General features: G+C 40.7%; 7 protein-coding genes and 1 long non-coding RNA gene across 15 annotated transcripts in view; 4 read left to right on the top strand and 4 right to left on the bottom strand.

The window, feature by feature from the left end:
- NAA50 (N-alpha-acetyltransferase 50, NatE catalytic subunit) overlaps positions 1–11417 on the bottom strand; it is a 28035-nt gene extending 16618 nt beyond the window's left edge. The window contains exon 1 of one of the 2 annotated variants that reach the window (XM_015874300.1): positions 11215–11417. In XM_015874300.1, coding sequence (XP_015729786.1) covers positions 11215–11222 — 8 coding nt within the window. In that variant the 5' untranslated portion in view covers positions 11223–11417. The remainder of the gene's footprint in view (positions 1–11214) is intronic. The other variant, XM_015874309.1, reaches the window with a different exon arrangement.
- An 80-nt stretch (positions 11418–11497) lies between these two features.
- On the top strand, positions 11498–34588 carry ATP6V1A (ATPase H+ transporting V1 subunit A). Of its 3 annotated transcripts, XM_032447259.1 has the most exons (16): positions 11540–11620; positions 18626–18756; positions 21374–21468; positions 22802–22930; positions 24448–24662; positions 24887–25024; positions 25208–25359; positions 26188–26350; positions 26904–27012; positions 27396–27518; positions 27609–27723; positions 28631–28694; positions 29459–29662; positions 30406–30500; positions 31276–31447; positions 32332–32953. In XM_032447259.1, exons 3-16 carry the CDS (start codon positions 21387–21389, stop codon positions 32422–32424), a joined length of 1854 nt encoding a protein of 617 aa, XP_032303150.1. In that variant the 5' UTR covers positions 11540–11620; positions 18626–18756; positions 21374–21386; the 3' UTR covers positions 32425–32953. The 3 variants fall into 3 exon arrangements, with proteins under 3 accessions (XP_015729755.1, XP_032303150.1, XP_015729745.1); XM_015874269.2 differs by lacking the exon at positions 18626–18756 and having other exon boundaries at positions 11498–11620; XM_015874259.2 differs by lacking the exon at positions 11540–11620 and having other exon boundaries at positions 18552–18756; positions 32332–34588.
- A 458-nt stretch (positions 34589–35046) lies between these two features.
- DUSP12 (dual specificity phosphatase 12) lies at positions 35047–38126 on the bottom strand. Its single transcript, XM_015874283.2, has 6 exons — positions 37820–38126; positions 37611–37724; positions 37419–37537; positions 36766–36862; positions 36120–36306; positions 35047–35540 (listed from the first exon to the last, which is right to left on the bottom strand). Exons 1-6 carry the CDS (start codon positions 38068–38070, stop codon positions 35379–35381), a joined length of 930 nt encoding a protein of 309 aa, XP_015729769.1. The 5' UTR covers positions 38071–38126; the 3' UTR covers positions 35047–35378.
- Positions 38127–40546: 2420 nt separating this feature from the next.
- TENT5C (terminal nucleotidyltransferase 5C) lies at positions 40547–48288 on the top strand. The gene is made up of 2 exons (XM_015874244.2): positions 40547–40665; positions 43136–48288. The coding sequence occupies exon 2, from the start codon at positions 43162–43164 to the stop codon at positions 44332–44334; it is 1173 nt and encodes a 390-aa protein (XP_015729730.1). The 5' UTR covers positions 40547–40665; positions 43136–43161; the 3' UTR covers positions 44335–48288.
- A 17002-nt stretch (positions 48289–65290) lies between these two features.
- Positions 65291–85176, bottom strand: GDAP2 (ganglioside induced differentiation associated protein 2). Of its 2 annotated transcripts, none has more exons than XM_015874222.1 (14): positions 85072–85176; positions 83722–83969; positions 82276–82415; positions 78947–79100; positions 76976–77064; positions 75628–75704; positions 74462–74621; positions 72888–73041; positions 71906–71982; positions 71002–71078; positions 69963–70102; positions 69431–69485; positions 66894–67037; positions 65291–66041 (listed from the first exon to the last, which is right to left on the bottom strand). In XM_015874222.1, exons 2-14 carry the CDS (start codon positions 83895–83897, stop codon positions 65994–65996), a joined length of 1491 nt encoding a protein of 496 aa, XP_015729708.1. In that variant the 5' UTR covers positions 83898–83969; positions 85072–85176; the 3' UTR covers positions 65291–65993. The 2 variants fall into 2 exon arrangements, with proteins under 2 accessions (XP_015729708.1, XP_015729716.1); XM_015874230.1 differs by having other exon boundaries at positions 72888–73038.
- A 9-nt stretch (positions 85177–85185) lies between these two features.
- WDR3 (WD repeat domain 3) lies at positions 85186–102520 on the top strand. The gene is made up of 26 exons (XM_015874210.2): positions 85186–85442; positions 85782–85991; positions 86576–86694; positions 87061–87139; positions 87487–87582; positions 88036–88146; positions 89161–89262; positions 89362–89459; positions 90036–90137; positions 90482–90712; positions 91004–91097; positions 91792–91893; positions 93000–93085; positions 93487–93622; positions 94253–94309; positions 94981–95081; positions 95570–95681; positions 95776–95910; positions 96987–97037; positions 97675–97740; positions 98160–98252; positions 99023–99070; positions 99844–99887; positions 100350–100478; positions 100972–101065; positions 101744–102520. The coding sequence occupies exons 1-26, from the start codon at positions 85272–85274 to the stop codon at positions 101897–101899; spliced, it is 2823 nt and encodes a 940-aa protein (XP_015729696.1). The 5' UTR covers positions 85186–85271; the 3' UTR covers positions 101900–102520.
- Positions 102521–103591: 1071 nt separating this feature from the next.
- SPAG17 (sperm associated antigen 17) lies at positions 103592–183981 on the bottom strand. 4 transcript variants are annotated; one of them, XM_015874180.2, is made up of 48 exons: positions 183803–183981; positions 177148–177288; positions 176797–176856; positions 164170–164298; positions 162225–162429; positions 160932–161126; positions 157898–158079; positions 156428–156586; positions 155640–155709; positions 155184–155305; positions 154149–154286; positions 153955–154065; positions 153220–153370; positions 151566–151796; positions 148251–148339; positions 147468–147584; positions 145545–145699; positions 141787–141899; positions 140350–140444; positions 139275–139511; positions 137686–137797; positions 137155–137283; positions 135286–135399; positions 131134–131339; positions 129850–129970; positions 128740–129143; positions 127630–127759; positions 126169–126371; positions 125733–125877; positions 124460–124614; positions 123975–124151; positions 122735–122862; positions 121608–121738; positions 119910–120037; positions 119334–119504; positions 117256–117369; positions 116017–116062; positions 114589–114691; positions 114305–114358; positions 113218–113320; positions 112526–112622; positions 111646–111738; positions 110589–110740; positions 109737–109906; positions 107197–107257; positions 106829–106973; positions 105380–105517; positions 103592–103726 (listed from the first exon to the last, which is right to left on the bottom strand). In XM_015874180.2, the coding sequence occupies exons 1-47, from the start codon at positions 183905–183907 to the stop codon at positions 105381–105383; spliced, it is 6534 nt and encodes a 2177-aa protein (XP_015729666.1). In that variant the 5' UTR covers positions 183908–183981; the 3' UTR covers positions 103592–103726; position 105380. The 4 variants fall into 4 exon arrangements, with proteins under 4 accessions (XP_015729666.1, XP_015729675.1, XP_015729683.1 ...); XM_015874189.2 differs by having other exon boundaries at positions 155184–155302; XM_015874197.2 differs by lacking the exon at positions 151566–151796 and having other exon boundaries at positions 183803–183980.
- Positions 183982–229929: 45948 nt separating this feature from the next.
- On the top strand, positions 229930–232820 carry LOC116654009. Its single transcript, XR_004308762.1, has 3 exons — positions 229930–230484; positions 230963–231079; positions 232186–232820. It is a non-coding gene; the product is annotated as an uncharacterized LOC116654009 (long non-coding RNA).
- The last annotated feature ends 1554 nt before the right edge of the window (positions 232821–234374 follow it).

The raw sequence follows: 234374 nt of genomic DNA, 5'->3' as shown, positions 1-234374 counted from the left end.
ACGAGAGATCTTTATTTTTTTGTTACATTAAAGGCAAAAAGATGAGAATCGTTTGCTAACTCAAAAGCATTGGACGGCACTCATCTTAGCCCATGTTTTCGCTGGCAAGAACATAGATACTTAATTGGCTATGTTCGCCATCTTCTCCAGTATCTGTCCTTGTAGAACTTGTTGTTGTAGTGAAATAAGATGACTTGTTATGCCTTCAGCTGTTTAAGTTGTGGGGGTGTCACATCTCCCAGCTTACGATCGCGGCTACTGGAACTTAAATCAATAACATGCTTCAACTCATTGACACACTATCCAAAATTTTCTACGGACATACTAAAATGTTTCTTTACTATTTAGAGACTTGCTCCACACCAATTGATCAGTTCAATACATCCGATGAACTGCAGCGTTCAACCCACAAAATTCACTTTCAATACTAGTGGCTGCTTTAACCTGCACAAATAAACTAATAATATAATCAGTGCGTAGTAAACCAGGAGTTTGAGGCCTACTACTGCTACACTCGCATATTACCCTTATTGATTGTTGCGCTTACTTAATGGTATAGTGATTGAGATACATCTCAGTATGAATTACTAAACCTCTGTAGATAATCTTAAATGTGAAGGATTCTTAAGGCTGATTGGTAGAGACCCAAGATATATGCAGTACTTTGTCTGACATGGTGGCAGGGTAATTAATTTAAAGTTTCATGGCTTACGAACACGAAGTGCCTAGCCACCATACATTGTTAATAACGTTATGTGCAGCAGCAAAACTCATGTGTAATGCCTATTAATTTTCATGTAAGTGTGTGCCACTGCCACAGGTGAATAAGTGCATCAATTTTATTTGATTCCTCACATTGTAAGTCATTCTTCCCGTGGTGACTTGAGAAGCAAGAACAACTAGTTTGAACACAAGTACACCAGTGCATTGGGTTCCAGCCTAAATTGTGTTGAGTGTTGTATATTCGAGTAAAAGCCCACTCAAGTAGCACTAGAAGGTTTATTTTCTGCCTTCAAGTTGACGCCAAAGGGACAGGTTCTCTATCTTGCCCATTAATTAATCATGATTAGCTGCAAACCAGGTCGATAAGGAAGAGAAAAACCTCTCACATTTCTCCCCGACCGCTTACAGACCTCTTGGTAAAATTTATTCTAACCAAGTATACTAACCTTTGGTTGATACCTTTTTATTTTTTACATCAGTAAGGTTTTTCAGGGCCTCAGGGCAGACTCGAGTAACACTACGCTGAACGGTCTTTTATTATGCCAGCTTATGGTTCGACTTTGTATAAGTGTAAAAGGTTAGTATGCTGCGGTCTATTGTTTTTGCCTTCTGTTTACCGAAAGGAATACCTATGCACGTATTCTATTATCGCGCAGGTATTATTTTTCGTTTTTGCCATCTGCTTCCTACTAGTGTTGGATGCTTTGATGAAGATGAGGTAAGGTAAGTTGGCTATGTAGGCACAGTTGGAGGGCTTGCAACACCTTTGCCAGAAACTCACACAGAAGGCGTGGTTGAGGAGACAAGGCCAAGACGACCCGGCCTACTACAGGCCGTCTAGCAGTTTCCAGGTAATCAAGGCAATACTGGATTAAGTAATCAGTCCAGAAAGGCAGGCAATAACAGCTATATAAACTACTGAACCAACAACACACCTTCTCAGGCTGCAGGACCTGCTGCACGAGAAACTGTTCCAAGTAGTGCACAGCTGAAAAGTACTGCTGACTAATTTGCCTGAGCCCTGGGCTCCCCAGCCTCTCACCTACATTGCTACATTAATTGTGTCTCCTACATCTCCTTCGTCCATCTCCTGTTGCTCTGCCAACTAGCTTGTTTCTTCTTAGGGTGAGAATTACAGCAAGGGGCCAGTGAGACATCCTGGAAGACAGTTGTGAACCGAAATTTGAAGAACCACTAAACAGCAAACCTGATTTTAATGTTCTTAAGTTTGTTTGAATACCACATATTCAAACCATAAATTACTTTAATATGCAGCACTAAGTTGATTTAAATAGCATCGCAACACATCTATCGCACGTCAAGCATTTGAAGGCCAAAATAAATGAGCCACAAGAAAAGGGAGACATAACACCATGTAGGAGTTTCCAGTTTGCGAAGACAGGCAACAGCAAAAAGTGCCATAGAGCACCAAACTAAAGTTTTAGTTTTAACTCACATGTGGTCCCTTGATTGGGTTTACCAACATAAATTCTGTCAAACAAAGAGGGGGGGAAAAAAAAGCTGCAGAGGCAGAACTGCTTCTTGAGCAGAAGAGCCAGCCTTAGTCCCCACATTAAATTGCTTACTGGGAAAAAAGGAAAAAAGCCAAAAAGATACAAGAGAAAGCACAGGGACCGTTCAGCGAACTCACACTCAACCTCAACATATAGAACAGCGTGCACTTCAAATATAAGGGCTTAAAACCACCCCAGCCACAAAATATCCAAGACAAAGTGCCTAGAAGGAAGTACACCAGATGCTCATCCCCTTCCTTTCCCCTGGAGTGAGAGGCAAATTGCTTGGTTTATTTAAAGCTTCGTTACAAGTTGACAGAATTTTCTAGTTACTTCTTAGCCAAAACAATCACATAAAATTTACTGTATCAGCTGTGTATTCCAGCTCAGAGATCTGTAACAGAAATACCTAATCTTTCAGTGCCTGCAAAGACAAAAATTAAATGCACAAACCTCAAATTAGCACATAAGAACACCTGAAGCACTCAGGTATCATTCCTTAAATAGATTTTATTCCATATTCCAATCAACTTTCTTCAGAAGATAACACAGTTATTACTGGCAATTCCAAATACAACCCCTTGGAGGTAGCAGAATTGTAATTCATTGTAAGCATCACCAAGCTTGTGGTTCAATGAGAACAGCTTCCCAAAGTCACCCAAACACAAGGAATCATTTTCCATAGAAACACAGAATTGCTCAAGTTGGAAAAGACCTTAAAAGATCATTGAGTCCAAAACCACAATCTAACCATAGTACTTAACTCTAACAACTTCCACTAATCCACCATCCCTGAGCATCTCAATCCCAAATGGTTTCTAAAGCACATTCAGGGATGGTGACTCAACCCCGTCCGCTGTGAAGCCCTAATTCCAGTGCCTTAACAACTCTTTCAGTAAAGAAGTGTTTCTTGATAATCCACCTAAACTCAACCCTGGTGCAAGCTGAAGGCCAATTTCCCTAGTCCTGTCAGCAGTGAAGAAGAGATCAACCCCACTCTCACTGTAGCAATCCCTTCAGGTTATTGGAAAGAGACAATAAAGGTCTCCCCCTCACCTAACACCCCTGTTCCTTCAGTTGCTTCTCTCACAGGGCAGATTCTCCAAGCGACTTACACCTTGTTGCCTTCCTTTGGACCTGCTTCAGCACCTCACTGTCCTTTTCCTTAACTGAGTGCCAAAAACTGAACGGCAGCACTCAGGTGAGGCATCACCAGTGCTTGAGTGCAGGGGCAGGATTCCTTCCCCTAGTCCTGCTCACCTCACGACTGTTTCACTGATACAAGCCTGGATGCCATTGGCCTTCTTACCACCTGGGCACACTGCTGGCTCAATATTCAGCCAACTGTCCCATCAGTCTTAAGGTCCCCTTTCTGTCAGGCGCAGCTTTCCAAGCCAACTCTTCCCCAAGCCTACAGGGTTGCCTTTTTTATATGGAGGAACCAGGGACCTCCTGCTCAATCATACCAGGCCTCTTAATTACATGGCATTGCCTTACCTAAGATGAGTACCAGTCAACTGGAGCCAACTCCAACAACAATCACTGCAAGGCTGTTCCCAAGCCAATCACTGTTTCTCATATTATGCATTCTGTCTGATTTCCACCCAAATTAATTAAGTTGCTACCATATGCGCCCTTTCAGGTAGTTGATGCGAGCCAGATATTCCTTACCCACAGCCTGTATCTTTTGAAGAGCTACCTGCCAATTCAGCTTTCACTCTATCTAAAGTCCCAGCTCTTCTTTAACACTGGCTTCTTAATTCCTGCTGCTAGCCACACTAGCTCTTCTTTGCACTCCATCACATTAATTTTCCTTAAACACAATTGAACCAAACTTCACTCTAAACAAAACCCTGCACAACAAGCACACAGTTTTCTCATCCTCTACTGAAGCATTTCCCCTGACAATAACCTAGGACTACATTTGCAATTTTCAGCAACGTAATATAACTCAGTTTACTGAGGAAAAACACACTCAGAGGTGGTTTCTGGTCCATAAGGCGCACAAGCACAACGCAGCCCACTACATCAGAGCTGAGTGAAGCGTGATTCACAAAATCCTGAATGGAAAATGGGAATTTTACAGAGGTGCCGTGGAGAGTTACTGAAACTGGACATGCATGCCCAGAACATCAGCATTAATACTCTGGCTCTTACAGGCACTGCCCTAAAGGTCTTAAGCACTTGCAGGAAACACACAAATACACATGCACCTTCCACATGGGGGAACAAATGCAAATCCTATTCATTATGTTTGCAACTGCATTCTCCACCTGCAGCCTACCAACCGAGCTACAATAACACAGTTGTTACTTCTCACTGTAATGGCTTTAATTCAGACTGTGTGGAAGTTAACTGAGTTACGTGAGAGAACAGCATTTGCTTTTGCTGTGAAGGCTGTACTTTGCTTTTTTGATACATACTAAAGAAAGAAGCAGCTATAAAGAAAGCTCATAAAGAAGCTGAGTTCCAGAGGAGAAAGTTCAGGAGTAAAACTAATACCATATACATAACGAACAGCCAGCATTGTAACACCAGTTTTAGAGCAGACAGCAGAGAACAATGGGGAAATTCCCAAAATTTCTTAATGCTGTAAAGAATCTAGCCTCATTCGGCTTTAAAGCAGCAATAGTCCCCTCCCCAGAGGGATGTGCCTGACTGAAACAAGAATCTCTTTTGAAGCGATAGCTGGCCCAGGCTTATTCAAGCATCCTTGGTGCTTTCTAAATTTAGCGAACTGGTTATCTGCAACTTGCAAAAAATGTAAACTGAGGTAACAGTGGAAGAGGCAGGAGAGGGAGGCAGGGGGAAGAAGACTGCCGAACAAATGAAAGGCCTTTCAGAGAAGGTTGTCACCCCGTTTACGCAGCCAGCTTGCTTATTGCTTCTATTTTTGGCTTCCAAAGTCCAAAAAGGAGTCTAGAACAGGATAATCCACTCCCAATAAAAATAAAAGCCAAACCAGAGCTACGGAAAGCTAATAGACCTGAAAAGGGTGTGGCTTTACTTAGATTCAGCTTCAAAGCCAAAAGAGCCTCTCTAGATTTTTTTTCCTTAATATAAGTTCTTATTCTTTAAACAGATGAGCTGTTCCTGCTAGGCACATAAGAAGTCTAGGTCCTTGTGGGCAGACTGGCATGCTCCAATTATCTAGAAGATTCTGCCTGGCAAATCTGCTCTGCTTTAATCATCCAAAAAGTCAGAAAAGATGAGTGCAAGTCTATACGTTTCTGAGCCCCAGCCTCCTTACTCTGAAGTTTATTGCTGGCACGTACTCACACAACAACCTGAATATCCTGCTGCAAGTTTATGCCCGCTTGATGCATTATAAGAACAGCACCAGTGATGTGTCAAAAAAATTCCAGGTAGTGTCAAAACAGAATTAACCAGAAGACTTCTCCCAAGATGCCACAGTTCAAAGGAATCTAGAGTGCAAAGAGGTTTTGCTGGAATCTTAATCTAATTCCACAAAACATAGTTCAGACAATAGCAGCCCCCTCTCCCTAAACAGAAAGCAAATGGTGATTAAACAGAATTACAGAACAAAACCAGTGGAAGGGACCTCAAGGATCATGTCGTTTCCAACCCCCCTGCCTGGCAGGGCCCCAAACATACACCTTTAACAGATCAGTGTTGCCCAGGGCCCCGTCCACCTGGCCCTTTGACACACCTCCAAGGAACGGGGCATCCACAACCCTCCCTGGGCAGCCCTGTTCCAGGGCCTAACCACTCTCCCTAGTAAAGAACTTACCCTAACATCCCAACCTAAATCCTTCCCTCTTTCAACTTAAACCATTTCCCCGTGTCCTGCTATTGTCAGCAGCCTTCCAAGAGTTTACTTCCCCTCCGCTGGGAGTAAGTTCCCTTCGAGGTACTGAGGCTGCAATGAGGTCACCCGCAACCTTCTCTTTCTCCGGCTGAACAAGCCCAAACTCCCTCAGCCTGTCCTCATAGGGGAGGTGCTCCGCCCCCTGATCATCTCCGTGGCCCTCCCTCTGGACCTTTCCCACACAGCTCTTAATGTCCTTTAACATATATTACCAGTCAAAGTAACTTCATTATACTGCGGACAATTTGTTCTTCAGACCTAGAAAACTGGACCACAATACAGCACACCAAACAACCACATCTTCTAATTAACATTTACGGTCCTAGAGGTTAACATGCTAGGGCATTGCTGTCACATTAAAGAGTCTCAGCCCTGTTATGCAAGTGCAGAGGAAGACAGTGAGATTCAAGTTCAAGATGTGTCAAAAAAATAAACTTTTCCTGAGAAAACTCGAAGATGATCATTGTTGTAATTGGATACAAAGACAGAATTCACCTACAGTGCCAGCTGACAAGATCTGAAAGCTCAGATACTAAACAGAAAATAGAGTGTATTGACTGTCTAGAAGAGAAAAGCCAATGCCATTAAATACATCAGCTTAGCAGCTCACAATGCTGCTTCTTGAAGAGATCTATGAGCTGAAGGCCTATTGTATTGAATTTGCCTGTCCGCCTACCAGCGAAAGCAGGATAAGCAATTTATGTCTGTGATCTATTAGAGCAATAAAGAGCTGCCAAAAATCCTAACTCCCCACTGCTAGTTAGCTAAGCCACTTCTCCTTATTTAGCCAGGTGAGCTCACGGAGCAACATTCAGATATTGCCACGCCTTTCAATACCTGAAGGGACTTACACCCGCGAGGGGAGTAAACTCTTCGAACGGGCTGACAATAGCAGGACTCGGGGAATGGTTTTTAAGTTAAAAAGAGGAAAGATTTTAGGTTGGATGTTGGGGGAGTTCTCACTAGGAGAGTGGTTAGGCCTGGAACAGGCTGCCCAGGAGGTTGTGGATGCCCTGTCCTTGGAGGTGTTCAAGACCAGGTTGGACGGGGCCGTGGCAACCCTGATCTAGTAAAGGTGTATGTTTGGTGGCCCTGCCAGGCAGGGGGGTTGGAACTACATGATCCTTGAGGTCCCTTCCAACCCGGGTCATTCTGTGAATTCTCTGTGATTCTTAAGCCACTAATTCGCAGTCAAAGCCAGGAAATACCTCTCACGCAGTTTGAAATAACTTCCACATTTTTTTTGTGGCTCACACTAACCAAAACTCCTGGAATAGCTCTAAATTACAGCCCCCCTTCCATACCCTCAATGTTCCTGAATATGAGAAATACAATCCTTAATTACACCTCGCTAGGAAATTCATGATATCTTCAACTATTAACAATTCATTAAAGTAACTTAATGATCTTCAGGTACACAGCAGAGGTAAAGATTTACGCTTCAGATTCCACAAATTAGCAAATGCTTGGTTCAACCCAAGTGCCTTAATTCTTACACAAATCTGAATGGCTAAAAGACAATTCTTGTAACATAAAGTTAACCTCTCCATATAGAACTGATTCAAGCCTGCTAAGAAACCAACCAAAATATGAAACAGAGTCCAGAAATAATGGAAGAAGGAAGGTCATGTGAGCTCATGGAAGCATTTCATACAGTTGAGAACTATACCTGTGCTGCATAACACTCTTACTTAACTGCTCTCATTTCTTCCCTAACACAAGACTCCACCCTTCAGGAACTGAAATACCTTCGTTTGTAGTGCCCGGACAGCATTAATGAAAGTGGGTTTGTTTCTATTTTCTATAACGCCTCATTTCATTTCCTTTCTTTAATGATAATTGAAATTAAACAGCTTTCTGTTGATACAAAGGCCACCAGTTACCATTTCCCAATGCTCTACTTCCCATTCTCAGGTCGTCAAGTACAGGAGTCTCAAACAACGAGCAAGTCGTCTTTACAGACTTCTCTCTTATGCACCCCCACCTTAAGTCTCCTCCTGGAAAACTTCTGCTCTTCTAAAGCTCCAAGGAAGAACACATGGATCATTCACTCTCACGCCTCTTTGTAACAAGGGAACAGAAAGGATCCTGAAGTTGCCTGCCTTACCTCGAAGAAGAAGGGATGCCAAGGGACCAACACACTCTTCTTCATCAGCTCTCAAACAAGTAAAGACAATCTGATACTTCTCTGTCCTCGTCCTGACCAGTCCTCTACCCACAGTGCATCTTAATCTGTGGTAAAGAACAAATCAATAGAATCTATCTAAGCTCTGTAACGCTAACTTGGGAAGGAGTGCAGAATAGTCCTCTGTTCTTGTGCAAAGCCACATCTACGGCTAACGGGCCTCTAAATGCTTGAGTTTAGAGGTAGAGACCTTACCCATATAACTATCCATAGTGCATTTTAAATATGCTGAAATTGGCCTTCGCTGTTACATTAGAGCATTCTCGCAGCTGTGGTGCATTTCTACAGCCAGCTAAGAGTAGACTAGCCGCACATGACATTCCATTGCAAGCAATTGCTCTGCATGGGGCTGGTCTGGAGGCTTTGTAGCCAGCGAGCAGAACCCTGGAGACGTAAGATTGTACTGAACTGCCAGCACACAGAAATCTGGAGGCAGCCTTCTGATATATATGATATATATAATATATAGAATATATATAAAGAACAAAAACTTAAGCATGGACTTTTAAGACAGTGGTACCATACCATGACCCAATTCCTCTCTTTGAGCTATTCTTTTCATCTGATGGCCAATGTATGCTGCCATATACATACCATCCAGCTTAAGGCCAGGGCATCCACTGGTCACAGCACAAAACAACGACCCTTGCACAGGATCACAGGTGCAGGGCCTTGCTCACGACACAGCTCATACACAGCGCATGCAGTGTAACATCCACTTGCACAGGGTTAGAGCTGTGAATTAGAAGCACACAACAACTGCATCCCTTGGGGTAAACGTGACTTTCGAGATACAGGGCAATGGGAAAAAAGCTGGACTTCTCTACAGCTCTCTTGGTGAACTAAAACAGATTCAGGGAGAAACAGCTTGTACTGCAAAGCCTCACAAGCACCTAGACAGGTCATCAGCGAAATGCTCAAATTGCAAAGTTTACCTCAGCTAACAAGTGAATGGCTACTGTGAAAGCGAATAAAGGACAGTCAGGTTTGCTCCCCAAACAACATTGTACTTGAGTTCCTTCTTTCCATTTTTGCTTATTTTTCCTCAAGCAAACACAGTCAAAATAGATCTCTCCAAATCCAGAACTAAACAATAACAACAATTATGAGATGCAATAAATATGAGAAAAAAAAGGCGGCCCCTAGAGATTCAGTAACGTTCCTGAGAGAATAAAGGCAATTACGTTAGTTTTTCTAATCGTGACTTAAGGGGAAAATAAAGAGGGAAGGGGGGGGAAGGGGAGGGAAACGATATTCATGGGTTTTTCTTAAATTACTAAAACCATTCCCAGGAGACAAGGGATGTGCTCCCAAATGCCCTCTCTGTGTTTCATGGTTTGCGTTTACTTATGGTGAACACACATGCTCCCAAATAGAATACACCTCAGATGGAGTAGTTCTCGCCTCCCCAAAGAACCAGCCCACAATTCTGAATAAATACTGAAAGACCAGATTGCAATCCCTGTCAAGCAAGGCATTACTTTTATACATGCTAGAGTGAAAAAGCTTTAAAATCTATTCTCGGGACCTGGTCTTCTGAAAGCACTCTGAATCTTTGTAAGCTTGACCAAAAAACAATTTGGCTTTTGTTTGGAGTAACCCAGCGCGATTTAATTGTTTCCTTCTGATGTTGTTAATCTCGTCCTTTCGATCTCTGATTGCATTTAAAACTGGAATTTTGGTTTTAATTCTGCATATCACAGAATCACACTACAGAATGACCCGGTGTGAAGGGGACCTCAGGATCATGTAGCTTCAAAACCCTCCCTCGCCTGGGCCAAAGCGGCACCAAAACATACAAATTTACTAGATTCAGGTTGCCCAGGCCCGCGTCCAACCTGGTCTTGAAACACCTCCAAGGACGGGGCATCCACAACCTCCCTGGGCAGCCTGTTTCCAGGGCGCTAACCACTCTCCTAGTGAAGAAACTTCCCCCTAAATCACCTAAATCTTCCCTCTTTAACTCTAGACCATTGTCCCCTAGTCTGCTATTTAAATCAGCCTCAGTCAATAATCCACGTACGAGATCTTACTCCCTCCGGGTGTAGGTTCCCTTCAGGTATTGAAAGGCTGCCATAGGTCTCCCCGCAACCCTTTCTTTCCCAGGCTGAACAAACCCCAACTCCCTCAGCCTGTCCTTCATAGGGGAGGTGCTCCAGCCCTGTTATGTACCTGTTATCAGGAAGCCCTTCCTGTGTGACCTCACCCCAATCACTAATAAGCTAAACCCCTTACCATTTCTTAGCAAAAAGCTTAAGCGCTTCAGCTTCCATTCACCCCGCCTTAAGCTGTGAAACTGGAATAGTAATATCAACCCTTGCGGTAAACACAAGTTGTTCCCAATGAGCCCCCCCCCCCCCAAAAAACTTGGTTATTTCGCTTGCTTTGAGAAACAGCTGTGGAAAACCTCTTAACATACAAGAAGAAACTGAGGCAGGGGGAGGAAGGCCCGATGCATATGACCCTGAACCAAGGGGCACTGGGTAACCTAAGAGGCTGAGACAAGTGCCTTAAAGCAACCTACACAAGGTCAATAGGGTCACCTGGCCCCAACCCAACCTGAGGGCCCCCAGCCCGGCGCTCCATCTCGCTCCCTAGCGGTGGCAGCAGGCAGGGTGCCCCATCAGCCACACCTGGCACGATCCTCTGGAAGCCACGGAAGAGCAAAGACGGCCTCACAACTCTGCTCCTTCCACCCATCCATAGAAAACCACCGCTTCAACACTTCAACCCACAATACAACCAAACAAACGCGGTCAACTACGAAAATAAGAAAAAGGGCTGGAGACGGGCAGACCCGCAGAACCACGAGGGCTCTTTACTCTGTCGGACCAGCCCGTAACTCAGGGCCTCCCTAATCTCCACGGGAACATAACGAGTCAATTTCATAGGGTAAAGAAGCCACAAGCGACGCCTGGTTCCCTATGCAGGCCCCGCACCAACCCGGCCGCGCTCATACTCACCCCTTCATGGCGCGGCCTGCCCGTTCCCAGCGTCCCCGCTAGCAGCACGCCAGGGCCCGGCGGCACCACTCGGGCCTTCCTTCTTCTACCGGCCCTGCGGCCGGCAGCACGAGCGGCCTCAGCCCTTCACTGCTCCCGGGCCCGCTCCAACATGGCCCCCGCCACCTCCTTCAACCGCCGCCCGCCCTCACGACCCCTCACCTCACGCATGCGCGGCGGGGTCGGGGCGCGAATGGCGGCGAGGGGGAGGGGACGGAGCGTGCGCGCTGGGGCACCGCCATCTAGCTGATCCGCGGCCGCCGGCGCTGGGACGGAGCGGCGGCTTCGGTAAGGCGGCCTCGAGCCAGACATATCGCTTCCACAGCTCTATACCGGGTCGGTGCCGCTCTGCTCGTTCCCCCCCTCGGTAGGTTGTGAGGGATCGGGCGGCTATTAAGGGGTCACATCGTTTTTTCCAGCCGTCATTAACGGGCGCGGTAGGGAGTAGGGAGGGAGCGCCGTCCTCCCCATTGAAGGCTCGGTGCGGCCCTCAGCCGCCGCAGTGCTGCGCTTGGCCGTCGCTGTCGCCCTCGGGATGGGATCTGGCCGTGGGAGAGGCCTCCGCGCCTTGACCTTCAGCTGCCGCCCGCCTGCCTGCTGCATGATGGCAGCTGGGCTGCAGGGCCACGGCATTGCGCCTACCGCGCTCCTTCCTCATGCGTGGGTTTTCTCGCCAGGTTTTGCAGCGAGGAGCCTTGTGAGATCTCTGGAGAGGGATCCTGGGCTCCATCAGGAAGGAGGTGGTCCAGCAGGGATAGGGCAGTGATTGTCCTCTCTAACTCGGCTCTTGTGAGGTCCAACTGTTTGTACTGTAGTCCAGGTGTTGGAGCCCTCAGTACAAAAAAGATATGGAGATTTTGGAAAGGGTTCCAGATGAGGGCCACGAAGATATAATCAGGGGGCTGGGCACCTCCCCTAATGAGGACACGGCTGAGGGAGTTGGGCTTTGTTCACCTCGGAGAGAGGTTGCGGGGTGACCTGCTTGGCAGCCTTTCAATTCCTGAAGGGAAGACTCGTCCCAGGAGGGGAAGAAACTCCTTGGAAAGGGCTGACAATTGCAGGAACACGGGGAAAATGGTTTAAGTTAAAAGAGGGAAGATTTAGGTTGGATGTTAGGGGAAGTTCTTCACTACTAGGAGAGTGCGTAGGCCCTGGAACAGGCTGCCCAAGGGAGGCTTGTGGATACTGCCTCCGTCCTTGGACGTGTTCAAGGCCAGGTTGGAAACGGGGCCCCTGGCACCCGTGATGTAGTAAAAGGTGTATGTTTGGTGGCCCTGCCAGGCAGGGGGGTTGGAACTACATGATCCTTGAGGTCCCTTCCAACCCGGGTCATTCTGTGATTCTGTGAGAGGCCTAGCGGGGTGTCTCCATGCTCTATCACAAACTGCTTCCTGGTTTCTGTGTGTAGAATGCCTGCTGTTTTGGATGGGTGAAGCTGATCCTCGCCGTGCTTGGGCCCTGCGGTGAATGGAGGGTTATGGGACAGGAATGGCGCTCCCGCTGGTGCTGCTGATGGCAGCGTTTGAGCTGAAGGTGCTGTGATAAATCCCTTGTGTTTCCTATTCCTGTCGGCGACGGTGAAACCTGAGTTTAAGCAAGATGTTCTAGTTGTCACCCTTAAGACCTTTATTGTCTTGATGTTTTAGTGGCTGGATTCTGGGTAATGTTGTTGGCATATGTGTTTCAGGTTCTATCCATTCACTGCAGTTGCCCAAGCTGATTTTTTCCTATGTTTTTACTAGGCTCCATTGATAGCGAATTTGTGCTTTAGGTTGGAATAAAAGCAAATGGATGATACTTCCATTCACTGTCATATTATCCTCCAGCAAATTATCCAGGCTATTTGATCCAGCACGGTATTTCAAATGCGAATATCACTCAAGGAAGTGAAGGAGAACTCACTGACAGCATGTTAGAGGTGGTTTATTGACCCACCCATCTGTAGCACCTGAGTGAGGATGTGACAAGTGTAGATTGGCACCAGCAGGGTCAGGTAACTGCAAGGCAGATCCTTCACACCTTTTGTAAGTTGTTGTGTTTGTGCTGACTTTAACACTGCAAGTTCACAGTGTTGAATGTTTGGCTTCTCTACGCTATGGTTTGCAATCAAGCATTAATATTATATATCTGCACTTTATTCCTTTCTACTTAATATGTTAGTTGAGATCAGCATGAATAGCTCTTTGTATGACCAAAAATGCTGAGGGTTATTTTAGCTCTGCTTTTCAGTATGTTATGTCAAATCTTCTTAAAAACTGTTTTACAGTATAACATTATGTATGGTGGAAAAAGATAACATTAATTCTATAATAAGGGACAAACCCTGGCGCTGATGATAAACACTGGCATTAGTTTGAGAGCATAGGGAAGGAAAATTAAGACAAGACTGGAAAATGTCTGCCAGCATCAGCTGACTCTTCAAATGGGGGTTGAAGTCTCGTGTTGCAACAGTAACACAAGATCTTAGTTTCCTGTAAGTACAGTATTTCCATTTTCCATATCTGCTTTCTACAGATACTGCGACTATTAGGGCTCATCCATGAGCAATGAGCTTCATTTTCATTTAGTGTTAGCTTAAATGTAGCTTTAACTCTGATCTAAACATATCTCGACTGTTTTATACCTCATTCATCCAAACTTGCACAGCTTGTAGGCTTCACTGTGCTTCCACATCTTATTTTTTCCCCAGTATTACTTTGTGTGTTTATCTTCCAGATGCACATGGGCACTAGTATTACATATTGTCATCCAAAGCAGCTGCACACCAGCAGGTTACTAGATGATTCCCCTGGAGATGTATTCAGATGCTCTGTGCTTCACCTCTTGTGTTCTGATACCATGATTCTGCCGCTTTAACATAGCATTTGATGCTATTGCTTGTCAGTAATAACTGCTCTTTATTATTTATTTGTTTTTAACTATGTTGCCTGGGAAAGCATTAGCACTTATGTAGCAGTTATCGCAGAGAACTGAAATAGATTTTCTTTCCTTGCCACTTGTAACATTAACACTAAGAAAAGTGTGGGAAATATTTAGGATGTCATCCACATGATTTATTTTTTTTTAGGATGGAACACTATCAAAGACAGCAGATGATGTTCTCAGTTGGAATATTATGCTTGTTCACTATTACTCACTGTCCTCAGGCATGTGACTTCTTCAGCCTTCCAACAGGACAGAGAGAAATGGGGATCTAGTCCAACACATGAAGTTGAATGATTCAACTTAATGTGTTTGGGCAGAGGCTAAGCTAGTTTTGCAGTAGGTTGTTGCCTGTAGATCCAGTGTGCAGAACTGGCTTAATTTGGATCTTCTGGATGCCATGAGTGCAACTTTTATGCTCTGAATAAGTGCTTTTGTTGTTCCCCTCCTTTTGGAAATGGAAAGCTAAGCTTATATTAAGCTTTATAAGCATTATATTAAGCATTTATATTAAGCTTTATATGCATTATATTAATGGATTTGGCTGTACCTCATGGCAGTAATTCTACAACCCACATCGAGTGCTTTTTGTATGGTTGCCTTATATAATCTATACATTTATGTCTCTTGTTTCTGTCAAGTTGTTGTTCTGTCACCCCTCACTTCTTATAAAAAGACCATTTGCCTCTATCTTTTTAGACTAATGTATGTAATCTAGTTGTTCTTTTGCAGCATCATTTCTTAACCGAAGTGGCTTATTCTGAAAACTAAGATACATATGGATAAATCCTGAAAATCATTGTCTATCAGACTTTATTACTGTTAATTAACCAAATGACACACGAAGATCAGTCTTAGCTGCTCAATTTCTTTAGTATTATTCACTACCCTGAGCTTATCTAACAGTGAGTTTCAGAGTTCCAGACCGCTCTCCAGAAGTATTTTGTCTGACAGTGATCTAATGCATTCATGGGAGCTGCTGACAGTTTCTTCTGTCCTAGTTTACAGAATTTTGGAAGGTCTGCTGTCTATTTCCTAAAATATTATTGTCAGGGAGTACTAAAACTAGAATGAAAGCAGCCGTCATGGCCATGTATCTGTAGCACTGGGCTTTTTGCATTAGCATTTGTGAGAAGAATAGTCTTGAAGGCCATTCTACATCTGTTAACAACTGGGATTTTTCCTTCTGGGTTCTTAAGTCAATTAAAATTTATGCTGGAAGTACCCCTGTTGGATATGCAAGCTCTTAAGGGATATCTGTGTTCCTAGAAGGCATCTCTGTGATGTGAAGTTCATTGAGCTTGTTAACCAGTTGAAGATCACACATGATTTGCAGATTCTTGTGGCCTAGTTGAAGTTTTGGTGTGCCAATGAGTTCCAGGGAGCCATTTAGTTCAACTGTCTCTTCCTGACAGCCTGCATCCCATGCACTGTGAAGATGCCGTGTTCCACTCGCTGTATTGCACCTTTAACATGCTGTAAGCTCTGCTGACTTGTTCAAGGGACTTGCTGCTATTGTATAAGACTGCATAAAAGACAGGTAGTCTGTGTATATCTCTGACACTGGCCTGCATTCTATGCCCTAAACATGTACCACAGTACTCTGTGGTTGTGATGGTTCAATTTGAGGAGGGATGGAATAGTTATAGATGGAGGTATTAGTTTTGTAGACAGAGAATTGTTCCTTTGTTAAAGAGGTTTATTATAACTGGACTAATAGATACTCAGACAGCTGCTGCAATACATAGTTTACATTGGAGGGGCTGTGGCTTGTCTGAAGAAACTGTAAGCGCTTCAGGTAATGGAACATGAAATCTCCAAATGTGGCTTAACTTGCCTTTAAGTATAAAAATGAAGTCTTCCATTACAGGAAAAGTCAACCTCAATTTAATTTCCTTTCACTGGAATCCAATGCCAACGTGTGTTGTGATTCCGGCCAGGTGTTTCATTATACCAAAGTGCTATAAAAGAGTACTTCTATCTGCTAGGTGTATTGGATCTTTCTTAAAGGCTCCCATACAAAACCATTCCTGGTTCAGCTCTTCGACCCTGACTGTAAGCCCAGCAATAGTTGCTTTGTGAGATTTTATACTTTTTGTTCCATAAACTATGAATCTTTGACCCTTCAGAAGTTACTCTGCTGAGCTGTGGTGAAGCTTCTGCAATTGCTTCCAGCTTTGCATTCATCTCGTTCTGATGTTTGCAATCTTAAAGATTAGAGTAACAAGTGACAAAACCAAATGCACCTAAAAGCAGAGTGACTCTCTTGTTTAATAAAAGAAAGGGTAGATGCTTCAGCTTTGCAGTAGTGAGGTTAATGAAACTATTGCTCATCTAGGGGAAATGACTGAGCATTGTGCAGAGCAGATGGCTGGAGAACTCAGCCATAGCAGTTGACAGGATCAGGATAAGAAAAGAGGTCACTGTTAGACTCCGAAATGAATATTAATATTGTCTGTTACAGACTGGGTCTCTGTTGCATTAGATCTTTCTTTTGTATGAAAGCTTATCAAGTCAAAGAAGGGTCAGGAGGCTTTACAGCCTGAAAGGAATGTCAGGTTGTTCACACTTGGAAACTTGTGAAGCAGTGTAACAACTAGAAAGAAGGGGAGGCTCATCCATTTCAACTTCATAAGCTCTTCTGGAGAAGCATTCTGAGCTGAGGGGTAAGGATTAGTGTTAGAAAACTGTGTTATGAAATACTATCGCTTTTAACCAGTCAGATGATGATCTGTTCAGATGGACAAAGGGGCTTCTCTCAAAACAGGAATGTTTTAGTTGATAAAATGAGTATCTTTACTAATTCTAGGTATTGAACGACCAATTCACTTGAAGTCAGAAGGTATGACATTTGCTTGAAGTATTGAGCTTGTATGTATTGCTGTTTAAGTCCCCATGTGTTTGAGAAAGCAGTAGGAACTCGTGATGAGCATCATGAATTGCCATGTTGCACAGCATTGGCTTTCCTTAAGGCATTAGGCTTCAGGACAAGTGTAGTGTGCTGGCAATGGCAGCCTTTTTCGATCTTGAATGCACCTGAATGTACCTGTACATGTGTTAGGTAGCAAGCCTCATGTGAGGGGAAGTGGCTTTATAGCACCCAAGGCGAAAGTTACACAAAGGATAAATTGCCTTGCGTGGTTGCATAGCATGTAGGTGAGCATTACTGATGCAGATTCCCAACCTGCCAAGCAGAGGCAAACCTCTGTATGTCCTGTGGCACATGGAACAGTATGGGGTATTTAAATGGAAGGCTGTCTGTATTGTTGAGTGTAAGAAGCAATGATGGCCATGTCTCAAAATGCTGCCTAACTTCTGCTTTTGTCTACTAACCTTAAGATCTGTATTTTATTGGGTATTTTTTTTAGTACTTCCTCTTAAAAAATTATCATCTGTTAGAAGGGGAAGTATAAACTGTCCAACTTACAGTAAGTCTGTGTCAGTGATTGCCATATTATTTATGGGATCCATGCAACACTTCCTCATACATCCAGATAGCGGGATTTACATCCTGTAGCAAAAGCTGTGCATGAGAACACAGCAAATGTTGACAGCCATGATTCTAAAACTTGACTCACGTGCAGCCATACATTCCATTTGAGCCAGCTAGAGTTATTGACTTACTCCAACATGATGCTTCTGTCTCTGAATTGCCGGCCTGGTGCTATTTAATGCAGTTTTGACCGGTGTATTTAGACTTTCGTGCTAATTTGATGTGTTGCTTATCCTAGAACCTATTAAGATAGATTTGTGGTGGCTGAAGGGAGCTCTGGGGATTGTGCAGCTTCCTGGGAGGAGAGAACATGAAGCTGCTTGTCTTTTATGCAGTACGCAGGATATGTCAGTGGCCACCAGATATGACAGCAAGTTCTAATGGCTGTCGCAAAAGGTGTAGCATCAGTCTGTGCAAATAAGGTGTTGGGTGTTACACACCAATGCTCCTGCCAGCAAGGCAGAGGGGTTTATGTTACAGCACTAAGCCCTGATGAGACTGTTTTGCTGAGAAATACCTATTCTAAATACTCAAGCAATTAGAATTGCAGTGCCTTCGGTTCCTGCCTCTGTAGCCTGTTGTTAAACAGTCGTCTGTTAAGCTGTTGGGGAACAGTGTTCGCTGGCACAGATATATTACACTGGAGCACTGGTAGGCAAACTGATTCCAGCAGCGAGCATGCATCTCTCAAGATTTTTCATGTGTTAACATGCAGTACTTGGGACCTTGAGGTCATTGGCTTTGTAGGAGGTCCTTACTATGAATGGCGAGTGCCGCTTTTAGTATGTCTGGTGCTGTGCCACAAGGAGGGGGCGTAGATGGGAGTTCTGCTGGGCTTTAGGTTGCTTGGTTTGCTATTGCGGCATTCCCTGGTGCTGGTGGGAGAGAGACTGATGACTCATCAAGTCAGGTGGTTGTGCCTCTGCTGTGTGTCAGAAATTTCTTTCCCTTCTGCAGCAGGCTTTCTCATCCCCGTGTACAGGGGCATTAGAAGGACAGTTATTTGGGAAGTGGTGCTGCTTAACTGCTGAATTCTGGCTTTGCTTCATCTGTGGGGATTTTTGTCCCTCCCGATTTTGCAAAACAAGGTAAGAATCTGTTTATATTATTAAACAGTCATGAATTTTCTTAAGTGCTGTACGAAGGCTCCTAAAAATCTCACTAGAAAAAGCTTAATTTGCAGAGGTTGATGTGGTAAGGCAGATCATTGGGTAACCTGGGGGACTGATCAAATAGATGAAGCAGAACTAAAACTGTAGCAGAAAACAGGTTTCTTCAGCACTGAGAGCAGGATGCTTCCATTGGGGGTTACCGAGTCAAATTACTGTGCTGGGGGAGAAATGAAGATTAAAAACAACAGCAATCCTAGATTTCTTATTTATTTATTTATTTATTAAATGATGACTGCGGTGTTACTTTAATAAATCATCTTTCAGTCTGAGATGTTCCTGCTGATAGTAATATTTCTGGCACTGTTCATATTCTAACCATGTTAGAGCTTAAAAGCCTCTCTTAAATTAGTAGTTGAGCAGTTCGAGGCAAGGAAGATTCCTATTTGTAAGTATTTTGGGATCCTAGAATCATCCTTGTTTATAATGTGGGAATTAAGATTGGGCTAATACCCTGTGTTTGTATGCTAGTGGACTTTGTCAGGATGAACTGCATATCTTGTGTTGGTGAGAGGCCCTTGAAGGGCTGTAAGAAGCAGTTGGCTTTCAAAATGGCTAGCTGCTGTGGTGTCTGGGTTTGTACAAGCACAAAGCAATGCTCAGCATATCCCAACATGCTTTAAGGCATTTTGTTCTGAGTGCTAACGAGGTAGACGTGTAACAGTGCAGGTACATAAGGCAGCATTTCTGCTTTCTGTGAATTTCTCATCTAAATCTGTAATGCTGATGTGGAAGCACAAGAAAACTGTCCAGAGACAGCGTAGCATTTCTTACTTTGTGCTCAAGGTTAAAAGATCTGTAGCCCCTTAGAGAAGGAGTCAGCTTGGCTGGGTGAGTGATGGTGTTTTTATCCTGTGTTGTGCGTAGGAGATAGAGCAAAGGTGAGGAAGGATTCCTTACTCTAACTGACGTTCAGGTTTTGGCTTGGATATGAAGAAATGTTAATTTAACTTGAAACCTGCTTTTGTTTGCCTGGGTAGCTTGTCTTTCCTTTGAGACCCTTTGCCATATGGCTGCCATTAATTCACTTAGAGAGTTGTGTCTAGCGCTTTCTTGTTTATCCTCCTCCAGGAGGTTTAGCGGTAGGACTCCAGAGGTTGTTTTGCGTTCTGTGTTCGGGTGGATTCAAAGGACTAGCTGCATTTTTCAGTGCAAAAAGCAGTTGTGCTTAAGTTTTGTGATATTTTAATCCTCAAAAATGAAAAAGAGGAGACGGTCAAAGCCCAACCAGAATGAGCTCTTACCAGTTGCTTATGAACTGTTTTGTGAGGCCCTTTTGTCAGAAGGGGATTATGAAAAATAAGCAATGAAATGAAAATCATCTTCTAGGCCTAAACAGGAGGCGGCTTAAAGGATAAACTGTCATTGTAGGGAGTAGAGGGCATCTATCAGATACCTGACTTAGAGGCCTTGAGCTCCAGCTTACCGGTTCTACACCAGGCTGATAGACTGAGTCACAAACAACTGTTGGGGTAGCAGCTGGGAAATGAGTCAATGGAAGCTGTATTACACAAGGTTTGTGTTGTTGAATGGCATGCTTTTGCTAGGTAAGATAGGCCCTGCTGGTACGCAGAGCATGCAGGGGCTACCACACTGCGCCTTCCACCAGCATTGTATGATAAATGTGCCAATAAAGTGCGAGTGGGTAGGCATTTGCCTTACTGCTCGCTAACTTGTTTCCAAGGCAACACAAAGCATGATAAGGGCCGACAAAACCCTTCCATGCTCTTATCTGCACCAGAAGCAGGACAGCCCAACTGCCAATTCCAGGGCTAACACAGATCCCTGAACAGCGTTTTCTGTGATGATTGTTCAGCTTTTCCATTCAGTGGCTGTCAGGAGGTATCAGTCTATTGTTTAACTGCTGTGAGTTGAGTATTTTAGCTGTTATTCTTCTCTGAGGTTCTACAGGTTTCACTTAGAGCAAAGACTGCGCGATACCTTTTGTGAAGGGATCTGTGTTAACTGCGAGGCACATAGAGCAGTTTTGAGTGCGTGTGTTATTAAAATACGTGCTTTCTATTTAAATGCTGATCCATCAATTTGAGGTGGCAAAAATAGTCATTGTGGAAGTTCTCTTTGTAGTATTGCTTTTTAGAGAACGGTGGCTGTTAAGCAGCCCTGTATTGTGCTACATGCAAGTGTCTGTGAATCACTCAGAATCTTGAGAGACTGTATTTTGAAGAACCTTAGGTGGGATGTAGGAGGCAGAAGATGTTCTCCATTGTTTAAATAAACTGTTATTTGGCTTGAAATTAGACTGGTAATCTTAGGGTGTTTTTGGAGTGTTGTGTGGAGCATATTAGAGAGTAAAGTTCCAGCCCTCTCTCCCTGCAGGGACGGATGTTAGTTCTAGTTTGCTTAAGCAAGTTATTTTTTAACACGACATAGCTTTAGGATCCAAGCGGTTAGTTCAGGAGTCTTCAGTGTTGTTTCTAATGAAAGGAAAAGAGCAGAAGGCAGGAGGGGAGGAACAAACTACATGTGCACGTATTCTTCAGAAGTGACTCATCCTCTCATTTTTCCTTCTGTACAGTTGAACAGGCAAAATGGACTTCTCCAAGCTACCAAAAATCCGTGATGAGGAAAGAGAAGCTTTTGTTGGCTATGTCCATGGAGTCTCAGGACCTGGTGGGTATTTTGTAAGGGAAATCATGAGTTCTGTTTCATCTAATGTATTATGAACCCTGATGTCCAGTTATATAAGTGAACATGTATGTATGTAAGTATGATAAGTTGTAGGTAGGGTTTTTTGGGCTTATTTCAAAAACAGTTGCTGGTTTATACGAAAGATATATGAATGAATAATATATTTACTAATGTGGTGTTAATGCTGATTAGTTTGCTTATTGTTCATTATATCTTTTAATAAGATTGAGGAATAGTAATTAAAAAAATAATAAATCTGCAAGCATTCTGGTTGGCATAAAGCACTAGGATCTTCATTAGGCTTCTCAATGAGGATGTGTGATGCTTGGTCTGTTCTCATTGAGATCCTGTTTTGAGCTTTGCTATCTGGAATGCCCAGTCCTTTGCCACTGTCAGCCTGCTCTGTGTTACTGCACCATTGGCTGAAGGTTTGCTGCAAGAGTCAAGAAAGGTGGTAGTGCATATGGCAGGAGGACTGCTCCTCCTGATTTATCTGCTTAAAAGCAGACTGTACTGGCTTTTTCCTTTCTCTTCATGAGATATAGGAGAGCATGGCAGTGTGAGAACAGAAGAAGAGTGTACCTCTTTTTTCATAGGGATTCTGTGATGAACAAGAAGCTACTTTGGCTAGAGGCTACCTAAGGAAAAAGCCTGTTTCTTAACTGCAGAGATGATGACTGAATGCAGTTTAAAACTGATACAGGTTTCTTTAGATGCAGGAAATATAACTTTTTTTTGTAAAGACAGAAAACCTTTATGCAAAATGGATGATATAACACAAAGGACATGATAAATTTCCTTCTAAAGCAACAAGGCTGAATGTAAGTGGCAGTCTACATATAACCTCCTGATATTTAAGTCAAAATGGTAGGAGGCTTTCAAGCCCAAAATGTGTTGTAATCTTCATCTGTAGAAGTTTAACTTAAGACATTGAAGTAATTCATGACTTTTATACAAAATAAAACACCAAAATAGCATTTCCTTACAATGGAATGTCTGAATGGAGAATGGAATAATACAGTCTTCTGGGAGCTGTTGTTCACAATTCTCTTCCGAGACTGGAGCTGCAGCATTGCCTTGTTAATCCCAGTGCACTGCATGGTGTTGTGCTGTGGAATAATGAACACAAATGGTAAAATACCCTGAAAATACCATGACTTTTGACAGCCAAATTACCCCTGTGCTAAATCAGAAATGTACTCCTGGTCTGAGTGAATACTAGTCTTACACTGTCCAGATTTTAGTAGCTTCTGATGCAAAAACTTGTTTAACTATGGGAAAACATATTCATCTATGTGTGTCTTGTCTTTTACAGTGGTCACTGCTTGCAACATGGCAGGTGCTGCTATGTATGAGCTGGTACGAGTAGGCCACAGTGAACTGGTAGGGGAAATTATCCGACTGGAAGGTGATTTGGCCACTGTCCAGGTGTATGAAGAAACATGTATCCTTTCCACTGATCATTTTGGACCAGGCGGAACACGGTGGTGGTTATGGTAAAGATAATGAACAAAACTGACTGGGACCAGCAGTTGTTACTTCCAGTGCCAACGTTCAGCATCCGTTCTGTACATCTTTTGTAAATTCTGATGGTTTTTGAGGTAAACCTTATATCGTTTGGCTGTGTAAGAAGGAAACTTCTTTGTTATTTTACCTGGAAACCAAGCAATGTGTTTAGGTTCACTTGCTTTGTAATATTACAGCTCCTTGATAAGAGTGTTGACAGATATCAGCTATGAATGGTAAAGCTACCAAGCAGTGTGTTGTATTTTTTTCCCTGCTTTTGAAAACTCTGCCTTTGGAATGCTTCTGTAAAGTAAGCAGGATTCCTCCTTCTGGATAGACTGTTCTAATAGATAGGATCTGTTCCTTCTTTGTTTCTACATTGTGACTGCAGAATCTTCATCCAGATGAGAGATAGACAGGATATATTTAGAATCTAGTCAATGTAAAGTGCATTTTCTGTTGAAAGCATATAAGTCAATGTCATAAGAGCAATTCATTAAACTTAAAGGTAGCTTTTCCCCCTCATAATCTTCTTAAGAGTTGATTTTGCCTACATGTAGATGTTGGGAAGAAGCCTGTACTGGCTCCCAGAGGTTTGTTTTGGGGAGCTGAATGGTAAACTGGTCACTGGGTTGTGTCTGTACCTATTAACTTGATATTTTATTTGGCTCTTCATTGTTATATTTAGTAGCCTTCCATCAATACACTGAACAAGTCCAGCGCTTAAGTACGGTTTTCTCTTAGATTCTGATAAGAGGATGGCAAGAGCTTTCTGAATACAACTTGTATTTAATCTCTCTTTGAGTCATACTTATGCTTTTAGAGTGTCTCCTGTATTCTAATAGGGCCTTCTGTTAAATTACTGGCTCTTTGCAGAGAGGCCCATTGAGCATCTTTGGAGCTCAGGTGGTGCCTAAAAGAGACAACTCAGTGTTGGAGAGAAGGGAGATGCTAGTCTACGACAGACTTTCTTTACAATTAGACTCCTGTCAAAAAAGCTCTGCAAAGCTCAAAGTTAAAACTGCTGTGTTGTGTGTTTCTAGCGAACTATAAAGCAGAGAAAAAATTACATCTTTTCATGCCACTGTCTGGTTTTAACAGTAAACCTAGAAAACATGTTTGAAGATTTAAGAAACGTTTGATGTTTTGCCATCATGCTGTCTTGTACAGCAAGAAATCTATGCATGTGGCTGACTTGAACTAATGTTTGTAACTCAGAACATATACTCCCTGCTTTACCTCTCCAGAGGATAAACAACTTTGTTGCTTTAGCAGTTTTGGCTGGAGTTTGGTATAATGTCTACATTCTTCTCAAATGACGGTATGTTATATATGTTATATATTAACAACAATCACATTAAAATCAGAAAAGTGATGTAAGAGTATGATGATGTGAGTATGATGATTTCTACCCTGTCATTTCTCTGGATGAACTTTTCCTCAGCGAATCTTTAGCTGGTGTATCCGTAGGAGATCCTGTACTCCGTACTGGCAAACCCCTCTCAGTGGAACTGGGGCCTGGCATTATGGGAGCTATTTTTGATGGTATCCAGAGGCCGCTGTCAGACATCAGCACCCTGACCAAAAGTATCTATATCCCTAGAGGTGTCAATGTGTCAGCTCTGAGCCGAGATGTCAAATGGGACTTCACGCCATCCAAAAGCTTGCGGGTAGGTCTTGCTGAGCCTATCCTCCCCTCTCTCCTTCCTTCTCAGAGCACTAAGGCTGTGACTGCTAGGAACAGTGGTTACAAATAATCAAGCTCACAATGCATTTGTAAAGGAAGTCGTAATGGTGCTAGACTTGATAGTTATTGTTATCTTATATGACTCTTTGCCAACATTCTTTAAAATGAAATTCTTGTTTATGGCTAATAGGCGCTTTCTGATTTCAGGTCGGCAGCCACATCACTGGTGGAGACATTTATGGTGTGGTGAATGAAAACTCACTTATCAAACACAAAATCATGCTGCCTCCAAGGAACAGGGGTACAGTTACATACATTGCTCCACCAGGAAACTATGACACTTCGGTAAGTCTCCCAAATAACAGTTACCGGGTATTCCATGTTTCTTTCATAAGGTTGCAGGACCCTTTTTCTTCTGTGGGATGCCACCTTCAGAGCCTTTCATACAACAGGATGTTAGCGGTGATCACTTATGCTGCCCTGCCAGCAGGGATTATGTGTTTTTTTTTTTCTTGTGCTTTTTGTTAGGATGTTGTCTTAGAGCTGGAGTTTGAGGGCGTGAAGGAGAAGTTCACTATGGTCCAAGTCTGGCCTGTACGTCAAGTCCGTCCTGTGACGGAAAAGTTACCAGCGAATCATCCTTTGTTAACTGGCCAACGGGTGCTGGATGCCCTCTTCCCGTAAGTAATATTGTGTCTGCTCGTATGTAAGAAATCTGTTTTGGGAGAAAGAATGGTGTTAATTTCTTCAAGGGTGAACAGACCACAGACAATCACTGTGTACCACAGCGTGATCTCAAAAAAAGTCATCTAGCTGAGGTGCTAATATTTCTATATCTATCTGACACAGGAACCTAAGAATGGAAAATGGAAAAGTTAAAAGGTGGTTTAACAGGATGGTTCTTTTACATTAATTCAGGAAACAAATGACAAATGTAAAAATAATTTAATCATACCAAACCTCCAGAAAAGCTAGAACTTTCAAGCTTAGATATCTGCGTTTGAGCACGAAAGTAGGATCTCTGTTCCTGTTCCTAAGGATGTGTAGTTTGCAATGAGTCTGAAGTAGAAACTGCCACGCTTAATTGTAATTCAAACTTCTCATTTAAGTGGCTGAGTTCCAAGGCACAGAATTGAGTAATTTTTCATCCTAAAAATATTGTTCTGTTCATTCTTATAACGCACATTTAAGTAGTTCTGATGTTCTTTTCTTAACGTTTGCTTTCCATTGGTGCTTCCAGCTGTGTGGACTATGTCTGAAGCTTGAAAGCGTGGTTATTGTACCAGCATACCTCATGTATTTCAAAGTTAGTAGAAAGAAAGGATGGTTTATTCCTTTGTCTTTGGTTTGGTGAAATACCACTGTGCTTCTCAGACAGAACACTGAATGTGACTCCTGTTGTTCTGCTTTTAATTATGCAGTTGTTTCCTTATTAGAAAACATATTCTGAGATGGAAGAGAGCTGTTCTTGAGTTCCTTGCCAATCAGAATCCCTTTTCTTTACTCAGGTGTGTACAAGGAGGTACAACAGCAATTCCCGGGGCGTTCGGTTGTGGAAAGACTGTGATCTCTCAGTCTCTCTCAAAATACTCCAACAGTGATGTCATCATTTATGTAGGATGTGGAGAACGAGGAAATGAAATGTCTGAAGTACTGAGAGATTTTCCTGAGGTAAGTATGGAAGATTAATGGAGAGTAAACCTTCTTGGAAAGACTTGCTGTTATACTAGTTTAGCATTCAGTTCAGGATGTGTGTTCTGCTGTTTGTGTGCATATGAGAGATCATCTGAATTATGTATGTGGGCTTACATCCAGTTGTTGAAAATGAATTCAGATTAGTACAGGTGGGGAAAAAGCTCTCTGTTTCCTAGTGAAGTTAAGAGGGAAGCATAAGATTTTTTGGCTCTTTCAGTGAAGTAAGTGAGGCTGAAAGAGGATAATGTTCTTCCTGATGGAGTAGATTTGTCGTCACTTATTTGTGGTGAGCAATGGGATTAATAGGAATTGCCATTAGCAGAAGATGAGATGAGGCTGAGGCACATGTACAGCTCATTCTGGAAGGAAAAACAGTATAGAATCCTGAAATCTTTAATCTAAATATTGCTTTGGTAGACTAGCTGCAAGGAGACTATCCTTATATAAGGTAATAGAGTGTAAATAAATAAATTGCTAAATTTGTGGGAATCTTTACAGTTTTTGTTGTGTCTTTTTCATTGCATTATAGTTAACAATGGAAGTTGATGGCAAGGTAGAAAGCATCATGAAGAGAACAGCTCTGGTAGCAAATACCTCCAATATGCCTGTGGCTGCCAGAGAGGCCTCTATCTATACTGGTAAGATTTACAGGAGGCTGGACAAGGCTGCATGTATGGAGCAAGGCATCCTGTTCTAGTATTTTCAGTTCCTAGGATGGTCAGACCAAGACCCCTGCTTAATTACATAAATCAACCCTTTCAGGCTATGCCTGCGTGAGGTCTTAGTATCACAGATGGATTTGGCTTTCTTATATGCAACTGTGATCTCCACATGCTGAATAAATTCTTGCTTATAAATTGAACTTACCACAATGGGTTTCCTGTAGTTTTGCCTCGTATATTAATTATGTAATCTTGTGTTCTTCATGAGCGGGCATCTTGTTTGCCTCTTCATGACAACATGTGTAGGTAGAATTCCTTTTTCAATGCTTTCCTACATTGTGCTGTTGTATTTGTTCCAGGAATCACCCTGTCAGAGTATTTCCGAGACATGGGCTACCATGTCAGTATGATGGCAGATTCTACTTCCCGATGGGCTGAGGCCCTCAGAGAAATTTCGGGACGACTGGCTGAAATGCCAGCTGGTGAGTTGTTATTTTCTTCATCCAGACGTGTAAAGACATCCTTTAAACTCAGAGCTTTTTGACTCAGTTTCTGTGTGTTGATACTTGCAGACAGTGGTTATCCAGCCTACCTTGGTGCCCGTTTAGCCTCTTTCTATGAGCGAGCTGGCAGAGTGAAGTGTCTGGGAAATCCTGAAAGGGAAGGCAGTGTCAGCATTGTTGGAGCGTGAGTGTTGCATTTCTTCCTCTACTTTTTTGTATGTCCAGATACCTTCAGACAAGAGGGTTTTGTTGCTGTGTGCAGCTTCACAGCTAGGAGCATGTAATGTACGTAGATATATAATCTCTGATCACCCTCGACTGTTGCTAAACTGTGCACAGGAGCAGAGAGAATGAATGTGATTGGTAGTTCTGTGCGGTGTAGAACCACAGTCACAGCAGCCTGAGAAAGGGGCTCAAGAAAGAAAGCCATTAGCACTGTCAAACCATGCTCAGAATGGGAAGGAGGGGGCAGGTACAGCAACAGTGTGGAAGCATAATGTATTATGATTCTCTTACTAAATAATAGCATTACAGGGAGCAGGATATCTCAAACTGCAGCAGGCTGTGAAAAGCATGTGGTGCCCAGACAAATCATGTGGAATTTTTCAGCTGCTGTTTGAGTTTGGGAAGCTTTTACCTGTTTGGGGAAGCAGGTGTTAGTATGTCAAGCCCAAAGGAAGTTTGTGCTTACTGTGTAGGTGGTGAATATCTGATATTTATCTGAAATCATTTCAAATTGGGGTATTTTACATAAAATCTTTGAGCTGTGTTTCAAGCTGCCATATCAGCACACCTCCTGATTCTGTTCCAGTTGAGACAGGTTTGGTAACCCAAGCTGGAGTGACTACCTGGAGCTAAATTGACTGAAATGATACCTTGATACCGTCAGTCAGTTACTGATATAATTGATATCCCACACCTGCGTAGATGTGCTGCCACTCTCACTGCAGCAGAAATTTGTAGTCTATTACTTATGTGAAATGATGTAGGCCTTTCATGTTTCTGTGATCACAGACCCATGTGGTCATACGTTCAGATTAAACTGTGGCAGTGATTCTGATTTATTTTTCCTTCTATATCTTTCTGCTCAGTGTCTCTCCCCCAGGAGGTGACTTCTCAGATCCTGTAACATCGGCTACTTTGGGCATTGTTCAGGTAGGATGCTGCAGCCCTTTTGTCTAAGCTACCAGACCTAGTGGTTGTAATTCAGTGCATTAGTGCCACTGGATGTGGTGTGAGAGCTTTAATTTTACACAGACGGCTTTGAGGGGTGTATTATAACAGTGTAGGATGTGAAATCTCTTGTGAGATCTCCGAACCGATGTGTTTGGAAAAGGAAGAAAAGGTGGTAATTCATTCCAGCAGTTACTACTCAGGAATATTTGTTTGCTTTTTGATTCCAGCCTTTTGTGCTGCAATTTAAGTATGGCTACTCTCTAAGATAGGGTGGAAAGTGAACCACCCTTGATAGGTGCATTGAAACCATACAAAAATCCTCAGAGATGACTGGGAGAAGGATAGCTTGCAAATTGCCCATCCCTGCTTTGGTAGGATGAGCTGTATCTAATGGGGCTCCACTTAATTAGACCTTTGTATTGATTCATTGCTACTGGTGACTCCTTACTTAGAAGGAATCTCAAGCTGAATGAACCTAAATTCAACTTCCAGCTCAATCCATTCTATGATTCATTCGATGATTCATATTTGAAAGTCACTGCTACAGTTAAATTAGTAAAAGGCAGGTTTTCTTTCTCAGACTTTAGTTAGAAGATTTGTGGTAGCCTTTGCTGCATTGTTTGCTCAGACCTGCTTGTCATACTGGAGGTTGGTTTGATTGATTGCTTGTTTGTGGTTCGTTTTGCTTTCATTTATTTTGTTCTTGATTTGGAACACTGGCTGAACTCACTGGCTTCTGGCAGGTTTTCTGGGGCCTGGATAAGAAGTTGGCACAACGCAAACACTTCCCCTCTGTCAACTGGCTGATCAGTTACAGCAAATATACCCGTGCCCTGGATGAATACTACGACAAGCATTTTACAGAGTTCGTCCCTCTCAGGACAAAGGCCAAAGAGATCCTGCAGGAAGAGGAGGACCTTGCGGAGATTGTGCAGCTCGTAGGGAAGGTGAGTAACCAGCTGTGAGAAAGCATGGAATTCCATGAAAACTGTTGTAGCGTGATATGGTGGTTTACAGGTACATAGTATGTGCTAGAGAGTAATTTAATTTCACAGTGCTTAGATGAGCTTTACTGGTTTACAAGGTGGCAGTAATGCATGGCAACGTGTTGTAACTGCTGTTGTTTGGGGAAAGTTCTGTTCCGCTGCTGTCCCTGTTCACTGATTTTCTAGCACAGCCAAGATCAGTTCATTCGCCAGTCTTGCCTTAGCAGAAATCTGTTCTTTAGATGAACCTTAGAAGAGAAGGAAATGTGATCCTAGGGCCATAAGTCTATGTAGTAAATTGTCTGTTTGATAGTAGGGTGTGAGAAATAACCAAAAGACAGAATTCTACTGGGAGCTACATTAACTTCCAATGTTCTTTCGCTTAATGGTTCTTTGCCAGGACATAACACGTTTTAAACTAAGAGAGTAGGTTTAGACTAGGTATTATGAAGGAATTATTCACTAAGAGGGTGGTGAGATGAGAACAAGCTGCCCATAGAGGCTGTGGATGCCCCATCCCTGGAGGCATTCAAGGCCAGACTGGATGGGGTTCTGGCTAACTTAGTGTAAAGGGAGGTGTCCCTGCCTATGGCCGGGGGTTGGAACTGGATGGTCCTTTTATGTCCCTTCCAGTCCTACCATTCTGTGATTCTATGATTTCATGGACATAAGTACTGAACTAACAGTGGACCTTACCTTTCCAGGCTTCTTTGGCAGAAACAGACAAAATTACCCTGGAGGTTGCCAAGCTGATAAAGGATGACTTCTTGCAACAGAATGGTTATACACCTTATGACAGGTAAGGCTACAGTGCTGCCCCTTCACGTGTAGTCTGGATTTCCACAGCTATTTTATTTGGAAGCTTATCAGTGCAGAAGTGAATTTTACTTGCCATAAACAAATGGCAGAACAGAAGCCATTGAACAAAGTATTCACATTGTTTTACCCAAGGCATGCAGCCCATTTCCAAATGCAGTTGTGCTCTGAGTTTCTCCAGCCTTCAACCATTGAAATGAATTGAGTTTAGTTAGTTTTTGCAATAGCATGTCCTCAGGAGGAGACAGCCACTTTGTTTTCACAGGCAACACCCATAGTCTTCCTGTTTGTTCTGGCAGCAAATGAATGATTGCAAGTAACTGAGAATTATGATCTGTTTAAAAACTTAATGGATTTTTTCCCCCCCTATTGCAGTGTTTATTGTCAGGTTCTCTCCTGCTTGCAGGAAGCCTGCTCCCATAATGGTCAAAACAGGAAGGAGGAATTTTGCTGACTGCTCTAGTGTTTTCCCTTTCTCACTAGCATTGGCACCAATTCAGATGACAGATGTGTATAGCAGTGGTTACTGTTCTGTCTCATTTGGTCCAGTGTTTGGTTGCTGCTTCAGAAACCTTGCTTCAGGACAGCCCAGTGTTTTTCGATAGGTCAACCATAGGCAGTCTCTCTCCTTTGACATGAAGTAGACTAACGCTTTATTTCAGGTGAGAATTCAGAGTTGCTGCAAAGGCAGGAAGGAGCAAAGGGTAGTTCTGTGAATTGCTCTGAGATACCTGACAGATCCTCTTCTGTTTCATCAGATTCTGCCCTTTCTACAAAACAGTGGGAATGCTTTCCAATATGATTGCATTTTATGACATGGCACGCCGTGCTGTAGAAACCACAGCCCAGAGTGACAACAAGATCACGTGGTCCATCATCCGAGAGAACATGAGTGAAATCCTCTATAGACTTACCTCCATGAAATTCAAGGTATGTTCATAAGGAACCAGCTTGGGTTTCTCTGGAGGAGTGCTCAGTGCCTCTGAGCGGTTGTAACTTAAAAGTGGTTATTAGTTGCCATAGATAAATGTCTGTGCACGTAGGTCACCCATCTTTGTAGAGTGCAGCTTTCCTACCCCTATACTACTTATACCAGCACGCTCTGGTTTTAGCATTTACTGCTAGGGCAATAATCTGTAATGCAATCTGATGTTGAAATAGCTGAGGAGCATAAAGTACGATGGTTATTTTGTGAAAACTCTTAAGCCATTGCTTGTATCACCAATCTTTCAGGAACAAATACCATGAGAAACTGCACATAAAAGTAGGTGTTCTTGGGTACCAGTGTCTTCTACTTCTGCAGGGGACTGGCTTGTTTCTGCAACAGGTAGATCCCTGGTGTATACTACTAAAACAGCAAGAACAGAACAAGATACACCTGTGCACATAAGCTTACTTGAGAGCTGGTTATATAGAGATAGGGAAGTAATCCTTTCATTTACAAACCCTGGCCATGAGAAGACACTTAGCACTTTGGCATAGCAGTGAATTGGCTGAAAAATGGAAACCAAAGAATGGATGCATGTTAAGTAGAGATAGCCCTCTAACACAGTAATAGTTATGAAAATGATCTTTCCTGGGTTACAGGCTAAGAAGCATAAGAATGTTCTTAAAGTTCTTATATATAGTTCTATAGTCTGTGTACTTTAGCAAGGTGATGAGAAGTAGTGTAATCCACACATGTAAGTACATTTGGCCTATGTAGCAGGTGTTAATCCTCAGGTCAAGAAAATATAGCAGTAGCAAAACAGGGTTGTCTTAAGGACCAGAGGCTTTTCGAGACTGATCTGTACACTCAGTGTATTGTTTTTCAGGACCCCGTCAAAGATGGTGAAACAAAAATCAAGGCAGACTATGCTCAACTGTTTGAGGATATGCAGAATGCATTTCGCAGTCTGGAAGACTAGACTGAACCTCTGTGACCACTCTGGTTTGTCCTCCGAATTCCTCATCTCAGCTCCTCTGCTTCCCTACCTTACAAGAATGATGCAACAGTACTTGAGTTGATAAATAGCCCTATGTTTCCCTGTTCATACTCAGTGTCTTTACAAAAACATTCCTTACTTTGTGTTTGGCGTTGCTTTGTGTGTCTGAAATAGTGAGTGGTGTGCGAGTGGGCTTGGCTGAGTGAAGAAATGCTGTTGTACACTTCTAGGGTGGGAAAAAATTCACTTTGCCCTCCCCCAGATCATTTGGTAGCACAACCAACTGACCTGTACTGGCAGAGGAGGTGTAGATCTTAATGCAGTCACGCGGTACATTCTGAGCTGGCAGTGGTAAGGGCATTTAGGTCTAGCACTTTGCTAAGTGACTATCATGAAACAGAATTTCTGACCATATTCTGACATGACATGTTGATATAACCAAAGTTCTTCCCTGCTACGTCCCTTCTGCAGCCCTTGGCTGAGTCTGTTGGTATCTAAATGTGGTAGATCTGGATCTCTGCAAGGAAGGACTGACTAGAAGATGAGCACGTGCGAGTAGCCAGTATGCTTTTGTACACTGGAGAAATAGAATTTTATTTTCCTACTTAATACAGATAGGACTGTTGGATGGAGCACCAGCTAAAATTGAAGCCATAGGTGCTCAACTTCCAGAATATTTTTGCCTTCTTGCCTCCCACTCCCCCCATAATGTTTCACAACACTCAGCTGCTTTAGTTTGTGAAGCTTGTTACTGCTGCTTTGTACTGTGACACGTAACAAGATTCCACACGTGTGGACCAGGAACATAATCTTTCCTAGGTGGTGCTCTCTACCAACTCTTGCCTACCAGTGCAGTGTCCAGGTGGTGTTTAGGAAAGAAAAAGTATGTGCTTAATCTTCCTGCTCCACCTGTGTTCATTGTGCCTGCTTGGCAGTGGCACAGATGGTCCTCATTTATTGCGTAGAAGAGATTCTGAGATGCTAAACTTCTGGGGGTGGGGGGATAAAGATGGGAAAGATTGACAGTACAAAATGTATTTACTTCTGCCTTCTTGATTATGATGCAAGAGAAGCTAGCGACTTCTGCACCATGCTCTGGAAGCACACAGTCTGTCGAGCAACTGAAACTCTGCTGTGTCTTGGGCTTGTTGGCATGACTAGTATGAGATGAGAAATGAGTGTAGAGCAGCTTTTCTGTCAAAATTCAAGTTCCAGCACTCCTATCATTGCTGCAGAGAGAGGTGAAGATGCTGGCGTACTCCTTGGTCTTTGACTCTTGTGTCAGATGACATCTAATACTTCTTTGTTGTGCAACACTGTAATGCCCAGTTGGGTGCCAGCTGACATCTAGACTTGTTATGGTCACGAAACAGTAACAGTTGGAGATGCCACTGGTAGTGGCGGGGCTTTGCATTAATTCCACACTGAAGTGTTTTTTCCACCAGCTGCCAGCTTTGAACGGCAATGGTGAAAGGGTATCTCGGCGCTAAGGACCAAATGCTGCCACTTCCATGATGATATCAACTCGCTGTTTGCCATGGAGAGCTCAGTTGAAACTTAAGTGGATTTACTATGTTTAGCTCTCCCAAAATAAACTACTATTCCAGCTGATATTCTGGTAGTGAACAGTTAAGTTTACAGTTCACCAAACTTTCAGTGTATGCTGCTTACGTAACAATGAGCATGTGTGAATGAGTAGTCACCATTTGAGCCCTTGCTGGATTCCTCATTGTTTGTACCCTTCACCACTGTACTATGTAGCATTTCATGCTAGAAAACAGATGTTCTTATCTCTTTAGATAGAGGATGTTATAAACTTTACAGAAGATGTCTAAGATAATACAGTTCTAATATTTATTGTGCTGTACCTGGCCCTGAAGTGTGACCAGTTCAAACAGTTTCCTATATATTTTTGTCTCTTTTTGTTTTGTGTCTCGGTTTTCAGTGTTGAGATTCTGATGTTCACTGTGTGCTGCGAGTCTTCCCTCCACAGCTGTGGGAGGAATGAAAAGATGGGCAGAACCCAACCACCTACTTTCTTGTATATTTCATAATGTATGTTGCTGGAAATTGTGTAAAAAAACAAACAAAAAAAAACATTTAAAAAACTGTTGGGAGTCAATGAGAATAAAATGGATTTAATGTAGATCTTACCTGTCTTCTTTTCTGATGTCAAACCAAAGCTGTGTTACAATGACATACACATACGAGCGGGAGCAAAGCTTACTGCTGTTGCTTGAAATCTTAATTCATCATTTTGGGATCTCTTTAAACTGAGGTGGGCAACTTAACAGGCTATTTAACCTCAGGTCCCCCATTTCAGTACAGCTTACACCATCTCCTCAGGCATTACATTAAGAGGAGAATTATACTGTAGGATATGCTCTTGAGATAGATATTTATACTTCTCTTACGCTAAAGTTTTAAAAGAATCTTGCTTTTCAGTGTTACTAGTCCAACAAGGGCATGTTATGGCCCTTCACTGAACCTTACAATATTTCCCTGCCCTGTATACCACCTAAACTTCCCTAGCAGAAGGCAGACAGTACTGTTGTCCACAACTTAAAACTATCACGATAGCATATTTTTCTTTGTAAATAAGGATTAGAATTTGTAAATAACAATTTTATTCAGTCTGTTGCTGTAAACATCATCTTCAGGCATTCTTGTACATCTTTGACCACTGTTTAACACATCTTTAAAGGATGTGCTTTACTGTCCTTATATACAAGCATTTATGTTATATTTAAATATGCGTATATATATGAATGTATACATCCTGTATTTCAGATATACTGAAAGCAATAATAGATCAGGTGCTCAAGTAATTCCTCTGCTTACAAAGGGATGGAAGTCTCAAGCTCTGTCCTGGCAAACCCAGGGTAGCTGGAATTTGTCTGTGGTCATTCAGAGATCCATTGAAAGAGGCTCTGAGTTCAGGTTTTGGCAGCGGGGAAGTTACCAACTGACAGAGTTCTCGCTTCATCTACTCGACTTTTGTGTATCTGGAAGGCAGGGGTCACCCAGTGGCCACAAGAACACTGCTCACCCCACCAGCTAAAGGAACCCAGCTTAGATGTGCATTTGGGACACAGAAGCTGCAAGAAAAACAAATAATCCATTGTAAGATACATGCAGATGTATTCTATGGTACATTAAGCTACAGCAACCTGCACTAAAGCCAGCACTTGTAGCATTTCACAGAAGTTAAACAGTCTGAAAAACAGGACAAAGAAAAACACCAAAAAACAACAGCTGTATAGGCACAGCTGGAGCTTGCCAATGCCCCAGTGTGTGACAGGCAGCTGTGCTAGCAGAAGGGAAGACATGGAAATGCAGCTGCTCAGACCTGGTGTGGTTCCAGAACACTTGCCAGTCTCAGACATCAGAAAGCCTTGGTCAGCATAAGACCAAAATGGATTTTTATATGTCTCATAATCCAATATACTAAAAACAACCAAAACCTGTCAAATATCCTTCCTAGCATACTCAATCCAACAAGATCACCAGCTCACTTCCTTATACAGGGATATTCTAACATTTGAGAACCTGTTCATAAGCTGCAAAGCTGATGCAGGAGAGGCTGGGAGACCTAGGATGTTGCGTGGGGGCCTTCGCATCAAGGAACAGCAACAGTTTGTTTTACCTCAGCTAAGATATCCAAAAAATGCATTCACCTGTCCTTCTGTTACTCCTAGCAGTGCTGGCTCCATCCACTGCACAGGCTCAATGAAGTAAGAGGTGCACTTAGCAGGGCCACTGCCACGAAGATGCATAGACTCCGTTATTCTCTTGTGAGCAAAGGCTGTTGGTCCACTTCCTTCCATGTGGGACAAAATGCTGGAGCTACGGAACAAAGCGCGCCTGTTCTCCGTGACAAGAGGGGGAAAAAGGGTGAAACACTTATTGGTGAAGCTTAGAGAGCACAGGGACAAGGACCTTATCTTTCCATAGGCAGGCACTGACTCCATTTAGGGCTGCATCTTAACAAATCTTACAATCTGCATAGCCCTGGGCTCTGCTTTACCACTGTATGCTACAATATATGACTGCAGAGCAAGCAGTATCATGTATTCAAGCAAAACTACACCCGCCTGCGTAATGTGGCAAGTTAGGGTGCACGAGTGCTGCACAACTTTGAGTTTTGTATTTCATCATGTATTTGTGCTTGTTTAATTGCTGTGACATGCGTTGTAGGGAAACTTACACAAGATCTTATCCCTGTTCCAGAAATAACGACACGGCCTCTGATTGACACAGGTTATTTTCCTCTCAAGATCATTTCAAAGTGACATTTTGTGGGAAATACAAAAGGTTCAGTACCTGCATTTCCTGCATCTATAGAGAACTTCTGTGTTTGGAGTCTGGTGTGTGTTGGTTGGATCAACAGCAAAGACTTCTTGGGGTAAGTCTTGAAGATCTGCAGAGGGGACAGAGTTGTAAGTCAGACTGATAAAGGCACTGATGTCCCATGCTGTCCTCATGCAGCACACCAGACACAAGGGGTCTATCTGATCCACAGCCAGTTGAATACAGCTACAAGCCACAGCAGCAGGGCTCAGAGGTCATGGATCACGGCATATAACTTAAGACTGGGAACTGTCAGAATTTAAAGCAGCTGCACATCAGAAAGTGGGCGCCTGGTGCTGTCCAATGCAGCATGAAGCAGACCGCATGGCTGCCATGGGCACATCTGCATGTGAGCACTTAGTACCCTGCTCAGGAGCAAGCAGTAGGACTCACAGAATCGTCTGAGCTGGAAGGGGCCTTTGAAGGACATCCAGTCCCTACCCCCTGCAGTGTACAGGGACATCTGCAGCTCCATCACATTGCTCATACCAGCTCCATTCTGACCTCGAACATCTCTAAGGACGGGGCACCCACCACCTCCCTGGGCATCCTGCCTCATCCCAAGCTCAGGGCTCAGTAACACGGTGTGGCTTTTGGACAAGGCATCCCCAAGCTGCCCCACTCACCGGAGAACCTCTCCGTGAGCACCTGCAGGCGATGCTGCTTGTACAGGGCACTGCTGCTGTCCACGACACAGCCCATGGCCTCGTATAGCTTCAGCTGCCTCTGGAAGCCCGGGTTCACCCTGCGGTACGGGAGAGGAGAGCAAGCTGAGACCGGGCCCGTCCGGCTGGGGGTGCCGGGTTAGGGGCACTCACTCAGCGTCGGGTTTAGCGGCCCTGACGGCGGCGTAGGCCTCCTCCCAGCCGAGCCCCTGGGTCTTCATCAGGTACGCGGTCACCACGGCCACGCTGCGGCTCACTCCGGCCTGGCTGCGGGCGAAAGGCGGAGACGAAGCGATGGCTTAGAGCAGCTCGGGGCGGCCGGCCCCAACACACCACACCGCACCACCAACCCCGACCCTCACCACCGCACGAGGACGGCCCCGCCGCCCGCCCGCGCCGCGCCGATGAAGGCAGCGCACTCATCCAGGCGGCTCAGCAGGTCGGCGCCGGGCTCGTCCAGCGCCCGGATGTACAAGGACTGCAACCCCGGCACCGGAGGCGGCTCCTCCGCGTCCACCGTCAGCACCGCCATCACCCCGGCCGCCTCCAGCGCCTTCGAGGACGAGCACGACTCCGCGCCGCCCACGTAAAGCCCCGGCAGCACCGGCACCATCCCGCCGCCCCGGCTACGGCTCCGGTCCCGCCCATAATGGCGGCTTCCGGCGGTCCCAAGAAGGGGGAGGTTCACAGAATCACACAGTATCACAGAATGACCCGGGTTGGAAGGGACCTCAAGGATCATGTAGTTCCAACCCCCCTGCCTGGCAGGGCCACCAAACATACACATTTACTAGATCAGGTTGCACAGGGCCCCGTCCAACCTGGTCTTGAACACCTCAGCCCAACAGCCAGTAGAGGCAGCGTGGAGCTCCAGCCCTTTGCTGGCAGAGCAGTGTGGGAAGCTGAAGTGTCCTTGGCTCTCTGCAGCGCTACAACTAAAACATACATGTGTTATCAACGCTATTCTCATCCTAAATCCAAAGCACAAGCTGCTGGGAAGAAAATAATCCCAGCCAAAAGTGGGACGCTCTCATAGATGAGAACACGGTGTGTTAGCAGGATACCTGTGCAAAACATTGCCATGCAACACATTTACAGCTTGAAGTGAGATGTAACTAACAGTTGCAGCAAAATACTATGGTGAAACATTGAGTTATTCAAGTCTTGAGGGGTTGAATAAAGTCAGCAGGCGAGTACACCTTAGTGAAGGGACTATGTGTTTGATGGCAGGGACATATTGTACAGGGATTGGATGAGTACTAAGAGGTGGTTAATTGTGTCTGTGGGCCTTCAAATGTGAATTTGTGGGGGTGAACAGTAGCATCTGTGACTGTTTTTGCAATGACGAAAGCGACAGACAGAGTTGAGGCGCAGAAGGGAGTGGTGTGGTGCATCAATTCCCAGAGCTGGGGATGCTGGGGGAACATGAAAAACCTACAACTTCAAAGTGAATATCTGTGGTGGGGGAAAGCCCCTGGGCAGCTCTTTGTGTCTGGGGTTGTGCTCCCTAAACAATGCAGCCGTTTCTCTTCGCCTCCCTTTGCTGTGCTTGCCACCTGTAGCTTGAGCATATGGCGATGGATCCCGAGTTTGCTCACAGCTCTCAAAATAGAGTCAATATTGTTTTCGGTTTGATTGAACCTTCCCCACCCACCTCTGCCTCCCCCCTCTTCGGTTTTTGTCTTCTCCTACGCCACTGAAATTTCTAACCGTTTGTTCTCCCCCGGATTCTGGGAAACTGTGTGAGTAATGAAGCAAGCTCAGGTGCAAAGCAAAACAAACTGGAGGGCAGACTGCTGCCCACTGCCTCCAGTAAGAATGTTCCATCTCAGCATGTGCTGCAAGGGAGGGCCTGGGCCTTCATGGAAAGGAAAATCCTTGTGTACACATGAACTATTTCATGAGAAGAAGAGTCTGCAGCCTGTAGATGACACGTGGCAAAGCTGTGCCCTGGGAAGTGGTGGAATCACCATCTCTGGAGGTGTTGAAGAAATATAGAGATGAGACGTAACCGTGGTGTGGTGGTGTTGGTTGATGATTGTACTAGATGCTCTTAGTTGTCTTTCCCAACCTTAATGACTCTACGGTTTTATAATTCCAAGGGCTGATAGGTGAGGATATCTTGAGTTATTCACAAGAGTCAATGACACTGAGCTTCTGTGTCCTCCTCAGATCTGGCAGCCCTCTCTGGAGCTCCAACAGAGGATTTTTCAATAACCCCCTATTGGTGGGACGTTTCTATCTGTCTCCATGCTCTTAGTACTGCCAACATGGCTGTTACTCTTCATGTCAAACAAAAGGGAGAGTTTCTCAGTGGCACATTTGATGCTCAGTTACAGAACAGAGCATGACAGTTCTTACTACCACATATTAATAACTCCCCTTCACTTTATGGCTTTAACAGTTGGAGCAACCAAGATTTATGGTAACACATAACCTTCATCAGCGCAACCCAAAAGAAGGCTAATTTGATAGTGCCAGGCTCATGCAATTGCCCCTGCCCTTAATCTCTTGTCTCGACAGTGGGGCTTTGTTTCCACATTTCCACAGCAACCCATGACACAGACACAGATGGAGAGCAGAAGGTTGGCTCCTTACTGCAGGTATATGGGCTCAGTCTCCTAAGTGTCCATTACTCAAAAGCACATTTCTCTCTCTGCCTGCTACCTACACAAGTCTGACCTGTCAGGTTTTAAATGGCATGTCACGATTTGGTCCCCCTGGCCTTTCTGTAGGACAGTAACAATTTTGGGCAGAAAAGCAGCTGAAACGGTCACTTTAAAAGGGGAGACCATCCACTCCAAGGGCAACACTTCCTTACTAGAGTTCTGCCTCCGTCATTTCCCCTATTAGCCCTTTTCGAGTTCCCCATTTCTATTCCTTGTTTCAGAAGACCTGGGGAAAAAAAAAATAAATAAAGGCTGTTAAAAGAGATCCTCAGGTTTAGCTCTGTATCTCCACAGATAACCACGTTATAGATTTTATCTATCTCCTTCGTGAAATGAATCGGTTTAATTCCTCCAGCTCCCTTTCCTCCCCTTTTGGCCGATCCCGCCTCAGGCCGGGCGGGGCGGGGGGAGCCCGTTGGTCGCCTCAGAGCGGGGAGGCGGAGGCTGGGCGGCCGGGCGGCCATAAAGGGAGGGAGCGGGGGGGGGAGCGAGGCGTGCGCGGGAGCGTGAGCGAGGCCGGGGAGGCGGCTGTGGCTGAGGTGAGCGGGGAGAGGCGGGACGGGATGGGAGGGTGTGATGTCTCCTGAGGTGGGATGGTTAATGGAGCTTTATGGGGAACAGCCGCTCGGAACCGTGTGTGGGTCGCTGCTCGTGGTTATCTAATTGGCTGGCTGCGATCCCTGGGAGCCTTGTGAAGGAAGCTATGTTCTTTGATCTTTCGGTTCCTGTTAAAGTTGATGCTGTGGTGTCATGGAGGTGTCTGCAGCAGCACTGACCTGGGTTCTTTAGGTGCTGTGTCCTGTTATGTGCTGTTATCCCTCACTGTGACAGAAACGAGTCCCACTTTCAACTTTTCCTGCTTGTGATTTGAGCGTTGCATCCAACTAACATAGCACACATGATACCAGACAGCAGAAATAGGTAGGGCTTCTCCTGGCTATCCTTCCAGTGGATGAGTGCCTTAAGGTGTCTGACCTTGTGATGGAAGACAGTGGTAATGAAACACAAGCGTGCAAGCTGCTAGTATACCACATGCATTAGTCACTAAGCTCCTGCTGTCATGAACTTAAATCTTACAGAGCAGGCGACACATGAGTGATTTAATGGGGAGATGCTTCATCAGCTGGCAGCGCAGGAATTAAACTCTCCCCTGAATGGAGGAGGAGAAGTAGCTGATCGTCTTTCCCAGCAGGTGCTGGCAGAGAGTGTGTACACTGTGACCCAATGCAAAGATCTTCAAGCTGAACCAAGTGTGTGTGATGGGGTGGAAAGCTTTGCTCAAGTCCTCTCTGGTTGCCTGGTGTGCTGTGTGTGTTGCCTTGGCTGCTAAGGAGCCCACAAATGGAAAGGAGGAGCTTGGACACTTGCAGCTTGAAGTCAGGGGAATCTTGTGTTCTCTAGTGATCTGACGGATTTAATGGAAGTAGTATTTTTGGGGTAAAAGTAAACTTAATGTCTCTGTGGGCAACTCCTGTCAGCTCTGATACATCTGGGATTATGCCTGAAGGATTGAGTTTAAAGAAACTTCTGTTTTATTCTGAACTAGTTATCTTAAGAATCCCGGTTTTGTTTGATGCCTGCTGAAGCTGATGTGATACAGCAACAGAGCTAATAATGCTGCAGCTTGTGCTCAGGGACAGAAATTGCATCCCTGGGGGTTTTGCTACCTTGCTGTGTGTCTGAGCTAGGATTCTTCTCCTCTCAGAGGAGGTGACAGGTCAAATGATCTGTTCAGAGGTTGAAGCTGGTAGGCAACAAGCAAGGAATAACAACAGCTACTGTTTATATCTTGCTTAAAAAGTGTTCCATACACTATCCTGATGCATGCTAGGAAAATACATGATTGTGTTCTAAACAGTTCTAGGTAGGCAAGAGTTAAGTAAGCTAAATCTGAATAGCCTGACCTTGGCAGTTGCAAATACAGCTTTCACAAGTGTTTGAGGTGGATGAACATGAAGCCTCGGTCCCCAGCTGTTATGGAGCACCTGGCCATTAGATAAAGCTGGAACACTTCAAAAGGGAAGGGTGTATTAATACAATTTGGAGTTGCATGACTGTAGAATATATGTAAGCATCCACATACTTCAAAACAAGTAACTGAAGCACAAGGGGATGAAGAGGTCAACTGTGACAAGACTCCTTCAAGTGCTCAAACTTGAACTAGTCAGTGAGGTTCTCAAGTCCTTATTGTAACGTTAACAAGTGTGCCTTAATCCCACCTGAATACATGCCAGCTCTTATGAACTTGTTTTCCCTTTGTAAATGAACAAAAGGACAGGGCAAGTATGAATATTTCCAAAAAGGTAGTTTACTTGTGAAATGTATCTGAAAAAGAAAGATTGCTTAGAGACTGAAGTGCATGTTGAAAAGCTATGTTATCTGTCTTTACAGCTGAAATTCTGTCCAGATGCTGAAGTTCTATAGGTTTTTGCAGGAGCCAGGTGGACTTCGCTCTTATTGTGTCAGAGCTATGTGCTGGGTTATTAAGAAAGGGAAAAGAAACTTCTATGAGAAGTCTTGTCTAGAACACATTAGTACTTTCAGTGGATTGGATCTCCAAGCTTTGAAACTAGTATCTGAATGTCTTTTACTGTCATGTTATTTGGAGAGAGGTGTTTGAGTTTTAGTTGTAATGCAACAAGTTCAGAGTTAACATTTGGAAGTGTTTTGTGCTTATGATTGTCACTTGCTTCAGCTGGTACTGCAGATGGTCTTGGAAACTTGGATGAAGTTTTTGCATTATTTGTTGGGGCTTTCCCTTTGGACCAAATTACTTCTATTCAATTCTTATTACTATGTCATCACTAAAGGACTCTAAACTTTGAGCCTATACCTGTGGGGCAGTTGAGAACCACTTCAGGTAGAAGGCTTGCTGTTAATCGTTAGCACGAACGATTATTTCTCTCTAGTTTATATGTGTAGACAGAAAGTGAAGCTAGGCAGTGCAAACTGAAAGTCTGACTTGTTTTTTGTTTCCTTCCCCCCTCTCCCACCCTCACTTCCTTACAGTTTCTTTGGAGAAGAAAAACCTTAACATGGCAAGCAAAGGAAGTAATACAGATTGCATGTCATGCAGTGTGCTGAACTGGGAGCAGGTCAGCCGCCTGCATGAAGTTCTTACAGAGGTGGTTCCAATTCATGGACGGGGTAACTTCCCAACGCTGAAGATAACTCTGAAGGACATAGTTCAGACCGTCCGGAGTAAGCTGAATGAAGCAGGCATTGCGGTACATGATGTCCGTCTGAATGGCTCTGCAGCTGGCCACGTCCTGGTCAAAGATAACGGTCTGGGCTGCAAAGACTTGGATCTCATTTTTCAAGTTTCTCTTCCAAGTGAGGCAGAGTTTCAGTTGGTTCGAGATGTGGTGTTGCGTTCCCTCTTGAATTTCTTACCAGAAGGAGTAAGCAAACTGAAAATCAGTCCAGTAACACTGAAGGAAGCCTACATCCAGAAGCTGGTTAAGGTGTCCACTGAGTCCGATCGTTGGAGTTTGATATCGCTTTCCAACAAACACGGCAGGAATGTGGAGCTGAAGTTTGTAGACTGCATCAGACGCCAGTTCGAGTTCAGTGTAGACTCTTTCCAAATCATACTGGATTCTCTGCTCTTTTACTATGATTGCTCAGAAAATCCCATGTCGGAGCACTTCCATCCAACTGTGATTGGGGAGAGTATGTATGGAGATTTTGAAGCAGCTTTTGATCACCTGCAGAACAAGCTGATAGCTACCAAAAATCCTGAAGAGATCCGAGGTGGTGGGCTTCTGAAATATAGCAACCTCTTAGTGCGAGACTTCCGGCCCATGGATAAAGATGAGATCAAAACATTAGAGCGCTACATGTGTTCCCGGTTCTTCATAGACTTCCCAGACATCCTGGATCAGCAGCGCAAACTAGAGACCTACCTCCAGAACCACTTCTCCAAAGATGAGAGGAGCAAATACGACTACCTCATGATTCTGCGCAGGGTGGTGAATGAGAGCACTGTGTGTCTCATGGGACATGAGCGAAGACAGACTCTCAACTTGATTTCTCTGCTGGCGCTCAAAGTGCTGGCAGAACAGAACATCATCCCTAACGCCACTACTGTTACCTGTTACTACCAGCCAGCACCGTATGTTAGTGATGTAAACTTCAGCAATTACTATCTTGCAAATCCTCCAGTGCCATATAACCAGTCCTACCCCACTTGGTTGCCTTGCAATTGATTGCTTCACTTGAGTGTTCTTCAGCAGAGGCTTCTAAAAGCTGAGTGTACATAGACAAATAATGGACATTTGTAGGTTTTCTAGTAAGTAAGACTGTGGACTAATTACTTCCTGGCTTGCAGTAGGAATATGCAACCAGGCAACCTGTGAAAAACTTCTTTGGTTCATCTCTACAAATGCCGAGAAGCCTTATTACCTCTTCACTGCGAGAAGAGAACCAGCAACCAAATATTAAAGGAATAGTTTCAGGACTAGGTACTTGTGTTGGAAGTGGCTATTAACTTGTCATCTAAGTGGAGTAATTCAGTAAACTGTGGTAGTTAATAGAGCTAAGACTGGGAAATTTATTGTGCAGAGCAGAAGCTGATTTAAAACCAAAACTTTTTGTTGACAAACCTCACTACTTTATACATCTTCAGTTCAGATTCTGGCCAGCTTCTTATTGAATTCTTGCGTAAGAGCTTAGGCTGCTTCTATTTGGCTGTGTGGAACTGGTTAGTGTATGGATAATGTCCCTCTTGTAGAGGGCCCAGTGGCTGTTTCCTGTAGTGCATGGGCATATGTGGTCCTGCCTCAAGTTGAAGGTTTCTTTGAAGCTGGTGATGGATTGATGAGCCTGTCTCTAAAAGCACGAGTTCAAGCTTATTGGTTTATCATAATAGTTTGGTCACTGTGTAACATGTGTTTCTGGGAGGTGAAATTCTTGATCTATTGTGGTCTCAAACTTTACTTGATGAGGTGTGTAACCTCTAAGCAGAGCTCTGTACAGATGCTGTATGTGGTGAAAGTTTGCCCCTAGTTTCAGAATAACCTCTGAAGGAGTATCTACTCACTTGGAGGTGCAGGGGGCTGAACTGCATGTGCTGAACTTTCTGCTTTGACACTTGTGTACTTCATAAGGATGGTTCTGTATGTAGCAGTACTAGAAACTGACTGGTAATACCTTAACTGGCAACTTTCACTCAATTGCAATAGTAAAATTCATACACTGTAAATGCTTCTGTTTTCTTTGTTTAATCAGAGAAGTAGACTAGAAAGACAAAAATTAGAGCTATTTAATATGTACTGGTGCAACGGTTAAGGATACTTAATTGTTAACTCCTATGTCTTCTTGCTGTCTCCCTGAGTGTATGAGACCAAAGTGCTGGATCAAACAGATGATTTAAGTCTAGAAAGAAAAGCAGATGGAATAAAACTACATGGTTGCTGTTAGATGTGAAGAGTAATAGCAGAGCAGCATTTACTTGGCAGTGGGAAGGACTGCCTGTTCTTAGTAGGACCAAAGGTTTCTTGTTATGTTACAGGCTCTCCTACTTTCTCGTAACTAATGCATGAAGGCCACCTTAGTGTAGCAACAAGGCACTTCTCACCTGGAATACTGACTACTTGGAAGGCTTTTCTTATAACTGATGTGATGTTGGTGTTGTCCTGAGGGTCAAAGGTAATGCAAGCTTACTGATGTAACGAGTTACTTCTGCATGCAGAGCAATACTTGGCGTATTACAGAGTATCACCAGGAGAAAGTTCTTTTGTTTAAGAACTTGTAATTGCTTTCATCCCTTAAATAGCTTCAACTGACTTTTTTGTTTTGTAAAGCTATGCCTGTTCCAAAAGTAAACCAAAACCATTGCCTAGAGGGACGAGTTTGATCTGAATATCAGCTTAGACTTGAGTCTTGTGGGATCTCATAGCTGGACTTTAGAAACTGTGTGTATCAGCTCATGCAGAAGTAGTAGTCAATACTGAAGAGGAGCCCTTATAAGTTTGATGCAAGTAATCTTTTTTCTTACTAGCCTTTGAATGCCTTGGCTGCTTAGTGTCAGGCCGGATGTGTCTACTGGGAAAAAAAGTGCTAGAATAAAGCTCTCCTGTGTTCCTTCTGAGACAGAGCTATGGGCACCTAGCTTCCCGCAATAAATATTTGTGCTCTTGGTGATGTAACTTGTTGCTGAGGCCTCCAAGGAAGCTTTGTGTAGAATGCTAGCTCTCTAAACAGCTGACTCCCTTGGTTTAAGCTTTGCAGGGCTACCGGGTCCGACATATTAAATTACTAATGCTTTTTAGCCTGGTTGTTAAGTTCTTGAGTAGTTAAACTGTAGCCTGTGGTTGCTTATTACTTACTCCATTGTCACTGAACAGAAGAAACAAAGTTACTGGGACTGCGTTCTGTGTCTCTTTGCCTTAAAATAATCCTACTTGGGCAGTTTAGACAGAGTTGAAATACAGAGTTGAATAGATTTGTCAGGGTGCTGCTTGCAGTCTACTACTTTCTGGTTTCAAATTGTTGTGGCAGCAGCTCAATCTGGTTGTATGCTAGTTGGGTTGTGATCAGTTTTACGAGGACCCTGCAGCTGGGAGTAATATGAGAATGAATGCTAAGGTGATGACCCATGGCCAAGTTCAGGGTGCCTGCTTCATTCAGTCTCCCTGAAGTGCTAAATGGCGCAAGCCTCTTCTCTGCTTGCTTCTGTATCAAGTAGAAGTTTGAGAGAGGCTGCTAAACTTCAGGCTGTTACCCCAGTGCATTCTTTCTAGGCAGTGCCATCATAGCAGAACTGCAGAAATACTGGACTGCAAGACTTGTATCAGCACATTGTTCCTGATGATTAGGCTTCTAGGAGACTAGACTAGTTTAAAATAGCAATTTTCTTCCTGTAGCTTAAACTCTGCAGGGCTAAGCCAGTCCGAAACATCTGTTTGTGAATATTCATCACCAAGTTCCCTTTAACTTACAGTTTATTGATACTACTTCCTCATTATAAGAGATTAAATCTTCTTTATTTGATAAGGATGCTACTAAAGAAACCTACCAGTGAAGTGCGTTTTAGTCATTTTCATTAGATCCCTGTGCTAACCACCATAGTTCTGAAAAGTGATAAGTTAAAGCATACCTTATGCTCCCTCAACTCAAGATGTAACTTGCTGTGCTTGTCTTCAGCTTGTTAGCTGTGACACTAAGCAGGAGATTGTGATAAATGGTTACTCAGAAGCAATCTTTTACCTTGAGTAGCCTGTCTACAGAGCAGAAGGTTTAAACCAGGTCTCAATTAGGACTTTAAGTATTTGGACTTATAGATATCCATATTTTTGGGCTGAGTTATGGGGTTGAGCATATGGTATGTTTTGTGCCTAGATATCATGGGATTCTAATAGAATAGCTGCTCATTCTTGGTAGTGAACTCTGCTTATCACTACACGAGAAGTCCAAATTACTTTAAGAGGCTTTCTCCAAACAAGTTACTTCAGTTTTAAACTGCTGGTGTGTTGATAGTGCTCGCTTAGTGAGAGGTATAAAAAACTAATGGAATTGGGTGCCGTAGTTGTTAGACGCAGGAATAAGCAATAAGCTGGTCATTGTTAGTAGCAAATGTGTGATTTGGGCACTGGGAGCCAAATGAATGGTAATACTTCTAGCCTTTGCATCTAAGTGTTGCTCAAACCATTACTGTCAGCTGTTAAATATGGTGAACTGTATTTCATATGGGCTATTTAATTCCAGTGGAACTCGCTCTGAGGTGGATTGCTGGGCTATATAGTTATAGAAGCTTTGGGAGTGGTTGGAACTCTCCAGCTTTTCTTCGTTACCTGAAGATGAAGCCACTTACTGAAGTGTTTGCATTGGGCTTGTCTCTCTTTCTGGTTAAAACCTCACGATTTGTTGAAATGAAAAAGCTTTTTTTCTGTTTATTTTTTTTTTTTTAATTTTCCTATCAGAAGTCAGCTCTTGGAAAATCTATCTTGAACCTGTTCTGGAAAAGTAATTTTGTTTTGTTTCTTTAAGCTGGCAGGATAAGATACTAGAAAGATTTCAATTTGCGATGAGCCCAATTGTGAGATTAGTTACAGTAACTACCTACTGTCCTGCACTGTGGTGTTCACTTGTCATCCTTGGAAATTGGGTTTTGGAGCTTAATGATACTGAAATAATTGTACAAATAAACATATGTGAAACACTCTTTGCCTCAAGTTATTTTTGCCTCTAAGTAGACTGGAATTGCATCCAGTGGCTGGAAATACCTTTGGAGCTTATTGTCTGTTCAAAGTACTATGAACTTCAGAAGGGCACTCTGGAAACCTTCTAGCTCAACTCCCTGCTTAAGTGGATTCCTTAGAATATATGCAATAAATACACTGTGAGGTGAAGAAATAGTGATGAATTTATACAGTAATGTTTTCCTCCTGGGCCCTCCTCAAGGAAGGAAGGCTTTTTATCATAAGTGTATTTATCAATCTCTTGACTGACTGAAGATTAGAAGTGGAATGCGATTAATCTTTTACTTAGTTTGTAGTGATGGTTTGTAGAGAAGCATTTGGTCAGTGTGGGTTGAACAGGTCAATGCTAAATAAAAGATAGGGGCATGTGGCAGTCTATTTGTTGCTCTAGATTCAAAAATAAATCTTCTATAAAAAGCATGCTTGACATGATGCCTTTGCTCAGTCAACCTCTACCCTGTTAGTTAAGTAACACTAGAGAAATTCCAGCCTTGAAGAGCTCGTAATGGCTGTAAGTGCAAGCTTCTGCAGAGACTAGAGTGTGCTATAGTACTATGAAGACAGTTATGAAGCTTGTGTAGTTGCAATTTCTTCCCCAGACTTAAATGGAGAACTGATAATCCAGCTGTACAAAAGCTGGATGGCACAGACCGTTAGTTTGTCATCTGAAACACTCTCAGCTCCTCAATTTATCTTGTGATAAAAGTTTCAGGGCTTTTTTTTTGTGTGTGTGTGTGTATTAGTGTGGGTATTAGAAGCACCAGTTATGTTCTGCTATAGCAACACTACTGTAACCTTCTGCTTTGGCTCAATGGTTTTAAAAAAAGCACCCTGTATCCTGTAGGTGAGGCTGCCCAGTGGAAGTAGTAGTCAACCTGCCAAACCTTAGTAGTAATTTTCCTAGCAGGAAGGAGTTGAGTCATCATGCTGGAAAACTAGTCTTGCCAAGACCCATATGCAAAGCAGCTGCTAGATGTGAACTATCAGCTTCAGCTCTGAAAATTAAGGAGAGTTGCACTGGCTGCTGTAGATGTTACCACATTAATTAACTAAGGGCTTTAGTAAACCAATAAGAACCAGTTGCCTAGGCTGGTATCCAGCAAAATGCTGTAAGGAGTTCCCATTGCTCAAACTGGTGTCTGGGATGCTCTTCTGCTTGTGCTTCTCTGTTCTCCACTCTTAGAAGCAATTCTAATCTCTTCTGACTAGCTTGTCCACTTCAGGCCTTGGGCATGAAGTCTCCTGCTTTGGAGAAATGATCTCTTTCAGTGAGTCACTGGTGATTTGGTGCCATAGAGGAGGTCTTTGTGATGGTGGCCTCACGTCTTATTGTACACTTCAAGAACCTTATTGTCTTATCTCATTATTTAAAACTACATTATTTCTGTAGCCAAGGATTCATGAGAGTCTTTGAGATGGAGAATGCTGCATCTTTCTCAACAAGGATGAGATGCCTCAAACTGCACTGTACTATCTGATGAACTCTACCTCTTAGACGAATAGAGGAAAATGAGCTCCTAGAGCCTTGTATTCTGTCTTGGTTTGGAAACTAAGCACCTTCTTCCCTTGAAACTTGTCTCTGTGTATTTGTTGAACCAGCCACTTGGTTCCTGCATTCAGTGCTCTCTGTAGCCACAAACAACCTCTCTTTCCCACCTGTATCATGTCCCCACCATTTTTCCTGTAGCTCTGTGGCATGTTGGGTGCTTCTGCTGGCTTAGTTATTTGCAGTGAGTTCAGAGTCCATCTGCTTTCCAAAGCTGCCTCTTCAATCTGGTATTGACAGCATCTGTGTTCCTGGCTTCCAGATGTAGTGTTTTGCATCTGGTAGTATTAGAAAAACACTTTGTCTGAATCCCACAGTTGAGTGCACACAAAATAGATGGACAAGTTTTTGTGTGATGGCTGGAAATGGCAAATGCTCACAGTTTTGCATCGCTCTTGCATATGGTAGATGGTTGTGGGTACTTAGTTTTCAACCCACCTGCAGGTTTCAGTGTCAGCACAGAGGTACAGGATGTAAGTTATTTTGGGCTTTCTTTGTAGATTCAAGGTACAGACAGCAGACAAAGCCTTTATTTGCTCACTGTACTTAACAGCAGCTCTTCAGTCCTTTCCTGAGAGCTTTTACAATACTGTTACATCTGTAAGTCATCACAACATCTGTCTGTTTTACTGTTCATGTGGGGCTCCCCTGATGTTGTGTACTGCTGAATAATTGCCAGAACTGATGGATCTTTATAGACCTCATGAGCTGCCTTCTGCTCTCTCCTCCTGGGCAGCTTTTTCCAAGACCAGAGGAAAGCAAAGCTATTTTTGGGAAGAGAGACTGCTGCCAACCCCATGTCCCAGTTCTCTGTGACACCAGAAGGTTTGTGTCATCAAAAAAGGGGGCTGGATCTGCACATAGGTCTGTGTTCAGGGCTCTTGACTTGCCAACAGGCTGTGCTGGGATGTGTTGCTGTAGCTCTGTCCAATGAAGCTGAAGACTTTGGGCTTAAATTCATGGAGCTGATCCAGGCAAACAGTCATCTGTCTGTATTTATGTATATGTGTGTGTGTGTATATATATAGTGTGTATGTGTGTGTGTGTATATGTATACACATGCTGTATGTTTGGGATAGAAGTAAACTAAACAGAGAGCACTGTTCTAGCTGAGTGTATAGGCATTTTGCTTGGGCTGTTAGTCTCCTTCACCACAGCACTTCTGTGTCAGGATGAATCCTGTTTGCTACCATTCCATGGATCAAAAAACAAGCCCTGAGGAAAAGCAGCACTGTTAGGTAACTCGGTGACATGCTGACAAAGCTGGGAGCGAATATTTTGGAAGCCCTATGTATTGACTGGATGGGAAGAGCTGGAGTCCTGGGGCATCTGTTTCATTTCAGAAATAGGATACTCAGTTATAGTATAACAATGGTACGTTAATCACTACTATTTTATCGCATGTTACAAACCTGCCTGTCCTCAGCACTTAAGGTGCCAACTGAGCTCTGGTACTCTCTGCTCTTTGGTGTCTGGTTAGGCATAAGATTGTCATCTGGATAGAATTGCTTGTATGACCAAGAGTCCCAGCTGACCATAGCCTGAGTTTTTTGTTTAACTAATGAAAATCAAAGCTCACTGAAATATCAACTGAAAATATGCAATAAATAAATATATAATTCATAAATAATATGGACAATATGGTATTTGACAGAGATCTTGTCTTCAACTGCAAAACTGCTTGCAAAGTTATGATTTATAGTTCCAGAGCAACTCCTTTGACTCTGTAGGCTCATACTACCTGATTAGTGATTTTTACTTATTGAAAACAAAGGAGCAGTAAAAGGATCTACAAATCATTTCAGAGATCTGACTTTTCTTGTCATATTATATAACCTGTCTTTTATCAAAGAGCATACATCCATTGCTGACAAAGCCTGCAGATCAGAGACTTCATGGAAAAGTAATAGTACTGCTGTCATTCCTTATATCAATCTGTATGTGAACAGAAGAAAATCACAGAAAAACAGTTTCCTTATGATGGTTGTTCTTGAGGCTGTGTCAGACATGCTTAGTAATACCATGTAATTTCTGATGCGACTGTGTTAGAGGGGGTCTCTCGCTGTTGCTGTGAGGAAAAAATAGGCTGCAATATAATGGTGCTGCCCTGTGTAGATGTTTGACACAGCCTGAACTGAATGGCTAAACCTGTAAGATTATGAAAGGTCCAGGTGCCCAGTGCTACCTAGAAGCTGATAGCTAGCAATGAGAAGGGAACCTGTGTACTTGGATGTTTTTGGAGAGGACTTGGTGCTTGAAGGCATAGGGCCCTGGATTCTCCAGCCTTGCCTACTGCACAGTGAAGTAAATTAGGCATAAAGTAAAATCTTCCTTCCAAATTTCCTTGCTCTTGTTAATCAAGATTCATAGCAACCTCACATGCTTCTTTTATTTTTCTAGTGCTTTAATTTCCTTTTTTATTTCCGTACAGATGGATTCTTGAGAATCCAGACATGCCAGAATGCATTTAGACTTTAACCAAATCTTCATTCTCTGAAATCTGATGACACTGATGAAATCAGTGTCAGTCTGGTGAACTTCAAGGGCTCCCTAAAGACCCAAGGTAGAGAAGATGGCTTCAGAACATGTTAAAGCCAGCAGGAGAAAACCAGTCAGTCCTGGGAAGTACTGGTGACTGTGCAAGCAAGACTGATTTAGAAGGTGTTTGTACTGCGTAGCCAGCAGGGAGAGGGAGGTGATTGTACCCCCCCCCCCCCTCCTGTTCAGCCCATCTAGAGTACTGTGTGCAGGTTTGGGGCCCCCAGTACAAGAAGGATGTGGAGCTCTTGGAATGGGTCCAGAGGAGGACCACTGAGATGATCAGTGGGCTGGAGCACCTCTGCTATGAAGAAAGGTTGAGGGGTCTGGGCTTGTTTAGCTTGGAGAAGACTCCAGGGAGATCTCATTGTGGCCTTCCAGTAAGTAAAGGGAGCCTATAAACAGGAGGGGACATGGATGTTTACAGTGGTGGATAGTGATAGGACAATGGGGAATGTTTTTAAACTTGTGATGAGTTGACCAGAGGGCAGTTTTGGTTTGCTTATGTTCAGTCTTGGGTAAATTTCATGAGAGTTAAAGGCTTCTGTTCCAGTACTGTAAGAAGGAATCTAGGAAGAATCACAAATCCTCATTTCTGACTCCAGTTCTAAAGGTTAGTCCAGTAAGTGCCTTGTGCATGTAGTCCTGGCATGTGAGAGGATATGTGTGGTGTCCAATGGGAATCACCATACTGACACTGAAAGATTTTTAAAATTTTTTTTGGACATGAATCTGGATGTGAGCAAGGAGCTCAACCACCCTGTCTTCAGGAGAAGGTTGGGTCCTTTTGTGGATGTCCTTACAAAAATCCCCATCCCTGACAGATGTGACTGAATGGAATTCCTTCTGACAGATCATTCTCTATGAAGAAATACTATCAGAGACACCTCACAAGTATCTTGGTGGAGGTCAGACTTTCAAATGAAAATAGATATGGGCCTGGAGGGACTCTTGCAGACAAATCAAAGCCAGTAGAGCCGCTCAGCACCGCGGACAGCGCCAGACCTGGCTCTCTTCGGCGGCAGTAAAAGGGGGATCGGCGCTGAGCAGCACCCTCAGGGGGCTTCCCTGTCCCAAGGCAGCCTCCCTTCGGAGCTGAGAATAGCGAGGGTCAGGTAGCAAGTAGCAGAGCCTGGTGCTTTGCTTGCTGAGTAAGCACCAGCCTGCAGCCAATGGAAGGAATGAAATTGGAGACTTGCCTTTCAAAGTGTGTTTAAGAAAAGGAAAGTTCTCATGAGCTGGCAGGTTGTGCCTTACGTCCTCCTGTAATTATGAAGAGTACTGTTACATGAGTATGAAAGGAAGCTGAGAGCTCATTTCCAGCTTTCTCAGGGCTTTTCTAGTACCCGTTGCCTGTAAAAGTACTGTGCACTGACTGACCAGCAGCTATGGGATGTGTATACCAGTCCCTCAGCCTCAGGTGAATAATGTTTCATTTCACTGTGAGAGTTTTTTAAGGATCTATTAATTTACCTTTCCACACAAAAGAAGAAAACATTTTTATTCAAATTTTTACTGGTGGCGACCTGTGAACAAAAGGAAAGAGATGAGAATTGAAGCAGTCGCATGGTGTTACACCCCTTCAGGCTCACCTCTACAGTACAGTCCTCCCTGCAACTTGGAATGTCAGGGGTTCCTGTGCTTCTTTATCAAAAATCACAAATTCTCACAGCAAGGCCTTTGTAGGAGATGTCTGCTCAGAACAGGTAACTCAGGACAAATACAAGAACAGCTTATTCTCTCACCTCCTACCTAATGCTCACTGTGTGCTGGTCCACAGCTCCTAGACAGTTTGTAATATCATAGAATGACTCCAGGCTGGAAGGGACCTTAAAGCCCATCCACCATCAATCTCCTACTGTGGGCAGTGTTGCCACCCACTAGATCAAGCTGCCTGGGATCCCATCCAACTTAGCCTTGAATGCCTCCAGGGGTGAGGTATTCAAAGCCTCTCCAGGCAGCTTCTTCCAGTGCCTCACACCCTCTGAGTAGAAAATATCCTCCTAATATCTAACCTAAACCTCTTCTCTTTTAGTTTAAAACCACTCTCCATTGACATATCACTATCTGAACACACAAAAAATTGGTCCTCCCCTATTTATAAGCTCCTTTTCCAGTCCTGGGAGGCCACAATGATATTTCCTTGGTGTCTTCTCTACCCTAAGTAAGCCCAGGTCCCTCAAGCTTTCTTCATAGGGGAAGTACTGCAGCCCTATGATCATCTTCATGGCCTTCCTTTGAACCTGTTCCAAGAGCTCCACATCCTTCTTGTACTGGGGGGTACCAGACCTGGTTGCAGTACTTCAGGTAGGACCTCATGAGAATAGAGTAGAGGATAACCATCTCCCTTGCCCTGCTGGCCACCTCTCTTTTTACACAGCCCAGAACACTGTTGGCTTTCTGTGCTCTTGAAGTACAGCTCTTGCACATCCAGTGCAACACCTTGTGCTTGGCCTTACTGAATCTCCAGGAGTTGTTTCCAGAAAGTTGAGAACATGTAAAAAGCCACACTTAGTTAACAGTTGGGCTTGCATAGCAGATAATCTCTTCTGGTGTCATGGTGGGAGATCCTGATGTTGTTTCAGCCTACGCGCTCTCTGGGCCAGAAACCACGTGTTAAAAGCATTTAGGCAGCAGCTTAACATGCAGCTCCTAATCCCTTTGACATTTGGTAGAGATAGCAGGCAGACCATGCAGTATGGGTTCTTACAGAGGCTTCTGTATTGAAGAGTGTGATAATCAAGCGTGAAGGACAGAAAATGTCAGAAAGGAGAATGTGTAACTAAGGATAGTGAAATCAGGACTAGGTCAACCTGATGCAGAAATGTCAATAGGAGGAAGGAGCCCAACACAAAGTGGTCCTTTCTTCTGCTGCTTGTAAAAACTCCATCTGGGACATGTGCCTTACTGTACTGGTACACCCTGCCCAAGAGGACTCAGTATTCCACACCTTCAGTGTGTCCCTCTTGAATGGGGAGAAAAAGGGTGAGGGAACACAGGGCTGGCTTGGGAATCCAAGCAGGTGTGAGTGAACACCCTGCTCAGTGTCCCTTCTTGACCAGGTGCTGGACCAGATATCCTCCAGAGGTCCTTGACATCCTCAGTCATTCTGTGAGAGATCTTTGATTCCTGGGGTTACCAATGGTCCCCTTCAGTAGTTAAAAAAAAAACAACACCACAACAACACAAAACAACCCAACAAAAACAGATGAAAAGGTGTTCAGTTGTATGCTACTAAAGGTGGGGGACATTCTCGACCCTCTCCCACAGAACTCAGCCCTTAAATCCCCTGCTTGCAATTCCAAGTCTTCCCCCATCAGCCTTCCTTTCATACCCCTTTACAGGAGCAGAGGAGTTTGGGGGCCAAGTACCACATCTATGTCCAGCCTATGATTCCAGCAGCTCCTTTCCAGCTTCATGTATGTAACTGCATTTTGGTGTTTCAGAGCCTGGGGTCTGCACCTGTCTTGCAGGCCTCCTGCTCAGGAGTGTGTACTCTGGCATGGGGAGGGAGCCTAGCCAGGTGTGTAACTGTCCCAGCAGCCTTGGGCAATGCTTTGTGTAAGCAGGACTGTGTGAATTCAGTCAAATTTCACAAACAAGGATAAGGACAAACACAGGACATAATCAGTGCTCAAATTTAGAAACTCAAGGTTTCCTGAGAGAGACAAGAGAAACAGAGGCAGAACAGGTGTTGCAGTCCCCGTGGGTTTCGTTTCCTTCTGTCTTGGATTCTCAGTAATGAATTAGGTCCTGGTTAAGGGGCCCAATTTAGATGACCTGCAAGAAAACAGCGTTTTAGGGGCAGCCTTGTTGCTGTATGGGGATGGAGGTATGCAATGTGGAGGCACATCTGGTTGCCTCTAGCAGTAAGCAATAAGAGGACATCTGCAGGTTTGGGCATGGCTTGGGGTGGGGTGGACATATCCTGAGTAAATGAGAAGAGAGTCTGAAGGTTGCAGCAGGCTTGGGGCTCTCCCAGGGCTGGATCTAGGAAACGGTTGTTGTTCTGGTAGGGACCTGCAAAGCATCAGCAGCCTCAGAATACAGTCCCAGCATATACACGACATGCCACTCTGATTTGATTTTCTCCCCTTTACTGTTTGTATCACTGAACTTCATGGGATGCCTGTGAGTTGCAGATCCTTTCTGTTTGAAGGACTGCATCTGCTGGGATTTCCTACCAGCACCACAGCAGCATGGGTGGTGGGTGCTAGTGTCAATATGGCCATGTCACTGTCCTGAGAGAGAGGCCAGGACTCCTAAGGAGCTAGAGCCATAAGGGTAAGCATTTAAAAACAGAGGCCTCCTGGTTATGCTGAAGCTGGGGTGCTCTGGGGCTGTCAGCTGCCAAAGAATGCCAGGCACCATTCTGCAAAGCTCATCCTTTTTCTGAGCAGCTTAATTTGTTTTTTTTTTTTTCTGGTGTAGGTGAGAGCTGGCTGTTCCTGAACTGTGATGGCAGAATAGGGCTGGTGGCTGGAAATAGCTTTCTTCTCGGTGCCCTTTCTGACTGAGAACAGCAACCCTGAAAGAACACGCAGAAGCTAAAATGGGATGAAGCCAGAAGGCCAGGTGCAGCCTACACAGAACCTTTATTAGCATCCCAGGTGGTGATGACATACTGAACTGGGGAGGGGGAAAAAAGAGAGAGAAACCAGCCGTGTTCTGCTGCACTCAGGATGCTTGGGCTTGCAAAGTTCAACCCAGGTGTCTGTGGGCTGCAAGAGCACGTTTCTGTGCTTCAGACCCCATCCTCCTACTCCTCTCTCCTTCATACCTCTGTGCTCTTGAGATGCCCAGGAGGATCAAAGCAGCAGTTCAGCATCAGCTGGTGAGAGCCATCATGGAAAGCCTGTTGGTGTGACTGTGCTGCTTAGTGTCTGCAGGTGTTCTCTGCCCTCGTGCTTTGGAAGAGCTCTCTGGGCATGATGAGCAGGAGCCTTTCAAAAGACTCAAGTTAGCCCACTCCATCTACAACATGAAACCTTCCCATTTCTCTAAAATCAGCATTAAAACAGAAAAAAGAGCTGGCTTTCTGTTCCTGCTTATGAAAGGTAGCAGGGAGAACTGCTTTGTTTGGGAACTTTGTGATGTTGTCTGGCTTTGTTTTCCACTTTTGTGGGTTATTTTAATTTATTTTTTTACAGGAAACTAATCTCATTGCTCTTCTTCTTTGTCCAGAAGCAGCCATGTAGAGCATGAATTTGACACGGCTTAACCAAAAGGGGAAAACATGGCCTACCAAGAGGCAAACGTGTTTCAGTCACTGTAATTATTCAAAACATATGTGTTTTGTGTTGGTTCCTCCTAGCAGCTGTTTGCCTCCAGATGTCTGACAAGTTATTGGAAGTTGGTGTTTTATGTGAAAACTCAAAGTTTGTTTGCTGTTTTGGTTAGAAAAGGATAGTTTCCATCTCTGTCCTTATCTAACCATCTTCAGGCAGAAAACAGGGTGGAGGACTGAAACATTAGGAAAGCAGGTCATGGAAAGAGAACCCAGTTCAAGACTCATAACACAGATCTGTGAGAAAAAAGATCCTAAAAATAAAAATAAGCATACCACAATAAGAAGACTCTTCTTGGTTATGGACCAGAAAACAAAAGCCCTTCAGCCAATAGGAACAGAGTCAAATTCAGGAACCTTGTACGCTTAGCAACAGCTCCCCATTCACTGTGCTGCTGCTCACTGTAACTGATGTCCTTGTAGAGCAATAAGTAAACAGATAGTTTGGAGACAATTTCTTGGCAAAGCAGTAGTGACCCTGGGCTTTCTAGCTCATTTTCTCAGTGGATTTAAGCAGCTGCCCATGACCCATCCAGGAGTAGGTAGGTGTACTTCATGGTTCAAGCTGAGGTTGGAAAAGAGCAGGGGAGGGCAGCTGGGGGTTAGGAACAGGGTCTGCACCACAGGGCGGTGAGCATGGCCTTGGGTGCCAGAGTTCAAGCAGTGTCTGGACACTGCTCTCAGACATAAGGTTTAAATTTTTGGTACTGTGTGGAGCCAGGAAATGAAATCGCTGTGGGTCCTTTCCAAATCAGGACACTCTGTATGATTCCAAAATGACCCCCTAGCTTGTATATACTGTACTTCTTACCTTCAGCCTTCTGGGTGCTGTACCCTTCTATGTACACTATGACAATAAACTGAGTACATGAAGGTTTTAACCTGCAACCAGGTTAAAAGTAGGTTTTGGTAGGTTTCTCCCTTGTCTCCCTCTGTCCACTCATCCCTGCTCTGCTTCCACATCTTCCCTAAGGGATGGAGGCCTTCTGTGGGCACTCCAGGTTTCATGTTGTGCTACTTGGTTCTGGGGGAGCAGTCCAAGCACTGACTCTGCCCTCTCCTCCTGGCAGCCACACATGAGGTTACACAACTGTGTATCTGAATTACTCATACTCCAGCTTATTATTTCTCCTAAGATGCTAAGCTAGTTGGAGGCTGATCAGAGCAGAAGAGTCTCCTGGTGCATTTGTTCTTCGAATGCTTGGGTGGGCTGCTTCTTGTTATGGCTTGTTCCAGTGCCAAGAGCAAAGGCTGTTTCACTCTGGCTTGGTGTGCACATGCTGTCACTGTCCTGGAGCTGCCACAGCTGCTCTTCTCTTGGGATTTGCCAGACACAGCAAACCTGCTGCTGTTTAGACTGTGCAGGGTGCTGGCAGCTGGAAATGGAGGGCTTGGAACAGGGTGAGCTCACAAACATGGCATGATTTCATTGATCCCAGTGTCATGGTGCAGGCGTGCACCCAGCTCTTGAACCCTGTAGCACATCAGAGAGTGCTGGATAAGTTCAGGGGCTCCTGAACAGCTTTGTTCCCACAAAAAATAAGCAATCCAGAAACAAGGCCAAACTAAGCCTCAAGAAGCATCCACAGTCAATGTATTTAATGATAATGGATTGAAATTGCACCAAGATGTGCTATGGGATGGCAGTGGTTTGCTGCCCATATTGGCTGGATGCTCCAGGGTTGCAGTGCATTTCCATGCAACAGCATTGCTTCAGGGCTGTGTCCAGGCTCATGAAGGCTCATCAGAAAGCCTTGCTGCTGGCTCTCCAGTGTATTATTTCCACAGGTCTAAAGACTGTTTTTAGTTCTACAGCTTGCTGTCTCAGTAATACAACTTGCATTCAACAGCAAGTACCAAAAAATGCCTTTCCAACCCAACTGTTCTACTGCACTTTGAGGCCGCTTGGAAAAGTGCCCCTGGAGGATGGAGCAGGAGGGGAGGTTGCAGCAAACAGCCGTAAGTCTGTTTTTAGTGACTTTTATCTTTGAAAGCTCCCTGCAAACTGCAAAATATTTCTTCACTGTTCCTTCTGTAATGACTATTGTAACTGGTTTTGCTTGCTAATGATAACAGTGATGATCACAGAGTGTAGAGTGAAACATTTAAATGCAATTCAGCAGAGGAAAATTTGCCTAACTGCATCAGTGGCTCCAGAAACATCTGGAAGGGTAATTTTCTTGCCGCACAAACACCACCATCTTCTCTGGGTCTCAGTAAACTCTCATATCAGCTACCTATCCCTGTGCCCCTTGGATATCTGTCTCCAGTTGGCATGTGAGCAGATCTCACTGGTAGCTGCTACTACACCAGCCAAGCTGCAGAACATTTCTGTGTATTTTCTTTTGGGGTTGTAAATTACCAGGTTTAAAATTGTATTTATTTTAAATTCCTGGTCAGTCCCTCAAAAAATGCTTGTGTCCTATGCTGCTATAAAAGAGTTTCATTCAAAAAGATTCTAAAGTGCAATCAAAGTTGCTCAGACAGGACACGTCTCAGCACTGGCTGATAATAGAAGAGTTGAGTGACTCTGAGGTCTGAGGCTTTTTCCTCTGCTCTTCTGTTCTTGGATCAGCACCTGCCATGCTGACTCAGTGAGTCTCTTTTGGAATCTCCTGTAACTGTCTCTGGGCCCTTACCCCTTGCTGATGTATCACAAAGACTTTTAGGAACTCTTGTGACTGCACGGGATGTATGAACCTGAGAGTAGCATTTGGTTATGCTTAGCTTGTTACTACTGATAGCAGAATGAGAAGATCTATTTGCTATGACTCTACCTGCCCCAAATATAACTTTTACCATTTCCTGTGTTCAATCCAGCAGGCCAAACAGTTGGACCAGCTCACTGCTCCAGCAGAAACCCAGCTTAGCAAGAGCCAGTGAAGAGTTTGTCAGTGAGTCAGGGAATACATAGAACTAACAAATGCCAGGCAACCATTCCCTTTTCTTACACTGCTAATATAGTCAAGGGACCACAGTGCACCTTCCCTGTTCTTGCATAGTGTTGGTTAGTCTTCAATATGCAAAGACACCTTTGAAATGCCCTTCCTGGGCAGACAGGGTAACATCTTGCTTGCAAACCTATTCAGATGATGTAAATACAGCTTTTTCTGCCAAAGTATTAGCAATGCGTAAGTGCATCCAAAAATGTTGCATGAGCTAACTGCTGCTTTTAACCTTTTAAATCATGTAAGTTACAACCTCCTCATCGTGTAAATATTCCAATGAGAATGTAAAATGAAGTTTGATACCAGATCTTTCTAGTAAATAAGTATAGTCCACCAAATGGATAATGCCTGGTGTGTTCTGCAGGATGTGCACCTAGTTCCAGTGCAGGGTACCACTGTACTGATCCATCAATCTCATTTTGTGCAGAATTGCTTTACAGTACATGAGTTTGTTACCATTCCCAGTGCCATAACAGAAATCAAAGCAATCCTGTGAGCATCTCGGTGAGCTACAGGACCTTCCCAAAGGACTGCGATTGAACTCTTCACACTTTCCTGCAGCAAACTCGATCAGTGATTCAAATATCACAGAAGCAGATAGCAGCTCTATGCAGGCAGCTATGAGTCAGGACTGTGATTACAAACGTGAACGCAATGCAGATTGGGCGTGAATGCTGCCTCCAGTCCAGGTGTAGTCCCTTTTCCTCTCAGACTTGGTCAGACAGTCTCTCTAAGACCTGGCCCTGGCTTCATGTACCATTAGTGACTCCTCGGTTGCAAAGCAGATCTCACTCCTACAAACAGCTCCACCCAGAAGCATCAGTATTAGAAGACACTGCACAGTGCCAGAGATGTTCCTCCTTTCACAACACAGGGATGGGCATTTATTACTTTTCCTCTTCACTCCCCAAAAAGCATAGAATACTTTTCTGATAGACTGGAAGAGTGGAGATTGTGCTGTCTACATCTCAGCTAGATAAAGGGGGTTCCCATAAAATGTAGGTGAAAGTGCTGCTCTTGTTTCAGCTGCACTGTAATCTCAAAGAGCCATGCATCATCTGGATGAGGAATCTGGTTTTCAAGGGAAGCACAGCTGAGAAAGGCTTAAAACAGGATCTGATTAGCCAATTAAAAACAGATGCTGTGCTGGCAGGCAGGCTGATGTGGATTATCTGATACAATCCCCTTCCCCTCATTTTTGTACATAATGTCCTTCCAAGCAGAGCCACCTCCCCCGTAGCTATGTCTAAACTGTATTAGGAATCTTGGCAATTTTGCCACTTAGACATGTTGTGAATGGCTTTGTCATTTGAAATATCTTAGAGAGATTCTAGAGTCAGATAGCTGAATACTTATCAAAAAGCTACCTGGTAGTCAAAGGAGTCAGACTCCATGCTGCAAAAGGCCTGGGGTTGTAGTATTTTGATCTCTGCCATCCTTCACCTTTGCAAAGCATTCTACCCTTCTCCCCCAGGAAGAACTCCATGAGACAGAACACTCGCCCACCACCCCATACTTTGCTTCTGTTTACACCATACAAACTAAGAGGGCTCTGTATCCTAGCAATGAAGCATAAAACATTTTGTTATTTTTTTTCTTATTTAGCTTAGAAAGGAAATAGCTTTTTGCAGTAGGTTTGCTTGTTTCTCATTGCTCCACTGCTTTAGCTCATCCATATCCTCGTCTGATCTTATTGCAAAGGCTGCTGGTACTCATTTATCTCTCTAACTTAGGTCCAATCCCTTTTCCATAGAAGACTGAAGTAAAATCATTGGGACAGCTGCCCTAGGACTATAGGCTATGTAATAAGGTTTGTCTTCCTTGGCCCAGGAGGGTCATGCACTGAGCCGTGTCAGGTAGATAGCTTCCTAATCTATTCCCTCAAATGCAGCTGAACAGAGCGCCTTTCTCTCCCAAGCCTGCACTGGTAACAGAATTCACTAGGATCAGTTACTCTTTAGCCAGAATCAACATATTCAGGAATGTCTGTAACATACTTAGAGGTGCAAACAAGTTTCAAATTGGGACTATTGCTTCTGCTGCTTGGTCACAGATATAATAGGATTCATCCCTGAGAGGCCAAGAAAAGGGGAAAGAAAAAACAGGATTTACTTTTGTTTTTCACTTTGACAAAGGAGAAAGGCTGATATCAGCTCACAGAATAGCAGAACCATCTAAATTAATTTCACATGGGGCGTCTGGTCTCAGCAGTTGGATGCTAATCCTTTACAGCACTGCTCATGGATAGACTGAAGAGAAGGTCTAATTCAGGACAAGGCAACAGAGGCATATGTGACAAAACAAAACAAAAAACCCAACAAGGTTTTAGGCTACTATGAGAGAAGCAAAGTTGCCAGAAAGACTCAGCAGCCCTGTTTTTATTTTAAGAAAGCAGGAGAATGAGGGAAAAGAGCAGCTCAATTTCAAATATACATAACAAATTCATGCTGCCTCAATCTCCTGCACAAACCTGACATTCTGACTTTGCCTACAACTCTTTGCCACCTCCTATTCCCAACAGCAGCTGCTTAAGAAGAAAACAAAACACAACCGGAGGAACAGAAGCAGCTACCAAATGCTTTACCTTTCACTACTTTTGTAACTGCTTTAAAGTTCAGAGACTTAGATTGAATCACCTGCCCCTGGGGAGACATCAGCTTGACAGAACCTGGCCCCAAACACATCTGAATGCAGCTTAAGAAAGGAAGCCCCTGTGATGCTTTCAAAAGAGGTGTAGCTAATAACAATCAAGTGCTTGAGTGCTGCATTTGAGTTTCAGTGACAGTAACCATGTCACTCTAATGTCAACATCACAGGGAGTTACAGCAGCAAGAACAATACTCACGTAATTATACTAATACACTTCCCTGTGGTGACTCCCTCCGTGAGCCTACAGATGGTGTGAAATAGTCTAAAGCTTTCATCAGGAGTTTTAATTCTGCAGTGGGTAGGGTTGTTAAAACACTTAAGAGTTCAGACGTGCACAGAGTGTGCTCCTGGGCCTCTCTAAGATGAGCACATTGTATCCACCCTTAATTATGGTATGCCCGTGTTTACCTCAGCCTAAAACACAGTTTGTATATTGGGATTATTTTAATTATATTGAATAACCTGAGATCCTCAATGATTCAATCCCCTTCCCCCCTATATTGCATTACTTCTAAAAGGCTCCAGTAAAAAGTCATAAATCACCATAAACGCAGAGCCACTGAAAAAGAAAAAAAGCATGATTTTCACAGCACAGTGCTGCTCTGTCCTGCCACTCACATATGTAAGACTTGCATTAAAAAAATAACATAAAATTAAATTAAAGCAAGGTCTTTCAAGGGAAAAATATACACAATAAGATGCACAGTGCCAAGATCTCCTTTTTCCACTTTGCAAATGCTCCAGAGACGGTTTTGCACTTCATTGAGCCAAGTAATTTCTTAAAATGACTGGGCTCGAGTCTGAAAAACGTGCAGACAGAGTCCTAAGGAAAAGTGTTCAGGTCTCATGACTCTGAGCCATGTGTGAGCTAAAGGCTTAGGGACTGCCTCAACCCATGAAGCTGAGAGCTCTGTTTTCGCAATACACTTTGAATCACCTTTAATTTGCCTATTAAGTGGGCACTGGCTATTTTGCAAATGCCCTGGTGGAAATGCCATGGGTGTGAAAAACAGCAGCTGGTTAATGGGGGTGGAAAGCTATACAAATCGTTAGAGAGGCATGGAAAATTCACTGCTGGCTGTAAACCAGTCAGGAGACAAGGGCAGCTGGTAAACAGCTAGGTGAAAGGAGGAGGTTAGGAACGTGTGGTAGCTGCTCCAGATTGACTGCTGCTATTTTCTTCTCTCAAAAAACACCAGAGAAGCAGCGAAAGAAGCACTGGTAACCCAAGTATTAACAGCAAGGTGGTTTTCCATTGTGCTACAGTTTCCAGCTTTCAATAGCACCTTAAATCTGATAATGGAATCACACAGATCCTGGGGGACACTTAAAAAACAGTATTAAGTTGTATGTACATGACTATTAAATCCCAGCCAAGTTTTCATCTGTAACTGACATACCAACATGCTGAGGGTACATGGAGCATAAACACAACATCAAGCCAAAAGGAGGCCAAGGCAGGAGAGAAAGGAAACTCAGCGTGGCCCATCTTCCACTGTACCCCTAACACAAGAAAGCCAAAACCCTCGGAGTGCAAACAAGTTGTGACACACAGTCACACTATCAAAATCAAGGGAGAATTATTTTCCTACTTATCCCAACAAGATAAAGTGCTAACCACCTTATTAGATCTCATGATGACATTTCATACTTAGAACTTTTGTGACATTCTTCCTACTATGGATTCCATTATCCCTGATGATATCATTTAAGGGAGTCTTCTCCCTCCTCTTCTTTCAGTGTTCTGTTGGCAGCTAAAAGACTTTTAACATCCAATACCGTAAATACTATTGCTGCACTCTCATATACCATGCCTGTCAAAATCAGCAGATGTCATACACTATGATGTGTAAAACAGTATATCAAGAAGTAAAAAGGACACTGACATCTTTAAGAAACCATTTGGCCTCTCCACCACTTGGAAAAGATGGTATTCTTTTATCATAGAAACACATCTGGTATTTCAAAGCAGGCACAAAGAACTCTAGAAGAGTATAAAGGAAGTGTAAATGCTTTTCAATTTTATTCTTGCTGGGAGGGTAGTGGCATCCTGACATGTCACATAATTCACTGAAGATGGACTGGGTCTGTATCAGGCTCCTAGCTCAGTCAGCATTTATGGTACTAAGTGCTGCAGTAATCTCTGCTTGGCTCCAGCGTTCTGTTCAGCCTGCAAACACGGTATTCCCAATTTCAGGTACTTCTGCTGCATCAAAACCAAAGTAATCGGCACTAACTAAAAAGGAAAATAACCAGATGTGAAAGCATAGAAACCATGTGATGAGCAACATGTCAGGCTGGTACTGCACAATATTTGTACAAACCAGTCAAAAACAGGCATTACAAACGGATGTGGAAAATTATAATAGTTACAAACAAAATGATGTATCTCCCTGAAAAGAGAAAGTACGTTCAGGAATAAATGCAATGGCTTCAAAAAAGAAGAAAATAAAATACTGATCCCCCAAAAAAACCCCAACTTTTCCATTCGATAAATATATTTGAAATAGTTGTACAGTTCACAGTGGCATAAAGTGTTCTGATTGCTTGAGTGCTTGAAAATATCTCATCAAGTAAAAAAATACCAGAGCTGGGGGAGGAAAACCCTCTCTCTGAATTCTGTGGGCAAATGCACAGGTTTTGGCAGACATCAGGTCATTGGATCCATGGGAAACCAACAGCATTGCAGGACTGCAGATCACAAGTCAGGGGATGGAGGATAGGAGGAATAGTAAGGCCCATTTTCCTGAAATGAGAACAGAATAAATAGTTGGACAAAAAACTTCTCTAATACATCTCAGTGTAATTGGTGCTAATACAGAGACAAAAATAGACAGGTACTCCTGACTGCTTCTTCCATGAGTACAGTGACCACAACTCACCCAGGACAGGATTGTGTTGTTGGTCAGGCACAAATAGGCCTTGGTTTTGCCTTTGTTTTAAACAAACAACAACAACAATAACCAGGTCAAAAATTCAGCCACAACTATGATGCAGGGAAGCCACAAATGCCAGGAGAACAAGTTACTCAGTTCAAGACAAAGCTGCCTACGCAGCTCTGGCTCTTGCTTTGTAGTTAGAACACAACCTCTTTGGACTGACTTGGGCAGTGCAAGGCATATTCATTCCACCATTTGGGTAGAGACTTGGGATGGGGAAGGAAGGAGGAAGAGCCAGTGCAGTGGTTCCCTACTAGATTTACACTCTTCCTTGTTGCTTCCCTACTCATCCCTTCCATGTACTTGATACATGGTAAAGGAAAAAGACTTTTTTTTTCTTAAACATAGAAGGTGCGAAGTATATAGTACATGTATGACAAGTTATATCTTGTAGACAGGCTCTTAGCATGTTAAGCTACAGTTGTTGGTTGAAGAAATGCACAAACAAGGCTGAAACTATTGGGAGTAAAGTCTGATTCTTGGTCAAGCCCACCCCTTGGATTATGTACAAAATACAGAATGTGACTCTCTCTCTTTCCTTTCCTCATTCTTAAGATGTGGAAATCAAGCCTTTAAAAGCTTTTGCTGAACAGAATGAGAGGTGCACAATAAGTACACTTGGGAGTATAAACAGATACTTGCTACATGAAATCACTTACCCTGGCATCATACTCAAGAACAAAAGGAGGGAGATCAATCTGTTCTGGAGGTATGGCTGTGAATAACTGCTGAAGGCTTTCCACATAGTGGATCTTGTCCTTTAGCCCTGAGACAGTAAAGGTAGTGAAAAACCATGTTGAGACCTGAAGATAAACCCCAAACAAAGACTAATTAAGATGGTGCTGTTTCAAAGCTTTACCATTCAACATAATATTCAAAAACAGGCTTGAGTTAAAACTGAGGCACTGATATAATTGCAGTAACACAACAAGGTCAGACAGCACACACCACTGTTTCCTAGCAAGCTTCAGAGCTTTAAAGCTAATGCTGTCCAACTCCATGCTAGCTCCTCCCTAGCTGCCAATTTAAGTTCCCTATTTTCTACTGTAGAAAAACCACAGGGTTGAAGTATAAACTCTTCTTTTTCCTCCCAGAAAACAGTATAATGCAGATAAAATATACCACCTGTCTCTCACAGTTGGGTCATAACCTAAAGAGAAACTTATTATAATAGGAAAGTTTTACTATATGAGGAAGGATCTCATGTGGAAAAAGCTGCAAGGAGTCTGCAACAACCTTTCTATATGCTTCTGATCTCCAGAAAGGGCTATTTCAAAAAAAAAGGACAAAAAACGCTCGTGATGAAAATGAAGATGAGGATTATAAGTATTAATTTGTGTGTTTCAGTTTTAAAACATTCTAAAAATCACAGCCAAGTTGCTAAACTTATGTAAGCAATTTCTCTGGGCGAGGTTGTTCAAATATCCACCTACTAACGCTTCACTCATAACACACCAGATTCTTAAAGGCTTTGTTTGGATTAAAGGAGAGGGGAGAGAATTCACAAAAGAAATATGCCCTAAGGAGCCCTTTATTTGCATGTAGGCAGCTAAAGCAATAACTGGCAGAAGTACATTTATGTACAAGAGTTAAGCGCGTGGTATTTCAAGGGTATCTTAACACAGATTGCTACTCAGCAACAATAGTGATGTTCTAATAATTAAAAACCATTTCATATCTAGAAACCAAATAAGATTATTTGGCACCACAAGTACATTCAGAACAATGCTTGTTTTCTAGGGATATGTGAATTTCCAAGAGTTGCTTATCTCTTTTAGTACAGAAATAAACACTGCAACTGTAAAAGATGGGAGCTGCTTATTGTGCCAGCATTTAATACAGCTTTTTAGCAGCCATCAATCTCCAACAAGACTTTCTGCTGCATATCCTACATCGTATTTCATAAGCAGCCAGCTTGTATTTCTTCAGCAGCCAGCAGCAATCCTTGCCTTTCAGTTAAAGAAAAGGCTTGGCAGGATGACACTGACATACCCTCTTTTATCTCCAGCTGTGCTGATAGAATTGGGTACAAACCAATTAATTTCCAGCAAGTTAGAGAGTTCTGTCTCTCATCCTCCCTGCTTTCTGCCAACTATCTGCTTGTCCTGTAGATCTGCTGAGTTCCACTGCTATTCTCAAAGGGACAAAAAAATTGGCAATGGACTGGTGAACACAGCTTCCCACCCTCCAACACAAAACATTTCCCAATCAAATAGAATTGTATAGGAAGACAGGAGAGGGATAAAGTACTGCTGAGAATCTGGAACACTAGCATTTCCTAGCTTCAGCTTTTCCACTCAGTCTTGTGACCTTAGTAATGTTGTTTGTCTGCTCCTTCATTTTCTGAAGCATCGGAAGCTCTAATTCTGTCACTCAGAATTCAGATGCATACAGGGGGAAAACAAATAACAATCCTGACAGAAAATGGAAAATACACTGCTGGGAGGCTGCAATTTCATCTGTATAAAACCAAGAAGCTCCAAGTTTCACAATGTACCAGGTGTACATGCAAGAAAAGAAGAGAATCTTCAGAAATTCAGCAGTCTTCAATTACTGCTGAACATGTAGAAACATTTTTGAAAGTCATATAGTTTTATCACATTTTAATCTATGTCAGCCAAAAAAAAAAAGAAGTGGAACAAATACATTTGATGTGAACGTGGAAGATCGTATTTCCAATCTTTTAATAGGACAAAACTTTTTAGGAAGGGCTGCTGCCTGACACTTAGTTCACCTGAAGTAGTCAAGTAGATGCAAAGTACAGAAGAAAGAGAGCGCCATCTCCTGTTGCCTTACACAGGTCATAGCAAAGGATAGTATTTACAGTTTGACCAGGTTTTCATCTCCTAAAGGACTAACAGGATTTTTCAGTACTCCATATGACAAAAGCATTATTCCCACTTCCCTTGGCTACTCCACACTCAATAATCCTAACTAATCTCAATGCTGCTTGACACATTTCTCTATTAAGGATACACACAGCAAAACAGGAACAAGACAACTGCACTGCATTGGAGGCTGGAAAACTACAGCTAGATCAAAGGTAAAGATGAATTTCAAATTCTATTCATGGAGCCAGAAGACACTGTCTAATTTCGAAAGCCTCTATAGAACTTATACTCCTTACACTACAGCTTTACATGCTACTCTCTGCCAATATCCAAAATGCTTTTTTCTTTTCTACTGTATACCTCACCTTTGAACGAAATGTTGGGTGGACAAAATATAACGCCTTCAAATTCCTCTTGTACCTGGTTTAAAGAAAGAAAAAAAACTCTTTAAAAGTGACACTAGTATCAAAACATAGACCATTTTGTATAAGTGCCCATGGAATCATTTTAAGAAGCCAGATCTTGTATAAACAAAGGCACGTACTAATCCCAAATGCATCCTTTATGTGGACCGCGAAAGTTATAGACAACTTATGACTACCCAAGCCTCTTCCCTCACAACTAGAAACATCTAACAACGTCAGGCTCCAGTAGCTGTGCCTCTGGAGAGACAATAAACCCCATGTTTATTTCTGAAACAGCTACAGATAAGAGATGGCTGAGGACGGCACTTCTTAATTTCAAATACAGTTCTGAGCTGAAAAGATTAAATATTCCTTTTTCTTGCCTTTGTTACTTAGATCTTTGCCCCAGCACAACAACTAAATGGGAAAACAGATAAAAGGAATGGCAAACATTCACACAGCGCAAAGGGGTTATTCTCATATTGACACTCACTTGGCATCAACAACATCATAGAGTTTCTTCAAGAAATTAGAATCTAGTTGATTGTAATCATTTGTGAGAGTATGGAAATACACTAGGACATATTCCTTAACTGCAATATGATCCATGACGTGGATGAAATACAGAAGAGCCTGAGATGAGAAGAAAAAAAAAAAGAAAAGGAATTTATTCCTTCACAAATAATTCCCTCACAGTTGCATTATACTCTGATATGCTTCTTTCAATTCATTCACAGCTCAGAAATTATGAATCTGAGTGGCATTCTGTTTGAGCTACAAAAGCAAGGTGAATATTCCGAGTCTTTAAACTTGACTGCAGTCATTTGGATGTCTTTTCTGGTCTACCTGACTCACAGATGGAGATAAATTCCTGCTGTTTTCATAAAAATCTATTTTGACTTGTTACATTTAACTTTCTATGTTTTCCAGTTCCAGAAGCAGAACGAGTCGCTTTTAGAAGAAAAACGAGTCCATGTGAGGCATGTTTCTCTGAACACAGTCAAGTTTGTCCTCCAGAAAAGCCATCCCAAAACACAAAAAGTTATACAGGGGAATAAGTTTTGGTCTATTTAGGTAAATATTTTTTAGTTATCCTCTTTTTAGAGGCAAGCACTGATCTACACTCTCTCTGGTGACCAGCGATAGAACCCTAGGGAATCACATGAACCTGCAGCAGTGAGGTTCAAGCTGGGTATCAGGAAAAGCTTCTTCACCAAAGGAGTGGTCAAACATAGGAACAGGCTCCCCAGGGAAGTAAGGTAGTCATGGCACTGAGCTTTCCGAAGTTCAAGAAGCCTCTGGATGATGATCTCAGATACGAGGTCTGATTTTTGGGCAGTCCTGTGTGGAGCCAGGAGTTGGACCTGATGATCCTCCTGGGTCCCTTCCAACTTGGGACATTCTATGATTCATTTAAGCTGTCTACAGATAACACTTCTAGTATTAACTCCAAGTTACTCTTATAATCTGACTCTCAAATCCTGAACATTCACATTCAACCTACACAACTTTAGTCTTACTAAAAGTCTTACTTTTTCCATGTCTATCAATGTTACGGGGATATTTCTTCCAACAACTACCATCACTGTGCGACCGCAGTTATCCACACCTACAAGAAAAAAAATAACACAATGAAACATCTCCCAGTCACATCAGGTTCCTAAGTTGGTCCTTTTTTAAACCAGGAAAACACAATTTTTGCAGCACATCTGGTTTATATCTCAGAAATCAGAGGAAGGACGCTAGAGTTATTTCTTACTATGCCAGTATCTATGCTGGTCTAGAAAAGGCAGCTGCATCATATCCTAGAAACTTAAGTTTCTAGATAACTAAGGAATATAATTTTACATCAATTGTGCACACCACGTTTATCTAAATCAAAAAAATAACAGCCCAAAACATGCCTTGTCTATGCCAAAATAATTAAAAATTAAAGAGGAAGGTATCACACAACATTCTTTTTTCTTTTTGCAACAAAAGATGTTATTCAGACCAGACAATGAATTACTTCACACAGAGCATCTCCTACATTGGCTTAATCTAATGGAACTAATTACCTAGCAAGAAAGCTCTTGAGCATCAGAAAGCATAACTGCAACTCTCTATAACTGTTGCTAAACTACCCACAGAATATTCTTTTTTGTTGTTGTTTGAACTCCCATTCCCACTGAATCCATTCTTCCTTTCAGAGTGTTACTGGTTACATTCTGCAGATAAACTGAGAACACACAAGTATCCTCATTCAGCCTGTTAAAGAGAAGCTTTTTGGGAGTTTACCACACAGTGTTCTAAAGTCAATCAAGAGAGAATACCTGCTTTACTGCAGAGGTTCTGGCCTCGTTTGATGGTGCATTTTGTAGTCAAACAGAAAGTGTTACATTTTTGTATTGTATTTTTATTCTAAGACAATATACATCAGGTCATCCCTGAACTTACCTGTCTGGTACAAGGCTTTAAGGGAAGCAATATCAGAGAGGTCTTCAGCTCTTGCTTGACACAGCCAACGATTGTAACTAGAAAAACAAAGACATCTGGTCAGATCTAGTTCCACTTTGGCATTAAAAGCCCGAAGTAGTATACAGAGGGAAGGATAAAACAAACTCAGTGAGCAATATCTCTCTAACATGAAATTCTGGCCAATGGAGCTTCTTTCAAATTGCTAAAGAAGTGTTGGGGAGGAAAAAATAAATGCTCACTGACTCATCTAATGAGTTTTACTGGGTCACTGAATATACAACTGCTGATGCTCCATACACAACTGCTGATGACTTCGATTTGAGCTGAAAACATTTCAGTTTTTCCACTGAAACACCTCAGCACCAGTACTTCAAAAATCAGAAGCATTCTTAAAAAGAAGTCTAGAAGTTGAACCTAAGAACCCAGCAACCAGAGTCATATATCAGTATTGCTTTAGTTTTTGAATGGTGAACAATTTGACCAGGCATGGCAAACATCATTCCTCAAGAGCCTCTAGTACTGGCTTGGCTTCTTAGAAAGTGGTCAGGTGCATGAAGGTTAATGGCAGAAGAGAAAGAAAATAAAAAAAAACAAGAAGAGAAATAAATGGATACTACAGCTTTTTCATCTTTCTACTTTGAGACAATGAGGAAAAACTACTGCTAGCTGCCTACAGTCTCAGAAGCAAGCAGGCAATACTAAAGGCAGTGACCCCATCACACAGAATGGTGACAAAACAGTGACATCGTGTGGCAAAAGGACAACCCAGCTGTTCCACTGCACTGGGCATGCCAGTGGATTCAATGGCTTCCCTTTTGCTACCCATTCCCTTCAGGACAAAGAAGCTGCCACCATGACTGAAGATGAAATCAGTCTTAACAGGTAATGAAATTAACACAAAGGTTGGTTCTCTGAACAACTAGCTAACCCAAAACATTCACACAGACAAGGAAATTCTCACTTCCTCTGGTGTTGTTTTTGCAGTGCTGCCTCTGATAGCTGTCCCTGAAGGATGAGGCGTCTCTGTTTATCAACGTCTCCCTCCATACGGGCAAAAGCATGGGAACCAATGAAAGACAAATCTGCCTCCAGCCCCTCTTCATCTGAAGCATCTGCTGTAGAAACAAAGGTAGCATAAAATGTTCAAGCAGTGTATGAAACAGCAGTGCTGCTTCCAAATTGCTGTATCTCAGTGAGCCAACCCATTCATCATGATACACAAAGAACACAATGTACCATGACTATACCGCATACTTGAGAACTACAGACTTAACCTTAAGATGTTGTTTTGTCTGTAAAATAACTTTACAGGTCCTAGTTATCCCCTTGTAACAAAGGGGATGACAATTAACTCTCTCGGAAGGACTCCAAAAATAAGGTCCAGAGAGAGTGATTTAGGGTTTACAATCATCTTAACTGTTAAAAAATGAAAAGCAAGCATGCAGAGGGACATGTGCTGCAGTTTTATTCAGTTTAGAAGCTGTACTGCAGAAAAGGCTCACTTCTTCCTTTTGTATCGACACTGCTGTAACAGAGGCTGTAGATAAGTTGATAACCTGAATTTGGTTATCTGCTACCTGGCTGTGAGATGAAGTACAACAGCACAGGCTCACTTGCTGCTAACAGTAAGAGAATGTTTTACTGAACTTGACATATTGAAGGAAAACTATTGAGGCTTCTTGTACTGCCTCTCTGGGCAGTTTGGATAAGAATAGATTTTCATAGCTCTAACATGACATGCTACGCTAACCGTGGGAAAAGGCCTCAAGATTCCACTACACACATCTGCCCACATACACAGCAAACCAAACATTATGTAAGTTGTTAGCCAGTGGTTGAATGTCTCACAGCAATCAGTCAAAGGAGCAAACATCACAAGCCAGAGGTTTAGGTAGAGAGGGGAAAAGAAAACAAATAAGAAACTGCAGCCTGAACAGGAGGAGTAGCTACATTACATATTGTACCACAAACAGAAAAATTAAGTTACTGGTATCCTTATTTAATGGGGAAGGAAGAATGTATAGCTATACCCATTCGTATTATTTTGACTTTCATCTCTCAACATCCCAATCTTGAAACTTAGGCAACCTCTTTACAACTTGATTTCATTCACTGAGCTTTTGACAGTCATTTCTCAAGACACCTGGAATTACTCAGTTCCTCTACCTTTTAGCAAGTTCCTGCTAATTTTCATTAAGCACCTACTATTTTGATGTACCTGTAGTGATAACATCAAGATGCAGACATTTCAAGACGTAGCGTGTGATAATCTATTAACAATGCTTATTTCAGTCAAGGACTGGTACAATTCTAAAGGGGAAATAACAGTCTTAACCAACTTGGGAGAGTTGCATAAGTAGTGAACACCCTATCTCTCCCCCCCCAAAAATAAGACAAAACAGCAGATTTACCACATCCTCCAGTCACTTTCCAAAGCAAAGGAGAAAGCAGAAGTTCCTGCTTGCTATACACTTTTCTCTTTTCCCCTGACTTTCACATAGAGACCTTATTCCAAAATTCATTTTAAAACCTCACCATCTGGAATGCCCGGCTTTTCAGTAATCCTGATCTGTCGCTCTGGTACTACAGGCTCCCCTTCAGCATTACCGATATCTGCAGGGAGGTAAGGCAAGGATTGTATCTCTTCTTCCAAAGATCTTGGAAAATACAGAGGCATCAGCTTCTGGTAAGTGGCCTACAAATAAGAAAAACCTCATGAAGATCCACTATGCATCCTTGCTCTTCAGACATACAACACCTGCCCTTGTAGCAGGGATCTTCTCTGAGGTCTGGAGGCAAAGCACCGCTTCCCTGGATGGCTTAATTTGGATGCTACTTGGCAACAGAAGCAGATAGCCTTCATCAAAATTAATTTCTCTTTTTTTCTTTTCTTTTCTTTTCTTTTCTTTTTTTTTTCTTTTTTTTTTTTTTTTTTTTTTTTTTGCCACACTGGCAAGTGACCCTGAGAAGATCCTGCTTTAAATTAATGAACTTGGGTAGAAAGTAGATAATTCAGTTTTTTAATCAGTTTACATGGATGACAGCTTAGGCAAAGAATGCTTAGATTAAAATGGGTCTCTACACCCCCCATTAAGGTGTTTACTCTGCATGAGGAAAATAAATATCTTATGAACAATGCTGGCATTCTCCACAGGAACAACCACTAGAAAGTGTGATATATATAGTGAAATCAATATTCAAAGTGTTAGCACCTGTCTGAAAACAAATCAAGAAACATCAACGCTGTTACTTCGACAAGCCAGCAAGCAACGTTTAAGGTGTTTGTATGTGATTTGTGGGTGAGTTATACTAGAAATCAGGGCAATCTTTTAAAAGCACGAGACAAAAATACTGCATAAGGAGCAAGCCTTGCACAAGAAATCTGTGTTCTAGCTGCTGGCACACATTCAGCACAAGTGTATAGTATAAACTCTAACACTGACTCCTGTTTATAGCTCAGGAACAGACAAACCAGAAATGGAAAGACTGTGAATGTGGTGACTTCTAGAAATATATGCAGTACTGGATAAGATGCTATGCTGGTAGGAGACAGAAGGATGCTGCGCAACCAAAAGTCTAAGCAAGACAGGATGGTTTGTAGGGGGAGTCCTGATCCAGCTTTATAGTGTGGGAGTTAATACTGCTGCAGAGAAGATCACACATGCCAATGAATTCTGATGAAATGAACCTTATGAAAATACCTCTTCAAGCTCAGAGACTGCAAACACGACCTTCTCCAGAGTCTCCCCGTGAATCTCCAGGAACCTTCTAACTGTACCTGCAAGGAATAAGAACAAATGTAGTTAGAAGTACAGGAGAAGAAATTTACACGTGTGACCACACACGAGGGAATCAGTGGAGTGCAGAGTAGAAAGTCATCTACCCTCTTCAACAAAGTAGCTCAGTGGCAGCACACAAACGTGGAATAAGCGATGCTTTAACAAGAAATGGGTTGTTGGGCATATGGCAAGTTCCAGCCTTATTCTCTCCTGCTTCTCCCTTTAGAGATGGATATGAAAATTTAAGAGTCTCTGTGGTTTTAGCTTACTAATTACACCTGACTTTATTGAACAAGAACCAAGCACCCTGCAAAAACCAAGCCAAATCCTTCCTTTACTGAGTTCTATGCAAGTTGCCAAAACCAGATATCCCTGGAAGAAGTTATTGTTCCCTCAGTTACCACAGAAACAGCTTGACAGCAAGCCATACAGAAGCCGGTACAAAGCAGAGTCAGACACACAAAAACCTCAAGGGTCAGCTATACTAAAGCAGCATACAAAAGTTATAAATGGAACTCAAACAGAAGGAGCAGGCCAAAAGAAATCAAAAAGCCAGAAGAGATGTAAGAACTAAGCAAATACATGATGTTCTTCTCAAAGAATGGAAAAATGCATAAAGTCATTTCAGCCAAGGACTTCTTGTTTGTTTGTTTCTAGTAACCTCCATTTCCCAATTTCATATTGAAATACTTGAAACCAAACTTGAAATTTTTTTATCTACTTTTTTTTTTTTTTTTTGTATTAAGTTCCATACAACAAATAATGTAATTATAAAAATACCCCAAACATTTCTCATTTCTCCTTGTTTCTTTCTCATCCTGGTTCATACTAGCATTATTTTAGAGTTCCTAGTTCTCAGTTTGAGAGACAGCAAACAGCTGATTCCTATTCACCACTTTCATTCCACTTGTAAGCTTACAGCAAACTATCACACACCCTTCAATATCAGTGTATTGCAGACTGAAGACGACTAGCCTACTTGGCTACTCTTTGCCTACTCTTGTTGACCTCCTCTGAACTTCTAGGTGGTTTATTCTTGAACACACAACCTTAGAACTGTATAAACTACACATTTCTAGCATACAGTTGTTTTGTTCTGCCTTGCTTAGCTTGTTCCTTTGAACACTGTTAAGCTGATGTTTTCAGGAAAACACTACAGTCTCAAGAGTGCCCTAAAAAAAGAAGCTTCCATATATCAACATCAGTCTGCAGAGATGAGCAATCTGTTGAATACTACCTGTGAATTTATGTCACTTTCCAACAGACTTACGCAGTGCTATGTGGGTTGCATCCTCCAAGGGGTAGCATCTTTTCAATGAGTTAATGACACAAAATCCTACGGAGCACATTGCCTGTTCCCTGAAATCCAGAAAGACAAATGAATGAATAGAAGCATCTACAGTCAGATGAGAACAAAGTTTTACCAGCCTAGTAGATAACACCAGTATTTATCTCCTGCTTCTTTGTAGTAGTAACAAGCCTTTAGGTTTGCTCAGAAGAATTTTTACCTGGAAGGATACACACCTACCATCATTAAGCAGAAATTGAGAGCACCATTAATGACTCCACACCATTTTCCCTTATGAGTGTTCTCAGAGTTTCTTGTTCTACCTCAGCTACACCATTTCTGCATTTTCTCATATCCTGAATGAGTTTGTCCCTCAGCCTCCCTGTAATCTTTTCCAAAACTTTCCTTCCTGCACAGGATTGACAGCGAGGGAAAGAGAGGGAAAAAACCAACAAAACCAGTGCTCTTCACTGCAAATACTCTATTCCCCAACCTGACCTTTATTTCATTATTTTTGGGGGGGGTCATTAGTCTGGATTCAGATGGAAATGGCTTTCTTGGTCATAAGTTATGATTAGATGAACACCGGCATGGAGAGGCATATACTTTAAGAAAAGCAAGAGCAGGAAAGTACGTTATTAGAAAAGGAAAGCAAATGTACTGCCAAGTCAGAGGGGTTTGAGCATGTTCAAAGAAGGGCAACAAAGCTGGTGAGGGGTCTGGAGCACAGGCCTTATGAGGAGCAGCTGAGAGAGCTGGAATTGTTCATTCTCGAGAAGTGGAGGCTCAGGGGAGACTTCATTGCTCTCTATAACTACCTGAAGAGAGGCTTTTGTGAGCTGGGTGTCAGCATCTTCTCTTGTGTAACTGGTGATAGGACTAGAGGGAATGGTTTTAAGCTGAGCCAGGGGAGGTTCGGGCTGGACATTAGGAAACACTGCTTCTCTGAAAGATGGTCAGGCAGTGGAATGGGCCGCCCAGGGAGGTGGTGGAGGCACTGACCCTGGTGGTGCTCAAGGAATGTTTAGACGTTGTGTTGAAGGACATGGTATAGTGAGAACAATTGGTGATGGGTGGGTGGTTGGACTGGATGATGTTGTAGGTCTTTTCCAACCTTGATGAGTCTGTGAACAAGCTCAGAGATGGTAGACAGTAATTCCATAAATGTCAAAAGTCACTCTACAGAATAGGAGGATTTAAAGGCACTCAGATCAGTAAGCAAAATTATGAACGTTTCTTCACTGTTTATAAGATGTTTAAATCCAGATCTGCCTTTGCTCATTAATTCAAAGGCAAAGACAAGCAAACAAAACCCAATAATCCATTTATATTAGAACCCTTAGCTGTAATCTGGATTACAAAACAGTTACTACTGCGCTGTAACACACAGTTCAGACTTGGAAGAACTGATCTTTCCAACCCTACATAAATATGAGGTATATTTTCTGTACTTTCTGCCATTGCACTTGTTCAATGTTTTTTTGTTGTTGTTTTAAATGATGGCTACCATTATAACAGCCTTCATGGGAGGTGAACAGAACACAGAAATTAGAAACCGTAATGATGAAGAACTGTCAGGCAAGAGGAAGCAGAAAACACCACAGATGGAAGAGAGGAAGAACTACAAACTCATCGGCAGCAAATATTGATTTAGAAATAACCCTGACACAGAACTGCAGCTACAGTATGAAAGCAGACAGACCGTTGTTGCAACAGTCAGATCTGCCTGCAGGTATGTTCATGTGGCTGCACAAAGACGAGCTGCTGCTGCCTTACCAAAATCTTTTAAACCAACATGGAGCCCAACACAATTATTGCTCCTCCTCAGAATGGAGGAACACTGCACAGCTCCAGCTACACAGCTTCAAGACTTGGACCAGCTCAGATCTCTGTGCAGATCAAAGCATCAAGGAGAAAAAGGTGTGCCAAGGATGGCTGCTGCTGTATGCTTACTTTGCAAGTTGCAGGACATTCCGGTAACAGCTGTACAGAGAACTCTCTGCTGCTGTACGATAACGACTCTTGTATTTGGGTCCAACTGTGTGAATGATGAAGCGTGCAGCCAAATTAAATCCTTTGGTGAGTTTAGCTTCTCCTGTCCTGCATCCTGGGAAAAAAACAACAAAAAAAATGCCACAAAGATTTGCACTAATATCACAAAAAGAAGGTCAAAAGTATTCAAGCTCTTGACTACCTCCAGAATCAGACAAGTTTTGCCTTTGTATATAAAGAAAACAGTAATTTTGCTTTCAAATATTAAGGATAGTGCTCTCTTTCTCTCTCAAAGCAACTGCTTAAAACTACCCAGTCACAGTGAATAGGTAAGAGCTGTTCTAATTCCTCCCAGTTTTCAAAACTATACACATAAAGACAAACTAGAAATTGCTGGAAGCGCAGTCTTGAGTGCTTACTATGCTACATACAGAACACTGATATACAAATATCCTTCTGAATTTAACTATCTGGATTTCAGAGACTGCTTTAAGGAGCCCTGCAGTCTCTTTATCCAAAGAGAAACTCAATAGCTGCAGACAAACCTTTCTGAAAACAGAAAGAGACTGAGAACACATTTCACTCATTTCACTCCCAGAACAAGTTTACATTCGTTGTTTTGCTAATTTCTCAGTGTCCACAAGGCACAAGTATTATTCTCAAGGATATGACACCTTTCTTGACAGACCAGATGTCTAGCTTGAAGGCAAACAAGTTCAAACCACACACTTAATTGTTCCATTTCCTGCACCTCTAGTTACATAGTCTAGGACCATGTACTGCAAGCTAGCATACCTTTACATCACTTTGTTTTACATTGCTCTTTGACTAGTCTCTGTACTCCTATTTAACTCCTTCCCAGCCCTCAAGGAGGAGTGTTTACCACCTTTCTTTTGCTTATACTGCTGTACTGAGCCACTTAAGCTTTCAGACCCAAACAAAAATAAGTCTTTCACTGAATTAGTTTTTAACCTGATCTTATAGACTGCTATTCCCCATGAAAAGGAATGAAATGTAAACTAGTGGGAGTTGTGGTTTTTCATCCTGAAGAAAAGAATGTTCCAGGGAAACCTTACAGAAGCATTTCAGTACCTTAGGAGGCCTGCAAGAAAGCTGGAGAGAGAGACTCTATCAAGGAGTGTAGCAATAGGATAAAGGATTAATTAGCTTTAAACTAAAAAAGGGAAGAAGTCACACAAACCTAAAGGAGCAACCCAAGATCTGTAATAAAAATCCCTTAAAGTATTTTCTCTCTTAGAAAAGAATGAAGCAAGTCTGAGGCATAGCTCTGAACTCAGTACAGAAGCTAACACATTCAGACAACTAGATGCAGAATCAGTAATTTCTAACTGTGCTTACATCACACTTAGTAATTCCTGTTTTAACACATTGAAAGAGGTGAGCCAGTAGAGTGACCTGCACAAGGTCAAGGTCTGTGGCAAAACTGGGAACCTATCTGAAATCTTTTTGTTTACCTGCTGATATTTCAAACACTACAGCAGCCTCTTGTACTTTGGAATGTTGGGAGTCCTCCATATAAAGCATGCAGTGGAGAAAAAGTCTCACTGGGTTTGGAAGATTAGTAGTACTATTTGCTAATACAGAAGGTCTTAATTAGATTGCAACAGGCATGTGTGGATAGGCAAGCATATATCAATAGCAGTTTGTATGCGAGCCTGAGCCCTTGGCTGTATTATTTCTTTGTTAATTAAAACTACACTATTCCCAGGAATGCAGAAATTAGCTGAGCCTTAAAGAAAGCACAGTTCTTCAAATGCCAGCATATCACATGCTTTAAAAATCATGACTTTCCTTGGACTGTATAAAATACACACACATATATATATATATATATATAGAGAGAGAGAGAGAGAGAGAGAGAGAGAGAGGGAGAGTGTATTAGGAATAACTGAGCTGAAAAAAAAAATCACCACTACACTCATTCTATAGCTTTAGACTAAAGCCCAAACATTTTCACTTCTCATCAAGAACAATCTCCTATGCAAAAAAAATAAGGAACAGAGAAAAGAGCACAAAAAGGAATTTAAGTTGATGAATGATTAAATGGTTTCTTATCTAAGGCCCCTTCTGTTTCTGCTGCTACTGTTAAACTCATGTTAACGAGCCCAAAGAAGTCAAAGCTTTAACACGGCTCCTCTTTCTTCTCCCACACAACATGCCAGTCAGTATATTGTCAGATAAGAACTGATTTCTGAAAGGATCCCATCTCAAGACTTAAGGAAAACTATCAGAGAAATAAATCTATAGAACACATTAAAGAGTGAAGACACTGTTGTTACAGGGGTGGAGGATCAGGATGGCAAAAGGAATTTAAAGAACTAAGCCCAATTTTTATGGAAAACTTCCTACAGAGGTGAAAGATCTTGAATTTTAAGGACTGATTGAAATCTTGTCCTATCTCACAATGAACTGAAAGAAGCACAAGTGTATGTTAAATGAGTGAATATATATATATAGCAGGATCCTAACTAACATCTGCTGTCCTTTAACAGCTGAACAAAGCTGAATGAGCAGAATAGGATATCTATTCTATTGCAGCTTAAGCCACTTGTGTTAGAAATACTATGCCTCTTCTATCCATTTTGTTACTACATGATAAAGAGCTGCTCTCCAAGAGAGTAATCAGTACTACTCAGGAATCAGTCTATTCTCAAAATTCAGCTCAGTACCATTGTTATGAGTAATCTTAACTGCAAGCTGTATCAGACTCTGGTATGACCCTGGATAACTATAAACTCCTGGTTCCTCACACAAAACAAAAACAAAACCCAAACACTTAATTTTCATCTAACAGGCATTGAGAGTAAATCACTTCCTGAAAGACAGGCTGAGAAAGGATACATGGTCTGTTTAGGAACACACCTAACTCCTGCAATGGCAAACTTAAATTTCTTCCACTCACCAAGTGGATGCACACTGAGCAGGGCAAGAGCAAAACGTGAAGCTACATAAGCCAGGTCCCTACAGCAAAAGCTCAGACAAGCACACTGTTCTAAGTAGCTTCAAATAACAGTGGGAATTCTTCTAACACAAAATACGCGCTCAGCAACTTGCACACCTGCCAAAGGCTTTTCAATGATCTGTAATTTGAATGACAAAAGTGGAGGAAGTATAGGAGTCTATCCTCCTCTCCTTATTTTGCCTTCAGAACAGGCACTGGGGAAAAAAAGAGAAACCGCATCTTGATTTTAGTTCATTCCCAAATAGCGATACTTCAAACTAAGCAAGGACATCAGATTTCAGAAGGAAGGCCACCTTCTGCTACTTACCCTTGAGCTTCTGAAGTTCATCCTTAAGGTCAGGCCCGGCATGCATGAGAATACTTTCAGATACTGGGTTCTTATCGGTGAGAGATTCATTACTGGTATTCACTATGGCTGTGCAGTTCAGTAACGCTACGTCTCCTTTCCTGAGGAAACAGTTTATTGCAGGTTAAAGTCAGATTAAGCAGCATATTCTCAAATGAGCATTCCCCTGCTTGTCTGTGTTATGCTAAAGCATTATGGGAGCTGAGATACTGTAGCGTATGTAGAGTGTAGCATACCCTGATGTGCTCACAGTGCAGAATCATTCTTTGTCACTGATAGAGACTGATTGCACAAAGCCCTTCATTTCCTTGAAAATTCATAACTCTAATAGTAACTCAGGGATATATGCATAAAACACAGTGTTGCAGTTGTGTATAGGGTGGTTTATTTAGCAGAACACAAAAGGCAGCGTGGAATGTAACGCGTTCCAAAATGGGACGTATTCCCTCATATCTTAGAGACAAGATGACAGTCCACATGGCATTTTATTTCCTAAGTGTTAACAAATATTTCAGTGTGTTTTTTTCTTGGTCTGCAGGAACATTATCCAGGGCACCTCACTGCTGCTCTTCCTCAGACCACTGAAGACCTCAAGTGACACTGCAGCCAGTCAAATCTTCACTGCTTTTGTTCCAAAATTACGAACTCACAATTCGATCATGTTCACTCTGCTGAACAAGAGTCAGACAGGCAGAAGATAAACAACGCAGAGATCCATGCAAGAAGACAGAACAGCAGAACTCTGACCTGCTTTTTGTCACAGAAATAGTCAGTACAGATTTTGGAATCAAAGAGCATAGGAAGGGAAACAACAATTCAGAAGAGACTCAGATCACAGTTCAAATTGCACAAGCTTATTTTACCCAAAGCCAAGTTGTAGTAGATGTTTAACTTTCTATTTTTCTTCTTTCTTTGATTGGTTTGGGAAATCCACAAACAGCCTTATTTTCTGCATGCGTGAACTAGATAAGAGGTTCGGGCTGACCCCTGAATCTGCACCCTGAGAAAGTCCTCCTCTCTTCATACTGTTTAACAGAGTTACTCATCTAGAGAAAAGGTTTGAGTATCTGATCACAGGAAAGAAAAACCGATGGAGTAAATTCTCTTCAGCACATCAAGGTGAATGGATTTTGGTAGGGAAACATGGAGATGGAAAGATAGAGAACGGAGAGAGGAAGGAAAACAAAAAACAGGCCAAGCGAGCCACATAAAAGAACCACATAAAAGAAAGACATACTGATAGAGCCAGCAAAGGAAGGAAAAAAAACCAAGCAGACAGCAAGTACATACATACATTTTAAATAAGTTTAAAAAAAGGAGGGCTTGAAGGCTTTTTTCTGTAGCAGCGGTTGTAGGAAGCAGTAAATGGAGAAGTGATGACAGACACCAGAGCCATATGGAACTTACCATAAGATGATTTTTGCATTGAGGTCTTCCCTGTATGGAAAAGGTGACCTAACATCGACTTGATCTTTTCCAACAGGATTTTGGTGAGAATCCACCTGGGTAGCCTCACAGACACTACTCCAGTCTGGCAGACCGTCAATATCCACAAACTGGGAAGGAGCACCCAAGGGATCCATGGAACAGATGGAACAACTTCTTTTCTCCTGTTAACTTGTCACACTCCACTTCTCAATGGAGTCTTGCAGGTGCTTAAGGGAAGGAAATCAAACTGGGTTGGTGAACTGTTAACAAAAAGCGATTCCCGTGGAGCCAGACCTTTCACAAGACTGCAATGCAACGACAGCTAACAGAAATACGGAATTATCCCCAACACAACTTCTCTTCCTTCCTCGTTTTGTCATCCCTATGACAAAGGACAAGGCAAACACTTTCTTTAGTAATGCACGACCAAAAAAACCAACCCACTTCCTTCGTTAACCTGGTCCTGAAAACATGGAAAGCAAATTCCCAAGCCTAGAAAACACTACTTTGGACTATGTGGCAAGCAGAAGGGAAGTAGCATCTGGAATGAGCCAAAGTACAGCCCATTGGCAGGGAAGTTGCCTCCATCATTGGAGACATTCAAGGTCAGGCTGGATGTGGCTCTGGGCAGCCTGGTCTGATGGTTGGCAACCCTGCACATAGCAGTGGGGTTGAAACGAGATGACCATTGTTTCTATGATCTATGATACCTCTAAGAAGAAAAAAGAGAAACAAACCTAGCACCATGCCCTTAAAAAAACCCCTATCAAAGACTAACAACAGGAGAGGTGTCCACCCTAGTGCTACAACCCAGCTGTATAAATGTACCTTGCATTCAATGAGTTCTGTAGCACTGCTTAGTTCTTATTACCATGGAATTAGGTACAAAAACCCAAACAGGAGAACGACAGAGAAGATATAAATCTGAATGCTGACCATTGAGCTTCCAATACTGCAACAGACTGACCTCCGCTATCTGACCTCTGTTACATGAAGACCTGAGCCCTGCCCATCTACCAGCAGGTAACAACACCGGGCTGCCTCGCTGCTGCCGAACCTCACTAGTGAATCAAAGCTGCCCCAACACACTGCTTATCCACCATTTTCCATCCATAACAGCTTCGGCAAAGCAGCACCCGCATAACAGCGCTTTCGAAACAGGAATAAAGGAATACATAAGGAAAAAAAAAACAACAACAAAAGAAGCAATAATAAAACCCCATGGAAGCAGACCCCACCGCCAACCCAAACTCAGGCTGTAAGCAACAAAGGCAAGGCAACCACACCACCCCCGGCAGCAGCCACCCACCCACCCACCGACCCACTCACCCTCGGGCCCCGCCGCTCCCGCCCGGCCTGAGCCTGCCGTCCGGCCCCGCTCCCCCGACATCACCCAGACAAGCAGAGCGGCCTCCCCACGCTTCCTCTTCCGTCCCCTCGCCCCGCCCCGCTCTGACGCGCCTCCGGTGCCGGCCGTAGGGAGCGGACACGTGCGGCCTTGCGGTATCTATCGGCTGGGCCCCGCCGCCATGGGGCTCACCCGGCAGTACCTGCGTTACGCGCCCGCCGCGCTCTTCGGGGTGGTGGGCAGCGCTAAGGGCAACGCCGCCTTCGTGACGCTGCGAGGAGAGCGGGGCCGCTGTGTGGCTGTGCCGGCCTGTGAGCACGTCTTCGTGTGGGACGCGAGGAAAGGGGAGAAGGTGAGCGGGTGCGGCAGGCACAGAGCAGAGGAGCTGATGGAGGCATGATGGCGGCTGCAGATCCTCACAGAGAGCCGAGGGGCAGCCTGAGCTCTGCTCTGTGTGACAGCGACAGGGCCCGAGGGAACGGCATGGAGCTGTGCCAGGGGGGTCAGGACATCCCTCTCAAACAGAGTTTGGGATTTGGGTGATGCTCTATGGATCATTCATTCCCTTGTCAGACCATTATCAGACCCTTCCAACTTGGGATGTTCTATAATTCTGTTTTTTCTTCTGTGCATACGGCTCTGATGTACCATTTACCAATATTTCGTGTGTTTTGTCTCTTAAAAATCTCAGGTCCTTATCCTTAAGGGTTCCAAGCATGAGGTCAGTTGCCTCCGCCCCTCTCCTGATGGGCTGCACTTGGCAGTTGGCTATGAAGATGGCTCCATCCGTATCTTCAGCCTCCTGAGCGGGGAAGCGAGCGTTGCTTTCAATGGACACAAGGCTGCAGTCACAGCGCTGCAATATGACCAGCTGGGGGGCCGGCTGGTGTCTGGCTCAAAGGTGAGCTCTACACATTGGGAGGACAGCCCCCTCACAAAGGGAATGTTGACCTTTGCTAAAATGCTTCACATTTTAAGGGGGTGATGTGGCATCTACCTGTAGCAGGGCATGGCCCTGGGTAACCTGGTGTAATCAATCTGGGTAACCTGGTGTAATCTGGAGGTTGATGGCCCTGCCTATGGAAGGGGAGGTTGGAACTTGATGATCCTTGGGGTCCCTTCCAACCCAAGCCATTGTATAATATGGTATCTGTGATACTGTGATGGCACTGAGAGGATTTGGAACTGTGAGACAATAGTAGTCTTAGGGAGTTTGAGGGTGGGAGAGTTTTGGGTGCAGAAGAAGGGTACTATGAAGAAGATTGTGAGGTCAGTAGTAGCAAAAGTGACCCAAACCAGGACAGAGGTGCATTTATTGGTGTGAACACTCATCAAGGGAGCGACTGTCATTTGCGTTCATCATCTTCAACATTACAATTTAGAGTGAGACAGCTTGCTTTCAAGTAGTTTCTTCAGTCTCGTAGCAGATGTAGGCATTTTGTAGGGAGAAATATCTATCACTTGGGGACACATTATCTGTTCCAGGATACAGATGTTATTGTGTGGGATGTCATCAATGAGAGCGGTTTGTACCGGCTGAAAGGACACAAGGATGCTGTCACTCAAGTCCTTTTCTTGAAGGAGAAGAACCTGCTGGTCACCAGGTAAGCCAGGCTGAGTGTGGCAGTAAATTAAGACAATAATCATTTTTACTTGCTCTATTTATGTTCTTGGTGCTGTAGCTTTCTGTATTTTTTTCCTAAAATCACAGCTTTTTCTGTGCTTTACCTGCTCAAAAGAGATGAGATTGTTTTGCATCATAGAATGGCTTGGAAAGATGAATTTTGTATTTATTTGCAAGAAAATTGGCTCTAGCGAGGTTATGAGATACAAAAAATTATTAATTGCTGTAGGGTGATTCATTGCAACGTGTTGAAAGTTTTGCATTTCTTCAGCTTTTTTCAGCTGATGGAATGCCATGCACTCTAGCAATCTTTGCTCGTGTCCTGAGGGTTTTGTTTTTGTTCCAGTGGCAAAGACACGTTGGTGAAATGGTGGGACCTGGATACCCAGCATTGCTTCAAAACTCTTGTCGGACACCGGACTGAGGTAAAGAGAATTTGCAGAGAGCTGTAGGGATGGAGGGGTTTTGCATTGCAGGTCGTGGCTCACCTTATGTGTTTTTTTGCTCTCAGGAATTGTAAACTGGAACTCTGATGTATTTTTGGTTGTTATTAAGCTTTAGGGAAGAGCGAATGAGAGACTTCCAAACTATCCGAGAACTGTTATCAACATACAGTGGTGATGGTTTAAATACAGGTATCCCTGTAGGAGCTCCTAGTTAGATCCAGTCTTCTCTAGGTTCCCGTTTAAATCAATCAATTAAGGATTCTCTGGTATTCTTATGATAGTCAAAGAAGCCATAAACCACTTTTTCTCATCATGCTTTTGGACAGGTTTGGGGGATGGCTTTGCTATCTGAAGAGAAACGTCTGATCACTGGGACTGCTGACAGTGAACTGAGAGTCTGGGATATCACTTACATCCAGGAGGTAAGACATTCTCTCTGTAGCCTCACACTCTTGCCCAGGAGCTTATCTTCAGACTAAAATGGGTCTGAGACGCGTTAAATCTGATTGCTGTTCTGGGAAATAGAACTGGTGCCTTTGCTCTGAAGGGTCCAGTAGCTGCTCTTGAGCTAGACTTTTGATGTCTTCTGTGTTTTGAGCTTGCATGTGATGCTGCAAGAACTTCTAGAACAAGCTTTCCAGAGTGTGATCTTCTGACCATCAGGATTACGGCTGGAGAAGACAGTTCTGTGGGATCGGGAGGGCAGGACATGGAGCATTGGGTGCTTACAGGCATACTGTAGGCCACTGTTGCCAGATATACTAATCACTTGTTGCTCCAGGGAGATGAAGCATGAATAAATTCAGAGATGGGAACTAATACATCATAGTCCTTGTGGTTTAAGTTATTTCTTATGGATTTTTGTCTGTGAACAGCTGGAAGACCCTGATGAGCCAGAATCCAAGAAAAGCAAAGGATCTTCACCAGGAGCAGAAAAAGAAAATGAAGAGGATGAGACCCTAGAGCTTGATGAGAGTCCTGAGGAGGTAAGCTCATTTTTTTCATGCTGTCTGGGAAGGTGTATATAATGCTGCTCACATGGTGCTGATTGCAGAGCCAACAAGAGTTTGAAAAGTGCTGATATGTTGCTTGTCTGTATTGAGTTTATACACCAAGTGTTATATTTAGCCTGTTAGGGAAAATGTGTTAATTCTTGTTGCACTTGGTAATTTCTTCTTTAGCAGTAGTTGCTGCTCTCATCTATTTGCAAAACACGAGAAGTGTTTGTGTCAAAGCACATACTGATTTCTTTGCTCTCTATTTGGGGAAGGAAGGATTAGCAAGTGTTTGAAGTCTCAGTCCTAACAAAGCTTTTTCATTAAGCAGCATGGGTATGAAATAGTAGCTAGTTGGCAGCTGCTGAGCTTAGTGCTCTCACTTAATTTTGCATGTCAGTGAGTAGAAGTATAGAAACATGGGGGTCAGTGGCACCATCACAACATAATGTCAGATGGGATTGGTCAAAGCCATTCCCACTTGTACTGCTGGTGGAGACTTTATTCAGTCTGTCTTTCTGGGGAAAGTTTTTGGGATTTTTCTCTGACTTCAGACTGCTTGTAGTTGTAGTAGATAGTGGGCCTTGCTAAAGAGCTCCTCTCGAAATAACTTTCTCCTTCTAATCCCCAGTTTTAGAGTCCTTTGCCTTTGCCTGTCCTTTGCCTTCGTTTTCTGGCAGGGAAGCTGTGCTCTGCTGCCTTTGCAGCATAGAAATTCAGCTTAATTTATTAAATGACTCTGTTTTGCGAGTGAAATCAAGTTATTCTTCTGCTGAGGTTGTCAGTGTTGTCTCTTGCATTTTACTTTAAAATAAAGGAGATAATCTGCAGCTCACACAGACACAGGTTTTGTCCGTGGATTATCCGTGCTGTCTGTTCTACCAGGACCTTGTAGGTTCATTCCCATGAATGTTCCTCCTGACTTCCCTTTGAAGCTGGTTTCTCAGTTTGCCTGAGAAGGTCACTTGGCCTTCCGGACCAAGGCTCTTTTTGTTTTTCCTCTAGCGTCTCCTAAAGTGCAGTAAAGCTGGGTCCATCATGCGGGAAGGGAGAGATCGAGTAGTCACTCTTGCCATGGACCGAACAGGCAAGATTTTGGCCTGCCATGTAAGTAATGGGGAAGCTCTCCTATTGAGTTACAGCCCTTGGACCTTGTAAGTTCCAGCCAAGGCTTTGCATGTATGTGATTGTTTGCTCTATTTCTAGGGGACAGATGCTGTTCTAGAAGTATTCTCTGTCCTTTCTGAAGAGGAAATAAAGAAAAAATTGGAAAAGAAAATGAAGAAGGCAAAGAAGAAAGCCAAGTAAGCAATCTTCTGGGTGTATGAGGGTACTGCCTGTGTCCAGAAAACGCTTATCCCCTCAAGCAGTATGACACAATGGCTGAACTCCAACCTACTGGTCATTCTGTCTGTGCCAGTTGTTGTGTTTTAGGGATGCTGTTCTTGTGAATCTTTGGCACTTGTTCAAGCAATAAACTATAGCTCATCTTCTGTTGTACAGCAGGCAGAGATTCAGATCAGAGCCTTATGAAAGGCTACTTTGTGTTAAATGTCTCTCAGAGTATCTTGGTATGTAATGTCTGCTTCACAGTAGCCATTGAGGGAGCTCTGGCTCCACTGTAGCAGGTGAAGCACAGAGCAGATAGATACGTTTGATTTTGGCAGTGAATGAGGACTTTCTGGGACAGTTTGTCTCCTTAGCATGCATAACAGCCTGAACTTAGCTGTCTCACTTTGTTCTTAAAAAACAATTTAGTGCTGCTGGATAACAGGGCAATTGTTTTTAGTGAGCTCAGTGGTTTCCATGCTCTTTTCTCAGTCTCTGTCTTAATTTGGCTCATCTGTGCTGAGTTACCTGACATTGTTTGATGTTTCTAGGCAGAAGTCGTCTGAAGAAGATGAGCATAAAGGGAATGTGGAGCTGAGCCTTCAGGAGGAGATCCAGCGGGTCACTAACATCAGAGCTTCTGCTAAAATCAAGTAAGTGGAAATCCTGCTGACAAGGCTGGGCTGTGGTTGTAAAGCTGCTTGGAAAGAGCTCTGTAAAGCTCATTATGGAGGAGATGGAAGAAGCTTCCCCTTCAACATCTGTTCAACTTGGAGCTGAGTGGAGGGCTACCATGATCTGCCAGTCCATTTGCACTGCCCCAAATGGTGACTTCTTTGTAGTCCTCTGTGGCTTAGCTTGCGGCTTAGCTTGCACTTTTTCCATAGCATTCACTCTGTCCATATTCTTTCTCAGTTGTTTTTGATACTTGATTCCTCCTGCATTTTGTCTTCTGGCCCCTGTGTACAGCTCTAACCTAATTTGTCTTATTGAACAGGTCATTTGACATGATTATCTCACCAAAAGAAGAGCTAAAGATTGTGTTGCTGCTCCAGAACAACATCATTGAGTTACACACCCTGAACCTGTCAGCGCAGGTCCCACAGGCTGTCCGTGCATCCAGGATAACCATTGGAGGCCACCGCAGTGATGTCAGGACATTAGCTTTTAGCTCTGATAATATTGCTGTTCTTTCAGGAGCTGCAGAGTCTGTAAAGATTTGGAACAGGTATGTTGTGCAGTTGTGTCAGTCCCCTCTGTACTGTGCCTTTTAGTCTCATGGAACTTATGGATGTTGTGTTTGGAGATCCAGTGATAAGGAAGGGGGAATGATGGAAAAATATAAAATAGTGTATTCCTGCCTTTAATAAGTAAAAGGAATAATCAGAATAGCATGGTGATGCAGTATCTTCTGGCCTCAGCCAAAAATGAAAGGTGTTGGAAGAGGCTGCTCTGGAACATGTCTCACTCAGCAGACCAGATTTGGTGTGAAAAGAGCTTTTGAACTCTTTGTCCACAGATCAACTTTGCAGTGTATCCGAACGATGGACTGTGAGTATGCGCTATGCTCACTCTTTGTCCCGGGAGACCGGCAGGTCATCGTTGGCACCAAGGTAAATAGTGTCCCCTCTGCACTCCTGACTCAGCCCAAGTCTGGGGGTGTGTTCTGAAACTGTCATTAAAGCAGCCTTACTGAAAATGTGTTACATTTTCTGGAGTATTCTGTTTTAGATGTAAAAACCCCTGTGGCAGTTAGTCTCTTCTGTTCCCTGAGCCTTTATGTAGCTTCTATGGCTTGAGCTAGGCAGCTGAGGAGAGTTCTGGGAAGTCCCTGATCTCCATCAGGAGTTTGGCTATCCATGTAAGGAAGCTTGTTGTTCAGTAGATGGGTAGCAGATGTGTTAGGAGCTATCAGTGCCTGTTCAGAAGTGACTGCCTAGCTCAGAGAGCTTAAATGAAGCAAGAACTCCTCTGCCTCCATTAAGGTCCTACTCTGATTCATGTGTGTTGTGCAGCCTGGGAATATTTGCTCTGAGCTCTCCTCTACCTTTGGAGCCTTGTTTTCCCATTAATACATTGCTGCTTTGTCACTGCTGGAGTCTCACCACTGGTAGCTCAGACCTTTTGTCTCTGAGCTCTGCTTTGAGCAGTTTTAATATCTGCCATTTTGGGAGACCTCTCTAAGAGGTCAGGGTCAGGTCTGTTTGCAGATCTGGTTAATACTCTGTAAATTGTTCTTGGGTATATTATGAATATCATGAAGTTGGAGGGTCTGATTTGTCCTCTCTGACGTGTCTTTCTGCCCAGACAGGAAAACTGCAGCTGTATGACCTGGCTTCTGGGAGTCTGATGGAGACGCGTAATGCCCACGATGGGGCTGTGTGGTCCATTGCTCTTTCACCAGACCAGGTAACTCAGCCAGCCTTGTAAGCATCATCTGTTCCATGTCTTCTTGTGTAGCTCCTTCCTATAGTGCTATATTTGTGCTACTGGTGTGAGCATGTTTTAATTTTACTTCCTTTGTTTGATGGAATTGCAAGTGTCTGTTACTTCTGTTGAGTATGCTCACAATTAATAGGCCTGCCTGCTTCTTCCTGAATCCTCCCTCATATTTCCAAAGTTGCTGAGCATGAATATGGACCATTTAGAGAGTACCTAGTCCTGCCCCATGAAAATCTTAGATTTGATGAATGTGAAACCATTGATTTATAAATGTCTGGCACAAGCAGCTGCTTTTTACAGTCTCCTGAGTTTTTGGAGTCTGGTACTATGGTTATGGTGCATGGCTTTTCTGTGAGCACAAAGATGAGAGATGTTTACTGAATCCACACACTTTCTGAGCCTTGCTGCTTAACACCACTTAGAGCCATCTCTAGAAATGGTCTGTGTGGTTTTGTTCTCTCAAGTATTTTTCTCTATTGCCAGAATTCAGGTTTGTGTTGGTTTGTACCAACTTTCACTTTTCTTCTCTTTATTATGCTTTTCTTCATTTTCTTAAGCTAGAAGCTGCAGTGTTGCTTTTAATGGAATCAAAACCATAGCAAGTAATAACCTGCCTGCAATTCATTTACTCAGCAGATTAAAACATATGGGACAGGTTTTACCCTTGTTTTTAATGTAAAAGTGCTCTCTTCTTCCTTCAGAAGGCTGTGCTTATGATGATGATGAGGTGTTTGTGACTCGAGAACAGTGAGTGTCAGCTCATTCCCAAAACGCACTTCATTACCTACAGCTGAGATGACTTTCAGTTCTAAAGTTTTAGTCCACATCTTGCTTTACATTTGCAGTTGTCGTCTCAGATCTATCTGCCAGAGCTCCTGAAACTGTTCTTGCTCAGCCGGTTGGTAATGAGTGTTCCAACCAGAGCAAGTGCTCCTGGTGGTGTCCTTCTAATCATAAAAGCTGTGGGAATGTGAGGCCTTTTTCAAAAGCCTGGTGTGTTGGCAGTTCGTGTCTGCAGCATTTCTGTGTTACAGTGGAATTGAATTCATAATAACTTTGTTTTTCCCTTGCAGCATGGTTTTGTGACAGGAGGTGCTGATAAATGTGTCAAATTCTGGGATTTTGAGCTTGTGAAGGATGAGAGCAGCATTCAGAAGAGGTGAGAAAATAAACCATTGACTTCATTCAACTGCAGTATTTATTCTCTTTGATGGAGGCTCTGGCTTTTGCTGTGCACCACCAAGAAGTGCCAATGACATGTGCGTGGAACACATGGTGAAGAGTGTCAGTGCAGGGTTTTGAGGAGGTCTGAGTTTATGTGAGGAAGGGAACTTCTTACATTGTGGTCTCCTGCTTGCATACAGTGTAGCCTCTAACAGTGAAGTCTGTCAGCCTGCATCATTGTGCTCATTTCCAATCCTGTCTCACTAAAATCCTAATGAGGAACAAGATGCTTCTTGTTAGGATTAGCCTGCTTTCCCATAGTGCAAAGTTGGCATTGCATTCATGCCTTTTCTCAACTTGTTGAGGTAAGAGTTTTTTTTTTCCTCCTGTTATCAGGCTGTCCATGAAACAGGTGCGAATCTTGCAGCTGGATGAAGATGTTCTGTGTGTGCGGTACAGCCCCAACCAGAAGCTGCTTGCTGTCTCCTTACTGGATTGCACTGTGAAGGTTTTCTACACTGACACACTCAAGGTACGCGACTGTATGGGCTGTGAGGCACCGATAATTATAGCCTGGAAGATGAGGAGTATGTTGGAAAAGTACCTGATTATTGTAGGATTCTAATAATAAGCAAAGAGGGACCTTGCATCCCACTTCATGCTCGTGCTGGGGAGGAAATATGTCTTAGCTGGAAGGGATTGTGAACCTGCATATGACAGGGTCACTCAAACTCTGCAGGCAGGATGGTATGTCAGAGCCATGTGGAACTGTAAGGATGGGGTCAATCAGTGTTGCATGTGGCTCTTGAGTTGAGCATAGCACAGGCAAAACCTGGGGAAGGAAAATCTTCCTTGTACAGTTTAGGCAGTGTGGTGGTTTTGTGATTTGTGCATGAGCATGAGAGAAATGACAAAAGACGTACGAGCAATGAGAGAGATGCGAAGAGAAACAGATGAACCTATGGGTGGTGTTAGTCAAAACCCAGTTAGTTCGGCTTGCTTGGGTTCTTTTATATTCATCACAGCTCTGCCAGCATGGCATCACTGCTGCCTGTGTTCAGGGCAAGAGTGGTGCTGGAAGTTTAGGCCTCTTGAGGAAGAGCAGAACTAGCACGTGCATGTGCCCAGCATGTCTAACTGAGACATCCTTTTTTTGCTTCAGTTTTTCCTGTCTCTGTATGGACACAAGCTGCCAGTGCTGTGCATGGACATCTCCTATGTAAGTATCATTACAGTTGTGCATCTGCTGTAGGTGGGGCTGTGCTGGTGTTGATGACTGTGTGAGTCTCTGCTGGCAGCAGTGCCTCTGGGACAACGCTCTCCTGATGCCTCTCTGCTCCTGACTTAGTCAGCAGTTCCTTTATAAGACACAGCAAGCCCCTCCTGATCATGCAGTCCTTTGCTCACTGGGAAAGGTCACGGAGTAGTGGTTATTACTGAACTGAACAGGGCATTATGTAAGGAGTAGAAACTAAAGTGCTACTGTGTTTCCCTGGGCTCATCTTAAGCAGTACATCAAACTCTGCTGAAGTTATTAGCTGCCTTTGTGGGGTCTGAATTCTTTGATGGTGAGTGAGCGAGCAGTGCTGAGGTGGAGCAACTTCTTGCCTGTTTGTTCTTGGGCCACGGTAGCCTTGCAGTGAAGCTCTTTGGACTGCAAAAATTAAGCTGTAGTTAAGATCTTAAGTGCTTGCAGTGGTTCAGAAAAGAGTCAGGGTGCTTTCTGTCTGTCTGTCAGCACTACATGGGCGCGCCTTGCTAAGGAGAGAGGAGATGGAAGGATCAGCAGGGCATATTTCAGGAGAGTGCCTTGGCATGGCTTAGCCCATTGATGATTCCTGGTAGGGCTGCCAGCCAGCTGCCCACACCATCCTCTGCCTTTCTCTGTAGGATGGGGCTCTGATTGCAACTGGATCTGCCGACAGAAATGTGAAGATTTGGGGCTTGGATTTTGGGGACTGTCACCGCTCTCTCTTTGCCCATGATGACAGGTTGGTCAAACACTACAGCATCTTTGGGTTGTGGGCTGCTTTGTTGTTTGAGGGGCTGTGATCCAGCAGTGAGCTTTTTGTCCTGTGCAGTGGGGAAAGCCATCGGAAGTGTTCCCCAGGTGGGTAAATTTGAGTCTTTGCTACCTTTGCTGCAAGGTCCCCTGTATTAGCACCAAACCTGTGAGCTCAGCTTTCCACAGAGAGTCCAAGGCAGTGGGACCCAAGCATGAAGGTGATTAGGGCTGTCTGGTAACTGCTGAGATCACAGGGTTCTTGTGCCAAACCTCACTGGCTGCATTGGATGCTACTGCCCTCTGGTGCTGTTTGTCCCAGGCCAGAATTTGATCACTATAGTGTAGGCTGGTGTCAGAAGGCATTTCCCAGCAGTAAGTGGTGATGAGGGTTTACAGGGTTTTGGAATACACTGCTGTCTCCTATATATATATGTTTTGAGGTCCCTTTCTCACCTGCTTTTTTTATCTTCCCAGTGTGATGTATCTCCAGTTTGTGGCCAAATCCCATCTCTTCTTCACTGCTGGGAAGGACAACAAGATTAAGCAGTGGGATGCAGATAAATTTGAGCACATCCAGACACTGGAGGTAGGAAGTTTTGGAGGCTTTTGAAATGAAGCATTATTGCTGCAGTAGCTGGGAGGTGTTATTCACATCTTACCTTTTTTTTCTCTCCTTATAGGGGCATCACCAGGAGGTGTGGTGCTTGGCACTCAGTCCCAATGGAGACTATATAGTGTCAGCATCCCATGACAAGTCTCTGCGCCTCTGGGAGAGAACGAGGGAACCTCTTATCTTGGAGGAGGAGAGGGAGATGGTGAGTTGCATTCTTCCTCCCAAAGACAGCTTCCAGATTTCTTTTTGGCTCCATGCTTGGCAGGCTTCCTTATCACTAACCATAGCCTGGTGCTGAGATGCCTGGGTTGATTGCCATCTTTTGCATGATTGCACTGCACTGTTGTCTTGAGCGGTCTGTAGACAGCAGCACAGGTATCAGTGGTGCTCTTCTGCCTGTGCTGCATTGCAGATGCCTGACTAATTTGCTTCTGCTGTGCTTCTGTCCCACTTCCCTGACTTTCTTCTACGGTTATGATTTCTATGGCTTTGTTGGCAATAGTCAACAAGCTTGGGGCAGTGGAAGCATTTTTACATACATCTATTGGAAAATTAGCCTGAGACAGTTTGTAACTCTTACTGTATCCCACAGAGGAGTCTGGTTCTGTATCCCATTCTTACAGTTCTCAAGCCTCAGTGAGGGAAGGACGCACGTGCAGCAGCAGGAATGTTTAACAAATGTGTAATAAACTGTTCTTCTCCTGGCCTATTTGCAGAGTGACTCATAGGTAGCATCTTGATGCGGTGACTGGCACGCTGCGAATGATGGTACTAACAGGAAAGAGAGTTCCTTTTCCAGATAAGAAAAGCGTATTCTGGGTCAAGTTTAAATAACAAAGAGGGCAGGAATGTACCAGTAGCTATGGAGCCTTATGAACATGAGAGATGGTGAGCAGGAGGCTCTTTTCTCTTGTGGGCTAGGACAGCCCTGTGAATTCCCTGAGCTTGTTTCTTTTGTGCTTCATGCCAAGTAGAAAGTCCAGTGTTGAACTGCCGGTGTCTTAGTCCCAGCCTGATGGGCTGTCTGCAAGCTGTTCTTGCATCTAGTTTGGAGACCCTGATTTCTTTCAGTCTTTTCAGCCTAAGTTCTCTGTGGGGTAGGAGCCAGGGACAAGCAGATATTGCACTGGCATTGTTGATCTCTCATCATTGGTCCTGGCTTTTGCACAAGGCTGCAAGAAGCTGCAGGCTTTGTTGCACTACCAGTTTGGAAGAAACTTGTACCCTTACTAGCTGCCTGCTCACCAATGTTAATACACTATGTTCTCTTCACTGTAGCAACGAGAAGCTGAATATGAAGAAAGTGTGGCGAAGGAAGAACAACCTGTGGTGAGTTGTACCATCTGAGTGTATCAGTCTGACTGTACAGAGCTCCTTCCTAAGTCTAGAACTTCTTTAAGAGACACAGAAGAAGTGTCCAGAGGACTTGGGATTCATTTGCTTTGAGAATTTGCATGGAGGAAGATTTCCCAGGACTCTGATACTGGCTCACATGATTTTAGGAGTGTGTGGTGCTGGCCAAACTGCCACACAGGACTGTGGATACCAAGTATCTCCCCTGTTTGCTTACGCACAAGCTCCGGGGTGAGAGTGGGCTGCCTTCTGACAGCTGCTTTCAGGTCCATGTGGTGCAGTGTGGGTGGGAAAGCCTGATCCATCCTGCACAGACACTGGGGTTGTGTTGTTGACGGTTCTGACTCGGAGCAGATCACTCAGCCTCTGTTGGTCAGAGAACTGTGCTTATTTGCCTCCCAGCGCTCTGAGATAGAGTGCCTCTGGTGGTGCCTCTGGACCACAGTGCCTCTGGTCCTAAGCAAAAGCTATGTACTTGAAGGTCTGCAATTCTTCAGACAAATGGCAAGTTTAGGTAACGGAGCTGATGTTTTGGGATAACACACAGCGGGTGCTTCTGTGTGTGTCTGCTTCTCAGCTGCTGCAGGAGAAAACTGTAAACTGTGTTTTGTAGGTGGCTGGAGAGACACAAGGAGAGACGGGACTCGCTGGGAAGAAGACTATTGAAACCATCAAAGCGGTAAGATTGCATGGGTAACCCAGCATTGCTTTGTGCCTTATCAGTTTCTCAGAGTGGGGGTGTCACAGGGTTGTAGTATCAGTCTGAAGTTGAGTAATGTATGTTACTCCATAAGTGAAGATCAGAGGAGTTGCTCTGTGAGATATAAAGGTGCACAATCACCTCTGCCTCCCAGAGCAATGTGTCCTCTGGAGAGCTGAAGCTGCAGCAGAGTGCAACCTGGGCAACCGGGGAATGTGGATGGTGTTTGACTCCTTCAGGACATGACTGATGTGCTCAGAGTAGCAGCATAGTCTGGAACAGAAGTTACTTTATGAGCGGGGTGTCCTGGGATGCTTCAAGTCAGCCCCTTTACTTTCTCCTGCGTTTGTCCAGTTGGACATGAACTGTGCTTTGTGTTCTGTTCCTGTGCCGCACAGGCTGAGCGGATCATGGAAGCTATTGAGCTGTATAGAGAAGAAACGGCAAAACTGAAGGAGCACAAAGCCATATGTAAAGCTACTGGAAAAGAGGTAAATGACTGAGCAAAGTACCGTTTGCAAGGGGTGTGGGTGTATCTTTCCAACTCTAGCATCTTGGTGGAAAGGCTCAGCATGCACATAAAGGCAGGACAGCTGGAAGGAGCAGAGATTTGCTGAAATCCTACAGAGAAGAGATGGCCCTGTACCCTGAGGCATGGTTAGTGGTGTGTTCTTTCTGAGGATCTTTATATTCAGAGTCACAGTAAGAAGTAAGTTTTGTCCCTGAGAACTGTGCTACTGACTATGCTCCCATCCCATTGCCTGTTCTTTGCCTTCATCTCAACACTTCTTGCTAAACAAGGGTCTGTAATGTATGTGACAGTAAGAAGTGGGGGAAAAAAAATAGGTACATATTTTGAGTTATTCACACATGTCTGAGAACTAGGTTGTCCAGCAACCGCAAGTGAAGCCTTCAGCGAGGTTCTGAAAAGGAAAGACGTAGGATAAAAGCTGTCTTCTACTGTGGGCTTTTTTTCACCGTCAAGATGCATTTTTCACTGTTTAAGTTCTTTACTATGGGAGTGAGGAGGTCGGGCACAGGCTGCCCAGAGAGGCTGTGGATACCCCATCCCTGGAGGTGTTCAAGGCCAGGCTGGATGGGGCCCTGGGCAGCCTGGTCTGGTATTAAATGTGGAGGTTGGCAGCTCTGCCTGTGGCAGAGGGGTTGGAGATTCATGATCCTTGAGGTTCCTTCTAACCTGGGACATTCTGTGACTCTGTGTGAATAACCTGCCTCACCTTAACTCATTCTGTGTCTCCAGGTTCCCTTTCCTGCCAATCCCATTCTCCGTGCCTATGGAAATATTACAGTAAGTGGAAAGTCCAGGCCTCAGGTCATGTGCTGTCATCAAATGGAATGAGGCTGTTTGATTTGCTGGCTGAGCCAGAACACTGGATTGCAGTGGGAAGACAGGATTTATGCAAAATGAACATAATATGTATTTTTACTTGTGTTTATTTGGTGCATGTGAAATGAAAGTAAAGCAGCCGAACATAACCCCAGTGGTAGCCTTGACCTTATAATGTAGAGTTGGAGCCAGTTGTTATGGCTCCTCTAAGCTATGGGAAGCTAGTTCAGATTTTCTTATGCATGCTTCTGGCAAGAGGTTGTGGTTGCCATGCTGTAGCATATTCAGGGGAGCTGTGCTATCAGATATAAAATACCCCAGCCTCCAGTGGAATGGATAGTTGAGAACCAATGTCATTGTGCACCTCTGGCCATTTGACATCTGTAAGCACTTAACCAGAACCATTCTCCCCCCTTCCTCTGTAAATACAGGCATATTGAACTGCAAAGTAAATAGATCTGATAGGGGTGAGTGAAATCATGTGGCTTAGTAGTAGCAACTTTTATGCTTTGTATAGAGGAAGTTCTTGAGGAATGCCCAGGTGCTGGGTAAAAACACTGACCAGTTAAGACACATTCTGTTATGTGGTGAGCATTTACTGTGTCAAGGATTTATCCATCTTGCAAGGTGTGATTGCCTGTTTTTAACTGGGCAAAATGAGCCTTAAGGCACATGTTTCTCTTGTCTTGGAATGCTTCTTGATATGCAGAGCTGGTGTCTTTTCTCTGTTACAGCCTTCTGAATACGTGCTAGAAGTTTTCAAGAAGGTCAAGTCAAGGTGAGTCCCAGGAGCTGAGCAGGCTTGTGCCAAAGAATTGGATTGGGGTCCTGTGTTGGACTCCTATGCTGAGTGGGTGGTGTTGAAGAGTCTGGAGGTTACTCTTTGGCAGCCTTTTTTTGGAGCATGTGTGGAACTGAGGGGTGGGAATTCGTCCATGAGGAGTATTCAGTGAAGCTCATGTATGGGGGTTGGCTGCCTGGAGATATACGTGTGTGTGAAGAGGAACTTGGGGATGCTGAGGATGGAAGGCTTTGCCTCCTCTTTGTGTCATAAGATGCCTGCTGGCCAGGGCCCTGGGCTGTGCAGCTGCCCTGTGCTTTGTGGGCAGGTGCAGACCAACAGTGTGGAGCATTCAGCACAGCTTTTGCATCAGAACCTTCCCACATGGAAGCATTTCTTGCTTATCTATAGTTCTTCAGTAGCTGAGACTATTGTTACCATCCCTTTGCTTTTTCTTAGTGAGCTGGAAGAGTCTCTCCTGGTGCTGCCCTTCTCCTATGTCCCTGACCTACTCAGACTCTTCAATGAACATATTCACTTGGGTGCAGAAATAGAACTCCTGTGTCGTGCTCTCCTCTTCCTTCTCAAGTGAGTCTTCCATCTGCCCAGACAGGTTTGCTGGTCTAAGTTCAGCTGTCATTACTGTCCAGATCTTGAACGCAAGGAAGGCTCTGGTCAGTAATGGGTCTGTCTGTTCCTCAGGGGCCCTCTATAGTGTGTATCATGAGCTCACTTTGTGCCACTTATGTGAAAAGAAATGTGCTCATTGTGTGGCACTGCCTTGGGACAGCACAAGATCTGGGGAATATACTCTTTCTCTTGAAGCTCTAAAAACTATGTGATGTGCTGTGAACATGTGCAGCATAAGTGTGTGGGGAATAATTCGGACTTTTTCTTAAGTTTCTGGCTCTGAAGCTGCTGGGAAGCCATGCTGGGAATAAAGATGAGGTCTCTTGGGAATAGAGATGTGGGAAATGAGGAACTGCTGCATCCCTCAGCTGCAGCCCAATGGGCTAAAAAGGATGCAGGGTGCTGACATGCCTGTGTTGATGCCAGTTGCTGGTCCTCTCTTTGTTCCCAGGATACATTTTGGGCAGATAACAAGCAACCAGATGCTGGTGACAGTGATAGAAAATCTGAAGAAAACCACCATCTCCAGAGTCAGTGAGGCCAGGGTGAGTGTTGCTGTCTCTCTTTTCCCAGTGTCTGGAACAGCGGTATTGGCCAATGTCTGGAAGCATTTGTGGTCTAGTAGGAAAGCTGTCTGGGAGTCTAGAGCCCATTTTCACCTTCTTCCTGTGCAAACAGGCTGCATTTTCCTGATGTGACATTATGCAGTGATGATCATATGTGCGCCCTTCCCTTCCCTTCCCTTCCCTTCCCTTCCCTTCCCTTCCCTTCCCTTCCTTCCCTTCCCTTCCTTCCCTTCCCTTCCCTCCCTTCCCTTCCCTTCCCTTCCCTTCCCCTCTTAGGCTTTTGATGCATGTAATTGTGCTTTGGGTCTCCAGTAAAGGTGGGAAGTAAATTAACTCTGTTTTTATTTGGCATCTTGTGGGCTACAAATCTTTTAAATAGACTTCCCAGGAATGTCTTCAGACGGTTGTCATCAACTTGTTTTTCAGGAAATAGTGGATTATAGCTATTTTTAATAGAGAGGAACAGAGTGCAGGTTGTTCGCTTGCTCAGATGAAATTAACATTTAAGTATTGTTGCCTTAATTAACTGTGGGAGATTGTCTTGCTTTCATCATCTCTCAGTAGAGAGTGGCCAGAGTGTCACCTGTTCCAGGCAGCTTGTTCTTCCTAACAAGCTGGAGATGTGCCCAACAGCACAGTGCTTGTCTGTCTCAACAGGACGTGCTGGGATTCAACATGGCAGGGCTCCAGTACCTCAAGAGGGAGATTGAGGCCAAGGATGAGGTCATGTTTTTTGCTGATGCTACAGACCGTTTTGAGGAGAAGAAGAGGAAGAGGAAGAAGAAAGAGAAAATGATTCTCACAGTGGTTTAGCATTTGCTGCCTGGGACAGCTGGATGGCATCGTGTAACCTTAGTGCTGGCCATGGACCTATTCTTGTAGCTGAACATCTCTGTGATGTCTGGTGACTGGAACAAAGCTGGTCCCTTCTCTGCATGGGACAGCCAGCCTTGCCTGGCTGGGGACAGTGCCAACACAGGTTGATCATCTCTGCCTAGTGAGATGAGCTGTCTGTGCTCTGCTCTGTATGTACGTGTTTCAGCTGTTCCTGAGGTGGCTGTCAAAGGTCAATGCCTTTCCTCTAGCAGATAGAATTGGAAGTTGGATTCTTCTCCAGAAGAGATCAGCCTTCTGGCAGTGTGCTAACTGAATGGGGTGAATCAGGCTGCTGGTCGGACTTTGCCCTGTCCCTGCGAGGCAGCTGGCAACATCCTGTGCTGCTTTGACACCTGCTGATGGCTTGTGGAGATGCTCAGAGGCTGGGGGCAAGGCTTTGAGATTTCAGAAGTCATCTCCAACCACTAACTTTTTGGTGGATTGGAGGAAACACTGTGCTCTATTAAATAATGTTTATATATGCTTTATCAAACAACTTTGTCCATGGAATTTTGCCCTGATATTTTTCTAGTAAATCCTTGACCGTCTCATTCTGTTTTATTGCTTCTTAAGTATTTTTTTTTTCTTGTAGAAAGTAACATCTGTGGGAGAAAACGAAAGGGCTGCAGTGAAGGACTGTACTCTTCTGAACAACTGGCAGATGAAGCGTGAGAAGGGTTTGGTAGATGTTGTGGGGGCTGCTTCTGGGGCACTTTGTTCTGAAAAATAATAATACATTTAGACTGGCAGGTCTGACTCAGGTTCTTAAAGCCCGGCTTCTTTCTAACATGAACTTCATCTGAGTTTTTAATTGCATCCAAGTTGTTATTGACTGTCCAATCTCTGACTTATGTTCTCTATAGTAGTGGAAGCTACTGTTTAATCCCCAGTCACAATCTTCTCAGTCACCATGAAGTGTTGGAAGAACAAGTCATCTCCCTGTGCTGGGGAAAACTCCCTATTTCTTATAATGTCAGGTATTGGAAAAAGGATGAAGCAGAGGAAAGCAAGCTGTTGGAAATAAATGCACTTAAAAATATGCACTTAACGGTAAGAGTAAGGTATCTCCTAAAGAGGCTGAGATATTTCCTTTAGCAACTACTGCGTAAGTAGGAACAAAAAGGGGAAAGTACCACCTCTAAGTGGGTCAGTCTACCACCATGATAAAATGAACTTTTGAATACAAGTGGATATAAGCAGAATTCCTTTCAAGTATATCTTTGTGTACTCAGCCCCCTCTGTTGTCTGTAGCTAATTAAAGGTAGATGAGAAGTCTGTGTGCAGGGAGTTGAGCCTCAGACTGAAAGCAAGCAGAAAGGTAGGAATTAGAAGGCCAGAATGGATCAACAACACTCGCTACATTTACTTGCTCAAAGAGTCACACTTAGTGAAACCTGCTGCATGCCAGCTACTCATGGACGGGGGGAGGTTTCAGGTGCTTCAGGGTGGCTACAGAAACCTAATCTCTTCTAAAACCTATCAGGAAGCACTCAGCACTCATGCAGTACAGAGTGCCAAACACTGGGCTTGAAATTCCACGGTTGTTTTAACTGTTGGCATTTCGGGCAGCCACAGACGGTGCTGCAACTTTCAAACTGCCCTTCCCATGAATAAGAGACAGACAAAAAATGTCATTCATGTTAATTTGATTGAATAAATGAACAAAGTCTATGCTGGGAATGTTTCCATAACATTGGACTAAAATTTGGGTAATTCAATATTGCTGATTTCTTTTTTGATACATCATTCTTCCAGGGCTTTGACCTGTAGGGAGAGAGGAGAGAAAATTAACATGAGAGGAAATAAAAGTAAAATAATAATAATAAAGGTCTACTTCTGTAGGGTTGTTGAAACGCCATAATTATGTCAGGCTGCCTTTGGTAGAACTGGCCTGTACTGTTGCTGTTGGAAGGGAACAACATGAAAACGGGTTCTCTCCTAGACTTGAACTGGATTAAGGGTTTATTTTCATTTTGTAAATTGAGTGGAATAAAAACTCATGACCAGGAGTTCAAGCTGGGCAGTCTGCTTGGGAATATTGAAGGCATTCACTGGCAGCTTCCTCTGCAGTATTTCATTCTGAGTGTATTAAGAGAAATCTTTGTGAAATGTTTTCAACTCGAGGAAATGTAAAAGAAAGAAATGCCTGAGCCTGGGCTGGTGCTGCTTCATTGGTGATCTTTGATTCTTGGCCTCTTCTGGGAGGTGTGGCGAACCTGTGATCAGTTCCAGGCAAGGGAAGTTTCTAGGTGTCATGGGAAAGAATAATATTGGTTCTGGTGATAGTAATCGCTTGGGAAACATGATACAGACTTAAGAAGTTGTCACATAACTCTGCAAAGACTTGACTTCTGTCTTGGGGAAGCCAAACAGGACTGTTTAAAGCGACCAGAGACTTAACCTGCAAGTGTTGTTGGTGTTTTATGACCCCAGTCAATGCTGTTTTTTTGACGTGGTGGAGATGGACAGGATTTCCATACTGAAAGGGTAAGAAGATATTAAAACTATACTTGAAGTAATCAGGGAAGTCCTAGAACAGATGCAGCAGGCAGAGGTGCACATCTCTCTGAAGTCCTTTTGATAACTGACTGATGTGGTCTTTTTTTTTCCCTTCCAGAGGAACGGAAATGAGATACAGGTGGGATTTCTTTACTGACTCCTTAGATAACATAGCAGGCTTACAGATGGTGAAGTTGAAAGAAAAAGATGTCAGTGTAACAAATGGAAACTCTAAGCTGAGTAGAAAAGAAACACCCATAGGATTTCTGTTTATGAACTGTCACTGTTGGTTACATATTGTGGAGCATCTGAGTTGATGTGGGTTAGATGAAACACCGGCCCAATGCTTAACATGTTGGTTGGTGGTTTGATGAGAAATTCCCCAGCAAGGCTGTCTTGTTGGCAGGGAAGACGTGTCCACTGTCCGTGTATGGACACTGATTCCTATAGGATACAGGGATGTTCTGTATGAAATGTGTGCAGAGGGTGATGTGTGCTGGAACATGTCAAGTTGTGTCTGTAAGGCTGCCATCCCTTATTAGGCTTACTGTCAGTGTCAAAGGGTCAGCAATAAGATGTGATTTTAGGAAGAGTGTTAAACTGAGGCTGATTTATATATGAAATAAATCCAGCTGCCAGAAGGCTCAATCTACTGCTTAACATGGAGACAATTAAACAAAGGATTTGGGACAGGACTGGGGAGGTTCCACTGTGAGTATCTCCACTGAGCAGAGCAGCCATAGTAATCTGTTTGTTAACGATGTCACCTTTTTCCTTAGTCTCAGATCAAGTGTGTGATGCGTGTGACACAGCTTTGCTATCAATAGCATCGGGTTCGTTGATCATGTGGATCAGAAGCTAAGAGAAGGTATATCTGCCATTTAATTCACAGCTGGCAGTGCTGCATGCAATACTTACATTAACTTGAAAGCTTTCGGGGTAGTGTAATCCGGACCCGTGGCTTGGGACTTGTAGGAACTTCCCAGACTGCTGCTGCCATCCCACCCTGAGGGTATCCTTGTGGACGGCACTCATAAATGTCACTTCTTAACACAGGTGAGATATTACGCTAAGGATTGAACCATCTCTGTACATTTATATACTAAAAGAATATGGGTGGAGGCTGGAAGGAACTCTGGAAATAAAGCTGTGAGGCAACTTGAATCTGAACTGCTGGCCTCAACTCAAAGACTAAACGCCAAGTAAAATACTGGGCAACTCCACTGTTTTGGAGGGTGGTCCTCATGCATGTGACTGAAGTCTGGGTGAGTGGGAATGGAGTAGAAACCAGTTTTGCTGCTATGCAACCAGGTTTGTCTTGCCCAGCTCCACACCCCAAAGACCTCATATCGCTATCAAGTACACTTGTAGCCTTTCAGTATAACTTCCAAGGCACATAATACCTTGATTCAGTTGCCATTAACTAGCACTCTGGTCAATCTCAAAGGACTCTGAATTCTTCCTTTCTTTGGTAGTAACCAACTTCAAAGCCCGTTGAGCCCACACAGGGCCATTTGCATCAGCATTCATACAATTCTGTGTTCACAATTGCTGACACAGCGATTCTCTCACTTGCCTGTTTAATGCATGAGGCTGCACCATCAGATGCTGCCATATGTTCTGGTTCCAAGGGGTGGAACGCCTCCCCTACAAGAACAGGCTCAGGACATAGGGCTGTTCAGCCTAGGGCAGAGAAGGCTCTAGGGAGACCTGAGAGCAGCCTTATAGTCTCTTAAGTGTGGACTCTAAGAAAGAAGGGGACACAGAGTATTGAGCAGGGTTTGCTGTGATAGGATAAGGGGAAATGGTTTCAAATTTGAAATAAGGCAAACGTAGATTGGAGATAAGAAAAAAAGGGTTGGTTTTCTTTTTATAGTTAGAGCTGTGAGAAATTGGAAGAGGTTGCCCGGAGAGGTGGTGGCCGCCCTGTGCCCAGAGATATTTATGGTCAGGCTGGATGGGGCTCTGAGCAATCTGATCTAGCTGTGGATGTTCCTGTTTATTGCAGGGGAGTTGGACTAGATGACCTTTAAGTGATTCTTTGACTCAAAACTATGAGAAAAGATTTCCATCAGTGGAAAGTGGAGACAGAGTCTTAATCTATTATTTATTCCTAACACCCACATCTTTCTGGCCTTACCATTCCTTCTTTTCCCTGTTTTTCTAAGCCTTATTTTATCTAAATTGCTTTTGGGGTTTGAATCTTACATTCTTCATTTGTGCTTTGGAAAACATCCATCTGCTGTTTCCAAATACAGTAAAAGCATAAGGAAGTGATGCTTAAGGCTCTTGCCAGGTAGTCAGCCCTCAGTGTGACGGTGCTGGAAGGTGTGTGTGGAGGGGAAGAAGTGAGACAATAAAGGATATTTGCTCTCACAGGCAACAAGAGAGTCTCCGTTTCTGTTATTATTTCAACATCATGGGAAATTTCTTCAAGGCCGTCAGTAGTTTCCCCTCCAATTAACATGGCAAAAATTTCTATCTCCAGTTCAACCTGCAGTCCTGCTGCCACCTGGGAGAGAGAGAGGATTGACCACAAACAAGGTGCATGTTCCATCCATAGCCCCTCCACCAGTGCCTCCAGTTGGTAGAAGGCAGAAGGCAGCATTGCTTCAAATAACTTTGAAGTTACTTGCAACTACATGGTCTATTCCCAGACATGCTGTTATAACAGCATCTCTAGATAGTCTGAGAGTCATGTGAATGTAGCATAAAAACAGAACTGTACTACTTACAGGCCCAGGTGTGTACATCACGCTCAGTCCTGTGTATGGAGGGGGCTGCTTCACCCGAAACCTGTCAGAAAGGGAAGAGAGGCAGTTTGCTGGAAACCTTGAGACAAGCAGAAAACATGGGTAGGAAGCAGCCCGTCTGCTTTTCCTTGTGCAAAGGACAATAGAATGTTTTAGCTCATCCTTCCCTCACAAGGTACAGCACTGGCTACAGCAGTATTCTTGGGCTTTTAGCCAAGGCTCAGACTCCTGTCAAAAACAAAAGCAGCCATTTGATGAGCCAAACTAAGTCTTTAGATCGTTCATTATACTGCCTTGCCCTTGCAACAGAAGTGAAACAGCTGTAGTCTAAGCCTACCTACACAGAGGAAGCTGAATTATAAGTTACACTTCTTTTGCAACCACCTGTGTATCGCACATCCGAAAATCCTTAATGACCTTTCTTTGGAGCAATTTTATATGATTCTACTGCAGAAGTGTGATCCTTGTAGAAATTACGTGTAAATTAGCCTCTTCAGTTTCACGGTACCCAGTAAGGCAGTAGTTAACTTTAATTTCTCATTGATTGTTTCATATTTGTGCAGTTCTTTTGCCACGTGCATGCAAATTCCTTTGTCCCAGATCACTATGAGGGGATGTTCCCCAGCCTGCAGCACCACTTACTAGTATGCTAAATAAATCTATTAATCACTGCCAATTTCTCTCAAAGTCATTAGAGCAGATAAGACCTTTGTTAATTCTGTAAGAATTCCTGCAGTTCCTTTGGAATGTTGGTTAAGAGAAACTGGACTTATCTTAGTCAAAGTATCCCAGCACATTCAGGCAATGGTGAGGATGGTTTGGCATGTAGTTAACTGCTGACCCTACTCTGGAGAAGTTTTGGCTTCAGCATGGGCCAGAATTGCCCACCTTTGCCCTGTACCTCTGCCATCAGCATGTTCTGCTCTCTCACAGCACCTAGTCACTTGCTTCTAAAAGACTTAAGCTGGACTGAATGGAATGAGGGTGGTATTTTCTGTGGGTGTCTATATAGAATGCTCTGGTTTGAATCTAAAGAACATAACATGCAACAGCTGAAGCTCCAGGATGTTGATATATGACCTACTGATTTATCATTTGCATGTACCATGATGCTGAAATGTGCATTAAAGAAGAAACATCTTTCTGAGGCCGCATCTAACTAGGCTGCTTTAAAGGAAACAACTCAAAATCTTGTCCATCCTGATGGAAGAAGTTGCACAAAAGTCTCTCAGTTGGTCTTGAACAGACTTCTAAAGCTCCTCATTGCCCAAATACTCACACAAGGCCATGATGACTCATCTGGGTGCATCTCCTGTAAGCTCCTCACCACTCAAGGGAGAAGAACAAGTATTACATTTATATCACATTTAAATGCTTCATGTTTGTCTCATCCTTGCATCATGGTACTGTAGTAGAAGGATGCTTTGATTGCTAAGGTAGCATCACTGTGACAGCACTCTTAACCCTCTTTGCAAAGAGGCCATCAAGCTGCCAATCTCCTGCATCCTGAAGAAGAAAGATTGGCAGATGTTTGCTCGTGTTAAGGGTTCTCCAAAGGAATAAACAGCAGCCAGAAGGTGCATCCGTCAGGCATGTGACACTCGCACAAGAGACAAATCCTAGGTGAAAGCCCCAAACCAGTGTGATTTCAAAGACAACTGCTACAGACTCTTCTGTAAGCTGAAAAGTGGGCAACATATGGCACAGCTAAAGCAAGTGCAGTTGAGTGAACCAATTGCAAGAAATATGCCTGGCCCACTTTTCTGAATTACATATGGAATCTGGGAGGATGGGGGCCATTGCAATGCTTGCCTGAATCCCGCCAAAGTCAAAGCACTGGAACAGTGCTATTGCTGTGACTGAATGTTTAGGCTCAGTCACACAAAAGGAGAATTCTAACAGCAGAAAAAGTCATAAGCATTTTCTTACTATATGTCTTCTAAACTGCAGCTGGATAAATCTGGTAACTTCCAGTGCTTTGTCAGGTGTGTAAGAGACAACCTGCGGCCTTAGAACTGGACTTATTCTCACCCCCATGGAATGCAATGCTCTGCTATCTTATGTCATGCACTGATGACATCAAGTGAGGGAAACGTGCTCAAATGAATGCTCTATTTCCTCCTCATCTGTTTGTTTCTGGAGTCATCACTGAAGCTGTTTCTAAATGCAACTCAAGCCATGTGGCTGCCTGAACATAACTCAGCCCATTTAGGTTGTCAGAGTTACAGCATCCAGCAGCACTTCCAGAAGCCAAACTTAATACTGGTTACAATGAAAGAGTTTGGCTCTTCTTCTTCACTGCTGTTCCTTACTGATCTGATCTTTGTAATAACGCTAATATGCAAATAATGCTGCAGTATTGCTAATATTATCTTCTCTCAACCCAGCTGGTCATTATCAAATGATTCCAAATATAAACATACACTTTGTTATCTCACATTAATCATACAAAAAGGCTGACAATTAGCAAGCAATGCATGTTTTGACACTTAAAAACCAAGTTACTGGGAACATGAACTAACCTCGAGAAATTAATGCCAACATTCTTCAGAAACACAGTGCCTGCATAGGTACAGCCTTCCTTTAGCACTCCAAATATCATTTGAGGTGGAATGAGATGGAAGCCACTAAGATCCTGTTTTGTTGTTGCAAGAGAAGATATGTTGATCCTTCCTGAGGCAGGATCTTCGACCTTAGCAAACAGAATTAAAATATTAGATAACAGAGAAAACAGATGGCCCAACAGAGAGTGGTCAGGCACTGGAATGGCTGCCTAGGGAGGTGGTGGAGTTGCCATCCCTGGCAGTGTTCAAGAGGCGTCTGGATAGGGAGCTAGGAGATATGGTTTAGTGGTTTGCTGTAGCTATGGTAATGGGAGGATAGTTGGACTAGATGATCTTGTAGATCCCTTCCAACCTTGTGACTTTATGATTCTATGAACTTAGATTCAGATTTACTAAACCGAACTTCACTTGTATTTGATCTCTGTCCACTTGTCCTGAGGAATTACACACAGGCACCGTAAATGCAGTAAAAACAGAAAAGGCAAAGCTAAGCGCTTTGAGTATTGTCTGCAAATGTGTAATGGTTTGAGTTTTCAGGAATACTGAGGTATTTCAGGGCAACTGAGCATGCTCCGTGCTTTTGGATATCAGTGCTCTCATGTGAGCACCTGGCTTAGAACCACACTTCTGGCACATGAGGTAGTCCTAGTAGGTGAGAGGAAAGCTACTTACAGAATTGCCAGTAAATTGCTGTATAAATTGCAAGCTCTGTTGTTTCAGTAAACAGTTTCAAAACAATGTCCAGTATTGTTCCAGAATGAAGATTTCATGCAAAAGAGATGACTGAGACAACAAAAGATGCCATTTCACCTTTCTGTGTGGTATGGAGTTTGGTTTTCTCCACAGGAGTGATGGCGGTAATCTCACTTTCTCTTTTCTTCGTTGCCCTGCAGCATTCACCAGCAAACTCTGAACCTTAACTTGAAAGGGTGCCTCTTGCAACTCTACAGCCGAGCTTGTGTCTGGAAAGCAAAGATTTCAAAAGCATAAACCACCAGGCATCAAATTTTGCCCAATTCTGAAGTTCCTACTGAGATAAAACTTCAAGTTTCCATGGAAGCACTCGATTAGCACTAGGACAGTTGAACTGCTCTCCTTTTTACTTCAGAAGTCAACAAACACATTACAAAAAAACCTCACTCTAATACTAGCGAGTAATTAAAATTGAACTGATAAGCAATGATGTACTATAGTTAGTAAAACTGATTAGTGGGAAGCATCATGCTGGAAATACGCAATGAAGGTATATAATCACCTACGAAAGTGATTAAAAACATGAGAGGAGCTACAAAAAAACCCATGCATCAAAATCACCATTGAGGACATTACTGTTCATCCAAAGGAATGCCTCAACTGCACATTGCTCACACCCAAGCTGGTCAAGCCAAATCTGTGCGTTCAAGCAAGAGAAGTTCTAGTCCAGGTCCCAGAGCAGAGTCCTGTCAGCACAACCAGCTTGGTAAGCTCTGTCTTTGAGCAGAATTTCTTGTCTTTAATGCTGCAATTCATTCATGTGGATTATCTTTGTACTTCTTCATCTACCAAGCCCCTAACTCATTGTCTCTGAACTGAAATCCATTGTATAATACATATAAAAGGAGCATAGAAATGGAATGTTTTAGAGGAGGAATTATAGCCTGCCTGTGTCTGTGGTTCTACCATCACCATCACTCTCATGTAATTAGAGCAGTCTTCTATGGTAAAGGAGAGAATTTCTCCCGTTATTTTTATTCTCCCTTTCTGTCAGTCTTGTGCTCAGATATATTCAGAATGCTGTACAGAAATAACTACAATATCTATTGCAGACAGCCAGAAGTTGTAAGTAGACAGAAATAAACCTGCTCCAAACGATGCCCTGCAGTTTTACCTGTTGTGCTGCTGGAATCTTTGCTTTGTATTGAATGAGTCTGCAGCAGAAGACTAGGGGAAGATGAAGAGTCACTCGTGCTACATTCAGATTCTAAAGGGAAAAATAATGGGATACTGTGACAAGTGTTCTTCACAATCGACCACTTTTATTTTCCTAAACACATGAAAAAAAACACAGAAGTATTTTAATTTAGGCAATCTTTGAAAGCTGTCTACATGACCATGAGAAGCCAGGTTGTAAAGCTTAAAATTCAGAATTGATTGCTCACTCTTACACCGCTTATCCTCAGTCACTACTTCCTCCTCTTTCAAATGCCTTCATCCTGTATTCTCCAAACTGTCCTTACCCTGTGCATTTCCTATTCCATACCCCTTTTGCTCCAGTCCCAAACTGCCTCCTTCCCCATCTCATTTCTGTATTTGCACCATCTCTCAAGACTACTCATACTAGTCTTTTTCCCATACTCATAGACTGCACTGGTACTAGTGGATTAAATGGAAACATTTCAAGGTACTCAAACATGATCATCTATACTGTCAAATTATTGAACACTGGCACGATACTGACAGTTCCATTGTGCAGTCTCCTCAGAAATATTGTCAGGTACTCAAGTTGGCTGGGGAAAAGGCTGCCTTCATTGTGAGACTGAATTTACTAACATAAGCACAAGTCTACTCCCTGTTGGTAGACCTCAATGTTGTGAAGGAATGCTGCTGGGTGTAACTTTATATGCTACAATAGGTATCAAAATGTCTGAGAATGCAGAGAGGCAGAAAATTTATTCTTAAATTTAACTGTAATATGAAATGAGGCAACTGGGTAAAAAAATAAATGGAGACGATATTAAAATGCTACCAGGCAGTAGAGCCCAAATTACCTCTCTTGAGGTTTCCCATTGTCCCTGGAGGGAGATTCCCACTTTCTTTTTGTGGAACTGGAGGAAGTTCTCTATATAGTGCTTCCACATCAGGAAACTATAGAGAAAGGGATGAAAGGAAGCTTAGGCATTGCAACAATAAGTACAAAAAATTCAACCTCATCAGCATACTTCCCCCATGAAAAAAAGGGTCAATAGAGATGATAACAAGCAGAAGCAAAGCAGTAACAACAGAATTCATGCACATAAATATACTGCAGACTCCAGAGTGTTTTTGACTATACTTTATACTCATAGCACTGATCAGGTGGGATTACAAGAAGGAAGTTCCCAAGGTCACCTCCAGTTAATGTAGGTTGTTTGGTTTTACTGATTCCTTTCTAAGTTAACCAAGAGATGTTTTCCAGGGCTTGAGTGAAAAGACCCAAGGTTCAGTAACTGCTTTGGATCAGTCTGTCCAGAGTTTACTTAAAGAATATACAAAGTTTGGCCTCGGTAAATACATGCCACCTCCAAGATAATTTTCCTTTGGCAAGAGTATCTAATTCTTAGCATTAATTCTGCCACAGCTGTCCTCTGTAATGGTTTCTTGAGATAATTTGAGGCTGATGTAAAACCATCACTTTAGGTGTGGAACTATGGCAGAAGTAACCCAGCCTCACATAAACTTACCCAGTTTTCAGCTCTGTTACCTTTTTTGAGAGAAATGCCTTGCCAAATTCTGATTCAAAGTAAGGAGGAAAGATTTTGTTTTTTATTGCCATGAAGGTTTCCTTTCCTTCATCGAGTTCTTTCCTAAGAAATTGTTGGGAAGGAAAAGAAAGGAAAAAACATAATTGAGTTCATCCTGCTTTCAGTGCTAGGTCTGAGACACTGAAGAGCAAAAGGGATAAAGGCAAGTGGCATTTTATTTTCTGTTTAATTACATTGAATGATATTCTTGTGATTTGCCATTTTCTTAGAGGCAGATCAAGAACCAGCTGGCCTGGCTTGCAGAAACTGCAATTTGTATTCTCTGCAGATACTGATTTATGGAAGGCTGATAAAAATACACACATGCTGTGCTTTGGCTGCTATAAAGAGCTCTTACTCTAAAACACACTTCAGTTACCTAAATCTTGTGTTATCTTATCTGTTAGTGCCTTTCCAACCTTCCAAATAAACATTTTAACCTGAGGATTGGTACTGCAGATGCATTGAGATTACTAAAATTTATAATACAAAATTAATCTAACTTCAGTGTTCCATGAGAAAAATTTGATTGTTCTGTGCATGCTCAGAAGTTGTTCAAACTTCTGAAGGTGAGAGTCTAATACACCAGGTGGGTGTGTTGCCACTTGGATGGGCTTTGAAAAGCTGGAAAACATGGGCAGAGAGGAACCTCATTAAGTTCAACAAAGGAAAATGCAACAGCAGGGACCCGTGGAGGAATTAACCCATGCACAAGTATGAACCAGGGGCCAAGGCTAGAGAACACCTAGGAGTCCTGGTGGACACCGAGTTGAACATGAACCAAAAATGTGCTATTGCGACAACAGCCAGCAGAATCCTGGGCTACGTTAGAAGTATTGTCAGCAAATTCAGGGAGCTAAACCATTAGGTTTTGACAAAATGAGAGGTAAACCATCCATTCAGCATTTGCTAAATTTGCAGAGAACACCCTCTTATTTGCTAGCAGACCACAACACTCGAGACCTCGTGAAAGCAATTAGTCTGTCCAAATGCAGGCTTAAGTTGGCTTTTCAAATAATTAACTTTTTGTCCGACTAATACTATTACCTGTGCTCTTGTAGTTTGCTCTGCCATTTGGACCCTAGAGTTTGTTCTTCTGCGCTGAATGATCAGGAAAGAAAAAGACAGTAAAAACAAGAAAACCAGCAAAGCGTTTTATAAGCACAAAAACACTTACAAGACAGCCCTGGAAAGAAAATGCTCTTTATGGAAGTCTGCTACATTAATGCTGTTAGTGACTCCTGGCTTAGATTTGTATCATTTGCAGCAAAAATGTTCACCCATATCTTCATTTTTATTTATTTACATCAGTTCTCACAGGTATATCCTACCTGAAGCTCTGCTGCTGGTCTGCTGTTTGCCCAGTGACTCTTTTCTCTGTGCGAAGCAGGCATTGAGAAGCCACTGCATGTTCATACAGCTCAGTTATGTGAGCTGCAATGTAAAGAGCACTACTGAACATACATGTTCCGCTATGCATTTATAAGCATTACATCTAACAAACTTGAAAGAATGTATTTTTAACATATCTTTCTAATGCTTGATGAAAAGCTATGTTTAAAAGCAATGAAGATAAAATTAGTTCTTATTAATCACTTTTAATCCCATTAAAGATTAATTGCCAGGAACATACTCCAGAGCCAGATGAAAACTGGGTTCTTCTACTTTTTACAGGCAATAAACATTTATGTGAGAAAGGCTGATTACAGATTCCTTATTACTGTGAGTTAAGAGGTGTAGAGAACTTCATTTCCTACATCAAGTTCAGAACATCAGCTGATAGGAAATTAATTCAATCCAATGGAAAAAAACAACACAGAAAACAACCAAAAAAGCACAAAAACTAAAATCAAAAGCAGATTAAAGCTCATACCCCCGCTCTGTATTTCCTGTATTTATGTTCTTTTAAGATGCAAATCAAACATCTGCGAGTAGGAAAAGGTGCTGATGTTCAGTCACTTTCTAACTAGTGAGCAACTCTGTCTCCAGGTAAAGAAAATAGCATGGGCTTTTAGGGACCTTTTTTAGTTTCAGCTGACTTAGGTTGTACTTTAATTGCTGCTGCTTCATAGCCACAATCACTATTATCAGAGAAGAAACTATTAGTGCTGTATATACAATGGAGAAAAGCCAGCCTATAAGACTGTTTTGAGGGCTTTTATAAAGAGTTTCCCTATCTACGGACATCTTTTATAAGCTGTGTTGCTTCTTTCAAGTATTGAATCTGGACTGTGAGTTCAAAGAAATTCCTTTGTTCAAAAGAAATTTCTGTGGTTGAACTTAAGATGTATGAATAGTGAGAAGTATGAAGCTATTTAGCAACTTTTTTCACAATAAAATATTTTGTATTTTGTATTTTCCTAAATTACTTTGTATTTTCCTGTTTGTTTTTTTAGTTTTCTTCTCTATTTGGCCTCTTTCAGTGAGCTTCTTTCACAATATCTTCCTTGTTAATAATGGTATATTACAAGTGCATTTAATTATTATTTTTTTAATCAGAAAACAAGTGCACAAGAGCACCTGGTAGAGGGCAATACTGGCTATATGTACAGACAAGGAGATCAGGGGCTGGAGAGAAGCCCATGGAGTTTCTGGCTGATGGAAAGTTGAACCTGAGCCAGCAGTGTGCCCTGGCAGCCCAAAGGGCCAGCTGTACCCTGGGGTACATCAGGCCCAGCACTGCCAGATGGGTGTGGGAATGGTTGTACTTTACTACGGTATTCTACAACTCTAAAAGATAGTTATTCAATTTTTGTTACCTTTGGCGCTGAGATCTTCAGATGCTTTCTCCCAGTTAGGGAAGGACTACAATGAAGAAAGAGTAACTGTGACTATGTGAGAAACAGATCTAACAATAGCATCCTCTTCAAATGATTTCTATCCTAAACAAGTGTTATCTTGTTACCTGACATCACCACTACAAGAATGGAGGTATTTCAGTGTGTTAGAAAACAAGCTGGAAGAAATGAGTTTCCCTGGCAGAGAAATATAGGTTTCCTTCTAGATGGTCTACGTCACATGTGGCTTCATATTTGACACGGTTGTTGTTTATTAAATCAACTAAGCCAGTTCATATTCAATTCACACCTCAAACTCGTAGGCAAAAAGAGTCAAATAGGAAACACAATCAGGAAATTGCAGGCTAAGTTACTGAGGAGCTCTCTCATGCTCACTCAACATCAAGTGTTTGAGGGGTGACAGACTCTTTTACTAAGCCATTTCCTTTGTTTTCATGCCCTGAAGAAGTCTTGCATGTTAATGAACTTGATGCCAGGCACCAAATTTAAAGAACATGGAAGAAAACAAATTATTTAAAGAACTGAAATAGAGCAAACAGAACACACTCTGTAAGATGCGATGATTCTTAGCATAAGGTGTAAACAGTGCCTCTCATTCATCCTCATGCCCACCCACTTTTGCTGCATAAACTTTTTGTTTTTCACCACTCATCTCCCACTAACTCCCAATTTCCTGGCCCCTAATTCCAAGCCTCTCTTCGCCTTTTCACCACCTTCCCTATTCCCCTCCCATTTTTTCCTCATAGTCTAATCAGCTGTGCAAAAACATAAGCAGAAGCAAGCAGTAATAATATTCCTCCAGACTGTTTTTAGATTACCTTGAAAAGTGACCTTAAACTCTTGATGTAAAGGTGGAGACTTGTCTTTCAGTCAGTACCCTGCTGTACTGACAACTGCCTGGAAACATTCTCATTCTCTAATGCTGAGGGACATAAGTACTTCAGTCTTTTTTGGCCTGTGTGTTTGGGAACGTATCATTGTGAAGAATTCAAACTCTTAAGCTGTTTTCAGCAGTCCTTCCCCAGATGGCAGTAGTGACATTCAGTAATCCAACTGCATGCTCAGCATGGCTTTACCACTAAGTTACTGTGAAGGTGGTGGCACATATGCTACAATAGATTTTCAAGGGTGGCACTTGCAATTGCAATACAATGGATTTGTTGGAAAAAATAAACAGCTCTAAACTGTAACTTCTCTCACCTTAATCAGATCAAGGAGACTGGCAGCATTCTCTTTTTCCTCTTCTGTTCTTGGTTCTTTTAAATTCATCTCTTCCAGCTCATCTTCCTGCTTTAAAATGTTTTCTATGTATTTCTTGTGGGGACAACAGAAAAAGAAAACAAAGTATGCTTTGCAGAAGTAGACTTAATGAACACATATATAAAGAAGAGAGTTTGTAGAAGTAATACTTTTCACACTGTCATAAAGACCACTTCTGTGAGAATTTGTGTGACTCCATATCTACAGGTTTGCATGGGGAAATACTTACAAAAACCTGAAAAAGAGGAGTATGTGCTGAGAATGAGTGAAAGCTTGCCAGGGTCTAATCAAATCTGATGACCAGAAACACTACTGAATCTGCCATAACTGACAAACTAAGGACACAAAGCATCTGCTTACTTCTACCATGCCACATGCACACATTCACACCCACAATGCTCAATATGACTTGGACTATGCCCAACAGGGTGGCAATCAGCTTCCTAGAATCCCTTGGTGTGCTTGTATGATCCCATGCTTCTCAGGATACAGTAAGGGCTGACCTCCCAGCTGTTACACCAGCCACATAAGAATGAGTGAGCGTGAAAGCATCTGATTAAACTATACGTATCAATAAAGGAATGTGTTGAGTCAATATCTATAACAATGATTTGATGACATTACTAAGATCACGTTAACAAATAAAAAATAATCTAACAAACACTGGTTGTGATCTCTATCTCCTTTCCATTTGATCTCTGTTAGGGAAATGGAAATCTAGAGTATCATAGCTGAAAAATAAGGCTTAGAAAGTGTCTGAAGCTCTGCTTTTAGACATAAGAATACTTTCTCAGAATCTCACTCTGAGTGCTAAAGAAAAGGTCATGTTCTTTTTACACATTTCTTTATGTATTAGATGATCAACTGGATGGAAAAGAAGGGTTTTTGCAGACAGCTGCTCTAGCACCACCCTGCTGGAAAGCCACATGCAATATATTGAGCATTATGCGTGGAGAAGGTTGGCACAAGTAATCCGCTTCCAGTTCCAGTTTTCTTTAGATACTGATTTAGTTCTGCAAAAATGAGCGTTTGGCTAAAGATTTAAGATATTTGTTTCTGGAAAAATCCATTAATTTGACATTGATATATGAGCAATGAGGGTTTTTTTTTTTCACTGCAGATTAATGCAGTTATTTACAAATGTCTCCTTAGTGCCAATAATTACAATTCTTCCTTCCCAACATAACAGAGTTCTTCTTCCTCTAAAATCCAAGGAGATCTGGTCAATGGAGTGATGTAATTTGGGATTTTGGCATAGAACATTTTATTTTATTCTAAGACTCTTGCCTTTGAAAACTAAATATGCAAGTTACAGAATAAGTTTTATATACGAGGGCTGCTCTGAAAGCAATGGTATGGTAGTAGAGGTTGAACCTTCGACCGATTTTCTGTTAAATTTTGTTGCCATGTAATAGACAGACACTTTTGTAGAAGGCTACACAGCTATTTACTAGACAAAAACAGAGCAACAGAACCTGGGCTTGAACCTAGAGGTGCTCTATACTGACCTATAAAAATTAATCAATCAATCAATTACCCAGGTTGGAAAATACCTCAAAGATCATCAAGTCAAACCACAGCCCAACCATAGTACCCTAACTCTAACAACCCTCTGCTAAATCATATCTCTGATCTTATTTATAGTTGATTTAACATTCTTATGTAACACTGTAGATATTTCCAAGGTTTTGATCAGGAAAACAAACCCTAAGCAAAATAAAAGTAACATATAAACACTGAGAGAAAGGAAACTATTCGTTAGTATACACTCTATGATGTGTTCTGGACTGGTCCCCATGTATCTGCTCAGAAAAGTAGGTTCCAAAAGGTACAGGAGAAGAGAGAAAAGCTGCTTCAAAACCACATTTTTCTTAGGGCATCTGCCTATGTATGAAATGCTAATTGTTCTTCAAAAGAATTACGGATCATCTTGTCTCAGTTATATATAAATTCATGTTACCCATTTTGTCTGTTCTGTAACACTCACTGGAAAAATGAAGCAAATACGATTGTACTACCTTGAGAGAAAGATGTAGCTTTTCTCTTAGTTCATCACTGAGTGGCTCATACTGGAACAGCTGGCGGATTTTCAGTTTCTTAGGACATTTTCGCACAGGTACTGGTAAGCACCTCTCTTTGGATCCAATGCAGAGACCCTTCCAACTATGTGTTCTGACTGGGATCTCTGGCTGAACATAGACAAGAGCAAGCAAAAAAGGTAGGAAGTGACATATATTATTGGCTAACTGTAGATATCAATATTTTATGTCTCTCAGCTGAAAAGCGCGCACTGTGCTTATAGCACTGGAGATCTAGGAAATCATGTTAGTATATCTCCTTGGGCACAATTTATGGATCCTTCAATCTCTTCATCTGGCAAACAAACTATCCCTAAAACTGCTGTAATCACCTCACTGAGTATAAGAGAAGCCCAAGTTGACTAGACTTTCCCTGACACATCCCACTCCTTGCTTTGTTTGCTTAAACTGAACTTAATTGCTTATTTAACTGCCTCATTGTTTGGAGTTCTAATAACCTCCGTGACAAACATGGCACTGCCTAAGCAGCAGAAGACAGTTTTGAAATGATTATACCTCATGATGAGAAAATGCATTCCAAGTTCTTGGCTGAAGATTTGGAGGCATGATACTCTCTGGTTCTTTCTTCATTACCCAGGGAGAGGCTTCAGGCAAAGGGAAGAGGATGGTAATACTTACAGCACCTGGTTCAAAAGCATATTTGGGTAAGAATCAGTTTCAATCAAAAAACAATGGACAAGAGTCTCAGACCTCCAGAAAAATGTATTTTCCAGAATAACATAAGTATAAAGAAAATTATGTAAAACTCCATGTGAAAATGTGATATTCATGGCTAGGATCACTGAGGTGGTTATACAATAGCTGGACAGCTTTGGATTACTCAGCCTACATTTAACAACTGGCTACTTATGATACTTCTTTTAAGTACTAGGAAGCAGCTTAGCTGTATATTGTGTGGAATACCCCAAACAGGGAAGAAAGACCAATGACTTGTGTTTATGGAATATTTCAGAAGATGTACATTACATTCATACAACCATAGTTCTTCACTGTGTTTTATACATTGCAGCCTGACCATCACAATGATTCTACTGGAAATTATTTATTATCTCTTTTTACTGTTACAATTAATTTTAAAGTGTTTCAAAATGTTTTTTTCTTACCCACACCCAAAGCCTACTTAATCTACTATTATCTATCCCAAAGGTAGCCTTCAAAACTGATATTGCCACTGAGATGTTTTGTCACAATAGTACAAAATTGTAACATCTTGTTATCAAGGCAAATAGAGCAGTAGGAAGGGTAGAGTATAAAGTCTGGAAAAGCTTCCTAGCAGCACTGTCCAAAGGAAGCCTGTTACCTGTTACTGTTCTTCTATCTTACTCTTAACCTGTGACTGGAATACTTTGGTGAGAGTCATTTACCTTGGGGGAATACTGGAGTGCTACCATTACAAATTACTGCTGGTTGTGAGCAGGTGTTCTTGGACGGGATTTTCACCAGGTACTTATGTTCTCCACCTTCCAGAGATTTCCACTTCCCTTACCTTTTCAGCTCCCTTAGCACTCTTTCTCTATTCCCATGACAAAATCATTCCTTTCGGTTTATATAGAGGGGAACTCATCACTGCTTTCATCTCTCTACATTCATTTCTGTCATTTTCAAGATACATTTATTTTGTTAGATCTATCTGTTAGGCCACCATATATTTACAGAAACAAAGTACTTCCAACTAACTTTACAATAATAACCATTTCAGGATGCAACTTATTGCACTGGTGCAATGAGGTGGTTGTTGCCAGGTACTACTGGCACCCCCCACTTCAGTCCTATTTTTCCAGCTTTTTAGTAATGTACTCTTTCTACAGCCAGACTAAAGGACAACAGATCACAACTGCCTTCACCGATTAAGACAGCTATATTACTACATGAAGACTGCAAGATACTCAGTGTTTTTGATAGAGATACACAGAAAATCTATGCACCTAGCAAATGCTTTTGTTTCTAAGTATAAGAGCGGATAATGCCAGTTGTTTACTTACTTATCCTTTCAAAATGTCATCCGGTTAATTCTGTTTCTCTGAGCTTTTGCACAAGCTCACTTACCTTTGCTTCACTGCCAGGAGAGTGGACACCTGCCCATGCAGGGAAAACATTTTTGTATTTCCTGTCCAAATGAGCTTTGAAACTTCTGACTCCACTTTGGATTATTTCTGTCACTAGTTTGTCAGAAAATAAACCAAGTCTTCCTACCTGGATATTCTAGTACTGGTTCCTGCAAGACTGCAACAGCTGGATCACCACCGACTTCAGCTAGATACTCTTCCACATCCTTGCTCCGCAGGAATTCAGTTCCTGAACCATCCATATGGATGATGAAGAACCTGGACAGTCACAGAACTCTGACTGTACTGTGCATAGGAAGCAAGGGATTGGTAATGGGGAAGGCTGCAGGGGTGGTCTCTTTGAGGAGACACAGGTCTCTTTGCCAGACACAGGTGGCTCCAGCTGGCTGCACCATCCCCTGCCAGACAATTGAGCCCAAGTGGGGGTGTGAGGGGGTGGGTGGGTGGGCATTTCTGGAAAAACATGTTTAAGACAGGGTAAAATGCTGCAGAGGCAGTGAGGGGTGAGAAAGAAAGTGTGAGAAACAACCTTGCAGACACAAAGGACAGAGGAGGAGGTGATCCAGGTGACAGAGCAGCCCATGATACCAACCTAGGTGGGACAGTTGATTGGTTTAAGGGTAGTGCAGCTCTGCAGAGGGATCTGAACAGGCTGAGTCCAATCACGCACCATTGAACATGGCTACATTCCAGGTCCTTCAATTCCTGTTGCAGCAACCTTATGTGTTGGTATAGGTTTGGGGAACATTGGCTGGAAAGCTGACCAGTAGAAAAAAGAGCTGAGGGTGCTGGTTGTCAGGCAGCCAGCAGTGTGCCAAGGTGGCCAAGAAGGCCAACTGCATCCTGGGTCTGCATCAGAAATAGTGCGGTCACCAAGATCAGGGAAATGATTGTGCCCCCTATTACAGTAATTAGTAAGTGATCTCTCTGTCTTCATCTCAATCCACAAGCTTTTCCATCTTATTTTCTCCCCTTGCCTTGTCAAGGAGGGGAAGTAAAAGAGAGGCTGAGTAGGTCTGGCAGCTGGCAAATGCCAGCCCACCACCCTGATCGAATCCAAGAATTGTGTTCTTTTCTAGATGGCAAAAATAAAAAGCTCTGTGATGACAAAATAAGAAAAACAGTTTCAGGACACTGACATCAACTGTGGAAATACACAGTAATGAACAAAGAAAGGCCAAGTCTACAAACCCTGTACAAATACAGTGTAGCAAAGAAAGAAAACATAAAACTTATCAACCTAGTGAAGTTTACCTGGGGACATGTTCATCAGTAGAGATGGATTTGTTAATTTCTGGGAGTACTGATGCTGAACTTCTGTTCTCCTTATTGTCGAAGTTGTTGCTTTGAACTAACACAGATGTGCTGCCATCAGCCATGACCTATAATAGAAATCACATAAAATGATTTGAGCTGCATGATGTATTTAAAACAGTAACTTGCTGCTGGACTGTCAATATAATCTAGCTCAGTGAAAGAGACCACAAATAAATTAATATTTCATGTTGAACAACCTGAAATCGGAAAAAAAAAAATGAAGAAAACTGAAAACAGTAAAAAAATGAAAACCTATTTCTAGGAAAAGATGGCACACCAGAAATGCTAATACCATATGCTGACATGCTTGGACATTGTTAGTTGTTAAATAACAATTATTATTGTTATCTATGTTTACGTTACATTTGCAAAAATATGAATCTGCATGCATTGATAGGCAACTTTATACAAAAATACATGCTGGGCAGGACTCTAAAGCTGGATGCTTCCTATTAAACACAGATTCATAAAGTAATAACGTTACTGTACACACCAGCTCCATCACATGAACTCTCCTCTTATCCTCACACTCAATGAAAATGGGGTCTTGAGAGTAAAATAGCATGGGATAATGTCATTGAAATATACTCTGTTAATGTCAAAATCAATGAAACTTGTTTACCCTTTGGATATTTTCCATGTTTATGTCTCCTCATATTGCATCTCACCTTTCTTACTACACCCCATGTCGCCTGTGATCACTGCTTCCATAATACCTTCAACTGCCCTACAGCCTCTTCAGCTTCTGTCTTTTGTTCTCTACATATCAGCTGGGAAAAAGGTGGATGATGCTGATGCCAAGCAACTTCTACGACAATTTGAATAACACTGAATTGTAGGAAACTGATACCTTTTAAATTTCTACCCTTCCACTGATTAATTAAAAATGTATTAAGGAGGGATTGACAGAAAACGTATTTTTATAAGCACAATTTATCCAGCTTTGGGAACCAGAAAATAGCATGTATGTCACAGAAACTTAGGTGACACATTTCCTGAACTCATAGCTAAGTACTAACCTATCTCAGAAACACTTCTGAGATCTGATTCAGTAACTATGCCTTCTGAATAGGTAGGCTACCTTGAGTGTTACAAGGCTACACTCAGACTTTGAGAGCTGTTGATAAGATAAAATTACTTAAAATGCATAAACTTGATTTATCTCCATGTATTTTACCTTGAAAAGATTTCCTTCAGGATCCATCATCTCACAAATAGTGCTGGAAGTGTGTTTCATAATATATCTCCCTGCTTGTGTCCCTTCCATCCTGGTGGTGAAACTGCAGACTTCATGTGTATAGACTGCTGAGCACTCCTCATCGATGAAAAGGGAGCCTGTCTTGTTGGGTAAAACCTATTGCAGTAAAAACTGGGAATGTTTTGAGGGAATGGATTGAGAGAAGGAATGAAGATGAAGTCCAGGAGGCAGGCTGATGTTAGTATCTGTAGATTTTTGACTTCAGAAAATTTAAGATTGTGAGTTGAATTTACTATACAATTGTGAAGAACTATTTAAACATTGGCAGAATACAAAGTCGAGAGAATAACAGGATTTGTTAAATTTATAGAGAAGGGAGTTAGAACAGTCAAGATGAATCTGTTGACAGGCAACTTGGGACACAGAGATAAATGTCTCTGTCACAAACTAAAAGCAACTGCTACCTGATATGTTCCCTGTGGCTTTGCTATAATAGATGTCCCATCTCCAAATATGGTACAACAGCTACCATCCTCACAGTTTGTTGTAACGGTAGCAAATTCAGGATTTTCTACTCGAATACATTTCACTTTCCTTGTGATGGTTTGTGAGAGTTCATCTACAAATTAATACAGAAAAACTGGACCTGAGTAAATGAATCATAGAAAAGTCCTAGAATTCAATTTGTATTCATTTCCTCTGACCTTCATCTTCTCAGTAGAAGACCCATACAGTTTTCATAACATCCTTTATCACCTAATTTTGTTATGTAAAACCTATACAACCTTATAATTTTTGGACAGTGTACTGACTATAGAAAAAATTATCTGAAGATGGCCAGGAGAATATATTCTAATTTATCAACCAAGTTCCTAATCACAATGATTTGGACATTTGTAACAAATTGGATAGCTGAAATGCTTTCTGCCTGTGATACATGCTATAAGATATGAAGAAATTCCTATTCAGCAGCACAAGTTATAGAAAACAAATCTAATTGGTATATTAATTTGGCCATTGATGTTTATACACAACTAGAGCATCCTGCTGTGTTTGAATGCAACATTTTTGACACTCACACAATAATCATGCACTTCATACTAATAGCATAAAACAGAACTTGTCTAGCAACTGAAGAAAGCATAGAGAATACACTTCCAGACAGAATAAGCAGGGATGACATTAACCCCATTTGTTTCAGGCAAATGTAAGTTTCAGTTATTTACATAAGACATTTTCCAAAGTCATTTTCAATGAAATTCTGAATATCTCCAAGGCTGGAGAGTCCATGGTTCCTCTGAGGAGGATGAGGATGCCCTGATCTTTCAATAAATGCTTGGTTAAAACTTTGATCACCTTACCTGTTACCTACAACAGGCAAGGCGTTGAGCGGGCAATGAAGATAATAAAATAGTCAAGCATTGTGTTCTCATAGTGGGAATGCACAAGCATATGATCTCATAGGTGGGTCATAGAAATATATAAGTAGCAACAATGAGATTTGCAATTTTGCTGCAATGTAGTTTTTGCAATGAATACTGATGGGCAAAAAAAAAGAGACCAAGTATACAAGCAAGCCTAGACTGCATTACTGGATTTTTTTTTTTCAGTTTAAGCTACTAGCATGAGTAGCATAAGCCTTCTTGATTAGAATGAGTAAAAGCCTTTTAAGTATATATCTTGGCAGTAATCTCTACCATGAGGTAAAACAAAGAAACATTCCCTTTTTGATTTTACCTGTTTTCTTGTTATCCTGAGGTACAAGAAGTTCTCTACAGTCTTGGTAAAAAGTTGTGATCCTGGTACCATCCGCATGATCTACTACTCTGCTGCCATCCAGCTTCTCAACAATTATCACTTCATCATCTCGTACAGTCATAACCTGAAATAGTAAGGAAACGTGGATTTACATTAGCACTGAGATGCCTGTAACAGCAACAACAGTAACACAAAACACTATGCATTATGTACTGAAATTCTGAAGAAGCTGATCTACTGCAACTTTATCTAGTTCAGAGATCAAGGATTTACATTTTCTTCATCTACAGCTTTTATATTAGTAATGGTGTAACAACGCAATCTGTAGGATGTTTTGAAAGAATGCATTCTACAACAGATGATGGCAGCCCTATCACATAGCTCAGTGGTATGATAACACAAAAAATAGCATTACTGTTCCATCAGCTGGGTCAGTTGCCTGATAGAATAAGATTGGCTCCAGATCCATTTGCCTTCCTCCTTCAGTTCCCACTCGAATGCCCAATGGGGTTGTTGTTATCCAGGTTCCTGCTTGATTCTCCTTAGGTTGCTCAGGGTTAGCCAGACTCTGAACGATGTCTTCAGATACTTCCTCCTTGTTTTTGTCACTGCCTCTCCCTGCAGAAACAAACAAACAAACAAAAAATATGTGTAAGACTTGGTAAGCAAAAATCAATCAACTGAAGAGTTTATGCAAGTATTGCCTTTGATAGAACTGAAAGAATATCTTATCATAGAATCATATTATCAGGCTAGAGTGAAATTACAAGACCTGTTACTCAAAGTTACTCAAAGGTATTCCCTTCCACTAGTCTTATTTAACATGTTCATTAACAACACAGAAAAAGTAAACAGGATGCTATGATATCCTATTATGACATGGCTTCAGAATGTACCATAAATATAGAAGGGACTCTGGATAGCTTAAAGGAAAAAAGAAACATCTCAAACTGTGCCCCTGGCTTGAGTAAATACTAGGAATTTGATAAAGCCCAACAGAAATAAGTTAAAACAAAAAGGATTAAGGCAAATGATTTCTGCTTCAGACACATTTGAAGCAGTAGAATGAGATAAAGCTCTGGATATAGCATCTGTGTAGAATGTCTACAACTGTCAGCATGAAAGTACAGAGACAAAAAAGGCAAACACAAACCTAAGGTGCACCAGAATTAAAGAGATGGAGTTCAGACTGTGAAAAGCAATGGAGAGATCTTACCAAGCATAGAGCACAGAAATCTGATCACTCACATTAAAAAAAGAGAACTAGACTAAGTGTGGGCAAAAGACAATAGCATGGCATGAGCAGGAGTCTAAAAGTTTACTGTTTATAAGTCCTAGAAAATAAAAATTAAAAATAAAATAAAATAAAATAAAATAAAATAAAATAAAATAAAATAAAATAAAATAAAATGGTGTAACTGCTCACCACAAATTTGTCAAGGCTAATAAGCAGAGAGGAAAGGTTGGTGGCAGGGGAGGGAAATCATTACAAAGAGTAAGGAATAAAAGATATACGCTGGTCACAGATATGGAGATTGAAAATAAGACAGTTTGTCAGTTCTCAAACATGATTCTAGATTTCCTAAGGGATATCCTAAGAACAGAGGACTGGGCTTGAAGATTCAGAAAACCTCTTTTTACAAGGCTTCTCTTTAGCAACATTTTTTATTATTCACATACTTCCAATAAGTTATAAGTTAAAGTTATGACAGGTCGTAATCTGCTATGAAGATCACAAATTAGCAGCATACAGCAGCTGAGTGCAGATAAACTGCATTATACACCAGCAGAATTTTTAGACCAAAGGAAAATGCCTTTTATTGTGTATCATCAGCTCTGCTAATATTGGATCTATCCATAACACTGGAAACATTACCTCTCTTAGTGCCCATCTCAGGTGAAGACTCTGATTCTGATAATGGTTGCATGTTTTCTGGAGTTACAGGTGGTGGTAGGACAGGGCCAGAATCTGGACTTCTACTCACTGTGCCATCAGCAAACAGAATCTACAGAAATCAGACATATTAGAGGTTAAAATACTAATAAGAAATTTCAAAATACTATACCACAAATGCAATAGTCACTAGAATTTAGCATGTGGTGAAAGAAGAAATGTAAGACTCACAGAACAAGCTCAAAAAATAAAGAAGAAACTACATTAAAAAAAAAAAAAAGGACTGCTGATTAGTTCAGTTCATATATGTAATCAGTGGGGATTCTATTTAGTAACAGACAGGTACTATAAAAGCAACGGCTTGGAATTCTTAAGTGGTCAAAGATTCATATCTTTCAGTGAATACCACTTTTCCTAACAGCAGTAATGTATCTGCGTCACCATATTTATCTGTATTCAGGTATTACACATGTCTGGGACTGCTGCTAATTTTTCTAGCCATCAAATCTAACAAAAAGAATTAATGGTTATTTATTTTACTATAGCTGATTTCTGAGATCTACTGTCCATAATACTTAGTTCTCAATATGCAATTTTCCTTGTGTGTCAGATAAAGCATAGAACTTCCCTATTAATCTCTGAACACATTTACAGACAGAAAAACAGATATTATGTAGAGAAGACAGTATAATGTGGAAAACATATGGATAACATACAGTTGTATCTCAAGAGCTACAGTTCCTGTAAGATAATTAACCACTTATTTTTCTTTGTGAGTGCTTGTCTATATGTTTTCCATTCTTTTATAACTCATGGATGTTAAATTAACACAAAGAAGGAGGCATCTAGAATCTGTGCACTTACAATACAGAGTATTTGACTTAGAAAAGATAATTGCTTGTCAATTTACTATAGTAGCTGCAAAAGTGGTATCTAACTCATATTACCTGAAAGGTACCAATACTATGGGCAATCCAATTTGTGTATAAATAAAGAAAGTACTTAGGAATGCAGTCTTTGATGAAAATTGAGGACACCAAAAGTTGTCTACAGAACTGACAAGATGCTTTCAATGAACTCTACTAAACATACCCAGGTAGATCCATCCATCATGTATCTTATAACAGTTCCTTGACTGGTGATGACTCTTGATACCTCTTGTATTACTTGACTTGTCTCTAATCCATACAGACGAGAGTTCTTTACCTTCTGGGGATAACTTTGCCTAACAAGAATTTTCAAAGCTGGTTGCTTGGCCTCTTCTCTTTTGGTGTCTTGTTGTTTTATTTCACATTCTATAATCTCATCTTCCTTCTCTTTGCTTTCCACAGCCTCCTCCTCCTTTGCTTTGTCCACTTCGGCCTCACCTTTCTCGGCCTCCTCTTCCTTACCTCCATCTGCTTCGGTTTGCCCTTTCTCATCCTCCTCTTCTCTGACTTTATCTGATCTGATCTCACCTTCCTTGGCTTCAGTTGCAGTAGCTTCACCTTCCAAATCTGAAAACAAATTCTGAATTACTTAATACACACATTCCAACAATTCAAAGCAGGTACCTACTCAGAAACTCTGCACCCTCCTATGGAGGTGTCTGTCTTTCCCACGTGGAAAAAAAATAAAAGGAAAAATTGTAGATGGGTTTAGTATGGAACTTTTGGAAAACTGAAATTAGGTAGAGGAACCTCCAAGATGGCCTTAATAAGGAAAAAATTACCAAGTTTCAGCATGTTTGAGATTGAATGGAAAATGAACTTTGATACTTTGTCTACCTGAATAAATAAAGTTTTTAGGTTAAATTATGACCATGTATTGAATGTGCTATTAAGTACTGAGATACATTTGTGTCAAGAAACTACATGTACATGTATGCCATTGCTCTATTCATCTCAGCTATTCAGTATTACAACTTATGCTCCTTGCCAAATTGTTTTTGAGATCCTCTGCATCTTCTATACCATGCTTTATATCAGATTGATCACAGCACTTTTATTCTAAACTGACAGAATGCTAATATTATATTTGAATTAAAATATGTTATTTATGTTGTGATTACTATTAAATAGACATTATGACAGAATTAGGAATCTGAGATATTAAAGACTTCATATGGTTACATCTAAATCTATTAAGACAAAAAAAATATTTTTATCTGTAATTTTAACTTCTTTAAAAGGTACTTATTCTGCAGTGATTCAAAAAACTAGCCTTCAAAGCCTTCACCAAGGAAAGTTAATACTAGTCCATTGGGGCAGGAGACATTGAGGCTTCGGAAAGCAAGAGCAGCTGACGTCACTTGTGTCTGGGAAGCTGGTTCTTCTACTTCCACCTGCAGGAAGTAATAAAACATTACTTGGTTTACTCCACATTTAAAAAGGCTTAAGAAAAAATTAGGCTAGATTTCAATTTTACTAAATCATATTAAAAAAGTACACTATCAGTGATTTGTAGCATTTTGAATGTGTATGGAATCTGAAGAGGAAGTATTAGCTTATTTTCTTTGATGATGCTATGTTATTTAATTCATCTTCATTAACCTTTGATGAAAAACCATTCTTGACTGTATTCACTCTGCTGAGTCATGCACACCATCAGGATGAAATACAAGCTAACATGAAGCACAAGAGTACTGAGCTTGTATCAGCTATTCTACCTCTAAAAGTTAAAAAAAGCGCATAAGATGAAAACAACACTACTTCAAGTCTGCCGTACTTCCGGCAAACTTGAGAAGAGCACAGAAAGGAATGCTTGACAAATGGAAGTTAGTTCTCTTAGTTAGTTCCTCTACTGGGTAGTGGAAACTGTCCTGATGAATAGAAAAGATGAGGATGACCTAAAGGATGTCTGAAAACTCCAGAAAGCTTAGGAAAAATACAATGGATCCTTTGATGTCAGTCTTGCAGAAAAGTATGTGACAATGAATTATGCTATACCAATAAACATAAGATGAAAACAGTTTTGGGTTGCAAATGAAGGTAAGAGAGAACCAGTCCTAGTATTATCTAAAGGTCCCTTCTAACACCTACAGTTCTGTAATTCTGTGATGCTGCATGAAAACTAATCTCTAGAGCAGTTCTAATCAGATGTAACTGTAAAACCAAAATAAACACAAGTATGTGGATACACTGCTCTAGATTACAAAGCTTTAAAGGCTACTTTAATTCACAGCTGCCAATATTTACACCTGAGAATCACAGAATCATAGAATTACTCAGGTTGGAAAAGACCTTAAACATCAGCAAGTCCAACCACAGCCTAACCATACTACCTTAACAGCCCTCCACTAAATCATGTCTGAGCACCACATCCAAATGGTTTTTAAAGAACTGGAGAAAGTAAAACATCTCCATAGAAGCACCATAAACTATTAGGAATTTGTTAAAACACTTCTCAAAATCCTCTGAGAAGAATATATATGTCTATTACTTAAGTGTATATACTTAAAATTTTGTTTCTTTTCTACATTCAGTGGACAAATGTCTGTTTTCTTACCACTTCTTCTTGTTTTTCACGGTTATCTTGTGGTGAAGAGCTTATTCTGCCATTGCTTGATTTTGTGGATGGCAGAGATTTTCCTGATTTTTGTTTAGCTGACTTGTCTTTTTTTCCTGAAGCTGGTGCAGTGGAAGGAAGAACAGTCGGAACATGAACAGAAGGGACGTTCAGAATTGCTGCTAAGATGGGATCTGTTTCATCATCTAAAAAAAAGGAAAAAACATTATTGTTAATGCAATTAAGTTTCATAAATGTAGATTGTTACACTCAATTTGGACAAGATTTTATACTCTTAATTTTACTCTTGAAATAATGAATTCAGTGGTATCAGATAGATGGACTAAATACTATACTATATTATTTGGAAAATATTTCCACAGATGGGCTACGTGACAACCGAAAAGGAATCTTGAAACTATTGTTTCCCTTAGCTTGTGATAGGCCTCAAAACAGAACATATAACTTTTTAATTCTGTTCTAGCTGCAGAATACTCACACAGATGGAGGAATTTTGATTCTAGTGCCTAAGATAAGATGGATGGAGGATAAATTGACTCCAGAAATTTTGGGCATCATTGCTCTATTTTGTTTCAGTGATTCAGAAAGATTTTGTTTCATAGGTTCTCCTACTTCTTAAAAGCCAAGCATTAGAGCAGTCTGCAATCCACCTTGACATTAAGTATTCACATTGCCTTCCAAAACACTGACTCGAAAATAACTTAAAATAAGACCTTCTGTAAAATGTTTTTTGTTTCAATGAATTAATACCTCCCTTTAATCAGAAATACCCTGTCAGTGCTAACAATTTTTTCACACGCTACTTTAATCACCTCTTCTGGCTTGGCAGCCTCACTCACACGACAACAATTCATAGAATAGCATCTTCTCTTCCATCTGGACAATTCAAGCAGTTGAACTCTTGTCTGTTTTGAAAAATTTGTTACTCCAGATGGAGCAACTTATTATCCAAATCTTAACCACAGCTATATAAAGTACTGAAAATACCAAAGAGCAAAACATTATAATCCAGGGGGTTCTGGTTTATGGCTCTATGTCCAAGTGGAGGCTGGTAATGAGTGGTGCCCACCAGAGGCCTGGGTCTTGGGTCTGGTACTCATTAACATCTTTATCAATGACATCAATGGTAGAATTGAGTGCACCTGCAGGAAGTTTGCTGACAACACCAAGCTGAGCAGTGCAGTTCATACAGCAAAAAGGAAGGGATGTCATTCAGAGGGACCTTGGTAAACTCAAAAGGTGCACCCTTATGAACCTAATGAGGTTCTACAACAACAACAAAAAAGTGAGATTTTGCACCTGGGTCAGTGTAATCCCAGACGTGTACAAAAACTGGTAGAAGAACTCCTTGTTCTTGCAGCCTGAAAGGCCAATGGTATCCTCTGTTCCATAGTGGAGTGGCCAGCCAGGTGAGGTAGGTGACTGTTGCCCTCTATTCTGCCCTCATGAGGCCCCATGTGGAGTACTGTATCTAAGCCTAGGATCCCCAGTACAGGAAAGATGTGGAGCTTTTAGAGAGGGTCCAGAGGAGGGTCACAAAGATGATCCAAGGGCTGGAGCAACTCTTCTATGAAGATAGGCTGAAGGAACTGGGCTTGTTCAGCCTAGAAAAGAGAAGGCTGCAGGGAGATCTCACTGTGGCCTTCTAGTATTTAGAGGGAGTTTATAAATGAGGGAAAACAACTTTTACACAGGCAGTGACAGGACAAGGGGGAATGGTTTTAAACTAAAGGAAGAGAGATTTAGATTAGATGCACAGAGAGGCTCTGGTGGTTTTAAGGCCAGGTTGGATGGGTCCCTAGGCAATCTGATCTAGTACTTGATCTAGGGGCTAGCAATCCTGCCTGTGATAGCAGGGTGGGAACTTGATGATCCTTGAGATCTATTCCAACTCAAGCCATTGTATGACTCCATTTTCTCAGAAAACAGCTTTTGGAAACCTTTTAAAGGTTTTCTGTGTGTGTGTATATCTAACACACACACACACACAGATTGATCTGCCTGGTAGTTTCCAAAACTATGAGGTTTAATGACAAGTGAGTCATTTCAACAGTGTCTTCTGGAAGACTTCCAAAAATCCTTTTTTTCTTTATTGGTAAAATTACTTCTTAATTTTGCTTCATACAATGAGCAATGTATTTTATTGTGAATAACTAATAAGTTACGCAAAGAAAAGTTAATGAACTCATCAACAAATTGCAGGCCAACTTGCAGTCAGACAAAGGAGAAAAAAAAAACTACATTCTGAAGCATGCTAATAAAACTACTCTGGCATCAGGTCACTGCATTTTCTGTAATGTAGACCAAGTGTTAATACATCTTTGGCTCAACAAGATAAAAGGTAGGCCTGATACCTACCAAATACAGTTTCCAGGAAAGTTTTGACTTAAATGCTTTTAGCCCTGCAGATAAGATGCTTATAACACCTCAAAAAACAGATTCTAATCAACTGGAAAGGCTATTTGTGTGCTCAGGAACATTTGTATTATGGATGGATTTACGAGAACTGCAAAGGTGACAAAATTTGACAGTCTAGGACTGAAAGAAACCATCATCACCATTTTCATTAGCTGATGCATAGCTGATGTGCACAAATACAATACTTTGTTAGGTGGCCCTGTTTTCAGGTACTGAAACTTGTGATGTACGACTTCCACAGCTCAATGGAAGTCTGAAGAAAGATGAGCAAATCTGTCTTATTTGTAATAGGCTAGTGATAAGATCTCAACTAATTATATAAAATAGGAAACATTCTCAATGGGGACCACTGTGATGTAAATTTAATAGAGAACATAACTGTGGAATAAACCAGCAGAAGTATCAGTCTACAGGTGGCCGATGAATAGAAACTGATGAATAAACTTGGACAGAAGTAATTCTCTACTGAGAAGCATGATCACTAAAATGAAGGACTCTGAGGAAACTGCCCTTTAGAATCATTAGTGAATGTGATCCATCCTATCAAGTTATTATAAAAAACTCATATGATCATGGCAAACGAGGTGTAAACAAGCACTTATTTACAGTGAGCGGTGCTATCAAGCACTCATACAGTGAAGTGGAACATGCTCAGTTTCAAATGACTCTACTTTCAAGAGTGCTGAATTTAGGAATAAAAGCTGTTATAGGCTCTCAGTTCCTGAGGAAATTTCATCTACTTTTATACCTCGGTTTTCCTGAAAAAAAAAAATAAAATAGGACACTCTCTGAAGGTAGCAATGCAAGAGTGGATTGTTGTGATAGAGAGAATGTATCTTCAGAAATCATGAGAATTATGGAAAATTCCAGAGGACTGTCAGCAGAGAAGTTTTCACAGTCCACTACATTGTGGATGTTATCTTTGCCCAATTTTAAATAGTTAGTTTTTAGAACATCACTTGGAAAAGGTATTTGAATAATTAAAATGAAGTATATGATTGAATGGCCTACCATGCTCCACACAAAGGTACATTCAATTAAATGTTTTCATATTTCAAGAACTGAAAAATGCTGGGATTATTTTCTGATCAGAAGAGGGTTTCACTTTCATATGTGTGATGGTTTCAGTGGCCTTTCAAATGCAATGGAAATAAAAAGCTCTTGGTAAAAGCAGACACTATTTTCACTGTGGTTTTGTGAAGCAATTGCTTCCAGTAGGTGAATGTGTTTATTGAAAAGCTGAGAGAAATCCCTCATTACGACTGCACAACTAGAACCAACAGGCCAACTCCTAACATAAAATGAAAATTCCATAATCACCTATATAAGTTTACAACAATATTATTTCTTGGAAAGCCAAAAAGACTCCTCAACAAATTACATTTTCTTTGGCTCAAATTAATTTGCTGATTCTGCTGGAATACTTAATAACAATACTTGCAATTTTCTCCCTCCACTGCTCCGTTTTCACAGTAAGTAAAAAAGCATGGAGACCTCCTTCCATTTTGAAATTGGAATCACTGAACATTCCTGACAATGTAATCTCATCTCAGGCCTTGCTGAAAATTACCCACCATGTGGTAACAGCTGCTAAGAAAGGCAGAATTGCATGCAACAAATTATTGAGTCAAGGGGTGTACAAAAAAATTAAAAAAGAAAAAAAAAAATTCTCCCTTTGGTTCTCAAATATCCTCTTCTATTTGCTTATTTTACCTGCTGTCTTCCCTGTAGGTCCATAATAACTCAGGGACAGCTGGATTCCATTTTCCAAGGTAGCGGAAAAAGATCCAAACTTGCTCACAGCTTTCTTCTGATTACTATTTTCTCCTTCAAAAAATAAATAAATAAATTAGAACGTTAAGATAGCAACACAGTGCAGAACCATCTGACCTGCAAACTAATGACTGATTTGACAGTGGCACATTAATGTGGATACAACTAACCTGTGAAACAAATTAATAGAGTAAGAAAAACTTTGCAAGAGTGATATCTGTAAAGCACTGCCTGTCCTTCCACTCATAGGGTAGTATGCAGTAGTTGGTTTTGTGTAATGTACCTATAGTCTCTCATTTGCATTTTAATTAGCTAGGTGAATTAATAGAAACAATCAGTGAAAGTTCTTTGCAAATTTAATCAACAAATGAAACAAGTTCTGGAGTCAAGGATCTTAGTTTCCTTTTCTGTCTGACAATAATGCTGAACTGCTCACTTCTATCACACAGGGGATTCCTGTTTAAATAGGAGGAAAGCCTCCCATTGGTGCTGAATGAGTACAAGTGGCTTGAGATGCTAACACATTGTGATGGGAAGTGTCACCTGTCAGACCTTTAAATAACATATGACAACTTTCAGAAGGGCAGACAAGAAATATCTCGTCTGTAAAAGGGATACAAATTTTCTATTCATCTGCTCTACTATTATTTCACTGGTGGCAGCTGCTGCCAAGGAGAGGAGCAGGAACAAGATGCTTTCTAATACTAAAGAGTAAAAGAACTAACACTCCTACCTGAAGTTACACTTTCCCAATATTCTCCAGCTCTGTATAAGCAATCCTGCAGTGTTTAGGGCAAATAAATACATAAATCACTACAGACCACCTTCCTTCTTGGAACAACCCTCAGCAGGTTACAGAAAGGACTGGAATTCAATACTTGTGAGTGTCATTCAAAAACATGCCAACAAGCAATAGATACAGCTGAACTGCAGAAAATATATGTTTCAATATCAAAGATACTGAAGAGGCACTAATTCTACAGCTGTATGTCCCTCAAAAGTAGACTCAGCTCAAAGCAGAAATACTTCTCTTTCAGAGCAGAAATTTATTCTGGATATTGTGAAGAAAATTCAGTATGCATACTCTTTGTCTTTCCCAGGCTACATTCAGATCAGAATGAGTCCTATACTAAATAGGATAATTCTTCTCTTAAGGAATGGTGAATCTCTTCAGTGATTTCCTTGTTAAAAAAAAGTGTTTTGCACCTGCTGTCCTGCACTATGCTTATTTCTTCACTTTGATAAGATTTCTGCACGATGCTTAAGTCAGCAAACTGGATTACTATTTAACTTTTTTTTTTTAAATGACTGGGTCTTAGTCTGATCTCAAATACAAAAAGTTGTCTCACCCTGTAAGTTGTCATTCCAAATAAAACACTTCGCAAGGGTGAAGACAGAGGATGGAGCTCCCCTCTTTACCATCTTGGTTGTCTCCTAACTTAGCTGGTTCAAAGACTATTTCAGCTCCAGCAAGCTGGGGCTGTACAGATCTGCAACTTTCCAAGACTCTGCCATGGATTTCAGTAGGAAGATTGGTCACTGAAAAAAAAATATTTCTACCTCTTCCCTGGACTTATCATTTGGTCAGTGAATTGAAAAACAGATAGTACACATTCACTCTACTTTGTTATTTTGTATGAGTGGTGCTAATAGCTAAACATTTCGCTTACACCTCATGTTCACAGGCATCCTGATATACAAGCAACACTGATCTTATTCACTTTTTATGTTAGTTGATCAGGTTTACAACCAACTGACTAAATATATCAAACTATTAATTCTTTTTATCAGCGATGTCAACTCACTAACCTGGTGGAGTTTCCTGTTCTTCGTTATTTTCATTCACTTCGATTTCTGTTAAGTCTTTCCTGGGGTCTGTGATATGAACGAAGAAGTTGTGGTTGTCCTTTACCACTTTCACCTTTACCAGAGTTAGGCCTACGAAGCAATGGAATACTATTATTGCTTACACTAGGCTTCAGTACTGATTTCTGTCCCCCTGAAAAGCACTAGCAACTTCCTGACAGTTAGAACTGATAGACTGCAGAACAACCCTGTTACTCACACTGGACAACTGACTGGGATATGTATTCATGTAATACATTGCATTGGCTACCACTGAATAATTCTGTTTTTTGATAATTTATGAACTGTTAACTTTCTACAGCAAAACTTAAACTTCAGTCATAACAAAATCTAATACAGAATTATGTGATACTGTCACAATATCTTTAAAGGAATTTATACTACTGAAGTGTGAAAAAGCATTTATGGATAAAAGAAACTTTGTCATAAATTATTAAATGAGTCAAAGCAAAGCGTAAAGAGTAAAAGAATCACCTTTTACAAACTCTATCTTTTCCACTTGAATCTGTCCTCCATCAGATGGGAAAAAATAGTGTTTGATTCCAGATACCTGAATGAGACTCTCCCCTGTGTTGTAACCAAAAAACTGGAAAAACACAAGTTTTAGACTATGGGTAAATGAGAAAGGCAGAAGTTGTAAAAGAGGCAAAGGACAGATAATCACACTAACATTGTTCTGATCAATATTTCTTGCTCAGAAATCTAATTGTAACTTTAGAAAAAATACTGTCACGGTTTTGTAATTTTTGCTATTGGTATTTGTATGGGAAGCTGTTGATCACAGCCTGAACCTCTGATTAACCATCTGAGGCAAGTGATGAGCACAAGTGAAGGCAATTGAGCTGTGTTCCTGGAAGGGGCGGAGCTTGGCTCCACCTCTCCTAGATCCTATTTAAGGGCTGACCACCACTAAGGTAGCATCTCTTCCTGGAGATTGCCACGATATATGTACGTCAAAACCAAACTAGATAAGGATGTTGGCTTCCAGCCCTAGATTTTGGAATTCAGACATGGAGTGAACTCAAGGAAGTTCAGACTATTAAGTTAGATATCTATGAATTTGTAGTGTGAACTCCAGTAAGCTTAGACTAAAGTATACTGACACAGGCAGGTCACTTTATCTGCAGTATATAACCATTGTTTACACCTAGAAAATGGAATTTTTTGCCAAAAAGGAACTTTTAACTTCCCTATTTACATTCCTAAATTTCAAAGAGATGTAGGTAAAGAAAACAGGGAATACTTCCATGAATCTGAATCTTCTGTTTTCACAGATTCACACCCAGAAAGCTCTGAGGAGAAGTAGGATATTATCCATAACTGACATTTCCCAGTACTGCAACAATATATTGCTTTTGGAATATCTAGCCTAATACTTGTTTTTCAAGTCTATAGTTTCCTGGTGTATAGGGAGAAGAAAACCCTGGAACGACAGTATTGGATGTAAGGCTTACTCTGCAAATATAACCCAGTGCAAACTGCCTAAAAATTGTTTGGATACAATTAATAAAGAGTTCCCCCAGTAAGAAATCTCTCTCTGTTAGCAGAACAGGCAGAATAGACTGTATTATGGCACTCCAAGGACATGAATTTTGAAACAGGAAATGGAAGAAACAGTGGATTCTTTTTACTTGATTTCTAATATGGATAGCCAAAACTTCAGCCAGGTCTAGCAGTCACCAAATAAATGAATTGGAACAGGTCTTTATGTCCCCTCTTCCTACTCTCTCCCATGAATGACACAGTTCTTCAGGCAAAACTTATCCTATGGAAACACTGACATTGGTTTTGTGTTCCTGGTTAATTTATCTTTTTGTCATACACATTTAAAAACCAACCAAATTCATTAAATAGTATTGTGTAAGATAGACTTAAATGCCAGAAACTGCATTTCAGAACTTTTAGAAATCAATCTGATGCTAAAACGATGGAATTAAACAAAACCTAGTTACAATTAATTAGTCCTGAATTTCAGTTTCATAATGAACTATAGCTTTGCTAATCTTTGCTTTATATAACTAGCTGACAATCTCCTGATGTGGTAAAATAATACAACTCTTTACCTTATAAGTTTTCTCAGAATGTGTTTCTGAGATGCTGGGATCCTCCACAGGTTCAGGGACTTCTGCTGGCTCATCCTTAAGCTTCTCTTTGGACAATTTCTTATTAGAACGTTCATTTTCTTCACTTATTGCTTTCTCACCTCTTTTCGTTTTACCACCCAAGTTTTCTTTTTTTGCTTCTTTCTCTTCCTTAAGTCGTTCTTCCTCAAGTAATTGATTCTGTTTCTCTTTAATAGCCTAATTATATATCAGGAGTTCAAGTTACTTTCTAATCCACAATATTTCATATGTGAAAAGGGTATGAGTAAATAAACTCAATAACATAGGTTCCTTTTGTCCTCTAAGTTAATAATACTTCTATAACTTGTCTACAGTTTTACAATATTACCTACTATATTCTGCACAAAATTACTGACATTCAGTTCACAGGATCAATCATTCTTGACCACAAGAGATATATCAGATGATAATTTGTATCTTACACATTCAGTCATAGTGAATATTCATTTTTTTAGTTCACTAATTTTAGTTCATCCATAATGCTTATCACCATATCAGAACAAATCACTGCCTGAATTTATTCCCAAAATGGGACATAAAATGGTTTTATTTTTGTAAAATTCTTTTACAAAAATAGGTATTGGGAGCAGAATTATTAACCTGTATCAAGATGACAGCATAAGGCATCCGACATTTTCCAGGTTAGTATTTTATGTTCTAAGCACACCAAAGCACTAACACCATTGTGGAAGAAACAGTAAGCACTCAATTACAGGTTAGGCTAATGCCTAACTTGAGCTGTGTCAGATCAAGTTGAGTACCCAGGAATTGATTAACACCATTTCACAGCTACATTCAAGTGGCAGTACTTAAAGTGCAGAGCACTGCACACTGTTAGAAAGATGAGATAGATACACTATGGCTGTGAAGAATCAAAAGAACCCCAGGAGAGTGCAGTATCAGTTAAGCTAGATCTACACAGTATAATGGATAGTGCAAGTATGCATAAGAAATTTGCCTTTCTGGCAAATCAGTGTTATTAAGTCCTTTTCAAAAACATACATTTTCACCATACCTTAAGAGAATCTTCTCTAATAAATTGACTTCTTTCATTGATAGACTGAGATTCTGGAATGGTGTCCATTATGCTCTCACATCTTGATGCGCTGTCTTTGAGACAAGAAGGAGGAATAATTGTAATCATAAATATGTGAAAATTGAATAACTAAAAAAAAAGTCATAAATGAAAATAAAAAAAGGTGTGAGTAAATAAAATAGACATCACTAAACAGTAAAATATACAAGTACAAAAGCAGAATAAAGTCAATGCTGAATATTTTTGAAGATATAATCGGCCACTCAGATTAGAAGAAATTTATCTCACTAGTGTTAATTGGCACTCATAACTGGGGGCCGTATGTTCCTTTGGTCAGTATGGGTCAGCAGTCCTTGTGGTGTTCCCTCATTGTTTCACGTGCACTCCCAACCTCCTCGTTAGCAGGGTAGTGTGAGAAGCAGAGAAACTGTTTGCTCAGCAGTGCTTGCACAACTGAAACACTGTGATATTGTCAATGTTATTTTCCTCCTAAATCCAAAACACAGCACCATATCAGACACTACAAAGAAAATTAGCTCTAATTAAGCCTAAATCAAGAGAGCTACACAGGCACAATATATAGGTCTAGAGTCATAACTGTCCTTTTGATTCTCAAGCTATAATCAGAACCACTAAGTTAGTTAAGGAATGGCAATCTGATTTTTCTAAATGGTAATCTTCAGTGCCAAAAGGTTCCAAAGTTGATTCTCAAAGAATGGGAGTAAAGGCTAAATAACAAATCATTCTTAATTCCATTTAAATACACAAAGGGAAAATTTGGACAAAAGCTCTTTTTTGTCAATATTGGTATTCAAGATTGTGTTGCCTGCTTAACATTTACTGCATAAACTGCTTACAATTTTCAATACCCAAAATGCTGCTTGTAATTAAAGTTTGCTTTGCAGTCTAGTTAATTCCAGTTTAGTTTCTGCAGCTTCTGACTTCCAGCATTTATCCCGCTCTTCCAAAAAAAAAAAAAAAAAAAAAAAAAAGTTGCCAACTTCAATAACTCTCTCATCTCTTTATAAGTTCAGTCATGTAGCAGAGATTCATAGTTGTATTTCAAATACAACAAATATTTCAACAAAATATTCAAATATTTCAAATAACTCCATTAACTAAAAACAGGTCCTGAAAATGTGTATTCATATGAAGGGACTCAGGTTTGCAAAATAAAAGAGAATGCAAAGTAAATATACTTAATTTCAAAAGATGCTTATGTATATACAGATGACAAGACATGCTTGCCGTTAAAAATATATGGGATTTTACTATAAACAGCTTTGGGTCTCAGCACTTATCACAAATAATAAGTATTTTAGGATAAAACAGAACTATACCCACTTGTAGCTTTCATAGATAAGCCAGACTTTTTGACAGCACAGCTGGAAAATATAAATGGTCCTTCTGTCATACCTTCTACCTGCTCAAGAGCCTTCATTTCTTTAGATATCTTCTCTTCTTGATACTTGACTTCTTCTTCTTTCACCCAGTCTTCAATTGAATTGGCCACCAGCTCAAGATAGTTCCTGAAAAGCATAGCATTCATCTATTTACTGTAATACAGTTTTCACTGTGATGATTTAAAAAACAAACAAATAATAATAAAAATAAAAAAATAAATAAAAAGAAATCTGTCTCCTCAATTTCTTATGTAAATATTATGTAGTTACCTTTGAGAGAAGGATTGTGTTTAACAGGATTTTGCTCTCTTCCCCTGTCCCCTACCCCCCAGACACTGGTACTTATACCTGAATGATACTTAAGATATCTTGTGTTTGAGACTTGGGTTCTACTAACTGCAAAGAGATAGTAGAAACTTATCTTGTCTTCCAAAGAAAACATGCCAGCAAAGAAAATCCAGGCTCCCAGAATACACATAGACATTCAGTTTAAGAAAGCTTGAGACCAATTCTATTTCTTTTCTTTGTTGCTCTTGATTTATATTTCCTCTTAGAATACACTTCACTTGGCAGCTAAGGAGGTGCTTTCTGTCTACTTTCTAGCTTAATACAATGAGGAAAGGCATTTGGAAATTATCACTCAGATCCAGATTACAGAATCAGTGCACTGTAGCCTGGCATAAATTAAGAACATTGATAAATAACAGTTAAAGTCAGGACTGAATGATAAATCAATGCAGTGTTTGCTAGGGCACCCGTACTTGCATTATTTTGTCTTCCAATTGTATCTGAAACTACCAAACACTTCACTGTGGATGACTACTTTCAAGCTAAGGTAAAAGCTAAAAATTGCATATGCAGTTATCCCTCAATCTCTTGTTTGGAGTGTTACCATAATTCTTTGAAGTAAAGTACTTCATGTGTAGAAGTAAAAGAAACATGCACAGAAGTCATTTTAGCTTCATACTTTTTTTTTTTTTTTTGTTCAAGATGATTCAACAAAATCTAAAGCCATGGTGGTATCTACAGATTTTGGTTGAGAACACATAGACAGCCCAAGCAATTTTTGACTTCACAATGGTTTCAAATTTATTGTTGTAGCATTACTCCGCATGCTGAAGATTCTTAATATGTAAGCTGTCTACGCAGGCTAGATCTATACAAAGCTTATATATAGCTTGAAGATATACTAGTCTGACCTACTTCCTGCAGCGTGTGTAGAGCCTGCTTTGAGATACCTGCATAAAGAAACTGTTGGTCATGTATTCAGCAGGGACAAGGCAACTCTGTTTTTATCTGAAGCAAAGAATACAAGTCAGAAAAACAGAGGTGCTGAAAATAAAATGCAAAGCTAGGCTAGACTGAGAGTTGCCAGTACTGGAATAACTTGAAGATGAATATATGTTATAAATAAAAATGAGATTATTCTTGTGGAAAGTATTTTAGGGCAATGAAACAGTCATTCAAAGTCAAAAATACATATTCTATTAATATGTATTCTGATGTCACTACTGCCAATGTCTGACTCAGAATCATTTCTCAGAAACAATTATTTTTTTCCAGTAACTTGTGCAATGTGCTTACTATGAAACAGTAAACAAATTTCATTAAGATTCACTTTCAGCAAAAGAACAGTTATGACAATGTTGAAATCCACTCTGCATTCTGGTGGATTGGTCACTTGTATAGAAAAACAAAGGGTTTATACACATGTATTACTGTATGTACACGTGCCTTTGGATGCAGTTAGTCAGTAGAATGCACTAGATTTCACAGGCAGACTCATGCTGCCTGACCTCTGAAGGACATGATTCATGCTTTTTTTTGGATATTTTATATGAACTATAGGACTTCATAGCTATGGAAGAAGTAGCTGAGATGTCCAGGAGCAAAATTGACTCCAAGCTGTTGCAACATGCAAAATTCAGTTCCCTCCTGTATGAGAAGTACCACAAGCAAATCAACTATGTTAATAAGTAGGGTTTCTGACTGTGTGTGTGGCAGCTCAGCAAGACCTGGAAGCCAAAGAAGGTTACAGCTTGAAGCACTCCAGGTACGTTGGAAACGTACACTAAGCAAACATCTGCAATACTTAGGAAATCTGAAGTGATCTTCAGCAAAAAGGTTGAATAAAGTCAGAAAATATGGTAATTATTTTGCAGAGAACTGGCAGGTATGGATGCCACATAACAGAATCAAATGGGAGCCCACAGCTCTTCACAGATACAAAGTAGCAGACAGAGCACCAGAATATTTCTCCAAAAGAAGAGTAAAATCAAACCTTCCATTTAATTTTCGTGCTAGTTTCTTTAGAAATGCCTTTCTGCCTTAAAACAGAACCCCAAGAAATGTCAGTGAACAAAGCTGGCATGCCCCATCAAGAAGCCGTATTTAATGTTCAAGTCTTGTTTCCAAAGTATCTGGAACAATAATGAGTAAAGATACAGCAAGCACAGCCTTGGTTAAATTAAAAGTTCTTCTGCCAGAGAGCATTCATTATTCCTTCTTTGGATGTAAAATCACTATCCTTTACTTTGTAGGTTTCAAGAGATCTTCCCATTTTGCAGTTGGTCTTGAATTGACTATTTCAATTCTGTATCAAGGTGAGCTGCTAAACTGTTCTAGGACCCCAGAGAGAAAGAGTTGTTTCAAGGCAAATTGTTTCCTGAGGAAGTCTGGTTCCACCTCTCTGCTTCTACAGGAAACACAACAGTAGGTCCTCAGGGTAAGTCGCTGCTAATCCAACAAACTGAGATGGATTCACAAAGTTTTCACTAACTAAGAGCAAAAGCAGTACAAAATATGTCTTGAGGAAGGCACACTTAGAATCAAAGCCTGTTTAAGTCTGGGCATCAACAAAAATTTACACTGAAATAGTCCAATATTCTGATAAATAGAATAGGTTCCTCAGATAGTGATGCTTGCTGATAGACTTGCAGAAGAAAGTTCCTTCACTGATAAGTTACTTTTAACTTTATTTGGTAAATCCAATTTAAATAATCCACAGAGTTGTATTTAGTAATCCACTGTGTTGTATTTAAAGCTAGGTCAGATGTCTCTCCACAGCATTATAGCACCTTAACATGTCAGTACACAGACACATTCTACATTTGATTAACAAACTGGAATAGCAGTTGGATCCACATCATTTTCTACACTGCTGTTTCAGTGCAAAATGTATTCCAAAATAAACAGGTCCATAAGGCAAAAGCTCTGACGGTAGCACCATCAAGCACTTTTATATTTCTTACTGGTGAAGAGATAGTGACAATTAAGAGGAACATGTTATTGTGAGAAAAACAAAACAAAGATTCTAATACTAATAAAGGGCTTCCAGCTTTTCTTAGAAAAAGTCTATGTGACAATTGCACGTTTATATAACCATAGTTGAAAAACACAGAAATCAGAAATCAAACTTGTAGACAGTTTCCTATTTGACCTCTTCCAGATCAAGATTATTTTCTTCATGTGTATATCCTTACTTTGACTTCGTACGTGTATTATCATGTTCTTACACCACGTGATAAGGACTCATGCACAGTTACTGTATGGTTCTCTTGACTATGAAAATTTTTATCTCATCATAACTCTTTTGATATAATATTGCTCTCTACCTGTGTGCCTTGCTTTCTCATAAGTGTAGTTACATCATAGCGTCTTTTAACTTCAAAGCTATGGCCATGCAGGAAAAAACTTCAAAGATTTGCCACGACCATACAGGCTTGAACTGAAAATAACCGTGAATGAGATAAGAGAGAGAAAATTAATCACCTGAATCCAACATTAGAGTGCAATGCAACACCCCAAGTCTCTCGGAACAAGCGATTCTGATCCATAGGATTGTGAAGAACCAGTAGCAAAGACTTATCTTGCGTATGATAATAGGAATCAATACATTTATATTCCTGTGCTGCACTATGAAGAACCTGAAAAGGAAAGGAAAAAAGGTACATCTACCTTGCATACAGTAGTATGTGCAGGTGGTAGACAGCACCATTTTTTGCAACAGGTACTTCAGAACTTCACTCTTTCTGCAGTGTTCCAGCATGCGGAAACTGAAACTCTACCACTATCCACATGGAGAATAGATACTGTCTTCCACCTCTGAGTTTGACCATAAATGAAAAAAATTCAGTTAAAGAACAGATAAATTACTGTTCATATTTTTTTAAAACAATTTAAAACCAGTATTGAAATAAATACATAATGAGTAAAAGCAGTACTCTTATAAAGCAGATAGAAAAAAAAGAATCAAGCTCATTTCTCAGCTCATTTTGTATCCAATTTGCTCTACTGCAACCTGAACATCATTGACATTTGCTGTGTTATACGTTATTTCACCCTGTTCTGTACAGTCCATCACTTTCAACATTTACATTATCTGCAAGCGACAACTTATTTTATAGTTATATCTTGTAGAAAGCTTTCTTCCAAACTACTGTTTTTAACAAAGCTATCAAATTGAAATGGAAATAATTCCATATCAACAAGCATTCTCTTTATTATCAGCTGGTTGTATAAATGGTGCTTGCTACAGTTGAAAAGATCATTGTGGTAGAAACATGATACAAGAATGAAATGGCAAAAGGGACAAACAGGAAAAGAATGCTCACCCATCTCCAAAGATCTAGGCTCACAGAGAAAAACCCCGCAAGGGAAGGATCTCCAATCAGAGTTCCTTCTCCAACAGCAGTCAGCCCTTAAATGGGGTCTAAGAAAGGTGCAGCCAGGTTCCACACCTTCCAGTCACACAGCTGAATTGCCTTCACCTGTGCTCCCAGGGCTGACCCACTCCTTTCCCCAGGTGATCAATCAGTGGTTCAGGCTGTGACTCAATAGTTCCCATACAGTACTTATATATGAAATAAAGAAATACTATCACCAAAATGTTGCTGTTTTCTGCTGCAGTTGTTTTCCATCAGCATCTTTAGACTAGATAAACTAATTACTGACAGTTAGATTGTATTAGCTGTTTACCTTGCATAAGTAGGAATTCCCCATGTACAAAAATCTATGACCCACACCCTAATGAAGTGATGCTAAAGTATTGCTGAAAAAGCTGCCATTTCTCCATCCTTGTATAGAATGTGTGAGGATCAAAAAGAATTGCCTTGAAGATTAAAACAGCCCTGAATTTATAATCCCCTTCTCCAGAGAGAATGCCTAACACTTTATGCCATCTACACCTGAACTCATCTTTCACATTTTTTATTCCTTCTACAAGGAATCAGTTGTGGTTGTTAGCTTACAAGATTTCTGTAAATGAAGCTTGTAGCCCTAAAAGGGTGAAAAATTATGAGGACAAAATTTTCTGCCCATGAAAGATATGCTGTGCAGGTATTTGTAAAGTGTGCTTTCACATACGGTGGACTAATTACTTTTGTAATGATCAGGGAAGGTCACCTTTAAGCGTAAGATAAATTTTCTTTTTATTATTATTATTATTATTATTTTTTTCATCATACAGTTAAAAGAATCATACCAAAAAGAATAGCTGCAGTGTGACAAAACCACAAAACAAAAAACAATTATAAGCTTCAGTTTCTCATGCAAGATTTAAAGCAGCTGAACAATGATGGCTTTTGGTGAAAATGCATCAGTGATAAAACAGAACCAATTATCTAGGGGAGAAATGTATTCCCCTACTAATTCTGAGACGTGAATGAATCTATAACACTGTCTATTCACAGATACCTGAAAAAGGACATCAGGATGAAAATGCTCAACAAAATTCCAGTCTGTCAGACAACGTTTCTGATTCTTTTTTATTTCTTCCAGTTTTGGTCCCAGGCCATATTTTTCCAGACTCACCTCAAAATACAATGAAACAAAATAATGATTATAAACATTTTAGTGTCAATTGTATCAAATTAACTGTAATCAGTTGATTTAATAGACAACATCACATGTTGCTTCACAGTTAATTGCATAATGCTGCACATGTGTAGAGCTGTATGGCATTATTTAATAAAAAAAACAACACCCAACAACTGCTCCCAAAGGTTTTTGCTTTTGGCTTTTCATGGCAAACATAATTCAACTATTTTTATTACTAGGTTATATGTTTTTGAGTGCTGTAAGCAATTATGACCACTTAGTCCAGGTATTATGAAGTAATTTTAAAATTGCTGTATTTATCCAGGGCTGTATGGTGGGCAGGTGTTTCTAAAGAAGCCAAAACGCTCAGTCTATTAGTTTGAAACAGTTTGGCAATTTTTCTTGAACACTCATTAAAGTATTTGACTCCTGGTATTCAGTAAAACCTGCATTTCCATGAGTAGCTTCACCAAAACCCATTACATTAGAATTCAAAGAAAGTGATAGATATTGCTGAACGGTCATGTCCATATTCCCCAAATGTGACAAAATTAATTGCATGCATCACTGCAAAGGAATGTGCATTATCATTTCCCAGCACTGAACAGCACTTTCTGTTGTCCAACGCCATAAAGCACAGTTTACTCCATTTGCACTTGCCAGATCAGATGTAGAAAGATCCAATTCTTTGTTCAAAACAGAATCAGACAGACCATCTCTTTTATCCTTGTCATTTGTTTCTGCATGTCCTAGAAATTGAAAACTGAATTTTAAAACTTGTTCCAGAGATTTCAACCCTAAACACATAAGTCAGTGCTTCAATTTCCTTAGCATACTTGATGAGATTGCCATCAAATTCAAGTTTCCTTTTATGACACTAGTGTGCTAAATGCATGATCACCTCTGACCCACATTGAAATCCATAGACAGTAAGTACTAGACCATTAAAAAAAAGAGGAAAAAAAAGGAAATAAAAAGGAAAGTCCCACTCAAACTATCCTCTTTATATGACCTGTGATGTGTGATGGCCTTGCCTGAGCAAAAAGATTAAAGATATTCTAAGTAGCCAAAAGATTCACATGTGAAGAACCACCTATCAACTTATTACCTGAGAAACAAGTATTCCTTTGTAGAGACAGCATGAAGAAAAATTAAAATAAATTATTTTGATATTAGAATTCTTGGAAAACATGTATTTTAAACTTAGTTGAATGTGTAGAGATTTGTAAGCTAACGGCAGAACATTACACTTACCAAGGATCTAAGCAGTAATTCCAATGCACAGATTACACTGATAAACTATCATCATCATTACAATGGGCACCCAACATCAATAGGATCACATGGAGATTTTCACTTCTATATTCTCATATTTTCTTTCACTTTTAAAAATAATTTTCTTTCAATAGAATTCTCAATGCCCTTATGTAGTGTAGAGGTCACTAGTAATTGATTAAAATTCATATATACAAGAAAAATACTACTCCAAATAAATACTCCTGAAATTATTTGTTCACAAATGGTTCATAAACAGCTCAGCTTCCAGACATATATTCTTAGATTCTGCTTTTCTGGAAAATCTTATCTGCTCACTGTCTGCCTTTAGAAGGTAAAGAGAACTGATAGCACCAGCTTTATCTTCTGGGTATTTCTTCTGTGCTGCAAAGAGTTGTAATGTTGACAGCTCAGACAATATTTAGAATTGTGACTAACATAAAAGAAAATAAACTAACATAAAAAAAACTGTTCTCAAGCTTCTGAAAATAAGCAGATAAGCAAGATTCATGTTGTCTGCTCAAACTTTCTTACAAATGGATCCTGTCTAAGATGGTTGCTTAGAAACCTACATTAGCAGAGAATGGACAATATAATGTATATAAAGATATAGCAGATTAAACCGATCTGATTTTTACTTTTCTCAGATCTCAAGAAAAAAAAAATTCTTGTTTTGAATGCAGCTTCTTGAACCAGTTTACTACATGATGTAGTCTATGTAGCAGAGTAACTAAAGCCTTTGACACCACCTTCCAGAGCATTCTCCTGAAGATGCTGTCAGCTCATGGCTTAGACAGGTGTACTCCTCACTGGATAAACAACTGGATGGATGGCCAGACCCAGACAGTGGGAATGAACAGAATTACATCCAACTGGTCACAAGGGGTGTTCCTCAGGGGTCAGTACTGGGATCAGCCCCGTTTAATACCTTTATTGATGATCTGGATGAGTGGATTGAGTGAGCCCTCAAAGTAAGTCTGCAGATGACACCAAGTTGGGAGAAGATGCTGATCTTCTTAAGAGTAGGAAGGCCCTACAGAAAAACTTCTTCTCAGAAAGAGTGGTAAGGCATTGGAACAGGCTGTCCTGGTAGGTGGTGAAGTCACTGTCCCTGGAGGTATTCAAGAAGCATGTATATGTGGCTCTTAGGGAACGTGGTTTAGTGGGCATGGTGTTGACGGGTTGATGGTTGGACTAGATGATCTTAAAGGTCTTTTCCAACCTTAATGAATGCATGATTCTAAGATTTGAGAAATGCCAGTTGCAACAAAAGCAGAATTGCAGAAAAATGGCAGATTCAGGAGAGAAGAGAGATGATAGATTCAAGTCCTATCAGTTTAGTTGCTGCAGGTATTTATGCTGCGGTGGAATTAGACGTTAAGAAACATGGGATAAATGATCCTTCTTTTACACAGAAGACGTCTAGACAATTAGCTTTGGCTAGATACATTTAAACAGATAAAGCTAGGCCAGATAGCATACTCGAGTTGGAAAGGACATCTAGTCCAACTGCCCTGCAATGAACATACACTTCTACAGCTAGATCAGGTTGCTGAGAGCCTGCTCAAGTATGACTTTGAATTCTCAAAGGATGGGGCTTCTACCACCTTTTCTAGTGTCTCACCACCTGTATTATAAAAACCTTTTTTCTTGTGTTCCATCTCTCCTCTTTTAGTTTGAAACCATTTCCCCTTGTCCTACTGCAGCAGATCCTACTAAAGAGTAGGATCCCCATCCTTCTTACAGCCTTCCTTTATGTATTGCCATAAGGTCTCCTCAGAGCCTCCTTTCTCTAGGCTGAACAGCTCCAACTCTCTCAGCCTATCAATGGTGTTCCATTCTAACATGGAAATGCTCTCCTGTACTGAAGATTCACAACTGGATGTAGTAGTCCAGGTGAAGTCTCACCAGTGCATGTTCATTCTATATTTAGAGGGTTTTTTTTTTTGTTTGTTTTGTTTTTTGTTTTTTTTGGTAGAATTTCTCCCTTTGAGGTTGATTCTTTCACATACTTTTGCTGAAAAAGCAAGTTTTAGAACAAACCTGAACATATATTTAATTTAAAATAAACTGCATGCTGTATTGGCTTCTCAGTTTTATCATATGTTAACCTTATTCATCAGTCTCACTTCCTTTGACACCAAATATGTATGGTTCTTCTTTCCCATTTACTTCTATATTCGGCCCAAGATTTTGAATGTAAAAAATCTATATTAATTTACTTGTATGTGAAAGAAGAAGGAAGCCTAGAAGAAAAACAAAGTAAAAGATACATATGCATGTGTAACTACAAAGCATAGCACAGGATTTTTTTGTTTGCTTGATTGTTTTTAAATTTCAACTTTTCACATCACCATCTATCGTCCTTATGAGTAAGGTGTGCATCTTTTCCACTCCTAATACTCATTCACCAGTAATCATCATATTAACCTTATGCATCACATTTGATCTAATGTCATTAGCAATAAAATAGTTTTCTAGTACATAATAAGTTGATAAATCAACTGTTTAAGGTTATATCATACAAAACCAGCTAATTTTTGGCTTTATGCATATACTCAATGTTCAGACTACACAGTATATGAAATTTGGTGATCTGTACAATGAAGAAAAATCACTGGCCTGTAACAACAAATGATATGGTAAAATAAATAGAGGATTCAAATTCATCAGGGGTAATATAAACAGAGTGGTTTTTACCAGTGCTTCCTGGTGATTTCTCATTACATTTCGTTTCCATAAGGAAGAGTTGTCTCAGCTGCCTTGCAAACTTGGCTGGATTATCCCAGGGTATACATGATGCTTCAGAATCACCTCCAACCAGAGACCCAGAGCTCTCCAGGAGTCCAGAGTCACTCAGCTCAGTCAGCCTCAGGCTTTCAAAAGTAAACACTCTGAAGGCTCTTTCTACATCAGCCCAGCTCAGAAGTTCTATATAAGAATTACAATCATTAACAGAAAATGTTCTTGTGGCTCAGCAGAAGTTAAATAGAAAACTATGCAAGCATATTGTTCTTGGCAACTCTGCAAAAGCCAAAAACAATTTCCTTAATGGTAAAGGATCAAATTGTGTCAGCTACATTCTACACTGCATTCAAAGCTGAATGCTTCCAAATTGCAAAATGATATACCTAACTGTTAATCCATCTTAAATGAAGTGCTTCCTTCATCTGAAGACCTCCTGGCTCATTAGATTTAGGTAAGTTATGTTGATTTTAAAATATTGAATAGACTTTATCAAACCAGTTAACAAGTAACTATTTTCAACTACAGCTCATGAAAAGGCTTCCATTATCATTAATGTTTTTTATTATGAGTAACTTTTCAAGAAAATTTTCATTTTTTTAAAAAAAAATATTTTTTTTTCCTTGAAGCAGAACTTTACACACATTTTGCATGGAAGAATTCAAGGTGTTAAGACAATAAATGCTATTTATGGTTGTTTGCATGGGAGTTTGTATAATGATAATCATGAGAAGGATTGAATTTTAGGAAAGTTGGTTCAGTTCGAAAAGTTTTCTCCTTGTGGTAGTTAAATACCCAAGCACATTGCAAATCCTGAAAATGTTGTTCTGATCGTATCAGTTACCCTTTTGATAAAAGTGAAGAAACAGCTATCAAACTTAACAGCTGGGGGAGTCTATCAGTATAGTACAGTGAAGATCATCAAAATTGATATCCACTAGGTGGCAAGCTACAGCAATATAGAACACCTTAATAGCCAAAAGACACCATCTAAAATGAACACACCAACAACTAGACACAATGCAGCTAGTGTACAGTAATCCAACATATTTTGGGAATGAATAGTCAGGAAAGTACCTCTGAATACTGAGCCTTATGTGATGGCATAAATATAACCAAAGAGATTGTTTATATTTATGTAATATTTTTTATTTATATATGTTTATTGTGTAATAAAATCATCTACCTAAAATCCTCCATCCCAAGGATGCTGGTAAATAAACATATGATTTGTGTCATTATTTACCCAAATGCACTGTGTGCTAACATCAAAATAGTAATTTACACAATTGTTCTTTTCTTTCTCAGATATAATAACAATTTGTATGTTATTAAATGTAAATAAGTAAACAAGAGACTTCTGAGATACTGCCAGCTCTTAGTTTTGCAGTGCTTAATACTCATATTGCCTTGTCCAATAACCATGAAACTGAGGTCTAAAGTTAGCTTAGCTTGTATTACTTGCCCTGTTATACTAAAGAATATAAAAATGGGAAATTCCTCACAGGTTTTAAGTAGCTGAAAAATCTCATCCTCAAATTCCCACTTTTTAATATGGTTATCAGTGAGAAGAAAAACGAGGAAGTTACATCAATGAAAATCATCTCACCATCGGTACAATAATGCATGAGCTCCTGAATTCTGGCCAAGCGTTTAGTCTCATTTTCATCTGAATGAGGGGTGAAATGGATAAGTTCTTTAAGAGGCAATTTATCCATCATTTCATGTTCTATCTTTTTTGGATCCAAGTTGCCTTGGATCTGGAACAAACACAAAAGTAATAGAGTTAAAATTAAACTTTACCAACAATGGACTCCTAAAAAAGCATGTTAGAATAAGTAAGTCTTTTTACAGCAAAAGACATAAGTGTGTGTTTAAGACAGTCATATACTAACAGCACGTTACTGAATCATGGCATCAGATACTTTGAGCAGGAAAAGTGATATAAAAGGAAGAGGATGTCAGAGAGTGTAGTAATATGACATTTGTTAGAAGATATTTCCCTGTGCTTCCTACACACAAAATCTGACATACTAGAGTAAATCAACATAATTCTGTAATACCACTCATGTACATAAAAAGCTAAACCTTCTTATTATTAATCCAAACAGTGATATTGATACAATGCTCTGTGTTATGATGTGTGCTCAGTCAAGCATCAGTAATCCATTGCTTCTTAAGCAGATTAAGGGCTTGTGTTAGTGTGTCTATCCCAGTAGGAAAAATCTAGGTTATACTATATGCTCTTTTGTAAAAACACCACTCACTCAGTTGTTTCTAATGCCTTGAGCATTTACTGCCTGTGGACTTCACAGCTGTTTATATATGACTGATAGCACTATACCTTCAGCAGCTGAAAGCGTTGAGCTAGAGTATCATGGTAGTTAAATAAGAGTGGGTACTTGGGGGTTACAGTTTCTTTGCTGTATTTTGGAGAAAAGTAGTCATACAGATTCTGTTAAAAAAAGAAAGATACATTAAATTGGAATAATAACACAAACGTGTCATTGTAGGAAACAAATTAAGGACATTGCAAACCTTTCTTTCACTCTCAGAAAGTGGAAGTGAAGGAAGGAGAGAGGCTATATGATCTGCAATCGTATGATGTATCCCATCTGCCTGTTTTTCTGGTGGCACCAGACTGGGTGGTGTAAGGTTTTCTTCACTTGCAATAACCTAGTGAACATAATACATGGTAGTTTTCATTAAATTATTATTGCTGCTTAACATCACTAAAACTAACAAGCAGATTCTGTGAGAAGTAAAAATGCAATTCTGCATGTTAGTTTCTACCTCAAGCAACAGTTATGGAAAACAGAAATATGCTCACCTATTATTTTATACATATTTTATATTATCTTATTATTCTGCCTTTGGAAGGATGAGAAGAAAAATATTTACGTCTTGAAATGTTAAGAATTGCAATGGACACAGATTCTGTCTGCAGATCAGGTGTTAGACTGAGTATTTTTGCATAAGTCTATCTTTGGATAAACTAATTGTGCTGAAATTCCATTTCAAATATAAGAAAGATTTTCAAATCATACTGTGGGGTTTTGCTAATGTGTAGATTTTGCCTGAACTCAACAGTAATCAGACCTGTCTAGTGCTATCTAATAGCATAGATGCGTACACCTTGTATTGTTAAATTTGCCCTAAGACCTTTGTACTGAGCTAAGTAGTAAAAGTTCAATAAATGTGAAAAAAAACCTATTCCTGACTTACTTACAAAATAGGTAATAATAGGTAATAGGTAATTTATTATTATTCTATTCTATTACCTATTACTTACAAAATGATGCTTTTTTACTCATTTGATTATATTGGATCTGTAGTCTTGAAAATGAAATGTTAGGATAGCACTGTCTTTACGGGATAAGTGTGCACAATATGAAAGGTAAACAAGGAAGCCACTTTTTAGTTGTGATTCCTTAATATTGAACTTCCATGGTCAGTGCCTCCATGCATGATCTCCTATTTTAGTATTAAGGAGATTGATTTATTGATCTTTGATCAATTCATTATACTAAATCTAGAACGAATTAAGGGAAGAGAAAAAGTACATATTTCTACCTGTTCCAGCAAACAGCTCAGCATTATGGGCACAGAAAAGCATTCCTCAGGAATCTGATTCAGCAAGTCATTGTAATATCTCATATCCATAGAAGTATCCATAAAGGAAAATTCTTCCTCTGCTGTAAAAAGAAAACTCATTAAGACAGATTTATTGCATTTCTGACCAGTTCAACCTATTGACGATTTTTCTAAAAAGGACTGATAATGTTCATGACTGTATAGCTCTTAAATCCAAACGTGACTAGGAAGAGGTAAAGGAAATGATTTTTGTAAAGAACATAGTTATCACCACTGCACTTTCCAGAGGCTTTCGCAATGTATTCACCATGAAACTACTCTCACAGCATCAAACCAGATTTTGCTTCCTGTGCAAATAATTTCTGCTGACAGATGAATGAATGATAAAACAGACTGAACAGCTAAAGGACCAGTGCTTTCATCCTTTAGACATGCCTTGAGTGAACGTTGCTTCTTCTGCTTGCTGCTTCTTCTTTGAAGGTGTAGTCTGTGATACTGGTTCTATCTAAAAAAAACAATGATAAAGACCAAGAAATAATAATCAGAATCACTGAAACAAGTGAGGACTGTCAGATGCAAACAGATGGGAAAAATAATTTCATTTAGTTTTAGCTTCTAACTTTTGACTAGATACTAAAATTTCACACGGCTTAAATTATGGGAAGCAAATCCTATCTGACTCTGAATGGAACAAGACATGTTGTTTTACAAATGTTTTAGGGGAGAGTTCAGATGTGCTGCTGCTGATGTAGTAATGCTGTTTTTATCCAGTCACAAGTTCATGCCCAACAAACTGCTTTCTTGTGCACGCTTGTTTTGTCTGCTATGAGCAAAAAAATTGACTGATTGGGATAGAAATAAACTATCGTTTTTGGATAGTTTGCAGATTTGTAAGAAGATGTAGTAGCTCTGTGCGCACACAGTAATTTTCCAGGCATAAGAAGCCATCATCATAAGTTAAATAATTTTCAAACCAGTGATAGTTTATGACAATATGCATGTGATCCTTCAGATGTTCATTATTCTGTTTCTCCAATAATTTTTCCCATTTCTGAAAATTTAAATGCTGCAGACAAAAATGCCAACTTCATTTACAAAACATTACACATGGAGTGATGGTCCAAGCTTATTTTTTCTTTACTTCAGAATTGAAGGCAAGTAATTCTATCCTATAGTTCATTATTTTCTACAATAAACAAGACAAAGCAAAAGAAAATCCTTGCCTTGCTTGCTACAGATGGCTGTGTTGATTTGCTTTCTGATAATTCAGGCACATTAATAAACTTTGTGTTTTCCAAGTAGTTACAATGCTGTCTTCTCCAGTCTATGCAGTCATACATTAAACAAGCAATGCTTTCAAATAGTTCAGTGCCGAATACGAGCTATGACAGAAAATCAGATACAAAGGATGAAGCATGCATACAAATGTGGTGTGTAATTCAGCCACGAGTCATCAGTTCTCTATCTAGCAGATCTACAGTTGTTTAAAAGTTTTCAAACAGAATCGAGACCAATCATAATCTTAAATTTGAAATACTTTTAGACCAAACCCTCTCTCAGACCACATACCACACTCAGGTTACAGTAGCTTTAATGACCATATTCTTCTTTATATCCTAAACAAGTAATTGGATATCTCAATCTTAAGTTTTCTAAGATGAACCATGGTGAAGAAACACAACTGTCTTCCAGTTTCGTAACTCACAGTAAACATATTAACTGACTCTTAAGAAATATCAGGCATCTGTTTTCTCCAACACTAGGCCTATTTATGTCACCTCAAAAACAAGCACTCAGGTCAGCCATTAGTTGTGGAAAACTTGTAGTTTTCATAATATTTGTATATTAGAGGTTCAGTTTGTGAAAACAGTTTTCAGAATTAATATTTGCACACCTTTGCTTTTTCAATGCTCTTTTATAAAACCTTTCATTCATGCTACAAGAGATCACTAGGGCTAACTGAAAATTTCAGTTAAGTACTGGAGTGTACATAATTGCTCATGGGATATTTATGGACCCCCAGAAGTGAAGGGGAAAATAGAAAGGACTAAAGAACTTCTTTTCCAAAATTGGCCTCATATGTGAAGATCAGACTAAAAAAACACAATGGTGAATCATGTTATAAAGTGGCACTCTACACATTTTCACAACTGAGGTGTTTTTAGTGATTGTCTTAGAAGCCATAGTGGATTTTGTCAAATTCAGTTGTGATCCCTTTAGGATCAAGGGTACTACCTAGCTCACCAGATTGTTTATATACAGGATTTAATGTACTATAAATAAGTGTTAGGGAGATACAATCTGTCATTTAACTGTAATAATACAGACCACAAATACAGTAGGATAAATCATAGAAGGTTGTTTTATTTTGCTTTAGCACATATTTTTTACTGCTGACGTTGTGGACTGGAAAATACTGGGTACAGACACCTGACACTCTAATGAGATCCAAACTGAGTCATTGTGAAGACTGAATAAATTTAATACCTCATATTGTTTTGAATTTGGCCGCTGCTGCGTACAATATTAAGAAACTCCAAGTCAGGTGTTCTTATTCAAATGACTCCTCGTGAATACATACTCCGATTCTGTTTCACAGAAGACTAAATTAAAATTCTTGCCATCACTAAAATGATGCTAAATGTTGCAAACTTCAAAGCTTGCGATATATTGTGGAAGTATTATCTACTGACCAGGATTTCTGTGTCAGACCAATCAGAGGGAAAGGCATTCTCCTTAACTAGGTGATGAAGTCTGGCAACATCGAAGAGTCTTGACCCATGCTGTCCACTGTTTAGAACTGGATCCAGGTATTTCCAAAATGTTTCCAGGTCTTTGATAGATTTATTTTTCTTTATTTTCTCTGCTTCTACATCTAAAATTTTAAAGTAATAAATCATGATACATCTCCCTTCTCTAGAAAGCACAAATTGTTATTAATCTTCTGTAAGTGCTGTTAGAACACCTATACTCTCATCACCTCAGAAAAAAATCTGACACTCAACTTTGAGCTTAAAAATTCCAAAAAGAAAAAGCCTGAGTGAAACGAGACAGTTAGAAAAGCAAAGAAGCAACAAACAAACAAACAAACTCCCAGAATAACAGTAATGTAGGTTTGAAACTTAGGAAATATAAAAATCCCAGGCTATGTTTTTCCAAAGCTGCCAGCACAGATTTAGATGCAGCAGCTCTTCAAGTATAGGATAAACAATCCTTATTAGCATTGTCTTGTTGAAGTGGAAGTTGAGGTTAGAAGGAGATTAAGGAACTTGCTATTATTAATCATGCTAAAATTGTATGGTTTTTATTTTTATTGCACGGTAATGATTAGTTTTCAAAGGCACACCAGATACAGAGAAAAATCTCTCTGCCTTAATGTCAATCAAATTCTGAAGTCCCAGATCAATCACACTCATTATACCCATATTTTAAGAGAAATGGGGACATTAAACTTGCAACGACTTACTTTCATTTGGACAGCAGGTGCTCAGCACTTCTAAAACCTATCTATGAAGGCCAAATACCACACTTGTACCTCTCAAGTGGCCCTATGGCTTTAAACCCAAATAACCCTGTGAGGCTGTGGACTCTTAAATGCTTATCTCCTTAAAGAATTCATAGATATACCTTCCTTTTGTAGAAGCCATCAAAAGTAATGGCCAACTGGCTTTAAAACTGTCCTGTCATGATTTTATGGGTAAGCACCTTAACTGGCTCCAAACACTAGATAGAAGACCTGGGAAAAGATCCTGTAGTTATAACAAATCTTCGGGAGTTCAAAAAGAGACTGAACAAGGTTTTAAAAATATAAATAAAACCAAACCATTGAGAAGATGGTTGAAAAGATACATCAGGATCAGGAAAATACCTTGACTTGGAAGTAAATGGATGCAATGTTAAGTGCACATAAAATAGTCGCATCCATGCTTTTCTTATTTAACTTCTCCTTCTCCTATTGTTTTCATTCCTTTCCAGTGCTCTTTCCCTATTATTCTTCTCCTTTTCCTCTTCACTGGCATAAGTTCATGACCACTTCTGTGGGCAGAATGCTGGCCTAGATGGTCCCTTGATTTTAACTGTTCTGTGCTTCTAACAGCTCACCTCAGTCAAAAGAACATCCTTCCTTTCCCTTCTTTTTTCAGGTGTTTATGGAAGATAATCTCTAATTCTACACAGTAACTCACCATTAGCAAAGTTCTCCTAGTACTCTTTGAACATACATTTTGTCAATATAACACTATCTAGACAGTTCAGTCATAGATTGACATTTTCATGTTCCTGAATGGAAATGGTGCGGCAGAGTGATAATAATATTGTAACTAGAAATTCCATTTTTACAAGAGAGAAATAATAATGTTTTACTAACTCCACCCTATAGTTTTATAATAAACCAAACAAGTTTATGATGCTTAGGTATCCCCTTACAAAGTAATACCAGAGGATGTCAGTATCAATTATTGGATGCTCTACCCTTGAATATTGCCTCTCCATTCTTACTGAATTAACTTGAAGTCTTCAATAATAGAAATGAGACAATATTTAGCAAAACTCTACATGATTTCTAAATGCAGAAAAACTACAACAAAAATCTGTAACAATCATATAACAGTGGCATAATAACATCTAGTATAAACTAATGCATTGCATAGAGATTTTGAACCATCACTGTTTAAACAGAAGTCCAGAAATTACGTGTTAGGTCACACATTTTCAGCAGATACATTGAAAAATGATTTACATTTTGTCAGGATGGGAGACTGGTCAGAGTTCTGAATGTTAACTCTGAGAGAAGTGTGAATAATAGTAGTGAAGCTAATAGAGTGATTAGAGGAACAAAAAACTAACCATATCAAAAGAGTAACAACGTTTGACTTCATAACTCACAAAATGAAAGCCATTAGGGGATATAAACACGTAAGGAAGAAAAGAATATGAGAGCTGTTTTGTAATCCATGGTTTATGAGTATCAATACAAAGAACAACAGAAACACAATAACATGATTGTATTTACAAGTTACCATCTTCTTAAAAAACAAAAGAAAACAAAAAAAACCCCTTTGTGTATTACTCTGTTTCAAAACCCATTCAAATAGGACACTCTTTAACTCCTGCTTCAAGCCACAACTAAATAAATCCTTATTGGCATACATTTATCTACTATAATCTTAAAAGTCTCAAAGATTCAATGATATTCCTGCCCTTCAATGATGGCTCCCATTTAGCTTGCTGTCCACCAAGATCCCAAGTCATTTTCAACAAAGGCAGTACTCAGCTGTCCTCAGGCAGGATGTTATTCTGTGACATGTTCTTTAGCTTGACCCATGGTCCCAATCTAACCAGCTGTGCACTTCCTTTGAAATTACCAAACGTGACAAGTCTTCTTAGAAACAAATCTTCCTGGATGACAACATACAACGGTACACATCTGATAAAGTATTTTACGGTGGCTGCTGCACAGAACGGTGGTTGCAAACACTGCTTGTTTAATCAGCCCCTCTTTTCATTGTCCAGCTAAGGCAAGTTTTTGCACTGCAAACTCCTTGGTTTCATGACAGAACCAATGGCAACACTATTTTTGCACATGGAAATATAACTGTTCACAAGTATTATCCATAAACATAAGGCACAGAGGAGGAGAGAAGTACAAGGATAATAGGGAGAACAGTATTTACTTGGATATTAAACAGTATTCTTGCTACTTAAATGTTGTTCTTATGACCAAGTTACCTTCAGGTGAAAGTAATGATTCTTCTTGAATTCTAGCTGCTTCCAAGTATGCCTGTAATGGCTCATAATTCTCAGAAGAAATCTTGATTACACTTGAAACATTAACCCCAAGCTCAAACATCACTTGCAGTAGCTGAAGGTTGTGGAAACCCAAAATTATAAAGTAATATTGGGCACCGTCATCTGGTTCATCATCTGTTCAAAGCAAAAGAAAAAGAGACTGGAGCATGGGATTCAACAGCTAAACAAAAATTATATACATATATTAGTACATAGGGATATTGCAAATTAAGGTCACAGAAGCAGCTCTTCTATAACCTTATTGGCGTAACTGTACATAATATGCTAAAATGTATATAGGTTTAGATTGAAGTCTTCGGCAGCAGACCACCTAGAGAAAAACTGTTTGAAGAAGCACCAGTAAAAAAATTATTTGGAGAAGTTTATTATAACCACAATGTAAGATGTAGCAGAAACATTTTCTGCAATTGCTTTTCTCAGAGAAAAGCTATTTAATTCTAGGACATACTCAATTGTTCTACTGGTAGTTTCATTCCACATAAAGCTAGCCAGGGAGCACACACAGAGTAAGTTACTGTGTTTTAGCTGAGAGATGGTACTAGCTGTAGTAATTCTGAAGGATTAGCTGCAAGGAGGACTAATCACTGGCTTCCTGCCCAACAGGTTCGTGAGTCCCTGTCAAAACCTTCATCATCTGGTAATACCAGCTCACATTACTCCGTATAGTTGGCCAGACTCATCCAAATTCCCTTTAGAGAATAGATGAGAAGTTTCATTAAATGTCTGCTTTATTGTTTCCGTAGTAATATGCACAACAGTGTACCAATGTACCAAAGCAAATGATGTCAAGCATCATATCAGACAAGTGCAAATAAACCTTCTAGAAACTTTTGTATAGAATTTGGCTTCACCTTCAAACAGTGGTGGACAGCTCTGTGTTATTTTATTAATACAAAGAGAAAGCTGCCTCTGGGTACTGACAAATGCATTTAGTTATTTTGAAATCTTTTTCTAAACATGTTTTTTTTATACACTTTAGTTAAGCCTTAAGCACATTATAACATCTTTATGTCAACGTGCCACATATACCTCATCTGTATTTTTTCTTAGATATTACCATTGCACTTCTAAGCAGAGCACAGTGCCCTCTTCAAATGCTTTAACATTGCCAAACATACCTTTCAACACAGAACAGAAAGGAAGGACTGAATGACAAGCTAGTTTTAAATTTTTTAGCAAGTTTGTCAGAGGCATATCCACAATTTTGCATACCAATGTATTTGTATTCCTCTTCCTTTTCTCCTCGTTTCTTCAATTGGCTATTTTTTTTAACAGTAACTGGCACTGCAGGGGCTTCTTCTGCTTTTTTTCCTTTTTTTCCTTTCTCAGTTGTTTTGGCACTAGGGGGTTTCTCTTTGCCAGGAGGTTTGCCTTTCCCTTTCCCTTCATTCATTTCCTTTTTTTGTTCTTCTTCAGCCTGACAAGATAAAGAAACTAAGTTGTCATTGTAGGCTTTGTGAAGAACAAAGGGCAGAGTGCTGTATAATCACTTATTTATCTGAATACTTTTCAGTGTTATAATGTTGTAGTGAAGGTGTCTTGAACACTGTTTTGTTCTTCATAAACACATTATTTAGTTTATTACATTCTCAACAAATCACAGTGTTAAGAGTTCACATTAATAACACGGTAGAAAGATGAGAGAAGAATCACTGTCCTTCAGTTACTGTCACTACAGTACTTGCAGACAGAAACCTTCCCCGGCCTGAAGTGAAATCAGACCAAAATTCGCATCTCTGTTAACACTTGAGTAAGGTGTAAAACAGTACCAGCGCTGTTTTGTCTTTGATGTAAATATCTGTCTACTATAAACAAGAACCAACAGCCTTGTGCTCATTTCGCACAGGATATTACTTAGCCATTCTCATTATTTTCAAACAAAACCCCCAACATTTAAGTTTACTCAGTAATTTAAGAGTAAAGAATGAAAAAAGATGGTGGTAGTGACCCAAAGCCTCACATAACACACCTAAGAAGCTCAGATCAAGTAAAAAATTTAAATAATCCAAATGCATTAAGGTAAAGGGAGGTGCTATAAGAGCAAGAAAAACACCATATTTCTATCCAGCATCACAACTGTGAACTAACTATATAAGAATGACATTTCAGTTTTGTAAAGTTTTTAAATACACTAAAAATATACTAACTTTAATCACTGCTAGCATTCCATTCAAGTCACTTTAAGTTCTATTAAGTCAATGAAAAAAATCTTTCCATGCAGATTAATTAGGTCAGTTTATTCTACACAACTGTCTTTCCCACACCCAGATGAAGAACCAAGCTTTCCAGCTGCAGCAGATGTGTTTTGTTGAATCTGAAATCAGAGCTGAAGATCTTTTCCTTCCTTCCTTCCCTTCATCACACAATCCCTTTTTATATCACCTAGGAATGTCTTCAATGATTCTTAAAATTGTTTGTGCTGTGGTATGGTGATTCTGATCAGTTTTAATTATTTACTTTCAGATTTACTCCACTTTGGACATTTCAACTGGAAGGTTTTGATATTATGACTTTGAATTCTTAGCTGATTAACACATCAAAACAGATGACACAATCATCAGACCACAGTGCTACAATCAGCTTCATTTATAGCACCAGAAAAATTTTATGTAATTAAGCCTCGAGAAAGCAGAAAAATATATTAGAATTTGTCAAGATTCCCACAACAAGCACTAGTTGTCCTTACTACTTCAGGAAGTAAGAGCCTCTTTTGAGAACCTTTTCCCTTTCCTCTCAACGTCACAGTGATTCTTTGCAAGCCTGCTGAAATTCCTGCTATAGAACACTTAGGCAGGCTGACTAAGGCAGTCTTAGAGCTAGTAGTGACAGCCCTAGAAGGCATGTGGAAGCCAGTTCAGGGAACTCTGGAAAAGGACAGTGATGATACATAGTTCCTAGCTCCATCATCTCTTGTTCCTGAGATAGTGAATTACTACTTTTTCATCAAGCAAAGAGTTCTTTTCCCTATCTCAACTGCATTTGAGTAATTGGGAGCTTCTTCCAAAAACCTAAATACATTTCTGTTTACTTTTTTTTTTCCAGTCATATTTACAGGAAGTTAAGCATGAGGAGAAAGCTGAATTCATGCAAACAGTTCCTGAATTCAAACAGCTTCATAAAGTTAAATAAGAAATCTCCCTAATGCATACTGCAGTACCTTTTCAGACTCCCTTCTCTGAAGATCATCCTGTTTAATGCAAAGCAGTTGAAATTTCAATAGCTTTCCAGTTAGTGTTACAGGAATTTCTTCTCCGCTATCCAAAATGGCTTTGGCTGCTTCTACTACCTGCAGAGAAAAAAATAACTATTACTTGCAAGGTTTTAATATTGCATTTGACTTATTTCACACGCAGAAATGATGGGGTGTTACTTCACAAGGTGTGGTTCAAAATGGCCACACGTTCAAAAAAAAACCCAAAAAACCAACAAATCTACATGATACATAGCTATTCTTTATTTTTGAAAACCTCAAATGAAGTTATAAATGCTGTAACATAGCAGATGGGAGAAAATGTCTATGATTTATGTAAGGGTCAACAGACACACAGTTTTCACTGTAAATTATATACATATATATTTTAAAAAACAAAAGAGCAATATTAAGCAACTACTTATTATAAATTAATACGTATTTAACAGACACCAAATCAGAGGGTATTATTTTGAATGCTATTTACAGAGTGACTAGTGTCTGAGGCATTGGCCTTGAATGAAAGATACAAACATCTTGAAGGGAATTTGAGAGGGTCTGTCCTGGTGAAAAAATGCCCCCTCCCTGTGTAATGCTGATTCTGCTGGTATGCAGCCTAATTGGGGTGAAATAAGGCTATTGAGTTTTCTTAAGGTGATGACAGCAGCGGGAACATACAGCTGCATTGTCCAGATGTGTGGCATTGACAGGCTGTTTTATGACTATGTTTTTTACAGCTTGTTTCCACTAAATTCTGTACAACACACTAACATCTGGGCTGTTTTCCTTGGAGCCTCATAACCACTTTATTTACTGCGAAAAAAATAAAATAACATAAAAATATCATAAAAAGTTGTTATACGTTTCTTTTCACTTGTGTTGTCTCTGTAATAAAGTTCACCTATGTAGGAAGCGCTGCTGAGGAATAATATAACCATAATATTTTCCTACTTTTGTTTTTAAGCAGCCATCAGCATTATTTATAACCGTGGGCTGAATTAGGTGTTACTCAAATGTTCTGACATGTTTCTCTTTTCCCCTCTTGGAGCAATTACAGTTGGGCACATATGGTGTCAATTTTGCTTGCTAACATTCAGACAATGAAGTTGCACACTGCATCTCATTGAACTGTGTCTTGTCTAATGCAAACAACATCATTAGCTTTGAGCTTTCAGTTTCTTACCCAGCTTAGAACTTTTCACTTTTCAAGTAAAACCTGGGTAAGTAAGTATAGCCATTAAAAACACTTGTTTGAATAAAACAAAGCCAGAATGGAATTCAGACTATTATAGGCCAAATGACTGTTTCATACAAATGAAAATGAAACAGGAGGGAGAAAATCTGGTATAACTTAGATTTTTCTGGATCACATAACAGGGAAACAAAACAAAATATTTATAACCTCCCACCACCAAATACTCCTCCCACTCCAACACTAATAAATCCTGTAATCTCCTTATCACACACCTAAGAAAATACATAATAGTAAAGCTCAGTTTTGTTTTACATCTTTTGTAGCCTGAGTAAGAATAGCTGGTCACCGTCTCAAGAAACCAACCATAGAAGGCTTCTGGAAAGATTCCTAATGACTTCAGAGTCATGGCAGAAAACCAATGACATGTTAAGAGCAGACTTAAAAAAATTCACAGACTCTACTCACCCTAAAAGCTTCAAGCCATTCCAACAAAAAAAGCATAACTTAGAGCTATCTAGAGAAAACATAAGCTCTGAAAGAAAGTTTGCTAGAAATATCACATTAATTTCCCTTAGAGAAAAAAAAAAGCATACTTTTTTTTTTTTCTTTTTTTTTGCATAAATGGTGTTAACAGCTTATGCAAAGACGTACTTCTCAACTGCCTAATGTGCATGAGATGCACATTTCTTGATGCACGATGGAGAGGAAATGGAGGGATTCTGGAAGGATTCCTGAAAAGTATATATAGTAACCCAGCCTGATGGCAGTTGCTGATTTATTGTTCATGAAAGAAGGAAGGAATGCATAGACTCTTATAATCCATTCCTCCTGAGAAGCTGAAAGCACTTTATCAGTTAGATGTAATGCATCATGACTTTTCCTATTTTGTAGACAGACAACGTAGAAATTAAGAGACGTGTCCAGCTCATTATAGAGTTTGGACAATTCTAAAAAGTTCCAACAACTGGGAATGCCGATTTTTATGTGAAGTGTTAGAAGGGTACAGACCAAACTCTCTTTCACAGGAGTACACTCTACTACTGTGGAGTGAGGTCAAATAAGACAAAGGTAAAATAAGTATCCAAAATTTGGCAATAAAAAGAATGCAATCAGTTTTTCATATAGCAGTGTGAAATCTGCAGCATGACTAAGGAAATAAAAAACAATCCTTCACCACTGCTAGTTTAAAGATAGAACACAGATCAATTCACACAGAGTAGATAAAAGAATTTATTACACACACGCACGTTTTCTTTATTTGTGGCCCTGTGAATTATTCAGGCACCTGGCATAAACAACTAAGAATTCACAGAGCCTCAATAACAAAAAGCTGAAGACAAAGACTTGGGAAGAGTACAGAAAGAATCTTCTGGGATACTATGAGGTGGATTCATTTCAGATTGACTATACTTCATCCTGCCAATGATGACCTTTTCCTTATGTAAGAAACCATGGAAACTTGGACAGACAAATCCAGTTAGGTAGAGCCTCTTTTCCTTTAAAGGAAGAGGAAACTTAGCATTCCTCACACAGCAGGAGTCACTTTTGTGGAGTGCAGAAAGGCTGCAGTGATGCAGTATTTGATCCCATATGGTGGCAGTATGAACCATGCAGAGACTTAGCTGCCTGGTGCAAAGGGCATGTATTTCAAGCCACTCAAACATTTCATGCATGCTTGTAGGTGATACAATACCACTGGCATATACTGATGTCATTAAGATTGGAGGCAGATTTTAAATGTTTGAAAAGCATTTAAAGTCTGAACCTCCATCTTTTAAATTGCCTCCTTTTCAGTATAGCCTTTTCAGATCTACTGTGGCTACTACATCATAATCAAAAAAGCACTTAATTGATATACCGAATTACCAACTTTCACAACTTTGTCAATACTTGGAAGTGGCAAGCTTCACTTGCAACTAGTTGCTATAGTTATCCTACATGCAAGATAAACTTTCTATCACCCCATCTTCCCTCCTATTCTTGAAACAAACAATTAAAGCCATCACATATATGTCAGATTCACGTATAACAGTTCCTGCCAAAAACATAATGGTTCCTTTGCAAAACAAATCCCTTTCTAGCTGATACAGTCAGTTTGAAGCTGGTAAACTATCTTTATCAGAAGAGTCAAGAAGATATATGGATTACATATACCAATGAAGATGCTGTTTACAGTTCAAATATGTATTTTTTGAGCAAGCTGATGAAAGAAGGAAAAATAAACAATCTTCACTTACAACAATCTGCCATCAGATTAGTGTAGCACTGTAAGAATCCCTCGTAAGAAGCTTTCAAGCCAGACTACAGAATGAAAGCTGCATGCCATCCTGAAAATCTTCTGTTCGAAGAAGACATTTGTATGCACAGCATTAAATATTTCTGAATCTGGAGATGCCATTTCATTTACAACAGCATACTGTAACACCATTTTCAAAGAATACCAGGAAGGCATTGTGCTCACTGAAAAAACTTCTTTGATATCACACCTGCAGTTTGGTAAAAGGTAATTCAGCCTGTACTGTCAGACCATTCCCCTTGTTTGATTTTTGCTTCTCAAAAAGTCATCTCAATTACGATGTCAAAAGATTACTTGTTTAGTCATTGTCCTTCACTGGTGAATTAATGACTCATGATTCAAACTGAGCTCAAGGATCACGTACATCAGTATATCAAGTGCGTATCTGAAAAGAGCTCCATGTAGAGCTTATGTATCCATTAGGTAGACTGAATACCTTAAGCCAAACCAGTGAATCACCCTCATTAATCAGTAAAGACACTACCAACATGTATTCCAGTGAATTTTAAAAACTAATAAAAGCAATTTTGAAGTCTTTTCCTTCCTCTCTGTGTCCCCCAGTGTCTAAGCACTAGTTTTCTAACAAACCTGCTAAATAAGACTAGGATACTTTCACTTTTGAGCAATACTGAGCAAATAGGTATGCTATTCATGTACTAAATATCTGCCTTGGAGTCTCCTCTTCAGGCTGAACAAGCCCAGCTTCCTCTGTCTTTCTTCACAGGAGAGGTGCTGCAACACTCATCATCTTCATGGTCTCTTCTGGATCCTCTCCAACAGCTCCATCTCTTTAATGTGCTGGGGGTCCCAGGTCTGGACATAGTATTGCAAATGGAGCCTCATAAGAGCAGAGTAGAGGTGGACAATCACCTCCTCCCTGCTGGCCACCCCTCTTTTGATGCAGCCTGGGATACAGTTAGCCTTCCAGGCTGCAAGCACACGGTGTTTGCTTGCGTCAAGCTTTTCACCCACCATTACCCCCAATGCCTTTTCCACAGGATATCTTAACAGGTTTAATCTACACAATACAGGAGAAAGACATACATACAAGAGCGTGTGTGTCTTACTATTACAAGCAGCCAATGTTATAAGGGAAATACAAACAGTTGAATAACACAAATTAAGTAAAAAGAGATAATACATTACATAAAAATTAGGATGACTTTTAACTTTGGCATTATTAAAGATCTCATATGACAGCTCTAGCCATCTGTGACATATACTTCCAATGCCTTCCTGGCCACCTAACTGCTACTAAGCCTAACTGCTCCAAGGAATTACAAAATATGATGTGAATATCCAGTGACCAAAATGATTAATCATCAGCATTGCTAACTCAGCAAAGATGAGCTTCATGGAAAGAAAAGGTTCTCCCATATGACCCTTTAATACCTGTTCAGCTTTAACACTAACTGGGGAGAGACAGATGAAATGGCATTTAAGTAATTCCTGAGGAACAACTAAAGAAATCAAAGCTCTCTAAACAGAGAAGACTACCAGTCTGCTGTGATCTGTTTTCAGAAGAAGGGATATATTGCTATGATCAAATCTCAAAACATTTACATTTCAAAGGAACAAATGCACTCAACAAATCTTGATGAGGAGCAGAATATTTTGTGTTTCTGAGAAGCACATGCTTTATAGTAACTTCAGCCAAATGGATTCACACCCTGAACTTTACAGAGCTGAAATCAGGTTACTCTGATAGTGCATCTGGCAAGGGAGAGAACCCAATAAGACAGGAAGTCCCAATGGCCTTGGGACCACAAGGCTTGGCACCACAAAAATCCTCAGAAGCACCTTTCAACTGTGCTCCATATGTGTAGTGGGCCTTAGACACTTCTTTTTTTCCTTCAGTGACATCTGATTCTGTGGTTATTAAATCTACCTGAGAAACATGACCCTTAATAAGCCCCTTATAGTCACCTGATATTTTGAAGGCAACAAAACAAGAACAGCACTTCCTTTTCCAGAGGGTTTCTACCAGTTCAAGGATGACATTGCTACAGACATTGCTATTTGATTAGTTACACACATATTTCAACAAAACCTGCATGGAAACACCAAAAAAATGTATACCAAGTTGCATGCATGTTGGAATTTACCTTGTACATGCTTGGCAACAGGTGAGCTGAAAACCACTGAGCAGCTAGTACCTACAGCAGGACCTAAAGTTCTCTACCTTTCCCTGGCCCTAGCACCTCTATAAAAGGCATCTTCATTTAATGAAAACTCCCAATAATCTCTTGAGCATGTTTACCTACAGTGTATAAAGACAAAGTGCACCTGCAATAAAATTCTTTTAACTCTCATTCACACAATTGCGCTTGATAAACACTCACCTGAGAACAGTTTTATTGTATTACACCGTTTAAGACTGCAGTATTTGTTTTGCTCTGTACTGGCCTTCAAAATTAAAATTAAACTCTCCTATCCTTCTGATGAGTCAACATGACTGTTAAAGTGATTTTTACTATCAAACATTCTCAACAAAACAGTGATGTGTGAGAAAAGTTCTGGCTCTTGAACTATTCCATTTTACAAACACTTTTCAATGTAATTTTCGTTCTACAGTGGAAAGAAAGCAAATTCTAACTTTAGCACAACATAAATTCTAATCACATTCATCTTCAAATGTGAAGACTTTGAAGGTTAGATTTTAGAATGACTATCTCTACTTTCGAGAAAGCCTGCTCTTGATCTTAACCTTTCTGATAGTGTTTTGTCAAAATATACACTTCCACAAAAACAATTCATTTTTGATCATACGTTTCTTCAAGAAATCAAATGAGATACCTAACAGTACTTACTTCCTTGCTTGTGTTATTTCTGAAACTTGTTTCTCCAGCAACACATACATCCTGGTGATTAATCAATCTTTGCTCTCCACCAGATACCACAAAACTCACAAGAGCTTATGCCTTCTTGGGTAAAAATACTCCTAGTCACATGTATTATGTATGCAACATTTAGAGTTTTGTTTCCACATCAAGTTATTAATCTGATGTAATATCCAAGTTAAAAAGCATTGTATATATCAACTTTATGCAGCAAGAATTAAACACAAGGAATATATAATGTTACAGAGGTACTCCAGGCCATTAGATTGTGAAAATACTTATGGTAGTAGGGTAGAAAACTGTACAACTTAAAGCAGGATGTGGAATCATGAATGCAGTTAGGGACAAGAATCTAATGGGTAACAAAAGAGTTCATGAGAAGAATCACTACAGAGGACAGTGAGAATACTTATAAGAACAGGGGCCAATGGGCTAAAGATATTTATTTTCATTTCTACTCTCTCAAAAGCAAGATCTGTCTGAATATGAGGCTCTTTCATTCAGGATGGTATCATAAGAGAGATTCATATCAGTTTTTCGCCAAAGGTATGGTATCATTAGCTGTATTACGTAAAAAGCAAAACAAGGCAAAACAAACGCAACACAATAAAACCAGTAGCTCAGATTTTCTACACAACAGATTTACTGTAATATCCTTTAGGCAATATAAATCAGTGTAAATGCATACCCTTGTTCCTAGTGCCCCTGTTGTTTTATTTTTTAACTTCCCCCCCCCCCCCCCCTCCCTTCTTCTTCAGTGAAAGTATTGGTAGAAACAGATAGCAGAAAAGAACAGGCATAATGAGAAAAAACATAGAAAGGCATGAGGTATTTAGGACCAACTGAAGAGAAAACACAAAAATTGTTTTGAATTCTTGAATGCAATTCATGCCATTGAGGTAAGGGAGTATTACAATAAGACAGCTTTGACTATTCATGCACATCCGCACACACACACACACATATATATGCACATATGAAAACTTTCAAAATACAATAATAGCACCTATTCCAGGAATTACGTGCTAAATTCCCTTCCAAAATGGACCTTTTCTTTATTGTGGACACTGTGATATCACCAACAGTTACTTTAAATAGTCTCACCAGCAGCAACCCTTACCACAAAAATCTATATTCCACACACTCCCAGCAAAAAAATAATCCACAGAAATGCCTGAAGTAAGACTGGTTTAAATCCACCATTTTCTGCCAGAATTCATTCAATTTGTTCCATTTCAACTTGTTCAATTTTTGCTCTCCTACAGGAGATCTTAATATTTCAGGTAACGTATCATGAGTTAGAAGTGATAGGACAGAAATCTGCTTCACTTACACCTGGAAAACTCAAGGATCCTTTCGATCCTGATGTTATTAGGGCAAGAAGTACTGTTAACATTACACAAATTCCCAAGGATTCTGACAGCACAGACTTAGGGGAAAAAGAAACAACAAAAAAGAAAAAACCTAAACAAAAAACATGCACCCTATAAATAATTTTAAAGTAAGGCAAGATTCTGTTTCTAATCAATAACCTTTTAGTCCTCAAAAATTAGCTGTACAAAACATGCACTAATTAAGATTTACATGCAAACATTCAATTTAACTAGATTTTGACAGGAAAACAGTGCATACTATGCTTCTCAGTAGAAGGTTTGATCTGGGGGTCTCTTTGGGTTGTTTTATGAAACTGCACAATTAGGTAAATATCTGTATGTCTGTCTATGTCTGTCAATATGGGTTGGCTGTTATGTATCTTCACTCAAACTATAGAACTGGCACATTCTCTGCTTCTATCAGTCCTGAAGTGTGAGGTATCTGAGTTGATACTCCTCTGTAAGCAACAAGGTACTATAAAAATCAGGTTTTGTACGAGAATCATTTGCTGTGCAGAACAGTTTCTGTGTTCAGCCAATGATAAAAATTTATGATCAATATATTCTTTTCTTGTAATCAGTATATTCTCTTCTGTTTAAATATTAACAGTTCCTGTAAGTGACGCGCAGGTTACATACTACATAATACAACATTCAGCTTTGGTTCTACAAAACTTGGGACTAACTTCCAAAATAATTATTATCAACATATTAAGATTATTCTATTTAAAATATTGCAAATTATTCAGGAAAAGATGAAGTCTTCAGTGATAGGATTTCTGGAAGACACAATAAAGATAGGAATTACAAATAATGTAGTGAAAAACTCATTCATACAAAGTTGTCTGGTTAACACAGTCAGCATAACATAAGAAAGCAATATGATTTGACTTTGCAAATTACAAGAGATGCATCTTAGAACAAAGAAAGCAAACCAAATTTACAAGACAGAGAACCTGAAAAATGGTAACTATGGGAAGGACTCATTGGTCAATGGTGAACCATTTGATTTAAAATTTGTTCTTGGTGCAATGCCTAAGACAACTTCTACAAACTTCAGACTCATATACAATGAGATATCAAATAGGATTACATGGATTATGTTACATTTGTATTTGATAAGTATTCATCAAAACCATTAGCTCCACAATGAAATAAAATTAGTTGTGTTCAATACAAAGATTCACAGAAATTGCTCAAGAACTGAAAAACATGAAGGAGTCTATTACACATTGTTAAAGAAAGAGAAAAATTAGGGACAATTTGAACTGAATTTCAGATTTTTTACATTGAGAAGATTAATTGCAAGATTTCCTTTGATCTAGTAAGCATGACTTTTATGCACTGAAACATGCGTTTACACTGAAACTAGTAGTAACTTTTATCAGGAAACATTTTCCCTGAAAGAAATTAAGTTATAATAGATTCTTGATTGGTTTTAAATGTTCTTACAAGCTACAGTAGTATAAACCAGAAAAGTGTAAACCTAAAATACTATGCTTCTAACTATCCAGCAGTTCTCAGGTTTTCTGACAAGAACACACAGAGCTTTGAATCTTTTACTAGTGACGAATAGAGAAGGAAAATCTTCCTTTCAAAGTCCCGTGTCTATCAGGGGAAGGAAAGATGGAGGGAAGAAAAAAAAAAAGGCATCATAAAAGATAGCATATAGGAAGGAAAAAAAAAAATAATTTACAGGAAACTTACATTTCAACTACTCCAAACGCTTCCACTGCATTTGAGGTCCAAAGCCCAAATAGTCCATTAATCCTTTCCCTTCTGTTTCAAATGACTACTCTAAACATATTTTCTCCTCTCAGTCCCTGAAACCTATGGATTTGCTGCTATCACAGATTTTATTCCACTTATTAACAGCCCCTTCTCATGGCTTATGTTCACCTTTTCTGCAGAAAGGGCATTATAACCCACGTCTTTTTCAAGCAGAAGATGAAATTACCTTTGCCTAAGAGACTGCTTCATGCCTAAGAGATTTTCCATCTTCCATTCACTTATACCTGTCCTTAAGGAATCATAAGTCTACTGAGGATTTTGTGAATGCATTCTGTGCTGTTCACGCTGCCTCCCATCATCCCCCAAAGACATCAGTAAAGTTAGCTAATTAATCAGCCATTAACAGCTGAAACACAGATGACTTATTTTGCTTCAGTTGCACAGCATTCTGGCATAAAAACAGGCTAGAATTTGGGTTTGGCCCCTGATTAGATGATATTTTCCAATTTGATAGAGGTAGCTAGGAGCCAGTAATTCTGCTGTGAGAAATCAGAGTTACTGTATTAATTCTTTATATGTAGTGGAATAAAGACGTACACTTTTAACTGCAATCCAGTCTTTTTGGCTTCATAGGATCCCCAGGCTAGCATGTCCTGGAGATAAGTCCAAACAGTGTATGAAAGAATGCTTCCTATTACAAGGTTTCACCAGAACAAGGGCACATTGTGAGGGCAGCATTCTGTGATGTACATCCACACAAAACTGCTCTCATCTCTACCACTTGTGCCTACTTCATCTTTCTATGATCCTTTATCTCAGGCATCTGAGCTTGTCTGACAGAACTACAACACTGTTTCACATCTCTCACACTCCCATACCCCTCCCTCTCATGGTCACATTCATTATTCAGTTGTTTATTTGCAGCAACACTGCTATCTACTTCCAGTCTTCTCACACTGAGGGGCTGCATAAAGTTCCATCTTCTTTTAAAATCTTTTCTCACCATTATACTACTCTCCACCTCCAGCTTATTCCCATCTGTGTATGTGACAAGAACCCTTCTAATTATTTCCTAACAGAAAACTTACAAAATAATCAGGTACATAAACAATAGAAGATACATACCTTGCATATATAATACATATATTTTATTCAAAATACAGCTTTAGGTCTTGTCTGTTAGAAAATTGGTCTATGATAAATAAACCTGACACTGTATGAAATCTGTTGACATTTTACTGAAAATTTAATGTTCTTTTTCTTCCATTAAAAAAATAATATGGCATCTTTATGAGATAATTAGCCTAACATCATTAATTAAGTGCTGGAAATAGCAATAAGTCATAAATCAGGGCTCCTACTCCTCCTCAAGTCACTTTGGAGGCAGAAAAGCAGTTAGACACTGAATTCGCCTGGATTTGGAAATCTTTTAGCTATACATTCATAAGCACTGCTATTAACCTGTTCAGTTCGTACAATAAGAGTTTTATGAAACCAAACACACTAAGATGTGTGTTAAAAGCCCTGAAGGGAAATAATCTAGAATAGACAAAAGGAATGTGCTTTTCTATGATATATATCTAGCTTGCAATACACCAACACAAGAGTTTGTTAATGTTTCTTGACCTGAAGCAGGCATTGCTGATCGCTACGCTGGAACTCATTAAAACACCCAACATCTGAGTAGACACAATTTGCAAGAACAATGGCACAGGTAACAATATTGTTGTTAATACCATTAACAGCCACGTTAATACGCATCAGTCATCAGTCTCGAATTCACTCACATGCATACTTCATATATTCAAAGATCATTAATGGTTTAGTAATTTCATTTACCATATCACCAGAAATGAATATGCACCTGCAGAATGTGCATATTCCTCAAGCATGTTGAATCCTGTGTTTTGTGCAGCAAGTTTTTGAATGCACAGACTGTACATGGACTTGAAGCACACACTGAGGAGCTAATTTCTGCCCTGAGAGGCAGGATCTTAACGCTCGTGGCAACATGATCAATCTTCTAATTTGCTACAGCCAGAAAGGAAACTGAGTCCAAGCAAAAGGTCAGAACAGGCATTTTATATTCTCTGTTAAAGGAAGGGAGGAAAAAAATGTCTTTGAGGAATAAAGTAAGTAGCTAATGAGACACAGCACTGACAGCTGGAATTTAATAAGTATCCACTTCACAAGGAAAATTGCTCTTAGTAATTAAATACAGGTATCACACAAAGCTTCAGCTTAGAACAAGACTTTAAAATCTTTCCTTCAGTTGAACTGAAGGGGTTTTACATCCCAGGTAATATAAGGGTGGGTTTGCCTGGGAGGCTGGTCCTAAACGAAGAGGGTTAATTGCATAAAATTCACGGTCATGTCAGTGGTAAATAATTCCAAAGGGACTTGTTCAGATAGTAGTCTGGCATTACTGAAAAACAGACTGCAACTAAAAAGACCCGTTATAAAGTCCACCAAAACCCGAGACATATAAAAAGTTTATTAGTCATTTCAGAACTAAAATGCAAACAAGATCTTTTTAGAGGGATCCAAAAATCTTTATGTTCCAGGTCTGTAGGACCATAAAACTCTACCTGAGAAAATTTTAAACAATCTTCTAATTAATCACAGAATTTTATAACCTCTCACAAGCTGTACGTAAAACATTAACAAGTTAGGGAGAAGGAAGTCCTCTTTGTACTAAGCATGACTCCCAACCCCAGTGACATACCCCACTTGACGAATCAGGTTAGAATTTAACATCAAACTGTGATTATAATGGATACTAGCACACAGAGCTGGTGTTTCGTTTATGGGCTTGCACACCAATAAATGAAGGTATAAGTCTCTAAATTACTGCAAGCATCTGGGAGAGCAGAGTCCAATATTTTTCTGTAATTTTTACCATCAAAATAAGACCAAGTAACATATTCTTAATAAAACTAACATCTCTAAACAGTTATCTCGATTTTCACCTAATTAGCAGTCTAACAGAAATATGCTGGTATCAGAGAAAGAAAGCAGTTAAATATCTAAACAAAGTTGAATGATTATGCCAGACATATTCAGTAGAATTGCATTTACTCTCGTATGCGTAACATAGTTGCACAGCTGTAATTAACTCAGCGTAAGAGGGCTGACTTTGCAATATATGTTTTAACTTACCTCATAGAACATTGGCACATCCTTAACCTTTTTCCCCTTTTGACTTCCACATTCTGAGATCTGCAAGGAAATAAAGCATTCTGCTGTGATCAGATCTTAATTTTAAATAAATTATTTTACTTCTTATTGCCTATTTTAAATCAACTTCAAGTTCCTTAAGGAGGAAGCTTTGATGAGCACCTTCAAGAAAAGTCTGAAGAAGACTTTAACACTTACAGGTAGCAAATCAACTCTCATAGTAAGCTTCTCTGCTTCCATTTTTATCTCCTATGAAGTAGTATAACCTTTAAAATTTCCAGAGTAATTCAATTAGGATTTGGTATGTTATTAAAAGTTCCTTTCTTGGAATACCTGTCTGAAGATATCTTCATGTGTTACCGCACTGAAGAGCTTCCGCTGTGGTACCTGCACAGCAAGGCACAATGCCTTTGTGTGAATTTCATCTTCAATTCTGGCCCCCACCACAAAAGCGACGCTAGGCTTCCAGTCATCCTACTTTCCAAAATAAAATATTTAATGCATTAGAACATGAGCACACAATAAAGCTCTTCTGCAGCTTTTCAATGAGTAAGCATGCAGAGATAATTACTCTCTTTAACGCATATCCATTACCATATGAAACATGCTACAGTGAAGTGTAAAACCTGCAAAAGCACATACTGGTTTGTTCCAGTTATTTCTGCCATCAGGTGGCAGCATTATGCTGTGGAAAAAGCAGGAGCCCAATAATACTAAAACACCTTACAGGCAGATGCTGCACTGGCATTGCACAAAGGTGAAATAACTTCTGCAAGCCATTTGCAGATTGGAGAGTCTGGTAATCAAAAAGGAAATAGAATTTAAACGTATGTATTTATACCGTTGGCATTAACTATTTGCTCTAGAAAAATGAAAAGAATCCACTTTACTCATCCTAGAAAAGAGAAACTGATTGGATACTATTGTCTAAAAATTGTAGCATTGTTTGAATATCTTATGAGGGTCTGCCTATTCATTATTCTTACATTTTTTTCCCCTCTAAGTATTTTGAATGAAGATACATTTTGTCCAAATGGGTCACTTCAAGCAAACCTTATCCACTTATTTTACTCTAACCTACTAGAATCCCTTTCAGAAAGTGAGTGGCCACCTCCAACACATCTATAGCTCTCTCCAGTCTTCTTCATCATCATCGGTGACACCTGAACTGGTGGCACCTGAACCAGAAACACATCTAGCAGTTGTGCTCTCCACACTTCAAGATGCACCATATCATATATATTCAATTGCACATCTGCACCAACTCTTTTCCCAGTTTTACAACACTATTCTTCGTTTGTTCTTTCTCATGCCTGAATAAAAAAAAGTCTACCCTAAAGCTTTGCAATAAAGAAATGTGTCCAGCCACCCTGCAGTGGTGACACTGCTCACTGGAGAAGTGGCAACAGCTGCAGCACTGCTGGCAGCTCAGCTCTCCATCAATGGTCCATGTGGGGACTGAGCTAGGTCCACTCAACTCCTTTTCCCCCTTTCTATAGAGCTGGGGAATACTGATAGCTCACCCTGCCTAAAGTTGTCAAGATAGCTTTGGTTATATGAACAAATTAAATATTTCAACATTACCAATGAAACATGTAAAGAAGTTGCACCTAATTTGAATTAAAGTTAAATTTGTCATTGTACAGCTCCCTTCTTTGAACAGAGAGTATTTGGATGTCTATACTTGTGTGCAAATGCATTATATTCTAGGCTTCCAGAAGTACAAACTGTTGTGACTGAATGACCCTCTTGTGCCAGCATCATGAGCAATGTTGGAGCCTTGAGAAGGACCATCCAGATGTGAGGTGAGCTAATGGAGCAACTGATCACCAAGATGGTTCTCCTTAGTGTAGGCTGCCAAGAGGGGAATTAAGTGCAGTGTTGCGGAGACAGGCCAACAGCACAAACAGTCCTCTCTTTCTCCTTAAAACAAAATGGTACCTTGGTGCCCAGAAATTACATCTGTTTAGAACTAACATTACCCTGTAACAGTGACGTCTGTAAAACCTGTCTCCCTCATAAGCTCTGACTCTTCTTGACATTTGCACCCTTAGCCCACAACTTCCCCAAATCCTTCTCACATCCTGTATTTGCATCCCTAACACCATCTTCTCCACAATCTCCCTGTGCAGTTAGTCTCCAGCTTCATGACCTGACTTCATTGCCAGCTTTCTTAGGTCTTAGATTCCTTGTCCAATTCCTAGCACCTCTAATATTTTCTCCCAGCCACTTGGCTTATGTGTGAGTAATTGGACTTTTTTCTTTGCAACACTTCTCCATTTCTTGGGGAGGCATCTGAAGCAAAGGATAAACATTTCCTGATTTCCATTGAGGTGGCACATAGCACCAATGCAAAATATCAAGATAAGTCCAGCTTGTGAAAATGAATTACCCCCAAAAACTTCAGATTTACCCAAACAAAACATTTTCAGGGATTCACCAAAAGGTGAATCACCCTGACACTATTCGCATCTCTTTTCCTCTCCATTTTCTGCTTCAAAGAAACAAGCTGCTAGAGCTTCTCCACAGAACAGCTCTTTAGCTGGAACATGAATCAAAAATACACTCCCGTTATACAAAAGACACAACACCTGGGAATAGGAGCTGGATAAATACCAGGAATAGCTACACAGACTCGAACAGGGAATAATGATGCAGAATTCCCAGTCACTAACAGCGTGCCATCTATTTCTACACTGACTGATTCTGAAGCCCCCGAGGTTCATTTTCCAGTAAAGTGGAATGTTCGTAATGGCAACTGAGGTCAATGAGAACAGAGAACATGCAGCATTAGTACATAGCTTAAGGTGTTCATCTGACTTCGCCTTTCTTCTGACCTTAGAATTTATTATTTTTTGCAACATTGTCCTTACATTATCAATATTGTAACAGTACCCTTAATGTTCAAGGCTCTGAAAGGATAGAGAAGAAACAGACCCTGCTTCTACAGCTCACCACCTACAATCACAACATAAAACTGAGAAGGAAAAGTAATAAAATGTATATGGTTACTTTTAAAACATTTTCTCCCTCAATATACAACTGCTGCTCTACTCAGTTCAATTCTTTCAGATGTTATTGTAGAAGAGAGACCTAAAAAAGGATCTGAGGGAGCATAGAATAATGACCCCAGGGTTACCTCAAATGACGTTCCCAGCCTTAAATGTAAGATAGAGAAAATCATGCAGTAAGTAGAGGAAAAGCACAGTCTGGGGAGGCTGCCACTAGGGGAACAGCAGAAGCACAGCTGTCAGTGGAGATGAGTGAAACAGAGATAGCAGACAACCCAGAGAATCAACAGCACTGGTTCAAAACTGAATGATAATAATAATGGGAAATGTGACATTGGAAACCAAATATCTTCTATGCAATTTGAGATAAGTTCCAGTTACGGGTAGGATCATTCTAACTGGAAGACACTCAGTTACAATCATTCTCACAAACGACTCCATGTCACTCATTTCAAAACACTTGACCATGTCAAGACTCATCAACAAGTCAAAATCTCTCAGAAATGACGATCTGTAGGGGAAACTTGTATGTCCTTCTGCAGAAGAGGCTCCAGTTCCAGCAAGATCCACCTAACTCACAGAACTCCACACAAGCAGCTTTCTTTCCACTTTAAACATGTCTTGTGCTCTCTGCTTCATCTCCTAGACACAGAAGAGGAGCAGCAGCTTTAGAAAAGAGGTGTGAACAAATCAGATACACTGCCTACACTTTCAGTACTGGTTTCCAGGTTTCTTTTGCTAGAAAAAGCATCAAACAGTTGTCTTGTCTGTATCTGTCAGTTTTCATTGCCATTTATTCTTGTGGCGTTTAAAATGGTGTTTCTTCTTTTTTTTGTGTGTGTGCGTTTTTGCTCCCCCAAAGGGCCACAACTAGTAGGTTCATTTCTTTACACCATAATTTTGAATGTAACTCTAATTGCTAAAGGGGAACATTTGAAAGCTTAAAACTCCAAATATTCGAGCATCAAGTGGCGAGAGTTCTTTAAACTCCTCATTTTTAAGTAAAGCCCTAGAAACAGTGAGATTAGTGATTTACAAACACTTGGGAAGACATCACCTTTAGCGTTTTTTGTTTTCACCACTGAAAACAGTAAATAAAGCAGGAATTAGTGGAAAAAGCGTCTCATCAGCAATTTTGCAGCCCTAATGCAGAGATGCGCAAGGCACATCTTAAACAGTGTTAAGATACCTTCAAGTCTGCTTTCATTACCTGCTTACTGGCACATACCCAGGTTACTACCGGATTCTGATTTTAGGAGTTCTGGCTTTTGCTGCTTGATTTCTAGTTACAGAGCAACACAATTCAGCTGAACATTTAGTTTCTCTCCAAAGAGCGAGCAGAATGAACAGAGATCAAAAGTTGAGCCATCCTATTCAGAATGTTTGCAATGGTTTTGTGAGGTCTAAATACAGTTCAATTTTCAGGCCTTAAAATGCCAATAAAATGAGAGAAACAGTACAGGTGGGAAATCAGAGCAGAATGTGGCTTCCAGTTGCTATCAGTTATAGCACCTAATAAGGACATAGAATATATCAGAGCTGTATTTGCTCAGAATTCACTTTTCATCTAGCAAATACAGCTCCATACCTACTTAAAGCATGAAAAATATAAACCTGAGCATCTTAGTTTATATTTTGTGATTTAATTTTGCAATTAACCTAATCAAATTATCGTGATAAATATATGAAGACAAACCCAACTTGTAGCTCCAAGTTTTTCTTCAGAGTATGTTAGAAACAAAAGACTTATATAAACTACCACATGAGGCTCTGCAAAATCCATATTTCCTCTGTACATGTTTTTATGTTGTCTGTTTGCCAGTTTTCACAGTGTGTTTAAGAAAAAGCCATTATTTGGTTAGTAAATACCAGTTAAATCATATTTTGGTTAGCATACCCTCTATAACACTCCATGTTAACACCACATGTGAAATGACTCCTTTTCATAAGATCAGGCTAATAAAATATTGTAAGTAAGTCATAAACACACATCAAAATGTGGAATTTCATTGCTTAGCTTATCTGGTACAATATAAAACCAGTTCTACTAAATTCCCTCTGACTCCACTAAGAGGAAAGAATATTCTCTAAATTGATAAAAGATTTTAAAATTCATTATACATGATTTACCAGGAGGGAAATGTATTTAATTGGTAGGAGTTCCTGTCATCTCCCAAATATTTTCAGCTCCATACAGTATATCACATACGACGTAAGAAATTATTTTGCACAGTGTGGTTGGTGACACCTATAATTAAAATAGCTCAACACTTTTTAGAAAAGGCTGCTTTCAGTTTCTGACCTTTATGCATTTGAGTTTAAATGCTATATTCTGTAAGGTTGCTGAGGAGGGCAGGAGGAGAAGAGGATACTGAGCTTAGACTGTTTGCTGAATGAGGTTTGATTAGAAGATCATTTTTATCCCTTCATTAAAAAAAATCAAAAACAAAAACAACTGAACATAATGTCATTAAGTAAGAAAATCAGTTTTTTTTCCCCATGTTCAAGAGGAAGAAACAAACATTTAGCAGCACCAGCTTATATATGTCAAAGGTATGCTTTCACAAAGCACAGTCATTTACATTAAGTCGACCCATGTCCAGGAATCATGAACTCTGAGCTCTGAAGAGCATCTGACAGCTAAGTACTACATCTGCCTCTGCCCAGGATAATCAGAACTGAGTAAGAATTGCTCTCCAATAGCAACTGCTAAAACTCCCTAGTTTAGCAGGGAGTTTTAGCAGTTGCCCAGCACCACAGGAGCTTGAGTTCAAGTTGACCCAAGGCTCAGCCTGCCAGCAGCAAGAGAGAGAAAATGGAATTAGTTTAACTGGAACATAAAACACACGGACAGTACCAGAATTAAGGAATCTTAATTAAGCTCCCTTGGGTTGAGGCATTACAATAATCCTTAATTAGGTAATAACATACTTTCTTCCAACAGGACTCTGACTCAATTCAGTGAATACACCCAGCATTTCTTTCCATCTGCCTCAATGTGTGGTCCTGAATAATCCTAATTCTGGTATTTCCTAAATTTTGAGCATTTATTTCCTACCTTTAAAAATACTTCGCTATAATGGGTTTATATTCAGCAAATGTAATAAATTACAGATAGAAGCAGTAGAACAAACAGAGCACTTTGTTCAGCGAATTCACTGGACGATATCCACAGCCACAATAAACACCACCATAAAAACAAAGTTTCACTAATTGGCACCTTGCTAGCAAAGCCCAGGAAAACAGCCAGGAGGTGAGAAGGGTACAGAGGGAACCTCCACCTCTTTCTCAGGCTTTCGGGGATGTTCTCCTGGAGTAAGGATGGGATTTGACAGCAAGAAAGGGCTCAGGCACTTCTGATAACGTACATTTATTTAGCAACAGACTCAGCAGCACTTACTGCAAACACTGATTTTGTCTGGCTAAATCCATACAACAAAAAATACCCCAGGTCTTCAAATGAGGCACAACAGGAACCCCCCCAAACAAGGGGTTTGTGGAAGTCATTTGTCTCACTTGCAGTAAGTGGTGCTGGATAAACACACGCTAGAGAAATATTATTGTTTGCAAAACTGCCGCGCTATTTTGAAACCAAAGTTCTTCCTTGCAAGTCAAGATTTATTAGTATGACATTGCTTACATAGAACCTGGAAACCTAAATACGCCTCACATGCTGTTAAAAAGCAGAAGGGGGCAGGGGGGTGGGGGGAAAGTGTCATTTAGCCGCTCACGCTCACGCAGGAAAATTACAGCCTCCCATTTTCAACGCGGGAGTTAATGCTGTGTCAGCACCTCCACCAAACCCCGTTGTTCAGCAGTTTATAAAAAGTTCACTCCGAGTCGAAACTTGGCGTCCGACCCGGGCATAGGAGAGCGGGCCCAGCCGGGGGCCGCTTCCGGAGGTGGACACGGGGAGCCCCCGTACGACCCGCAGCCCCCCTCGCCCCGTCCAGCGCCAGGTCGCCCCTCGCCTTCACCTCCTCCAATGGGGCGGACACCAGCGCAGCCTCCCAGTTCTTCCCTGCAGTCCCAGCGGAGGAGGGGGCGGCCGCCCCGCCGGTTTTAGCCCGTTTGGGGGCCATGGCGGTGCCGGCAGCGGGCAGACCTCACGCGTCGCCCCGACGACCGGTTTCCGCGTGTGCAGCCGCCCCGTCGCTGCGGCAACCGGGCTAACAGCGCTTCGAGCCCTATAGGACTGTGCTGCCTATAGGACCCTATAGGACTGTGCTGCCTGCTGATGGGCTCGAGGGTGCGGTGGGGCCTTTCGTGGTGCTGTAGGTTATAGAATTGAGGTGCTGTACCTCGAGCCGCTATTTTGTGCCTAAGAACAGGGCATGGGCTTAGGTGCGTGCGATGAGGCTGAAGGGGGAATTCGGCCCCCTGAACCCCTCGGGTTGTGCTGAGCCCCTGGGCACAGGTGTGGATATCCCAGGCCAAAATCACTGGCTGAGCGCTGCCAGATGTGCCGGCACAGGGACCCGAGAGGGGAGAGGGAGGCACGGTTGGGAGAAAACAGGATAGCTGCCAAGATAAAGAATTCATTACAGAGGAGTCATGTCGTGATCTCACAGTGGAGACGAGTGAAATATTCTGTGTGATTTAACATTTGGTGAAAATATCCCAAACCACATGGTGCCCTTCCCCCCAGCCTGCTGTACCGACCAGCATTGCTTGGAGCTTCCAAATCTTCTCTTTTAATTTTGCAGGAGCCTTAAAGCCGTCCTGTGCAGCCCATTACTGCTGTATTCTGTATTGTATTCTAGGGTGATACTGACCTCATGTATGTTCTTTATAAAATACCTTCTAATCACATGCAGTAGAAAACTATTAAGTTTATAAGAGGCATAAGATATCGGTCTTGTATCATCGTTGTCTTCAGAAGAGTATCTTGCCTGGGTTTGTAGACAGTGATGTAGTTTATAACATGGGAAAGCTGCACAGTAGATTTGCCAACACCCATAAACATGTTCTCCCACCCCATTTCTTGGCTAATGGCCATTTTTCTCTTTTTGAGGTTTTCTTTTGTTGTCCTGAAAAAAAAAGTAAAAATAAAAAATCAGACTCCAATTGTTCAGAGAAACAGAGAGGATGACATTCCCACCAAACCCTTGTTCTTCATTAAAGTCTTGGATATGCAGATCGTGCCTGCTGAGGTGTATTGAGAGAGTATGGGGAAGAAGGACTTAGGCCAGGAGCAGCAGGACAGGACAGAGGAATGGGGCAGAGTGCATAGATAACGTTGCTAAATACCATTACTGTGAACTGTCCTGATTTTTTTATGGCTCAGTTTTCAGTCTGGTTGTAAGCTTCAGGATGACCAATGGGAGAGGACTGTGCACCCAGTTCCTGATGGTGCAGGGAACTATGCACTACCATGATGTCAACAGGAGATGAGGACTGCTTACAAGCACTACCTGCTGTGACTACACATGTAGGTTCAGGACTGGGGGGAAAACTGAAACCAGAAAGGCACAAAAAGCTCTGAGAACACGAACAATAGCTGTGAGAATCAAGAAGTGGCCCCTTCTTGCCTATTTTGTGTTTGCTTTGATGGATAAGGATTAGCTGACAGAATTTGTTTTGTTCTGCTGCTTACCGTCAGTATTAACGCTGTCTAACTTGCTGTTTATTGTTGTTGGATGCTGTTGCAAACAGCAAGTCAAGCTGAAGTGGGACAGCTGATCAGGAAGCTTACCAGTGCATTCAAAATGACCTCCACCACTCTCCTGAACAAAGGAGAGAAAAAAATTATACCCTAGTGTATAGCTCTAAAATAGGCTTTCCAGTAGTGAAGTCATCTAAAGACGTCTCCTGTTTGGCTGCTTGTCCCTGTCCATTGTGTTGTGCTGCCAAAAATGCTTGTAGGCCAGGCTATAAGCCATAACACTGAAACTCTCTTGATTAAATTCTCCAACAGAGAATCAGAAATACTGGGAAACTACAGCCTTTCTTCTCTCCAAATGGTGTAGGCTGCAAAGCTTCGAGTTGTCTCTTAGCCATCTGTAAACCCGCAGCTTCCTTCTGATAACTAAAAGATGGAATACTGCAGTGTAGTAATTATACACAGTAACCTGTGCCCACATCTTTAATAATAATATAGAAAGAATAATTACAAATTATTGACTAAATTATTAATTGGAATTTATTATAACATTAATTGAATACTTGATAACTGAAATGTTGATAAGCTGCAGGAAAAAGAGACCCCAATTGCTTTTTATTATACCACGACTTAAAGAACATTTGCACTTACTTGTTTTCCAGTAAAGGCTGGAGAGTGAAAAGAACCTAATATTTGTACAAATTGTGTCTTCTCTACTTGGTATTTCCTGGAAGACTACAGTTGACTGAAGAACTAGTAGAGGTTTTGTGTCTTTAATAATTAAAATTTCATCAACTGAGAGGCAGAATTAATTTAATCATGCTTTTATGTCATTCCTGCCCCCAAATGCTTATTTTAAATGCTTAACAAATATTTGTTGTACACTATATTTTCAGTAAGAACCATCAACTTCTCTCCTTTGGTTGACAAGTTACCAAAGAGTGCTCTTTGCTCAAGTCCTTAAGAACACACTTAATTACTTTATATTGCTTTCCTAGGCTTTAAATGTTTCTTGAATAGCAAGGCTTCCTGAATTATGGCTTCAGAAGGCTGTTTCCGTTTAGGAAAACTTTCCACAAGGCTGTCAAGAACAGCTAGCATGGCCATCAGCACTGCTAAGGAAAACAGTTTCATATTCCTTATATATCTAAAAGAAGAAAGGTATTAAAAAATACACACACACACAGATATATATATATATACATATATATATATTCCCTAAAAACACTATTCAGTTCTTTTTCTATGAAAAAGGAAAATGGGAAAGAACATAAAACTTCTTTTTACTTTTCTTTTCAATTTTATAGTGCTGCAATAGCTGATCAGGGAGCAGCTTTTATTAAAGCTTTGCAACCTGGCAGCAATGGCATTTGTTTCCTCAGCCTCCCTGAACTTGTACATTTCAAGTTGGATATCAGAAGTAAGTCTTTGCCTACAGTTGCTGCTCTGGCCACCAAATGTTTCCTTATATATATATATATATTATTCTCAGTCTCTAAATTTGTTTATATGATTTGCATAAAGCTTTCCACATGAGCTGCATTGGCCTTGTGAATGTGGACCAAGTCATGTCTTCTGGCGTCAGGATCTATAAAGCTAATTTCTACATCAGTGATTTATCAGTGTAGTGTAACTATTGGTGTACCCTGAAAGGGACTGGAGTTGAGCGTGAATATTAGCGTAGGTCCCTTCTGAGTGTGGCATGGTGGGCTTAAAATATTTCTTGCAACAGAAGTCACTTAATGACTGGGTGCTAACCATACTTTATGGTTAAATACAATAAACTCCCCTCCTCAGGCTTTAATAGGGCTTCCTATTATGACCAAGTAGGACTTGCTAGGTAATGCTTTATGTATTAAGTGGAGAGACAGTAGCCAGTTGTGGAGATGTGGAACCAAGACATCCAAGTGGCAAGACCCACTTTCTGGATCAAGGCCACAGCATGCACAAATCAACAGACATAATCTGTAAGTGTGCTGCTTTAGTCTGTCCATCTAATAACATGGCCAAAATCAAAGAAAGCATCTCCCTCAGGCTCTAACATTTGTTGTTGGTCTGGCTAGCTATTGTTTTCTCTTTGCTCACATTTTCCATCAAGCTGAGCTACAAATGTATGTAGCCTCTGTTGTTTATCATTAACATAGCATGCAGAGCAGATCCAACTTCCTTTGTACGTACAAATAAGATTACATTTAAGAGCCTCTACCATCTTTGTTTTACTGAGAAAGAAACATACAGGTCCCTGCATTTAATTTCAGAAAAGATACCTTTGTAGCCTAGTCTGTCCCACATGCATGCATGTGCAAGGAGAATGATTTTTCCTCTCTGTAGCCAATGATATAAGGATTCCTGGCAAAGCTCAAAATGAAATCCATTATTGTCTGTTAACAAAATGACTTCCAAATTCCAGCTGGATGCTGTGCAGCAGTCTCTTTAAAGAAAAACTCTCTCTGCATTTGGTATTGTAGCTCCACTGGATCTTGGTAATGGGATTTTGGAAGCAGTTCAGTACTGCCAGTCAGCAAAAAAAAAAAAAAAAGTCCAGTTTTTGATATCTCAAGCCTTATCCCTGCCCCTTACAAAACAGATCATGAGGTTTTTATTCTTTTCCTTGAAGAAGTAAATCCAAAGAAAACATTTTCCCACTGCTGGAGAATGCCAAGCTTCCCAACCCCTCCATCACCCCATCCTCCTACACTTTCAAATCCTGTATCACCGCCTTCTTTCTTCTGTCATAAAAGGAGTATTTTCCCTAGGGATGGAGTCCTCCACGCAGATCTGCTCCTGTAGCACTCATACCATCATGGAGAATCTTTCACAGTAGTGATGAACGCTGACTACTAACCTTTCTCTACAGCCAAACAAAGCAAAGTCTAAAGAAATGGAATTTGAAATGTTATAACCTTAATGGTGTAAAAATAAAACTTTTTCTAATGCACTAAAAACAAACATTAACACCACAGAGTGTAAACAGGCCTAAAATTCATGCCAGAGCCTGAGCTGAAAGTACTGATAATAAGTGGTGGAAAGACATGGTGTGTTTTTTTGTTCTTCAAAGGAAGAACATTTTTTCACATGCAGTGTGAACTAGAATTTCAGTAATTACATTACTAGCATCATAATTCTTTGGCCTTGGTGTCTTAATTCTGTGAACTTTCTGCAGATAATTCCTAATTGTTGAGTAACTAAGTTACAACAGTACAATTTATTCTGAAGCTCTTCTATCGATTTTAATTCTCTCCTTTCCAACCTGGAAAGATTTGGTCCTCTCCCTAACACATCACCTGCCCTGGAGTGCTTCCTTCCTAATGCATTCTTGAGTGATCTCTCCCACCATTTCCTGGATGATATAAAATAGGAGAATATGGAAGACATGCACCTGTTAGGGTGAGGTTCAGAGGAAGGTCATGAGGATAATCAGAAGTCTGGAGCATCTCTCCTGCAAAAGACAGGATTGAGAACATCTCTGCAGAGAAGGACTTGAAGGTACTGGTGAATGAAGAACTGAATATAAGCTGGCAGTGTGTGCTTACAACCCATTAACTAGCCATATCTTGGGCTGCATCAAAAGATGTGTAGCCAGCAGGTCAAGGGAGGTGTCTGTTCTCCTTTTCTCTGCTCTTGTGAGGCCACATCTGGAGTACTTGCATCCAGGCATGAGACCTCCAGCACAAGATGTAGAGTTGTTGAAGCATGTCCAAAGAAGGCCATGAGGATTATCAGAGAGCTGAGCACCTCTCTTACTAAGAATGGTTGAAGGAACTGGTCTTGTTCAATCTGGTGGAGAGAAAGCTCCAGGGAGATACAGCAACCTTCCAGTGCTTAAAGAGAGCTTGTAGGAAATGTTGAGAGGGACTCTACATGAGAGAGTATAGTGATGGGATAAGGGGTAGCAGCTTCAAACTAAAAGAGTAGGTTCAGTATGAGGTTGGTGGAATAGGTTGCCCAGAGAAGCCATGCAATTATCCAAGGCCAGTTTAGATGGGGCTTTGAGTAACTTGGTCAAGTGGAAGATGCTCCTGCCCATGGCAGGGTGGTTGCAGCTAGGTGATGTTTATAATCCCTTCCAGCCCAATGATTCTGTGATTCTGTATGAAATAAAAGAATATATGAGTTCTGGGTGCTTTCGTACCTAATGGGTTCAAATGGCAACCTGGAATTTGGCCAGTCATCCTGTAGAAACTCAAATACATACACACACACATATATAATACCTAGCAATTTCTGAGAGAGGGACTAGTCAGCGTTTGGGAATAATGTGGAGAGATTTGATATAACCTCAAGATCAGCAGTTCAGCCCAATGTATCGACTGTGGTATCTGAACCATAAATCTGTCCAGCATTGATGTATTCTAAGCACATGCAAATCTACACAAACATCAGAAAGTTGTTTTGACTGCCTGTCATCAGTTACCACAAAGTAAGACTGAGCAAAATGAAACAAAGCAGAATTTCCTAGCTTTCTTTAAAATGTATTTTAAATGCCAACAGAAAGATTTTTTGGTGAGCATGTCTTCTTTCACTTGCCTTGAATTATCTTCCCTCTTCTTCATCATACCACAGACTCCTACAATACCAATTTTCCAGGACAGAAAATTAATGAACTGGTCTTGTAATGCCTTCTTCTGGTCTAATTATGTTTAAACAGTGCTAGAAAGACAGAACTGTGCCACCAAGAAGTGTGAGAGCTTGGTTGTAATAAAAGGCTGAACCTGAATCACTCCTAGAGCTGTTTTCATTATATTTTTCAGAGGTGATGGAATTTGATTTTAGTGATCATAATGTAACTTTTGCACAAAAGGTTCAACCAGCACTTTATGTAACTTTTTTAGAGCTTAGTTCACAGGATTCCAAGCTGGTGCAAATATACCACTGTTATTTTGGGGGCAGTAAGCTAGCTGTGGGAAAAGCTGATGGGTTTAGAAGCAATGAAAATATTGACGACTAAAGCTCAACACTTACCTCATTCAGACTTTGCCATTGGCGTTTAAGTAATTCTAGATGTTTGGAACAGCAGGCTGAGGCCCAGATTTGAAGGCAGTTAGCTCCCCAGATAACTTGGAAGATCTGAGTTGATGCATATGGCTCACACACCTTCTGTCATGCATCCTGGATCACTAAAGGAGTAATTGCAGCTAATCAGAGGACTTTCTAATGGGGCAAAACAAGGCAGAGTAAACTGTTTTACACTTATCTTTTGTCCAGAGTGAGGACATTGGTGATACCCAGCAGATATGGTTGGCAGCACTTCTCAACCAATGATTCCAAAGGATTTCAATGAAACATCAGGAAGTTATCCATCACACATACATGGGTACTGTTCAAATCGGATACTTGGAGATCTTTACTACTGAAAACTGCAGAAAGTGCTATCCTTGTTAATTTTCAGAAACACGGCAAAATGATAGAGAGCTTTATATTGCCATAAACCAATTTCTTTTCCTGAATATTCATGAGAATATTGTATGAGTATTGCTGCTGCTGCTTGGCTTTGGGAGGCATTGCCAAAGACTCCATTTATGCCATCATTGATTATTTCAACAGTGTGGTTTTCTGAATGAATGAATGATGTTTCTGATTTTATCTGTGGAAGGGATAAGAAGGCATGAAGAGAACAGTGGAGGGATGGAGCTCAAAATGAGAACCTTGGGGCACAGCACGTCACTGATGCTATACACAGGCAGCAGTTTCTGCAGCTGACAGGTGTAAAGGATAGGATACTTTAGTGCATATGAAGCATAATTAAAAGAAATAAGAGACAAGAAAAAGGTAGCTGTAGCATTAAATACCCATATTTCAGTTTGGTTCTGTATTAATTTGTAAATCTGGAGCTACAAAACTCAGGCTTGTTTCTTTACAGTAGTTTTCTTCACACAATGAATAATTGTTCTCTAAGCTAGGAGATGCTTGCAGGTTTGTATCTGTAAGAAGAAAAGTACAGGTATGGAAATGCAACCACCAGTGTGGGAGACCACAACCTTACCTAAGCAAAGCAGATAACTCAACTCTTTTGTGGAACAGAACTATATGCATTATAGACTTGTCCCCCTGATGTAACTCTAACTGTAATTCAGAGTGAGGCTGCACACCCCAACCAGAAACAGCAGGATGAGTGTGTAAGTGGTGAACCGTGACACTATAAGTTTTTTTAGGTGAATAATTAGTTGTTTCAAACTTAAACTTATGGCCTAGAGCTCTGAAAAGCTCTCATAGTTATTATTACATTCTGCCAAGGTAGAATTCTTACCTTGAGACGGTTTGTGGTAATGTTAGCTTTCTCTGTTATTGGCTAGGTGGCAGTAGAGTTCATTTATGTATTAATATGCAGTGTACTGGGTTGAAATTCAGCTCACTGTCATGGTGGGAGAATCCCTGTTATTACACATCTGCGCATCCCTGTATTACTTCTTCTGTACACTCTATTAAGTCCAGCAAAAAGCAATTTTCATAACCACAACTCTCTATTTGTTTACTCAAGGAATGTGAAGCCAAACCCCATTCATTTGTCCCTTTTAAAAGAATAAAGATGTAATTAACATTACAGAACTCAACCAAATGCCTGCTGCTCCAGGACAGTGAAAACCTATTTTTTGTCTCAGCTCCCCCAGGAGACTCTAAACTCATACATTTCCAATGCCTTCTCTACTCGCTTCTCTGAGATAGTGGATTTGGACAGGATTTGGACTGCAGTTTGCTGTCATAGTTATGTGCGCTCATGACATGATAATAATCCTCTTCAGGGTGATACTAATGAGCAGTCAATAATCCTGGGAGCAGACACAGCCATATCTGCACCAAGGCTCTTATGGCCACTCAGAGAATGTTGTGGAAGCTGGTGGTTTAACTTCACCAGCAGGAAGTGGTCTACTCTGTGATGTACAAGGTGGTGGTCTAACCTGTCCAACATTCCTTTTGTACTGTTTGGGTAGTCATACTTGCAAAGCTGCTGTAAAGCTTAACTCAGGAGCGAGCAGGGGAAGCTCTGGCAGCTCATCTTTGTGATTCCCAATATTATGAAAGTTAGTGGTTTGGAGTCCATATGAAATATACTACAGCAGAACCACTTGAGACAGAGGTTGTGCAACCACCATGACATGGCTCCAGTCTCCACCTCGACAGACTAGAGTAGAGGCAACATAGCCCAGCTGAGGCTGAACACCTTTATGAGAATCAGTGTGCTGATTCCACTACCATGCCAGAGACCAGCAGAATGCAGAGCCTCACCGATTTTAATTTTGGACCTCCAAACAGGAATTGGTGCAGCTTGACAAGAATATGCAACTCTTACCTCTTTCTTACAAGGAAACTGTGCTGCAAGCTGCAGCTGCCTTCAGCCCCGCTGCTTCTACGGGCCACCTGTTTGTACAAGCACTCTCACACAGCTTCAAACCTGAGGAGATTAGACTCATTCATATTTGAAATGACTGAGAAGAGAAGGGGGCATGGAATGAAGGGAAAACTATTAAAGTGGCTCAGGCTCAGCCCCCTCTGTGCTTCTCCCTTATGGACCCTCAGCCCCTCTGAGCAGCTGCCTCCCCACCCCAAAACCCCTCAGAGCAGCTGCTGTCCGTCTGGCTGCCCTGGCCTCCTTGTCAGCTGTTTGATGTCACACATCAATCTTCCATCTTTCCTGCAAATCTCTGATGATCAAGTTTCACATTTCCAGGACTCTGGCCGTAAAGCCCCTTTCACTGATATAATTAGTAATTAGAGGAAAAATGTTAGCAAACTCCTCTTGGCATAAACAGACACTTAATCCCCATCTGTCAGATCAGGAAATTCACATTAGGGCAAAGGACCAATACAGATTTTTCTATCATCTGAGGTGAGTGACTGCACACGCTCTCTACTACTTAATTAAGCTGCCTGCACAACAATGAGATGAATCTATTTTAAAGCAATCATTTCAATTATAAGCTGTTTTTAGTGTTTTGAAAGTCACTGTGTCTTTACCACTAGAACCTCCCCTGGGCTTTAAAGAAATAGACTGCAGTCTTTGGTAAGAGGAGAGCAGTTACTCATGACTTGCATTCAAGTTCATGGCCTTTCACAGAGCTACGCTGCTGAGATGACCCCAATCAATAAGTGCTCAAACACAATAGGTGATGTAGACCAAGAATGGGACTTCTTTCGTATAGCAGAAAAATGCATGGTGATATACTGAGAGTGAAGCTGAAGACAGACTGATTCAGCCTGGAAACAAGGCCCCATGTATTTAATGTGGAACGCAGCTAATGGCTGGGGACAATTAGCAAGCCTTGCGATGACTGCCCTTCTCTGGAAAGCTTCCAGACAAGATTGGGTGTTTTTTCCTCCTGTAACAGATGCTTTAGCTCAAAGATAAGCTAATCTAGGGAAGTTCGATGCCTTGTGTTATGCTGGAAGCCAACACAGATGCTTGCAATGGCTTCTTCTGGCATTGTCAACCATAAAAAGAATGAATAGTGCCAGCCAGGCACTGCCTCAAACAGAACTGAGGCTCAGTGTGTTGTTACCTACAGCACATCCTCTGGTCTTGTTGAGCTCTCTTTAGAAACTGCTTTCTCCCCTTCTGTAAGAAATAATATTCATGCATGACTGAGAATCAAGCCTACCTAGTCCTTCTGTAATTGTATGAAGAAAAGCCAGCAGTTGTATAGCTGGACAAAAACGCAACAGCAGTTAAATTTAGAAATTGCATTCTGAGGTTCTGTTTCATGTACAGGTTTTTGGTGCAAACAAAACAAAGAAAAACAAACCAATTCCCTGCCATACTCCACACCTAAAGTAAAGCAGCCTTTAAATAAAAAACCCCAACACCACAATCACTGCGATTCTTACATGCCTGAAGGTTCACGATGCTCTTTAGTGCAGTCTGCCCAGTTTCTCCAGAAGGAAAGAAAACTCTTTTCAGGCTTCTGAGGCAAATTACACATAGCAGTACATGGTGAATTCAGACATGGATGGAAAAGCTGGGTTTGCTTGAGCCACACTCAGGCAGGGAGCCATTACTTAATGGGAATTAAAAAATATGATCTGATTCATCAAACAGTAAAGTCCTCATGCCAGTATAAAGCTTAGAAGGATCTTCCCCTCAGAGCTTGAAAGAGACGTGGTGAATCATGGCAGCTGGAGCAGGGAAAGAAGTTTCCTGAGAAAAATAGATCCCTCAAAGATTATATCAGATGTTTTTGCAGGATGTGTAGCTGGAGAAGGGCTCAGATAAAGTTTTATGTTGGCTCCATTTCTAGATACACTGAGCACTGTGTCTCAGGGTACTGAAAATCAAACTGGACATGGAGTTCACTGTTAGATGCAAAATGGAAACTAGTACAACATCACAGGAGAGACTGTAAGAAAAACAGAGTTAAATTCTTACAGTAGCATAATCTCATACTTTTGACATGATGCATGCTTCACAATGTTGACCTCATTGTCAACACCTTAGAAGTCTTTGACCTTTACAGCTTAGTGGTATCCTTTTAAAATGTTTTTTCAGAGTTTATGTTCCTAGACCTCAAAGAGGAAAGGTGAACTCTTGGAAAAATAAACCAGTTATGTAGGTTTCCTACTTGACATCCTTAACTCTACAACTGATAACTTAAGATCACTTTCAGCAGCCCCTATCACTTGAGCTAGCCAGAATAACTGGTAATGGCAGGAGTTTGCTATTTGATAGATGAATGAGCATTAGAAAAGGATGAGGTCATACTATTCATATGATCACATTCTATAGGCTTTTGGAGGTAGGGGAAATCTGGACTCTGCTCTGAAGGGGTTTGCTGAGAAAGAAGCCACATCTCCACTTGCTTTGGTGAGTGATTGCTTTGTGATCAAAGCGGACCCCCTCTGCCTGCTTCAAACAAGCAACAATCTTTTTTTCCTACCTCTGTTGCCTGATCCTTGCAGGAACTCTGTGTTTTCCCCATCCATAGAACCATGTTGTTGTTCAGTCCCTCCTTCCCATCCCTGTATGCCCTGTCGCTGTTAACTCCAGGAACAGTGTCCGTCAGAAACATCCTTCTTCACTTATGCATGCAGCACATGCACAAAATCCTTGGTGACTTCAGCTGCACAGCTTTGACGTATACGTGTCAGAATGAAATCTTTCCAAGTTGGCCAAGCTGCAGTAATTTTCACAAGAAGAAAAAAAGGAACACTCCTAACTCAAAAGCTGTTCCATCAGACGGGACCATGTTTTTCTTTCAAGCATCAGTAACTCCAGAGATTCCAAAATAAATAGATTTATCAGATCACGTTCACTATGGGTAAAAATAAAAATGTTCAGAAGTTCACTTCTCAATTTTTTGGTTCAATTTTCAGAACAAGTGTTTTATCATCAGTATCACAATGAGCAGGGCAAGCTAGGGACAGAGTGAAAGTGGGAGGAGAAGCCGAAGCTAGTGGAAATGTGGAAAGGAAGAAAACCATTCCAAAGATGTCCATGTCTTTCTTTATCAGTGACTGCAGTAAGTTGTTAACAACACAGTTATGGCATGGTACTCTCTTAAACTCTATTTGTTCAGTCCCCTCCTCCTTTGTTTTCCCTCTTCCCTAATTCCTTGATCTAATGATTTTAATTTAATTTTGTATATCTTTTGTCTCCTGCTCTATGTCCTTATACTCTCTTCACGCTTCATTGTATTTTTCTTTCCTATTCTACCTCTTAATTTTCTCCTAAATCTTTTCTTTTTGTATCTTTTCCCTCTAGTTATATTTTTCTTTCTCCCTCAATCTGCTCCTTGGTATAATTCGTGCTATGAGAAAAAAAAAGATGACAAGAACAATAAGTGAAAGGCCAGATGTCTGGACATCAGCATTCATTTGTGCTCTTATTTTTGGTCATACACAAAATGTGCCCAGCTGTTGCACTAAGCCCTTAACCCAATCAACAAATCCCTGCTATGCCTGCACTGAATATATTCATGCATAGAATCCCATCTGGAATTGCTCATCTCTTCTCAGGTCCTCTTATACTACCTTATGCTTGTATGCATTGAAGAAAGGGTTTTATAAAGAATACTTTGAGAAAATATGAGTGAGTCTCATCGTCTGAGTTGGAAATCTCTCAAGTGACACTCTTTGACCTTGTGAAAGCAAGACATATTTCTCCTTTCTTATTCTCTGTCCTTCCTATCTGTTCCTTCTTTCCCTTGCTCCATCACCATTCCTTTGTATATCCCTTCTGTCCTGTTGTCCCAGTCTGTGTACATTTGAAAGTCCCAGGCTGCTTAGTGATAACACCTGTCTAACCAGTTAAAGAGGGTGCAGATCTTACCAGGACTGTGAAGGCAGGCAGAAGCAGCTCTCTCCTTGCAGCCTGAGATTGAGGGTTAATAGAAGGAAAATATTGATGTTTTATTAAATTACTCCTATAGGTCGGATCATGTAACAGGCCCAAGATCTAAACAATGATCCTGTTCTGGAGGAATGTGAGGTTCAGACTGATGAGATAAACCATTTGCTGGAATATCTCTCTGACTTCACTAAATTGCTTCCCTTATTTAATTACAAATTAATTGAAAACACTCCTTGCCCAGCGGAACAATACTTAGAACCTGGTTTGTTGATAGTATCCTAATCCTCCTTAACATTCCTGTAGACTCTCCCACGATTATGTCATCAATTTTACACTTCTTAGACTTTGGCAAAATCTTTTACGCAGGACTTATTAACATAAATAAGAGAAATAGCTGCAGCCCTAGGGTATAGAAAGCCTCACTAATCCCAACCAGGATGATGCTGGCATAAATGATAAAGTGGCACATTTGCAACTGATGCAAATTTGGTAGCAGAGACAACAACAGAGCTTGGAAGAGAAGGCTGCACCTCAGTTAGCAGACAGACTAGTATTCAGACAGGAAGCCAGTGAAATCTATGAAGAAGAGGTTGAGTTATGGAATCACTCAAATTTAAAGCATCTAGTGAGCCATGTGTTGCACTTCTAGTCTTCCATCAGTACAAGATACTCACCTTGCTGTACTTTTCAGTGCTTAGTATGACCTTCCTCTTAATTTTCTAAGTGAGGTAGAGCTAGCATGAGGCAGACTACTCCACTCTGTGATAGGAAAATTCATCCTATGAAGACAAGAATAGTGTTTTGAAATCACAAAGAATGAAGGTGCTAACTATTGAACTGATCCATTGGGCTCTCAGTATGGGATGATGTCCATTTGCCTATTGTGAAAATAACAGAAAGGCAAATACAGACAGTAGTGACAAAGTACTTAACAATATCAAAATCTTGTATCTGTCAGCCAGCATCACTGATTATTCTAACTACAAATATCTCGACGCTATAAGTATGAACCACTACCCAACTTCCTTCATTCACATAAAAGCTCCCTCTTTCCCTTCTATCCTAGAGCTGTTCATTTTTGAAGCACTAATAATATAAATAATTCTTATGGTGTTTCAAAAAAGACAGATCTGCTGAATTTTCAAACCCAGGATGGAGAAAGGGGAAAAAAACACCTGGGTATTCAGGGTCTGGATTTATCCAAGCTCCTTCACTAGTGTCAGTAGGGAAAAGATGCTGGAAAGAATGGATCCTTTGTGCAGGTTGGTCTTCGGTATTCTGGATCAAGTTGCAGCGTATCCTATAAAACTGTGCAAATCCCAGAGCTGTGGGGACCTCCAGTCTTGGGAAGATACTCTTTGAGAGGGCAGGTAGTGACTTCATGCTGTTATCTCTGCAGATATTTTTGAAGTATAGCACTCCATAGCACATAATAGCCATCTGTTTCAGGAATAACAAAAGCATGAAAAGTAATGGCACAATGGCTATTCCCTTGCTAAACTCACACACTGATGAAGGTGGTAAAGGTTGAGCATTACTACCATTGTATGAGTGTCAAAAAGCTACAGAAGACATTTAATTGTCTCACAGGTAGAATCACAGTATCCTTAGAATTGGAAGAGACCCTTAAAGGCCATCTAGCCCAGCTCCCCTGCAATAAAAAGGGACATTCACAGCTAGATCAGGTTGCTCACAGCCTGGTCAAGCCTGGCATTGAAAGTCTCCAGGGTGAACATAATTCAGATATCTCTGTGTTGTTGGCAGGGAAGGCTGAGACTGCTCATGCTAAGAGTTTTTCATGTAACAGGGGCTCTTACCTTGGAGGAACTGGAAGGCATTGTCCAAAGGTGTGCATTTGGCTGGACAGTTTAGCTAGATTCTTAAGAAATAAGGTAGAAAATACAGCCTGGAATGCTGTTTAAGGAAGAAGCTCCACTTTTAATCTTCTTGTGTTTGTTTCAAGCTGATGATTTCCATCTTAGATACAGGTGAGTTTTCTGGTAATGGATTTGGGATCCACCTTGGTCCATGCTCGTGTGAATGTGTGAATCTTCATTTGCCCATAAAAAAGAAAAACCAGAGAAGCTAGTCAGAAACAACCATCAAATGAGTGAAAAATAAAGAAAAGTGGGTTTTGGGCTAGTTCCACTCTGCCATGCTATCAGTGGGACCTCTCTCCTTTCTAATGGAGGCCAGAAGCAAGGGTGATGGCAGGGCAGTATGCTCCTCTGTAGCTGAGCTTTGACACCTACCTGCTTTCTAATTCCAGCAGGTCTATGTCTCCATGTACAAGCAGCACTGCATCATGTGCACTTCCTCCTCATCTGCCAGAGAGATTTTAAGGGTGGCTTTTCCTGAAGAAGGTTGCTCAGTACAACTCAATTTGATTCAGCTCCCCAAAAATATACTCAAGAAACAGTGCCCGAGCACGTTTAGTAAGTCAGTTAAGAAAAGTGCTGTATCCACGGATACAGCAAAGGCTGCACCAATGAATATAACCTCAAAGATTTCAAGCCAAAGCAGAGTACAGTCTTGAGTGTCTGTAGAGCCTAATTAATTCTTCCTAAGTCTAAAGTAGTTCCTTGCTAACTATTTTGACACTCTTGGTGTCACTCTAACAAAAATCAGAAAGACTGATTTCTCTTTGATTGCAGTGAGAGGTGGGAATGAAAGGGAGCCGGAGACCCAAAAGTTAGTTAGTTCGTTAGTTAGTTAGGGCAGAGGGAGGAAAATGCTCACAAACTGCTGACAAGATTAATATGCAGTTGATGGGAAGCGCTTTCACACCAGGGTGCCAACAAATAAACACAATTCATAAATATCATCCCTGCTGTAGTGGATAAGGGTGGATTCCCAGCGACAGAGAGAGAGAGGGAGGGAGAGACATTTAGGGAGGGCGGGAGACCTGTTTGCCCTGTGAAGCTTCATGTCCAAAATTCCTCGGGTGGAACCTGATAGCATGGGGGGGGCTAGCTGGGCCAGAGGGTTAGTGCTTTCCACATTAAAAATAAATAAATAAATTAAAGAAACAACAGGGAAAGGAGACTTGGGCAGGGGAGATTGAGGACTGTGTGAGATCAAGGCTGTGCACAGCTGTTCTGGGTCTGGGAGCTTCCACCTGCTGTGAGTGTTGAGCTAACTTTGTGGGTACTGCAAGATTTCCACAACGAAGGGACAAAGGGGAAGGGTCCTCTTCTCACATGGAGCGTGGTGGGAGGTTGTCCCAGGCACAAGTAATGCAGGAACATCCCAATAATTCATGTTTCCTCAAGAGAGAGAAAAACAGTGTACATGAGGGAGAGTAGAGGGTGAAGCAACACAGCAAACAGGCACTTCTTTCTACATGCCCAACAATGTGCTTCTCAGTGGCCACTTCAAGATCAGTGTACAAAGTATGTAGATCCCAATTATTTCTCCCATTCCTTTCAAATGTTCATATTCTCCACTTCTCCTGTCTCTCCATAACTCTTTCACCTCCCTTCCATGATGCCTTATTCTAACACTGAGAGAAATGCCATCCTTCTGCTCTCAGCCACCCTTTAAAAATGCAATTTAGATAATATTTCACCTAAGCTGGGGTGTAATTGCCAGGCCTAGCAATTGAACAGCATTGGATTACAGGTCAATATATGTATCAGCAGAGCTGGTTTAGTGATATTGTTCACTAATGGAATCTTAGCTTTAAAACTTCACTTCTTGTCAGGAAACAACGACAGTAAAAGCACTCTCTCTGTATTACAACTAAGTTGTCACTGTGACTGCACTGCCAATAGAATGGCAGGAAATCTTTTCTGAAGTTAATGGGAATGCCACCCGTTACTTAAAAAAATGATAAGTTTGTGCTTGTCTTCCTTATGGTAAAAAGCACAGACTTCATCCTGTTCTTCACCAAATCACTGCTGCAGTCCTACCACAGCTGTACAGCTGTGCCATACCTGTGCCCCCAAAGAACTGCTTCCCACTCCTCATGGCCTTCTGCCATACAGTGTCAGGGGAAGGCTTTTCAGCCACAAACAACACACAAGACTCACACAAGACTTTCTGTTACTACAAATGGCAATAACTTCAGTCTCTTCTCTTGTCTGTAGAAAAGGGAGTGCTTTAATTGAGATTTCCAAAGCAACAAGGAAATAGACTGCAGTTCCTCTGTAGGACAAGGAGGGATGGCTGAAGTCCTCTAGCTGATCTTTGTAGCTCTGTGATTCTATTGGCCTTGTAGCTTTGTGATCCTGCAGGAGCCTGACAGCTCTGCCTGTGTAACAGCTAATGCCTCTCTGTTGACCTGCAGGGTCAAGGACATTGCGCTGATCTGGGGATGACAGTAATAGTTCTGTTGACAGATGCATTTCACCAGCTGTACAGCCACTTGGTGGGACTCAGAATTAACCCTTCTTGTGCCACTTGACACCAGTGCCTCACATGTAACTCGTGTGAGACAGATCATGTACAGCCCCTTTGCCCTGCACAAAGTATAAATGTCTTCAAAATAAATTTCCTCATAATTTAGAAAAGAGATAGGCAGCTTCTAAATGCCGGGCTCTCCCTTCACCTTCTCCGAGATGTAGTCTGTTCGTCTTTATGTGTCTTCCTTACATTTGCTTTCTCTCTAATATCTGCTTGATAGTCCAAATGCTTAGATAGACCTTCAGGTATCTCCTTGGTCCTGCTCCCTGAACTTATGGCCATGACTTCTCCCAGTGCCAAGGCTGACTCAGGTTCTGAACTGATCATAGAATCACAGAATTACTCAGCTTGGAAAAGACCTCAAAGATCATCAAGTCCAACTGCAGCCTAACCATAGTACCCTTTCCCTATATCCATCCTACTTGTGCACACAAACAGGGAGATAGGAAAGAGCTCCTTGACAAAAAGACTTCTACCTTTGATTTCACAAGTCTAACAAATCCAGGCTGCAGTTCTGTTGACAGCAAATATGTGCTCTGTGTTTCAAGATTGGGGTATCAAATAAAAATAGGTGGCAAGTCTGCATTTAGAGGAAAACAATCTGGTGTCTGCTGGCATCTCTTAACCCTAGATCCCTTTCCCTTCCATTCCCTCTTCCATATTTTAAAGGTTGAATATTTTGCTAGAATTAATATCTCCTCACTGGATTGTAGGAGTACTGTTGGAATTCACTTCAGTGTAGAAGGATAGAAAGTGGTGGAAAAAAAATGCAATTGAAGAAAGGGAAATGAAGGAAAAATATGTATGATTTTATGCTATAAGAACATTTGCAACACATACAGAATCAGGCAGGTCAAAACATTATTCTGTTTTTCCTTTTGCTATGAAAATACACTTTCCTTTTGCACTTTAAATACACATTTTTATTTCTTTCTAATTCTTTTTTTTTCCCCATATGCTTGATTTTCCAAGTGCCTACAGGCAGTGGCACAGCTTCCATCAGCACACACCGCTCTCTTCCTAACCTAATCAAAAGTACAGTCCACAATTTAATTTCCCACTGAGAGTGCAATATGACTTAGCAGCCATTTTAATAGAGGTTTTGTAAGGACCTCGAACTACCAGAATTATATGAATGGAAACAAACATCCTCACCTCACTCTTCAACTTTATTAAATTAAGGAAAATCGATCTATCTCCAAAGCTACTCTCTAGGCTTACTAATCTTCCCCTGCCCTCGATTTAAAGCAATGAGAAAGATTGAGGGCCTTGTATTCATGTGCAATAAACCTTTGCAGAATTATGTATTTTTAGTCAGTAGCAGTAAAGTTGTAAAGTTTCCCAACCAGTAGCCTTGCAGGTTATCCTAAGAGTGGAAAAGTTAAACATTCTCTTTTGTTTCACTAGGAAGCAAAATTCTGCAGCCCGACCTTGCTTTGGTTTCCTGTGGTCAGAAGCCTCCCTCTATCGACCAATGATGTCACTGTCCAAGAGAAGAAAGCTCTTGCTAGAATCAAGGGCCAGCGCCAACCTGACAGGGGTCTGGGACCAATTGCAAAATGGCTTTGAAAATGCAATTAAGAAAAAATAAATAACATCTGCGTGGTTTTGAATTGTACCTACATTGTCTTTTTGTTAATTTACATTTTGTACGTTTGTACATTTAATGTTATTGAGGGAAATGGTCCAGCAGGGCTAGCAGATTAAGTTATGCTTGTTTGTTTGGCATAAACTGCCTCTTGTCATTGTATCACTGTTCCCAACCATACTGAAGAATGGAATGACTTTGGCCTAAATATTTCTCATGTGAAAAGCCTTCCAGTAAAGACTGCGGAAGGCTGAATTGGTCTGATTTAGCATTCAGGGAGGAAGGAACAATGTTGGCTGTACAAACACAGCTGTCATTTAAAGTCACTCTGGAGAACTAGGATAAATTTGCTGACCTCTATTTTATAGTTATATATAGTATATATGTGCATAATGTATAACATATATTATTTCATATATATATGTATTTTATGGTGAGATACTCTCAATATGCACTCATATGTACGCTCATAGTGAGATGCTCTCAACATACAGTGATGTGTACACTCATGTTGATGCCTACACAAATAACAAGAAAAAAGCCCCAAGCAATTGAATTAAACAGATGAATGCTCTGTATTTATTTTTTCCAAAAGGGTTTATCAGGGAAAAAGTAAATATGCAGGACTGTATTCCTTTACAAACTTCAGTATACTAAATAACTGAGAAGCAAACACAGGCAGAACCCCTTCTCAAACATACATTGACCTGAGTCATTGTGATGATAGAACAGATCCTCACTCTATGGAAATCAAGATGGTGCCATTAGATTCAGCAGAGCGATGATGAGGTACTACAAGTGGATTCCTGACTTGTCTGTGAAGAACACCCAAAGTTCAAGGCTTTGCCATGTGTACTGACATGCTGATTTATTGGTAAAACTTAGGGGTGCTCAGGAGAACTGAGTGAGGTATGCTGTGTTGCTATTTTGAGTCGTTAGGAAGGCTGCAATGTGCACCCGGAGACTTCACCAGGGAATGCTCAGAAAGTGCAACTGGGGAGCATGAATTAAGCAAATGTAGAGAGTGAGCAAGCTGAGGAAAAGAGGTGAGTCTGAGCATATTTCTAGGCTTACAAGACTACAGCTGTGGGAATAATTAAAAAGCACACTTTTTGGACAATTTATTTTTGAAACTCTGCAAAATTTGTCAAATCATTTATTTGATGAGCATTATTTGACCAGCTGTACGGGGAGCCACGCTGGAGTGCTGTAATGAGTGCTCTGGAATGCGACCAGCATTAATGTGCCTGTGATAGGTGGATAATTCCTTTACCCTGCTCACTTTTGTGGTTTGCCTGTAACTACGGTCGTGCTTGATTACTGTTATGATGTGAGCTCTGAGTTCTCTCTCTCCTTTGGCCTTTCCCTCTTGGCAGCTCCAGCAGAGTGAAGCCCTGATTAGAACCGCAGTGTGTCATTTGATCTTCAGATGGCTATAAAAGGTCTGTGTGAGTGGCCATCCTGCTCCTGTCCCAAATGGATGGTCATGCATGCTGCACATCACCATGCTTCTGGCACGACTTCAGCAAAACTGGCCAGAGCTCTTTCCAGAACTAAAACAACACAAGGTAAAGGAGCAGTTCCATTAAATGCCCCTTACAACCATCAAAGTTAACAGGAACTTCAAAACAGAGAAGGCTTTAAAGTGATGAGGGAGAAGTCCCATTCCACCGCTTGAATTTGCAGCTGGGTTTGTTACCATCAGGTGTGATATGAAGTCAGCATTTTCCTTGATGACTTTTTCCTTTGCCATTGTTGCGATCTGGCGCTGCAGACTGGAGCCTCATTCCAGGTTTTTAAAGGGACCTGTTATTTTCCTCCAGGATTTTATTCCTTGTCTCTCACTAAATGGATTTTGTTATTTTTGTAGTTTCTCAAAAAAAAAGGTGAATTTGATAAAATCCAGATATTTGGAACCAAGATGGAGTGCTCAGATAATAGCAGTTTTACTGCAGGAATAACAGAGGTTTAAATACTCATGCTATTAAGTAAAGCCTACAATCATGTGCTCCCTCCTTTCATTCATGGGATTTTTCAGAATTTTGATGCCCTTTATCCAGAAAACTTCTCTATCCAGGTGCTGGTGGTCTTGCCATAAGGCACAGAAAAAGGCATCTGGACATGGAAACACCATAATAGTGATTTCAGTGTCTCAGTAACTAAATGGACCTTACTTTGATCACAAGGCACATACTCTTGAACACTAACATGTTCAGGTGCTGGAGACATAATTGTTTCTTCTGTCTATTATGCAGTTCACAAAAGTCAATATTTCAAGAATTAACTCAGCTTGAAGGTAGAGGAAGAGAATGAATTTCTGTGCTGCTTGCACAGCTGCTGTCTTCAGACACTGATATTATCAAGGGCTGAATTTCATAATGCATAAAATCTTCATATAGTTAAATGTCTCCTTTTTTGCTAAGTGCAAGAATCCTCTAGAGATGCTTGGCATGGGAACAGTACTATTTATTGCTCTGTCATTTGCATTCATTATTTTAATAGTGTTCAAATGGTGGATTTCAAGTCAAAAGCCTGAAGTTTCATTCCCAGTTCTCAGATCAGCTCCTTATGAATACTTTGGACTAAATCAGCTTATGATCATGTCCTAGTAGGAAAGAGATATTCCTTTGCTGCTCTGTCATACTGTCCTTTAAGATATCTCAATAAATTTTGCATTAGCTCTCATAAATCTGATCACAAGTTGAAAATAGTCAATAGAAAAAGAATTGAGACACGGAATTAGCCCATTTAATTTCTTTTTCCCCAGTAGATATATTTTTTTTGTGTGTGTGTGAAATAAATTGCTTCTAGAAAAGGTAGTTCTTTAAAAATATAATGATATCGAATAATGAAAAATGCAGCTTCATGGAACACAACATCTCATTTTTGGGTTTGACAGTTTTGGTAGGTCAGCTGCTATGACTGTTCTTTAAATCAAGAATTTTCCATTTAATTTAAAAAATATCACAGGAAATTCTATTCAGAAAGATGATTAGCTAAGAAAAAGAAATGTGGCTTACAAGGTGCTACACTGAAAAGTCATTCCGCACTGATATCAAGTGGTTGGTTAACACTATATGCAGATAATCTAGCTATGGTATTGTTAACATTAAAACTTCAATGTGTGAGCATAGCTTATAAGTGTCAAGAGGCCCTTCTTAATGTCAGTGAATTAATTAGGATTTTTCAGGGTTTTCTTCTGGTGTTTTTCTTTTTTTTTTTCTTTTTAAAATTTATTTATTTTTTATTATATTGCAAGAACTCTGCTTCGGCTCAATCCAAACATTTATGCAGAAGTTAAATTCTAAGTACTGGAATGTCCACACAAACACAAAACCAAATACCTTTTTTATTAGTGTTCAATTGCACTTATAATACACAAAGTCATATCCAAGAGTTCTGCCAGATGTCAGGGAACAAAAAGGCACACACTGCAAGGTGAGCAGAGGGCTAAGACATCTGTGTTGTGAAGTCAAAGGCCAACCACAGAAATATCTTGGCAATAGTCTTCACCTGAGGTGGTCAGATGTCTCTCCCGGGATGCATGTCCAGCAGTACAGCAAGCACAAGGACTTCATTTGACGAACTATGCTGAATCTCTGCTGAAATGGCCATTGCTTTTCTCTGGCATTTCTGCCTCATTCAGTTTCTAGAGACACCTCATAAAAAGGATAGGAGGCTCCTCTATGCCCACACGCCCATGTGCTGCAGTTCACAGACTAGTGTTTCAGCTTGACCCAAAAGCTTCTAAGCCAGGTTGTAAAGGGTGATGAGGATATCAGCAGAGCTCATCAGTTGCTTACAAGCAACCAATTCCCATCAGAATAAATTGTAACAGACTCTGCATGGAACAGAAAAGTTATCTCAACTGTGTGGCATTGCATTATATGAAATACTGATTATTTATTTAATTAACATCTTGACCAAGTTAAAACTTCTATGCAAATCTCTAAATTGATGTCAATTTGCTGAATTGATATTTTTTAGTTTTTATTTATGCATTTATTTATTTTCTGTGAAATATCTAGTTGTATTATGCTAAAGATACAACAGCGCATGTTATCTGGAGAGTTCCTTGGTTGATGCCCCTCTCTCTCACAACCTCAAGTGCAAATCTGTGCCAGAATGGCAGCTGTCATCCAGAACCCGTCATGGTGATCAATTTTTTCACCAGAAACCACGGTATGTGAAGAGTAGGGGAGCTCACATGGAACCTGATTCACAGGCCAGAAACTTGAAACTGAAGAAACGATGATCTGAGAAGGAAATGCAATTCAAAAATCTACTGAATGGAGGTAGAAAAATTCATAGATAAAAAGTTCCCAGATGAACAGTCATACATGCATCACTATCTCCTACAGCAGCAGCTCCCAGACTTCTCTCATTGTCTGGGAACATGTGAAAGATGGGATAAGGTTCTTTCAACATATATCACTGACATCATTGTACTTCCTATCACACAGACCTTTGTGATGGGATGAAACTATCTCTAGGAAAAGGAGAATACAAAATAGTCCCCTTTTGAATAAGATTATGGTGAAGTCAAGAGTGAAGAGTGTGGCTGGAAGGAGGAGAAATGTCTTATCTAAATCTAAGACTTGTAACACACAAATTAGATGTGTTTAGGTTTCTCTCCTGGATCTCACGTCCTATTACATCAGATTCATTCTGCATGAATTTTCAGATATTTATAATTCGTTTTCTATTCTGTAGTTATGTTAAGCTTGAGACCATGACATGACCTCAGAAGTAGATTTATTGCGGTGAAGCCTCACCTTTTTAGCATCATCCATACCATATAACCTATGAGAAACTTATGCTGCTTATGCAGCTCCTTGCACCTCATTAATACGGAATGTCTAACTACACAAACCAATGTATATATAAATAAAGAGAGCATCTTTTCACACACAGAAGGGGATGATGACATGATCAGTACCAGAGATGGCTCAGAGAATGCATGGCTGAAGGAAGCAGTCCAGAACATATTTTTTGACACATTTTTTTTGTTCAAAAACTTTAAAAGCACACATTTCTATGTATTTATGCTACTGAAAATACTACATCAAAGACATAGCCAAGGTGCTGTCTGCTAGCATAGTCTTCCAGCTGTCTATCAGTAAAAAAATGCATCTCTTCAAAGTGTTTCAGATGTAGCCAGACAGGGACAGAGCTGGGGTTTTAATAATGTTTCTGTTAGTTTCTTCTTTACTCCTTTCCAAAATCCCCACAGTCCTGCCTTCCATCAAATGACAAGGAGTGAGCTGATCACATGGTTGAATGTTTTTCTCCATTATGCGAGTCCCTCACATGATGTGGGATGTTGGCATTTTGGGCATGTGGTGGCTACTCCTCTGATCATATGACAGGAAAGCAGGAAAGGGAGAGCAGCTTTCCCATATGAGGTGATGGAGCTGAGTCCATGCTTCAACTTGGTTATCTGATAGAGAGTGGGGAGTGGAACTCTGTGAAGTGGGACAGCAAGAAAGGCTTCTGCAGAACATGCTTTGAGAAGAGAGACTCCAGAGGAAGAGGGCAAGAGGCTAAGTTATTCACTATTTGAAAGCCTGTTTATCCAGTGCTCAGGAACACAATTCAAACACAGAAAGTGCAACTTGAACCCCAGTCAGCTTTTCCAATTTCTTCTGTATTTCTCCCCTAACTTGGATGGACTCTTGATTTTCTCAGAACATGTGTAAGAGAACTGGCATTCCTTGCATCAGAACTTGAGGGCAAAATCAGCTCCTTGGATGCTTTCAGAGTTCTCGCTATGAACAGAAAATCTGTTTGATTAAAAAAAAAAAACAAAAAAAAACTGTTTTCACTTTGGCTGGCTTGGGGCATCAATTTGCCAGTCTGCTGTCTAAAGAAATAACACCCTTTAACTCACAAATACACTTACACATCATATTTCTATTTTGATTACGTGTGTCACAGGATCTGATTTAATGCTGGACAGAGGCTTGACTGAGATCAGCACAGATCAATTGAGTGTTGCCCTGGTGAGCATCATCCCTCCACACTTACGCAAGACTTTAGGACAAGTGTGACCTCTTTAGCATGAATGTGAGTCATCAGCATTAGCTCAAATTGGCTCCTCATATCTTTGAGATGGATGATGAAGGTCCAATTACAAGCCAGTTGAAAACTTAGCTACTGCAGGGCCAGTAAAGCACTTAGTTAAAGCTGAAATGAATTAATCAGGGAAGCATCCAAGGACTCCATCAGAGGGCATACACAAGTATTCACTGCTGTATCAGCTTTCCACCCAGACACATTTATTTAAGTTGTGACTACCTGTCAGAAGGAAATAGTAGTAACTTTTTTTAAGGCATCATCTGTTAAGGTCCTGGTTATCCTGAAATAATGTACTTTTCTTTACAGATCAAGATCTGGATGGGAGCACGTGTTTTCACAGAAGACCAGGAGTACAGTGCAAAAGAGAAGGCATCAGTACCTAGGGTATGGAATTAGAAATGATGCCGAACATTTCTACATATCTCTGAGTCAGTATGGAGGAATTCCTAGAAAACTTCACCTCTGACTTGTCTATGAAAGTGGAACAATTAATATCTCTTTCTTATGCTTTTGTTATGTATTTTACTGTTAGTGTCCACTCCATCATTCTATTTACTGATCATCATTGTTCCTATAGAGGATGTCTTCCTTCACGTCTTACTTTGGTCCTTCCCCTCAGCATGCTTACAAAGTCATTCTAATTTCACTTGTGCTACTTTGTGCCAGGAATGTGAAAATTTTGATGCTGTCCTCTTCTCTGAATTGTCATATTTTCTCACTTTAAGCCAACCTACACTGTTTGCTTAAGTAATAATAATAATAATAAAGATAGGTCTCTTCATCACTTCATCTGATGGGAATAAATATATGAAGTATATGGTAATGGATGAAAAGGTAGTAGAATAATGTTGTGAAAACCTTGGGCTGTTATTCAGAGAATCTGTATTTTTGCTTTAGAAATTTAGTCTTCAGTTGAGAAAAAAACCAAAACCAAACAGACGTGAAATGGCGAAAGGGCAAATCACTTTTATGATCACATTCCTCAAATCACTTTTATGTCCCTTAGAAGCGTCATATTATTGGTAGTAAAGGAGTGCAATTATTTGTCATTTGTATAGAAACATGCAAACCTGAACAAACATGACTTACCTATTGCAAGGACTAATTACACAAGCAAGAAATAGCTCTGCCACGAGTGTTAGGACTGTGAGTACCTGGGTCAAGTTCAGCTACGTGCTGGTGGACCAAGTAGGCTGCGTGTGGTTGTCAACTTCCTCAGAATGTAATATTGCAATACAATGGAGGTATTCCTTACAGTTCCCATGAAGTGAAGGATCTAGGCTTGTTGCTGAATTATCAAACTGACTTTGTCAGTCCAAGAATATCTGAGACCCACAAAATTAAAATTACTGAAACCATGAGAAATCTCTTGCACTTGGACAGTGAAAACTGTTTAAATCGCTCTGTGGTATAATGGGGAAGTTTTCTTTGGCCATCACTGACACTGCAAGAGTTTCTTGAAGGACTACTTTATAGCAACATCTGGGTTCACTGCAATAATTTCATCATCAGCTCTCTAGCAATATTTGCAAAGCAAGTTGTCTCTATGGTTCCAGAATGAGTCACATGAAAGAGTGCTGAGCTTGCCCTGTGCCAGAGCCTCCCATGTGTGACTGATCCCCTTCTGCTAGCTCACACATCAGACCCCATTTCATGGCTTTTCCTCATCTTTCATGGTTTAGTCACATCACGATATTCTTTTACTTGCATGGCAAAAATACCATCTGCAGGAGCTTTCCAGTGTCCTGTGATTGAAAATAAGATACAGCAGAGATTCAGTGTGGGTCTAACATGCATGTGAGGATAACACAAAAGACGGCCTTCTCACAGCTTTCACAGCAGGTCATTTTGATTGACATATTTGTAGAGGCTACAGGGTGGATTGTAGATTCAGCTGGCATGTCAAACCAGATGGGAGAATTCCACTGAGTATATACAAAAAAATGAAGAGTGCGATTCTATGGCTTTCTCTGCTTTTAACAGATGGATGACAAAATGAAATATTTCACCACAATCTCCTTTTCTTTCTGAGGGACACCTCTATTCCTATCATCACCTTTCTCCCCTCCTCACCATTTTGTGTATTTCGCTAATCTAATCTATATGAGTATCACTTCAGCCTCTTCTATCTTATGGCTTTTCAACATAACAATCACTGTGTTTCCCTGCTGCGAACTGTCTTAATTGCTCTCATTATTCTATGACCACAAGTGTTCCTAGTACAGGAAGAGTAGGTAGTACATGATAAACAAGGATTAACAGCACGTGCAGTAGAAGGGGCTAGTGAAATTGGGCTAGTGAAATTTTCTATCCCAGTGTGGAATGAAAAACACAAGATCGAGTCACGGAATGAGCAAGCCTTCTGGCATCAGGGTATTGGCAGAGTTCTCTTGCTGTTTTGGGAGCTTGAAGAACAAGATGGAGTCCATAGATGGTTTTTTTGGTTGGTTAGGGTTTTTTGGGGTTTTTTTTTTTTTTTTGGTGCTTTTTGGGGAGACAGGAGGGGGGAAAAGAATCTTATCCTATTTTTTTTCTTTCCTTTTGATGATTCAGTTAAGGAACACAAACATGTTTTCTTAGCTCAAAGGAAGCCTTTGTGAGTGTCAGAGACAAAAGACCTGCCCCAAATGCTGGGCTGGTACAAGTAGTTGCCTTATATTATAGCTTTCAAAACAGCAAAACCTTTCATTAAGGTTATGTTTGGATTTTTATTATAATCTCCTGTTTCAATGCTTGGTCTCAGCTTCGGAGGTAAAATGTTTTAGAAAGTTTGACCACAATCCCATTGTATGTTTCTTGGCTACGCCATCACATTCTGTGATGTGTTTAGATGCTTTGTGCTCAAGGAATGCAGCAAAAATAAAACAGAAAGAGAAATGTCGAAATGCAAAACTAATCCTAAACCATACTAAAACAATTGCCTATAGCAAAAGCAATGACCGTGTTTTAAAATCTAGCCTTTTACCTGCTTGGTGCACTTCCTTTCTTTGGCAGCACTGTCTGCACAAAGAAAGTAACTAAGAAAAACAGTAAACACAGTATTCTTTTTTCACTGAGCTAGAGAAGTCTTCTCCATGAGGCAACAACATTATTACGAGTCTGTTGGTTCATCCAGAACACATTGCTTTCAAACCTAGGTGCCTCTAAACGTAGGAGTGCGGTTCTTTGAGCCATGCTTCAGAGTTTGACCCTGGACAAGTAAAAGGGGGTCTGTGCTTAAATAAGGGAGAACACATCAGCTACAAACCATCAAATGCAGAACCAAAAGAAAAAGAACTATGTTCAAAAAACCCTGAACATCGGGGTCTGGGTTGTTCAAAATATACAGAGATTTTCTTGGCTGCAGACTAAACAGAAGGACCTTGTTTACATTATTTTTGGCAGGGTGGCAGGTGTACGGTAGAGCTGACTGCAGATCTCCTGGGAGAAATAAAGTGCACAAAGGCTTCCTGTGCCTCTGGGAAACCCAGTGGGCCAGCCCTGGAGCAGGAAGGAGTTACAGAGGCCGGCTCCTCCAGGTTGACCAATTGCACTTGCCACCAGTCTTGAGCTGCCCTCCAACACATCCCCACTGTACCAAATACCACTTGAGACCATCACCAGCTGATGACAGACAGGGCAGCAGCCATTGCTCTCCTGAAAACAACTGAGTGGCACCCAGCCACCTCACTATGCCTGGTTTTCCTTCAGGGTAACAAATTTAGACACAGATGCCATCGACTCAAACTTGCTGCTTAAGTATTTGTGTGGATTTGTCCCCAAAGCCGATGCTTGTCCCAAAGCTGTGCTATGCTAACAACCCCTGCAGGGCAGCTTCAAAACCTGCGAGGGTTTTGCAGAGTCCACAAGCTCCACAGGAGGGAGCCTTTACCTACGTTTAAAGACTGCACCCACCTACTGAAAGCGCTTATCACCTGTGTGAGTGATTGGGAACTATGCATTTTTTTTCTGCAAAAGCGATGGATCAAATGGGTTTACACACTTCTCAGTGAAGGCATTCCAAGATCTGGGACTCAGGTCTGGAAAGCTCTGGAATGTTTGTGAAAAATTTACAGATATGCTAAATAAAAGTAAGTGAGCAGAGAAGGTAAAAGACTCAAGTCATAAGACTTTTAAAAGGCTAATACAAGCAAGGAACCTGGAGAGCAGGAATAGTGAATGACAACTACAGTCTGCAGCACAGCGCAGGAAGGGAAGAATCTGATAAGTTTGAAGTCCTTCTACAGCAGAAGACAGAGATCAGTTGAGGGCCTCTGAGCCCCAGCTGGGGAACAGGTCCAGAGAAAACAGGGAGCTTATGAAACATTAATATCTGCAACGTTTAACATGTAATGTTCCTGGTGGAGGACACCTTGACAATACTGCCTCTAGAAGATCTGAGAAAGATTATAAACCTGCTTGTTTTGAGAGCAAAGTTCACATCCTACCTCTTCAACTGAGATTTCTGCGCCTTTATTGACATAACAATAGTAATAATAATGGAAAATTCATTTGTGTGCACATCCTTGCTGTGAAATGGAGGACGGCAATAAACAATGGCTCATAAATTCATTAGTCAATGCTAAGAGGGGACTTGTAAAGTGGTTCTCCATTTCTAGTCTGTCTAAATGTTGATTTCCTTTGTAGATGATCTGAAGTTCCCTTTCTATTTGGCTAATATGTATAGTATATAAAAATGCTTTGTTCCTATTTTAAGTGCAATTGTCAGGGGAGGTGTTCGTACTGGGAAATGTATAGTGACTTGATGGTAAAAAACAGGTTCCTCAGACTCTCCTTGGAATAGATTAAAATAGAGAAAGCCCACAGGCACAGTCGGGTGGTCCCTGCAATAATCAAGCATAGCTCCTGTCTTATCAGACTACTCTGACAGACAATATCTTGCTTCCCCAGTCATCCTATTGTGCGCTCTGATAACTAAGCAGAACAGAAGTGGTATTTCTCTCCCTAAATGCCTCTCCTCTTTCCTCTCTCATTTCTCCACCTGCAGCTACTCCTCTGATAGTCAGTTCTCCTTCAGTGGAGCGCTTTCTATCAGATCATGTTTTGCTGGATGCCCCTATGAGTAGTGTAACCCCTGCCCTATGGTGATGGATTGAATGAAGGCACTAATCGTTAAGTGAAAGTTATACCAGACATTGTATGGAGTGAAAGGAGGGGGCACAGTTTTGTTCTTCTAGGGCTTGGCAGATTTCACAACAAAACAGCTGGCTGTGAGACATGGGTGCTGATGGAATACATTAATTACTGTCGTCAAGGTTTTAGACACACTTGTGTGCTGCTGGTAATACCAGCATGAAGGATTATTGGTGAAATCGTCTGTAAGAAAAGAAAAAAAAAAAATAAAGTGGAGAAGAAAAGAAAGGAAGGAAACTGGGAAGAAGGCTGTTTGGTTCAGGTTCATGCTGCATTTACATGGGCAGTTCAGTCTGCTTGGGCCAGTGCATTCCTTGACCTCCCCGTGGTTTCCACAACAGACACATGGAGTTTTTCTGAACACAGTGAAATCACTTGGGGCCTTTTTTGTCCCTATCATTATGAGTATTTATACAATAGCAGAAGTCTACTGGGTGATTCATAGTGACAGAAATGAGAGTCAGACTTTCCCTGGCATACAGATTCATGGCAGCTTGGCTATGCTCCTTAAAAACAGCAAAAAGTGAGGAATGTATTTGTGGACTTTGTTTCATAATGAAGAGATCACAAATTGAATTTGGCTTGCTGTTGGCTCCTTATAGTAAAATCTGACTTGCCTATTTGGTAAATAATAAATAAATTTATAGAAACATTATCAGACTTTGTTGGGGAGTAGTCAGTATTTCCATTCAGTTTGCTCCTAGTAAGTCAGCAATGGTTAATAGCTTACAGTGATGTTCACTGTAGCCTGGTTCTGCTCACTTGCTCACAAAGTCCGACCATCTCACTGTCTTCCATCTGTATTTTCTTTCCCATGGGGTAGCTAAATTGGTAGAATCAAAGAATGGCTTAGGTTGGAAGAGACCTTAAAAATCATTTTGTTTCAATACCCTACTGCAGTCAGGGTTGCCACCAACTGGATCTGTCTGCTCACTGCCCCATCCAACTTGGCTTTGAATGCCTCTAGAAATGGTGCAAACACAAGCTCTCTGGGCAACCTGTTTCAGCACCTCAGCACCCTCTGAGTAAAAAAAATCCTTCCTAACATCTAACCTAAATCTACATTCTTTTAATTTAAAGACATTACTACTTGTCTTATCACTATTAGACTGCGTAAACAGTTGCTTCCCTTCCTTCTAATAAGCTCCCTTCAAGTATTAGAAGGCCACAATGAAGACTCCCCAGAGTCTTCCCTACTCCAAGCTGAACAAGCCCAAATCCCTCAACCTTTCTTTGTAGTTGAGGTGTTCCAGTCCTTTGATAATCCTCATGGTCTTTGGACCCACTCCATGACCTCCACATCCTTCCTGTATTTGGGGCCACACAACTGAATGCAGTAGTCCAGATGGGACCTCAAGAGGGCAATGCAGAAGAGGGTAATACCCTCTCTCTGCCTGCTGGCCACTCCTCTTTTGATGCAACTCAGGATACAGTTGATCTTCAGGGCTGCAAGTGCACACTGCTTCCTCACACACAGCTTTTCATCCCCCAGAACCACCAAGTCCTTCTCTAAGCTGCTCTCAATGAGTTCTTCTCCCAGTTTGTAGTATGGCAGATTGCAGAGGAAAGCATCAGAGTGGGTTTTATGTATATCTCCAGAGAAGGGGACTCCAAAACCTCTTTGGGTAGTTCTTGTGATCATGTTAATCATAAGGAACACTCTAATTTTGGAGACATGTCTGGATTTCTTTGGAGAGCCACGGCTGCTGGAGCCAGTTACAAGAATCCAATTCATTACATCAATTCTCATGCAACCTGAGACAGACATGACCAGGTCAGCATCTTGTCCTCCAAGGAGACATCAGTCATCATGAACTCTATGATGGGGTCTATGCTGCAAGAGAAATTTTTTAAGAGCTGCTGCCCTGTATCATATAGCTGTCTCCATACCACAGCCCATGGCAGTTTGGCCCTGAGTTCTTACAGAGCAAAGATGGAATACACTTTACATTTGGAAGTAGAGACATGTCAGAATATATTCTAGAACAAACTGAATCGATGCAAAGATCATGACAGTTTGTGATACCAGGCTTAGTATCTTTAGAAACTTGGCAACATTTTCCAAGCAGGGGCCATTAGGACTGGCTCATTGGTCCAGCTAAACACAGCATGGGGGCAAGGAACAAATACACATTGTGATGCTGTGATTATGTGGTCTATGCACATGAGAAACAATGTTGGCATTGAAACAACAGGATTCTTGACGCTTGAGCTCTTTTGGACAAAAACTGATATACTCCTGGAAATGGTCACAACCACTCCACTTCCTGATCTCTCTGAGGGTTTTGCTGCTGGCTTCTTCAGGATAGCTGTGCTAGATGGCCATGCTGCCCAAAGCTCTCAAGACTCCTCTTGAACACAAGTGGGTTGTCCCTGCTGGGGAAAGGCCCACAAGCTCTGTGAGAAAGGAAGTTCAGAAACTGAGCCATGGAGTGATCTGCCCCTTATCCCACAAGTCATTCTTTTCCAATCACTTAGCATCCTGCATCTTTCCCTCTACAAGGACTACTCACACAGATAGCATTTCTCTGCAGGTCTCTCCATCCCTTACTGCCTCTAAGCACACTGCTATTAGTTAGAGGGAGATGGTAGGTGTAGCTGTATCCAGCTTTCCTGAGGTCTGTGTGTGAATGATGCAAGTTTCTCATGATTTTAAAGAAGGAAAGATAACTTATGCTGTGTTTTGGGTTAGACTTCAGGTTCAATTAGATCACCTGTGTTCAACCTTCTGGCTTGCCTGGACTGCATTGAGTAGAGATGAATTGTCTTAGACTGCATATAAAATATATCATATAGTTAATGTATCGAAGTAAAAAAACTTACTTTATTTTAAAATAATTTTTTATATAATTTTAAAAGAGCAACAAAACATAAAACTATTGGGATATTTTACCTTCTGTGAAATGAATGCATCAGTATCTGGTTCAATGGAAGTGGTTGCAATTCTTAGTGAGTTCTCAAGGTGTTCATTAGAGATTTTTGATGAAATTTTACTCCTCCTGTGCTTCATCCTTGAAAACAGTTGTTCACAAACGTACATGCTGCCAAGAAGTGACGATGTGAATAAAGTGTGATTGTGAAGCGAGGCATATCTTTCCCTGGTAAGACAGTGCTTATACAAGTCCATTAAAGAGACATGATCATATTTTTCAGTTGAGTATCTGCTTGCTAGTGCATACATTCCATTTGAAAAATTCACAGGCCATGTATTTGAGTATTGCAGAACAAGCTGAGTTGCAGCTGATTTAGTAGTCAAAGTAGTTTCCAGACTCCTTTTTGCATGTTCTGCTACATTTCTACTGAGATCTTGAAATAATATGAGGAGATATTTTTATCTTCAGTCTTTACAGGAGAAAATTGAGGCAAGGTTACATTTGCAAAGTCATTGAATCAGCCATTGGAAGAACTGGGAATAAGTGTCCTAAAACCCTGGCATTTAGTCCAATTCTCTGTTAAACATCATGCCTATCTCTAAGTTTAGAGGTAAGTGAGTAGACCCCACTGTTCTAATGCAAGGCATTTGTTCCTGGTAAGACTGAAGGGAGCTGCTCACTTTGCAGCTCAGGGCAAGAGCATCTCCATGGCGCTGCCAGTGAGTTCAAGGCCAAGCTGAGCAACCTCTTCATATGTACCAGGGCAGAGGTCAGGCCACAGTACTCCAACAAGTCATTAAGAGAAAAAGCAATTGACTTTTTAGTTGTTGTTGCTTACATTAACTTTGCTGATCTCCTGGCCTGAAGTGTTTATTTTGAAAAAGATTCTGCCATTGCTACTGCACCAAGCAGACCAAATAATGCCATTATTATTGTTTGTTTTGGTTGGAGGAAACACACTCTGAGCTTTTAACAAATATCCTCTTGTTAGAAATTGGAAACATATAATTAGGACAGACTCTCCAGTTATTTTAATGAGATTTCAGTTTCCTCTCTCTCTCTCTCTTTCTCTCTCTCTCTCTGCCGGTCTCCTTCCCAGTTTTAATGAGATACCAATTTCCTCCCTTCTCATTTGCAGATGCCTTTCCAATAAAACAGACAGCTTTGATTTTCATCTTAGCATGCATTCTTAGCCCTAATTTATTCATCTACACTAGTTGCCCACCGCACTCTCCATGTGCTAAACGGCTGTTAATCGCTGAAAAATTAACAAGGTGTTTAACGCCAAAAAAAAAAAAAAAAAAAAAAGAAAGAAAAAAAAAGCGGTATTTTTCTTGTTAGATGGAAAGTCTTGTATTTTTCTCACATGCCCAAAGTTCTGTCAATACTAGGCAGCAGGAGCAGCACAGGACAGCATTTTGTAGCTTCACTCTTTCTCAGACTACACTGCTTCTAGTCCACAGCTACTACTCTGTCTTCCCCAACCATCTCCCCCAGCCTTCTCTGTAAGCAGGCAAGAAATCCTACACTTTCCTTTGTAAAGTTGACTCTAGGCCAGTTTATTTTAATTGCAGAAAGGCTGTAAGTTTGTGGGTAGCCAGAAAGATTTGTAGGTGTTGAAGGCATGAAGAGAAGCTCCTTTCTCAGTGTGGCTTATTCTATATAGGCAATTCCTCCCTTGAGGTTTTGGGAGATGCAGCCTTGGCAAGTCTGGTCAGTAAACTGTTTATTTATGAATGATTATTTTTATTTCACTAAAATAGCTCTTTAAGAGCTGCAGAAATCTTGAAAATTAGCAGAGAGCAGGGATCATATATTCATTCCAGTTACCAGAAAAGATTTTATGCAGGTATGGCATTTCCATTACCCGAGATGTGCCATCACAGAATGCTAACTCAATAGATCTTATTTTTGCAAAGTGAGATGGCTCCATACTCGTATTCTGTCTCATGTCAGGTTGGTGAAAGATGGCAGGTTGGTAATGCAGTCAGGTGGTGGGCTGTGCAGAGATCTTGATGATGCATGATGATAAAAGTGCCACAGAAAATGGTCCTGTTGACACATGCTGGAGCATTTTCTCTCTTAAGATGCTGAAGCAGCTAGTTCTTTCTGTGACATCTCAATTTTACTCTGATGTCACACATTAGGATGAATGGTGCAGCCAGGGGGAACAAAAAACTACCTGTAAACCTCTGACAAGGTGAAGAGAGAATAGAAAAACAGAACATTCTGCAAGGGGAACATTGCTTCTTTAATCATTACTCAATGAACCTAGCACTGTGGTATCAAGTTATTTTCATGTTTCATGCTGGAGTATCTAATTTCTGCTCGTGTCTAAAATATCTGTTGAGAATAGTGGATTGATGAAGTTTCATCAGATTTCTTACTTGTATCCATGCTGTCAAGCTTAATAGAGGGTGCTAATAGTAAGACAGGATGGATGGAGAAGGCACCTGTGCAGCTGCACGGCCATTAATGCACATTGTGATCCAGGCAAGCACAGACTACAGGTGGTGCTGCTTGAGGAAACAGTCACCTATGGTCAGTCTGCACCTGTTTTTACTGGTATTGTTTGTCTTTTGCTGGAGAAGGATAATCTATACCAAGACAAGCATAAAGTGTGACTGTATCCACAGCTGAAGCTATAATTCAAAGTTGAAAATGAAGTCAACCTTCTAACCAAAACAGTTTATGCTGGTACAGAAATGTATGCCCAGCAAAGCCAAGTGTATAACTCAACAGCGAATGATTATTTTCAATACATTTTAGGTTCTTGGAATGAATTCTGTTCAGCACGTGAAAATGCATTGGGGAAGTATAATTTAAAATCCAAGATCTTATTTACTCAGAATAGTCTGAAACAGGCTAATATGCTTCTATATAACATGTTCATTTAATAGCAAAATTGTTCTGCTGTCATCTACAACTTTCTGTCCTGGTGCATGTATTGCTTAGAGTTGTCCCTTCCAGCTCCATGCAAATGATCTCTGCACATTATTTGTCTGTAGCACAGGTCTTGATTTTCCAGCTGAAAAGAATCACAAGGATGGAACTAAGAAAGTGGTAATAATTACTCATTCAAAACTCATTTTTCTTTGCATGGCAGTTTTTTTGTTTTTTTTTTTTTCTCTGAGGAAAAAAAGAAAGAAAAGATATAAGATGAAGATATGGAGGGAGAAGGATCTGTGACAGCCATAATAAGGGATACTGGCTGGATAGTTCTGAGTAATTGTGAGACCTCAGTTACCATGAGGAGTGAAACAGCATAGCCAGGTAGTTTTAAACATTCTCAATTAATATAAGCTAAATGAAAACTACAGGATTACTCAAGCACAGTTGAAAACAAAATATGTATTAATAGTAAAAGCTATAACTAGAATTGGTGGCTCAGAGTTCACGCCAAGAAAATTCAGAATTAAAATTTCATCTGCAAAAACAGTGAACAACTGCAGCACTTCACCCAGGGATGCCACAGATCTACTGTCTTCCTCTTAATGAAGACTCTACCTTTTCAAAAAGCACACTTAGATTCTGCCACAAGTTAATGGTTGAGATGAAGCAATCACTTGACAAAAAAAAATTGGGTTATGTAATGCAGAAGTCAGATTAAGTTGCCATGGAGTTCCTTTCTAGACTCTGTAGATCTATGGGAGTCATCCACATATGCTTCCAGTGTGAAAACACCAAAAAAAGTAAAGTATTACACTTTGAGTAATGAGATAAATAAGAAGAAATCAAAATGTGGGTGTATCACCAAGAAAAAAAATCAGGTTTTGTGACATTTATTAGCTGTGGAACTCTGCTTCAAGAGATGGTGAGAATCAGTTCTTGAATCATTTGAAACAGTGCTATGTTTAAAAGAAGTACAGAATTACTTAATGTACCAAAAGGAATGTGCCTTCATTGGTCACAACAGACTGTGAAGACAATGGTCATAACATCTACTCCCATGACTTTTACAACAGTGTAAAAGATCTGAAGAGCATTTTTCTCCTTCCTCATGTAAATTTGCCACAATACATCAGTGAATGCCAGTGAACACAAATTGCTTGAGCATTGTGCAAAGGCAGATAAAATGATTCCTCAGTCTATCAACAGTTCTCTGTCAGAGACTGCCAGGCAGAAGGCTTGCATCTGAGGACCTGACACCATCTGACTGTTGCTTTGTATCTGGTAATTATCTGATCAGATTAATTGAAGTCATCACTGGAGGCAATGTTAACGGATATTCAGAAGAGAGTTTATGAGACTTCTGTATTTGGCCAACATATTTTACAGGAGATAGTAATTTCTATTTCAAAATACTCTATACGCGTGGCTAGGACATCAGTGTAGGGACAGTAGATGGTGGGATAGGATAAGAGTGTAATTTGCAATGGTATGCTAGCATTATGCCTTATATTTTGCAATATGAAGGCTTGCTGGACTGTCCCAAAACTGTAAAGGACAGAGAAATATCATTTCTGGAAAGGTGACTGCAGCTTTTTCTTTTTAAACAGTGATCCCCAGCTGGTTGTGTTTCTTTAAGTTGCCCTTCTGCACCAGTATTGGAAAGGCCCAGGCTCTTCATTAACAGTTAATTAAGCCATAGCGGCCCTTCCTTCCCAACAGGGGTTGCCTTCATTTGCTGATTTACTTAAAGGGATTCTGTCAAGTTGTTTAGGTGACTGATCTTTACAGCTGCATACTCCAGCAGGAAATGCCCAGAACCCACCCCCAGGGGCTCTGTCTGTCTCTCTAAACTAAAACCCATCCTTCAAAAAAGCACAGAAGTGCTATTTTTTCAGGTCACATTTTATAGCCCCGGGTGTTAGTCAAAATGTGATGGATGCTTACAGGCTGCACACTTATGCTCCAAGTGCAGGCACTAGCCTGTATTTACACACGTGTGGTAGGCAGGCTAAACCTGTGTTTCCTTCTCTTGTAAGCACAATGAAACAGTTAGAGGACTTAGAATTGGAAGGGACAATCAGAAAAATAATCATGGAAATGGATGTAACAGATACAACAGCAGCAATTTTGATTCTGAAAGAGCAAGTGGCTTTTCAGATAGCTGGCTGGGTGCAAATGTGGATCAGTGGGAAGGAATCTCACCTATTCCAGTTAAGGCTGACAGAAGAAATGGCCTAATGGTTGCCTCTCATGCAGAAGTTTGTACTGTTTATGCCTCTATACACAGTTACTTAAAAATATTTCAAGAAAAGAGTTATGAATACAAAAGTTAGGAAAACCTGGGATTGAAGTTCACTATCCAAGCTTAATTCAGTCTTTCTTGGAAGTGTGTCACAGTATTAAATTTGTTAAATTAATTGCTTTCTTCATTTATTTTTTCCCCACTTCTTTTCCTCGTAGGTACTGGAAGGTGGGTGAGAGAATTCATATTCTTCTGAGTCAGACAGTTAAATGCTGCACAAAAATGAGAAAATTGGTGTGGGAAGACAACATCAGTTGTCTCAGTCTTTACCTGTGGTAAAATCAGAAGTTTGCGTCAAGTTTTGGGCCAAGACCGGCAATGCTAGACTTATCTGAGATTCTTATAAGTAGTTTGTACTTTCTTTGTTATGCTAGTAGAAGCTCCTCTCTTCTGCATCACATAATCAGCACAGCAAATGATTTTTTTCTGCTATAACCAATATTCAGCCATCATTAATCATTAGCTGTTTTAAGTCTGTAATTCATTACAACACTCTCTGCTGACACTTTCTACAGAACAGAACTGAAGACTGACTGGTTGTTCTCTGAGAGTATCATGGAAATAGGGGCTTCTTAGGGGGCCAGAGTTCATAAATGGTCCTCAGCACTGGGTGGCTAACAGCCTTGTTCTCTTGGCACAGTGAAGATATCCACATCCAAAATGTGCCACACAGTCGAATGCACAAATGGCAGCACTTCTGCTTCCTGTATCAACCTTCCCTGGCATTTTTTAGGACACCTTCTTGTCAGCTCACCTGGGCTTTGAGTTTACTTAGTTTGTGTCTCCTGCGTTGATCCGAGAGGAATGAGAATTTCTCTAAGAAACACTATTTCAGCATATTTCTCACAATGTTCAAACTTGTGTTGACTCCATATTCATCTGACATCATCAGTTATCCTAACCCCAATCAATCCAGAGGCATAGCACTGTTGTTTTCCTGGCAGTGTGACAGCAGATTAGCTCAGAATGGCCCAGAAAAAATATTTAATAACATAACAGTGTCCAATATGCAATTCTGGACATCTCTCCTTTAGTTTATAAATCAAAGAAAGAACTTATCAACCCCTCCTGCCTTAATATTATTTTTACATATAGGTAGCATGTACATATAAGAAAGCTTCTAAGAGGCTTAGCATTGTCCTGAAGGCTTGCATGAAATAATGGCTGTTGACCAAGAACATATGTGCTATATCGTATGACAACATGACAAGCTTGATATCATTTTTTCCCATTAAATAAAAAGCACACTTCATACAGAATCTGTGAATGTTATTTTGAGAGAGAGAAAGAAAGAATTCACTGAAGTTGATACAGTGAGTGACTGAAAGGGAGTCACTCTTCCTTACCTTAGAGGTGTTGTAATGGATAGCTTATTGCTATACATAATGACGTTAAACATCACTTTCTCTAGAAAAAAACTGTAGATTGAAAGATGACTGGTGTTTTTTTTACTAAATCTTAGAAATTCTGACCCCTATGGTTCCAGAAATATGCAGATATTTCACTGTAAATGGTAACATCTCATGTTAGCAACTGGTTTCTGCATGAGACTCTGTCTTAGCTGACCAAAAAATTTCATGTAGATCAACACCAATCGAGTTAAGAGACCTAGTAACATCCTGTGATTTTTGTCAGATGTGATATTAGACACACAGGAGGTCATGTAAAGCAGAACTAATCGTTAGCATCAGGAATCCAGGGCTGGCATGAAGGGGTTGGATGTAGGCCATCCTTGCAATTGTTAGCCCTATAGTAGTGGATGGCTTCTCCTCCCTTCCACCCCATGGTGCTCTCCTCACCCTCAGAGGGAGGTCTGCTACAGTGGTTTATAAAGCAGCAAGGACAGACCTTTTTAGATTTTGTTTTTTCTTCAGTGTGAATTGTGGTTATTTTTTTATTTTTTTTTTAACACAGATATCATGTCCAAGTGATTCACTTTTTTTTGTACTTGAATATAACTTCCTCTTATAGGCCAAATGGCTTACCACATTGTCAGCATATTTATTTGCTCTCTATGGTATTTTGAAATTGAAGCATATCTAAGGAAACCATTACTGCTAGAAGCTAAATTCTCTTTCAATCTCTTTTTTTTTTCCTTCTTCTTCTTCTTTTTTTTTTTTTCCTGGTTTGTTCAGCAGCACACTTTTAGGGGATTTAAATTCCTATCATCTTTTTGTTCCTACCAGTGTTTGGAAAAAATCTGTTGGAAATATTATGAGTGACAAGCAAAAATTAGCTAAGAATGGATCTCATAATCAGTGACGTTCTTGGAGCTGGTTGTTGAATAATCCCTGAAGAGCCTTGTGAGAATGCTGGGATGGCGCGATAACTTCGGTTCATAGACATTACAATGAGATAATGAGTGATCTAATCATTGGAATACAATTCTCTCATGACTTCACCTTCTTGATTGACTCATGACTTCAGCAAATTAGTACTATCTAATGTTTTGCCAAAAGTTTATTTGCAGACTGACATGACATCTCTATTTATTCTCCAGGTTTACTAGAAATGAGTCCTTCATGCAGAATTATTCTGCTGTGTGCATGTATTTTGTTAGCTGATCTCAGTTGTTCTTTCTGAACTAAATGATGCTGTAAGACAGTGGAAAGATGTACTGCTCTAAAATGATTATTCTTTAACAAGTAGGACTCCTCTGAAAGCACATCTTTGTTCCGTTAATCTATTTAATTGAAAGGAAGTCAGTCAGATTTGTCTGCTAAGGTTTATCTGAGACTTCTTAGTTCCAGAAACACATTCACTTTAGGTTACAATCCCAGGTTTTCATAAGCAACTGCAAAAAATACTGCCTTTTCTGTAACTAAATGTACATGTCTGCTTTATGCAGACACGAATGTTACAAATAAGAGCCCTGTAACCTGTCTAAAGAGAGCTGCTCTGAATCTGACTGTATAGGGATTTTGTTTATTTCCCAGGCAAGAAGAGATGAGGCATTCAGAGGTGAAAAGATCCTTCCTGCTCAGCTTTTTATTATTCCCTCTTTATTCTGAAAAGGTTGTTTGTTTCACAGTATTGTATGGTTTTGAGATTTTTATGTCACTACAAATGTTGTTTGACAGTAACTGAGGCTAGGCAATGTGTAATCACATAAAAACTCACATTTGGATTTGCCTGTTTCTGTGAGTTTGTGTTGTACACGTGTGACCGTATTAAACCATCCCTGCATGTTTTCTATTTGCAAAATGGCTTATTCACACATTTGACAGTACAATCCCCTGTGTTTATTCTAAGTTGTACTCCCACAGATCTTACAGCAAAATCAATCATTTCTACTTTGGAACATTCGTTCAAAAATTTATGTGTTACTTTATGTGTTCAATATATGTCTCTGTGATCTTCAACATTATCACTAGCTCTGTTCTCTTTAGGAACTGACTTAATTGTAGCAGTCTGTGTCTATACTATTTCTGTAAAATTACTGAGCAAAGCTTAAGGTAAAACCAATTTTTTATCTAGGTATTTTTTAGTGTAGTGGCTAAAAACGTCTTAAGAAACTTCACTGCACTAATCCTCCAGATAAATTCTGGGTCTGAAAATTAGTCCTGAGTTGTTGGGCAAATTGTTCATGAATGACTCCTCTACGTAGCTGAGATGGTGATCACTGAGTCACTTCCAAAGGGGACATTTTGAGTCAATTTTGAGTGGCTGTGTTCATATTTAAACAGATTCAATGCCAGTAGTCCTTCTGGCCTTAACATCTATGAACTGTAACAATGAAAGTGATATGGACATAGTGAAGTTTGGTCAAGAATTACATTCTAAGATCCTCTCTTCAGTTTCTTGTGCATTTTAGATCACAGCTTTCCAGACCTGTTTTCACAGGGTGAAGTTTTTAAAGAGCAGCATCCTTTCTATGGAGCAGGGAGCAGATGAATATAAACAATGGTTTTAAACATTTCTTGCAAATTTTCCTTACAGCCTGATCTGGATTTGATCAGAGAGAAGATGGTCATATGCTATTGTGGTAACAGCACATGAATTTGTTCATGGGCTTCTTAAAATATCTTTTGAAAATGTCATTGCAACACAACTGAAATGAAATATGGAAAAAATAATTTGACAGCTTATAGATCTTCCAGTTCCATTCTATGCAGGGTTCCGGTTTATAAACTTGTGCAGTGTTTCCTCGAAGATCTCTGATCAGACAAGTTCTGAAGTTGTTTTGTGATGGATTTCTTAGTAATTTGATATGTACAAATCTTGTTCTTCATGCTTGCTAAAATTCTTTCTTGAAAAGACACAGAAATATGTGCTGAATTGTTAACTAAAGACCTTTTCTTTCAGCTGAAGAATTGATGCACTTTTTTGATGATTGCTGGCAAAATCAAATAGAAAGCAATCTTGCATAATCTGCATAGAAATTGTTTCTCCTTCCACACATTATACCCAACTGTTGTAAGAACTGCCTATGCTTAGTGGCTCTCAGGTCAAATCCAACAATCAAGGCAAAGACCACAAGAATCTGTTGTCAGTTCTTCCTCTGTGCCCTGATGGCTGCAGGATGAACAACTAGCCCTAGATGGAGAAGTCTCTGAATAGGGACACAGCAAGCAACAACTGAAATCAGTGTTCAGGGTATTGTTTATGTCACTGGTGTTCCTACTGCCACATTGTCACCAGAAAAAATAAAAAATACGAAATGGAGGCATCAGGCATGCAACATGCAAAGGAACTCGCCCAGTTCACTCATCAATAAACATCTTCCTCTTGCTTCTACAAGTGCTGAAAGTCAGCCAATTCAATTTTTTATTTTCACTGGTATTTCTTATTCTGTGGTCTTTCTTTAATGAAAAAGGCTTATAGGGAAGACACAGTATAACTACATTCTTTATTTTTCAGAGGAGTACAGGGACAGATTTCTAGAGTCAGTTACATGTCTAAATAGCATAGTATGTGTAGCCCATGATCTGACTCGCTGTAGTGGTGAAAGATATTCAATTTGTGGCCATTCTTAGAATATTAAAAAAAAAATTATTTCACTAAGCATGCATTTGTAGTTCACTTTCTTCAAATATAGCACCTTTGTGCCAGTGCAGTCTGCAGCTGAAAATTTGCCCTGATGAACTAAATAAGCTGGTACCTGTTAGCTGTCAACTTTTCCTGGGTACCTCTTTAATTATACTCTTCCTGAAGCTTTTCAAATTTTGGTAATCCAACTGTTAAACTATGTACTATGATTTAAAGCTTTAAAATTTAGAGAAGCTGGCTAAGAGTTTTCCTGTCTTCACTGCCTTCTGGCTTCCACTCTGATAGCAAAGATTAGCTTCATCTTCTCTTCAGAGCATGCCTGAGAAGCACCACAAGTCCTTACACTCCTAGGCAACCTTGAGATGACTGGCAGGTGAGTATGTTAGTTTTCTGTCTTTATCCGGTGACATCAGTGACATTCTTCATCCTCTCAAGGTGTTTATGCTGTTCCAGTTTTATTCAGCCATGCTTGCATAACACTGAGTATTGCCACCTGGAGATGGAGTGAAATCAGAGTTTCCACTATATAAATGGTCCCATCTCTTTTGTCACATTTATTTAGAATAAAATAAAACACAAGATGGATAGTCTGTTTACATATTTAACATTGTGTATTGTTCCCCTGAAACCTGTATTAGCAGACTTATAGCATAATGTAGATTTAAAAAAAAATCAGATCCTTGTACAATTCCTTGACAAGGCATTTTCCTTTTCACTATGAAGGCTCATTTATTTCATACCTTAAAGATGTGTGGAATTTTGTATCTAGTTTGTAAGTGCTTTGATAAAAGTGCAAATGCAACTATTCTTTGTAACCAAAAGGTGCAAGTCACCCTCCGCTGATTTGGTGATGGGAGTGTTTGGACAGCGTGCTTTCATTCAACACATCTGCCTGGCTAAACTCCTCTCATTTCTTTCTGATGAGTGGAATGGGCTTGGTTTTCCTTCTGATTTTGTGTGTTGTTTATGGGTTAGCGGTGGACTGGCTTATGTACTGCCTGGTAAAAAGTCCATCCACTCTTGTGACTATGAATAATGTTTTATCTGTTTGATATCTGTGACTTTTCTGCCAGGATGAGATTTATCCCAAGAGAATGGTTCAATCTGGGTCAGCTCTTGTTCAGATATCATACCTGTATCATACTACGTATTACTTTTCTCATTGCTCCTGGCTCTGCAAATGCTGAAGCTCTAAGCACAGGGAAAGAAAAGTAGTTCTCACTTGTGCCTTTCCAGGGCATTTGTCTGGCCAGGAGTGGTGTAGTGAGTAACTTCTGCAATTACTGTTGTAATGCCTGACAGTTCATCTAGTAACCAGAAACTTTGGTAATGATTATCTGTAGCAGTGTTGTTTCTGCCTTAATCCTGTGCTCAGGAACATGCTATGTTTCTTTCTTTTTGCTTTTGCTTTGGGTTTTTTTTTAGTTTATTTATACTTTTTTTTTTTTTTTTTTTTTTTTTTTTTTTTTTTTTGGCAGTTGATGTGTTTCGCTACGCTGGCAGCTTCTCAACAGGTCTCTCGTAGCTTTAATTGTATTACTCACTTCTACTCCTGAACATTGCGCTCCCAGCCGTTCTGCTCTTTTCACAACACACTTCCTGAAAAGAAGAAATTTCCAAAGCTGTCTCCTAATGCAGAATGACTGTCCCTTGTGTCTGGCTTACTCTCTCTTCATTGCATCATCTGCAGTACGCATGCTTTACAATTTTGTTTTTTCTCTTCATATTATAGCCTACATCTCCGGGACACCCACCAACTAACTGCCACCAACATGGCTGCTTCCCTTCTTCTGTGGGGATTTTTCTAGCAGGCAATAGATTTTTCAGCCATTAGACCTATACATCAGCACACAGAAATACTGAAATGCGTGCAACTCCAGTTTTATTTAGCCTTAGTGGGTCTTAATTTTGATAACCTAATGGCAGTGCTGGCTGATCTTGTTTAGCTGTCACAATCCCCAGTTTCTTGTGTAGGTAAATACCTAAAGTCTTTTCTTTCCTAACTCATAAGTGCATGTTGACTGTCACTATTTGACATTCAACAGCCATAGTTAAACCAATTGCCTGCTTAACTGTGTTTAGGGCACTTAATCTCTGCTGGAGAACTTGGGGATTTTCTCAAGTTCTTCTAACACTTCCATGCGTGCGTGAACACCCATTAGAAGCAAAGCCTGCTGCACCAGTTCCATGTTGTCTTGGCTCCCCGCAAACTCCCTCCAGATGTCCACACAGCCTCCTGCTCCCTAAAACTAATCAGAGCCTACAGCACACCACGTCCTGCTGCACAGAGCCCAACTGTTGCTTTTTGGCTCTTAATGGCCAATCCCTTTCCTCCCCGTGCCTCTGGTGCACTGCCCAATGCAGATAACAAATGCTTTGCTGCTGAACCATGTGGGTGTGAAGGCCCCTGGGCTCAATTAAACAGTGCAAGAGGCAGTAAATATACCATGTGGGCCAGTGCATTAAATCACTCAACACAGGGAAGAGTCGGATGTCGAGGAGGTTTGGGTTGGAGGTGGGCTATGTGAGCTTGCACCCATGCTGCAATTTAATACGTCTGCCACAAGTTAATGACAATTGTGATCAGGCAGGACGATGTCCCCTTTCTTCCTTCCTCTCCTGCTTTTATACGTTCCCAGCACTCTCCTCAATAAATTAATGCCTTTCACCCTCTCCTTCTTTTCCCATTTTGTTTTACTGCCTCCATGCTGTTCCTCTTTATTTCCAGTATTTTATTTCAAGGAGCCAGTTTGCAGTGCTCTCAGCCCATCTGCTGGCTTGGGTTCGAGCAAGGTCTGGAACAAGATGAGGAGGTTTGGAAGCCACGAGCTATTTATAGTGTATTTGTTCTTTCACATTGGCACAAAACTTTGTTTATAGTATCACCTGCGGTAGAAGCCAAGCCAGGGGACCACAGCTCACTTGATCTAAAATTGGCTTTATTTCTTGGGTTTCTTAACGTAGACCACATGTGTGTGCCTGCTACCCGCCAGCGTGTGGTTGCTGCTTGCACACGCGGAGCACAAACACTGAGTGCTCATGAGTGCACACATGAAGCTCCCGATGAGACGCTCCCACAGATGCTAAACAAAGCTGCAAGGAAAAGGGAGCTGTGTGTGTGCGTTGCCACTCTAGAAAGGAAAGGATCCCAAGAGAAATCTTGAACGAAAATTTTTCACTGCAATTTCTCCAGTCAGTTTTCATTTGCTCCAAGTAGTATTTTTTGCCTTGGGTTGGCCTGTTGAAAAACAATGATCATTTTTATTTTCCTTCTGCATTAAATATTTTTTTCCTTTCAAAACAAAACAACAATTTAAATCGAAACCCAGAGAAATCCGTCATTTTAAATTGCTGTTTTGACATAAAAGCATTTCATTTATTTTTCTAACCAAGAATTGACATTTTAATTTGAACCACGACAAAAATTTTTCATTTTCTTTCAAAGTATCAATTACAAATGAAAATATTTTCATTTCTTCTCCTCAGAAAGTCCGAATTTTTCATGCTTCCAAAATTGCAGGTATGTGGGTTTGTGATGTTTGTGCGTGCATAACTGTGGCATTGCGACCGTATAGTGAAGGGATGCATGCTGAGTATTTGCAGGTGTTACATAACATTTTGCAGAATATACTCTCCCGTCTGTAGAGTTCGGACATCCACATTTGAACAGTGACAGCAAGATGCGCGTACACATGTTGATTTTGTGCCAGTAATGTCTTCATGTACTTGTTTTTAGCTTTTGATTTTGAATGTGTTTTTAATGTGTATGGGCTGGCTGCAGTGTTGTCAGCAGTGTTTAAAATAACGGAGCGAGTCTGAGTAAGTCATAAGATTGGGGAAAATAATAGATTTTGTTTGGGTGGGGTTTTTTTTGTCCTCTTCCTTTTTTTTGCTTTTTTTCTTTAGACCGTCAGATTCTTGTTTTCAATCTGATCTTTACAACTTCGACAACAGAAGAGCAACATTTTCATTGTTAATGTATATTTCTGATTCTGCAGTGATCATTTGATTGTAAGAGCTGAGGTTTAAGAAAAGACATGAACTAAACAGCAGAACTGGCATTCAATTCTGGAAGCTGGTAAAAAAGTGTTTCTGTTTGCAGAGTAGATGTCTGGGTAAGTGCTTATAATACTGCGTAATCCTGATCTGTGTTTGTATGCATCTGTGGTAGGATAACTTAATGTTTTTGTGCTTTTACCAGGTTGCTTTGCTGAATGTATCTTTTAGACAGAGGAAAGTTTACTTTCTAGTCTAACTCAATCATTTAATCAGTTCTTAGTAAGTAGAGAGAAACTTTCAAAGCACGCAACCCATTCTGTCCCAGAATTAATCTCCTGTGACAGTAGAGGCCTTTTGGACCAGACACCTATTCGGAAGGCCATCTATTATTCAGGTTCACCGACTGCATGTGCTCAGGATATGTTGTCTGCTTACAATTTATATATATGTAGGGGTCCACAATGCAGTTCTGTTTGTACATGCAACATGAATGCAGATACTTGAAAATTCTGTGTCATATATGTTCAACACTCTTTTTTATTTTTAATGTAATTCTTTTCTTTAAAATAATGTTAGTATTTTAACTACTGAGCTGGTATAAAATGAGAAGTTGGGATGTCAGAATTTTCTGATGGACAACTACAGTGAGTTTTGTCTATTTTTACATTTACAGGTAGGTTGTGTACTTGTATGAATACGCTATATTTAATGGGAGTTCATGCAGTCAACACTCACTGTGGCCTGAATAAAAGGTATGCAACTAAAAAGACACTGGTTGTGTACCTGGCCACATTCTCATGTGCGAATAGTCATGTTAGCATTGGAGAGTCAGATCCCAAGTGAGCAAAGACCGGTGAAGTTCCACTGACTCCAGTTGACTCCTGATGCCTGCCAGGATGGCCTGTAGCCTGGAAAACATGCTTACCATGAGAGATTAGAAGGGATCTATTTGTTTCACTTGTAAAAGAGCTTAAGAAACGATTCAGTCATGTTCTATAATTACTTTTGCAAGGAGAAGATATGTGATATTACACTGATCTTTGGTTCAGCAGACAGCCATATAGAACTAGATCTGACAGCTAAACAATTCATACCTAATGTAAGGCACAGTTTTAAATTGTTCTAAATTTTTTTAATTCTTGACATTTGGGACATGTAGGCAGTAGACAGACAAATCTTGCATCACTCTGATCCTTTAAAATGCAACTGTATTGTTCCCTAGAGTGCTGTGGATTGGCTTGGAACAGTAAGGTCAGGATCTGAATGACAAGGAAGATCCACGACACGTGCCAGACCAGTGAAAGCTGAAAGAATCAGGCCCTGATTATCAAAGCTGAATGAGAGCCAAGCAAGGAAGAGCCTCAAGAATCGTTCAAAGATTATCAGATCAAGATCATAACATTGTACCAAAAGAGCCCTCAGTCCCCTCTGTGGGCACACACATGATGCACGTATGGATTTTATTTTATCCTGGGCTGCCACATGCATTTTCCAGCCTGGGAGATGCCTCTCAGGGTGCTCCTGATCACATTGTGAGCATGAGCTTGTGTGGAGGAGGGAAGCGGGGATTTATGCAGCATATATGGGAAACCCCCACAGGGCCCCTTTGCAGAACTCTGGCTTCCAGGCCGGCTGCCAAGCATTAACTACAATACTTGCGCTTGTTTTTGACAACAGCACGCAGGTTGTATTTCACCCTTTGCTATTTTGGTTTTGGAGTTATGGCAGAAATGTCTCTGGGTGCTGGCCTGGTATAAGCGGAGTGGGAGATTTACTCTTATTGTGTAATGTCACCTTTCAGTCGGTGCTTGCAGTGAAAATTATGGAGTGTCACTTGTTCTTTTTATTAAATTTCAAGGGTATGCACCTCTTGTGTGGGAAGTGTAACTCTGTCCTGCTTCTGCTTCGAGTGGTAGCCTCAGCTGTTGGGCACCTTTTAAAACATGAATTCGTCTTTTTTTTTTTCTTTCTTTCTCTGCTCTTTATCAAAAAGTTGAGACCAGCAGCAGCCGTTGCCATGCTCCGAACTGCTGCCTGCGATGATGGATGAGTTTGGCCCCAAAAGCATGGAGAGATACTGGACTCAGCACAACACAGATGTTGCAATGGAGCCAAATTAAGCTGTTGTGGGAATGTGCAAGTTGGGCCTTAGTCAGAGTATCTCATGCCTGCCTGCCTTGCTGAAAAGCAAGAGCGAAATATTAGCAGCTGACCTGATGGGATATACACTTGCCCAAAATATTCTGCTCCTGGCTGCAGATGAACCAGCATCTGATCTGCTGTGTGACTTTCCCCAGCATTTTTGGAGCAAAGGAGTACTCCAAAAGGAATCCTGATGTCTGCACCCTTCCTATCACTGATCTCCATAACTCACAGCACAGGAGATGATAGTCTAGAGATGCTAGCTCAGTCTTATTCCTTAAACCCAGGCTAGTATGCTACAGGAAACAGACCTCATCACTCTATGCTGCGGCGAATAGTTTTGATAGCTTCTGAGATAAAGATAATTACTAGTAATTAATCAATAGGTGTAGGATGTAATAGTGTTCATGACACAAATTGCATAATCTACACAAATGGTAAAGTCAACTGGCTAATGCTATTCTTCAAGCGGAACATGGAAACATTTAGAGACTTTTCCTCCCAACTCACTCCTCCAAAAAAAGATATCTGGGTGAGAGCTCTTGTATACTGTCATCCTAATAGAGGGAAAGAGGAAAAATGAGAAAAGGTAATGGAAAAGAGTGGAATCTGTAGACAGAGAAAACAGCATCAGAAAAAAAGAAATAAAGTTCTCAGTAGTGGTAAATGTGAAATGTAGTGAAGGAGGCAAAATATAAGGGGCAAAGGTATGAATATTCTTTTGTTTACCAGGCTTCTTGTAATCTTGAGATAGTAATCCATACGTTCTTGATTTTAATGTGAGGAGGTAGCCCAGGATTAAGTGGATAAAAGGCACAAATATGTCTTGCCATATTCCTTAAAAAACATTTTATTTTTCCTTGAAATTAAATGATAAAAGGGAGGAGGGACCATATCCTGACATTTCTCCTGCTGGAAAAGCCCAGTCCTGGGTTGTCAGACAGAACCTCCTGCTAGGATAGAACTAAACTGCAGCAGGAAGACAGGATCTAAAAATTGCCTTTAAAGCAATTCTTTCTGGTATCCAGCAATAGGATCAAACCATAGACTAATATCATTTCAGAAGGGTGGAAGTTAAAACTCAGTCCAATTGCCAAACACAAAAGTTTGCAAGAGACTGTGTAAATAGAAAAATACAAATGAGAATGTGCTAGCAGATATATATTCTTTTCTTTTTCCTTTCTTTCTTTCTTTCTTTCTTTCTTTCTTTCTTTCTTTCTTTCTTTCTTTCTTTCTTTCTTTCTTTCTTTCTTTCTTTCTTTCTTTCTT

Source organism: Coturnix japonica, chromosome 1 (genome assembly GCF_001577835.2).
Source record: "Coturnix japonica isolate 7356 chromosome 1, Coturnix japonica 2.1, whole genome shotgun sequence".
Taxonomy (NCBI): domain Eukaryota; kingdom Metazoa; phylum Chordata; class Aves; order Galliformes; family Phasianidae; genus Coturnix; species Coturnix japonica.
Note: the sequence above shows the minus strand (reverse complement) of the source record. Positions and strands in the feature narration are given on the sequence as shown.

What these genes read in the sequence shown, in the direction of transcription:
- ATP6V1A (XM_015874259.2), top strand. Translation starts at nt 21,387, where the DNA reads ATGGACTTCTCCAAGCTACCAAAAATCCGTGATGAGGAAAGAGAAGCT. An exon ending in ACTGGCTGAAATGCCAGCTG is followed by an intron (nt 27,519 to 27,608) that starts GTGAGTTGTTAT and finishes TGATACTTGCAG; the next exon opens with ACAGTGGTTATCCAGCCTAC. An exon ending in GGTTATACACCTTATGACAG is followed by an intron (nt 30,501 to 31,275) that starts GTAAGGCTACAG and finishes CTGTTTCATCAG; the next exon opens with ATTCTGCCCTTTCTACAAAA.
- DUSP12 (XM_015874283.2), bottom strand. Translation starts at nt 38,070, where the DNA reads ATGGTGCCGGTGCTGCCGGGGCTTTACGTGGGCGGCGCGGAGTCGTGC. An exon ending in TATAGATGCAGGAAATGCAG is followed by an intron (nt 36,307 to 36,765) that starts GTACTGAACCTT and finishes CACGGAGAACAG; the next exon opens with GCGCGCTTTGTTCCGTAGCT. An exon ending in TAGGAGTAACAGAAGGACAG is followed by an intron (nt 35,541 to 36,119) that starts GTGAATGCATTT and finishes TTTTTCTTGCAG; the next exon opens with CTTCTGTGTCCCAAATGCAC.
- TENT5C (XM_015874244.2), top strand. Translation starts at nt 43,162, where the DNA reads ATGGCAAGCAAAGGAAGTAATACAGATTGCATGTCATGCAGTGTGCTG.
- GDAP2 (XM_015874222.1), bottom strand. Translation starts at nt 83,897, where the DNA reads ATGGATCCCTTGGGTGCTCCTTCCCAGTTTGTGGATATTGACGGTCTG. An exon ending in CAGTCTCTGAGCTTGAAGAG is followed by an intron (nt 74,622 to 75,627) that starts GTATTTTCATAA and finishes TCTTATTTGTAG; the next exon opens with GCCACTTACCAGAAGCTGAT. An exon ending in ACCCAACATTTCGTTCAAAG is followed by an intron (nt 67,038 to 69,430) that starts GTGAGGTATACA and finishes GTTTATCTTCAG; the next exon opens with GTCTCAACATGGTTTTTCAC.
- WDR3 (XM_015874210.2), top strand. Translation starts at nt 85,272, where the DNA reads ATGGGGCTCACCCGGCAGTACCTGCGTTACGCGCCCGCCGCGCTCTTC. An exon ending in GAGAGCAGCATTCAGAAGAG is followed by an intron (nt 93,086 to 93,486) that starts GTGAGAAAATAA and finishes TCCTGTTATCAG; the next exon opens with GCTGTCCATGAAACAGGTGC. An exon ending in TCTACACTGACACACTCAAG is followed by an intron (nt 93,623 to 94,252) that starts GTACGCGACTGT and finishes TTTTTGCTTCAG; the next exon opens with TTTTTCCTGTCTCTGTATGG.
- SPAG17 (XM_015874180.2), bottom strand. Translation starts at nt 183,907, where the DNA reads ATGGCCCCCAAACGGGCTAAAACCGGCGGGGCGGCCGCCCCCTCCTCC. An exon ending in ATTCTGAGAAAACTTATAAG is followed by an intron (nt 137,798 to 139,274) that starts GTAAAGAGTTGT and finishes GTGTTTTTCCAG; the next exon opens with TTTTTTGGTTACAACACAGG. An exon ending in ACCTACAGGGAAGACAGCAG is followed by an intron (nt 131,340 to 135,285) that starts GTAAAATAAGCA and finishes CCTTTTTTTTAG; the next exon opens with ATGATGAAACAGATCCCATC.